The sequence below is a fragment of the Aquila chrysaetos genome, chromosome 15 (genome assembly GCF_900496995.4).
Source record: "Aquila chrysaetos chrysaetos chromosome 15, bAquChr1.4, whole genome shotgun sequence".
In the NCBI taxonomy this organism is placed as follows: domain Eukaryota; kingdom Metazoa; phylum Chordata; class Aves; order Accipitriformes; family Accipitridae; genus Aquila; species Aquila chrysaetos.
In genome coordinates this window covers 3,894,018-4,110,782 of record NC_044018.1, presented here as the reverse complement: position 1 = coordinate 4,110,782, position 216,765 = coordinate 3,894,018, and the positions used below count along the sequence as shown (strand labels likewise).

At 49.5% G+C, this 216,765-nt stretch overlaps 10 protein-coding genes, 3 long non-coding RNA genes and 7 other non-coding genes across 29 annotated transcripts; 11 read left to right on the top strand and 9 right to left on the bottom strand.

Annotated features, from left to right (window-relative positions):
* Positions 1-3,497: 3,497 nt before the first annotated feature.
* On the bottom strand, positions 3,498-13,307 carry MCM3 (minichromosome maintenance complex component 3). The gene is made up of 17 exons (XM_030037937.1): positions 13,014-13,307; positions 12,643-12,755; positions 11,937-12,145; positions 11,510-11,640; positions 10,589-10,827; positions 10,093-10,201; positions 9,238-9,391; positions 8,551-8,682; positions 7,881-8,089; positions 7,178-7,352; positions 6,882-7,008; positions 6,402-6,552; positions 6,114-6,254; positions 5,789-5,895; positions 4,701-4,783; positions 4,285-4,360; positions 3,498-4,045 (listed from the first exon to the last, which is right to left on the bottom strand). Exons 1-17 carry the CDS (start codon positions 13,092-13,094, stop codon positions 3,847-3,849), a joined length of 2,436 nt encoding a protein of 811 aa, XP_029893797.1. The 5' UTR covers positions 13,095-13,307; the 3' UTR covers positions 3,498-3,846.
* Positions 13,308-16,529: 3,222 nt separating this feature from the next.
* Positions 16,530-17,431, bottom strand: LOC115351412. The gene is made up of 2 exons (XR_003926795.1): positions 17,177-17,431; positions 16,530-16,822 (listed from the first exon to the last, which is right to left on the bottom strand). It is a non-coding gene; the product is annotated as an uncharacterized LOC115351412 (long non-coding RNA).
* A 1,163-nt stretch (positions 17,432-18,594) lies between these two features.
* Positions 18,595-37,645, top strand: LOC115351186. The gene is made up of 3 exons (XR_003926733.1): positions 18,595-18,720; positions 20,102-20,107; positions 37,635-37,645. It is a non-coding gene; the product is annotated as an uncharacterized LOC115351186 (long non-coding RNA).
* Positions 21,759-36,936, top strand: PAQR8 (progestin and adipoQ receptor family member 8). Of its 3 annotated transcripts, none has more exons than XM_030037666.2 (2): positions 21,759-21,801; positions 31,289-36,936. In XM_030037666.2, exon 2 carries the CDS (start codon positions 31,343-31,345, stop codon positions 32,399-32,401), a length of 1,059 nt encoding a protein of 352 aa, XP_029893526.1. In that variant the 5' UTR covers positions 21,759-21,801; positions 31,289-31,342; the 3' UTR covers positions 32,402-36,936. The 3 variants fall into 3 exon arrangements, with proteins under 3 accessions (XP_029893526.1, XP_029893528.1, XP_029893527.1); XM_030037668.2 differs by lacking the exon at positions 21,759-21,801 and adding an exon at positions 21,885-21,903; XM_030037667.2 differs by lacking the exon at positions 21,759-21,801 and adding an exon at positions 29,164-29,183.
* A 3,942-nt stretch (positions 37,646-41,587) lies between the features above and the next one.
* EFHC1 (EF-hand domain containing 1) lies at positions 41,588-58,649 on the top strand. Its single transcript, XM_030037665.2, has 11 exons — positions 41,588-41,865; positions 45,807-46,028; positions 47,537-47,824; positions 49,643-49,792; positions 51,150-51,342; positions 51,660-51,880; positions 52,659-52,799; positions 54,017-54,230; positions 54,866-55,013; positions 55,865-56,081; positions 58,010-58,649. The coding sequence occupies exons 1-11, from the start codon at positions 41,710-41,712 to the stop codon at positions 58,079-58,081; spliced, it is 2,022 nt and encodes a 673-aa protein (XP_029893525.2). The 5' UTR covers positions 41,588-41,709; the 3' UTR covers positions 58,082-58,649.
* TRAM2 (translocation associated membrane protein 2) lies at positions 41,860-81,615 on the bottom strand. Of its 6 annotated transcripts, none has more exons than XR_005934005.1 (12): positions 81,348-81,530; positions 72,427-72,490; positions 69,870-69,979; positions 69,528-69,644; positions 67,738-67,796; positions 67,077-67,161; positions 66,869-66,939; positions 66,114-66,218; positions 65,819-65,977; positions 64,670-64,839; positions 64,249-64,441; positions 41,860-43,922 (listed from the first exon to the last, which is right to left on the bottom strand). XR_005934005.1 is itself a non-coding variant. In XM_041128774.1 (12 exons), exons 2-12 carry the CDS (start codon positions 78,767-78,769, stop codon positions 64,368-64,370), a joined length of 1,086 nt encoding a protein of 361 aa, XP_040984708.1. In that variant the 5' UTR covers positions 78,770-78,846; positions 78,938-80,454; the 3' UTR covers positions 59,846-64,367. The 6 variants fall into 6 exon arrangements, 3 of the variants coding, with proteins under 3 accessions (XP_040984708.1, XP_029893619.1, XP_040984707.1); XR_005934004.1 differs by lacking the exon at positions 41,860-43,922 and adding an exon at positions 51,826-51,896; XR_005934003.1 differs by lacking the exon at positions 41,860-43,922 and adding an exon at positions 58,747-59,426.
* A 5,208-nt stretch (positions 81,616-86,823) lies between these two features.
* Positions 86,824-93,544, bottom strand: XKR5 (XK related 5). 2 transcript variants are annotated; one of them, XM_030037873.2, is made up of 7 exons: positions 93,415-93,544; positions 92,768-92,951; positions 92,471-92,652; positions 91,505-91,714; positions 91,211-91,380; positions 90,670-90,781; positions 87,753-89,351 (listed from the first exon to the last, which is right to left on the bottom strand). In XM_030037873.2, the coding sequence occupies exons 1-7, from the start codon at positions 93,470-93,472 to the stop codon at positions 88,264-88,266; spliced, it is 2,004 nt and encodes a 667-aa protein (XP_029893733.1). In that variant the 5' UTR covers positions 93,473-93,544; the 3' UTR covers positions 87,753-88,263. The 2 variants fall into 2 exon arrangements, with proteins under 2 accessions (XP_029893732.1, XP_029893733.1); XM_030037872.2 differs by lacking the exon at positions 93,415-93,544 and having other exon boundaries at positions 86,824-89,351; positions 92,768-93,157.
* A 1,191-nt stretch (positions 93,545-94,735) lies between these two features.
* On the top strand, positions 94,736-107,643 carry DEFB1 (defensin beta 1). 2 transcript variants are annotated; one of them, XM_030037715.2, is made up of 4 exons: positions 94,736-95,954; positions 96,404-96,515; positions 96,880-97,006; positions 98,024-98,338. In XM_030037715.2, the coding sequence occupies exons 2-3, from the start codon at positions 96,443-96,445 to the stop codon at positions 97,002-97,004; spliced, it is 198 nt and encodes a 65-aa protein (XP_029893575.1). In that variant the 5' UTR covers positions 94,736-95,954; positions 96,404-96,442; the 3' UTR covers positions 97,005-97,006; positions 98,024-98,338. The 2 variants fall into 2 exon arrangements, 1 of the variants encoding a protein (XP_029893575.1); XR_005934040.1 differs by lacking the exons at positions 94,736-95,954; positions 98,024-98,338 and adding exons at positions 107,252-107,378; positions 107,501-107,643 and having other exon boundaries at positions 96,410-96,515.
* A 6,328-nt stretch (positions 107,644-113,971) lies between these two features.
* On the top strand, positions 113,972-128,501 carry LOC115351382 (antimicrobial peptide THP1-like). Its single transcript, XM_041128935.1, has 6 exons — positions 113,972-116,186; positions 125,511-125,724; positions 126,784-126,871; positions 127,623-127,749; positions 128,054-128,124; positions 128,330-128,501. The coding sequence occupies exons 3-6, from the start codon at positions 126,814-126,816 to the stop codon at positions 128,410-128,412; spliced, it is 339 nt and encodes a 112-aa protein (XP_040984869.1). The 5' UTR covers positions 113,972-116,186; positions 125,511-125,724; positions 126,784-126,813; the 3' UTR covers positions 128,413-128,501.
* Positions 128,502-133,308: 4,807 nt separating this feature from the next.
* LOC115351305 (antimicrobial peptide THP2) lies at positions 133,309-136,449 on the bottom strand. Its single transcript, XM_030037926.2, has 4 exons — positions 136,361-136,449; positions 135,054-135,132; positions 134,260-134,380; positions 133,309-133,540 (listed from the first exon to the last, which is right to left on the bottom strand). The coding sequence occupies exons 2-4, from the start codon at positions 135,109-135,111 to the stop codon at positions 133,525-133,527; spliced, it is 195 nt and encodes a 64-aa protein (XP_029893786.1). The 5' UTR covers positions 135,112-135,132; positions 136,361-136,449; the 3' UTR covers positions 133,309-133,524.
* An 11,254-nt stretch (positions 136,450-147,703) lies between these two features.
* LOC115351140 lies at positions 147,704-153,895 on the top strand. The gene is made up of 4 exons (XR_003926708.2): positions 147,704-147,816; positions 151,796-151,886; positions 152,255-152,347; positions 153,367-153,895. It is a non-coding gene; the product is annotated as an uncharacterized LOC115351140 (long non-coding RNA).
* A 10,690-nt stretch (positions 153,896-164,585) lies between these two features.
* Positions 164,586-167,618, bottom strand: LOC115351139 (gallinacin-10-like). The gene is made up of 3 exons (XM_030037570.2): positions 167,451-167,618; positions 167,075-167,207; positions 164,586-164,971 (listed from the first exon to the last, which is right to left on the bottom strand). The coding sequence occupies exons 1-3, from the start codon at positions 167,506-167,508 to the stop codon at positions 164,956-164,958; spliced, it is 207 nt and encodes a 68-aa protein (XP_029893430.1). The 5' UTR covers positions 167,509-167,618; the 3' UTR covers positions 164,586-164,955.
* A 13,198-nt stretch (positions 167,619-180,816) lies between these two features.
* On the bottom strand, positions 180,817-180,888 carry TRNAW-CCA. The gene has a single exon. It is a non-coding gene; the product is annotated as a tRNA-Trp (tRNA).
* Positions 180,889-181,569: 681 nt separating this feature from the next.
* Positions 181,570-181,641, top strand: TRNAW-CCA. The gene has a single exon. It is a non-coding gene; the product is annotated as a tRNA-Trp (tRNA).
* Positions 181,642-182,571: 930 nt separating this feature from the next.
* TRNAR-ACG lies at positions 182,572-182,644 on the top strand. The gene has a single exon. It is a non-coding gene; the product is annotated as a tRNA-Arg (tRNA).
* A 1,224-nt stretch (positions 182,645-183,868) lies between these two features.
* TRNAR-ACG lies at positions 183,869-183,941 on the top strand. Its single transcript has one exon. It is a non-coding gene; the product is annotated as a tRNA-Arg (tRNA).
* A 1,599-nt stretch (positions 183,942-185,540) lies between these two features.
* TRNAR-ACG lies at positions 185,541-185,613 on the top strand. The gene has a single exon. It is a non-coding gene; the product is annotated as a tRNA-Arg (tRNA).
* An 856-nt stretch (positions 185,614-186,469) lies between these two features.
* Positions 186,470-186,542, bottom strand: TRNAR-ACG. The gene has a single exon. It is a non-coding gene; the product is annotated as a tRNA-Arg (tRNA).
* A 929-nt stretch (positions 186,543-187,471) lies between these two features.
* Positions 187,472-187,543, bottom strand: TRNAW-CCA. Its single transcript has one exon. It is a non-coding gene; the product is annotated as a tRNA-Trp (tRNA).
* A 6,937-nt stretch (positions 187,544-194,480) lies between these two features.
* Positions 194,481-196,915, top strand: LOC115351345 (gallinacin-11-like). Its single transcript, XM_030037979.1, has 3 exons — positions 194,481-194,580; positions 195,553-195,681; positions 196,701-196,915. Exons 1-3 carry the CDS (start codon positions 194,523-194,525, stop codon positions 196,826-196,828), a joined length of 315 nt encoding a protein of 104 aa, XP_029893839.1. The 5' UTR covers positions 194,481-194,522; the 3' UTR covers positions 196,829-196,915.
* The last annotated feature ends 19,850 nt before the right edge of the window (positions 196,916-216,765 follow it).

The window sequence follows — 216,765 nt, the reverse complement described above, 5'->3', positions numbered from 1 at the left end:
GCTTGGCAATTTAGGCTTGCTTTAGGCTCAGCAGAGAGCAACAGGCACATTTAGACCACAGTTAATTGTTATTAATCTTAATCCCAATTAATCTTAACTGCTGCAGATGCTCAGACTTAGTCCCATCTATATTGGATGAATCATGACCTAAAGGAATCCATAATTTGTTTCATACAGTTTGCATTAATATTATTTCTTCAAGATACAGAAATCCTTTTCCAGGCTGTCTTCCCCTGGGATCTTCCCTGTTGAGCCCCTAACATTACTCAAGCCAGGTTTCTTGAGAATTGCAATCTTTATTCTATGGTCTCCTTCCTTTTTTTCCTAAGTATCACAAACTCCATCATCATTTTCATCCACTCCAGAATTTTCAATCAGTTCTTTTCCATCAGCAAGAACGAAGCCTGGAAATGAAATAGAATAGCAGATAATACTATATAAATATTAGCAAATATTAGTAAATTAAGCAGTGGCAGAGGATGTTTTCTAGAACTAAAACCAATTGGCACAGTCGGGCCACGTTGCTAGTATTAGAAGCTCCCAGCCTCCAAAACAAGGTGGTTTTATCACAACTGTTTCTTGGCCCACGCACCCTCCTGAATCATGGCCAAAATTCTGGGAGAGGGCTAGTTAAGCCCATCAAAACTGTGCCAAGGACCAATCCAATAACATAGCTAGCCGAGGTGCAGCGCCCAAGTTTGGGTCCTGTCGCTGTTTATTTTATTAGAGCAGATGATACAGCTTCAGCGTCCGTGTGGTTGAGCATCCAAGAACTGGGTGACATCTCTGGTAACGTTGCAGATTCAGGCCGTTGGTCAGATTCAGCTGATCCCCACAAACCTCTCTGCCTTTGGGATTTGTAGGTCCGGATCTTTCATCCATAGGGTTAGTTGACCACTCATTGCCAAAACAATTCTCTTACTGTTGACAGCAAGCTGGTGTTGCTCCTTGGCGTCCCACTCCTTTCTACCTCTCTCCCACCAGCCCCACACGGCACCTCTTACCTGAATTCCTTTGGCAGGGACGAGGAAGCCACACGCTCGTTTTTATTCAAAGCAGAACCCTATGGGGAGCATTCAGGGTACATTTATTTGGTCTGGACACAGCCCATATGGGCCAAAGAGCAGCTAAATGAAGAAGTTGCCTTCCTAGGCGCTCCCAGCCTTTGTGGTGCTTCTGCCTATACGTCCTCGCAAATATCTATCTGCTACCTTCCGTTTCCTAAGCTACGGAGTTACGAGCTCTTTTTTTTTGCGGAGACCTGTCCCCTCGTACAGCAGGGATTTGCATTTGCACCCCAGGAGCGGGGATGCTGGAGGACCTGGTGGCTGCCAGCCAGCTGCTCTGCTCGCCACCCACAGTTCCCATACCAACCGTCCCACAAGCTATGGACTGTCCACAGAGCCACCAGCCAAGTCAGCTTCTTCTCCAAGGATCGGGGATTTGGGTTTCCCTTGTCAGCAAAGACCCTTCTCCCAAGGACCTGAGAAATTGCAAAGGATCTAGCGAGGTGGCCACCAACACACGGAGGTGGATAGCCACATCCTACCGTCCTAGGCTACAAGACAGGAAAATAAACCAGAGATTTACCTGCCCTGGAGCTCCTCCTGGTGTCTTGTCGTGGGAAATACAATATTAGCAGTTGCCCAGCTGTAAGGGCAGGGAAAACACAAAGACCTCAGCAGAAAAAGGAGATGGCTCCAAAGAGCCCTCACTGCTCCCTGCTGTGACCTGCCAAGAGGAACAGCCTCCAAAAGTCAGAGAGAAGTGAGGAGAGAGGAAGGAGATGACAGTCTCCCCACTCCTACGGCAAGGCAACGTCAGACCTGCAGAAATCAGCAAGGAACTAACTATGTGTAAGCACCCGGGGAACCTTTCCAGAAGAAAAAGGTTGCTCCCGTGCCCACGAATGAGTTGGTAAGAAAAGGCTGCGTTTGGCCCATCGTTCCTGCCCGGGGGCTTTGCAGAATGCAGCCGCTGGCTCAGCTCTCCTCCCGCTCCCCCAAAGCTCGGGACCGGAGCTGCGTAATAAAACCACCGGGACGGAACATCTCTGACCATCCGCGCGTTTAACTCGCTCTCCCCGGACCTCGCGGTTTTACGAGCCAGGCGCCGGCCGTAGGTCTGAGGTCACTCCGCAGAAGTGCAATACATCCAACCAGAGACCTTTCAGACGTGCAAAATCCCCTCCAGATCTAAGTATCTGCTGTCACAGCTGTGTTGGATGAGGGGAGCTCAGAAATCAGGCTTTTTTTAATTCAACAGGTCTGTCTGCAGAAGAAAAATGGAGGTTTTCCCCCTTCCCTGTGCCACGAAATGCTACCAAGTCCTCTCAGCCACAGGTATGCGCAGCTCCAGGTGGGCAGAGGCCACGTATCTGCAGTGAGAGAGGCAGGAGGTGCCCACATTTATCACCCACCCACCCCAAGGGCACTTCTGCGAGTGCCCGGTCCACCAAGGCAAAGGCAGCTGCCCAAAGGTTTTCCACAGCAGCACGGGTCCCCAGAAGTTGGCAGGGTTGCATCCCCAGAAGTGGGAAGAGTTTGAACCCAAGTAAGCAGCAAGTCATGGGGGAAATGCTATCTAGATATTTTTATTATTCAAATCAGTATTTATGGCATCCAGAAACAAAGACACAGGAACTGTGCAGGTGCCCGGAGACGGGCAGGGACAACAGCAAACAGCCAGTGCTGCTCAGGGTCTTCTCCAAAGTTTGAGTTTAACTTGCCAAGACTGAAAATAAAAAAACCAATTTAAAAAAAATCCCAAACCTTCAGCAGCCCTGGCATCACGAGCAGCCGAGCCTGGTCTGACTACACATTCAGCTTTTCTCGAAAACCATCGCAAACAGTGGGAGCTTGCTGGTTTCTAGGAACAGCCTTTCTCCAAGAAGTGGTCACCTATGTATTCCCAGAAAGCAAGATGGTTCAACAAATCCCCCAAGGGCAAGGAAGGGCTTCTACAATCTCAGTAGCTTGTGGTTACCTTCCCTAGGACGCAGGAAGATTTGCGGTGGCTCAGCTGGTAGGACGTAGAGGGGATGCAGGATCCCTTTGACCTTTCTTTGCCACAGAAGGTGTCCTCCCATTTTTGGTGGTCCCATTATATTCATACAAGCGCAGTCCCAGACCGAAAAAGGCAGGAGCAGCTGGAAACCAAACCCCCATGTGCCAGGGACACGTCCCCTGGGCAGCTCCGAGCATCCAAAATTCCCAGCAGGGCTTCGAAATCTAGAAATCAAGCTGAGCCATGGGCGCTGGAGCAGGTCAGACTATATTTGCCCCTGAGTCACCAGAAATCCTCCTCCACAAGGTGGGTGGGAAATCAGTGGGGGAAGAGGCTGTTCACAGCCAACAGGACAGGCATTAGGCATCTTTACTTGTGAGACAAGCAGATCTGGGCTACGTAATTGGGGAGAAAGGGGAAAAATAAAAGCTTCACTACTAAGAGCGGAGCTCTCATACTGCTTCTTACCACCACTGCTATTGAATGTTGGATCCCTAAATACAGATTTTTTTATTCAAAGGCTGGAACTATTACTACCAAAGCTAAAAACAATACATTAAGAACACTGATAATTTGCACCAAAGTTTTTCCTTTTTGGCTCCTCGCAGACACAAATCTCTTCCCAAATACTCCAGTTTGAAGACAGTAAAAGTAAGAGAGCTTCCGGAGCTCACAGGTTGCTCCAGCAATGCACAGCAAGGAAGGACTGTAAAGTGCACAGACTTGAGCTCCCCAAAGTCCAGCTCAGCCAGATGAAGTGTTCAGGAGAGAGCTGAAGGCAAACACAAAGAGTCTCCAGCCTGAGAGTCCACGAGAACTTGGACTCTTCCACCCAGAGGCTCAGATTAAGAAGATAATGTCATCGGACACCATGATCTGGTTGTCATCTTGCATGTGGGCCAGCACCACCTTCACTTCAGCCAGCGAGAAGGGATCAGGGTTGTCACGGTTGATGGACTCCATCACGTTCTTCAGACCCACAGACTGGGCATGGGAAGTTTTGAAGACCTCCAGGAGGGCAGCCTTGAACGCTTTCAACCTGGTCAGGCAAGGAGAGAAGTAATCCCCCTCAGAGACCACACGCAAGTCCTTTGCCTTCCTTCCCAGCCCAGTATTCCCCAGCCCTTCCCCATTCCAGAAGCGGCATCCAGCAGGAAAGCCGAAACCGGAGCCGAGAGCACCCACCACAGATGCATCTCCAGCATCGGACAACAGCTTGGACCCACCAGGGTGGGGTGGGACACGCAGGGACAGACTCCTTCTCCAGCCCCCACTCACCTCGGCTCAGCCAGCTCCGGCTTCTTCGCTTCGCCAGCGGCCGAGGCTTCGGGCGCCTTGGGAGTGTGTGCCTGGACTGGAGGAGAAAGAAGAGTTATCTTCAACCTGCCTGGTGTCCAAACACCCAGAGAGCAAAAGCGCTTGGCCTTAGGATGGGGCGGGCAATGCCGAACTCCCTCCCTCCCAGCGTTGTTATTTCTGCAGCAGTTTGGAAGAGGACAGAAAAAAAAAAAGAAATTAAAAAATCGCGGCCACGGAGGGTTTCCAAAAAAAATTCATCTTGATTTGTGGGGCTCGATGGTACCACACCAGGGACTCCAAGTGACCCCAAGGCATCACAGCTCCCCAGGTGCACAGACCCACCAGGGCAGAAGGCAGCAGCACCCTCAGGAGCCGGCAAAACCCCAGAGACTCACCCTCCGGCATCTCCTCCTCGGCATCACTGAAGTCGTACGGGTCGTAGGAATCCCCCTCGCCTCCTGTGCGTGCCTTCTTTCTCCTGGAGGGGGGGGAAGAAGAGGTCACCCCTGCTCCAGCTGAACGGCAGATCTCAGGACCCCCCTGCCCCGAGCTCCTGGAGATGTCTGGTGAGGACCACACAGGATCCCTGCGGCTCACGGGGAAGCCATCCTCTGGCCACAAAACCCTGCCCGTGGCACGGGACCACGCTGGTACCAGCCTCAAGGGTTGTGGCTGTCATAGGATCACAAAAGGGTTTGGGTTGGAAGGGACCTTAAAGACCATCTAGTTCCAACCCCCCTGCCACGGGCAGGGACACCTTCCACTAGACCAGGTTGCTCAAAGCCCCATCCAACCTGGCCTTGGACACTGCCAAGGATGGGGCAGCCACAATTTCTCTGGGCAACCTGTGCCAGCGCCTCACCACCCTCATCATAAAATATTTTTTCCTTATGTCCAATCTAAATCTACCCTCCAGGCGGGGTCTCACCAGAGCGGAGTAGAGCGGGAGGGAATCCCCTCCCTCGACCTGCTGGTCACACGTCTTTTGATGCAGCCCGGGATACAATTAGCTTTCTGGGCTGCAAGCACACATAGCCAGCTCACATCCAGTTTTTCACCCACCAGTACCCCCAAGCCCTTCTCCGCAGGGCTGCTCTCAATCCCTTCATCCCCCAGCCCGTGTTGATACCGGGTGCTGCCCCAGCCCAGGTGCAGGACCTCGCACTTGGCCTTGTTGAACTTCATGAGGTTCGCACAGTATTAAATAGTATCGGTCCCAGCACGGACCCCTGAGGGACACCACTCGTTACTGATCTCCATTTGGACACTGGGTCATTGACTGCAACTCTTTGGACGTGGCCATCCAGCCAGTTCCTTATCCATGAAATAACTACGTCCCTCTATTACAAATTGGGGGGGGGACAATCCACTAGGTCGAGCAAAACGTGGAGGATCTCCCCAAGGCCAGCACTGCCTGCTGCGACCTCAGAAGAGCCTGGTGCCCCTTGCGTGACATCTCCCCCTCCCTTGCTCCGGCTCCTACCTCCTCGTCCTGCGCTCCTCCCTGGGCTGCGACTCCTCATCCTCCTCCTTCTCGGTCTCCGAGTCGTCCTCCGCCTGCTTTCTGCGCTTCTTCTCCTTCTCCAGCACCTGTGCGGCAAGGACAGGATGGACTCGGCTCCCTTTTCCACTCAAGCTGCTTTTAGGCGACCATCCAAGATCCCACCACAGCAGCCTCATCCCACACTATCACCAGGGAAGGACCCACCAGCAGCCCAGGGTGCCCAGCCTGCCCCAAACCCACCCTTTCTGACGATGACAGCTTTGGGACCCCCCCCGAGCACTGAGGGACACCTCCCCCCCCCCACCTTTTTGAAGTAGGCGAACTGCACCAGCTCCAAAGCCGCCTCGGCATCCTGCAGATCGACGGTCTTGTTCATCCTGGCCTTGGCGTGGGCCGTGGAGAGGCGGATCAGGGTCTCCAGGGTACGGGCCGTGACAGGGGAGGTCTGGTGGGGGACAGAGAGGTGGTTCTGCAAGGCTGACTCCCACCGCGGCACCCCACCAAGGGTGGAAAACACCCGTAAGGGAAGAGGGGAGCCTGTGCCTCAGTTTCCCTCCTCCTGGCCTGAGAGGGAGCTGCTCCCGGGGCTCACCCTGGCAATGTCCGAGTTCGTCTGGCTCTGGCTGCGCAGGCGGGAGTACTCCTCCGCTATGTAGCTCGCCGACTCCTGGGTCAAGACGGGCTTAATCATCTTTGCTACGTGGATGTACTTCCTCATGAACTCCATGCTGACGATCTTCTCCCTGCAGGTAATGCGCGCACACCCGTGTCCTCCAAGGCGGGGACGGGCAAAGAGCGTTTGCAGAAGTGGGCTTCCCGCTTTTTACCCTTCGTGGGCGTCCAGGCACGTGGGGAATTCAGCTGCAGGAGATGTTCTCCGCCTGCCAGGCTTGAGAGATCAAGCCCAGAGCAAGGCTCCCTTGGTATCCCGCCCACGTACCTCCCTGTGGACCATCTGGGGCATCACTCACACCGGCAATCAGCCACCGCCTGGATACTCGAGCCAAACCCATCAACTCACAGTGCTGGAAACCCCCAGAGAGCTCCAGGGGACGTGGGATGAAGGACTCACTTGCGGCGGTTGGGCCCGTGCAGGAGGTCATCATGTTTCTCATACACTTGGAGCTCCTGTTCCTCCTCCTGCACAAAGTCGGGGTCCTCCGTAGCCAGGATCTCCACGGCGCTGCCCAGGGGCATGGCTGGAGAGGGGAAGGTCACAGAAAACCCACTTTTAACCTCTGGAGCAACTTCCAAAAGCCACCACAAGCAGCCCTCCACAAAGCCAGGGATGCTGAAACCAAAAACCTGCCGCCCGCCAAGGAAGGACAGGAGGGAGCAGCAAGGAGGTTGCAGCTACAAGCGACTCACCGTCCCCGTCCTGCTCGTTGGGGTTGCGGTAGCGGTGCATCCGCAGGACGTGGTCCGAGATCTCCCTGTCCTGCTCGGGGTCCATCTGGTCCAGCACAATGAAGAGCAGGTCGAAGCGGGAGAGCAGGGAGTCCTGCAGGCCGATGTTCTCCATGGGCGTCTTGTACTGGTCGTACTGCAAGAGGACGATAGAAGGGGTTACGGGAGACCCTCACGGACCAGTCTTGGCTGCCAGGGAGGCTGGGAGGACCTCCTCAGGCCAGGCCTTAAAGGCTGGATGTCCAGGCAGCTGGACACCACACTAAACCCAGCCTGCTGCAGCAGTAAGGCCTCTATTCCCCATCCTGGAAGGTGGGCGTAGCTCTCGTTTGCAAGGAAAACACGTTTTTTGTGATCCCAGATCAGACACCGAGACTGGGGCTCGTCACCAGGACGAGGGTCCACTGGGCTGCCCCGAGACACCCAGGCAGAACCGAGCCGGGGTGAGAAAGAAACCCCGCGAGCCCCTCTCCCCTCCAGGATGGCCACGAGCAGCAAGAGACCAAACCAACCAAGCCTCCGCCGCCCCACGGATCCCAGTCCCAGCAAGAACCAAGTCACTGGTTTGAGGGGGATCTTTTGGGTGTTACCAGCCGCCGCCTCCACCAAGAGGGGCTCCCAGCACCCTTCCCCACGGAGAGGAGCGGCAGATGCCAGCGCTCACCCGGCCATAGACGGGGTTGGCCGCCGCCAGGACGCTGCAGCGGGAGTTGAGGCGGGCATGGATGCCAGCCTTGGCGATGGTGACGCGGCCCTGCTCCATCACCTCGTGGATGGCCGTACGGTCGATGTCGGACATCTTGTCGAACTCGTCGATGCACACCACCCCCCGGTCGGCCAAAACCATGGCCCCCGCTTCCAGGCGCCGCTCGCCTGGGGTGGGGTGGGAGAAAAAGAGGGTCAGTCACCGTTCGGCAGCCCCACGCATCTCCTGCCCTGCCGCCTCCCTCCACCACGGTCCCACCGCTGGGACTAGGCGAAGCCTCAAAGAGCAGCAGCATCCTCAGGGCTGCCCATCTCCTACCCAACTTGACAGCAGGAGGAGGACGCTTAGGATGAGGAGCAAGCCCAGGGGGAAGACAACAAGATCCAGGCTGCTGCTAGCCCTCACGTAGGGTACACCAAGTAGAAGAGGAGCGGAGAAGACCACCACCTAACAGAGGTGGAGAAAATACCCCTGAACACCACTATCATTGCCACAAAGCTTCTGGATGGAGCAAGTCCCGCAAGCGTCACTGCGGAACAAATGGCAGCTCTGGATCTTGCAGAGTTCCTCCCAGGTGTTAACAAGCGTCCGTCTGAGAGCTCCCACTGGCAACCAGCCTGCTCCTCACCGGTTTCTTGGTCCGTGGTGACGGCGGCGGTCAGGCCGACGCCGGAGGAGCCTCTGCCGGTGGTGGGGATGGCGCGGGGCGCGGTGCAGAGCACGTACCGCAGGAGCTGAGACTTGGCAACGGAAGGGTCTCCTGAAACGGAGAAGGCTGCATTTCATAATCACACATCACCTGGATAACGTGTCCAGTTTGGGGCTCCTCGGCGGGGAAAAAAAGAAGGGGGCAGAGAAGTGGGTTTGTTCAGCCTTCGGAAAGGAAGGTGATCAGATGATCTCCTTGCCTTCCCTCAATGACCCAATGGGAAGAAGTGGAGAAGACGGAGTCAGAGTTTTGAGAGGCGCACAGTGACGGGACCAGTGGCAACGGGGACAACTTGGAACACAGGAAAGCCCAATTGCATGGTGGAAGAAAAAGAAATCTTCTTGAGGGTGGTCAAACACTGGGACAGTGGCCCACAGACATCGTGGGATCCCATCCCTGGAGATGTCCAAAACCAAGTGGACAAGTCCCAAAGCCACCTGATCTACCAGTGACACTAGCTCTGCCCTGCGCACACGCTTGGACCAGGGGCCTCCGGAGGTCCCGTCTAACCTCAATTACTCCATGAAACTAAGTCCAGAAAAATGCTCCTTCATCTCACCCCCCATCAACACCAACCGAGGGTGCCTCTGCCCAGCCTTTCCAGACCTATCAGCAAGATGTTGATGTCTCCTCGGATGCGGCTCCCGTTCTCCAAGACCTTCTCCACCCCTCCGAGCAGCATGCAGAGAATGGCCTTCTTGATGTACTCATGCCCATGGATGCTGGGAGCAAGGGATCTCGCCAGCTGGTCAAAGATATCCTAAGACAGAAAAGGCAAAGCACAGCCCGTCAGATGGACTGTAGCTAATAAGAACAAGAAGCAATGCTCCACAAGTCCATTTCAGCACAAAAAAGGAGCTTATTCGTATCAGAACCACATGGATGAAAATTATTTAGAAAGGAGAAGACCATTTGCCAGTTTTCTTTCAATGGGGCTGTGAAGTCCTAGACCATCCCGACTGCCACGGTCACCCAAGCAAGCACTGGAAGCAGCAGCCCCTGTGAGAGCAAGGCTTTCTTCTCTCCGCGCTACGAAGCAAAGGTCTGAGTATTAAGACCAGGCTGGGGCAGACCTCCATAACTCATGCTGGTTTGGGGTTTGAAGAGGAAAGAGGGAGACGTTTCTCCTGCAGAGGAAATTCTCTGGCAACAAGCTGGCAGCACACAGCACAGACAGATCTCTGTCTCGACAGCTGTGCACAGCAGAGCTGCCAGCAGGCAGGAAGGATACTCTGCTGGCAATACAGAAGCAGCAACAAAAAAAACAGGACCTGATCAAAGCCTAAGCAGAAAATGCAAAGAAAGTGAGTGGAAAAATCCAGCAACGCTGCTAAGAGGGTTGAAGAGTAACTTACAACCAAACAAGACACCTCCTTAGCTACATGCCAAGGCTTAAAGCTGCTCTAGCTGAAACCTCATGCTCTGATACAAGCCTGCCTTCTAGATGTAAGACTACAATACCTTGGAGCGACTCTTGCTGAATCGCTTGATCTTGGCCACGTCGGCAGCAGAGTAGAGAGGCCGGACATCTTTGCTCATCTGCTTCACATGGCAGGCAATGAGGATAGTCCTGGAGAAGGGACACAGCCATGATCAGGTCTGCAAAGCCCACAGAGCCACAGCAACAACACAGCAGAAACTTCCACAGGGTCATCCTTTGCTCTGCGAAGCCCTGGAGGGGGCTGGAAAGCTCCGAGAGCTGTAGCCCCCTCTATCTGACTGCACTGGGCCATCAACGGAGCATCTTTAAGAGCATCCAACCCCCTCTGCGCACAGCTGAGGCCGACAGCTACACACTGATGCTAAGGAGCAAGGTGCAAACTGCTTCCAAGTGATTTAAGCCAATGTTTGACCCAGCTCTGTGATGGCCACCTGCCTGTCCTAGATCTCATCTTCCAGAGACGTGACCCGACTAAAAAGGGCAGGAGGGCTGAAGTCAAGACTAAAGAAGGCTCACCTGAAAGTCCCTGAAGTGTAACCCCCTTTCTTTCCCGGCAGGCAGCGGTACGTCCCCACCACCTGGATGCGGTCCCCAGGCTTCACCTTATCCACCAGGTCATCATCCAGAATGACATCCACGGAACGTGGCAGCTGCCCTGCTGGTGCCTTCTCGGGCATCTCCTGGATGGTGATGCTCTGATGGTCCTTGTAGACCGAGAGGCCAAACTCTGTCTCCAGGGGGTTATTCTCTTCGTCCTAGAGGAAGAACCCCAATAAAAGGACTAGCACCGTTTTTCAGGCGCACAGGGAGAAGAGGTGGGTCAGCTGAGCAGTGGGAAGACAGGCTGCATCACCCAACATGCACAAGACTGTTGGAAAGGCTTGCTTTATCAGGACTGCCGGAGGTTGGGGTTCACCAGCTCCACAGGTCCCCCAGTCTAAAGCTGCCAAGACCATCACTGCTGGTACATTAGGTCTCTCCAAGCCCTGTCCCTTCTGCAGGCAGTGGTGACACACCACCAGGCTGCGTGCAGTGGGGACAAAGCTCAGGTCAACCTTCCCAAATAGGGGGCTAACCCTCTACCCAAGGGTGCATACACCCTCCAGGACAGCACAGGCATGCCCACGTTGACCCGGGTCCCAGGAACAACAAGACTGGCTGACAACCCCCGCAAGAAACCATGCTGCAGCAGGACCAAGATCATAACTAACATCTGAACTAGCGGGTCTGGTGGCCTTGTGTCCAACAGAGACTTTCTTCACGTGTTCCTAGTAGCTCTCTGGGACTTTCACACACATGATGTGTCTTCTGTCTACTCCATGGGCTATGTTGGCAGAGGGAGAAGGGATGCGCAGGGATTTGAGCCCTGGGCTCGGAGCTGGCACATTCTCCCCAGAGGAACCTGCTGATGCTTCCCTCAAGGCTACTTCACCTCACCTTCGTAGGGTAGACGGAGCTGGATGGGAAAGCATCCAGGGAGGTCATGTCCGTGTATCGGCGCTCAATAGTCTTCTTGGTAGCTGGGCAATAATGGACGCTCCGGACAATCTTTGGACGAACCAGAGAGCCTGAGGTTGGAAGAAAGAGGAGTTAGGGGCAGGGATGTCCCACTCCTCTGTCAGCAGACAGCCCCCGACAGGGTCTCCACCGCTAAACTGCACTTGGGACACAACCCACTGTCAACCACGGCCAGGATTTGCTGAGCTCAAAGCCCATCCCAACACTCAAGACCTTCTGCTAAGCCCCCCGTTCCCTTTGCCCAGGTTGCCAGGACGTACCGTGGCTCCCAGTGGACTCCAGCCCCTCCACAGCAAACACGTGGACCCACCACTCCCGAAGCCCCTAGGTTTTCCCCCAGTCTCACATTTTGTCACGATGCCCTCCACGCAGACAATGCAGCTGAGGAAACAGGCCGTCAGCGTCCGCGGTGACACGTGCTTGGAGCCGAAGCTGCCCTCCAGCCCGATGTAGAAGTCCTCGTACTGCTTGGCATAGGTGGCATCGACGGAGGCGACGAAATCCTTCAGGGCGCGCTGGAAGGCGATCAGCTCCTCAAAGGCGTTGCTCAAGAGCCTGCAACAGCGGGAGGTAACGATGCAGACCCACCAGCCCCTTCTGCTTTCCTGCTCAACACTTTTCCCATGCCTCCATGCGCTCCACGAGGTTACTAGGAGCGAGAGGTGAAAAAAGCCAAAGCCCACCATAGCCCTCATGTGTCAGGTCCGCTGCCACCAACAGCCAAGAGCTGAACAAACCGAATGACATCTAAAAAACCTCACATGTCCCTGAGCAGATTGGCAAGCGTGGTCCAAAACACCCCCGAGCACCCTAAAAAAAGGGGATGATTTCTATCGTGCAATTAAGCCCAGCTTGCTGCAAAAGGTTTTTTGCCTAATCATGGGCAAGCTTGGAAGGGATGGGTGTCACAGGGGGGAGAAAGCAGGTCCACCTGCTGCACAGGACAAAGTCTGGCCCGTCCTTGTCCCAAAGGACCTGCAAACCAGGGCTGGACCTCTGAAATCCCACCGAGGGCACGGTGCCAAAGGCGAACCCCGGTGCCCCACACCAACCGGTTGGCTCTCTTCTCGTTCTTCCGCCGCAGGTCGTTGATGCTGACGAGGAGGCGATACTGGTTGTCACTGATCATGTCCCGGACTTTACTGTGGTAAATCCCTTGATCTTCCTGCAAGAAAGGGTGGGGGGGGGGGGAAACACCCCAAAAAAACCAACTCACTTTGCATGACCGCTTGTCTGAGACATTCCCCCACCCCAGGAGCTGACTCCTGCAGAGCTCGACTCCCTTTAGCCCCACCGACCGAGCGGGAAGGGGCGAGGGGGGGAGCAGGGACCGGGCGCTCCCCAACCCTCCGGGTGCATGGATGGGTGGGGGGGAGGATTTAGCACCCCCCATCTCCCAGCGCAGCCCCGCTCCCGGCCTCACCTCATCGTCCAGAAAATCGAGATAGTCGCGCTGGGCCTCCCGCAGCTCCGCGTCCTCCAACCCGCCCGCCGGCTCCGCCATACCGCCGGCCGCTCGGGGAGACCGGGGCGGGGGGGGGGGGCCGAGGAGATCCCGCCGCTGCAAGGGGGAAGGCGGTCAGAGCCGAGGGGAACCGACCCGGCCCCGGCAGCGCCCGCGGTCCGACCCGCTGCGATCCGATCCGACCCGACCCGACCCCCGCCGCCGCTGCCGGGAACCGCCGCGCTGCCGCTTGGCGCCAAAACCGGGCGCCTTTCCCGCCACCCAGCGGGAGCTCCTCCTCCCTCCCCGCCCCGCGGCGCACCTCATTGGTCAGCACCGCCCCGAGCCAGCCAATGGGACAGCCGATAGAGCTGGCGAGCGAGACGCGCGCCAACGCCAGCCAATTAGAGCGCGGGGGGGGCGTGGCGTAGGGCGGGAACCCGCGCTCCGCTGAGTCCGGCGTGGGCTGCGGTGACCGGGCCGGGGGTTCCGGGGGATCAGTCCCGGGGGATCAGCCCCGGGATACCGGCCCGGCTCCCAGCCCCGGCGCTTGGAAGTCACGAACCGGCCGAAAATACCATTTTATTAAAAAAAGAAAAAAAAAAAAAACCACCTTTATTTTTCCACTGCATTTTGGGGAGCCCCGTTTCCGGGTGGTTTTGTCCCAAAGCATAGAGGCTGGGCCTCGCTTTTGCTTTTTACGTGGCCCAGCGCGAGTGCAGGAGTTGGGGGCTGAAGAGGCAAAAGCAAGAGGTCCCGGGGCGTTCGCCATGAAAAGGATGATTTTTGGGTGCGTCTTCCCAGAGGTGCTGCAGGCAGAAATCCGTCACGGGAAAGCAGAGGCAGCGGTGCCGCTCCGTACAGGGAAACTGGCTGCTCCCCCTTAAGAAATATTTTCAGTATGCCCTTAAAAATCTTTATTTAAACTCTGTTTAAAAATAGAAAAAGACTAAAAAGCTAGACAAAACTATTTTGATCAGCAAGGCACAGTGGACATCCAAACTTGGCTGTGTCCCCTGGATGATATTATAGCTAAAGCAGTTTTTCCAGGGTTAGTAGTAAATATTCACCCTTTTGGCTGTGCAAAACAAGCGTTCACGCTGCCCGATCTCACCGGAGGGAGCAGCTTCGATTCGTGTTTCGGAAGAGGAGCAGGAAACAGCTCCTGCCCCGTTTCCCATTTTCTGGTTGGGTGCCTGCACTAGATCCCTCTAAAATCATTGGAAATGTTGCTGGTAACCGCTGTGGCCAGTTTAGGAAGTATGTAGCCCAAGTCCTGGGTATTTGTCCCGCTTCTGCGAGATTTTCTCAAGTAATTCTGCATCAAAGTTCAGATTTTCCTTCTCAGGCATTTGGACTGTCCTCTGGCATAATTTGATGGAGCAGTAAATTTGGCAGGTTGGCAGAAATTAAGTATCTTGTGCTCTGTTGCTGTCTTCTTTCTTTTTTTTTCTTCTTTTTTCCTTTCTCTTTTTTTCCTTTTTTCTTTTGTCTTGTTTTCCTTCCTTTTTTTCCTTTTTTTTTTTAAGCTTCCAAGTTGTTCTGCTAGCTCCAGAGCTGCTCTCCACAACCAGAATAGCCTCCCTGCCTCTGCACACTCAGCAGCACCCATTTCCCTTCACACTCTCCTCAAATCCACCCCTTCCCATCATTTTCTGGAGATTTCTCATTTTCATTGCAGCTGACATGAGTGGGGGCAGCACGAGGAGGAGTGAACAGAGAAAGCCTTTGGTGTGCCCCTGCCACACTCACTGGGTCACAGCAAGGTATTTAAGTGGGCACGTCAGCTGTGAGGATATAAACTGGCTGGGGGAATCAGTCCCCAAAGGAAATAGAGTGTATCCTATGTAAGTTCTCAGAACCCAACGTGAGATTTCACCTCTGAGACGGTTTTTCTCTCTCTGCAGTAGACAGGCTATTAAATCCAGCAATGAACACAGTCTACGTGCTTTATTACAGATAAAATATGGATGGAAAAAATAAAATACGGATGCAAAGCAACCCATGAGTAAAGCTGGCAGTGCACACAGGGGTACCAGGGTGGGATTCAGACACATATATCTAGATCACACATAGATTTCACCTACATTTAGGTGGTCAAAATGAATCCCAGCCCATAAAGACGTAAATCGCTGTGGCATTCCTCCTGCCCAAGTCAGCGAGCTCTGTGTGAAGAGAGCTGGCAGGGACCCATCGCTCCTGACTGCAAAGTAATAAGAGTTAGGGATAAAAATAGCCGCCTGTTGTTATTCATGACAGCGCCCTATAGCAACTGCTGCCGTGCTGTGGCTCTTGCCTGAATAATTAATTGGAGCAGGTCAGGCCAGGGAGGACAAAGGGATGAAGAGAGATGGAGAAGAATGCCGGGATAACAGACGCCTTCCCTTTTAGGACTCCCTAGGATGCTGCACAAGATCTCCAGGGATTCACCTCCCTGTCACATCCCAGCGATACGGGGTGGAGAGTGCAGCACAGGCTCACAGAGACATTTAGCACCTTCCATCCACTGAAAAAAAATAGGAATTGAGCACCTAAATACACGGAGGGCCGGGGCTACAGAGCTTTCAGAGAAATAGAAGAATCATGGGTGGATGCAGGAGTAATTTCCATGGATGAATTGCACACGAGGGGTGCTGGCCAGAACACCCTGGCTGTTCACAGGGTGCATTTTCTCCTCCCTTCCTCACATCTCTGCGGGTCAGCATCCGCATGTGCACTTGGTTTCTCAGATCCCTTTATGGGTACCCTGTGATCCCTCCCAGACTCTTGGGGTTTTTTTTTCCCCTTAGTTCAACTAAAAGTCAATTTTCAAGCCACAACTCAATTTTCAAGTTGCCATCTATTAGCTCTCCTGTATGCTGAGCAACCTTGTCTCACCCATGGAGGGCAGAGGAGAGGCTTGTGGCTCCTTCACAGCTCCAAAAATGGGGGGAGAGTACCCCAAATTCAATGGAGTGTCACCTTATCACCAAGCAACACACTGGAGTTGAGATTTCAAATATATTTGTAATAAAATGGAAGGATAATAACATGGAATTAAATGTTTCAAATAAAAAAAAAATCACTTTTTATAATTGAAACAATGTGGAGAAGCAAGACCACCTACGAGATGTTTTTGTCAGTGTAAATTTTAAGTTTTCCAAGGGATAAAAGGGGTTTGTCCTTGCTGGCGGCTCCTGCAGCTACAGTTGCAGGAGCTGAACCCCAACCAGGGAATTCACTCTCGCAAGAGGAGAATTGTCCTGACTCTCACCACTTCAGGACCACATGTGGAAGACATAATTTAATGCTGAAGGAACCCTTCCTCCAATCTGACCTTTTCCCTAACATAGGCTGGAGAATTTCACCCGATTGCATCTGCACCCAGCTCAGGCATTTCTGATATAATTTTCTTGAAGTATTTGCTATTCCCACACACTCTGGTAAATCTTTAAACTGATCTAGCTCTTATTTTTTCTAACTGCAGAGAAGAAAAACACGGAAAACAACTCTCAATGCATATGAATGGCATTTCTTTACTTAAATGCACGGGGACCTGCTGTTATCTCACCAGGAAAGCATGGTAAAGTGGGTAAGAAGTTAAGACTCTGACCTTCAGCATGTTAGGCTGGATTGTAGCCACCTTCTTGCTTCCCAGAGTAGGAGCCCAGCACATACGTGTCTGCTTTTCCTCCCAGATGCTGCTAGCATGGTCTTAGGACGGCGATGGGAGCCTAAAAACTTGTTGAGGTCCTGCTTCCAATGCACAGCTACCCCAGATCCCACAGGAGATTCATTCTCTTCTCCTACTGTACAGAAGAAAAATAAAGCAATTAATAAAAACCCAAAACAAACCCACGCAGGCCGTGCCTCCAGGCACAACGAAAAACGAATTTCCCCAGCAAACAAAACCAGAGGAGTGGCTCAATCAACAATGCTCTGGAGAGCGCAGATGAGAGCGTGTCTGCGTAATGTGGCAACCCCACCACGTTTCCAGGGAAATCCGAAGGGCCCAGATATAGATCGCCTGAGGTTTGGTGTTGCTATTTTGGTCTGCTCATCTGCTCTCATGGGTTCTGGCTGTTAGTAAAGACAGTGACAGCTGGTTCCTTCTCTTTTTCACCCCCTCCCCGATTTTCTCCACCTCCATGCCTGGAACTCACCCATCTGTATGCAAAGCATCATCACCTCTGTATCGGGATCTCTGGGATCTGCTTTCAGCCACGGGGCGGGATCCACTGGTCACTTCAGCAAGTGATGTCCAGCTTCGGCAGATGGGAAGCTGCAGCAATTCTTGTAAGCCACATTAGCAATCATCATCTGACTGTCACAATGGGCTGTCTGCTCCACGCAAACCGCGAAGAGGCAGGAAAGTCCTGACCCCAAATTGCCACATACCCCTTGTGCAACATGGGAGGAGCAGCTGAAGGTGGCAAAAATAACTTTATCAAGCGCTTCTCTCTGATTGCAGGGGCTGGTCTTGGTAACCCAGAGCTTTTAGGGCTGGTTTTTTTCTGAATTATTAGAAATAATAAGCAAGCAGGATTCAAAACAATTGCACAAACCCAGCACCTTGAAACTCACCAGTGTGTCTTATTACAGAAGAAGATAAAAGAAAATCCTGCATAAAAGTTATGATCACAAAGAAACTTCCCTCCCTAGCCCTGTTAGCTGGAGATTTTGTTTTGAAGCAAGGAAGTTTATATCCTCTCCAAAACTATCTTCTTTTTTTTGCCATCCTTAGTATTACGCATCTGCACAATCTTTTCTAAAACTTGCCAAACCATGAGCATCCATTCTTGTCCAGTGGAAAGCAGTTCAATAGACAGCAATGCATGGTACAGAAAAAGCCTCTTTTACCCAGTTATGACAACAACAAGTCAATATTCTTTATTACAGGCAAATACAGGGAAAAGGTGACTTGGCCTGCTTTCTGTATCCCATTCGGATATCTCAGTTGTCTTTACTGCAAAGCTGCTACGTTCCTCCTGAACAAAACAGTCTGGACATGGTGTGTTTGGATGCATCTTAGTGAAGAGAGGCCCCGATCCCCAAAACAAGCTCCTCTTTTTGAGTGATAATTCAAAGCACCTAAAATAATGGGACAAATGGTTTGCAGTCTGCAAGAACAGGGTTTGTGTTGCATGATGGGGAGGATGTATATGGCCAGAAGGTCAAGGGAGGTGATCCTGCCCCTCTATGTCCAGCTCTGGAGCCCCCAGTGCAAGTAGGACATGGACCTGTTAGAACGAGTCCAGAGGAGGCCACAAAAATGATCCAAGGGCTGGAACACCTCTCCTATGAGGACAGGCTGAGAGAGTTGGGGTTGTTCAGCCTGGAGAAGGCTCCGGGAAGACCTTATTGTGGCCTTTCAGTACTTAAAGGGGGCCTATAAGAAAGATGGGGACAGACTTTTTAGTAGGGTCTGTTGCAATAGGACAAGGGGTAATGGCTTTAAACTGAAAGAGGGTAGAATTGGACTAGATATAAGGAAGACATTTTTTACATTGAGGGTGGTGAGACACTGGCCCAGGTTTCCCAGAGAGGTGGTCAATGGCCCATGCCCAAAAACATTCAACGTCAGGTTGGACGGGGCTGTGAGCAACCTGAGCTAGTTGAAGATATCCCTGCTCGTGGCAGGGGGTTTGGACTAGATGACCTTCAAATGTCCCTTGCAACCCAAACCATTCTATGATTCTGTGATTCTGTGATTCTATGATGTATATTTGGGTGGGGAATTACGGTATGCAGGATACGTTTGAGGGCACAAAGCCTGCCTGGATCGTATCAGATGATTGTGAAGGGTAGGGCGAGCTCAGCCTGGTACAACCTAGTCTTAACTGCCTGCTGAGAGCAATCTCCTAGGCAAACACAACCACACCTGGGTTATGCCTTGAAGGGAACAGGGTGATTCATTTCAGGGTGTAAAATGTCAAAGATAGGGAGTAACAGGGACTGCAGCGCAGCAGGATGAGTCTGAGATGAACTAGAGAGCATGGGTTGGCAGGTACTGGTCACTTGAGAGCAGGTCATGGAGTTAGCGATCAAAACGGTCTCACTGTGCAGCATCCACCAAGCTTGATGTGCAAAACAAGCTGCCAGCACCCACCCAGGAGAGCAGTTATCCCTGCACGGAGCTGCCCTTTGCCTTTCTCAAGTCTGCCCCGGGGTGTGCCATGAACATAAGTGGGAGAAAAAGCCTTCATCACAGCAGAAAAGAAGGGCAGTCAACCCAGCAGCGTTGAGATGTGCATGTTGCACCAGGGATGTCTCACCCCACCAACCCCTTCTGCTTGGGTTGTATTTTTCTCCCCACCTCGTCTCCAGCCTTGCCATGGCCATCACCAGCACTCAGCCGAGTGTCCCACTTCTCCCACGTGAGCAATGATGGAAAGACAGGTGGAAGAGGAAAAGCCATGCCATGACCTCCATCTCACAACCACAGAGCATCCCTGGAGATTTCATAGAATCATAGAATGGTTTGGGTTGGAAGGGACCTTAAAGACCATCTAGTTCAAGCCCCCCTGCCATGGGCAGGGACACCTTCCACTAGACCAGGCTGCCCAAAGCCCCGTCCAACCTGGCCTTGAACACTTCCAGGGATGGGGCATCCACAACTTCTCTGGGCAACCTGTTCCAGCACCTCACCACCCTCACAGTGAAGACCTTCTTCCTTATATCTAACCTAAATCTACCTTCTTTCAGTTTAAAGCCATTACCACTTGTCCTATCACTACATGCCCTTGTAGAAAGTCCCTGTCTGGCTTTCTTGTCGGCCCCCTTTAGGTACTGGCAGGATGCTATAAGGTCTCCCCGGAGCCTTCTCTTCTCCAGGCTGAACAACCCCAACTCTCTCAGCCTGTCCTCACAGGGGAGGTGCTCCAGCCCCCCGATCTTCTCTGTGGCCTCCTCAGGACCCTCTTGAGCGGGTCCATGTCCTTCTTAAGTTGGGGGTCCCAGAGCTGAACACAGAACTCCGGGTCAGAACTCATGAGAATGGAGTAGAGGGGGAGAATCACCTCCCAATTGAAGGACTGGAGGAGGATGACGAAGCGGTATTACGGGTCTTACAGGGGGACACATCTTAGAGAGGTGTCAAAGGAGTGCAAGATGTCACTGAGGGGGTCGGAAGCTGCTGATCATATCCCATCCAGATCCGTGAGTGAGATAACAGGGAAAATGGAGGTCCCCTGCCCACCTTCTTCACCCTGCAGGTTTCTCCTTCTCGCTTTGGGAGCGCTGGCTCTCCCGCATGCTGGCAGATGGGTGCCAGGATGTGTTGAAGCTTCACCCAGGCTGGAGTGATCTTATCTGAGCCGGAAAGTCCTGTTCCTGGGCTGCCTCTCCTGCGATCCTCTCCCTGCAGAACAAGCAGTCCATCTGTTTCCCTAGTGAACCCATCAAAAAATAACAGTTCCGACAGGCTGGAGAAGCAAAACCCGCATAAACAAGCTGACACGGAGATGGAAGAGGGGAAACAGGTACTCTGTACTCATAAATTAACCCTCTCATGGGATCGTGGTGACTTTACAGCTGAAGCGATCGCCGTGGTTTTGGCACAGTCCGGTCCAGGCTACATAAGCCTCTCCCAGACATTTCCCAGGCATAGTTGAAGGGCCCAGAGACCACTCCTGAAAGGCCATTTGGGTGCAAATGCTTCTTTTCTGGAGCCCAGAGATTTTGCTGCTGTTTTTATGGCGTAAACCTTGCTGCCCCGGCGGTTGGCTCAAGGCCATACTGTCTTTAGGCTGCAAACCCTGGGGAAAATCGTCCTCTCCTCCATGCTTCCATGTCCACAGCAGCAAAATCAGGAGTCTTGCCCCACATGCGAGCCCAGGAACTGGGCAGTCAGCAGCAGCACTTGCCCTCCCTGGCCTCTCTGCTGCGTTGTGCAGCTCCTCGGCTCAGAATCCCAGACTGGTTGGGGTGGGAAGGGACCTCTGGAGTCATCTGGTCCAGTCCCCTGCTCGAGCAGAGCCACCGGCAGCTGGTTGCCCAGGACCACGTCCAGATGGGGCTTGAAGATCTCCAAGGATGGAGACTCCACAATTTCCCTGGGCAACCTGTGCCAGTGCTCGGTTGCCCTCACAGTAAAAAAGTTTCTCCTGATGTTCAGAGGGAACCTCCTGTGTTTCGGTGGGTGTCCATGGCCTCTGGTCCTGCCTTTTCTACATCGAAGGTAGAATCTCCATCCTGGAGAGAGATCTCCATCCACGAATCTCCCATCCATGTGCTCTCCATCCTTGGAGATCCTCAACAGCGGTCCAGGCAACCGGCTCTGGGTGGCCCAGCTTGGGCACGGCGGGTGGCCCAGGTCACCTCCGGAGGTCCCTTCCCACCCCAACCGCCCTGCGGTGACTTTATATCCATCTCCCGGTGTCTTCCTCCCCTTTCCAGCTCTCCTGCTCCGCAGACACCACCGGGGGTGACCGGGCGTGGGCTCTCCCACCAGTCTGAGCCTCGCTTTTTCCAGTTCAGGTTGCCTGGGCTGGGCTCGGCTGGGCTCGGCTGGGCTCGGGGTCGTCTGGGCTCGGGTCGTCTGGACTCGGCTGAACTCGGCTGAGCTCGGCTGGGCTCGGCTGGACTCGGCTGGGCTCGGGTCGTCTGGGCTCGGGTCGTCTGGGCTCGGCTGAACTCGGCTGGGCTCGGCTGGGCTCGGCTGGGCTCGGTCCGCGGGGGCCACCCCGGGGCGGGGCGCGCATGCGCGGGGACGCCCGGTGGCGGCGGCGCTGCCGGGGGCGGCGGCGGCCGCGGGAGTCGCTGGCGGCGGCGGGGACGGAGACGGGCGGTGAGTGCGGGCGGGAGCGGCCGGCGGTCCCCTCCCCGCGGGCAGCTCCTTTCCCCCCCGACCCGGGGGGAGATCCCACCGAGGGTCCCCGTGCGGGACCCGGTACGGGTCTTTCTGTTCCCCCCGCGCCCCGCCCCGCCGAGCTCCGGTGTCCCCGCGTGGGTACCGCGGCTCCCTTGCACCGCGCCCGCCGCTCCGCATCCCCGCCGCGGCAGGAGCATCCTTCCCCGCGGGGGCCGGGTCACGCCGGCGCCGGTACACGGGGAACCCATCCCCAGGGCGGGTAAAACACGCGTGGACCCCGAGGTGCGGGGGGGGCCCCCTCACCCCCACGCACAACCGAGGAGCCGGGAGGGGTCTTGCGGCCGGGGGAAGAGCGTTGAGGAGGGGAGGAGTGCGTGGGGACAAAGTCACTCGTGCCATAAATTCCCCCCCCCCAGGCCCCGTGACCCGTATCTCAAGGGCTTCGTGAAGGAGAGAGGTGGGCATCGGTTCTCCTCCGCGTTTAACAGCCACGGGGGTGGATTCTCCTCGCGTGACTTTGACCCCCGGGGTGTTCTGGAGGCCGCGGGAAGGAGACGGGCAGAGTTTAGCCGTGAGCTGGGTGAAGAACCGGCTCCCGTCGTTTGCTTTGGAGCTGCTACCTGCCCGTAGCTCCAGCTCGGGTCTCGAAAAGGTCGATGGAGGGTTGTTCCCTGCTTCTCTGCTCCAGGACGCTTCGGGGATTGTCGGTCATATTCCCACCATTTCCCATCTGGATTTTTCCTGAAAACACCACGAGCATCTCACTTTTTTGGAGGGAAAAAAAAAAAAATTGCAGGCAGTCTTGAACCGCTCTTGTTTTCATCGACAAAAATATAGATATATATAAAAATTGGGTAAACATTTAACAGTCGTTTGCTCAGGGTCAAACCAACTCATCTCCACCATGAGCAGGGCTGGGTACGGAGCCTCCCAGTAGCTGTGCCGGGGTGGGAAGTGCCGCGGATCAACTGGGTACTCAGGACTGGTGGTCCCGCACCCGACGCTCGTTTAATAACTGTCCAGCTCCAGCGGTTCATCCCCTGGCTGCTTTGGCTGGAGCACACGGCTTTTTACTGCGCCGCGGGATGGAGATGCGCGTTTGTTGTCGGATGCTGCGGGGGTCATCGCTTCAGAGCTGGGAGATGCCCCGGCGTGCTTTAGGTGGGGTTAGTCGGGGGGATTCCCAGCCACGGGGGTCCGGGCGGGGGGTTAGGGTGAGGATGCGTGTGATGCCGCCCTGGCAGCGGCCGTTGAAAAAAAGGGAAGTCATGAAAAGGTGGTGAAAAAGGATGAAGCCCATACGCAATGCTCCGCCGGAGTGAAATCCAGCGGGTCTGAAATCTGGTTTTGCTCTCTGCCGGGGCAGGGAGGGGATGGGTGGCCGTGAATTACACCGGCAGACCGTGCTCCTCCCTTCGGGTCGGGGTGCGGGAGGGTGATACGTGCTGCAAACAATTCCTAGAAACCCACGGGCTCGTCGGGCCAAACCGCAAGCCGTTACACATTTCCTCCCGTTCAGCTGGTAAAGGTGTGGGTTAACAGCCCTGCTCGCTGCACGATTTTCTTTTTCTCTGGGCATCGTTGCTTTTCTTTATTTACACTGAGGCTGCGGCCGCAGCCTCTGGCCCCGAAGAGGGTTGTGTCCCTCGGGACGCAGGGAGGGGTGGCCGGCGTGGGCGACATGCCGGCAGCGCAGGCAGAGGCTGAGGACAGGGGAGCTGCCGTCGTCGGTCACGTGCGTGCACTTGCAGCTACTTGCACGTCTTGAGTCATGCACCAGCTTAATTTTTAGCTGCTAGTGTATGTGATAACCCCGGTTCCTGGGGTCAGGCCAGCGGCCCTTCGATTGCAGTATCCATTTATGCTAAAGAAATTCCTCCAGAGGAATAAATTCCCAGGAAGGCTCCTTGGAGCCTGCGTGTTTGGTCTGCAGCTGTACATACGTAGCCGTATCTTACGTCCTCCATCCTTCAGGCACAGGCAGTAAGCAAGCAGAAGCTTGCTGCCGGTTGCTATTTTATTCCCCAGTGGATCCTTGGGATCGAGTAGGGATGGAAGCATGCGGTTGCAGCACAGCCCGCATCCCTTGTTTGGGGGGGAATCTGCCGTCTGGTCTTTGCTGGCCCTTGCTCGGGGCTCCATAGCTGTCATTGCAAACCTAGAAGCTCGCTGGGAAAGGCCACAGGGTTAAATGGGAGGAGGTCCCAGATGGGGACAAAGACTTTTAGTGTAGGGAAGAGGAGAGCTCGCAGCTCCAGGGGGTTGGCACAGAGCTGCAGTCTCTCCCTGGCAGCCTGCTCTCTGCCCGCAGCAGCGGCGGTGTGCATGATTTATATACATTTTTTTCTAATGACCGAAGCTCTAAAATCTGCAACCTTAAAAAAAATGTTTTTGTGGAAGAGGCTTTTGTGGACAACAGCAAAGCTAAGCAGCCTCAGCCTGTAGGCTCTGGGAGATCTTTTGGCAACGGTCCGGATCCCCAAACAGTGCACGGCCAGTTTGGTTTGGTTGCTCTGCCTGCAGGCAGACGGTTCCTGGGTTGTCCCATCAGCAGATAGATCTGAGCAGGGAGGGATTTGCGGGCTCGTTGAGGTCTCCCCGTGCTAGCAGGAGTTCCCGTCTCCAGCAGATCTGCGCTGAAAGAGTTGTCCCATCAGCAGGTGCTGGGCCTGTGGCTTTGGGAAAGGCGCCTGGCAGTGACCTTTTCCGTAGGCAAACTGGCTGGAGAAATGCCGTGCTCGCAGGGTGTGCACCCAGCTAGTCGGGGATGGAAGGGAAGGATACCGTATCCCACGGGCCTTGCGGGAGGAAATTTAGGAGTCGAAAGCGGGACGCAGCGGGCTCCTTTTTCAGTCAATTGGGGTGGGGGGAAACCCAGGCACTTCTCTGGCACAATTCCAGCTTTGGCATTTGAAACAGGTCAGTTGTCCCACTCCATCGGCGGTCCCTGCACGACTGAATACAGCAGGCAGGGACCAATGTGGGTGGCCGGACCAAAATCATGCTCGGGAGTGTGCAAACACTTCAGCAACCTGACGGTAGCAGGTCATTGATTGGGTCTGTGTCCTGGTCTTGTTTCATTACTGGTGCACTCAAAGCCTGTAAGCATGAGTGCTCCACCCAGGGATCTCGCACCCACCTGAAATTGAGCCCCAAACTGTTGGGGGCTGTGTTAGTTGTGTGTGGGAAAAGAAAGTGGTGAGCAGCTCTGGAAAGAGCAAATGGCAAAGGATTAGTGAGATCAGGAAGAAAAGCTGCGGCAAATTACCTCGATCTTGTGCAATTTTTGATAGGGGAGGGATGGGTTTTCTAGAGGAGATACTTCTCAGCCAGGGTCTGTGGGTAGAAATAATGAACATTAACATTTTTGCATCTGCCTGGTGCTGCAGATGGGTTTCTTTTTTCACACATTGAGTGTATTGGTTGTGTTATCAGTAGCATCACCAAGTTTTAACCATCATTAGGCATGAAGAATCTGCAGCTGTGTTTATCACAGCAAATCAGAAATGTGCTGTGGTGACCCACACCATTCCCTGGCATGGTTTGGGAGTTAGCACGGTCCAGGAGTTGTTCCTGGCAGACAGTTTATATGTGGGTACCCATTTCAACGGTGTCGCAGCATGGGAGCATCCAAGCCATCCCAGCTGGTCTCAGAACCAAGGACCCGGTGATGTTTAGCTCAAGGTTTAGACTCTCGCGGTAAAGCCAGCAGCCTCATCAAGTCTTTGGTTTCCTAACTTTGGATTTCCACTGCCTCACTTTGCTCCCCCAAACACTGCAGGACCTCGTGGGCTGCCCCTCCTTGGTGGGATGCCGTGGACTCCCCCCCACCTTTGCTGCAGGGATACGGTTATTTGCCAGCAGCTTTGTTTTGCTCTGTCCGCTCCGAGCACGGCGTTCATCGCACCGGCTTCGCTGCTCTCATCCCCTGGACCCGTCCCAACTTGCAGGCAACGCCGAGCCCATGTCAAGAGGCACTTGCTGCTCAGCACGGCTGAGCTGGCTGCTGGCCCGGCTTGCTTCCAGGCCAGAAATCGTGGGGGAGCTGGAGCTGACACTGCCGTGGCTTCTGTGGGGGATCCTGCCATCTCCTGCCGGCTTTAATGGCTCATCTCCCAGCATCACGAGACGTTCGTTTCCTGATTAATACATGCTTGGACAAACCCTGCTTCAGCTACGCGCTCTGCGTGTGTGTATAGGTGTATACGGAAAGGCAGAATTTGAGCCTTTTTTATTTGAAATTTTCCACAAGGTTACTTTGACCCCTTTTCTTAACAGATAAGGTTATTTTAAGGCTTGCCCTTCAATGTCTCCAGTAAATCACATCACCTTTTACCTTCCAGAGCATCCTCACCCATGCAGAATCCCTGTTGCATCACTGCTTGTAATACATCCATTGGGCTGATGTGGATGTAACTGGGTACGTAAGCGTGTCAAGGGAAATAAAATATTCTGTGCAATGCACTGTTCAATAGTCCCAGCACTGCCTGGTGCATTACAGCAGTGCATTAAGAGCACAATATCTAGTTCTCATTAGGCAGATGAGGACTGGTAGCCCCATTTAATAGATGGGGAGGTGGAAGCCCAACTTACAGAAGTCCCGAGCACCTGGCCCCTCTCTGGTTGTGGGGATTTCCACTTCTTGGACGCTGGAGTGTAAATCAGTCCTTCATACCCTGCTGCTTGTTTGGGCAGGGCTCATTCCTGGCACAAACCATCAAATGCCACCTCTTCCAGTTTCTGACCTCTGTGATACCCATGTAAATACCAATAACTCCCTGTGAGGGGCTCTGAGCACTGTGTGTGTCTGTTGCAGTTAGGAGGAAGGTTAGCACCTAAACGTATGGCAGAAGGAAGCAGATAGTACCAAGGCTATGCAGGAATTGCTGCGATGAGCCGGTACACGGTCTCTTAGTTTCTCATCTCTGGTGGAGCCTTTCCAAAACACTGGGCAGAATGGGATGGAGGAGCTGGCACTGTGCTCCCAAGCTGGTCTTTCAGAGTTTGCCCCGAGCCCTCCGCAAGTGATTTAGTTATAGGAGGAGATGTTTGTGCACAGGGAGGACCAGCCTGCAGGCAGCAGGCTTTGGGTTGGGGCTTATCTGCTGTATCTGAGCTGGGTTTTGCCTCTCCCAGCGCTGGAGAGGCAAACTGAGCTGCTGTCTGCCATCCTGGTGCTGTAGGAGCTGTGACACCAAAGTTAACCCCATGTAGGAAGGGGTCAGAATAAAACCCCAGGCTTCAAAATGACCTGGAGTCCCTCCAGGGACTTTTACTCAGCTCCCAGAAGACAGGAATTCGGGAATCACCTGCAGCTCTCAAAACCAGTCTGTTGCCCACTGCTGCACGATCACTGCAGTTATTTTCACGCTGCCCACAACCTCTTTTTCTTTTTTTCTATTTTAAATGCAATGCATTTATTAAAGACTTCCCCAGAGCTGAGTTCCCTGGTCCTCTCTTCTTTGTTTACCAGGAATTACTGCCGTTCTGGAAGGCTGTGTAAACCTCTGATGCCTGAATACGAGTGTGCGAGCAAATACATCACATTGGTACAGCCTCAGTCCCAGACAGTTAATGCTGAGGCCAGACCGGTGGGAAAATCAACTGTACTCTGTAGGAAATTTTCTCATTCAAACCCCTCCATCAGACTGTGACCAAAAAGCAAAAGAGCTGGGAAAAGCTCGGGTTTCCAATTACTCTCTTCAAAAGGGAGAGAAAAATTGGAACGGGATCGTTCTCCTCCTGTGCTGCAGTTCTTATTGTGGCTGTAATGATACAGCCTGGCCATCATCCACTCTCTCCTTCTCGCCTTGCAGCTCCCTCCCCGAACAAACGATACTTGGTTGCCGTTAATTGGGAGCAGCCAAAATAACTGAATCCCCCGGAGATGGGGGGGTGAGGACAGAATCTCAACGAGACGCCCTGCTGATGAATGTGGCTTTCAGCCGCTCCTACACCCCCGTGAAGGGAAAAGAATAGGGGCTCTGTGAAAGTGAAACAGCCAGTGCTGACCTTGGGTTTCTGGGTTGGGGTTTTTTCTTTTTTTCCTTTCTCTCTCTTTTCTAACGTTAATTGCTTGTCGCTTTGTCCATCACATGATCGCTGGAAATTGCCAACTTGTTCTCACTCGTTAATGTCACAAGTTCGGTTTAAAATAAGCAGTCTACCAGGTTCCTGATTTCGTGCTGTTTATCTGAGTATCAGATGTATTTCTTGTGATTTCAGACTATTACTTTGAAAATCTCTGACCCTCCCTCCGCCCGTTAAAAACTGGCATTTTCCAGCTATGAAAGCCTGCCTGGAAGCTGCTGTCAGGGAGATCTGCAGCGTCTAACCTTTCCCCAGCTCTGCTCAAAGGCGATGCTCGCTGTATACACCGAGCTCTCGGGATGAGAGACCGTGGCAAAATCCTGGCGCTAGCACACACCGTACAAGCCGGAGCCAGCCTGTGCCTGGTACAGAAGCTGCCTGTCTCTCTCGTATCCCTGTCAGCATGCAAAGCAGGCAGGCCACGGACGGTGGAAGGGGCGATGTGCCCCTCACATTGGTGTGCATCAGTACGCCCAGGCTTGATTGCTGTCTTCCTGTGTGTCTTCTGGTTGCCTTTGCACTTTACGGGCAGGTTTCAGCGTATTGCTGCCTCTCTGCAGGAGATGAGCGCTCCGAACCTGCTCCTGTGCAGCTTACCTGACCAGTCTGTGCTGTATCTGAGCTGTTTTTCAGTTCCTGATGTCCTGGGGTCCATGCTAGCATTAGTCTGTGTTCTCCAAGAGGTGGGAAGCTTCAGTGTGCCCTTTCTCCTTGTGCCTTGCCACCATGATCCCCATCTCCAATATCAGTGCCTAAATACCTTTTTGGAGGGTTTTCCAGCATCCTGCTGGGATGAACTGGGACGAAGATTCAGCACTGAGACCCCTGTAGTGGACCCAAATCCTCGAAGCATACTTAGTTAAAGGGAAGCTGGGAGATGGTGAGCAGGGGTCCAAGCCCTCTTGCTTGGGTTATATCACAGCAAATGCTGGAAGAGGTGTAAAACACAGGGGAACGGACAGGGCAGAGGAGCTTAGGACACATGAAGTGCTTCAGAGTCTGTACTCACACCTCTGCACGGGGCAAAACCTGTGCGTAAGGGCTGGACATCATCAGCTGGAGACAGCAGATGCTGTCTTGGTGCTGCAGTGAAGGAGATGCAGTCGGCTTGGGAAGGGAGCTCTTGTCTGTGCATCTAGACTAGTAAATCAAACACTGTCTTAGTATAGACAAATCCATAAAATTTCCCTGTCTTTCCCACCCCAGTGTGCTCAGCCTGCAGCCAATTTCTGGCCAGATCATCCAAAGGAGATACAGGGCAATAGAGGGTGAGTACTACAGTGCTGCATAGCCGGGGATGGTCTCCTTGCTTGGGTTTTGCCTTATCCTGAAGCTGAGGTCTAGAGTAAGTTGGATGAATGAGCCTTCCTTTCTCCATCAGCTACAAGGAGCCAGAATAGACTGGCTTTGCATTAGAACTGGGAAGAGGGAGTGTTGCCTCTTTTTCACACCATTCCCTCATAGGAGTGCCCCAGAGTCAAAATTTGCCTTGCCTCCCTAAATTTTGGCATGTATCCCCACAGGGATACACAAGCTGCTGAATGAACTGTGTGTCCCATCACAGATCTGGACCCTGCAGACCCTTAGGATAGAAACAAAGTCTTTGTGAACGTGCACAACATCAAACCCACCAGCAAGGGTGCTATCTTCAGTCTTATGCATCTGTGAAGCTAAAATACCATTTGTAGGGACCATTTTGCCTTCTGTGGCTAAGGCAGCTCCATCGAACTCAGCAGCCAGATTCCCCTGTGGCCAACAAGGAAAAAAAAAAACCCAGCCCTGAGAGGTGCTAAGGGAGAAAGCCTTGAAAGCGTAGGGAGAGAGAGAATGGGCTGGAAAATGCAATTTCATTATGACAACTCCCATCTGCTAGAATACGGAAGCAACATGAAAATATTTTGTCTGTTATCAGAGGCTTTGGGTTGCGAGAGGAAGTGGGATTTGCAACCTGGTTCAGAGTCTGCTCTAACTTTGCTCTTTGTGCTGTCTCGCCCTCGGACTGTTCGACAGGTCCCACCTCCCTGCTTTTGCTCTCTCTTGGTGTTTAACACTGTCCTGTCCTCTGTATCATCATCCCAGCATGGGTCTCCTATCATGTGCCCACGCAAACTATTCCTCTGTCTCACTTCTGGCAGCAGCTGCTATCTGATGCAACAGAAGAAAAATACGCCGTTTCCCACGCTCAAGCAAAATACTTACTTGCATTTACTTATTTTTGGCCATCTCCATCCACTGCAGCTCTGGCTGGGTGCATATAAGCTTAGGAGTCAGGCCCCACTCCCGCAAACGTGTAAGTGTTGGCTGCACAGGAGTAACCGCAGCCCTGCAGGGTCTGGTGGGGCTCCATCAGCTGCAATTTCAGTTCAAGCATGGGCATCTGTGTGATAAGTTCTCCTCTATTTTGTGTGGCATAAACACCAGCAGGGAAGAGAAATATGTAGGGTGGAAGGGAAACAGAGGGTAGTGGGAATTAATTCAATGCTGTGAGGTAGTTTCCAGACATTAGGATCCTGCTGTGCCCTGAATCTGAATCTTTCCAGCCAGAGCTTAGCAACTCTGGAGGTTGCCATGGAGCAGAGCGGGCAGAGGAGTGTTCAGCACTGGGGTTTGGCTGCTCTGAGCATCCAGGCACATCTCGTCTGGCAGCCCCTCAGCATGGCTCCGTGGATGCTCCCAAGGCTTTGATGCTATACCCAAACCGCAGCCAGCTCTGATGCAGAGCCTCTCGTTTCTCCATCACCTCCCAGTCCTGCTGCTTCTTACACATGGAGGGATGAGGGCTGCAGGTTTGGCACTGTGGACTTTTCCCCTTCTCCCGCTGCCGTACTCACTACGGCAGCCCCAGGCGTGCAAGCCGTGTGCAAGTTGTGTGGCAGGCAAGCCGAGTTTATTTGCAACCTCCATGATTTGGTTGGGACCCTCTTCACTCAGGTGCAGAAAGGCAGGTTATCCCTTAGATGACTAATCACTCCCTAATTTTGTCCCTGAGCAGTTTGTTCTGGGGAAGGGGGTGAAAAATCCCCTCCACAATCATCAGGTGCTCTCTTCACATCTAACTGCTTCTTGCACCCCGTTATTGGCAGCTCCTCGCTACTTCTGAACATGCTTGGAGCCGGGTGCCTGAGGAAGCGAGGACAAAGGGCAGGCTTGTGACATTGCTGTGCCCATCTGACGTAGGCTGAACTGCAGGGACAAGGCTGTGGCATCCTTCTTCATGCTGAATTTAGGTCTGCTGAGTCAAGAAAAGCCCCTTTCCCCTAAGAGCAGGGCCAGCGTCTCGATAGCACCATGGCTCATCCCACCCAGGAATGGCAGCATGCTCTTCTCCCCCATAAATCACCGTTAACATTTCTTCTTTCTCCCCTCCCCGCAGGGCACGAAGGCGACGTTCCCCAGAGCCAGGCTCAAAGCTGCCGCACGCGGCGAGATGACAGCCATCCTGGAGCGGATCAGCACGCTGTCCCTCAGCGGGCAGCATCTCAGCCGTCTCCCCAGGCTGCTGGAGGATGGCTTCCCCAAGATGCCTTGCACGGTCAAAGAGTGCGAGGTGCCGCAGCTCTTCCGTGAGCCGTACATCCACACCGGGTACCGTCCCACCGGCCAGGACTGGCGGTACTACTTCCTTAGCCTCTTCCAGAAGCACAACGAGGTGGTCAACGTATGGACTCATCTCCTGGCAGCGCTGGCTGTGCTGCTGAGATTCAAGACGTTTGTGGAGGCTGAGCAGTTACCCGTGGACGCGTGGTCCTTGCCTTTGCTCATCTTTGTCCTCTCCTCTGTCACCTACCTGACCTGCAGCCTCTTGGCCCATCTACTGCAGTCCAAATCGGAGCTGTACCACTACACCTTCTACTTTGTGGACTACGTTGGAGTCAGCATCTACCAGTATGGTAGTGCCCTGGCTCACTTCTACTACAGCTCCGACCAAGCCTGGTACGACAAGTTCTGGCTTTTCTTTCTGCCGGCAGCTGCTTTCTGTGGCTGGCTGTCTTGTGCCGGCTGCTGCTATGCGAAATATCGGTACCGACGGCCTTACCCCATCATGAGGAAGATGTGCCAGGTGATCCCAGCTGGGCTGGCATTCATCTTGGATATCAGTCCTGTCGCTCACCGGGTGGTTGTGTGTCACCTGGGGGGCTGTGAGGAAGATGCTGCTTGGTACCACACGTACCAGATACTGTTTTTCCTTATCAGTGCTTATTTCTTCTCCTGCCCGGTCCCCGAGAAGTACTTCCCTGGCTCCTGCGATATCGTTGGCCATGCCCACCAGATCTTCCACACCTTCCTGGCCATCTGCACCCTATCGCAGCTGGAGGCCATTCTTTTGGATTACAAGAACAGGCAGGAGATTTTCCTGAAGAGACACGGGCCTTTCTCCGTTTATCTCTCCTGCATCTCTTTTTTTGGCCTGGTGGCTTGTAGTGCCATCACAGCTTACATCCTGCGATGCAGGATCAAGGCCAGCCTGGCTAAAAAGGACTCCTGAGAGTCACGAACGTGACGGGCATGACGTCACCGGGGTGGTGAAAATCAAGAAAAGGGGCATAACACGTTAGAGACATAACTGTCTTATTTGCCTAACACGCTGTGACTAACCGGGACCCTGGACTCAGGTGGAGGGCTGGAGACTTCATGCTGGACGCATTTTCACAGCAGGGACTGCCTTTTGCCATCCAGGGGGACATGGAGTGTTTTAAGCCAGAACAAGTCACTTAACCAAGGATGCTGGAACAGGCAGAGGTTTCCTGGTTTCTTGTTCATTCCGGTAAACCTGTGGGTGATACCTTGCTGAACGTCAGGGAGGGCAGCCTGAAGGCCGTGAGACTGTAGAAGGGTCTGCCAGGGCTCACAACGCAGTGGAGAATGCACCATGAGGACCACAGCTGGATGTGATGACCTCCCTGGGTTTTGCCATCTGTGCTATCTGTGAGAGACCTGTTACTATCAAAGGCAGTAGCAAGGTTTCAGGAGGAGTCTACATTTCTGGGATTCAGCTGCAAGGCCATGTGTGGCACAGTGGCTGGTATAATCCTTTTCCTGCTGCAGCTGGGCTAAGCCAGGTTCTCTCTACGGTCCCCTTGTCAAGTATCTCAATGCCAGGTTGCTGAGGTGGCTTTGGCGAAGCATGTTTGGAGACTTAGGCCTGACCTGGGGTCCGCTGGGATGAACTGGGTCTGAACCTGAGCCCTGTGTCTGCTGGTGAACTGGTGTGGGTCCAGCACAGGTGGAGACGTTAGGTCAGCTCCATCTTTTCTTTCTGTATGACTGCACCATCTGCAGTGGAGCTGCTCATGAAAACCAAGGAGTCAGGCTGTCCCAAGGATTACTAACAGAAGATTCGGTCTTTCCCAGCAGTCTGAATTTGACCTAAGGTAGTGACAGTGCTGATGGCTGTTTGGTAGCCTACGAGACAGGTCTTCAAAGGCTCCTGACTTCCATTTTAAGTACTTAGTTGCCTTTGAGGAGCTGGGCCTGGGTCAGGTTCGAGATGGTTTTGAGCCTTCCTCAGTAACAGTGGCAGAGGTTGAGCACCCCTGAGGCCATCAGCATTCAGGGTGCTGGCCCCAGGAGGGGAGATGCTTTTGATACTGGCTGCATCATTTTGGCTGCTTGTGTGACAGGTTCATGCATTCCTGCATAGACTGACTCTGTGTATTCTGTCTAGAGAGTCTGACTGACCTCCAACGCTGTCCATGCAGTGTAGAGTAACTTGGGTGTGACCTGTCTGATACGGGAAAGGCTCTGGGCCTCCAACAGCCCTACTACGGTCATGGCCAAAAGGGTATGAAAGTGAAGCAGTCTTTATTCCCCTCTTAATGGTGCTTTTCAGGACACCAAGCAGTGCTTGGTGGGCCTCGTGGGAAAGCTGACCTTGAAGCTGCAGGCTTGCTTCTCTCTGACCAATGGGATTGTGAATCTGGCACGTTTTTATCAGCACTAGATGAAGGTAGAACAGCAAAAGGCAGGAGCAGGGTAACAGCATTAGGGTCCTATGCAACCTTGGGACGGGTTCGTCCTTGAGACTTGGTGATTCCTGCGTGGAGTAGCCAAGATAGTGGTCAGGGACATTTGATGTCCATGGGTCACTCCTGTCCAAGGTGTAGCAAGGGTTGGTTTACTGTGTCCTCCACTAGATAAGTCTCCTCTGTGCTTGCTGGGGGGGAATATCAGATATGGAACCACACTCTTGCACTGAAGTTGGTAGCACTTGCAGGACAGGATACTCAGAGCCAATGCAGAGATATGGTCCCATGCAGCCTACACACCTACTGTTTGACCCACTGCTTGCTTTCCATAGTAAACCCTGGCACAGCTCCTCCCAGCTATACACTGCGCAAGACCTGCAGCCTCAAGTGCCTTGACACCTGGCAAATTCCTAGGAGGTATAAATCTTTGCTGAAAGCAAGGAAGGCATGGGATCTATTCCAGCCACAGATTTGTCTCACTGAATCCAAGGGCAGGCAAATGAATTGTGATTGCTGGTTCTGAGCAGGCAGAGTTTAGGGTTGGAGATATGATTTGTCATGACAAGCACTGATTTCTGCACTTGATACGTTTTTTAACTATTGAGATCTGTGTGTGTCTGTGTATGTGTGTGTACACATGATCTATTACCCAGAAAGGCTTTGCCTTTGGCTTTTATATCTGCAGAGCCTCCTAGTTGGGTCAAGATTAGCCTGAAGGAAACAGTGCTATGCTGCTGGAGGAGCAAGGTGGGCCAGACAACAGCGTCTCTGAAAACAGATCTATTAATAGGTGCTTTGCTGTGTCCTGTGTTTTGTGGACAAATTTGAAACTCCTGGCCCTATTGACAAATTAAATACAAAGGGCGAGGGAAGTAAGTTTTGAGTACAGGAGAAGAAATCATAGGAGAGCCTTCAGGAGGTCATCTAGTCCACCCTTTCTCACCACTCTAGGCCTCCTGGGTTACATCCACTCCAGCTTAGAAATTAATTACTTCATTTCCTGCGGTGTATTTTGACAGTACAGCCACGCTGACCTAACAGCAAATTTGCCTCAGGGGAGTGGCAAGTGGGGATGGTCCCACTTACACCTCTTCATACCACTTCCCGTGCACAGAAGCTCATCTCACCACAAAGTGAGCTGGTGCCGGGAGACGGACTAGCAGAAAACCAATCCTACTGAAAAAATGTCAGTAATTTTCTGCTGGTTTTAACTTTCAGCCAGCTCACTTGGACAACACTGCTGCCTGCAGGGAAGGGCCAGAGCAGAGGCCAGCAGCAGTTCCTCCAGCACAGCAGCTGGTTTCTCAGCTAGCTTAGTTGCACTGATGGACTGCTCCCTCCATGGTCTCCCTGGCTTTGCTTGTGGGTCTCCTCCCAGTTTGGGGAAAGACTTCCAACGGGAGCAGTGCTTTTTCTCAACAGCCTAATTTGCCTTGCTTTTGTGGTAGGTAAAGCAGAATGAGCCACTGAGTGTGGATCTGGCTGGATGGTATCAGTGGGCTCCTGTGCAGGAAGGGGAGTAAACCAGGCTGGTCCAGAGCTCCTTTCTGGGCTAAAACAGAGGGAGTGGGCATCGCTGCTAATAGCAAACCCTGCTCTGCTGCTACCTAGCGTTATACTGGTACCAAAGGAAGGGATCACCCAGGCGTTTCCGTCTCTAGGGGTTTGAAAATGGATGACAGGTCCTGTCCTTGTCAAAGGAGGATGAGTACAGTCATGCCATCCAGTTCAGGGACAGGGAGGGGAGGTGCCCACATGGCTCTTCTGAGGTATTTCTGGTCATACGTCATCTCCTCCCTGGTCCAGCAGAAGTGAAACTTCTCCTTCTCGAGCAATTGTGTGACAGCGGTGGTGTTTTTACATATTCTTATGTTATCCCTCAGGTGAAGCCACTCACGTCCCCGTGTGGCCCTGCACTCAAGACCTGGAGCTGACCTCCTGGTTACGATGATGGGTTGATTTAGCAGGGAATTTCAATACAGATTGCTGCTGCTGTGAGGATGCACCCTTGTGTCACAAGGGGCTCACCAACACTGGAGCTTCCTTCATCCCTGTCTCCATCCTCCTCCTCTTCCTCCAACCCGCTGATTTCTTTCCCTCATCCCGGACTTCATCCTTGTGCCTTATGCACCTGGCTGCCTACCTGGGCAGACTCCACATGCCGTGCAGTCTGCTGCACCTCAGCCGGGCTGGGACTGGAAAGCGACTGCCAATGCCCTCCCGAAAGCCCTGCCGTTGATCTAGGGGAGACCAGGGCTGGGTCCAGAGAGAGTAAAAGTGCCACTGTGATAAATGCTCAGCTTGTCTGAGAGCCTCTCAGGGCCTTCTCCTTGGGCTCACTGCTTGGAGCACGCCTCCTTCCATCCTGGCGTTCCTCTAAGGAGGCACGGCTGGGAGGGGTGTACCAGTGGCAGGGTTTGGCGAAGAGCTGACCACCAAAGGTTGAGCACATCCGAGATCCTGAAGGGACCGAGGTCCTAACCCTCTTCCCCAAAGAATCTCTGGTCCTGTGATAGTATTTTTGCAGATCGTGCAACCTGGATCTGTACAGGACAACTCCTGAGAATTCATCCCAATGTGCCTTATGCTGTTCCTTTTTTGGAATTCATCCTGAAGGAACCTGAGGCTCAAAGGCAGCCTCTTTGCTGTCTGCCGGTCCATGGTTGCTCTTAACAGCTGCTACCCACTGACAGGATTTGCTTGGTGTATGGAGCAGAAGGGGAGGATGGAGAGAGGTGCCTTAAACTTGTATTTATGCCTAATGATTTGTGTAACAAGGCAAGGACGGGTTCCTCATGTGCCTTGCAATTTACATCTTTTACTGACAAGGTTATTTTTAAGCACTGTTTGTTACTAAACAGAAGTACAAAAGAGTTTGTATTTTTTTCCCTGGGAAACAGGGAAGGGTATGAGTGTTATATATTAACCATTCCCTTCCCAGCTCCTATCTGCTGACTTTGTATTGTTGAAAACATTGACAATATTTTAAGCTTTGTACTGTACTGATCATTATTTAAAAATCTTAGTGAAAAAAAAGAAATCTGGAAAAGCAAAACGATTGGTGTGGTGTGAAATTCCCAAATGCACAACTACAGAAGGTTATGAGTCATTAGGAAGAAAAGTGGATAATAATTTTAGAGTGGATACATTAGAGTGGATAATAATTACAACAATAATGAACAATAGGGTGTGGTTTTATCTGTGCATCTGAAAGCACTTTCCAGGTTTCACAGTAACTATGTGATTTCATTCCCTTTTTACAAGGGAGGTGCAGAATGGCTGCTCTGACACTGATTAGAGGCATTTAAGTTCATCATCCACAAAAGTATTTGGGTGTCCAGTTTTCCTTAATTTCTATCAATCAGAGGTGAATATCTAGTGATTTGGTGGCCTGGCACCAAAGCAGTGCACCTTCAGTGGCCAAGCTGTGAATACAATTGCCTGTTCAAGCAAAACATTTCAGCACATGCTTAAAATTAAGCCAAAGAGACACAATCATTGATGGACAGAAGGATATCGATCAGTTAGACATGAGCCTACATGAAATAAGGCAAACTCCACCATCTCATGGTCACTGCAGCCAAGGCTGCCTTTGACCTTCATATCCCCAATGAGCCCTTGTTGGTGAGTATGATGTCCAGCAAAGCACCTCTCCATGTTGGCTCCTCTGTCACTTGGAGGAGGAAGTTATCAGCACTGCACTCCAGGAACCGCCTGGATTGCTTATGCCCTGCTATGTTGTCCCTCCAGCAGATGTCAGGGTGGCTGAAGTCCCCCATGAGGACCAGGGCCTGCAAAGTGACCACTCCTGTCTGCCTGTAGAAGACCTCATCCACTTGTTCTTCCTGCTTAGGCAGCCTATAGCAGACACCCACTACAATGTCACCCGTACTGGTCTTCTCTTTAATCCTTACCCGTGAGCTCTCAGTTGGCTCATCATCCAGGCAGAGCTCCATGCACTTCAGCTGTTCTCTCACATAAAGGGCAGCTCCCCCTCCTCATTTTCTTGACCTGTCCTTCCTAAAGAGCCTGTATCCCTCCATGGCAACACTCAAGCCGTGGGAGCCCTCCCATCACGTCTTCCTGATCCCAGCAAGATCGTAGCCCTGCAGCTGCGCACAGATCTCTGTAACTCATCACACGTAGTCCCCATGCTGCCTGCATTACTCTACATGCACTTCAGAGAGACACCCCAGCACACGGATTTCCCAGAAAGGGTTGGGGGATTTCTCCATAATGGTGCCTTCTAGGCCCTTCCTTGCTTACATGCAAACACTGGAGGTGACCCTGCTTCAGCCGTGTTTTGTTGATTTTATGATCTCTTTCTGTTACATCTGTCCAGGCCCTCTGCTCATCAACCTTGACCATCACTCCCTGAAAGGGCTGCTGGCAACTCTCTCTCTCCCTGCCATCATCACTAGTTTAAATCCTCTTTATCAGGAGGATCGTGTGCAATCATGTATACCATGTCCCCCAGGCTATACACTCGCTGTGAATTTCAGTCCTCTAAAAAATCTGCTCTTTTTCCTTCTATTACCACCACACTAATAATTTTAATTATTATTTCTGAATATACCATGCAGACCAAGGCTTCTGTCCTGTTGTGGTTTTACCCACCAGAGGGCGAGATGTCTTCATCTGTGGCCGCAGAGAGGCTTCCAGTGCCACGAAAGCAGAGCCTTCAGCGCTAGCTCTCGGGACAGGCTTAGGAAAAAATGCTCCCATTCAAGCAGGCGTGCAGCCAACTCTGCAAGAGATGCATTTCTGAGCGAGGGATGTACTTTGCTAACATCTCACCCTCTCCATAAGTGACAGGGATTTCCCCAGATGAGTTAGGCCAAAGTTCTAAGTTTCCATGAAGTAAAAACTGGAGAGGAATGGGAGAAAACTTTTTAAACTAGAAACAAAAATAGAGACTTGTGGTATGCTGAGAAGAAACTGCTTGGTGATACTGTTTTAGGGAACATATTTACTACATGCCTGTCATTATCCGATATTACACACACACACATCCTCAATGTGTGAAAATCCAGAGACGGTTATTAGCAAAAGAGGGAATTGGCCTATCCAAAGCACATGAAGCCAAATGCAAAAAGTAAAAGAGCTTCCAAGTCAGAGGAATGAGGCATTTTGTTTCGGTCATTTCATGTGTCACTAGCCACAGAGGACAGAATGTGAGAAAAGGTAACGATTTGTACTTCAAGCACCAGATACTAAGGCAGCGAGTTGCCTCAGAAGAGGTTCTTTTACCCAATAGCAATCTTTATCTGGTCTTATCCTTGCAGCATTCTGATAACATGGGCTAAGAGGCAGAGCATTAGCAAACAGCTCTAAGTGAGCTGTTTCCTTCTTTGTTCTATTAAGCAGCTGTTGAAGATGGTCTCACTGACTAGATCAGGGGAAGAATACGTCCCAATGTTGCCTGCTGCTCCTGTTGACTTCAGAGAGAGAAGTGAAGCCTCAGCAGCCCTGCTAAAAAAGGAACTGAACATGCCCAAAGTTTAAGGTATTAAGCTACCTGCTGTGTCTTAAATTCTGCAGCTGTTCCCAGTGACAGCTTATCCTTTATCCTGTAGTTCTTTGCTTTGTTCTGGCTGAAGGGAAGACCTATTCTCAATCCAAAACAGCTCTTGCTATGAAGTGACAAGCACTAAACTCATTCCTTAGCGGTATCCTTTCTAACACACCTGTATCAAATATTTGGCCCTTGGGAGCCAATGGATGGGGTGGAAGAAAGGAAGAAATCCAAGCTTGTACTGCTTCATCAGGGTGTCTGCTGGTGAGGTGGACAAATGCTGGCTACGATGACAAAGCAGTGTAGAAAGTGGTATGGGAGAGCAGTCTGATCTCTGAATCCCTGAATATTTCACTAGATGTGTGGATACTCTGGTGGCAAATTTCAGCCTACTGCCAACAAGCCTGGGCTTCTGAGTGTTTTTTAAGAGGCCGATTAGAAGCAGTCCTGGGATCCCTCAGACCGCAGATGGTGAGTATTGAAACACCATCCACTCTCCTTGCATGGGGATTCACCGGTCGGACTTTTTTATTGACGTGTATTACAATAGCGTATATACACATAATAGCAGTCTTTCCTCTAAAATACATAAGCTTTAAACAGATAAGAGATCGGAAATCTTGATAAAGACTTCCTTTTCCCTTTCACGAGTAGACAGTAGGGATATAGGAGGCTAAAGAGGCTTGTCTTAACCTTGGCAAGTCAGACTTGCCTCTACAGAAGTGGATGTCAAAGATGCAGCTGAATCCAGATCTTCTGAGTTCCACTTCAATTCTTTACTCCCCATTTCTCCTCTCTCCTGCTTTATGGTCACTATTCCTAAGAAAGTACCAGCTTCTGCTATGGGTTTCCTTAATCTTCCTTTCTTCATTCCCATCTCCCTTAAAACACCCAGGAGGAATGTACTGGGCTCACAGTCTTCCGATCCTATCCCTGCTGACGTTCAGAGCCTAACATCCTACTTTGTGACCCTGGATAAATCCCCTGGCCTTAGTTCCCCACTCATGCAAAGAGCGGGATAGCAGTACTCCTCCCCATTGGAAGCTGTGCACAGGGGCACTCTGCCACACAGCCTTGTTAAAAAGTTGCCTTTTTCCTAGAGGATGACCAGTGGCCCAGGAGGCAAGTTTCCTTCTCTGAGGAAGGCCCTGGTCCTTGCTAAGTTCAGGAAACCTGCTAAACGGTGCTTGGATATCACAGCAGGAGAAACCAGAGAGAGCACTTTGGTCCCAGCACCTGCGTCTGAGTCAGCAGTCTCATTAGCAGCTTGCTGTCTTTCAGATCCAGCTCTTTCAGCCCTGCTTGGCCTTCAATCTATTATTTTCCTTTCTAAGGTCATCAGACTCATTCTTTATCTCCTACCGGCTGGCTTTCTTCTCTCTCCCACACTGTGCTTAGACAGACAGTCTGGCTGCGTTTCTCTCTGCTTGACTTCTGCTTACAAAACTCTCAGATCCTGCTGCCTGTCCTTGAATGGCAGCCTGGCCTGTCTCGCGTACTGTTGATAACGAGACCAAGGGAAAGACATACAAAAAAACCCTTTTCTGTGTGGTGATTGACTTGGCTCTCTTTTATCTCTTATGTTTGGGAGTTTGCACAACCACGTTTTCCTAGATGCCCCCCCCCCCCCGCTACTTCTTTTTGCTGCTTCCTTCAGAAAGAGATAAAAATTGTGTTTAAAAGAGAGGAACGATGTCAGTGCTAGGTATTACAAAACCCACCATTTCACAGCTAACATACATACTATATACATAATACACCAGCACAATCACATCTGTTAAAATGTTTTGAGCACTCCAGGTATGGATTTGGCCCCCCATGGCTACTCCTCTCCCTGGGCACAGCGCAGGGCAGGGACAACTCCCCAAAGGCAGCGTAGCTGCCGTTTTGGAAGCCAGGAGATTTTAATAGCACGGACATAGCATAACCTCACAAGGGGGCGAGGGCCTGGCAGAGGCAACGCTGAGTTTACGCTGTGGGATGCTGAACGGCCCCGGCTGGGCGTGAGGGGGAGGAGGAAGATGGCGGCGGGCTGTGTTGGAGTAGGCCGAGGCGCGCTCAAATCCGTAAGAAAACAGGATTAATGCTTTCCACAGCTCCCGGGACTGCTGCTTTTCCACACTGCGGGGACGAAGCCGCCCTGGGCCCTCCGTCCCTCCCTCCGTCGCAGCGTGCCGGGGGCGGCCCGCTCCCCCCGGCCGCCGCCCGGACCGGCCCCACAGGCCGCGCTCCCGCCCTCCCGTTGCCACGGCAACCCCCCCCCCCCCAAAGCCGCTCACCGCGCAGGCGCGGAGCGCGGCCGGCTCAGTGCGCATGCGCCTCTCCCCTCCCGAGCCTGCGCACTGGGCGGGCGGTTGCCGCGGAGACGGCGTCGGCGGAGGCCGGGGCGGGAGCGCTTCCGCCGCCATGAGCTCAGGGCCGGGGCCGGGCCTGCCCTTCCTCCCGGGCTGCGCCTTCAGGGACCCCATGGTGAGCGCAGCCGCCCGGTGTACCGTGCCTCCCGGGGACACCCCCCCGCCCCCGATTCCCCCGGGACGCCCCTAAGCGCGGTCTGGCCTGGCCTAGCAGGTGACCCCCCTGGGAACCGGGCCTCTGGCAGGCCCTGAGGACACCCCCTGGGAACCTGGTACTCCCTCAGACCCTCCTCTAACTCCCCAGGAGACCTGGTACCCCTAAACTCACATAATATTCCCCCAGGGGATGTGTTACCCCCGGAACCCACCCCGAGGGAATCTCCTGTTCCCTCAGACCACCCTCTAATTCCCCCAAGAGGTCTGGTACCTCCCAAACTCACCTAATATCCCCGAGAGGACTTGGTGTCCTGGGAGCCTGGTACCTCTCAAACTCACCAGACACCCTTCAGGGGACCTGGTACCCTGTGAAGTGACTCCCAAGGGTCCTGGTGCCCTGTAAACTCATTTGATGCTCCCCAGCAGACCTAATACCCACTGAACTCCCCCCCCGCAGTGGACTTCGTGTTTCCCAAAGCCAACAAATATCTGCTTGAACTCACTTCTGGGCGACCTGAAATCTCTGAACCCACCTGGTATCCCCTGACCCCACCCACAGCAGACCTGGTACTCCCTAAGTTCTCCCAATGTAATTGAAAGTCTGTTCCCAGCGGACCGAGTATCCCTGAGCCCACCCTCCAGGGGACATGGTACTCTTAATCTTGTCTCCGAGGAACCCATTGTATCTTGCACCCATCTGATAACCCCTGAAATTGTCCTGATAGCTTTGGAGAGGTAGGTTCCCTCAGCCTCATTTGAGACCCCAAAATCTTTCTCTATAATTGCAGAACTGCTATCTGCAAACTCACCCCATGGAGATTCAGTACCCCTGAATCCATCCAGTAGTTCCCCCGCCAGTTCATGTGATACCCCAAGGGAAGGCGTATCCCCAAACTCACTTTACAGTCTTGAAATCTGATTCCCCCAGGAAAACTACTGTTTCTCTGAACCATCTCAGTTTTCCCAAAGGGATGTTGTTCTGAACCTGCTACTCATTCTGATTCTGCCCTGAAGCGGGACCCATAAACTTACCTGATAGCCCCTCAATTGTCTTGCTATACCCTGGAGAACCAACACTGTCCAAACCTCAAGCAGTCCTCCATTAGGAATTAATCCCCCAAACCATCCCAGTACAGTTATGTCCTGGACCCGACCACCACCCTTAGAGGGACAGATACACCCTGAAGTTACCAATCTTCTGGGCAATCGATACGTTCCTGATAGGCCTTCCTCCAAAGCTCTGATACTTCCACAAATGCTCTCCCGGTGTTGCCTGGAGAACTGAATCCTTGATAGTCCACAGGGAACTAATGGTCTGGAACCTGAGAGTCTTCAGAGAACTGGTATCCCTCTGCAGAACTGAAACCACCACAGCCTCCAGGATCATCCCAAGGAAGTGAGACCCTCTCAGCCGCTCCCAGGTTCCGTGGAAGAAGTAGTGTCATCCTCACCCACTGCACTTGAATTGATACCTAAATGAGGAAGCAACCTCTCCTTTTCCCCATTCCCAATGGCCCACACATTAAGGATCTGATAACCCCAAATCCTCCCAATATCCTCTTGAGGAAGCAGTACCACAGATGAGAACTGATACTCTCTGAGTTCCCTCCAGTACTGTTTTGGAGCAGCTAATAGCTCTGCCCTTCCTTCTCCCTGGGGAAATGATATCCTGAGTCTTGACACCATTGCTCAACTTCAACTCAATGCTACTAACGTCAGTTTGAGAAACCAATATCCTGACTGCTTCCCTCAGAAGCAATGCTCCCAAACTTTCATAGGGAACAGAGAGACCAGGGCATGACTTACATTTCCCTGGAGTTTAATATCCTCAAGAACAGGCTCTTCCATTTCCATAAGGTTCCGTATTCTGATTGAGGCCCCTTCTTCCCCCTGTTCCCTCCCAATACAGCCAGGTTGCCTGGTCATCAGGAGAATAGGCCCCCAGTATGCTTTTGTATTCCAGGATAAGGAACCTCATGCACTTGCATGTGAACATTTGTCATGGGACATGCTGTGCTGAAAAAAAAAAAAGGCATTAGTATGAAGCATTACAGACTTGGCAAAAAGGATGTTAATTCAGTGGAATTTCTTCAGATACAGACTGGCAGTAACTGAGATTAGGACTTTACATTCTGCGTTTTCCCTTTTAAATTGACATTAGTCACCTGATACTGTGAGATGTTATCTGGCATCCATGCTCACTTGGGAGAGCCTATTGACTCTGGGAGTCTTATGAATATATCAGGTGTTTTCTTTAGGCAACTGTGGGCCCTTAAAAGCCTGTGCACTTCTGACAAACACTGATATTGCCCAATTTAAAGACAAACTTCCTGGTTTTCCTTGAATATTTTTCCCACAGCTTTCCCTTGGTATTTATTTAACAGAAGAAAATGGCAGTTCTGTAGCAGGGCTAATGTTTATAAGACGTTCTGTTAACATGTCTTCAGTAAACTCTCTTGTTTTCACCTGAACCTGTTTTCCTAACTGCTCTGTCCACAGCATTGCAAGATCCGTAGTGCCAGTTTAAAGAGAAAACAGGCAATTATGTGAAATTCAAGTGGGGCCTTGAAGGTATAAATAAGATTAGAGGCTTAACCATGAGGAGTGAGGGAGGGGGTGGAGAAGAAGTGGTTCACATGCCTGAGGTTGGACTGATTGCAAGTCTGGATCTGGAAAAGGAGCTGAAGCTTGTTCCTTCAGTGCTAGAAATGCGTACAATTCTGTTTTACTTGGCAAAAATCAAAGTAAAGTCAGGGATTTTATTATCAGGGACTCACAATTTCTCCTGCTTTCTCTGGAGCATTAAGTGCTGAAAGCCCAGTGGCACCAGCCAGGCATAGGTTATTTCAAATACTTTCAGGATTGCAGGTGAGATGCCAGGCATGGTGGACTGTACAGAAAGTCAAAGAGCTTGGTGTCACTCAGGTCTGATCCTAACCTTCAGTAGTGAAGAACAGGACTGGACTGACAGACATCAGGTCCTATTCACAGCTCTGACATTTTCTTGTTGTGTGTCCTTAAGCAAAATGGAACTTCCTGTGCTGTCTGGATAATTATTTAGCTTGAAGAATGGCTCAATAGCTGGCGTGAGGCAGATAGTGAAGACAGGTGAAAGGATCCAAGAAGCTCAAAACTGAGATTAAACCAACAAAGCAAAAAATAACAGGTGAATCCTATAGCCAACATTACACAGTGCTCACAAAGATAGAATTCTTCTCGTCTTATCGGGCTTCTCATTAATCTGCTGTAGGGTCTTACATTGTGGTTGTGATTATTTAATGTGTGACCCTTGCATGGACTGTGGAGAGAGGTGGTGAAACAGCTAATGTGGTTTGGTACATTTCATAATTGCAGTTCTGTGAGCATGACACACCTTGATTTAGCCCAGCAAAGAAAATCCTGTGAACATCATCCCCAGGAGAGGGTTAACAAAATAAACAGCGATGGAAAACACAGAAGGTGCACAAGGTGTAATAGTCAAGGGAGCACCATAAGGCAGTAACAGAGTGAGGTCCCATGGTGCTCTGTACTGCCGTAACACAGAGTAGGGAACAAAGAGTTTGCAGAGAAATACTAGGGCAGATAAAATGCTCTCACTCCATTCTAGGCACTGAGAATAGTGGCAATAGGGAAATTAAGTGATTTAAGCTCATGGGAAGTGGGTGCCAGTGGTAGGATTTGAGTTCACTCCGATGCTTCGCTCCTCCAGCCACTTACTGTTTTTTTCAGCCTTCTTGATCCAAGTGTAAAATCTGATTGTAAATAACTGCTGCAGTAGGTTATAATAAAATGCTGGGGGGGCATTCTGGATATTACACTCTTTTACTGTTTTTCTGTGCTTTCAATAGCCGTATCCACTGAGTGCATGCAGTATTTTAACAGCTGGATTTCCTTCCACAGAAAACATCTTTTCATCGGTCCCAGACACTGGGCTACAAAAATGGATTTGCCTTTTCTCAGCTGCCAACAGTGGGGATTGGTGGGGAGCGACTATATGTGAACCAGCTTTCTCAAGCTGAGTTAGATGAATTATCCAACAAGAGACCCACGCTGACCTATGGACAAGCCAAGCAGGCCCCACCTTCAGGCTTCATTCCAGCACATGTGGCTTTTGACAAAAAGGTATAAAGAAGCTTATTCCAGGAATATCGCTGGCCAAGTTCGGAGACATAAACAGTCAGCTCCAGGGTTCATGGGACAGTGTACAGCAGTTTTCAGATGCCATAGCCCTTAGTCAGAGACAGCTGAACCCCAGACTGAAAGAGGCTTTCTTTGCTCGGGAGGAGGATTATAATACGTAAACGATGTAAGACATTCCCCACAAATTATGCTAGAGCCTTTCCAGCAGGCATTGGAAAAGAAGTTTGATTAACTCTGAAAAGCTTCAGTTTATAACCATTGCCCTGTAAACCACAGCCTGGCCTTCTGTGTTTCCAAAACTATATTGAGATTGTAACTGAGCTTAAACTGTAAAAGACAGTCTGCAATGGGGACCCTGTTAGACTGTTTTACTGTGGTCTATCTATTTATGCTTGTGTTTGTCACCACAGCATGTTACAGCCTGTACTGCTCCATTAGTACTTCCTACGTTACATCTTGGTGATCTTATCGGACTAGGAGGTGGCTATGTGTCTGCTTGGAGCAGTCCTGAGCTGACCCTTGATTTTAAATGTGCCAGTGGCACAGACTGCAAGCTGGCGAGTGCAGCCGCAGCCACGGACAGAGCAGTCGCTGCAGAGTGTGCGAGGCTCAGCAGACCTGAGTGTGTGCAGAGGTTTGCATGCTGCCAGGCAGGCCTAGAAAGGCAGTCTGCAGCCAACCCTCAGCCCATCTGTGAGACAGTCTGGGGAACAGATGTGCTGTGTTAATTACTGAGGCTATTCCTTCAGAGTAATGTAGATGTTGCTGTTTAATCTGTCAGATACTTCTCTGCCCCTTCATCCAAGCCAGAGTAGCAGCAGGGATGCCAGTGCTGCTGGGGGAAGCCACGGTCCTTTTGAAGCACTTTTGCTGGCTTGTAGGAAATTGCTGGCTTTATCATTTCTTAATTACCCAGGCCTCTGGGTTGATGTAGGCTGGGTATGCAAGGCCTGATTGGCCACCTACATCCTCTTAGGGGCATTGAATGATCTTGGAAGGAATATTCCTCATACTTCTGCCAAGCACAGGAACTGTGACTGACGGGCTGGTTTGTCTCCTTGTTTCTCCAGCACAGATTGGCTTTTGCTGTCAGTGCTGAATAGATGTGATTTAAGATGACCCATGCAGATTTTAAAATCCACAGATGTGGTCGAATCTTTACTATAATCTCCTGACAGCTTCCCTAAATCGGGGTCTGCAATGCTGACAATAGTAAAGGAAGTAATGTATGTCAGAAAATTAGATTACTGCCAGTAACCAAGCACCTGGCAGTAAATTTGTAAAAGATAAGTCTTGATAAAAGCCCTCATGATGCCTCTGCCATCAGTCACAGATTAAGCTACAGTTGGCTTTGATGATTTTATAGATTACAATCCAGTAATTTTGCACTACCAAGGCAAATTACAAATAAATTATTGGTCTTAATAGACTAATCGTGGTGTTAAAATTGTTTCTTTCTCTCTCCCTTTGTTATATTGCCCCTTTGGCAGATTTTGAAATTTGATGCCTATTTCCAGGAAGATGTTCCTCTCTCTGCAGAAGAGCATTACCGGATCCGCCAAGTGTGTATCTATTACTATTTGGAAGATGACAGCATGTCCGTCATAGAGCCTGTTGTGCAGAACTCTGGTCTTCCTCAAGGCAAACTTATCAGACGCCACCGGGTGCCCAAGAATGACCATGGGGATCATTACCACTGGAAAGATCTGAATCGGGCCATGAACATCACCATGTATGGCAGGACGTACCGCATAGTAGACTGTGACCCATTCACACAGGTGTGTTGCTTGTACAGAGAACACTGACACAAAGAATCCCAGGAGCTACAGGTGCACAGATGTGTTAAGAGTCCCGTAGTCTGCATCTGTAGCTTTCACAATACGGTTGCTCACAATCTTTCATTTTGCTTTTTGTGAAGACTTCTTTCTTCAGATCAATGGGGAGTTCAAGGTATGATAGTTGCTGAGGGCATGTTAATTGCTCAGTATTTTTGCCCCAGGGCTGCTGGGAGCCCATCCTTTGTCCTCAGGACTTCTTACAATACAAATTCTAAGTTAATTTCTGTATGTGCAACAGTTTAACTGCTTAGAGTCCAGATGAAACATTGTGCATATGTGAGAGAGAAATTACTGATCCTAACTCTTTTCTGACTTAATACTCCTCTGTTAAGAATAGGGGAAGGGAATGCAGTCAGTAACTCTGCACCCATCTACAGCCAAGCCAGAAGAGCGGTCATGATCCGTGGGTTGAGAATTGTGGTATGAACTGACCTTTCTAAGAGAGCTTACTCATTGCCTGCTTTTCTATTTCTGGCTATTTCTGTACCAGTAAATGTGATAATAACAATCCAATATCAAGTAATAACAAATACCAGTATACTGGTATCCTGTTAGATTGTCCTCAGTATAATCTCAGCCCTGGTCAACTACTATTCTTCCAAGCAATTCCCAGGAGTGGTCCAGGGGTTAGAATGCTCCAGCAACCATTCCCAATAGGTGAGTTACATGCAGCCAACCTGTCCTGGAGGCTGAGAGAGTTTAGATGCAGGTTGTTCCTTGCCAGTTGGCCTCAGTGCCCAGGAATGTTCCCAAGCATGTATAATGTATTGGTATGTATGTGGCTGTTGAGAACATGTGGGGCCAGCTCTGCTGGAACTGAATGAGTGTTAAAGTCAGTTCACATCAGATGAAGAGCTGGTTCTCATGTAGATGTTGGCTGGTTAATGGAAAATATTAAATGAGCTACATGGGTCTACATCTCAAGGCCACTAGTCTACTTATCGTTAACTGGCATCCTCCAGACCAGAAAATAGTTAGTCTGAAAGTCTGAGCCTGCTTTGTGAGTCTTCAGGGTGATCTCACATGCTTGCTGGAGGTGTTTGCATAGGTGCTTCCTGCGCTGAATGTTTTCATGGGCCACTTCCCAAGGCCAAAAAGGGAAGAAGTCCCTTGACTTCAGAAGTTGTTTTGGGTGACTGATGTGAGGACACAAGTAATACCCTAGAGTTTGTTGATGCATCTAAGGTAAGAAAAAACTCTCTTTATAAACAGATTGTCCTCTCTCTGTGGCAAAACTACTTCTCCTGAAAGATGGACTGAAGCTGCCACTCTGGAACATATCCTTGTGGCCCGAAGGGCCTTGGTGAGCCTAGTGTGGGTAACGCTAACTTCCACTATCTGACACACTGGGGAGCCCTAGGTCTCTTGCAAATTCCGACTGACTACATCTGCGGTTATACACTAATTTAATTTTTTTCGTTTACATAAAAGAGACCAACTGACAGTTATCCTCCATTTAAAGCCCTAAGGCCAAGGAAAACTGTGCTCAAGTAAAATCTGAGTTAGGATGTTGAGGACAGGACTGCCCTGAGTAATTAAAGGGCAAGGAAAGCTGAGAAACAGCTTAAACAGAAACATCTTGGTCATCTTCTGTTGTATCTACTATTGCAGTAGAACTAATACTCCTGTAGCCTGGTGGTCTGTGAGGAATGAACTTGCAGTATTCTGACAACACTCATCTCAGCCCATCTGTAATCTCTAGTTACGTCTTACCTTCAGAACTCACGGCAGCATTAATACCTCAGATGACCTTCCTAGGTGTTCCTGGAGAGCCAAGGAATTGAACTGAACCCTCCAGAGAAAATGATTTTTGATCCTTACACAGAAATGCGTCGGATGCCTATGCGCAAGTACATCACACCATCAGATTTCGACCAACTCAAACAGTTTCTGACTTACGACAAGCAGGTGAGAGAACTGGTAGTGATTACCCACATTACAGACTATATATGTTATTGAAAGCTGTCTTGTGAGTGTCTGCAACCTTACTCATTCTAAAAAATCTCAGTCTGCTGAACAGACTCCACATTTGCTCCTTTCTTGGCTTTAGTGAGAAACAAAACCTTTTATGTTTTTGCTGGGCTTTGTGCCTTGTAAACAGCTTCTTTTTGGATTGCAGAGCCTATGCTCTAGATCCTCCATTTCTCTCTTGCTTTCTGTTGGGATGAGGCAAGCCACCTGCCTTGGGAAGTTAGCAGGTAAGGCCAGGTGCAGTTCTAATATGAATGAGCATGCTGCATCCACTCCTCTCTTACCCCAAAACGTTGATGCATGTGCCAGAGTGGACAATTTCAGACAAACACAAATGCCACAATGTAAGAAACCCTATAGACTACATCTATACTAGAAAATAAAACAGCCAGGACACTACCTGAGTTCTGCATATTGTACCTGGCTAGCTATCAATCAAACAGTTCCTGGCTATCAGCTAGGTGTTAGCACAGGCCAGGATCATATCCAGTTGCCATTTTGGTTATGGGCACCCTGTTTTGAGGGGAGCAGACAGTTTTGCTGTGTGGATGCGAGCTGGGCCATGCCTGCCATTTTACTACCAGTTTAGCCTTGGTGACTCAAGTCTCTGCTGGGCCAACTTTGCCTGCAATGGCTATTGGGCTGCCTGTTTAGGAGCTGTACCTTGGGGAACTCTTGAGCATTGCAGTGTGAGGAGTTTGATTTCTGTGGCATTAAAAGATGATATTTCCACTAGGCAGAAATAAGATGGGGTCTGCAGTGAATGCAGTCTCTTCAGGACTGCCGAGTGCATTCCCCTCTGCCTTCCTCAGCATGAGAGTGGAGAAGAATTGGCCATGACACCTCTAAGAGGTTTAAGAGTCAAAACAAGATTCTGTCTTGCTGTATTAAGTTTCATTATAAAAATCACTTCCCTTAAGGCTACTTCCCTACTCATTCCTGGGCAATTATTTTCTGCTGCTTTTTAATCACTTCCCCCCCCCCCCCCATTTTTCCTCATGCTTCCTGAACTAAATTTCTTGTCTTAGCATAAACTGTTCTGTTTCACTTGCTGTTGCCAACGTAAGCCAGGCCTGTCCAGCTCTCCAGGCGCCTGCTGCCCTTCCCACTGCTGCCTCAGCAGCCCATTCATCCCAGTGCCCACAGTACAAGGGCTTAGTTCTTCCATACCTGGCAGAGAAGATTGGTGAGATGCCTCTAATCACCCCACCCATTTCAAACCACTTCATTTGGACAAAGCATGAGTAATTCTAATCCATGTTTGTCTTCTCTGCCTCTTTTTTCTCCACCCCAGGTCCTTCGCTTCTACGCCATGTGGGATGACACTGACAGCATCTTTGGTGAGAACAGGACTTACATAATCCATTACTACTTGGCAGATGACACAGTGGAGGTTCGGGAGGTCTACAAGCAAAATGATGGTAGAGACCCATTCCCAATACTGATAAAACGCCAACGCTTGCCCAAAACCTTTGTGGACAAGAAAAGTAAGTTTAGATTGGCCAGCACATCTGTCTGTGCTAAAGTGCCTTCGTGTGTAGACACATATGTGGTGGCTGTGTCAGAGGTACAGTGAGTCTGGAGAATTTTTGCTGAGAACATTCCAAATGTCATCAGTTATTGGCCAAAGAAAAGTTCTTTAAATGATCACTAAATTCTTTATCTTTTGGGAAACAGTGTCAGGACAGCAGCATCAACAGGTCCCTGGAGCTGTTTATACAGCTTGCTTTTGTGTCTCTTTTCACTAGGAAATGTTAACATCTACCTGATTGATTTCTTTTTCCTTTTGTTGCCTTGTCCTTAGAGACCTTCCCAAGCTGTGTGCTGGAGATCTCTGATCAGGAAGTACTTGAGTGGTACACAGCTAAAGATTTTGCTGTTGGCAAATCTACCACCCTCCTTGGACGCACCTTCTTCATCTATGATTGCGATGAGTTCACACGAAACTTCTATCGTGACAAATTTGGCATCACAGACTTCCAGCCAGTGGAAATAAAGAAGAAACCACTTGAGGAAGTTCCACAGGTACTGCAAACCATTTCTCAAAGGAAGAGAGGGAAGGAAGCAGCTGGTATAAGCTCTTATAGTAAAGTATATGTTCAGCTTAGTAAGAACTTACGGTAAGTAAGTTCAGCTTAAAGAAAAGAGCAAGTAACTTGAAAAAAATGAGGCAAGAGTGGTCATAATTGATATAAAAATGAAAGTCCTCTGAAACCGTTGATTTCTAATACTGGAAAGGACAAAGTACTTGCTAATAGTGATAGAAAGAACCCTGGTTATGTCTATACTAGAAAATTAAAGAATGTCAGGGTTTGTTTTTGGCTGGGAAGCCAACTCGCACAGTCTGGCTGCACTCATACTACTAAAGTCTCCTGCACCCTCTAAAACAGGGTTGCAAAGTCCAGCTGCCTACTGGGAATGGTTACAGCCCTTGTTACCTCCCAAACTGAGCCTAGGAATGGTTTGGAGTGCTAGCTGGCCTAGACCACAGACGTAACGGTTAACAGTGTAACCATACAGATGATTGAGTTCCTGTGCACAGGAAGGTTTAGTTATCAGTATAGCCATAGTCTCTTTATTCAGAGAAATCACCTGGCTTTCTGAATTTCAGATTTTCTTAATTCTCTTAAATATTGTCTATGGCCAGGCTAGTAGCATTTCTACTGGGCAGGATGTCACAGCTATTGCTACCTGGTGACAGAAGATTTTTTCCAAACAGATGTTTTTTCTGATAAGCTGTCTTGCAGACATTGTCTTGTTCTTAGTTTCAGTTGTTTATGCTTGATATCTCCTCTGGATGCAGGTAATTCCTCCCTACAATGGTTTTGGCATCCTTGAAGACTCTCTTCAGAACTGCTTTTCTCTGCTTCCAAAGCCTCCTCGGAAAGATGTAATTAAGATACTAGAGAATGACCACAAGGTGCTGCGATACCAGGTGGCCCTGGTAAGTGCCTTCCTTGACGGTATAGTGCCAGCTTATGTTGTAGAGTCAGAAGGATGGGAGGAACAGCCTGCTCAGACAAGGCTGTTAGCAAATTCTCCTCTGTGCTGGTGGGAAAAGAGAGTTCCGCAAGCCAACACGAGTGCCCCGTAGGGGATGCCGTTAGGTTATTGTGTACTTGCTGTGACAATTAGTGGCACGCAAAGGTAATAAAAAACAAGACCAGAAAGTACAAAACAGACATGCTACAAACCCACAGCCATTTATGGAAAAACTCCCACTGACATCAGCATGTGACAGATGGCCCTAACTGAAACAGCATTGCAACTGGGCACCGTGCCTCTGCCTGCCTTCAACCACTGCCACGAGCGTGAGCTTGCTGTTTCTCCGCTGCTGGCTCCCAGCATCTGTCCTTCTCCAGGCTAGTCCTGGCCGCAGCAGCCAGCAAGGGGCTGTGCTAGCAAAGCAGCCAAATGCCAGCACAGAAGCCGGGGAGTCCACGGGGATGGTGCTTTCCACCCACTACAACAGCGTTCAGGCCCTCGCCTTTGTGCCAGCTTTACAGTTGGTTTATGCAAGGAGCCTCTGGCACATCCAGTAGTAGCAATGGCATTTCCTGTGCTGCCTGGTGCCTGCCCTCTCCAAACACTCGGAGTGAATAAGGGCTGATTTCTTTTCCCTATTGTGCAGGAGTTCCTAAAGGTCACAGCTGATGAGTTCAGATCCACTTAATTTTAAACTAAGCAAGTAAGCCTAGTGGTGTGTCAGGGGAGTGTCTTCCTGTGACTAAGAGCTGGAAGCAGCACCAACCTCTCTCAGGCACTCATTGTAACGAAAAATGTAACTTTAATACTTAATTTTACAGCCAGTCTCTCTCTCTGATGAATCATTCCATACAGGATATTCCTTTCTCTTGGATTACTCAGTCTGTGGAAACACTGAATATACTTGGTCACTGCAGCCCAGATTCTGCTTCTGTTAGCCTGACTAGAGCAAGTAACCTTTGAAATTCAGATACTTAATGCTGTCTAGGGCTTTGTTATGCTATGTCATCATATCTGTAGCTTTTGGCCTATATCAAGCGCTTTGTTTAGTCAGCTATAAAAAAAAAGCTGTGAACTCTGGGTGCTTATGAGTAGGTTACTAGGTGCTCCTAAGCACCCCAGGAGAGAAAAACCTGGTTCAAATGTTCTTTTCCAAAGCCACTACCTTTCCTCTAGGAATCACCAAACCCTGAGGACAGAAAGCGTCGTTTCATCCTCTCTTATTTCCTCTCCGATGACATGATCAGCATCTATGAACCCCCAGTCCGTAACTCTGGCATCATTGGAGGCAAATACTTAGGAAAGGCCAGAGTCGCCAAACCAGGGTCTACTACAGAGAATGCCACGTACTATGAGCCCTCTGACTTCACCATCGGTTCTACAATTGAAGGTAAAATGCAGCCTGGATTGATAATACTCTCTGAGCAGTGTTGGTTTTCAGTGCCTGCTCCGATATGTCATTTATTGCATGAACAGTGCATATACCTTCCTTCACTTGAAAGATCTGTTCCTTCTGGCTCTCATCACATTTGAGTTTCCAGATTACCAGCTGGTGTACATTGATATAACTCTGTTACTGTCAGTGTTTAGACCTTTGACATAATTAGGGAAAAAGAGCTACATTCTCCATAGTATGTGTTCAGTTTCCATTTGGGGACCTGCCAGGATTCACAGGATTAAAGCTATGTTAGATGACTTCCAGTAGCAAAGGCTTATCCTGTAAGGAAAATCTATCCTGTAAGGAAAAATAAATGTAATACTGAAATATTTAGAAACACACCAGTGCTAATGTGGGAGTCATTTTAGGCCCAGGCACAGGGCCTTTGCTCTCAGCAGCTGCTTTTCTTGCAGCAAAACTCCCTTTGAGTCAGTGAAACTATTCTTACTTCAAGGACTGAAACAGCAGAGCTCACTCAAAGCGGAGCCCAGCCACAAGAGAGAAACCATGCTCTCTCCTGGATGGTGAGGTGATTTACCCATGCTGAAAGGCAAGTAACACTGCTTTCTTTAATGGTTCTTCCCCAGTGTTTGGCCACAGGTTTGTTATCACTGACGCTGATGAACATGTGCTTAATTATATGGAGAGCAATGCAGAGAGTTTCCCTGCGGCAACACTGCAGTCACTGAGGGATCATTTTCGCCCACGGCAGGTGGTAAAGGAGACTGCCAACAGGTAAGCTTCAAAGGACGGCATTGTGGAGCTAAATAAGACTCAGGGTTGAAAGCTAAGGGCATTTCCAGCAGCCTCCATGGGCTCCAGCTTGCTGTATAACGGCTGCTCGGCTGATTATTCAGTTCCAAGAGCCTGTGTCTGGACACATACAGAGGCGGTCAAGTGTGTACTATATAATGTTGTGGCTGCTGCTGACCCGAAAACCTTGCGGGACAACTCTGGCTCAGCAGCAGAGATATTTTCAGCTAAATGGACACAGTCATCTTTTCCCAAAAGACAGCAGTTAACTGTAACATGCTGCTAACAGTATCTGCATGAGCCACTAGATGGTTGCAGGCTCAGAGGATGGTTGGTGGAGTCTTTTTTTCATTTGCTCTGGCTGTTCTTATCAGCCCATCAGAGCCTAGACCACATCCTCTTTTTTAGCTGTCTGGACCCATTTTGGGTGACCCAGAAACAACCCTGTTACCTTACAACACACTTTGGAGTCAGTTGGTGTCATGGTAGTTCAGGGGCTCATGTTGAAACTAGGGTAGCATAGAGTTCCTGGAACTAAATGGAACACACAAGAAAACGCTCCTTGTCCCAGAGCACTTGCAGACAAAAGGTGCATGGGGGAAATGTCCTGCAAAGGGAAAACAGTTTACCTAAATTTCCAAGATCAGGAGTGAGCTTCATCTCCATGTCCAAGCTGAGATGAGCTTGCCACAAAAACCAAGCACCCCAGAAGCCTGCTGTGTGTTCAGAATTACAGTCTGACTAGCCGTGGCGGGCAGCCAGCACACAAGTGTCACAGTAAGGCTGCCAGAAGTAGCTTTGACATGAAGCCCCGTTCTTCCCTTCTTCTACAGTGACATCCCTATGCTTGGGACCAGCAAGCAGGAACTGGATGAATTAATTGTGCAGGTTCAGGAGGAGCTGAAGCTCCATAATTACTTGAACAACAAGAACATTCGGGAGGCATTTCTTCAGTGCGACAAGGATGGCTCTGGCATCCTGGACAAAGCAAAGTTTTTAGCCCTTTGCGACAGCTTGAGTGTGCCAACCAATGCTATTCTTGTTAACAAGGTAAGAAGGAAGGGGTGCTGTGCATATTGAATTCCCCTCCTACAGCTCTTCCAAAAGAGCTCTTCTACAAACCCTACCAACCCTAGCCAGGCAAGACCAACTGCTCTACCCTATGAAGGGGAATAGCTTCAGGAAAAGGGCAAGAGAGTCCCAATTCAGAAAGGCTTCTGAGTTGTTGGACTGAGCCTGTGTCTTAAAGGAGGAGATAATAATTGCTGTCCTCTAAGTAAAGGGAAGAAATGTTACCCAGGTTGCCCACCAAATGAGCAGCCTAGTTTGGCTGCACTGTTATGTGAAGCCTGAAAATGCCTGCTGGATCAAATCTCAGAGATGAGCAGGAGAGGTTGTGTATCATGATAGGGATCAGGCACAGGCTACTGCAGAGTTACTGAGTGTCTGTCATGACTTAAGCACACCTGGGCTTGAGGAGAGATGACACTGAGGTGCTTAGGGAATGAGCCTTAGGAAAGCTTAGACGCATTCTGGATTTAACAGCAACTGAACTGAAGATTTGAGAACTAAATATTATATAAAAAAAAAGAAATTGGAATCATAACCACTTGGTTAGCACAAGTAAAACATAGGCTTGCTGGGCACTATGAGCAACAGCACATGGAGATGACAGTCTGCATAGCAGAAAATGTGAGGGAAACTGAAGGGACAAATTCATGCAGCGGGGATGGAGGATCCTTTCAGGAATATGACTGGCAAGGATGCTTTCTTAGCATACTATGATATGCAGTAGATTAGTGGCCAATAAAGGCAGACTCAGAGTTTAAAGAAATCTAGAAACCAGAGGGAGTATTTCCCTTGCTAAAAAAAAACATTTTCTAAACCAGCCAACCGTGGGCATCACAGCTGTGGTTAGAAAGGTGCACAGGTGGGGTATTTATGTCTCCAAATGTGCAGTGAATAAAGGCCTTTGGCCAGCACCCAGGGCTTTGCTGTACTAGAGTTCACCGGAGACCACTCTGCCCTGAGGAAGTTACAATGTGGTGACAGTCCTTCCTGCTTCCACTCCGAGAACGGGAGACGAAGTGACATGCCCAAGAGCACGTGGAGAACCTGTGACAATTGAGGTTAAACCTCCATGTTTGAATCCCCATCTAGGACCTATACACAAAAGCATCCCTTTTCTCTCTTGAAATCTTAATAAGACTGTGCGCAGAGCCCTCAGATTTGTGGCGGTGCTATAAGTTAAACATACGGCAGATTGTTAACTACTGTCTGGATCGGAGACGAGCACAGCTGTCAGTCACACAAGAGCAACCCTAGCAAAACTGTCTCCAGGCGACAAGGGAAGAAGAATCCTTTCAAGGAACTGTGATATTAGACCCTTTCCATCTCCCTGGGTGTCAGAAGGAGATTAGTTATGCAATTAAAGAAACAAAAGCTCTCTTTCTTCCCCTTAAGCACACAAAGGCTATAGCTCTGTAACACAATGCAGGGTCAGGCACAGATACCAGAACTGTCTCATTAGTAGGGCTGTCGCTGAGCTCAATTATCTGTGTCTCCACTTTATGCTGTGTGCACACACCAAAGCAACACCAGTGAACAGTAACTGTTCAGATATGCTGCCCCCATCCCACTTTTGGCAGGGATTTCTATGGGGTTTCTGAAAGATTTGCTGTGGCCTATGTCAGTCTGTGGCCATGCTTTATTTTTTTGTGGATCTATTGCCACTGTGGTGATACTCAGAAGGCAATTGGGATTAAACTCAAAACACTTTAACTCTTCTAGTTGCATAGATCAGTGTCATCTATAAGCATTCAAGGTTACCTGTGATTCAGGACTACTAAGGCAGTAGGCTCTTCCACACAGGGGAATAAGATCTGCTCTGTCTCTGGGCACTTTCCCCTAAAAACCCAAATTTGCAGCTTCTTCCAACTATTTATGGTGTTTGTTGTGTTTTTTTTTTTTCCCTCCAGCTGATTGACCTATGTTCTTGTGGAGAAGACAAGATAAACTACCGTGACTTCCTTAGAGCCTTTCCCTCGTGATCTTTGCCCAGAAGCCGAAAGCGCAAGACCAGCATTAAAATTCTTAGCTGACTTGACTTTAAGACATTGTACTTCAAAAAGGATGCTCTAGTCTTCACCTTTGCTTCACTCACTCTCCACCTTCCGTTCTCACTAGAGCCAGCTAATTTCACCTTCATTTTGTTAACATTTTTTTCTTTCCTAACCTTTCCCTGCCCTTTTAGCCACCACCAACTCAGCTTCACAACTGCTGGATATTGAAATGAAACTCAGAGGAGAAAAAACGTCAGAGAACCAAAGCCAGGTTCTCCTGTTTATCTCTCAACTTTCTAATGCAGTACAGCAAGGCTTGCTAGAGCTAAAGCTCTCCACAGCCTGGAACGATAACCACTTTAGATTTCTCTTACAGAGTCAAAAGGGACCTTTCACCTTCAAGCAGCAAAGACTGCCAGTTTAAATTGTTATTTGCATTGCAAGAAGATCTAAGAGCCCTGCCATGGACCATGATAAACTCACGCTTGCTAGTCTGAATGTAAGCAAGCCATGCATGGCTGCTATAAAAGTGTTAATAAATCTGCTTTAAACAGAAGTACCTCAATGGCTGGAATAACTAAGGAAAGTGGCGGGGTGGGGGGGAACCATGAAGTGTGATTCTGGGTTTACTTGAAATGGAGTGGTGAGTTTAGATCTCACACAGCTATGGAGATAGCAGGCGTCTGTACACAAATCTGCTGACAGCAGCTTTGCATTTTTTAACAAAAGGTTGGGAGAATGGGTTTAGGACTGAGATGCCATTTAAACCCATCTTACGCAAGCTGTCATCTTACCAGACAGGTCCAATGAAAAGGGAAAACTGGCAGTTGGCATAGCAATAGAGTTATGACACTTGCGCTCCACTTAGAGTGACATTGCTCATCTCTCGATGAAGGTAAAGGTGGCAGGGACCTTCTCGCCCCAAATGACACCTGCCAGGTATTGCTGTTGAGCACATATGAAAGGCAACTATCATGCACACAGATAACTGAGAGAACAAAGCTCTTTGGAACAAAATGCTTACTTAAATCAGGTTTTGTGCTGTGGATTCCCACTTCCCCTCAGACAGCTCAGTCTGCACATGACAGCTCCCTCCTGCCTCCTCTTGTTTGGAAAGGTCACCGCTCTTCCCTTCTGGGCCCGTTTTGTGCTGCTGCTCACTCCGACCGAGAATCACTACATCTCTCAGCTCCACCTTGGATTTCAAAGCATGGCTTGGCATTGCATGAGGTGCCTTCCAAGCAGCAGCTGACAAAGGCTAACTTCTAAAGGCCGCCTTAATCAGCTTTTCCAGAGACCAAGAACTTACAAATGAAATTACTGGAGCTGGAGGCTGTAGAAAAGAAAGTCAGAAACTGTTTTCTGCACATGCTACAAAACTGTAACCTAATACTCAGCCAAATCATGTAGCATGCCCAGGGCCAGCTGCAGAAAGTATACAATTTAGCTCACCATAAAACACACACCTAAACCACATCAGATAAATCATATCCTACAAATGCCCTTATCCTCCACTCCCAACGATGAAGGCAGCCACAGATAACTAACTCAGAGGCAGCTGCCCATGCTGTAGACATGGGAAATGCAAGAATATGAACCCCAGCTGTGGGGAACATGAGGATACAAGACGCTGCACCAAAGGGAACAGACTAGTCTGGTATGGCAGGAGAGCAACAAGTACGACACATGGCAGCTTGCTTTGGAAATGCATACAGCTTAGCAGAATGATAAAGCATCAGCGGACAGCAGCAGTGGAAGAATCTATGCCTTTTATTTATTTATTTCAGAAAAATACTTTTGTTGAGTTTACCACAAAAGTCATTTAACAACAAACAACAACAAACAATCCGTACAAAAACTTAAGTTGACAGGAAGAATGAAACAAACGGGATAAAATATCAGAGACTGTTACTTTCCCCCACCCCCTCCAAAATTAGGAAATTTGCACTAAAGCATAAATATGGAAGAACAGAAATTTTCCTCAAGTTCCTTTGCTGGTTTGGTCCATCGAGTTCAGCATAATTGAAGAAAAACTACGTGCCTCTGCCTGGCTTTTACAACAGCCACCCTTCCCTGCTGCCAGCAAAAGCCCCCACACAGCCCCAAGGCAAAGTAACAAACTTCACAGTTTGAGTATAAAGCCTGCCAAACCATCTATTACACACTCACGAAGTTTACCAGAAGGCTGTAAATCAAACCCCATAAACTCCACCTACTGTTGATGCAAGTCAGGGTCCATCTACCAAGACTTCATTTAAGGCAAGAGACAGAGGCTGCTGTAAAACCGCCCGCACTGCAGCAAAGGCAGGGTAGCTACAGGCTTCGAGTCACTTGGAGGCAAGGGGCAGGCATCCTAGAGTAGGTGTTCTTCCCTCCAACCAGGAAGGCTACCAAAAATATATTTTAAAATGCTCATTTAAGGGTAAGGGGACCTACAGGGGAACTGGAACTTGTCTTCTTTACTACTAACCCAAATATGGTGAGTCAGAAAAAAGAATCCTAAACAAAAAAAACCCCAAAAAACAACAAACCAACCATGCAACTGTAATGCCCCATAACATAAGTCACTCAAAAATTATATGTGAAATGCTACATCTGTTCTTCCTCCACCCCTTTCTCTTCCCAAGCCCATTCCCCAACTATCTAAGACAAAAAGAGAGAACTACTGCTGGTATTTCACAGCCCTTCTGGGCTAGGGCAGGAAAACAGTATGCTTCACACCAAAAATCACAGACTACTCAATCCCCGACCTTCTTAGGTTGCATAATGGACACAGACTACAAAAGCAGCCTCAAGCCCACAGGAAAGGTACAAGCAATAGCGTTACACTGAAGTAAAGACTTGAAGTTTTCCATAGTCTCTTAACACCTTCTGCACTGTGGTGGACAAGAGTTCCTGTTTGGGGCTGGGTCTTTCTGGCAGAAGACACAAGGTTTGACAAGATGGGGCATGAGAAGAGCATCCACTCGAGGAAAGTGAGCTTGCGGCATCTTTGTACGCAGAGCGGTCAACAAAAGACTGACCACTAAGGGCTTGCAATGAAAATACTCCGTTTGGGAAAGAAAAAGCTCTTTGGGCTAAAGAGAAGGCTTGGTCTGCTGAGAAATGACATGGACGTAGAAGCAGTTACTGCGGGCTTGCAGCCGAGGGATGATGCTCACACTAGAAGACAAGAGACAGAAGCAGCCTGCGGCACCCCCTCCAACGGAGGGTGGATTGCAAACCTCTGGGATGACAGCGCATATTGCCTTACAACAAAGGCTCAGCTCAAAAAAAAAATCCTGCCACGTTTGGGTATAACAGGAGAAGGATGGGGATTTCTGAGGACTAAATATAGGGGAGGGCAAAAAAAGCCCCATCATCTATAGGTTTAAAGAAAAAAAAGAAAAAAAAAAAAGAACACATGGAAACGCTTCGAAAACAAACTGTCCCTTTTACTGGTAGCTCTATCAAAAAGAAAACAAAAAACACATAAATGTTGCATATGTTGTACATACGTTGTAAAGAGGGAGGGCGTTCAGCTACTGATATAGTACACAGATCAAGCGTACGAGAGACTACATGGCAACATAAGGCACTTGGGATACAAAGCATAATTAGCTACTGGATGAAGACGCAGGATTGTGCAAGTGGAAAAGCTGCCTGAAGCGAAGCAGGCAGGAGGAGGAATCATTCAGCAGCCAGTTTTTGGGGGGACTGTATGTGTCACCTGTTAACAGAGTCAGTACCTCGGCTGCTGCGAGGCAACGGCTTTGCAGAAAGGACCGGCTGAGGCTCTGGAGAGATGCCGGCCAGCAGTCGCTCTCGGAGGGCACGTGGCAGCGGATGGCTGGGGATGAGAAGAGGCAGCAGAAAGGAAAAACCTCTCACACTAGACCTTTTCCACATACTCCCTAACATAAAGCTCTTTTCCCCCTTCGATCACGTTGCACCGCGGGTACTGTCGCTGCCTCTGTTTGAGCCAAAATGTGTATTATCTACCCGGCAAGGGCTATGAGGAGCAATTGCAAGATACCACCAAAGGCTCTGCTCCAAAGTCTCCTTTCCCAGTTCCCCTGAAAAAGGGGAGATCCCTCTCCTGCCAATATCTCTCATTTGACGCTCAGAGGTCACGAGGCTGGAGGAACAAGTGGAATTTGATCAACTGTCCTCGTGTCCCTGCACATTTTCTCCCTCCGGTGCCCAGCATTAGCTGGGGCTCAACAAGGAGAGAGGGAGGAAAGGAAAAAAGACACCTACAGAAGGAGGAAAAAAACCCAACCCAACTCAAAAAGGGGCAGAAAATCAACTGCCACCCGTTTCCCCAAAACACAAACGATGCAGAAGATGACCGCGCCAGCCTCAAGCTAGAATTGCACTTGGAGAGAGCCAGCGATCAGCCGCCCGAAGGGCTGAGCAAGGGGCACGCTAAGGACCACACGTGTCCCTCACCCGCAAGGAAGGTGGACCTCAATCCTGGCTTGCATATCGAAGAGCACCCCAGCTTCCCCCAACCCTCTGCCCCCTCTTCTCGCCCAGCCAAGAGAGCACACCGCTCGCCTGCTCCTGCTGCGGCAAAGCAGAACTAAAGCTACAGCCGGCTTTGCTGCACGAGAGGCACCAACAGCAAAGCCAAGCTACAGAAACTGCCCCAGAGGAGAGCTGTGGGGTGAGAGGTGCCCATCTACTGCACGCCTACCAAATCTAGACCGGTGCACGGCACCCTAAAGAAGCTCGGAGAGCTGGCACTGACCCACGAAACCCTGGGCAGGAGATGCTGCTCCCCAGCAAAGAGGCAGCATGGGGACCGAGCCGGTGGGATCTGGAGTTCCCACGAATCTCCTGCCAGCACGTACAGGTGGCAGCGGGCAGGAGCGAGAGGAAAAGTGGTCTGCGGCAACAGATGGCCTCTGAGGTAGATTTGAGACAACTCCATCTGCCAACAGCTATGCGTCACAGGTCAGGCTTTTCCTAACATGCAAGCTGCTCCCTTGCAGCCCCGGCTTCCTTCCCCTTCCCTGTCATCTCATTCACAGCTCAGAAAGGGATGAAGGGGCTAGGTTTTTTGGAAGAAACCCTGCATTTGATAGCACCTTGGGTGGATACAAGCTCTGTATCCTTTGGAAACAAAGAGTGAAGCTGGTGGCTGCCGATGGTACGGCTGCACTGGTACGGTAGGGATGAGGAAAGCTAAGGCGACAGCATGAGGGGCACAGTCCCATTGATGTGAAACCCTTTGCAACAGCCAGTTTGCTCATCTGGACGTGGTCACGAGCCATGAGAACACCAGGTCCACGAGGCACACGCAAGCTGGCAAAGGGCCTGGGCTGACAGGAGCCCGGCCAGCACTCAGAGCGGGGCAGGACTCAAGATTTCACGTGGACCCGAGGATGCTGCTGCCCCACGACAAGGCACTGCGAGCTGCAGAGCCCCGAGCCCAGCTCTCGGGGGCTGCGAGGTCCAGAACAACTATGGGGCAGCTCACCTCCTGCAGCCAAGAGGGTAAGAGGGACCCAGCTGTACCAGAAATGCTGGGGCAAGCAAAGGCTAGAAGGTGGGTCCTATAGGAAGAGGAACATCTCTCCCTTCTCCGCTGCCCGGCTCTCCAAAACTAGCTCAAAACCAGGGCCCAGAGGAACCCCACTTAACCAGAAGTCCACCATGAGACAAGACACAGCTGAGGTTCCTCCCTCAGACCCTGGTCTCTATTTGCAGCACCACCAGCTTGTGGCACTTGCCAAGCGTTGGCCAGATGTGCCCCAGGAGAGGCAACTCTTGCCCGAGAGCATCCCCGAGCCTCAGGGTCACGGAGCCCCAGCGCATTCCCCCAGGAGCCTGTTCCCATAACAGACATGTGGTGCCTTCAAGCTGCTGTGGCCCTGACCCCAGGGCTCAGGGAAAGCACCATGGAGAGAGGGGAGGAACATGCTGTAGAATTAAAAAGGATTGTTCGGAACCACCTACGATGCATTTGTAACAATAATCCAAAATAACCAAACACTAAAGTAGAAAAGAAAAAAAATTGCACACTGATTTACGATGAAACAGAGGAAGGCAAAACCAGGAGGGTTGGAAAAGGCTCCTACGAGGGGAAGGGAGCAGGGAAAGGGTCCTTTTTGGTTTTATTGCAAACGGTTCAAGAGAGCAAGAAAGGAAGGGAGGAGAGCGAGAGACACCTTGGGAAGATGACCGGTTTCCAAGTTGTTCCAAGACGACGCTCGTGAGGACCGGGAGGAGGGGCTGCTTCTGAGTCCCGGTATCTCGCCCTCCTCCCCAGGAGCCAAAGCCTTTGCTTCTACGGTGATTTCAGCTTCTTGGTTCGCGGTGAGGTGCCGTTCTCTGCTTTCACCACTCCGTTTTCATGGTAACCTGGGGATGGAGAGAGACAACTTTGTCCCTTGCAAAGGCCAAAACCTCTAACGCTCTTGGGGCTGGCCCGTAGACATGGGGAAAAACCCCCACCGTGGCATCACCCTGCTGGGGACCCCCTGCACTCAGCACAGAGCAGGAGGCACCACCGCAGCATTGGGGATGCTGAACCACAGGACCGATGCCTCCCACGGTGCCACCCCACGGTACACCAGTCCCGGCGCTCACCCGAGTCCCTCTTGAGCGGCTTGGCTTGCTGCTTGGTGCCGGCGGCGGCAGCGGCTCGCTTCCGACTGCTCTGCTCGTTCCAGTACTCCCGCCAGCGCCGCAGCTGGAAGTGGATGAAGCGCCACATCACCGAAGCCTGGAAGAGGCACACCAACAGCAGCACACTCATTCTGGTAGGGGCGGAGAAGAGGCAGGCTGAGAACAGGGGAGCGAGGCCACCACCAGCCCAGCCTTCCACCCACACCGGTGCTGGTGGCCGAGGTCCCCCCGGGTGGCTGCACCGAGCACTGGAGGCAGGCGCTGTCCCTCCAGCCACCATCTCTACTTTCTGCCATCCCCTGAGCTCGGGGCAGCCACTTCCCTTTCCCCCCTCACTACGGAGCTCTCGGGTGCTCAGGGCATTGCTGACTCTTCAGACTTTAGGGCAGGACTGGATGAACAGGTTCATCTCAACCAGCACTGCCCAAACCACAGCCTGCACGCTCAAGGTAAGATGTCCCCAGCTGCTCTGTACAAGTAAAAGGTGGATGTGCTTGGAAGGGAGCTAAGAAAGTCCCCCAATCCTTAGGCATGTCAGTAGTCCATGGCTTCAAAAAGCTTGGGAATGACCAGGCACTTGTCCTAGCAATTTCTGAACTGAATGTACAGCTGCTGCATAGGTGACAAAGGCTCCCAGTCTTGATGGATGGACTGCAAGGCATAGGGAACGCATCCCATCCCCTGCTTCCCATGCCAACAGGCAGCAAAACACGTCCAAGCTGCAGGGAAAACTCATTTTCATTGACTGCATGCTTGTAATAGCGGTTATGAGTGCAGAAGGGAGAGCCTGCAAGCCTTTCCCTGAGGTACCTGCTTCCACTCATCCGTTATACTTCACTCAAGGAACAACTTATTTGCTGGCTTTTCCCCTCTGCTGTGGCTCCGTGGCCTTTAACCCCTCCTCGCTCCTTCCACACCATCCTGTCTCGCTAGGACCTTCCCTAAAGGGAACCTAGATCAGATCCCCACTGGCGTTTCCAAACTCAGCAAAAACCGCCCTGGGATAACACAACCAAGGAACATATGAGAGAAGTTTCCACAATTCAGTCTTCATGTGAAGGGATGCATTAAAAAAAAAAAGGCAGCAGACATGGTAGGGGACATTCCTACCTGAAGAGGATATTGTTGAAGAGAAAGCTGAAGAAGTTCCCTCTCTCGGGGTCGAGGGCCTGGTTCTCCACCCGTGGCAGCCCGAAGCCGATGACCAGGATGTACAAGGTGAGGGTGAAGAGCCTGGTGACCACGAACACGACAGCCCAGACATTAAACCTGCAGGAGGGCAAGCAGAGGTGTCGGCAGGAGTAGCCTCCAGTGTTGAGCTGGAAGGTAAAAGCAAGCCCCCCGTCATGCTGACGGCTCTCCTGGGCATCGGAGGATGGAAGCTGCGGCCAGCTCGCCTGCTTACAGCTTCTCGTTGTTCTCATCCGTGAAGTAGACCAGCCGGGCCATGTGGAAGAAGAATTCGGCTAAGTACTGCAACAGCAAGAGGATCAGCCCCAAGCGGGTTAAGCTAGGAGGGGAGAGAAAGAAAAACGCATCACTGGGCTGGTCAACCTCAGTCCTTCATATCCAGCGTCGGCATCTCCCGTGCCATCCCTGAGCTGCAGCAAGCACCAGCCCAAAGCCGAACCTCTCTGCAGCAGTTGGGGTAGGACTGGAATGGGCGAAATCCCTGTCCCCAAAACATGAAAGCAGCCCAAACCAGTAGCAGAGCTGGGATGGGTCCAACACAAAGCCCTAACCGCTGGCATCGCGGGTCTGTGCACACACTCAGAGGAAGGACAAGAGCTTGCCTGCCTGTGCCATGCTGGGAGAGCACCCCAGGGTGCTTCCCACACCCAGGGGAGATGCACCCGCCAGCCTGCCTTTTGGGTCCCCGGTTAACATTTGCTTTACAACGCCCTGTGAACAGAGACCGCCTGTGCACTCACGTAACACCGCTGAACTTCTTCAAAATCAGCTCTGCGGGTCTGTGAAAACTGTTTGACTAACAGCCCACGGTCGGGAGGTCAACTTCAATACCATCTGCTTTTTCAACACTTGCCTTTATTCCCTTTAAGCCCCCCGCCCCGCTGAGGCTTCCCAGGTTACTCGCACTGCAAAGGGACCTGCTCAGCCCCATCCGTGGCGCGGGACGGGACGCCGAGACAGCCGACTCACTTGAGGAGGTACGCGCCGGCGATGTGCACCAGGTAGAGCGCGATGCACCGCAGCTGGCGGGGAATCTCCTCCTGGCAGGGACAGAAAGCCGCGTTAACCTCTCGCCCCTCTTCACCCGCCCTCTCCCAAAGCCCACTCTCCCCAAAGCCGGTGGGCAAACCACCTCGAGCATCCCCAGGGTGCGCGGGAGCACCCGCCTGGCTCTCACCTTGCGGACTTTTTGGAAGTAGAGCTCCGGCAGGGCATGCAGCCAGTACGCCAGCTGGCACAGGTAGAAAAACTTCACCTGGAACCTGAAACGCAGGGATGAGCCATGTGAGCCAGCCTGGAGCATGGCAGGACCCCAAGGACCCGGGGACCAGGGAAGGTGCCTGGCCACACAGCATTGGGCAATCCCTCCACCGCTTGGAAGCCATAGGATTTAGGAGGCATCATTTCTGGGCTGAAATTATACGTTGAGCCCACCTAGCCATGCCTGGAGTTTATCCAGATGCTTGTGCTGCGGTCTCCATGCTCTCAGCAAACCTCACTCTCGCAAAAACCCCAGAAGGGAGGATTATCCCCCACTTTGTTTCTACTACGAAAAATGAAAAGCAAAGAGACTTGCCCAAGGTGATGCAGGCAGGAAGCAGCCAGGATGAGTAACCAAGCCCGCAGGACTTTCGTCACAGAGGAAACCCTCTGCGAGCAACCCTCCAGAGCCAAAAATGAGATATCCCCCATCCCCTGCGATCTCACTGCAGTGTCCTTGCAGCAGGGTGTGTGCAAAGGGTGCTGCGCTGTCAGCACCCCACTCCCAGCCGCAGGAAAAACCATATAGAGGAAGGAAGTGGTCAGCCCAAGAACAAAATGCCCTTGCGAGTGCTTACGGAAGATAAACATGAGGGTAGTTTTCCCACAAACTTCGGGGGTTTGATATGTATCCTTCCTGAAAAAGAGAAAAGATGCAAGCCTTCAGCAGAAGAAACATGCAGGGCATGGTTATGACGGGGTGGGCTAATGCTACAGCGAAACAGGGAACTGGGGATGACACCCGAGTCCTTTCAGCCCGCAGTAAAAACCGTGTCCCCCGCATAAGCCAGGGCTCAGCTCTCCAAAGCTCAGCCGCACTCATGGCTCTCTAGCACCCCGCTCAAGTTTCGTGAGGCCCCCGTGTTCGGGGGTTGAAGGCTGCTCGCTCGGTTGCACAGAGAGCCCCAGGTTCAGGATAGGATGCTTTGGGGTTTGGGCACTGCAAGAGGGATGCTCCGGAGGCGTGGGGGTGAGATGCTGGTAGCACGGCTACTGGTGTGTGTGGCCTGGGGGGGCTTCGTCCCCACCGGCATTTCCAACCCGAGTATCACTTAAGCAAAAAAGAAGTAATTCTGAATATAAAGGGGAACAGAAAACGCCTACAGAAACAATTTAATATGCATTGCATAGTTTAATTTTCCACCTGCCTGCATTCGCCTGCAGCCTCTTGCCTTATGCTTGCAGGGCGGAATACAGGATGGGGCTCCCTTCTCGTTCCACGCTTGCACAGCTCCTGCCACAGGGGTGCTGCATTGGGCTTTGCAAAGAGATGTTGGCATGGGAAATTCATCCTGCCCAGCACCTCCCTGTCACCGTCATCCATACCCTGTCTGCCCTAAGCCCTTTTTTCAGTTGGGGGGGGCGGGCAGGGGAAGCGCAAGTGCTGCAAAGGGTGACCTGCTCTGCACACGTGGGGCATTTGGGGAGCACATCACGGCAATGCGAGTTTGCACAAGAGGCTACAGCCCCACAGCTGGCGAGGGATGGGTCTGGCATTGGGTAAGGGCAGTCCAAAACCAGCGGCATCGACTGTCTTGCCAAAGCTTCCCTCCTTACAGCCCTACGAGGCAGGAGCGGTGCCAGCAGATCCCAGAAATGCAGGCCTAGAAGGGGGTAGCGGTTCTCTAAGGGGGCTGGCAGGACCCCCCCCAAGCAGTGGAGAGAGGACCTGCCCCCAAGCATCCATCCCCAGCACCGCCAGGGACCACAGCTGGACCCCAATGGCCACCAGTAGCCAAGCATTGTCATCACTTCACGCTGCCAAAATAGTCAGATCTCTCCAATGATGCCTGTTCTTCCCTCCCCCTTCCTCCCCCAAATGAAACGTTTTCACTCCAAATTTTTTCCCCCAGCAGTTTTGGGTTGAAACATCCCCAATGAAACCCAAGGCGTGGTGCGGTTTCCCTGCTCTCAGCAATCCCCTTCACTGCCAGCTTGCCAAGAGAGGGACCAAAAAGAGAGGGATCACAAACATCTGCCCATTAGCCCCATGACCCTGTAAAGGGCATCCAAAAACCCCAAGGCACTGAACGCAAATAAGGAGGAAAATAAGAGGCTGAGAAAGACAGCAGGTCCCAGAGCAGCAGATGGAGGTGATGGGGCCAGGCAGGATTTCTGGGATCCAGCTCCAAAAATATTTCACAGCCCATTTGCTTCTGCCTTGCACGAAGCAGGAGAAGGATCTCCCCAAAGTGCCCTCACTCAGTGGTTGGAAAGACCCACCACACTTGAAAACTAAACTTGCTGAAATGTGCCCGTGTTGGCCCAGGGGCTGGCTGGGGACTCTCTGTTGCCATCAGGGTTTTGCGCTCCAGAAACCGCAAATCCCACCCAGGGAACCCAAAGCCCAGCTAGCCCCGTGCCTTACCGTCACCACGACGTATAAGCACCAAATCACGGAGGTGAGGTGGAAGGCAACCAGCTGTCCTGATTCATTGAACTTGCTGTGTTTGACCTTGGAGAGATGGAGACGCCTGTTGATTTTCTGGGAAGGAGCAGAGGGAGAGAAGAGGAAGAAGAAAACATGAGCCACCAGGTGAACAACGCTCCCTCCTCCTCCCCATCTCAAGCAGCCCCAGAGATGAAGGCTTCCTCATCACCACCTCAACCCCCAGACCACCCCCAGAACAGCATTTAACTGCAGCAGGACCACGTCCCCCCCATAGTACTTGAGATATTTTGGCGACTTGAGACACCAAATGGCACTCACGTCCAGGGCGTACTCCTGCACCACCGCATGCAGGATGATGGCAATGAAGATGTAGAAGAGGATGGTGACCAGATCCGTCAGCCCATAGTGATACTGGACCAGCTCCCCATCTGCAGAGACCAAATGGTGGGTCAAATCCCCACGACCCAATTTCCAGGTAAGGGATTAAGGGTTAGTGGCGGGGGGGTTATTTCCAACACGCAGCTCGGATGGGGCCATCAGGGAGGTGGAGGCAGAGAGAGAGTTCACGACTGTGCCAGTGGCTGCAGGGCTGGAAAAAAGGGCTCTAGCCTGAGTCAGTTCACTGGCAGAGGGTGGATGGTTTCTCCTCTAGTCGTTACACACCTCAAGGGAGGTGACAGGACACTTCAAACTTCTCCTGCCAGAGGTGAGGGGCTGGGGACAGCCCAGCTGTGGAGACAGGAATTTATCAGCCTGGAGGGACGAAGACACAGAGGCAGCGCTGAAGCAGGTGATGGACAGGCAGAGCTTGCTCTCGCCCTCCAGGACACCCCACCGAGACCGTTAGGGCTCGGGATGGGATTTCCACCCCCTCGGTTATCATCCAACACCCAGTCTCTCCCACTCACCCCTGAAAGCTGCTGGATCAGGATTCAGCTGCCTAAATGCAGATGCCTTGTGCTATTACAAGATCTGAGACAGCAGGACGGGGCTGGCGTATGAGAAATAGGACCCACGGGAGGCCCTGCCCTTCTGGAGCAACAGGAGACCCAACAGCACCCAAAATACCCCAGACGTCTGCATTTAGGCAACTATTTGCAGCCCTGCAGCTTATGGGCAAGAAGCAGAGTCGGCGGAAAGCTGCTATCCTCGTGGCACGCTGCAGAAAGCATCGCGATGTGAAGCTCAGCCCAACCCCAGCTGCTGCTCTCCCTTACCCTAATCCTGTCCATCCTCTCCTAATATCAATGCTGGGAAGTGACTTGTCTGTCACCAGCCCTGTTTACCCTCAAATAAAGCTTCAGTCCAGATTTCTAAGATTTATGAAATAATGAATAAGATTTATGAAAACACCTGGCATAAAGATGTGAAAAAAACCCTGGTCCTTAGGAGCCCCCCAGCTGGGTGCTGTGCAAACTCAAAGGTAAAAGCGTTGCCTGTATCACAGAGCCCATAACCCCAGATAAAGAATTGCAAGACTAAAGAAAATAACATTATGCACATGTGCGACTGCTCTGCCTCCTCTCCTCTCTCTAGGGCATTTCAGAAGCTGCTCTAGCAGGAGCCGTACGTGTGCTGAGCATGGGAGATGAGAGCGAGATCTGCCGACCAACGGGCAACAGCATCCTTGTTGGGAGGGATGCGGAACAGCCTTGGAATAATTCAGGTGAGCAATAACCCTTCCTCTGAGCAAGCTTGCTGCACCAAGGTCTCTCTCTCCACAGCATCAGCTAGCTCATGCCCTATATTGATACCCCAATACCTGGTCCTGGTGAGATGGTTACGTGCCCCCCCCCCCCCCCCCCGCGAGATTTTTGGTATCAGGAGAGAATAAATCACTTCATGCAACAGCAGCGAAAGTTGTCTGGGCTGTGCCATAGGGAAGCGTGGGCCACAGTTTAATCTGGAAGCTGGATGATTTCTTCAACCATAACGTTCAAAGATTTTAAGGGCAGACCTTTTATCTTCCACATCTCTGCCTCATCCTAGTTTCAATAATCCCAGCAACCCCGCTCTTCCCTTGGGTGATTACTTAAACACTTCTAATTAACTGCAGTTTTTCTGCCACCAAGCCAGGCTCTGTGCCCTGGGCGTTTGGCTCATCCTGAGCCCAGGGCTTTACCCAAACCACCTCCTGCTGCCCCCACGCCGGTGCCCAGATTGCTGCCAGCCCCAGAGGGGCTCTCGCCTAGGAAGGGAGCTACTGGCAGCCAAAATATAAGCAGGGACCGAGCCTCCAGCTGCCTCCTGGCTGGGAGCTGGGGCACATCCCCTGGTCCGTCAGGCTCAGACATGCCCCAGCTCAGAGACTCCTCGAATTACTCTCCATGTGCATCAGGACCATAAGCTGCCTGAAGCAGGGATGCTGTGCACCACGTGCATCTCCACACCCTCACCTCGTGCTGCCTTCAATAAATAAAGCAAGACGGGAATTATCTGCGCAGCCCCTGCTGCTTAGCAAAGAGCTAAATCCCTCCTGCTCCTCGGCAGGGCACAGAGTTACTCTGGGCATGCAATCAGGCAATTCGATCTTGCCTGACCAGACTTGGAGGAGCATCCTCACCCTGCAGAGCACACGGAGCAGTCTGACCATGGCAGAAACAGGGTAGAGAGGAAGCCCTGAAACCCCCTGGAAAGCATTTCTTCCCAACCATGGCAGCACGAGGGCTGGCAGACACGATCAGCATGCTCTGAGCCACTCAAACTTTGCTTTTCCCCCACGTATCTTATTTTTAAAATCTCCTTTACTACCAGACAAGGGCCCAAGCAGCGTGCATCAGTACAGGGTAAGCCCAGGCCAGCTGGCAGTGAGGGTTTGGGGCAGACCACGACTCGACCTTCCCCTTGGGGTATCCGCAGCAGAAGCAACTCTTACCTGCTGTAGGCACACTAACATTATACTGAGGTAAGATAAACAGGAAGGCAGTCTTGGCTGTAACCTGTCAAAGACACACAGAGGAGAAAAAAAAGCAGATCAGCTGTTGCATGCATTCTTCTGCCACCATTTACTCCCCTTTCCTACCGTGCTGGGAAAGGAAAATCGTCCAGGCAGATGTGCAGGCATCAGCCTCGCTCACAGGAATGCCCTTCAGCAAGGAGATTGCTAGGGAAGAGGTTTGCCAACAGGGACTTGCGATTTGGGAAGGAGAAAGGGATGTATAAGAGAGGAAGAAACCTGGAAAAGCAATGCCGCTGTAAAAGCCACCAGCCAGCCTGACCGGGGAAGCTCCCCTCTTCCCCTTGAGGATAAGCATCTCTCCAGTAGCGTGGACCATCATCACGTGCGACCTGCTGCTCAGGGGACACCGAGAGCCCAACCCAGCAGGCTATTTGCATTAATTAAAAACCATCCGTCATTCCCATCCACTCTGGACAGCCACACCAGGAGCCCAGCCCAGGTAGGGATGGCAGCACCCGAGCAAGCTCAAGCCCCACGGGCTACGCATTGATTTAGCCCCCGCATGTTTGTGGAGACTCCTCTAATAACAGCAGCCATGGGAATGGTGAGGCCGGACCCCTTTAGAGACCGTGCAGGCGCCCACGAGGATCCCACAGGGCAGGGGAAAAGCAGCTTTGGCAAAAGAGCTGAACCTTGTGCTGGCCACGCACAAGATCCCAGCCACACGTCCGGCATCACAGCCTGGCCCAAAAAGGGGAAAAAAAACCCCAACAAAACAACCTGGGATGAGACAGCAGGCCCCAGGGCTGTGCTGCTCGCTCTTAATTTATTGCTTTTAATTCAAGGGAACGATCCTCTGAGCAGTGAAGCAGGAGGCTTTGTGGGGAGAGAGCAGAGCATCCCATCCCAGCGCATCTGCAGGATACCCCAAAGCAGCATCTCCGAGACCAACGCACCCTTGAGCCGCAGCCCCGACGAAATGCAGTGCATAGATGTCCGACGCCACACATGCCTTCAACCCATCCAACCCCACACCGGCAGCAGGTCACCAGAAATTTTTACCTTTCTGATGGCTCCTCAGCCACCCCTCCAACGCTTCGCAAGCGCCCAACCTCATATGCAACCAGCCAAAAAAACTCCCGTGCCCGTCAAACACCGATGGAGATGAGCTGCGTTTTGCACAGACGTAGCTGCAACTGTTTCGGAGCTGCAGGCTATTAAAAACCCGGCTGGAAATATTGCTTCACGTCTTGCGGGACATAGCTGCGGGGGGGACACAGGGACTTTGCCAAGTGTTCCCATCCTGCCCCCCTGAGCATTGAGCAACCGGCCAGCGGCTCTGCTCTGCCGGCACAAGCAGTGCTACCCATCTTGCAGCCCCGGCTGGAGGACAGCAAACTCCATGGCACGTTTTCCTGATGTTTGGGGATTTGGGTTTTTGGTTGTTTTTTTTTTTTTCCCCACTTAAAAAAAGAAATCCTGTATGTTGGGCTCTGCTTGTGGAGGAGTAGATGCTAGAAGCACTCTGCCAAGGGAGATGGAGACCATGGGCAGAGTTTGGGGTGGTAATGGAAAAAGTGCATCGCCTGGCCTCAAGCGGGCTTAAGCAGACAATTCTGGCTCTTGCAAACCTTGCTGGCTAGGAAAGCTAAGTTGCTTCATCCCAGAGCGGTACAGCACAACGGGGACCTGGACTTTACATCCAAACCTCATCACAAGCTGGCAGAGGGCATGAAATAAATACACAAACCCAGCGGCGGCTGTGATGCTGCAGGGATGGGCGGCCGTGTCATGGATGTGCTGATGGCAGCAGGCACTGTAGGTTTTACGTCTTACCCAAGTACCTGGCTGACATCCAGAGGTGTAAACAGCTGGAAACAAGACATCATCTCCACATGAAGTCTCCTAACCTGCTGGAGGGGCCACAAGCCAGACTTGTACTTGTGGGTCTGAGAAAATGACCCCGGAGCATCTCCGGGGTGGGGAGCGATGCCTGCATGGTGCTCAGCCCTGACACTGTTTGCGAGGACTCTCCTGATCTTTTCTGGAAGGCCTGGTAGGAAGGTTTCCTCTATAGATACTTGAAGATCAATCAATGCTTTGTCCCATCTCTACACCTGCCTTTGCTTCCCGTGGGCTGGAGGACTACCAGCAGCTTCAGGGGCAACCTCTGCACCTCTTCACCCCTCCACCTTTCATTACAGAGATGTAGCGGGTTGTTTTCTAAAGCCTGTGTAAAATGTTTCACAGCCTAAGATAAATCCAACCTCCTGGACGTAGGCAAACTCCTGACAGACCAACTTCCAGAGAAGAACTGCCTCCCTCCTCCACCCGATGGATGGGAAGCCCAGGCACACACCTGCAGTCACTCACCAAGGGCCACAGCAGCAGCTTCGGGGGCCAAATCTGAACTTTTGGGTGTCCGACCTCCCTATCCACCTCTGGGCATCTCACAGACTTGACATGGAGGGAAAGTCTCCTCTTGGGCACCAAAGGTGTTCCTTTCTCCTGCAACTGGTCGGCAAGTATTCACGCTGACCATGGAAACATCTGAACATCTGCAGGATTTCACCCTTTGCCCTGGCGCAGTCCCCACACGTGCTCCCCTGCGGGCACCAGCAGGACTTTAATGGCCGAGGCAGCATTTTCAGAGGTTGGTCCTTGGGCTTTCCAAGGGCTCAAAAGACTGCTTGCAGCTCATTTTGTGAGCACTTGCACCTCCACGCTTTCCTCATTGCAAGCACACAAGAAACCCAGAACAACGCGCTTATCGTCCGGCTTAGCTCCGCTCTCCAAGACCCACCACCCACCAGGCCACCGGGGTCCTGATCACGGCCCACACCCTTGGCTGGGTCACCTCCACCTCCCTGCCACCACCACAAGGACATCTCGTTTCAGATAGGAAAAGAGTCGTTTACAGCAGCCGAGGCCGATGGAGCACGAAACACACGGGACAAACCACCTTGAGCAGGACACTGGTGACACCACTCCATCCTTGAAGGTGAAGGACACCCTGCACGTCCACAGAAGGACACGCGTCTTTTTGCCATTGCTGACAACGCGCGCCTTGCCAGAGGGCACGGAGGGATAGGCGACTCGACCGAGGTCGTAGCTGAGCTCCATCAAGCGAACATCAGGCTCCAAAATCCCACGCTATAGCCGTAACCTCCACAGCATCCCCTCTGCCACGTCAACTGGGAGCACTCACGGTGCGCCCACTGCTATACAGCCTTGCATAGCATATAGAGACAGAAACACCGAGGAGCAGCTTAAGCCTCCTGGAAAACAGGGAACATTTGAACGATGACCTCCAGCAAGGCCACCTCCAGCCCCCCCGCAAGGCAGAAACCAGGCTTCCTTGGCTCGGGAAGGAGCGACGAGCACCGGGGATGGCGAAACTTTAGAGCTCGCATCGAGCATTTTGCAGGCGGCCAGAGAAAGGAGAAGTTTGTAACGGGAAGAGCAACGTGAGGATTATTCAGAGGCACAAGACGCTCGCTGTCTGTTTGCTCTGAAACAAGATGCTGGTATGGGAGAGGAAGCGCCAGGCACGCTCCTGCCTTGCAGGGCAGCGAACAGAGCTGGAGCTGCCGCAACGCTGCTGCAGGCAGGGGCAGAGTCGGGCCTCTCCAGGTATTATTGTATTTTTTTGGTTATGCTGTGGTGCCACCTCCTCAACCTGCTTCTTTGGTTTTCCCCTCTTATCTCCAGCCTTTTCTCAAGGCAGCCAGAAGTCCAAATCCTACAGAGCATCACCGTGACTCGGGAAGGGATTTTTATACGGTGGGAGAGGGATTTGTCTGCATGGGACAAGCTGAGTGGGGACTGTATAGGAAAGGCTGTATATTCCTCATTCATTCCTTGCCCTGCATTAACGGCACCTCTGTGCAACTCACCACCGCCCAAGGGGGTGAAGGAGATGTTCCTCAGCCCAGCCTCATCCCGCCTTGCGTGAGGGATGTGCCTGAACCAGCTAAATTTGGGAAGCAGTTGTCCCGGGGGCTCTCTACACCAAGCAGAGGGAACAGCATCTTCAGCAGCAAGTGGGTTTCTGGTGGTTAATGACACGGATTGACCCGAGGACCAAAGGGCAGCTGGATGGTGAAGAGGCAAAACTCAACGTGTTCATCAAGACCACGGTTTCCTGCCATGCTCAGAGCAGCCAGGACAGGGCTCGGGCTGAAACCTGGACAGGCTGTTTCTCATGGAGAAATGCAGCTAGAAATCAAATCAGCGCATCCACCTCGCAGTCCTCGATGGCAGGGCAATGGATAAAGCCAAACAATCCCAGCACTACTATGCATTTACTATGCATCTACTATCCACCACTATGCATCTACTCCTTGATAATGCAGTGACCAGGAAAATTCACACCCCCGCTGGCCTGGAGTTTGCTTCCTAATACAAAGCAGCAAAGCTCCCCCCACCCTTTTTAGAAGATGCTGTTTTTTTCCCTGCCACAAAACGCTGTAAGAGTCCAAACCAAAATTCCAATTCTGCTTTTGCAGGCACGCAAGTGGCTTTTCATAAAGGCATCTAAGCACGCGCACCCAGGCAGCTTAGCACCTCTCCCAAAATCTACCTGCTGCGACTCTCCAACCCTAATATTTTCAGAAGCGAGGGATAATTTTTAAGCATCCTTCGCAGAGAGGTACCGGGTCACTCTGTGAAACCCAGTCCCCTTCCCGAAAGCCTCAGCCCAGCAGGATTTGCAGAGTCCGTGCTGTCTTCAGCCCAGCCGGGAGCCCCCAGGCACACAGCCATCCCCTCAGTTCTGCTTGGGTTCAAACAGCTTCGGAGGAAGGAAACGGCTCCAAACCTCTGGCAGGGGAGGCTGGGGGAGTTTCTGCAGTCTGAGCCGGGAAAATATTTCCAGGGCTTGAAAAACAACTCAAACTAATTAAAGATAAAATGCTGTCTGAAGGCTTTTCTCACAACTTAGGTTGTTTTCCCCCCTCCCCACCAGCTGGAGTGTTTATTGAAAGAAAAACTTGTTGATCCACGGTACGGATTGACACAGGCTCTATATGTAAACTAAAGACCAAACTTTGGACCAAAGCCTTTAAAAGTAAACAGCCAGCTTCGACAAAAAACCCTCCCCGAGGGCGGCGCAGCCCCTCTGCTCCCACAGACACGCTCGTCCCTCAGCACGACACGATTATCATCGCCTCACGCTCCCTCCTGTTTATTCCTTTTTTAAAAGCAGACTTAAATTCTGTTTCCCCCCACCCCCTTCCTCCAACTATTCAGCCCCCAAGCCGCCCATGTGCCTCAGTTCCCACATCTGGCAAAGACCAGGGGAGGCAGAAACACGGTTTGTTTTCCCTTGCTAACGATGGGAAGGCCTTAATTTTTGCAGAGTACTACGGAGGGGACCGGGGAGGGGAAAGTATATTTAGCAGGAAGCCTAGAAATAGCAGCTCATTCGTCAGCCGCCTTCGTTTGACAGTGTCACAACCCAGTGTTTGGGAGACCGTGACTCACTGCCACGGCTCTGCGCACAGAGGAAAGCCCAACAAGGGCACAGCATCTCTTACAATATAATGTTTTATAACTTTATTACCGTCACAGCATGCATAAGCATCAGGAGCTGTCCCCTGCTTTGCCTGTGAGCTTGTGGCAGCCAGTTCTGGGCATAAAGGAGAAATAAGACTGAGCCTCAGTTTCCCCATCTTACAGAGATTATGACAGCAGCCCCCATCTAATATAGAAGCCCCCCCAAAACCAGCGAGGTCTCCCCCAAATTCAACCCACGTGGAGGCTGATCGATCCGACACCGTGCACAGGAGCCGTCCCAGACGGGACACAAGTCGCTGGGCAGCTCCAGGTTAAACCCAGTGTAGCCTCAGCTTCATTTTTCTGCAAAGCAGGGTGGAAAAAGATATGCAAAGCGATTTCTGCACGAGGATGGAGAGCACCTGTTTCGCGTTTCTATATGCAGTCACTTAAAATGGTTTTTGACCAAAAAAAAAGGGGAGATTTTTCTTTCCAGGCTCCAGCCCGCTTGTGGATGGAGCAGCCACGCACACGCAGCAAAATCCCTCCCTGGCACCACGCAGATGTGCACCAGGTGTGTTTTCACACCCAGAAGGCTTAGGACTGGCCAGGAAGACAGAAATCCCCACAGTGCCCAGCTCAGGATGCCTCCTTTTGGGGGGGCCCCCTCCAAGCCGTGGGCTTCCCTCCCTAAGCAATACCACGATTATCTAAAACGTGCACAACACTCAAATAATCAAGTCCGACACACCCGTAACACGGACCAGCAGCCTCGTGCCACGCTCTGTGCCCTCAAATCCCCTCCCTGGAGCCAGGATGGCATTAGCGACGCAGGCGGCAGCGAAGCCGGGCATCAAGTGAGATGCAAACGGTATTTCCATCGCGACCGGTACCTTCTCCCTGCCGCGGAGAAATTACCGGGCTGGTGGAGCCCATTGATCCGTTCGGATAGGGAAGAAGTTGCGCGCCCAGAAGGATGCTCAAGGCTTACGTCGCGCCGCGCTTGGGGACGGGGAGACCCGTGGCAGCCCTCGAGCATCACCGCGAGCAGGGTGCAGGAGCGAGCAAGCACTCAACTCCCAGGGACCGCCTGGGAAAAGGTTAAAAATCCCGTTTTTGCCTCCGCAAAGAAACCTCCCCTGCAGGAAACGGCCTATTGTGAGCAGGATTCGGATGTTTCCGCTGGGGCTCAGCCGTGGCCACCGGCATCAGGGAAGATGGGAGCCCGGCGGCGGGGTGGGAAGCTGGGAAGCAGGGCAGGGAGGAGGAGGAGGAGAAGGGATGGGGACATGTCCTCCCCACCATCGCAGAGGAGATGCTGAAAAGGTGTCGAAAGGTAGAAATACCCGAGCTGCCACCAAAACTCACTGTAGAGGTGGTGCAAATGGGAATGGATGGTTTGGAGGGCTGGGGAAGAGCAGAGCCCGATTTCTCCTCCAGGTGAAAAGCAAGCAGAAGGAATAAATAAAATAAAATAAAATAAATAAAATAAAATAACCACAAGGACCAAAAAAGTTGTCCTAAACCCCATGCCGAGGGGAAGACGAGGGCACATGCTACCAAGCAGGGACGCAGCCCGGCGGCGCAGAGGGAAGAGCACCGAAAGCCAGCCCGGCACGGTGAGCACCGTCCCCCCCCCCGAGGTCTGCCGGGAGAGCGGTGGCACCAGCAGGAAACGGCTGCCTCTCAGCAACCAGGGGAGATTTAATTAAAAAAATATAAAAAAAAAAAAAAAAAATCAGAAACACCACAAAACCCACCCTGCCGCCACCTCCACGGGGCGGGGGGGTTCATCGCATCGCATTCCAAAACCGCCCTCGGAGCATCGTGTCAACCAAAAGCCCTCGCAGCAGCGAGCCCGGGTACCACCTCTCTGGGACGGGGTTCCCAGCATGCAACCGCAGGCACCAGCACCCCGAAAACAACCAGCTGCGGGGAGAAACCCTGACAGAGATGCAACCTCAGTGACTTTTTTTTTTTTAAAGTACAACTACGAAACTTTGCAGCATTTGCATGTGGTTTTGGAATACAGCTGGCCCTCTTGGGTTAGTTTTGAAACCCCTCTGACCCTTAAATAAATATATGTATGCGCAAGCACATCAAAAGGGTTTTGTGTACTGGAAGCGACTCGCTCATTCAATGCATTTGCAGGAAAAAAAAAGGGGGGGGGGATAGACAAAAAAGAAGGGGGCTGCCACCGGGAGGGTATTAAGGAAATGGATTTCCTCTTCTTGCGATTTGCTACAGAAGGAGCCTTTCCTCCTCCACCAGGCCCCCCGGCCACCCCTTTCCCGTCCGGATTTGCTTTGAAACGTGGCACTGCGCTGAAGGGGAGGGTTTGTGCGGGGGAAGCGGGCGGGAGTTTGGGGGGGGGGGGGGTTCCGATCCGGCTGAGCTGCTGACCACGGCTCGCAGCCGCCCGAGGTGCCTCCGCGTTGGGTGCCCAGAGCTGAGCGAAGCTGCACGGCGGTGGCCTCCAGCCCTCCCTTGTCTCCTCCCCGAAAGAGGAGAGGAAAAAGCAAGCTGGGAGGGAAGGAGAGGGAGCAGGGGGAACGCGGCATTCCCGGCATGGCTCCGTACGGCGCTGGGGCGGCGGCGGGGCAGCGGCCTTCCCGGGGGGCTCCGGTCACCCCGGCCGGGCGAAGGTTTTCCGCGGAGAAGCCGGGGATGCCTTCTCACGGCCCATGGCAGAGCGGGATGGCCGGGATGGGGAAAAGCCGGGGAGCTGCTGGCGTCTGCACGAGGCCCAGGAGCTCCCGGTGCTCGTCCCACGGTGCGGGGTCAGCGGGCTGCGGAGAAAACAACTGGAAAAGGGCTAACGTTATTAAAAAAAGGCAAAAAAATACCCCCCACCCAACTTTTCCAATAACTGGAAATATCAGCGAGGGCTTGAGTTTTCCCTGCTTGTGGCCGATGAACCCCTCTGTGCTTGGGAAGCGGCGCGGGGCAGGAGCAGCGGTGGGTTTGCGGGAGAAGGGGGTTCCCCCTTCTGCAGCTGGGGACCCCGGGGCAGGGCTGGGGGTGACAGAAGGATGTGCCACCCCCCAAAACCCAGCGCCGGGTTGGGTGCCTACTGGGATTTTTGGGGGAAAGACACCTCTCTGCCGGTAGGAGATGGGGAATGAATGGGGTGGCACTCCGCACCCCCAGATGGAGGGGGGGGGGTGTCCCGCATCCCAGAGCCCCCTCCCCAAGAGGGACGGGGTCACCTCGCTGGGGTGCAGCACCCTGAGCAGAGACAGTGCCGGGGGTGGGGGGAACCCCTTTGAAGCAAAGTGGGGGGCACCCGAGACGCCCCGTCCACAGCGGGGGTGTACACGGGAGGGACACACACACACACACACACACAGAGAGGCGGTCGCGGGTGGGGGGGACGCGCACACGGACACGCACACTCTCACCTCGAACATGAGGGCGATGAGGACGCTGAGCACCAGGCAGAAGCCGATGTCGGCGTGGTTGTGGATGAGGAACTCCTGGCTGAAGAGCGGGTGGCTCTTGGCCCGCCGGCGGAAGGCCATGGCCGCGCCGGGAGCGGGGTGCGGAGCGGGGTGCGGAGCCGGGTGCGGAGCGGGAGCCGCCGCCGCCGCCGCCGCCGCCCCGCCGCGCCGCAAACTTCCCCGGGCCCCCCGCGCAACTTCGCGGAGAAAAAACCGCGACCGCCCCGCGCAGGCGCCTCGGACCGCCCCGCCGCCTCGGACCGCCCCCGGCCCCGCTCCCGGCCCCGCTCCCCGCTCCCGCTCCCCGCTCCCGCTCCCGGCCCCGCTCCCCGCTCCCGCTCCCGGTCCCGCTCCCGGTCTCGGTCCCGGTCCCGGTCCCGGTCCCGGCCCCTCCCCGGGCCGCCGCCGCCGCCGGCCCACGCACGCCCCGGCTCTCCGCGGCTGGGGGGGGTGGGGGGCGCCCACCGGGTTCGGCAGCCACCTCCCGTCCGCACGCAGCCGCGGCTGCACCCACCTTCTCTGCGTGGCTGGGCGCCCGCCCGCATCGGCACCCACCCGCCGTGCGTGTCCGGGCACCCACCCGCATCGGCACCCACCCGCCGTGCGTGTCTGGGCACCCACCCGCATCGGCACCCACCTACCGTGTGTGTCCAGGCACCCACCCGCATCGGCACCCACCCGCCGTGCGTGTCTGGGCACCCACCCACGTCTGTGCCGACCCACCGTGTGTGTCCAGGCTCCCACCCGCATCGGCACCCACCTACCGTGTGTGTCCAGGCACCCACCTGCATCTGTGCCCACCTACCGTGCGTGTCTGGGCACCCACCCACATCTGCACCCACCCACCGTGCGTGTCCAGACTCCCACCCACATCTGCGCCCACCCACCATGCGTGTTCGGGCACCCACCCACATGGGCACCCACCTACCATGCGTGTCTGGGCACCCACTCACATCCATGCCCGCCTACTGTGTATGTCCAGACTCCCACCCACACCTGCACCCACCTACCATAAATGTCCGGACTCCCACCCACACCTGCACCCACCTACCATAAATGTCCGGACTCCCACCCACATCTGCACCCACCCACCTTCACATCTGGACACCCACCCCCACGTGCACCCACCCCTCCACGCAGACCCAGCCGTGACTGCACCCGTCGCCCACCCGTGGCCCAGCGCCCGCCGCCCTGCGCGCACCCTGACACCAACCTGCCTCTGCACCCACCCGCTAGCTCCCCCCCCCCCCGCCGAAGCCCACAGTCCCAGCGCTGAACCCCAAATCTCCCTCCCCATCAACGGGGAGAGGCCAGAGGCGGGGGGTGCCCTCCCCATCCCATCTCCTTCCCAAACCCACATCCCGGCTGGAGTTGGGGTGTAGCGGCCGCCAAACGCCGTGGACGGAGAGATGGTTCGGCCGAGTCTCTGAGGCAGAGCGGTGGCACGTTCGCTGTTATTTATTGAAGCCAGTCCCTAAAAAAGCCCCAAAAAGCTCCCCGGGAGCCTGAAGGACGTTACGTGGAAGCGGGCAGGGCCCTTTGGCGGCTTCGCTTTGAAAAAGCGTGGCACGAACAGGGCTTGTGTTGTAAAGATCTCCCTTCAAGCAAAACAAGCGCTGGAGCCTTTAACTTGCAGGATCTGGCCCGGCTCCTCCAGCATCCCTGGATCCCTCACGGCCACAGATCCCGGTCCCGTGGCCGTGGGGGAGGATTCACGGGAGGGAGGAAAAGCCGCTCCAGCGCGTTCGAGGGAACTGAGCCGTCTCAAACCTGGTGTTGAGAGCACAAAGCGTTTTCCTCCGGCCAAATCCAGCACAGGAAGCACAGTCCCTGGGTTCTCATTAAGCAGTCGTTCGTGTTAGGCAAGTCCTGATTAGCCGTGTTTACCCTCCGCAAACCCCCCCTCCGTGTTATTGTTTAGCCTCAGAGCGATGGGCACGGAGATGCAGCCTGGGCCAAGGCATTTACAGGAAGAGTAAAGACACCAAAAAGGGATTTGAGACAAATCAAAACTGTTTAATTATGGGGAGAAAACATCCAAAGCTTCCGCTTGGAAAAAACCAAGAAAATAACAACCACCCCAGGGCAAATACTTATATTTTCTGTAATGTCCAAGTATTGCGTTTCAATATTTTTTGGAAGTGAAAAGATGTTTTTCCAGATAAATCTTTCCGGGGTTAGTTCAGGGGGGGTTACATCATCTCAGAGCTGGAGAGAATGTTTTTCACCGTGTGTCGAGCAAAACCGACCCTAAAACCTGGCACCCGCGGGCAGCGCTCAGAAATCGGGCTGCAGAGGGAGGCGGAAAACGGTGCTGCTGGAAGGCAAGATCCCAGCAGGGCTGGGGCAGGGCTGCTGCCAACCCTCGTGCCCTGCCGGTACCTTTCTAACCCACTTTATTTTATTTCACCTTGCCAGAAGGACGAGAGTGACCCATTAAAAACAAGCCAAGGGGACGGTGCCAGCAGGCTGGACAGCCACGTCCCCAAGCCCAGGCGCTCGCCCAGGTATTGTTTAATTTATTAGGGACATAGCCTCTGTTCTCGCCTGTTCGCTCCTTTTTCTAGATCGCCGGTGAGCGGCACAGCCTGTTCTCCTCGGGAGCCTGCGGGTCACTCCCTGCATTGTCAAAATTCACCGTCGATTCCCACTCTCTGCTCCCTCGCTGCCCTTTCGCAGCCCGCGAGAGCTCTTCTCCACGTCAGCGGCACTGAGCTCTCCTGGGCTGGGGCACGAGCCTCCGCCTCTCTAAAGTGTTGGAGAGGGTTTCCTTAAAAAACCAAAATGAACAAAAATGTTCAGAGGAGGCGAATGAGCAGAAATCTTCCATTCCAGGGTAGGCGAGAGGGCAGGATGATCTGGGCAGGTGTGGTGGGATGGAGACATTCCCCACTCCAGACCTTCTGTGGGTGGCTGAAGCCCAAATCTTGGTGATGAGCATCCCCCAAGGCTGGGCAGATCCTAAGGTCTAGCTCAGGATAACAGATCTCATCCAAAAAGAACTTGATGGGAAATGCTGAAGAAGGAGCAGAGGGTCTGGCTGGGTCTCCTCAAGCATTTGGAACACTCGAAGGAAACATCAGCTGGTTCCCCCGCGCGGTTGGTTCGTCGCCCCTCTGCCACGCTTTTCCTCAGCTGCAGTTTCTCGTGCAGCTTCACGCCCTGAGTTGGGACTGGCCCAGGACCACGTCGCTCCGTGGAGAGCAAGGACCTGGGCTTTGTGGGACCTCTGCGCTCCGCGGGTTGATAAGAAGACAAACCAGAGCGGGGAGTAAGCCCGTCACCTGCCCAGGCGCACGTGGTACGCTGCCCAATATCGGGACTCAGCACCGTGGTGGCGACGGCTGGAGCCAGTTCTACCAAACCAGCAGGTTCCCATACCGCATCCAACGCAGCCGGTGGCAGCTCCCCTCCCGCACGCGCCTTTGGACCTTAAGTTGCCATGGGATATTTGCAGATGGATATCACCCTTCCCGTCCCTGAATGCTACCTTGGCGAGAACCTGGCAGGGCCTTCCAAACTTTCCCCGTGGCCAGGTGATGCCTGGGGACCTGGAAGGAGCCTCCCGCAACCACGATCACGTTCCTCCAGGCACTTGCTGTGCACCTTATCGGCCACCTCCAGCACCCCAGAGCCCCCCATTTCGCTCCCAGTGGCTCCCATCTTGCGATGCCACAGCAGCATCGATCCTGCACATCCCTCTCCTCCCATAACCCGGGCAGCGCCTGGAACAAGGCGGCCGCTTTTGTGGCCTTGAGCAGCATCTCCCTCTGGTGGCTGAGGAACAGGGAGCCACGGGGAGAAACACGTCCCCAGCACGACTTCTTCGGTCTGGCGGTGTTGGGGAAAAATCTGGATGTGCACCAGGTCATTGGGGCATCCTGAGTTCCCCTGCCCCGCAGAGATGGGAAGGGTAAGGAGGGGTATTTGGAGCTGTAATTTGCATTTGGACTGTTCTCCTACTCCAAAGAGGGCTTTAAGATTTAACTAAATGTAAATTGTAGGTGGAGACCTGTGGTTCAGCACTGGGATTGTACACAGCATGTAGGACTTGGACCCTGGGTGCAGCAGGGCTCTCATGCAGGCTGGAAGTCTTTAAGGACAGATAATCCACATTATTTCACCTGATTTCACATTGCTCCCAAGGAGAAGGTGGGGGGGGGGAAACACGGCGGGATCTCACCAGTGACCATCTCCCATCATCAGGGAGCAAAGCCATGAGAACGCCACCCCCAAACCTACACCCCCCCATCCGTACCCCAGCCATCATGCCCCCTCCGGTGCTGTCCCCAGCGTCCCCCCACTCTTCGTCACTCCTCGATCCATCTGGGATTTCCACAACCACCTCCTCCGGGGTCAGAGGTGTCAGCTCATGGTGCACGGCCAGGCCCTCTGTGCATCGTGGATGTGCTCTGAGAAATCAAAGTCCTGGGGTACGCCTGACTCCTGTGCCCAAAAGTATTCTCTGCTTTCTTAAAATCATCTGTTTGGTCATATTTTCTTTTCTGACTTGTCTATGGGATAGTTTCACGAGGGCTGCTCAGTGCTGTCAGAGCTTTACCGTCTATGGTTAGCCCACGCCACCACAGAGCTAGCATTAAGCTGTAGGATATAGCCCTCCCAACCATTTCGTGACGCTCACCAATTTTTTCAGTTACAGCTAAACCAGACCCATGGCTGTTCAAGACAGTCCTTGGGAAGCCCAAGTGTAGTTAGCACAAAGCCTATAGTCTGCTGTTAACAGCAGCAATCCTGTATTTATGGGGTGAAAAACACTTAAATCCCTCACAAGTGCAGCAAAGATGGTGTAAATCCTTCTGTGTCTCAAGGCCCTGGACCAGCACAGAACAGCAAACTCTCAATGCGTTTGCTTTTCCTGCCCAATCTTGCCTTGTGATAATCAGCCCAGGTTTGAGGGCAGCCCATAATTTGCGTAGCCATCACTTGACCTACGAAGCATTTGATTTTTGGAGTCAATGCAAATGATTACGGCACGTACTATCTGCATGCCACATCCGAGTGCCCACCCAGGTCCCTTTTTCATCCTCCCACTGAAAATCCCGACAGGCAACTTGTCCTGGGGCTGCAGGAGCAAAGTGTGGGGAAGAGAGAAAGGAGGGGACGTGGAGTCCCGTGCCCGTTCATATCTGTGTCCTTTCTTTGCACATCCTCAGCAGGAGAAAGGAAAAAACCCTGCTCAATTAAACAAACAGCTTGATTGGGGGCGGGTAGAACCGGAATGGGTAGAAAATCTAAGAAAACAGGAAAATGGAGTTGCAAAGGAGAGGGGATGTCACATCCAGCCGGGAAGCTGTGCAGCAGTTTGCTTGCAAAGCAGCAGGAGAGCAAGGTCCAACATCCCCTACAGCAAGGTCCAGAGGACCTCTCCACGCCTACGTGCGCCCTGAACACGAGACACAGACACGGCAAAGGCTGGTTTGTTTTTTAAAGCGTCATTATATATTATCAAAGGTAGCAAACCAAACTAGATAAAAATTTCCGTAATGCCACAGCAGCTCTGCTGCCTTCTGCGTGATGCACAGAGTGAGGAGGACTCTGGAAAAGCCGCTGCGTCTGCGTCCCCCCCTGCAGCGCGCAGCCACAGCACGGCGGTGCTGGCTCCGAACGGACACACGGAGCTTTCACCGCGTTGGAAAAGCGGCTTCACTCCGAAACCAGCACCAATTGGGTTTTCACTGCCCAGATCAGCTTGAAGAATCGTCTGGCTGGGTCAATCCTGAGCAGCCAATGCTACGTGGAAGCTTTTTTTAATAATTCATCGTGTGCCTGTCCTTCCTGCTGCCTTTCCTGCCCCATGGCAACACCAGAGCCCTGCCCGCAGCAGGACAACAGCTGGAGGACACGGCCAGATGTGCACCAGCTGGCACCCATGAGTTCACTGGTGAAGCCAGGTGAGCAGACCTCAATCAACACATCAAGCCACGTCCTGGGCACAAACCCATGTCGGCTGGAAGCATTAGCTATTTCTGAGGCCACTGTATCGAGGCTTTTAGTTCCCGATATAAATAAATCCTGCCTGCAGTGGGGATTTTATGGTGGCGGGAGTATGCAGATCTGTGTTGAGATTTGGCTTGAGGCTTAATTTAGGACGGAGCATCCAGCCAGATCTGGATTATCTGCAGCTGGGTGGAAGGGGGCAAGGGAGAGGCTGGGCAGAAAAGGCCACCTGAGGAAGGGGGATGGTGGGCAAGCAAGCAGGACATCATGGCTTTTGTCTACAACTCAGGGTCCTGAGGTTGTGATCTGCAGTATGAAGAGGGTCTGGGCTCCTATGTGGCCCCAGCAAATGGAGTTGGTAAAGCTCTCAAGATGAACCTGGTGGGGGAAAAATAAATGAAGCGCTGCTGAGCCTTACTTTAGGGCTTATTCTGCCCAGAAGGAAAGGCATCTGAGAGTAAAACTCATTATTTTTCTGGTTGAGGCACTTATTTGTCCTGAGAAGGCTCCTGCTTTGGCCAGCCCCTGGAGACAGCAGCCAGATCTCCACGCTGGGACAGGCCAGCAGCTTGTATAGGCACTTGTTAAAGGACACGCTTCGAGACATTGTCACAAATATGTCAAAGGCAGTATGCTCCAGCTGCCTAGCAGGACTGTTACATAAATAAGTTTAAATACCTAAACCTGGACTTTTAAGGCTTTTTAAGACCTTTGAAGCTCTCCGAAACTGCAAGTAGAAGATGCAGTGGGAGGGACGGTGATGTCCTAGCGATGGAGGACCACATCTGCCTGGCGGCGGGGGCACCATGGGGACAGTCTACACGGCCAGCATTAACACCCCACCACCTCCTGCCGTACCCTATCAACGAGACAGTCACCCCGATGCTGACCCGAGGTGACAGCGCAGCAATTTACAGGGTCACTCCAGCAACCCAGGCAGGTCTGTCCCCTCTCCCAGCTCCCCCAGTCCTTGCTGTGGGCATCTAGGGTCAGCCTTGGGTGTGGAGGTGAAGCACGGTGGCCTCAGCTTGCTCCTCACGACAGTCCCCTGTGTGCCACAAGGTTGGGTGTCCCAAAGGCGATGCCACCCCATGAAGCCACCCTCTGGCCCCAGGGGCTCCGGTCCCTTTTTGGGGGGACCTGCCACCCCGCAGCCGCTCACGCCGCCGAGGGAAGAGCTGCTTTGCAGATGCTTGTGGGCACAAGCGCCCAGGATTGGGCTGATGCTCGCCATCTCGAGGGATAAATCCCCTCCTCCTCCTCCTCCCTGGCAGCCTGGGGAAGGCTGGGCTTCGCCATCCCTTTGCACCAGGGCCATGCACGTAGAGGTGGCGGTCCCCAAGCCAGGAGAGGTGATTCCTCCCGTGCTCGCGCTGAAATACACAGAGGAGCCCTCGGCCGGATCCTGGGAGAAGCTGCTGGGAAAGGATACGGCCGGGCGAAAACCAGGCTCCTGCCCTGCTCCGTCCTCCCGTGCCATTCCCGCAGCGCCGGCGCTGGGTTTGCTGTCCCCTCCGTTCCCCGCCGCCTGCAATTTCTCATCAGTCAGACCAGATTCAACACCCGGAGGACCGATTTCCCTCGCGGGGAGGGAAAGATTTGGCCCAGGCACAACGCTGCCAGGTTTCCCCATCACCCATCCTCCGGGGTAAACCTCTCCCGCGCCACCGTCTCCAAAAGCTGCATTGATCTTGGACATATCTCCTGTCTTCAAGGCCAGCTTTACCAGCAGCCAGTGGTGATGGTTTGTCCAGCTGTCCTCCAAACACCCTCTGAACTGCAGGAGCGATGAGCTGTTCTCATTTTTGGGATCTGCCGTGGTCCTTTCCCCTGACGAGGACTCTCCGTCTCCCAAAATTCCCAAACTCTGCCCTGCTTGGGAGCAGTCTCCAGCATCCTCGTCATCACCGGCAGCCGCAGCACTGCAGGTTGTCTCCACGAAGCCCTGCCAGATCTCTGTGGACTTGGGATGGAGCAGGCTGTAATAAACCACCAGAGCTGCGGCACCTGAAAAGAGCAGAAAGGTGTCAAGGGACGAGGTCCAGCAGCATTTTTGTGAGGTGTGGAGCAGAGACCAGACCTCGCTGCCACCTCCAGATCAACGGGTCCTTTGCAGAGATGCTGCTGGGTATCACGTGTCTGAGCAGCTGGTCTTTCAAGCATTTTTAGGGATGCAAGAATCCCACTCGAGCAGCTTTCGGGAAAGGGAGCGCTGAGCACACTTTCAAGATCGAATTTAATCTGGATTGATTTGCAGGCTGATAGGTGCACAGCAAGGCAGCCGCTGAGCACCAGCAGACAGGGCACAGGGCAGGGAGGAGGTGTGTGATGCAGGAATCCTTCCCATCTCGCAGCATCCCTGTCCTCTAACCTTCCTACTTCTATCCTAAACTCGTTCAAGGCCAGCGAAATTGTTGCTTTTCCAGCCCAAACGTGTCCTTTCTTGAACACGGTTGATCTGCGTGCAGCCGGTCCGGGCAGACACACAAAGCCCAGCATGCCGGTGGTACAGCTTCCCTCTGCCCCCATCCCACTGGGAAAACCTGAGCGTGGTGGGGACCTCACCCAGCAAACAGCAACTCCCATCCTTGCCCGGTGCCGGTTTTGCAAACAGAGGTGCCGAAGGGCTGTTTGCAAGCATCGTACCACCTTTCCCCTCCTTCAGCTGAGTTGTGCGTTAAAGCTTTAGGGAATTAAATGCACCGGCTGGCCAGAGCTGCTGCCTGCTTTACGGGCAGGGTATGGGCAAGGTATGGAGTACCTTCTCCCATCACGTACCAAAAAGTCCTCCCCATGGACACAAAAAGCATTTCGATTTACAAAAGCAGCCCCGGTCTTTGAAAGAAAAGAGGGTGGGAGAAAGCTGCTGTAGTTCTGCATGGTCCCACACCAGCGTGTTTCCAAAACGTACCCAGTGATGGCTCATCAGTCACGAGCCACCTTCATAAATCATCAGTATATGCCCAAATGAAAATGTTTCCCTGCAGTGATCCCCTGTGTCATACCACTGCCTGCACTGATCACCAAGCACCAAGAAAACACAGATGTGCTTCAAAATAGCATATATTGTATTTGGCAGAGGTACCTGAGTCATTTGGTGACATGTCGATCATTTCTGCAAGCCTCCCTTTTCAGGGATGGGCTTTAAGAAACGATGAAGAAATGAAACTCAAGGTGGATTCACGTATTATCAAATACATTCAGACGTTTAAGCTGGAAGAAATAAAGCAAACAGTCCGATGCAACTAAAATAACCCATAATGTCCATTTACTCAAGCTACTCTTGAAACATGCAATCCAGGCTCTAAAAAAGAGCAGATCTTACCTATTACAGACCCTGACATGATGGCCGCGGTCATGCACAGGCTGTTCCTCAGCTCTGCCTGCGGGAACCGGGTGGCCAGCAGCAGCAGGAGGGTGTTTTCCATCAGCATTATCTGCAGAGCAGAAGGAAGAGAGTTGTCACTTTTATCCTTCTGATGGCTTTAGACGCGCTTCCGATGACAGAAAATACCCAGTTTCTAGATTTTGGTGATTTATTTTGCACCTAACTTATCACTTAAAACATAAGGGTTGCTGAACAGGACTTTCTGCAAGGTCTTGACCTTTTTTTACCATGGAAAATAACCCTGGCAGAGCAGCACAGCCGCTCTGGTGTTATTGAGACATTGTACAGCTGCTGCTGAGAAACCAAAGCCAGCGCAGAAGCTGCATCCACCTTGGTGACCACGTAGCTTTGTCAGGACACGGGAAATGCTGGATTTTTATCAAGTGGTGATATGAGAGATGAGAAAGGAGAGTCTGAAGCTATTGCTTCTCCCCAGCAGCCGCACCCATGTGGAATACCGAATATCCCGGGTACTTACGGCATAAAACGCGGCCATCCTGTTCTTGGAGGGACCGGGCCGGACATTAACGTAGCAGAAGATGTACACGGCTCCCACCAGGCAATTGAACAGCCTCCAGCGGCAGGGCTGGGCCACGATATCCGTCTGCTGGGCCACCAGCCAGAAGGCCATGAGCAACCAGTGGATACCTGCAAGGGGAAGGGACTGAAAGGGCAAAGCCGTTCCTGGGGGAGGCTGCAAAGCGCTCCGGTACCAGCAGATCCCCGTGACTGACAGCGGGACGGGACATGGGGAAGGATCTCAAGGTCTTACCTGCCACAGCAAAAACCCAGAAGGAATACAGCCTGGCAAAGAGCACCAGGGCCAAGACCCTGGTCCCCAGCATCCCCGTCCTCCAGAGCAGCAGGCAGAGGATGGCCGCGGCCGGCGGGAAGAGGTGACCAGGTTTCATCAGGCAGGAGAAGCAGCTGTAGGAAACCAAAGCCCAGGCAAAGGAGAGCAGGGACAGCCCCGCGCTGACACCTGCACGGGGCCAGGGCCAGTCAGGCACTCTGAAGGATGCCCAACGGCATTGTAGGACTGTATCTCAATGTTAAGGAGCTGTCGGTAGCACGGCACCCCGATACAAGCACGGCACCCCGTTACAAGCCAGACACCCCGCTGTCCTGCCGATTGGAGTATTTTAACCAGTTCCTGCTGAATCTGGTCTCCTTTGCACGCTCGGCATTTCCCTGCTGAACTCCTCTGACCGCTCTCTCCCACGGGCAGAGCTCTGCAGCGGCCGGGCAGGTCCACCTCTGGTCACTGCGATCGGACCAGACGCTGACACTGACTTGAGCGAGACCTTGCGCACGCCATGACTCCACACCCCAACTTCTCCCTTCGCGCACCTGAAAGTTCACCTTTTCTGCAAAGCAGCCCCCAAACCCTAAATGCTCAGCGCTGCACTGTGATTAGGGCTGGACCATCACTAGGAAGACGTGTTGGGTTCAAACCCAACCAAGGCACTGTCTGCCGCGGAGGTCCCCTATAATCTGCAGGGAATGACCGTACCGGCCAGGAAAAGCCGTGGATAGCTCAGAGACTCCTCCGTGTTCGACCACAGCAGATCTGCAAGCCAAATTTCTCCCTCCTGCTTTGCACTGGGGCTTTCCAGCCCCTTTGCAGCGCGTCCCTCCATCCAGAGCCTGCCCTGCACCCCCCCAGGTGGGCACACGCGTCCCGAACCCATCACCCCTCTGCAACTCGCAGCATCCTCCTGGGAAACTCCCCGCTCACCGGGGACGAAGCCCGCTGGGTCGACGGCCACAACGACGTAGGCCTGCAGCAGGAGGTGAGGCAGGGTCTGCAGCACGGCTTCCAGAAGCCGCAGCGCACACACGTCCCCGTGCTGGGTCAGCACCTCCCCGGCACGGGCGCTGGGTCCCTTCTCTGCCGCCATCCGCAAAACATCCCAGTACCTGCAAAAGTCACCGCGATGGGATGTCCACCTCGGTTTTGGCAGGTTTGGGACTGCACTTGGGTCGGGGAGGCGGGGGGGGGGGGGCTGGATGGACCGTGGGGAACATCTCTTACCGCTTCCAGAGGCCCAGCTGCAGGAGGTGGAGTGCCAGGAGCCAGCGGTCGGGCGGCCGGCCGTCCGCCCTGAACCAGAGGATGCTGAGCAGCTGAGCCGCGTAGCCGGGCACCACGCAGGCGACGCTCAGCCCGAACCAGCCCAGCTGCCCGTGGACAAGGTAGTGGACGATGGCGCAGAGCCCTGGAGAACGGCAGAGAAGCGGTGCTGAGGGATGCCACGGCCACGCACCCAGCAACTGAAAGGGGCTACCCACAACCAGCCCCAAATTCAAGTCCCAGTCGCCGAGGGGGTTCGCAGCCCTTGTCCCCGTCTTATCTCCAGTTGCCGGCTTTCGGTGGCTTGTCAGCTGTGGCACAGCCATCGCCACCGAGGGGCCCGGCCCAAGGAAGGGCTCTGATAAAAAGCGCTCGGACAAGGGCTCATGCTCCAAGTAAATTAAAAAAAAAAAAAAAAAAAAAAAAAAAAAAAAAAAAAAAATTAAAAAAAATTTAGAATTTCAACTTCAAAAAAAGAAAATGGCTGGGGTTTGCACCAGGGTGGCTGCAGAATGGGGTGGGAGGGGGAGGCTGCCCCCCCTCCGCGTATGCGCAGGCCCGCGCAGTCGTCCCCCCCCCCTTCCCGCGCATCCTGCGCGCTCACTTACGCGCTCCGCGCTCCGCCGCCAGCAGCGCCAAGCAGAGCCCCGGGAAAGCCCCGCGCATCCTGCGCGCCCCTTCCGCGGCGGGGGAGGAGGAGGAGGAGGAGGAGGAGGAGGAGGGGAGGAGGAGAAGGGGAGGGGAGGGGGAGGAGGAGGAGGAGGAGAAGGGGAGGGGAGGAAGAGGAGGAGGAGGGGAGAGGAGGAGGAGGAGGAGGGGGAAGAAGAAGAAGAAGAAGAAAGAAGAAGAAGAAGAAGAAGAAGAAGAAAGAAGAAGAAAGAAGGAGGAGGAGGAGGAGGGGGAAGAAGAAGAAGAAGAAGAAGAAGAAGAAGAAGAAGAAGGACGAGGAGGAGGAGGAGGAGGAGGAGGAGGAGGAGGAGGAACCGGGGCCGGTCCCTCCCCGCCCGCCCCGGCTCAGCCTCTTTTCTCTTCCCGCCAGGCAACGTTACGTCACGTTGCTTGCGTCACGCCGGCTCCTCGGGGGTCTTGCGGCCCCACAGAGCGGCGGCGGTTGCAGCAGCCCGAGAGCCCTGGGGTTGCGGTGCATTTACACAAGCCCGTCCCAACGTCCCCCAAGCCGACGTCTCCTTGCACAAGTCCGTCCCGGGGGGTCCCCGGGTACTTGGGCATTTGCACGAGGGATGTGCGTCTGCCGCAGGGGTGAGCACTAGGTGGCAGCCGGGACCTGAGATGCACAGAGCCAGAAATTAATTCACTTATTTTTTTCCACCCCCACCCAAGAGATAAAACCTTTGTGAAATGTGATCCCGACCGTTGGTGGTTGCAGGTGGCCTTGTCTGTGCGGAGATGTGACCTATCTGCTTTTTTTTTTCCCCCCAACCTCCAGCCCTGCAGACTCCATCCCCTGGGAAGCACGTGCTTTTTAGAAATTAAATCCTCAGCAAGTCGCTACAGGAAAAGCCACTGAAGGGGTTTTTAATTAGGTCCAAATACCATCTAAAGTTTCGTCATTGTTTTCGCAAAATCGTGCAGGAAGCTCCCAAAGCTTTGCACATCAGCCGGGCTGTCGGGATGTCCGTGTGTTTGGGGGCTTTCACGCATTTGCTGTTGTTTGTTGAAATTTTAGCGAGTTTCTTTGCAACCCTGGGAACAAAGCCTGGAATCTACTGCTTAACAGAAGCAACATTTCTCACCCATTCAACTGGGTCCCAGAGCATGGACTTTTTGAAATATGAAAGCTCAGTTTCCAGGGTTCTCCATAGGTGCCCAGTACATTATGCCTGTCCCTGCCACGCTCTGTAACACCCCTCTTCGACATTTGCATGTGAGCGATGAACTCCATCTCCTGTGTGTGCTCAGGGCCGTGGATGTGCTGCTGGCCGGGAAGCCAAACTGCTCAGAGATGTCATTGCCTGATCGTCCCTCCTCGAGGGAGCATCACCAGGGTCTCTGCTCACTCTCCAGCACTGGCTTTTACCAAGCACATAAGATCTTTGCTTCTTTGCAACCTCAACTCCAGTGTTTGGGTTTGGTGGACGGTGGGTTAAAAAAGTCGCGGGTGGAAGGGATAGCCTGCTTTGCCTCTCGTCCCGCTGCCATGTCCGTATTCAGCAAAGTGTTTCATTAACTAACAACGTTGAGCCTTTGGGCCCAGCTCCAGCCAAGCATTTTAATAAAGTTAGGGGTGTAAATAAGGCTCTGGACCCGAGTGAAGTTCAGTCTTGGTTGTCTCCGAGCCTTGTCCTCCACAGTTTATAGTGTAACAAATACCAAACGGCCCATTCCTAGAAAACCCAACTTTTTGCATGCAAAGCACAGCGAAGGCTCTAACGGGCACCAAAGCTTCTTCCAAAGCTGAGGGCGGGCTGTTGAAGAACCGTCTTTGCTTGCAAATCCAGCAGTGAGGAAGTCGCAAGGGTTCGTGCAGGTGCAATGCGGTGTCACCCTTCGTGTCACCCACAGAAGACGTGTGAACCTCATCGTCTCATCCCCCCTGCCCTCCGTCGGCATCATTCCCGGGAAGAAGCCACCCTGAGGTGCCTCAACTCTCTTTTCTCAGTCTCAAAGTGACTGATGATAAAATCTGTCCCTCCTCCTGCCCCAAGGCTTTGTTCCAAGCCAGGAATAAATTCCCATGCCACATGAGACGTGCCATTACCACCCCAAAACAATGCCAGGCAGAGAAGGAGAAAGCCAGAAAGCCTTCCAGAAGATATTCCCAGAGCTAGCCACACTCCCCAGTTTCACTGCCAGCTCCCAGTTGCTCTGGCTGCCATCCAGCCACTGGTTTGGCTGCACTTTTCTCTGCTGGATTTCAGCGCTCAGGAGCCTCTCTTGCTAAAAACCCCCTCAAGTCTCCAACGAAGCTACATCCAGAGGAGGGTGAAGTCACCTCTCCACATTTTATTTAGCGATCTTAGCAAATGAAGGTCCTCCAGCTCCTCCATGCAAAGCTGTTTCTCCAACCTTCAGGTGATTTTTTGGGAGTCTTTGCTGCACTTTCTCATATTTTAAACCCCTTTTGAGGTGGGAACGCGAGTGGTTGCAGAGACCTGTTAGCTGTGCTGCTGGAGCTGCACACAGAGAGGTATAACTTCATGGTGGGGCTGATTCTGGATTCAGTCTCTATGTGGCTTTGGGCAATCTTTTTGGGGGTCTAAAATGGGAACAAATACTCCTTTCTGTGCAGAGTCTGGATTTTTGGAGGCAAAGATGCATCTTTCCGAGATCTGAGTGTGCAAATACCTTGAAGTGAACTGGGCCTTGTGCGTGTGGTCGTTGCTCTGGCTAAATGGTTGCTGAAATATCTGCCTGCCTGTGCTATTTGTGGAGGAGTTGGTGCTTTGGATCAGGACATGGGAACAAGCAGGTGTTGGTGTTGAGAGGATAATTCCTTTCAGGGTGGAGACATTGTAATTAGATGTTACAATGTGCATCCTTTAAATATGTTATTTGGATCCAAATACCATTGCTAAATCCCTGCAGGTGGCATTCATCAAAGCCTTATAAGTACAGGTTAATTCCTTCCTCTTGCAGTGTCTCTTGGTGCCAGCAGCTTTGTGGTGGAGCTCCACAATGTCAACCAAAGCCATGAAGATACTCTTCCTGCTGCTGCTCCTTCTCCCCACGGTGTCCCAGGCTGCTGCAGGTAAGTGTAAATACAACCGATGGGCATTTCTGTGTTTGGGAAACAGGGAGAGATTCTGTAAATGAGGAATGAACTTGTGATATGCGCACAGCGGGTGTGATAATTGGCATGGAACCTGCCTGCCTAGCACTGAATAGTCCAACTCCAGTTAGCCATTTCAGTGCGAAGGGGAGAGAGCATCACGGTTTGCAGAACTCGCGAATGCTTTCAGACGTGGCAGCAAAACTCAACAGCAGGTTGACGACCTCCCTGAGATGCCACTTGTGCTATCTGCAGATCGAGCTGTTGCAAACAGGGGGACAGGCTTTCTTCGTGTGTACAAATCCAAGGAAAGATGCTTACCAGCTCTTTTTCTCAATTACAGTGTCAGACACTGTGACGTGTCGGAAGATCAAGGGCGAGTGTGCGTTCCTGCTGTGTCCCTTGTTTAAGAGAGCCACCGGTACCTGCTACAATGGACTGGCAAAGTGCTGCAGGCCCTTATGGTAGCAGTAGGGTAGTTTTGTCCTTCTTTACATGGGTATGTGTTGGGTTTGGTGCTGTCTTTCCTCAGGGCTGGTGGAAGTTACTTTTGCATGTGGCCACGTGTCTGCTCTTCACCCGCGTATCCACACCTGAGAAATCACTGCGTGGCACATCCTCATCCTCCGGACCCTGTCCCTCCAGTGTCACCAAGGCAGGGTTGAAGTGGTAGCCTGAAACTGGGCAGCTCCTCTGCTCTCCCTGCCAAGGGTGGTTTGCGTTGGGAATCAGGAAGATTTCCTCCTCGCGTTGGGATGCGTCCCGTGTGATGCTGAGGTACCACAGCGAGCCTCATCCATCCCCTATGCTCTCCTGAGGTAGAGCACCTATGGAGCCCCGATGGCCTCGGCTGCCACCCCGGTGTCCCAGGGGAAGAGCACAACGCTGATTTCCAGCCACGGAAGAAGCTTAGTTGGGAAGGGGCTCCCTGTTATGGCCCTGCTCCTTCACCTTGGTCGAGCCCATGGAGGGGCGAGGTGTGGAGGGCTGGTGCTAGGCAAGGCTCAGGTCTGACAGTGCAGCCCACGGGACCTTCCTCCAGCTCTTGGGCTTCTGCGTTGCCCTTTTCACCCACCACATGCCAAAGGGGTGCGGGGCAGGGACACCACTGCTTTCTCTCCCCGCGTCTCTCCCACCTTGTCCCTGGCTCAGGAGTCTCTGCCTTCATCCTCACCAGCCAGGTCCTGCATGGTGAGGTCCCAGCCCCGCTGGCCAGACCTTCTCTCTCCCCTGGGACACCAAGTTGCTCCTGCCAATGTAATATTTAGAAATATCTTGGTTAATGTCTGTTCACTTGCCCACCTTCTCTATGCAGGATGGCTGTCCTTCCTCAACAGATGGGTAAAGGTGACATACAACCCTCATTTTCCCATCTTCCCTGTAGGACTCCTTTTCTCTTCCGTAAGACTATTTATTTCCCATATCCCCTTATACTCATCTCAAGAGAAGGTCTTTTACCTTCCACCTTTCCCATCCTGTATCCTCAGAAGATGTTGTCCTGGCTCAGTCATCCGTCCAGCTTCTCAGAGGACACCTGGCTGGTTCAGACCCTGTTCTGGAGGGGAGGTCTGGTCACCTCTCATTTGACTCATTTGACATCATCTATCGTGGTACAGCAAGGGCTGGAGCCTGAAGTCTTCAGGGATGCTCTCTTGCAGGCTCCGCAAAATATCTCAGCCTTCCAGTATTGAAGCGATCTGTGCTCTTTTTCTCTCCTCTAACACATATTTGCTGTGTCCGAAGAGACTGTGGTTCGCAAACTATTTGAGTTTTGTAAAGATCTAATAAAGCATGAGTAATAACACCAAGCGCTTTAAGCAATTAATTGGTGGGGAGTGTTTTAATCCCTCCAGTTTCTGAGGTCTAGGGCCTAGGTCCTGCAGATCTTATATCCAGCCACATCTCATCGGCAGGCGTCTCCAGAACCTGGGAAAGGTTTTCTAGGTCATCTCCTACCTGAGCCCAAGTCAAGAGGAGATTTGACTAACTCCACAGTCAGGGAGCTCAGGTTTGTTCAGCCTGGGAAGATGGCTTAAAAAAATCTCATCAGACATCTGTGCTGCTTTTGGTGTAGCAACTTCTCTAGTCCTGCACGTGCACGGCAGCTGACATAATTGCATAGCACGTTGCTACCGCCAGAGAAAAAAAATCATTAATAATAATAATAATAATCAAGCTCTCCAAGCCCAAAGGTGCTATTCAAACCTTAATCACTCCTTCCATCTAGGGATTTGAAGGTCCTTTGTACTCGTGAACTGAGGCTTGCACCACCCGTAGGAGGTAGCCGAGCAAACAGAAAGTACCTGCTGTTGTGATTAAGCCACGCTCTTCCACCGGGGATTAATTTTAACCCTTGTAGTTTGGGAATAAGAAATAATAATAGCAGAAAGCAGGTGTTTGGTGGTATGCCAAAAAGTTGCAGTGACTCTCATGGGGCTGGCTTTCAGGAATAATAAGTGAGACTCCTCAGTGGTTGTATAATCATTGCAATTAGGAAATTGAGGGCTTTACAGTCTATGTAAGAGTTGCTACTCACGTTGCACTGATGAAGAAACTGGGGCGCAGAACGGGGAAGCGCCAGCAAGGTCGTTGCCTCCTGGTCACCCACGGCCAGGAGGAGGAGAAAGATCTTAGGACTTGTGCTTTGGTATCCTAAATCGTTTATCCCCTTTGAAAATAAATGCAGGCATCATTAACAAAATAGCATGCAAAATCATTCTTAATTGACAATTGAACCTTTGGTGTAGAGCATGACTGCTGGCCACCACATCCTGGAAATCTGAATAGCCATGTCATGGCTATCATGTGGCAGGCATGGAAAAAATCTCTTCTTCACAGAATTCAGGAAGATTCACTCCATGGGAAAGATGGATAATGTAAGGGTCAGGTCTATACAGAGCTGGAAATTCCTTCATTGTTTGAAGGAGGTTCACAGCCTGAGGCTCAGTGAAACCTAACAAGAGTGGGGATTCGGACAGCCCATGCTTTACTCATCCAGTGGACAGGAAAAATGAGAGGCATCAAAACCACCTGTACAGCTACATGCCCTGATTAGCACTGCCCCTGCGGAGAGGAGATAGTAAAGGCAAAGGGAGTCTTGGCTTGCCTACACATCATTTCACATGGACCCAGCTGGCCCTCACGTGTTGAACCACCTGTGTGCACTTGTTTCAAGCAGTGTTTTGCTACACACCCTAGCTGCAAATATTTTGCAACGCCTTAGAGAAGGGTTTAAGCAACAGTCCCTCCCTGATGGACCCAGATAGCGGGTCACATCTTTTGCAGATCATTCCCCTGCTCGAGGTGATGCAGCAGAGCAGTTGTGAGGGGTGATTGAGGATGATGTTAGGAGATGCAGAGATCAAATTTTTGTTACAGTAAAAGGGTAATTCTTAGAACAGCTAGTCCTTGCACCCGCAAGAAGAGTTGCCTTCCTGGATTTGGTCATGAGTGGTGCGAAGGACCTAGTTCAAAAGTTGTTTGTGAGAGCTGCTCTGTAAAAGTGACCACAGTACGATTAGACTTAACCATGTCGCAGGACCAAATACATTCAATAGGTGAATATTTAATCTCAAAAAAGCAAAAATGAGGAAAGAAAAGTACCAAAAGGAGCAGTCCAGAGGAGCAAGAAGCCTGCAGGTGGCCTGAAAGCTGTTAAAAAGGATGTGCTAGAAAGCTCAGTAAAATATTTGCTTTGACCGGGAAAGAAAACAAAGAGATCTAAGAAAAACCCCTGTAGGGCATGAAGGGCAAGTCAAGGGAGGCTCTCGCAGGGAAGAGCTCAGTGGTGAACAAGCACCTGACGGAGGAGAACAGCAACTCCCATAAAACATGGCAGGTCAGATTCAAGTAAGAAAGAAGGCTAAAAAGGAAAGTGAAGATCCCTTTACAACAGACGCCTGAACTGATCGCAGAAATGTCTGTAAATGCATGGAAAGCAGGAAGCCATTGGGGGAGTTCTTGATGAGAAAGGACTAGGAGGACTCTTAGGGGTGGTATGCTGTAGCTCGATATACTCTTCTGTCCATGGCAAGATAGTAAAGGCTATAATAAAAATAAAATTGCTGAGCATGGGCTGTGAATTTCTGGACGTTGCTGGCACAGGAGGCTCTGCAGGTAGGCAACACCAGCAAGCCCAAAAAGGGTTAGACAAATTCATGGACAGCAGCTCCTTAAACGGGTAGTGAAAGGATGGGCGAGGATGTCCCCTGCAACATCCCTGATTTTGCAATTATGGATGCTGGGGCAAAATGGGAGGACAGGCCCACAGATAGCGCCCAAGCTCACATGCTGTCCCTGAATAGCAGGGAAGACATGGAAAGAAAAGGCACAGAGAAGCAAAGAGAAGACAGGGAAAGGGGTTGCAAAGAAGAAGGAAAACCAGCATCCAGAGACAGGCAAGGGAGGGTACTCAGTGTCTGGAGCCAGGCCAGTGGCAATTTGCTGCCAATTGCGGTGTTTAATTGCAAGCAATGAATCTGTAAACCATTTTTGTGCTCAGTTATGAGCTGTGAATGAAAATGTGCAGCCCTTGGAAGAGCCTGTGGTCTGACCTGCTTGATGGCAGTGCCCATGCAAAGGTCACAGCGGGGACTTCAGCTGCTGAGAGCTTTCTCATGGAGAAACCTCTGAGAAACACCCTGGTGGGATTGCTCACACATCCCTCGATTTTGAGTTGGGCGCCCATTGACACGAGCCTCCACAGGTTTTGGCTTTTGCTGGCAGGCTGAAATCCTTTCCACACTCAATTCATTAACTATTTAATTAATTCAGTTGCTCTCTGGATCATCTGTCATTGGATGGCTTTGCTTTGCAGAACTGTTACCCCCGGAGGTCCCTGTTTTGCCAGCTGTGACAGCTGAGTGTTGACAGACTTATCACTCACAAGACCTAAGCTACTGCTTCATGCTCTTGGACGTGCAGAAACTGCAGCGAGCCCAGGGCAGGCAGCGAAAAAAGCATTAACCATAAGTAGGTTAGCGTCGAGGTCTATAAAACCTTCCGCATTTGGAGAGAAACCAGGAGCAAATATATTCACGCTAAAATGGCAAAAGTAACCAGAGCAATGTCTTCTACAGTTTAAGACCGTATTCTGCTCCTCACTCTGCTGAGAGGCTTAAATCAGAAGAAACTCTGCTGAAATCACTGCACCAGCTTCTGACATTGTGAAGATCAGAATCCATCCATGGCTGAGCATGGAAAGACTCACCAAAAGGAAACGGTGCTGATCTTCTAGCTGCCTTCTTCTTGATAGCCCATTGCCAAAAGGTCCCAGGGTCTAATCCTGCTGGGCACCAGACACTTGAGGCAGAAGGAGGCTTTCCCCTCTTTTCTAAGCAAGATGCACGCTGGAAAGTTTGCCACAGATTTGTTGAGGCAGAGATTGCTTTCTCCTCCTCTCTGGCAATATCGCAGCAGTCCAGGAGGCTGTGCTGTAAGACAGCAGGGATGGACTTATCGTCTCCTCTGACGAAGGACTGCACAGCCTATATATCTGCTTCTGAACGGGTGGCCAAGATCTGCCTACAGGCATTGCAGAACAGGGAAGGCGCATTTGTACCACTCTGTTACACATGCACTTTGGGGTCCCATGAGGCACCTAAAAACCTGCCTTTTCTATCTTTTGTCCCTCAGCCTGGTGACACCACGTTGCTCAAGTACAGATTATAAGCTGCATTGCCTGACCCCTCAAATTAAGTGAGGAAAGCTGGCATAGCCTTGCAGGTCCTTTCCAGGCATATAGTATTGGGAGCATCCAAACACATGGCAGTCCTTATGCCTAGTCCTTGAAATATAGAAGATGGCAACTCTTGCTCCAGTATCTCCTTGAGAAGGTAGACCAACAGCAGCAGAAGCTACAGAAGAATAAATGCAAACTCCTGCCCATGTCTGACAACTTCACCCGGCATTGGTTTCTTGTTCAAACTGACCAGGGTTCATACCAAAGAGGAAGGTCCCTGGAAAACCAGTATGAGGGAAAATTAAAAGGAATATTTAAAACATCACATCATTGGAGTGGTTTGAGTAATAATTTCTATAAATAGATGTGGCTTAAAATGTCTTACGTATGGTGGAGGTAATTAGTGCTGAAAATGTTTTGGTGCAAAAGTTAAAAAAAACCCCAAACACCTTTTCCTTTTTTCTTTTTTATTCATAACTATATATTTCTATTTTACTTTCTCACTTTTTTCCCTACCATTCCCTACTGCAGATCTTTTCCATGTTCTTAATCAAAATAGAGACAACTGTCCAAATTTTCCCTTCCAACACCAGAAATTATGTAATATTAATGACAGCTCATTAATCCTCTTTCTGAATTTCCAAAGAACCCCCAACTTCCCATTTCATGCAGTTGTTTTTAACCTAATTCCAGCTGATTATTTTTCTTTTTATGGTGACGTATTTTTCACATTTGTAAGGAATTAATATGAAACCTCTGAAAATAGATGGAGACAGTGCTTCCTCACTAGAGCATTGTGGGCATTTAAGGAGAAATTCCTGCTGGGATTTATTTGGTAAATGAAATAACTGGCTAGTTCATTAATAACACTCAGATACACGTGACTATCTTCATCAAAACCTGAAGAGCATTGCTGCAGAAGGCAAAATAGAGCTAGAAATCACTGCGTATCCCTCAAAAAACTGCTTGACATATTAAAATCTACTTTTTTTTTTCCCTTTTCTTTTCAAGTTACAAGACCAAAGGCAAACTTAAGCCCAGCACCTTTCCATAATTTAGCCATAGGCTCTAAAATAACCCCGGTACAGCTATGCCAGGGAATCAAACAGGGCAGGACCCGGGCACTGAAGCACAAACTTTTCTACTGTGCAATTCTCAGAGCTGCCCCCGGCACAAGCTTGGCTCTTGCGCTCTCCCTGCAATTTCCAGATGCAGTCTAAAAGCTGGCAGAGACCAGGGACTGTTCCCAGCAGGCAATTTAGGTGAAGCCAATCCATGTTGGAGGCTGAGTTTAGTAGTATGGACATGGCCAGACTCTGCTTTTTGGCCTGGAGATAAACCTGGTGCAGGTTAGCTCCCTAGCAGAGATATGACCGTCAAGTAGCAACCCCTTGTGTGCTCAAAGAGCAGTTAAATTGAATAACAACAACTGGCACTGCTCATGCCGAAGCCTACCTGAACTGTGCAGCTTCAATATAGCTTCAAGTTTATGATTTTCTTCCATCCTACAGGGACCAAAAGTTGTGAATGAGAGGCACGTCTTTGAAAGATACCTGCTCTGTGGACATCTGAGTAGACATCTGCTGGGTAAATCCCACCAAACCCCACTATGTACCATTCCCCTGAGGGACCCCATCACACAGCATCAGCTTCCAGACGAGGTGTACAGAATGACCATCCAGGAGCACAGCAGCCTGTAGAGCTGATTTTATTGTGCTGGAGAGCAACTGCCACCAAGCCTCAGCCGGCAAGCAGACGATATATGGCGCAGAAACCTTGAGCGAGCTGCTGCGGCCAAACGCGTTGAAGAAACGGAGGTGGCCCAAGGCAGTTTGCATGCAGCTCAGCGCATTTCCCGAGGCGATGCTGCAATATTTTGAAAGCGATACCTCGGTTCCTCATAGGAGGACGGTAAGAGGGAGGATTCATTGGACCTCCCTGATGCTCCCCGAAACCGTGGGGATTGTCTGATTGGCCACCAGAAGGCTGTGAAGATCAAGCGTCCTTCATCGCCCTCCAGAAACAGCATAAAGCCAAGCTCTGCTCCTTCATCTTAATGCATCTGGGTGGCTGACACTGATCCAAGGACTGTTCCAACCTAGAGCCTCCTCTTACCTGGTAACAACTGAAATCTTCTCATTATTCAGCCTCTCTTAAAGAGTTCTGTCCTTCTTAAATGCGCTGGAGACTTTATATCTTTCACATATAGCTGCATTTCACTGTTACAGCCTTAACCGTGCAGTGACTCCAGTCTATCAAGAGCCAGTTCTAGAGATTTCAAATATTGATAAGGGAGAAGAGTTTTTGTCGGCTGCGGGAAGAGAGCTGAGAGGAAATGCAAACACTCATAAATTTATCCTGGAAATCATGTAATTCTTGAGGTGAAGGAAAAGCAACAGCCTCTAAGCAAGAATAGGGAGAAGCTGGATTTTAACTTAACTGTGAAGGAGTTTTTTCTGCTTTTTTTTATTAGAAAAGCTTGAGAACACACATTAGGTTGTTTTCTATAAATACAGTAAAAATTGTCTTATTTTTCTTTTTGAATTAACAGCTTTAACTTCCGTAAGGCAAACCAAATTTATTGCAATGTATTGCAAAATATCAAGCAATCTAGGATAAATACCTGGTTAATTAATACATTAATTAAAAGGGGCTTTAAAATTGTATTTTTCTGTGTGGAAGCTTCTTCCTGTGCCACGATCCTATGTATGCTTCAGGGAACCCTTAGGTCAATAGACATTACTATAAAGAAAATGTGTAATACCTCTTCTAGATAACACTTGGTCTTGAAGAACATTTCTGTATGTCACTTCTCAGCCCACTATGATTGTGTAGGGACAACCCTCTTACTAATGTCTTGGTCTCCTTTCTCCGTAGTGACGGGAGTTCCCAGTCCATCCTCTGCCATGAAAATCCTTTCCTTTCTCTTTGTTCTCCTCTTGGTGATGTTTCACGGAGCTACAGGTAAGGTGTAAATGAAGATGAGGGGCTATATAGAAGAAGATACTGGTGTCTTATAAAGGTTTCCTGTCCCCTTTGGGAAGTGGCCAAGCTGCCTCCTGCAAAGAATCTTCACACACATCATCAAAACCTGTTGGCAGATTACAGATGATACGTAAGATTAGCAGGCAAACTCTCCAACCATCAATTTAGTGCCTTTGCTACTCCTCTGAAAATCCAGTCTGAGTTGAAAGCACTAGGGGCAACGCCAAAATTACCATTCAGCACCAGCATTTTCCCCATGAAAGCTTGCAGACTCACACTTAAATCACTTTGTCTCTGGGTCACCTTAAAACAAACCACTCAATCAAATATTCTGAAGCCACACAGGAAAAAAAGGAATCTGGTCCCATGCTTTCCAAATATCCTTTGCTTCAGGACCTTGTACTTGGGGTGGGGAGGCTGAAGAGCGTGAGTTAAGACTGAAATGCTACCGGTAGCTTCTGCTCAGTGCAGAAACCTGTGCAACCGTAAGTGGTGGTGTAAGGCTGTTGCGGGGATGCAAAGGAGTCTGGAACCCCAAACCCACCTTATTGTCCAGAAAAAGGGACTGTGTTTCAACACCATCCCTGAAAACGGCACAATCTCTGTGGGAACAGGAGGGAAAGTGCTCTCCAGGGAAGTAAGGATGGGACAAGACTGTGATGAATTGCAGAAGACCGGGAACATGGGAGAAGTGTCATATATGCTTGTCTGATCTTATTCTTACCTGGGCCTCTGCTTATGGCAGTTCTCATAGGTAGGACACTGGGCAAAGTGTTCCTTTGGTCTGTTTTATGTCCTTATTTGACATACAGATACACACAGTGGATGTTTGGGCTGTTTTCAGTAAGACCTATCTTCTGGGTATACTAACACAAGAAACTTATCTTGAAGAAAGTGTTTCTGAGAGCTGGGACTGCTCATAATCACCTCTGCAATGTCCCACAGACAGATAGTTTGGGGCCAGAAGTGTTTTATTGAGCCTTCCCAGCACTGTTTTATTTCTGCCTGGGATTTTCTGGGTACTGCCGTGTGTGCATGCACCACACCACTAACATGCTGTGAATCTAACACACTAGGGATGCACTGGATTTACTGTACATGTGTAATATTCATGGTCTGTTTGCTGGAACAAGCGCTCCACTTTCTGGATATGCTGGACTTAGTGTGGTTGCATGGATGAGCTGTGAAACTGGAATTAATTGGTTCATGTTTAGTCAATCGGGTGCATCCAGAATGCATCAGCCTGCCAGGCTACATCTCTATTAATCAACCAAACAGGACCAGGCAACATGCTACCTAGTTGGTAGTCTGCTTTCTAGGGTAATTTTGACCCCTGACAACTAGCACTTTCACAGATAAAACCTGTTCTGGGAATAGCACAGGCTGGTGGCCATTCCCAAAAGGCAATTTGAATGTGGATATCCTATTTTAATGGGAAAGAAAGTTTAGCCATATAGATAAGAGCAATGCCATGCTTTCAGCCTCAGACCCAGAGGGCAATGCCTGGCATGCTCTGTTTACTAGCATGGAAGTGGTCACTCTGCATGCATTGTTGAGTTTATCCATGTACGGGGGCCATCTATATGGACTACAAGACACCAGGACCTATTTTGAGACATGGGTGAAATTTATAGGGAGGCAAATAGGCCAAATCTATGGAAATCCAGACGCACAGAAATCCTCATCTTTCTGCCCCTAGAAGTGGCAGCCTCCCAGCTGAGCTGGTGCATCTCTCCTTAATTCTGACCTACAAGACTTTAAGAGCTGGTAAGTGTCCACTTACTGTTCTCTATCAGGTCTCTGGTGTTTGTCCCCGAAATCTGAGTTCCTAAGAGAGTCCTGGGCTTGGACACACAGATCTTACATCTGAAGAAGGGATTAGAGCATTTGCTCGATTGTTCTGCCCACAGACCTCCTCCTCTGAAGGTTGCATTAGGACTGTCATGACTTTGGGCATCGGTGTGGCATGGTGTCAGCTCACAGGAATTTAGCAAAATACAAAACCCTGCCAGAAACAATTGTCTCCTGCCTTTTTTTTTTTATGGTACAGGCTTTGTAAAAACTTCAAGACCTTTTATACGATGTGGATATCGTGGGACTTTCTGCTTCCCTGGGGTATGCCCTCGTGGCAACACTTATCTGGGGATATGTCGTTCGGGGCAGTCTTGCTGTAAATGGTAAGTTTAGGATTTAACTGGGGCAAAGATGAGTTTCCAAATTTTCAGTTAAGTCTTGTGTAGCAGGATTTTCTCCATCAACATAAGCCTGAAAACCCTGAAATATTCTTTCCTTTCTGTAGGTTGTAGTGTGGTTAATTGCAGAGGATCTGCAGGGATCTGGGGATGATCACTTTTTACATCATTGGATTCAGGGTACCGTTGTACCGGTCATCAAGGATTTGTCATTCTTCTTTCAATAAAAGCAAGATCCGGGGACGTTGTATGGCTGCCGTGTGTGGTGTTGTCGTTCATTTCTCTAGAAGTGTTATTTCCTTTAGAAATTTGAACAAGAATTCTGAAATCAGGTTAGACCTACTGGGAATGCGTAGTTTACCAAAATATTTTCACCTCTTGGGTTGCTGATCGCATGAATGCTGGCATGTTCTCCACCCATGCCTGCTAGGAATCCTCTGCCGTGACCAAAGCTGGGGTCAGTCACAGTTTCTGTAGGGAGCACAAAAGTTTTCTCCAGTGTGATGCATCTGAAAACTTTGGGTTCCTACCTCCTGGTCCAGAGCTTTCAGACCTGGGAACAGCATCTTGTTTCATTATAGGAACTAGGAAGGACACACTGAGCAAAACAAAAGGAGGCAGGCGACCCCACTTTAAAATTTGAAGCCTGGTTTTACCTTTAACTATTTTGGTTGATATAAATTTGGAGTAAACCTGCAAAATTCGTACCAGCTGCAGTAGCGAATCAGGAGATCGGAATTAGACCTACGACATCGCTTGAGACAATCAGACAACGTGTATGAAAGGCCAATACCCCTGCTACTTCAATCACTCCTCTTGCAAGAGGTTTCTCCTGTCCTGCCCTGAACCCTAATAGAAAACTCAGAAGGTGCAGGCTGCTCAGTGAGCTCCTGTCTCTGCCGCTGCTCTTGCATGGTCAGGAGCATCCTTGTGCAGACAAATCAGCCTTTGGACTACCACTCGGTGGCTGTGGCCAGTAAATAGTTTTCTGCCCTGAGACTAGTTGGCACGTACAGCCAAACTCAGCCTCCAAAGCAGGACAACCTCAGCCTGTTCCCAAGTGTCCTGTGCTCACGCTGTCTCCTGAGTCCTGCCCGGCTATTGCCAGGGACTGAACCCAGGCCAACGAGCGCTGTGCCGGAGCAACCCTGGGGCTTAGCACAGGCCAAGGACCTTTCTGAAACATCAGACTGGATGTAGCTACCTCTTCCCACAAGCAGAGGGAATTTAATAGCAGACATGGTCAGGCCGAGCTAGCTGCTCTTAGGGCACATCTTTGGGGGTAAGGGGAGTACGTGTATCTCCGAAATAGAGTGGGAACTGACCTCAGCTCTCCCATGGCCTGTGTGAAGGGCAGCACTCAGGGATGCTCAGCAAAGGTGGGAGCAGTAATGGTTGGCTTTTTAAGGGAAACAACCAGCCCAAGTGCCTACATGCAAAGGACTGACTCGAAGCCCCGAGCTTGCCATTTGTTGCAGAGCATCTGGGCTCCCTTCAAAGCAGATGTTTCTGCAAATGACTCTGCCACCATTGAAACCACAGCCTTGTGAAGGGCAGGAAACTGGGCCAACGGCCACCTTGCAGGGATTCCCCTGGATGGAGACCTGAGGAAGTTGCCAAGTGGAACCAAACCAGCAATTTACGGTTTATGTCCTAAGAAGTTTTGCACAATCCACGGTAGGTGAGTGTTTCTTTCACAAACTGGAATGGCACAAGATGTTTTGCTCAAGGGCTGAGGACTTTGCAGAGAGGGTTCAGCCCTTGTTATTTTAGATTCAGCTCTGGAGACAATCCAGTGTCTGTAGCCAGCATCAAGCAGAACACTGTATCATCACGCTTTTAGCTCACCGCCACAAATAGCTGCTCTTGCATTTATCGCTGGGGAACGGTTTCAAGAGCCAGCTTAGAGTGAAACGCAGGCTGAAACCTCCCCCCCCCTAGGATCCATGCTGCACATCTCCTCCCTGCCTCTTACCCCAATTCCATCTCCCCACCACTCTGTGCATGTTTGAATTCATCTTGACAGCTCTTCCGAGGAGGTAGAGATGCTGCCGAGGATGGAATAAAAAATACCAGACAGAAAGCATCAGAACTGGTGGAGTGGGACTGTCTGTGCCATGACCAGATGCAAGGGTATGCAGCTAAACAAGCTAAAGCTTATTTCAGATACACATCAAGCCCTTGCTGGAATGGCTGGTCATGCAAAATCACAGTTTGTGCCACTAGGACTCTACTACATCCCCCAACGGTACTGCTGTCGCTCTTTTAGCACGGCCCCTCTCTCTCTGCGCAGGTCTGAGAGAGGGCAGTGTTTCATGGCACAAAGGCGTGAAGAATAGGAGATCTGCTCACCCCAGTGCCCCAGCAGCCCTCTTTGCACATGAAGCTTCACTGGAGAAGACAGAAGCTCCCATCACCTCCCTGGAGGCACAGCAGTGCTAGCAGCACTGTCTGGGGCTCTCTTTTCCATGGTATTTTTGCTCAGTCACGGCTGCTCGGTGTGGCCTGGCATCCGTCATAGAGCGGATGAACGTGGACCAGGACGTGGAGTTGTGAGCTCAGCCCGACCTCAGGGTGAGCACACACAAGTGTTCGGGGAGGGCCAGTCCCCGCAAACAGCTTCGATGCAACTGCCCGGGGTGAGACCGGGATGGCTGGCCTCAGGAACAGGCTGGTTTAGTGTTGGTTTGCATGAGTCTGAAATGTCAGGGGAGGTGACCAACTATCAGTGTCCTTCTTGTCATCACAGTACACAGAAATAACATTTCCTTAGAAGCGGTCTGTGGAATTAACAGGTTTTTTGTTTCAGGAGGGACTGGCGAAGAGATGGGAAGTCTATACAGAGAAGCCACCGTCATCTGGGGCGGGTTCATCTGCAATTAATATTAGATGGCAATGTTCCCTTTATAGACCATGACAGAGAAACAGGATTTTTTAAAGTGGGATTCGCCAAGCCTATTTTGGACATCAGCATGAGGATGAAGTGATTTGTGCTCCGTCTGCTGTGGAAGGAGCAGGAGGTGAAGAGCCCAGCCCAACTGCTTCATCACTGCAAAAATCTGCATGTGGCCAGCTGAGTCCTGCCCTTGGTACGTATTGACGGGCACTCTTGTTTCAGCTGTGTCACCTCAGTCCCCTGACGCACAGCAGCAGGCACTGGCAAGCTGCTTTGCTAAGCAGGATGGTACCTTGGAAGTGCAATGGCTGGTGGCCTCCTCCTGAACCCTCCACAGCTCCCAACCTTGTGTCACAGGTGAGTCCCTGCAAGAGGACATCTGTCTCCCAGCAAAGTCCGGGACCAACCTGCTGGGTCCATGGCTACTTCCAAACATGCAGCGGCTGTCTTCCACCATTTCTGCACTGGTTGGATCACACAGGCACTTGGCACCTTGACAAGGTGGGAGAAGGAAAGGCCCAGCTGCCAACCTCCACTGCCTGGTAGGTGGGAAGATCACGAGTACTCTTCTGAACATCAGAAGAGGAAACCCAAAACTCAGTGTCGTGGTTTAACCCCAGCTGGTAACTAAGCACCACGCAGCTGCTCACTCACTGCCCCCCTGCAGTGGGATGGGGGAGAGAACCAGAACAAAAAAAGGTAAAACTCATGGGTTGAGATAAGAACAATTTAATAGAACAGACAGGAAGAAAATAATAATTATAATAATATTAATACAATGACAATAATAATAATAATAATAAAAGAATTGGAATATACTAAACAAGTGATGCACAATGCAGTTGCTCACCACTTGCTGACTGACGCCCACTTAGTCCCTGAGCAGCAATCTGCCCCTCCAGGCCAAGGTCCCCCAGTTTATATACTGGACATGACGTCACATGGTATGGAATACCCCTTTGGCCAGTTTGGGTCAGCTGCCCCAGCTGTGTCGCCTCCCAGCTTCTTGTGCCCCTCCACCCCTCTTGCTGGCTGGGCATGAGAAGCTGAAAAATCCTTGACTTTAGACTAAACATTACTTAGCAACAACTGAAAACATCAGTGTGTTATCAGCATTCTTCTCATACTGAACCCAAAACATAACACTATACCAGCTACTAAAAAGAAAATGAACTCTATCCCAGCCGAAACCAGGACACTCAAGCATGCAGCACAGCCCCCTCCAGACGGGCAAGGACTGTCACTTGTCCTAGTGGCATGCTGATCCTACAGCTACAGACAGAAAAAGGGAAAAGGCCTTGGCCCAATTTTTTTATGTCTGATGAGCTCTCATGGCATCAGAACCACAGGAGGCGATGGACTGGGAGCAACTGCATCTGGTGGTCAGGCTCCTTACAGAGCTTCGTTAAGGTGGCAATTAACTACATCTCTGTGCTGTTGCTCTTCAACACATGCACTAGCTCAGTTTTGGGGTGGTGGACGAAATAAGAAGCTGTACTGAGTGCCCTGCTCCTGACCACCATGGCAGAGAAGTGTTGGCTGCCAAGTTATCCCCCCGGTCTGTATAAAGCAGACCTGCAAATGCTTTATACAATTTCCCTCACTGGGGAGAGAAATTGAGGCAGGAAAGAGCAATGAAGTATGATGAGGCATTGGGATAAAAGGCAAATTCTTGTAACCACTCATCAAATATACATTATGCATGAGTATGTTTTTAATATATATATATATATACAAATGCTTGATGAATCCTCAACAAGGCTGAAAAAGTATATGAAGATGGCACCATCGATACATTGAGAACCAACAAAGGGTTACATACAGCAAACTCTTAACACAACAAAGTCACAATTAAAGCTTGTCATTCACGGGATTGCCAGCTGAACGGAGATGTCATCCCATGTGGCGTCTTCCCAGTTATTTTCAAGTGAAGCATAAAGAGCACGCTTCACTTGGGGGGAAGAATACAGAGCTCCTTTGTGTTGTGAAAGCAGATTGCTTGCCAAGGTCTAACGAACAGGGGTGCAGTGTGTCCCAAGAGGTGTCCAGCAAACCACAGCACCGAATGGCCCTTACGCAAGGCGGGATGACACAAGACCTCGGGCTGGAGGCCTGGGAATCCTTCTCAGAGGTGTCAGAAGAGGAAAACGATGCTTCTTTTTCTCTGGCTGGGGGAGAAACAGGAAAAGGAGCTTTTGGGCTGGACTTTCTGAGGTGTCAGCCATCCCAAGGGACACTTTGCCACGTGGAGAGACCAGCTGGCTGGGACCAAACTGCTGCTGCTGCCATCAGGAGCCGAGAGGCTGCGGGAGGCTCCTACCCTCGGGCTGTCGAGCGTGTCCTCCCACTGGTGACTGGTCACATCTTCTCCTGGGCGGGCTGTCCCCTCTCCTCAGTCCCATCCCGGTGCAGGTCCTACACGACCCGCAGGCAGGGACCCTCCCGTTCATCTCTGCCTCCTCTCTCTTCTCCCCAGAGCTGTGACCCCGGCGGTGATTCCCAGCCATGCGGATCTTGCCTCTCCTCTGTGCTCTCCTCCTCCTGATGCTCCAGGGAGCAGCAGGTAAGAAATACTTGGGGAATGTGGAGGATCTGTCCTTTGTCAATATTTTGTAGGGAGGATTTGCCAGCTGAGATGATGAGTCACATGTGACTTCTGGTTGCTGTGGCATCTCCCCTGGGGTCCCTCACACCCCATACCTTTAAGAAAAGGGTCCTGCTGCAGGTCCTGCAGCTGGGACCGGAGCTGGGACCTTGTAACAAAGCTCTTGCCCTCCAGGGATGAGGATTTGCCACCTTCTCTGTACCCCCTGGCCCATGCCTTTCTGAGTCAGCAGCACTGGGCAAAGCAGCCCTGCTGGAGAGGAGGAGGAGAGAGGAAGGCAAATCCTGCTCCTACCCACTGTGTCCTCCCTTGTGCCAGGAGGGAGACAGCAAACATGTTGGAAAGCCTCTCCCAGAGGCTGATGAGAGATGGTAGTGTGTGCCTCCCATCTAAGCGCCATAAACATCACCTTGATTTCTGCTTCAGACGCCTGCCCGGCCGTTCGTGGCAGGGGACTGTCAGGGGTGGGCTAATGCTGGCCACGCAAGGACCAGGGGCTGCGCTCAGCATCTTGGCAGGACCACGCCAAAGGTCTCCTCTTTCCGCACTCTGCAGGGCTGTCCCTTGCTCGAGGATCACCCCAGGACTGTGAGCGCCGTGGGGGCTTCTGCTCTCACGGGTCGTGCCCGCCGGGGATCGGTCGCGTTGGCATTTGCTCTGAGCAAGACTTCTGCTGTCGGAGGTAGGTTCAGGGCTGCCCGAAGGGCTGAGGATGCTTTCTGTTGGGGTTAGAGGTGAGGCTGTTGGAGAAAGAGAGAGGAATATGCAGCCCAAGGGCACGGGGACAACCCTGAGCCCTCACTGCTGCCCTGGTTGGGACGGGCACTGCCAGACTTCTCCTCCTGCAGACGATGGTATCCCTGATGGGCTCCTGGCTCCCCGTCACCAACCTCCGAGCAGCCCTCTGAGACCAGCCCGTGCCTTCACAGCGTGGTCGGGGCGATGCTGCGCGGAGGCACCACGCACCGCCGGGAGTGGTGGCAACCCTGGACAGCCAGACCGTGGTCCTGCGGGAATCCCTTACCCCAATGTCCCCAATACAGGGTGGTTTGCATTCCCACTGCCAAGGGGGGTGTGTGTGTGTGCGTGTGTCCTTACGGAGCGACATGCAGGCGTGCATCTCTTTTCTCTGTGTTCAGGGAAGGGCACAGAAGACGGGATGAATTCCCGATAGGCATGGACCCACAAAACCACACTCAACCCACCCTCACCTATCCCCTCTCCAGGTTGGCCCTGAGCTACAGCAGCATCCCCCTCAGTGTGGGGGGGGACCCACAGGGACCCCAACACCAGCCTGCCCTCTCAGCAAGGGCATCCCTGCAGCCCACATCCAGGGTCAGGGTTGGGGGGGTTGCTATGATCCTCTTAACTTCAGTGGGTGCCTGCTGGTTGGCCATTGGGTCCCAAGGCAGGTCAGAAGTCCCCATGGGGCTATTTCACAGGACATGGCACGCTGGTGGCCTTGGGTCCATCCCCAGCTGTGGGACTTGGGTGCATCAGATCAGGAGGATGTTGTGAGGTCCAGCAGTAGCCTCGGTGGGGAGGCTGGAAGTCATCCTGTCCCTGAGGAAACGGGAACTGGTGGCCGGACCAGGGGACCACTCAGGAGCTTGGGATTGAGTTGGGGGTCAGCGCTGTGGGGAGCGCTCAAGACCTGGGGCTGGGCTGGGGGGTTCAGTTAGGAGCCCATGACCAGGCTGCGGGTCAGCATCATGCATGAGCCTTGGGGGAGACCAACGATGCTCGGCTCAGGCGGGCCATGGGGGTAGCCCCTGCACTGCCATGGGGGCTGGCAGGGCAGGGGTCATTCCATTGCCCCCAGGCAGGGAGCAGGGCAGTCCGTGTGGGGCTGGGAGCAGCCTCAGCCTGGGGCATTGGGTACCTTTGTGGGCACGGGCCAAAGCCAGGCTGGGATGTCAGCCGTGGGTCAAGGATCAGGTCTGGATCAGCAGGGCTAAGCTGCAGCTCTGGTGAGGGTCCAGCACAAGTTCTCTAGCTCAAAGCAGGTCCACTGGGCAGGGATTGACCCCAGCCATGGCTTCCCTGCAGTGCGGGCTAGAAGCCCTCTCCACACCATAACCAGTGGCCCTTGGCTGGCCCTGGACTGGTCCTGAGCCTGGTACCAAACCTCCAGGAGTGAGGATGCTCCCAGCACCTTTACACCTGCAAAGATACCACCACAGACACCCAATCCTCCTTCTATGGATTGCTGCTGGGGGAAATCCCCATCATGCATCTCTCTGATAGATGGCACCAGACCCTTGGTCTCTGATGTATCCAACCTCAAGAGCCTTCGTCTCTCCAGGTTCCAATTCCCAGAGCTTTGGTCTCTCTGGGCACTGGACCAGCGCGCTTGGTGCTCTCTCCCATACCCAGTACTCTGGCTTGAAGTATGCTAGAGGAGTGCACAACCATGCAGACACACCATAGACAGATTGTTCAAATAAAAATCAGTTACAAGTAAAGTTTACTAGGAATATACGACAGATTATGGTGATCAGACGTAGGGCATGGCCAGAGAAGCATATTGACCAGGAGCCTGCTTACATGATCCTGGCCCCTTTCATCCCTTGCTACTCTTTGTTTTTCATGGCCTGTTCCTCCATGACCCACCTTGATCTTTACCTTTCTGAAGCGTGAGATAATTCCTGTATATCCACAAAGTCTCTTGATCAGGTTCACACCTCCAACACCTAATAAGTCCTATTCAGCTTCATTCAGCAGTATCCCTTAGTCTGCATAGCTCTACACAGAGACTTTCTTCTATTGAACCACATTTGTGGGTTTTGTACTAGGAACAACAATATCAGGAGTTGTATTACAACAATATCAGGAGTTGTAATTCAACTAAGTGAGTAAATTCAGACAGAATTGGGTGAGCTGTCGTCTCACACAAACACTTTTCCTCTGTTCATTGTCTGTTTATCTAAGTAGCCATCAGAAAGGTAGCCTTATGTTTGTCACTTCTTGGCATGTCTAATGCAAATCACCTTGGCAAGGATGAAACTGTTCTTGTAATGTTAAAAGGAGAGAAAAGTAAAATATTTCCCATGATCAAGCATGTCACACACTACCTGCTTACTAAGTAAACTGAGGGGAAAGGAAGAGACAAATATTTTATCCTTTTATGGAACTGGTTGCTACTGGTGTCTATAGCAACCAGTCTGCTTTGTCCATCCCAGGCAGTTCATGCTGAGCCACCGCAGCCCGTGTACCTGCTGTGATGCATGAGGATAACGGTGAAGACTGCAACAGCCCCCAGGAGGCAACAGCCCCCACAGAGAGGGACAAGGTGCAACCCCACCGCCCCCATGCAGATGGGTCACTTGCTGATTGGCCAAGGGGAGATGTGTCGGCAGGACTAAGCACATGTCCCACCCACCAGCAATGGTATAAACCCAGGGTGTTTTGGCTGAAACAGTACTCCTTGGACCCAAGGGCACCTGGGCGCAAGTGGTTCCTGTTGGGTTTGTTACTGCCTGAACACCAAGACCTTCCTCAGGTAGGTAACTGCGGGGTCTCTTTCTGCACAGCCGCCCATTCAGCTTCTCTGTCCAAGTGCCATCGCCCTAGAGTCATCTAAACGACAAACTGTTGGAAGTATGCATGTGTATAATGAGGCCACCAGAGATGCCTAGGAAAGAGAATAAACCTGCCTATGAGTCTAAGAGCCCAGAACATGTGGAAGATGGAAGTAATGTTTCCTAACTACAGGAGAGACTGGAAAGGTGCCTCGATGCTTGAGGAGGCACCCCGAGATCTTCTGTTCTGGGGGAATGGGGATCTTCCTCAGCGAAGTAAGGAGATACTTTTCCCACAGCAGTATGGAGGTTTCCCACCCTTTCAGGCTTCCAGTTAACTCAAAAGCTTGATCTGTGTTTCCATTTCTGGCCAGGAAGATACTTCCCTGCCCTCTTGCTCCTCCCTGGGTGGGCGCTGCATGGGGCAGGGGCAGTAAGTGTGGGGCTGGGGAGTGTCTTTGCTGCGAAGCTTGGCAGTAGTCCTGAGTCGAGGATGGATACTCCCAAGCTGAGCTGGGAGGACTCTCCTGAGCCCAGGGAAGCAGAGGTGATTGCGCAGGCTGTTCTGAGCAGCCAGCTTTGGACTGGCTGAGATGATGGAGAGCACCGGCTAACCCTTCCTATAGCATGGCACCTGCAGGTACAAGCATTTCCCTCAACTCCAGAGCCTGGATCCTTTCTCACCCATAGTGTGACTACGGGCACAGCACTGAGTGTTGGCATGAGCGTCTCCTGACGTGCAGACCTTCTCTGCTCTGGCCCTTGGTTAAGGAGAGGCAGAAATCAGAAAGGAAAGGCACAAGCAGTAGTTCTGACCTGCTTGAAAGCATATCATGTTTCATTCCTTAACTGGGGACAACCCTGAAGACAGCTGGTTTCAGGCCATAGGAATTTAACACCTCTGAAGAACCCTGGACATTTGGGTCTTTCAGCAGTCAGGGAATATATACACATGTTGTTCATGAGAAAAGTGTTTGAGGCAGGAGGCAGGAGGGAGTCAAATTTCATTAGTTCTGTAACTTCCCATGGTAATTTTATATCTGCATCTTCCAATATTTCACTGGATGTTCCTTTGATTGAATTGGCAACAGTTGGCCCCGAAGTCTGCAGCCAGGCTTTGGTGAAAGTCTACGGAAAACCCTTGAGACAGTCAATGGAAAAACATCAGCTTAGGTGATCAGTTTCCAAGAGATTGATACATCCCAAAATGCTTCCAAGTTATGCAGGGCAGTGCAGACCTAAGAACTGTTCTTCAGAGAAAGGTAGAGGAAACGTCATCTACTCTGGTTGGAGATAGCCCCTCTGTAGTTTGATATACCACAGTGTTCAGGCTTCTGCACCGCCTGGGATCCTCTGTGTCCTTGGTGTCCCCCTCCGCAGCCCCGTGAAGACCCGGGATAGGCGTCAGCCATGAAGATCCTGTACCTGCTCTTCCCCTTCTTCCTCCTCTTGATCCAGAGTGCTGCAGGTAAGAGGGGAGATGGGGTGAGGTGGGAACCCCCACCAGTGGGGCTTCCCACGTCTCCTGAAGTGACCACATTAGTTGGAGTGAGGCAAAGGCTGGGGGGGACTGATGAAAAGACGTTTTCCGAGTGCCCTTCCAAGAGGACATGGACTGGGGGTGGAGAGAGCCCCTGGCTATAGAAGCCTGGCGTCTCCTGTGGGTCAGGAAAGGGTTTGGTTTCAGGCTCCAACCCTGCACCCAGGTGTTCCCCTTTGGGTGTCTCTGTGTGATGTTTTGCCCTGAGTAGGGTTGAGAGAGAGCCCTGGGGGCTCGTTGGCTCCGTGGGTTGCGTGGGACACACAGCGGTCCCTTCTTGTCTAGTAGTGTCTCAGCTGAGTGTCCCAAAACCTCACTGTCCCAAGCCACGATCCCTGCAAGGGCTGGGCAAGGGTTTTCCATCAGAGGTCACTCCAAGGCAGGGCACGGCCGGGACAGGGACATGGGATGGGAGGAGTGCCCCTCTTGCCAGCTCTGCTGGTCCAGACAGTGGTGGACATGCAGCTGCGGGGGGCCAGCACGGCTCTTCCTCAACCTCACGCTCGTCCTTCCCAGTGTCTGCTCTTGCGTGCACCCGCTTTAGTCTGAAAGAGTCCTTCTAGGTGAGATGCGTTGCTACTGAAGACGCAGCTATGTTGAGGTTGAAGATGAGCCCATATACTGCCCTGAAATGCATGGGGAATGTCAGCCTTTCTGCAACAACACACTGCTCTCCCAGAATATCACTTTGACTGTTTTGCATGTATCACTCCACATGGAAACAGGATACTCATCCCAATGCAGACGACGAGGGGGATACTGCAGTTTTTCGGTCTGCCGCTACCCTTCAAGACCTATTGGAAGATGTTCGGGATATCGTCAATGCTGCCGACGGTAAGATCTAGATTCCTGGCTGAGGAAAGTCTTTCCTCCTTTGTCCACAGAAATATCTGCTAAAAATTTCTTTTTAGCCAATGCCTGGTAAATACTTTCCTGCATTTATGGCTTGTGGGAGAGGCCCAGGAAGGAAGGCAAAGGCCTTTGTGTGTTTGGACCTGCCTGCTGTGGGGCTGAAGGAGCCCAAAGTCAGCCAGCACCTCCCCACTCTCCTTCAGTCCCATGGGACTTATTCAGGCTTTGCAGAGGGCTCTCCCGTGCTAGCAAAGAGCAAAGCATTCACTGTCCTTGGACAGCATCAAGGACTTGATCCTGGTTTTGCTACATCTGCATAGACTTGGAGTCAGGGCTGCCAACGCTAATAGAACACGGGTCCAAACTGTCTGCAATAAGGACTAAACTTCAGCTCCGCTGAGCCTGATTCTCTTGCACGGTAGACTTGCTTGTCATCGCAGGGGAGACGGGAGAGAGTGGGAGGAAGGGAAAAGTAAGTCACAACAGCCGATGGGCTTGTCTGCTTTCTTCGTACAGTATCTGGGGTTGAGACCCTGAACTCTGTAAGCAGGACGTGCCCCTCGCTTCTGGCTCCTGGAACCATCTCCTGTTGTCCTCTCCCCTCCCCGCCTCTGCTGTCCCCAGGTGGTGCGACAGCAGGAGTGGAAGCGCTGCTCCTGCTGGGCGCCCGGGTGCTCGTGGGCTGGAGACATCCCACCATGGACCTGGCGTCGTCTGGGCAGAGGCTGCTTTCCCTGGCTTGAATAAAGACGAGCAGTTTGGCATTGCAGCGGGCGGGCCGTGTGGCTGTTTCCTTGCGACGCAGGGTGTGCTGCGCCTGCTCTCCCTGCGGGGGTGGTGGGTTGGTGGCAGCAGAAGCGCCCGTGGGTGCCGGGGGTCACCACCGCGGCTGTCCCTGGGGATGCTCTTGTGTGGCAGCGGCGTGGGGATGCCGAGCCCGGCCGTCCCTGCTGGGCCGGGGTGTTTGCCGTGGGTGTGAGGAAGCTGCTCTGCGGATGCTCCGTGCTGGGAAGCGGGAGCCCTGTCCTGGTGCTGCCGGCCACGGGTGTCCCTCGTCCCCGGCAGCTACGGCTTCCCATGCAGGGCTGTGCCGGGTGGTGTGTCGGTCCCTTGGGTGGGCATGGCCAGGGCTGCCCACCCGCCGTGTCTTGAAGGCCCTGCTGCTCCTCCTTGTCCTGCCCCAGCGTACTGCAGCCCTCGCTGTGAGCTGTGTGGGAACTGTGCTGCTCCACACCCCGTCCCAGCAGGCAGGAGGAGGAGGAGGAGGCCACGCAGCTCCTGCTCCAAGTGACCTGTGAAACGGGTCCCATTGACTATGGCCTGGACATGTCCACATCTGTAGTCCCGCAGGGAGTGAGCAGAGTGTCTTCTCCTCTCTGCGCGCCTGAAGGCAATCTGGGATGACAATGCTCTTCTCCATCGAAGGCAGTGACCACTACCTGCCTGCAAAAGCAAACCTCATGCTTTAGGTTCCCTGAGTGGTTCAGTACGTGTGTGTGTCCATGCACGTCTGCATAGGGGAGCAACTAGCGATCCTGGCTGTTTTGGTGAAGGCCTTCCCTTCCAAGAAGGCAAAGCCTTCACTGCCATGGCTTTCCTGAGCTGAAGAGTTTGGTGGGGGGCGTTCAGATCATCCCTGCCTGCTGTGGCCTTTCCTCCGTGTGTGCTCACCTCACACTATATTGAGCCTGCAGCAGTCACCACGAGCACCCTTCACCTCTGCAGCGCGAAGCCGTTCCACCGCCCCAGGGGCTCCTTGGCCCAGAACGTCTTTAACCAGCCTGATGGTGTTGTGGACGCTCACCTCATGACTTTCAGAGTGTGGACAGAGAGGAGAGAAAGGGGAAGGGGAAGAAAAAGAGAAAGACTGTCTCTTATCTAGAATAGATTCCCTTCTCTGTTCTCCGCCATGTGTAGGATGACTGACACGGAGGGAGTGAGCTGAGAGATGGGCATATTTCTGTGCGTTCATCAGCTCATACAGGTGTATTCCTGCAGCAGTTAATACGTTACTTCCAAAGTACCCAGAAAAACCTCTTGAAGTAAAATGAGAGGTAAACCTTGATCTCGCAAATCTCACGCTAGCTGATTATTTATATCATCAATGAAATGAGAGGACACAAAGAAGGAAACCTTTTCCTCATTGCTACCATTCCCTGCGCCAACCGGTCTGCTTTGTCCGTCCCAGGCAGTTCACGCCAAGCTCACGTGCCCGCTGTGCAGCGGGGTGTCACAAGATGTGTTGCATGAGGATAACGGTGAAGACTGCAACAGCCCCCAGGAGGTGCCTCAGCCTCTCCCGTTGCCTCAGAGAGGGACAAGGTGCCACCCCACCGCCCCCATGCAGATGGGTCACTTGCTGATTGGCCAAGGGGAGACGTGTCGGCAGGACTAAGCGCAAGTCCCACCCACCAGCAATGGTATAAACCCAGGGTGTTTTGACTGAAACAGTACTCCTTGGACCCAAGGGCACCTGGGCGCAAGTGGTTCCTGTTGGGTTTGTTACTGCCTGAACACCAAGACCTTCCTCAGGTAGGTAACTGCGGGGTCTCTTTCTGCACAGCCGCCCATTCAGCTTCTGTTCAGCTCCTGAAACTTTCTAAACGACAAACTGTTGGAAGTATGCGTGTATATAATGAGGCCATCTGAGCTTTCTGAGAAAAAGCACTAATTGTCTGTGTAAGTCAGTGATTATCAGAGTCCAGAGTATGCTGAAAGTGAAACTGCATTTCCTGACTACAGCTGGGACTGGAAATACGTCTTGAGGTTTGAGGAAGGTCCCTGTGACCTCATGCTCTGGGGCACATGGGGACTGTCCTGGACAAAGTAGGGAGATGCTATTCAAGCAGCAGTATAGAGATTTGCCATCCTTTCAGGCTTACCTTAACTTGGAAAGTTGCTTTGTACCGACCATACCGGTCACCAGGGGCCTCCCTTACCAAGTGCTGGCCATCTCCAGGTACAGGCATTTCCCTCAACTCTAGAACCTGGCTCAATTCGTGACCCCGGTTTGACTACTGGCATTGCATTGAGTGTTGGCAGGAGCACCTCCTGATGTGCAAACCTTCTCTGCTTTGGCCCTTGGGTAGGGAGAAGTGGAAGTGTGAGCCCAAATGCACTAGGAGTGTGTCTGGTCTGGTAACTCCATTTGGAAGTCTGTCTTGTCTCACCCTTGGCTGTGTCTCTCCAGAAACATATTTAGTTCTCCTTGAGAGTTAAGTGCTGGATGCATAAGGCTTGAGGGAGAACAGCTTCCAAGGGAAAACATTCGTTTGCTTTTTCCACATGTCTTTGAATGTTGTTTTGCTTAAAAGTGCAATAGTCAGGCATTATTTTTCCCATGTGTCCTTTAAGAAAATACAAAGAGAAAAGTGAGAAATAAGAGGATGGAAAAACATCAGCTGAATTGCCCAACAGACCAATAATCCCCAGCTGCTCCCAGGATATCCAAAAGGAGCATATGTGACAGACAGCCTCGGGAACAGGCCACAGAAGACATCATCTTCTGTTACTTGAGATAGCCCCTCTGCAATCTGGCATATTACTGTGTGCTGTCATCTCCAGGAGTTTTGGTGTTTCCCCTCCGCAGCCCCGTGAAGCCTCAGGACAGGGATCAGCCATGCGGATCCAGTACCTGCTCTTCGCCTTCTTCCTCCTGTTGGTCCAGAGTGCTGCAGGTGAGAGGGGAAGAGGGGTGATGGGGTGAGGTGTGAACCCCCATCAGTAGGGTCCTCCATGTCCTGGGAAGTGACCACCTTTATCAGAGACTAGAAGGGGAATGGTTTTGAGGTTGTCGTAGAGCTCCTATGTGAAAAGCCATGCAATGGCATCCATCTGGGTGCGTTTACAGCTGTTACCATTTGCACTGGCTGTGGAAGAATCCAGCCCAAAGAAAAGGCTTGGCTGCTTCCGTGGGTTAGGCTGGGATTCAGCTCTGGGCCCCAAGCCCTGTTATCTGCTGCCACTCTGGTGGTGGGGGTGTCTCTGGATGAGCTACTACTGAAGTCACTGTAGGCGCAGCCTACGCAGACCATCCTAGTTGTCCAAAATGTGGACACTTTGGGGCAGAGTTGTCTGACCATGGTATGTAGCACAGTTTGGGGACTCTTCGACATGTCTGGCTCTTAGACCTCCAAGCCATCCCAGTACTGTCTGACCTAGCTGAGGTGTTCTGGTGGAGGTGAACAATTTAGAGGGTGGCTGGAGGCCATGGCACAGCCTTCTGCACACCAATGGCCAGAGACAGCCAGACACCAGGTCTTTAGCTTAGACCTTTCCAGGCTACACCGGCCATGTTGTCCAGTACCATTGAACCTGATTGTCCCAAAGCACAATTGTGCTGACCCATGACCCTGGCAAGGGCTGGGCAAGGGCTTTCCATCAGAGGTTACTCAAAGCGGGGGGGTGCAGCCAGGACAGGGATGTGGGATGTGAGGAACGCCCTGCTTGCCAGCTCTCCTGGTCCAGGCGGTGGTAGACATGCAGCTGGGCTGGACATGCAGCTGGGAAGGCAGCATGGCTCTTCCTCAACCTCACGCTGGTCTTTCTCAGTGTCTGGTCTTGTGTGCACCCATATTGATGTGAAAGAGTCCTAGGTGAGACACATTGCTTTTGAAGACATGGCTGTGGTGAGGTTGAAGGTGAGCCCATATATTGGCCTGAAATGCATTGGAAGCGTCATCCTTTCTGCAACCACACACTGCTCTCCCAGATTATAATTTTAACTGTTTCTCTGTGATCTTCCACAGCAGCAGGAAATGAAAAAAAATGCAATCGACAAAAGGGATTCTGTGCTTTTGGGAGCTGCCCTTTCGGCTATAAGTTTGTGGGACTTTGTTCAACATTCAGGCACTGCTGCAAAAGGTAAGTTCTGGAAACGGTTTACTCCTATTGATATAGTTATTATTGTCTTTCAAGCCAGCTCCTCGTTCACAGCTTCATGCATTCATGCTCAGAGGCACAAGCCGGGGAAAGACAGGAAAAGCCTTTGTGGGTTTGGACCTGCCTGCTGTGGGTCTGAAGGAGCCCACAGTCAACCAGTGCCTCCCCGCTCTCCTTCAGCCCTACAAGGCTTGCCCATTGTCAATAAGGAAAGCTCAGACGTGTTGTCCAAATGAAAAGGATGTCCCTTGTACAGTGTTAGGCACAGGATCCTCCTCCTGATGTCTCTGAAGAGCCTTGGAGCCAAGGCTGCCACCACTAAGGAGAGCACAGCTCCAAGCCAACTGAAATGACTGGAGATTACCTCTGTGAGGTTGAGTCTTATCTCCCTGCACTTGCTTGTCATCGCAGGGGAGACGGGAGAGAGTGGGAGGAAGGGAAAAGTAAGTCACAACAGCCGATGGGCTTGTCTGCTTTCTTCGTACAGTATCTGGGGTTGAGACCCTGAACTCTGTAAGCAGGACGTGCCCCTTGCTTCTGGCTCCTGGAACCATCTCCTGTTGTCCTCTCCCCTCCCCGCCTCTGCTGTCCCCAGGCGGTGCGACAGCAGGAGTGGAAGCGCTGCTCCTGCTGGGCGCCCGGGTGCTCGTGGGCTGGAGACATCCCACCAAGGACCCGGCATCGTCTGGGCAGAGGCTGCTTTCCCTGGCTTGAATAAAGACGAGCAGTTTGGCATTGCAGCGGGCGGGCCGTGTGGCTGTTTCCTTGCGACGCAGGGTGTGCTGCGCCTGCTCTCCCTGCGGGGGTGGTGGGTTGGTGGCAGCAGAAGCGCCCGTGGGTGCCGGGGGTCACCACCGCGGCTGTCCCTGGGGATGCTCTTGTGTGGCAGCGGCGTGGGGATGCCGAGCCCGGCCGTCCCTGCTGGGCCGGGGTGTTTGCCGTGGGTGTGAGGAAGCTGCTCTGCGGATGCTCCGTGCTGGGAAGCGGGAGCCCTGTCCTGGTGCTGCCGGCCACGGGTGTCCCTCGTCCCCGGCAGCCCCATCTCCCTCATCTGCAGTGGGGCTGAGCATTGCAGAGCAGTCCCCTCTCAGCTCCTTCCTTGCTGCCAGCTTCACAGCACCAACCCCTCTACCAGCCCCACAGCCTCTGTCCCTGCCACATCCCTCCTGGAGGGGCCTGATCCCGCAGTCAGCCCCCAAGGAGACCTTTACAGGCCTTGGAGGGAAGTAGGTCTCCCATGCTGGGTCTCCAGCTCCTCCTCAAGGTGGCATCTCCTATGGGTGCCATGGACCACAACCTGGAAATGTCCAGAAGTGTAGTCCAGCAGGGAGAAAGCAGGGTGTCTTCTCCTCTCTGCCTGCCTCAAATAAACTGGGATTACAAAACTGTTCTCCATCAACAGCCAGTGCCCTCAACCTTTCTGCAAGTGCAGATCTCTGCCTTGTATAGTTAAATACACGTGTGTCCGTGCACACGTGAGTATGTCAGCAACTAGTGACCCTGGCTGTTTTACTGAATCCTTTTGATTCTTCTTATAATTCTGAAAGGTAAGAAGTTTTACAATACTCCTCATCTGCTTGCACCTCCCATGCTAGCTGATCATGTTGTCAGATTGGAGGAGACAGGGTGGAAAGCCTTATTTGCTTTTTTGAGACTGGTTGCTACTGTCTGTACCAGGCGAAGTCCAGGCAGTTCACGCCAAGCTCACGTGCCCGCTGTGCAGCGGGGTGTCACAAGATGTGTTGCATGAGGATAACGGTGAAGACTGCAACAGCCCCCAGGAGGTGCCTCAGCCTCTCCCGTTGCCTCAGAGAGGGACAAGGTGCCACCCCACCGCCCCCATGCAGACGGGTCACTTGCTGATTGGCCAAGGGGAGATGTGTCGGCAGGACTAAGCGCAAGTCCCACCCACCAGCAATGGTATAAACCCAGGGTGTTTTGGCTAAAACAGTACTCCTCGGACCCAAGGGCACCTGGGCGCAAGTGGTTCCTGTTGGGTTTGTTGCTGCCTGAAGACCAAGACCTTCCCTTGTCAGGCAAGTAACTATGGGGTCTCTTTCAGGTTGGCCACCCATTCAGTCTCTCTCTTCAAGTCCCATCATAGAGGAACTGTCTAAATGACAAACTGTTGGATGTATCTGTTCACATAATGATGTCATCTGAGCATTCTAGGGAAAAAAGTAATTGACAATACGAATTCCTCCCCTTTAGAGCTTGGAACCTGCTGAAGCTGGATGTAGGGTTTCCCCAGCGCAGGAGAGATTGGAAAGTTTCTGTGGTGTTTGAAAAGGGACACCAGGATCTTGTAGTCTGGGGAAATGGGAACTCTATAACTTAAAGGGATGAACTACTTCATATGCAGCAGTACAGAGAATTTCCATTCTTTCATCCTTCAGTTAACTTGAAAAGTTGTGTTTTCCTGATATTTTTGGTCAGTGAGACACTTCTCTCCCCTCTGTCTCCTAACTGGTGAGCTGCTGCACAGAATCATTTCATGACCGTAGCTTTACTATTGCTTTTGCATTCAGCATTGGCACAAGCATCTCCGAAGCATGCAAACCTTCTCTACTTTGGCCTTTGGTAAAGACATGCAGAAGCAAGAGAGCACAGGCACTAGGCATAACTCATATGATGAGCATACTTGAAAGCATACCTAGTCTATATCTTTGATTATGTCTCCCTAGAAATATTTAAGTCTGTTTTAGAGACAAGTGTGCCCTGTGTAAGGCCCAAGGTACTTCCAAAGGTAAGTTTACTGACTGCATTCTCTAAATAGCACCAGCTGCTTTTTTACTTCAAACAGCATAAATCACCAGACATAAGATCTACAGTCTGTGCTTGGGAGAAAGCATAAGGAGGATAACTGAAAAATATGTGTTTAGGTACTGCCTTGCCTGCAACTTCCTGAACTATTCGTTAGGCTACTCACGAAATAATTGCATAGGTAGCTGTTGTTTTTGTGAATAGGTTACAGACAACACCATCTTCTTTTGTTCAGGATAACACATCTGCAGTTTGGTATACCACTGTGCCCAGGCTTCTGCACTGCCTGGGGTGTCCCATGCCCTTGTTGCCTTGGTGTGTGCCCTCTGCAGCCCCGTGAAGACCTGGGCCAGGCATCAGCCATGAAGATCCTGTACCTGCTCTTCCCCTTCTTCCTCCTGTTGGTCCAGGGTGCTGCAGGTGAGAGGGGAAGAGGGAAGATGAGTGAGGTGTGAACCCCCATCAGTGGGGTCTTCCATGTCCCAGGAAGCAACTGTATTTTTTTAGGGCTACTCAAAGGAAGGAATGGTTTTGTGGCTTTGCTCCAGCATGAAAAGTCATGCAATGGGATATACCAAAGGATGCTCTCACAATGCCCCTTCCTCTGAGGGTAGAGGGGCTGGTGAGGAGAAAGCCATCCAAGAATAAGAGTTTGGCTCCTTCTGTGGGTTAGGGAGGGATTGAGCTCTGGGGTCCAGCCTGGGCATTTAGATGTTCCTCTGCAGGGTGTCTCCAGATGAGTTCCCATTGCAATCAGCCTATGCAGTCTACACTGCTCACCTAAAAAATGAATGGGGAAGTCTCTTGTCTAATCACAGATATTTAGCACCTTCTGAGGACCCCTAGATGTGTGTGATTCTGAGATATCAAAGCCCTCTACCCCAGGCTGGATGAGCTAGCCAAGGCTTTATGGAAGAGCTGCTCCTTCTGCAGGGACAGCGGGAGGATGGAAAATATTCCTTTGTACCACAAACAGGCAGGTATACCTGTGCCTCAGGGCTTTAGCTGATAGTACTTCGAGGTAGTTCACTTGCTATTGAAGGTGCAATTCTGGTCTTTTTAATACTGGGCCCACAAAATGAGTTGAAATCCTAGTGGAGTGCCAGCCCTTCTTGCAATTACACAATATTCTCCCAAATTATCTTTTCCTTTCAATTGTTTCTCTGTACAGGTGTATCTCTGACTCCAAGAAATGAAAGTCAGTGTAAGCAAGAAGGGGGATTCTGTAGTTTTTTGACATGCTATCACCCTCATCACATCTTTGGAAGGTGTTCAGCCTTTATGGTTTGCTGCAAAAGGTAAGTTCTAAAGTGAAACATTCAGGAACTGGCCCTCTGCTTTCTTGGCTGAAATAGATCTTTTGTTCTCTTTACAACCACACTGCTGGATCACACCCTCCTGCACTCCTGTTGAAAGGCAGAGGCCAGGGAAGGAGGGTTAAAGTCCCTTGGTAACGCTGCTTGAACCTGCCCTGTGCAGGGCTGAAGAAGCCCAAATTCAGCCAGCATCTTCCCAGTCCCCCTCAGCCCCATGAGACCAGGTTGGGGGCTTTCATGAAGACTTTCCCATGCTGTTGGAAAGTGAAGTTTGATCTTTGTGTAGTGTGGGGCACAGGACCATCTCCTTGAGGTTTCTGAAGACCCTTGGGTTCAAGGCTGCAAGCACTAAGGAAAGTACAGGTCCAAGTCATCTGCAATAAGGACTGGAGTTTATCTGAGGTGGGGTTGTCCAGTAATTCCTTACAGATCCTTCTAATAGGAGAAGTGGCAGAGAGAAGGAGGAAGACAGAAAAAGAACATAAGAAATAAATATTGGTCACCATATATTGTGCTTTGTTTATGCAGGAAACAGAGATGAATGCCTGGACTTCCCAAGCAGGACATGCCCCTCGCTTCTGGCTCCTGGAACCATCCCCTGTTGTCCTCTCCCCTCCCTGCCTCTGCCGTCCCCAGGTAGTGTGACAGCAGGATTGGAAGCGCTGCTCCTGCTGGGTGCTCATGGGCTGGAGACATCCCATCATGGGCCTGGTGTTGTTTGGGCAGAGGCTGCTTTTCCCGGCTTCAATAAAGACATATAGTTTCACAGAATCACGGAATCACAGACTGGTTGAGGCTGGAAGGGACCTCTGGAGGTCATCTGGTCCAGTCCCCTGCTCGAGCAAAGCCACTGGCAGCTGGTTGCCCAGGACCACGTCCAGACGGCTGTTGAGTATCTCCAAGGATGGAGACTCCACAATTTCCTTGGGCAACCTGTGCCAGTGCTCGGTCGCCTTCGGAGTAAAAAAGTTTTTCCTGATGTTCAGAGGGAACCTCCTGCATTTCAGTGCATGCCCATGGCCTCTGGTCCTGGCACTGGGCACCACTGAAAAGAGCCTGGCTCCGTCCTCTTTGCACCCTCCCGTCACTTATTTATACATATTAATAAGATCCCCTCTCTGAGCCTTTTCTTCTCCAGGCAAAACAGTCCCAGCTCTTTCAGCCTTTCCTCATAGGAGAGATGCTCCAGTCCCTTCATCATCTTGGGGGCCCTTCGTTGGACTGTCTCCAGTATGTCCATGTCTCTTTTGGACTGGGGAGCCCAGAACTGGACACATTACTCCAGGTTTGGCCTCATCAGTGCTGAGTAGAGGGGAAGGATCACCTTCCTCATCCTGCTGGCAATACTCGGTCTAATGCAGCCCAGGATACCTTCAGGATAGCTGCCTTTGCCTCAAGGGCCCATTGCTGGCTTATGTTCAAACCTGGTGACCACCAGGGTACCTAGGTCCTTTCCTGCAAAGCTGCTTTTCAGCATATATATATATATGTCCCCAGTATATATTGGTGTGTGGGGTTGTTCCTCCCCAGGTGCAGGACATCGCACTTCTCCATGTTGAACTTCATGAAATTCCTGTCAACCCATTTCCCCAGCCTGTCGAGGTCTCTCTGGGTGGCAACACAGCCCCCAGGTGTATCAGCCACTCCTCCCAGTTTGGTGTCATCTGCAAGCTTGCTGAGGGTAACCTGTATCTTAAAATTTCCCAATTTCTAGGGAAGAAACAGGATGCCTCGTCCTCTTTTCCTGTCTGGAGACCATATGAGACGGGCCCTGCTGCTCTCTGCTATCAGGCACTAAACCTCAGTCCTTCTACAAACCAACACACAAAGCTGTGCTGCAGCCGCAGGTGAACACGTATGTTTGTGCGCAGGTCTGCGTGTGACCAAAATACTTGTCAGGTAGTGGTGAGGCCAGGCTGTTCCACCAGGGAAGTCTGGCTTCACAGCAATGAGGCAGCTCCAGATTTAAACCAGGTAGGCAGGTCAGCAAGGTCTACAGCCAGGATCAAATCTGGCAAATAGCTCAAGCCAGAGCCAGGGAAAAGAAATTAAGCTGAAAAACAGCTCTCAAGTGATGTTTGGGAGAGTCCTGCTTATCACAACTCTTTCTTGTGCAGCACTGTTACTCAAGGCCATGCAGCATCTCCATGTGAATCCTGGCTTTGAAAACAGACAGCTGAACCTCTGACAGGCGTGGGGTGAGCACAGGACATTCCTTGTATGTCTCCTGAGAGATGGCCCCTGGACTCGGGAGTCCCATGGCCTGAGGCTTTCCCTAGGAGGGATGTTCAGCTTTGTCAATATGGGAAGTAACCATATCTCTGTGCTGTACTTCTTGATGATATGTATGAGTCTGCTTTTTGAGTAAGGCAGAAAATGAAAACCTCTTCTGAGCCTTCTGCTCCATAACTCCATCACTGGTAGAGTTTTGCTGCCAAGCGATCTCCCTGAAGACAAAGTTGCAAACACTTTTTTTAATTATGGTGAGTTCTGGAAAAATAGAGAGTCAGCATAGAGCCAGCAAGTGAGAGCTGGATTAAGTTATCCAATGAAACATGATGGAAGCAAATGTCAACAAACAGAAGCCTAGCATCTCTGCCAAGTGCTGCATACCCAGCTGGCAAGTTGGTGATGGCTGAGGGTGGCCTCCTTGGAAAGAGAAGTCCAGAACAACCAGAGTAACTTCTTATGAACATGCATGTTCATGAATATACACACATATTTACCCACAGGTGGATCACAAGCATGGAGGCATTTTGTAGAAAGGGTGAGGTCAGCCCTTTGGCAGAGAGCAGCCAGTCTAGCCTCAGGTTGCCTCCAGATGGGTGGAGAGGAGAAGACATCCTGCTCGCTCCCTGCAGGACTACCCATCTGATCCATAGGACCCCTTTGAGATGTCACCTTGAGGCGGAGCTGGACAGCCATCCTGGGAGATCTATTTCCCTCTAAAATCTACAAAAGTCTCCTTGGGGGTTGCCCATGGGATCAGCCCAAGTGTCCCTTGCCAATGAAGGCAAGGGACGTCCCTCCCTGCTGCATGGTGGGATGGAGCATGGAGCAGCACAGCTCCCAGCAGGGCCTCCAACAAAGAGGGTTACAGAGTGCTGGAGCAAGATGAGGAGGAACCTGGGGCCACCAGGATGGGTAGTGCCCATCCAAGGGACACACTGCCCAGCACAGACCTCCATAAGCATCTGCTGCTGCTGGTGCACATGGCTGCCAGGGACAAGGACCAGGACAGGGGTGACATTTGGCCATTCATAGCAAGCAATAGCCCGTATATTGAGGCTAGAATTTTTGTCAAGGTAAAGGTCAAGGCTTGAAAAGCACCAACAAGAAATTTCAGCTTTTGAATTTTAGAGAAACCTCAACAGTTGGTGGCCAACTACCCACTAACTCCTGCCCTGTTGAGAAACAACGATATTTCCTGTCCTTCACTTCCATGGTATGCACTTCATTCCCAGACATAACCGTAAAAGGTTACATTGCCAAGCCGTGCCACTCGAGGGTGTATTAAGCATTTGGAGAAGTTCAAGCAGAACTGCAGGAGGTAAGAGAGGGGCTGAGACAAGAAGAAATATTTTAGTACCAAATATTATGTGACCTGCGAAGTACGTAGGTCGTATCTTCCACAATAGATACCTCATGCAACACATTTGGGGGGATTCAGTTCCTCTGACTTCATTTGGATGACTGCAGACGCGGTGGTGGCTAAACTCCTGTCGCAGTCAATAGAGTCGGGAGAACCAACAGACCAGTGAGGACAGCTTCAGTTGCTTGAATGTTGACAGTAGTGCCATTTCTAGTGCTGTGTGATATTCTGCCTGGTGTCCACGTGCTGTTGTGGAAAAGTCAAGAACTCTTGCAAGTCCTGTCTCTTACAGGATTGTAAAAATTAAAATCTGTAATTTTAAATGTCATAAATCAGATCTTCTAAGGACCTTCTCTGTATAGTTCATTAACACCACTGAACACTGTTTAGTGTAGGAAATCCTACAAGGAACAGCAGGCTAGATGTTACATTTTCATAATGTATTTGGGCTAAAAGTGATTATAATCATATAATTATCCTGCTTATCTGCTGGTTAAGGAATAGTCAACAACTGTGTTTTTTGTAAGCTAATTCCTTTGTACGCAGCAAAATTTCTGTCTTCTGTCACGATGACAAGTAAACCCACCCTGATGTTTTCTACACACAGATTTTCTTTGTCTCTGTTCTGGTGTGTTTTTTTTCCCCTCTTAATACAGAGTGCTGGACTTACTTTCAACCATAAGGCTCCTATGCATTCTCTTTGCTTTTCTCTTAGCAGTGTCAGATAAAAAGCAAGTTTACAGCCTACACCAAAGAGAAAAAAAATTAAATAAACACTCAGAAGCATTTTTCTAAAATCTGCTCAGTCAGTTTTGAACTGCTTTTTGAGGGTGGGCATAATCTAGCTGCTGTAAATGCACTGAGAAGAGGCCTGAAGCATGAGATTTTGCCTCAATGCTTGGCCACGTTGCATGTTGGATGCCTCTACCAGATACGTTCCCTCTGGTGGACAACAGTACCCTCTCAGTCCCCTTTGACTTGTGAGCAAGCCCTGCCAACTGTCTCACTGCACAACAGGGCCAGACTGTCAGCTAGCACCATGCAGAGGGTCTACAACTTGTCCAGGCATGCATTCCTCCAAACACCCATTTTCCAAAGACTTTGAGTTATGTTAACTATTGCCATGACTTGAGTATAGGAAATCATGCCACAGAAGATTAGAAGTTGGATGGGACACCTAAGGATAAGTTTGTTCCCTGCTAAGAAGTGCAGAGAAATAGTCATAGGACATATAAATGCTGCAATTTTGGCATGCAAACAAAATCCCCCCCCCGAAGAACATTTCAGAAATGTGTGTATCCCAAGAGAGAAATGAAGGGAGTGTGCCATATGGTGAAGGGAGTGGGAGAGGAGCTAACGAAGAGAGACCAGTATAAGATGTTCTCCATCTATTATCTTTTATGCATCCTCTCAGAGGGACAGGTGGGAAAAAAAAGCAAAACTTATATCCATTGCTGTGAAATTACAGGGCAAATAACTTCTGGAGAGAAAAGACTAGCATAAACTACTGCATTATTTTAAAAAAAGAAAATAGGCCTACATCTTTCCTGGGACGCTCACGGGCATCTTCCAGAAGCCAGAACATTGAGTCTCACATAACAACATATGACACATAATTTTAATGGATGGTGGGTGTCTGGGTGTTAAGCTATTTCTATTTCTCTTTCCCCAAGAAAAGATTTCTACATAGTAAGAAAAAAAGGATTTGGGCATTTGAACACATTCCTGCAAAGGGAAGCTGAGTTCTTCCAGCCAGCCTATCTCTTGGTACTGGAGGGTAAGGTCTTCAGTCCATGTCTGTCCAGCCCTGGACTGCTCTAAGTCTCAGAAAAACTCAAATTAAGGAGCGGTTGGCACTGTAAATTGTTGCCCTCTGGGATTTGCGTGTCAAAACCCAGGTAGGTTCATGGCCCTCAGTCCATGCAACAGACACCCATGTTTCAGTGATGTGAATGCTAAACAACAACAATTTATTCAAAAGGGGGGAAAGCAATGCAGAATACATTTGGATTTACTCTACATCATAAAGCTTTTTGGATTAAAAATGAAAGGTGCATGAGACTTTGTAGCAGGATCTGGTGGTTTTAGCAATAAGGGGATTCAAAGCAAATTCCTAGGTTTAGAAGAAATTTTCATCACTCTTGAATGCACAATCCATGAAGTTTTTATACATCCCATGGCCTGCACAAAGAAAAAAGAAAAAAGATTCAGATTCTCTTTCCACTTGTATTCCCCCCCTACTTACTCTTAGTCCATGCATATTTTCCTCCTGGTTATAAATACTTTCCAAAATACCTAATGTCATGTGTATTCATGCTGGGACAGCCCTGTGCACTCACACTTGTGAGTAAGAAGAGTGTTTTCCTATTGCTTCAGGAAAAGCAGGGAATTAAATGGATATCCCTTGATATTGGGGTGAATGCATTCATTCCTGAGTGAAAATAGAAGGCTACCTTTCATATGATAATTTCTTTTTATAACAGCGTTGCACTTTTTGCACGCAGTTGCTGGCACTCAGAGATCTGTGTTCACCCTGCAGCGTAACTGAATTCCCCTCTGTTCCTTATACAGCATGGCAGCCCAGTTCTGTAAATACCAAACCCTGATATTTTACTCTGGCGTAGGAGCTGTAAAGGGGTCAAACAGGGGTGGGACAGCACAAGGCTGGCATCTCCAACTGTACTTTATCCTTCTTGCTGGGGCAGATCATGGTGCACATCTCAGGAGAAAGAGCACCGTGGAGCTCAGCCTACTTCAAAACTTGTCTGTCCCCATGGCGTAATAGATTTTTTTCCTTATATCCAATCTGATCGTTCAATAGCACCTTAGGTTTAAGGACACAGGCAAAATAGATTTGTCTGCTTATACTGCAGATAAGCCTTGGTGAATGTCAAACTCACCATTTGCAGCAGGAGCGGAACCCAAAGCAACTTCCAACTTTAATTAGATGGATGGGACATCTTCCAAAGTGACAGGTTCCTCCTTTACAAAAGAACATGTCCCGCCGGGGTGAAGACAAACCTGCAACAATAACAAAATATTTCCTTCCTTCTCGTTCTGCAGGGCAGGGCAATGCAAGTCGTAATGCCAGCAGGGTTTCCCATTCATTGAGCTTCCTTCACCGCCAACTTGCCTTAAGGACTGTTGCCCAGATTTGGCCATGTTGAAAGGCCACGTAAGAGGTGAGATCACAAAGCAGGTCTACACCTTGCAGAGGTGGGATCCTTAGCTCACAGTGCATCTAAATGGATGGCCTTAAATCCAGGTGGAGAATGATACAGACCTTGTGACTCATTATCTATTATCTTATGGAAAAGGGTCACAGGTCCAGAGGCTTTAATACTGGCTCCTATCCGAAAACAGTTCACCAGGTTTTATCTTCATCTGCATATGCACTGCTGAGTGTGCTGTTATCCAAAGATCATGGCCACCACAGACACCGTCTCAGGTGTCTAGCACCAGAGCGTTTAGCACAATCTTTTTAGGAAGACACCAGAAGTGAGAAATCACTTTTCTTCAGTAGTCATCATTTCTCCACCTTTGAAAGAGTTTTCATAGGGGAGCACAGGCACTTGGCTATTTGACTAACTGCCACTCGGTTTCTAGCAATTTTAACCAGTAATGGTTAAGATGTGCTGGGAAGTTTACTTCAGGTGCACAAAAATCCCCTTCTAGCATCTCTTTTCCATCCTACCTGGAGAAACCTGGAGTGCCAAGAAGACGAGAGAAAAGAGCAGGTAAAGGATCTTCATGACTATGGATTTGCTGTGTCACTGTAGGGAAAAGGACCAAGAAAGATACATGACAGACAGTCCCTGGGATCTACAGTCTTCTGAACTGTACAAATACTGGGTTAATCAAAATGGCATTTATATTGCCTTTTTCTTCAAACTTTCAAAAATAACCAGTAAGACCTATATGACATCATGCCTGCTGTGTGAGCGTTTCTGGGAAAAAGTAAATATATATGGGGCAACATGCTTTCAGGGTATGCGATCATTAAGTTATTTCAATAGCTTGATTGCTCAGATTTCTTTCACATTTTGCAAATAGTCCTTAGCCAAAATGCAGTCATGACTTTATTTTTAGTTAAATGTTTTATCTAATAAATAAACAATACTAAGCAAAATGAGGTGATTGTACAGTCAAACTTAGAAACTTCAGAAAAAAAATGTTCATTTTGCAATGTTAAGATTTATCAAGAAATAACAGCTAAAATCAACTTGCTCAAAATCTTCAGTCTTAGCCTACAGGCAGCAGTTCTAGAATGGAAGTGTACAACCAAATCAGTTCCCATTTGACAAAAGGGATTTGAAAAACAAACATGTAAGGCCTTTATTGAAAGAGTTAATAATTGAACTAATATCAGCAAAATAGGATAAGATAGCCTAGAAGGGGGCTTATGGGTAAAGAAGAGGTAGTTAATGTCATATATCTTGGCATTAGAAAATCTTCTGATCTGTCACAAATTATGTTCTCTTAAGCAAGGAAGGGAAATGAGATTGTGCCAAAATGTCCTATTTCTGCAAACAGAATGGTAGACAGTGGCCCAAACCACCTTTGAAATTAGTATTAGAAGTTTACACAAATTTCTATATGTTTGAAAATATCAGGAAAAACAAGTAAGCAAAGTTAACAATTCTGAAAATGAAATAAAGTTCTTAAAATAGAGACATAGATAAAAAACATATACTGGTTTCCACTGTAGAGACCACCAAGTTCTCTGGACCACAGACCTCTCTAAAGTAATCTGACCCAGACAGATTTTTTTCCTAGGAGTTAGTAAGCAGTATTTTTATCAAAATATTCTAGCTATTAGCACACATTTGACTACTTATTCAACCTGTGCAATTTCTGGAAAACTTAGACTAACCTTTTTTAGTAACCTGCAAATTTAGGTTAATAATGCAGAGGTTTGGGTTTTTGGTTTTTGGGTGGGGTTTTTGAGGAAAAGACAACAGCAGACATTGAAAGAAAGACTGAAAAGAACTGAGAAGTTACCAGGTATCAGGTGAGCCCAGCAGCCAAACAAGACCTGCTCTTGGTCCCTTCCCTCCAGAGGGCTTTGGCTGTGGGGCTGATAACTTCTTTTATAACGTGTTTCCTAAGGGGAGTGACAACTGCTTTCTCTTCTCAGCCAATCAAACTTTCTCTTCTGAGCCAATAAAAAAATTACCCCCTTTTTTTTGGTGACTTCTAATCCAACCAGAATCAGGATGCTTTTCATTTCCCGGTGAAAAAGCAGGGTTTCTCTCTGAACCTATTGAAACTTTTCTTTTGGAAAATCCTAGGTTATTCATGCAATATCTCTTGTGACACTCCAGTTTGTGTAAGATACGTTAAGCCACCGTGGTATGTGTCAAACATCTTGGGACATACGTTGAACTGTTCCTGCTTAGGAGCAACATAATCCATTGCAATACAAGACATCAGTGTGCTTCTCCGCACTCCCAGTTAGTTCATCTTCTGTTCCATAAATACAGAATATAAGAACACGGAATGGACATATGAAACTAAACCAAATGTCCATTGGCTTAGTGGTCAGTAGCCACTAAGTATGCCTAAGTAAACAGCATAAAATGCACTGAAAAAGGGAGAGTGCATCGTAGTTATGTCTCTGTACACCCTTCCAGCTGATGGAAAATACATTAGTTTAGGGAAATCCAGTGCCAGAGTCTGTCTCTGGACCCTCAGGCTACAGAGCTCCTGATTGAGCATTTTTCCATGACTCTGGCTGATCTTCTTGTACTTCTGGCCTCCAAAGGACCTTCAGCTGATAATTCCACAAACATATTATGCCTTAGGTGAGCATTCATTTTTTGCTTCTCTGCTCTCAGTCTGCCAGCTGATCATCTCTGCTTTTTCTGTCATGACAAGTAGTAAATAAATATTCCATTTTCACCTCTCTACATCACTACTGATGCTGTGATCTTTTCTTACACTGTCCCTTGTCTGTCTATTTTCCCACAATGAAAAGAGGGATTCTATCAACCACATCTATCAGATAGGTCTTCAGAGGGATCCAGCTATTTCAGTGGATCATTCCTGTTGTACATTTATCTTATTTATTATCTATGACACCCTTTTGGGAATGAGCTGGCTAGAATTGCATGTAATGTCCAAAAAACATCTTGGATAGTGCCTGATCGTATTTATTCTTTTCTTTTCAGCTCCTTTTTTACCCTCAATTCCTAACATTTGCCTTGCCTTTTTGTCCACAGGTGAATACTGACATTTCTAGAGCAGTACCCACAGTGAAGTTTACATTTTTATTAGTGCAGTTTTGAAGTAACCCCCTGATGGTCCTCTGTGACTTCATGCTGGTTCGGTTTGCAGAGGGGTTTTCATGTGTGCAAGCTAGATTCCTTAGGAGGACAGTGAATCAGAAGTACCAGAGGTACTCTGAAGGTACTCCAATGCCTAGTGGGGCATGAACCAATGTGTGGGCTACACCACATCAAGGTCCTGTAGAGTGTACATAACGTTTTTTTCTTTTGGAAACCCAGAGAGTTTGGACTGGGGGATGAGCAATTTGAGGAGAGGCTGAAGGACCCGTCTTTGTTCAGCTTGGAGAAAACATGGCTAAGGGTCATCTATCATCTAATTGCTGTTCCCAACTACCTAATGGTAGCTATAGAGAAGATGGAGCCACACTCTTCTCAGAGGTGCACAGTGGAAGGGTGAGAGGTAACAGACACAAATTACCATGACAGAAATTCCAATTAGACATAAGGAAAATACCCCTCTCACAATGAGGGTCATCAAACACTGGAATGGGGGCCCAGGAAATTTATAGAATCTTGATCCCCATATAGATATTCAAGCTCAACTGGAAAAAGCTCTAAGCACCCTGGTCTATCTTTGAAACTGGCTCTGTCTGGAGAGATGGAAGGACCAGACGGTCTCCAAACACTCACTACAACTTACTTTGTTTTGTGGTTTATTCAATAGAAAATTCCAAGTCAAACTGAATTCATAAATCAATATAATGAAGATCTGAGGACCCTCAGCAAAATCTCTAAGGTCTAGTGATCCTTTCCTATCTACTGATCTTCCATTGCACCAAGTCATTTGCTGACATACCTAATGACTATCCAAAGACACCGTTACTAAATACTTTTTCAGATCATATTTTACTTTGCACCTCACTTCAGTCAAGAAACATTGTTCATGCAATATTTTAGTATGACACCTGAAGTACATCATAATCAGTTATGATACATTTGCTATTTTGAACAATTAGTGTTCCTAATTGACCAAGATCTCTGCAAATAACACCATGTATTACAGATCATTTAGTATCAAAACTAAACTGAAATATTTTAATGGCTTATTGATTCCTCAGTTTAATTACTAGTGATGTGATTTTTTTCAATACTTCGACATCAATTTCTTAAGTATACAGAAATGTACACATGTGCATACATGCACAGATACACATAGACATATATGCATGTGAAAACATGCCTACAAATGATTTCCCTTAAATGCATACCTTGATAATTGAGATAGCTTTTTATTTTCTACATATTTTTATAAGTAAACTGCAAAATGATAGTTGACTTTCTGGTGTGGCTATGAACTTCAGGCCATAAAGCAGAAAATGCATGGAATAAAATTGCAAAAGTTACAGTTACTTCACAACTTGCCAAGAGTTTGTGGTTAGCTTGCCTACTGACTGTTACTGTTACTCAACCTGATTCCTCAAGGAAACAAAGATGCATCGTTAATTTTTAACATGTCCAAGGTCCCATGTGCAAGTACTGTCAAGGACTTGGCTTTAACACTGAGTGTTCTTGACACTGTTAATTATAAATTCTACATGGTCACTCCCATCATTATCATCAAAATACTTCTGCCTTGACATGGGGCAGGGAGAAGCAGAGGAGGGATGAAGCACCTTTGGTTGTCCAAAGCTGACAGTGGTGAGGCAGGCCTTATCAAGATTTTGGTTTGTGGCTCTCAAGGTGGATAACCTTTCCATCTGCAACTGCAGCTCCTGTTCTTATGAGCAGGAGACAGTCAGCCAGTTCCGTCCATCAGGGGGGACTTGTCAGTGTTTTGCCCTTCACAATCTCAGCAATTTTCTCCAGTGCCTTTTGCTGGTAGACCTGACTTACACCAGGATCACAGTAGCACCAGCTACACCTTCCTTCACCCAGGGTACGTGGGTAGGAAAGCGCATGGGATTCAGCCCAGCTAAGCTGGGCAGCACCTCACAATCATTTGGCTCTTGACATTAGGTAAGTAATCCTCTCTACCCAAAACACCATCCACTTTCTCACTATTTTCAGTGAAGATGGAAAGGGATTCTTCACGGAGAGTTTCCTTCTGCTTAAATAACGTGTTTCTTTTGTTTTCCTATTTCATCAAAGTTCAGAAGATGATCCAGTTTTGTTTCTCTCCATCTGCACAGCAAGTCTCCACTCCAACTTCTTCAAGTTGGAGTTCACCAATGATGCCACACTCCCCCACCCATTTGAGGTTCAGATCACCCAGTCCTCTTTGTAGGAGGAGAAATATTATGATGGGGTCAGCATTTTATGTAATAATGTATTGCTTAGAGCCCTGGCACAAGAACTGATAGATGGACCCTGAAGCACTGCTCTGCCTGATGCAGGTGGGATACACTATTAAGGGAAGTGTCTTCACAGTGAGGCTGCAGAGTGTCTTGAGGAGAAATGGCTTTCACTCTTTTCAAATCAAGATGTTTGGGTAATTGTGCCAAGACCACTTCCCAGAGGGGAAGGAGGATCTTACCTCCATCTTAGGAGTCTGTATCTAGCACAGCAGGTGAGACAATTAGGAGGAAAAGGGACAATCTCAAACTCTGCTCCTAACAGTTTTCTGGTGAAAAAAAGCAGCAAATGTTAGGGAGGTCTTTCAGTAGTGTCACCCCTATTTGAAATGCCGCTACACAAAATACCTGTGTGCTGTTCCATCCCTCGCCTCCAGAGGACGGTTTGTTCATGGCAATGAAGGTTCCAGGCATCTGGAAGTCATTGTATGCAGGCACAGCTAGACCATCGGGACCAACAAAAGGCTGAGCCCTAGCAGCTTGCCCAAAAAGCAGGTGGTTTAGTGTGCTCCAAAGAGGAGCTAGGTTGAACAACAGTGATGGCTGGTGGCCTAGCTAACCACAGACTGCTCCTTAGTCGTACGGCAACATTGTCCCTTAGCCTCCTTCACGTGCGCTGAACCGAATTCTAGCCATACGGCATAACCGATGCACATGAGATCAAGGTATTTTGATGCCACTGTGGAGTGTATAGTATCGCAATTCAGACTCCTCTAGATTAGCTGCAAAAGCTGTTAGCAGCAGTTGCGGTGCCAAAGTAAATCCACCAAAAGGAGGACAAACAGTATTTAGCTATTGTTCTATAGTCCTAAGTGAATTTGCAAGAGATGTACTACATTATAGTTAACAGATAAAGTTTTGACCCAAATATAGATCATCTGAATCAATAATGAAGGGATACACAGTCATAAACTTCAAACAGTACACAAAAAATATTTAATCCAGCTCAAGACTTCAATGATTATGTAGTTATCTTGAGTAACCAGGGAGAAATGATGAGATTAACATCTGTATGAACAAATCTGCCTTCCAACTTATTTTTGATTTGACAGCTAATTGAAGTTATCAGGCTACCAGTGCAGAGTCCAGCCTCTTGGTGTAAGGAGCACACTGTGACTGGCAGGCATGCAGTGTGTGTTCAAAGCTCCTTGGCACAGGCCATGTAGCCTAAAGTTTCTAAAAACCAAAGAATCTCTGTGAATTGAATCATATTTTCTAGAGACAAATGGCAGGAGTGATCTTACCAAACTTTAGATGTCCTAAAGGCAAACACCAAAGTCCGAGCTATTTTCACTGCTCTTCCTTTATAGTTAATGGACAGAAATTGTTCTAAAGATTTTTAACAGAAGTACAAACATTTACAATAAGAGTGCTAGAATAAAGGCAAAAGTAACAGGAAGGATACAAGAAACCCAGAAATGTTGCATCAGGAGATACTGTGCTACAGCGTCTCCTGCAAGCTGAAGAGCCGTAGGCACTCATTCTGCGGAACAGTATAAATGGGAGCTGTGTCTCTAACAAAGACAGCATTTCCCCATCAGAGGGTTTTTTACACACATGGGCACCTCTCCAAAGCCACTCAGCAAGCCATTAGGAGTCAAACCCACCTCAGTTTGGTAATGTATTTGACTGGGCACTGTTCTGTGCACATTCAGCAACTGCTTCTGAGAAGATAACAGCCATATCGCTATGTTGCACATCCATAACTTTTGAAAATGTGTTTGCTAGTCTCTTTCTCTTTCCTTCTTTGTACATTTTTTGGGGTTGTGTCACTATCAAGGGTCTGATGTTATCTAAAATGTTCCTGGTTTTCCTTTGCATGACATCCCCTCAGAAGTGAAATTTCTCAGATGCCTGCAAGCCCTCTCAGGGAAGCACCTGGAGATATCCTGGCATTTTCTACACTGCTAGGCCATGTTGGCAGGGAAAAAGAGACAGAAAGCATGGATTCTGTCTCTGACATCTCAGTCAAAAATACTGTAATACCTTCAAAAAGCAGCCTGGAAACTACCAGAATGCGTACCTGCTGGACAGAAGCACCCATGAAATCATCACAGAGAGAAGCTAGGTTTCATCCCTGACAAAGATGCCGTGGTCACTGCAGGAGTGTTCCAGGAATATGGCCATTGGGAAGTGGGGGATGAAATGAGCTCCCTTTTCCCTGGGGGTGCAGTGGGGTGCAAGTGGAGAAATGTCTAGCTGTGAAAGCCACCAGCCCACCTGTGCGTTACTGCCTGTGGTGTGAGCAGTTGTACGAAATATCCCTCCTTCCCTACAAAAAACACTCAAGGTTCAACTATATGAATGCCATTGTAACTGATTTTATTAAGGGGGGGGGGGGGGGGGGAAGAAATAATTTCCACAGTGTTGCCTAGTTGATATTTATGGGTTTTTTGCAGACACTGGTATTTGCTTCACTGCAAAGGAAGATTTTGAGAGCTTTTTGTTGCAGCAGGGACTGTTGCCACCAGGAGCGATGGGATCAAGGTGATTCAGAGGCCAAGGCCATTCGGTAGAAGCAGAAAGGATTTCCAAGAAGAATCCAGGGAGTCTTCAGCTACTCCACCCCCTGCATGGTGAAGAAGAGAGAGTCTCAGGTTACCCACCAGTAGGTTTTCTGCAGTGATGTTCCCTTTATTTTATGGCACCAAAGCAGAGGCCACCATGGGATGCGAATGGTCCCTGAGGACCGAGAGGGACCAGCAGGTTTGGCACTGGAGAAGTGAGACAGGATGGTGTCAGGAGCTGTGCCCCTTAGATGTTGCTCTGGAGGAAAGATAAGGAAGATATCGGTCATTGCCACAGTGATCCCTGCACTTCTACGTACTTTCCGCAGCAAGAATATCCATTACGACATGTTCCAATCCAGTAATAGGGTCGACGACATATCCCTGGGAAGCAGCGTCCATTTTGCATTACACAAGGATCGAATGGGCTATGAGTGAAGGGCTGACCTGCACAGTGGGAAGAGAACAGTCATTTACCATGAAAGTGAGCAAAAGTGGCTGCACTCTCTTTATCTCCTCTAACTCCTCTCTCTACTCCCCTCAGTCCTTACCTGCAGCCCCTTGGAGCACCATGAAGAGGACAACCAGGAGCTGGTAAAGGATCCTCATGGCCACAGCTGGGATGTCAATTCCTTACCTGTAATGACCAGAGACCACAAGACCAAAAGACATTGAATGGAGGGTCCCCTCCTGACTGGGAGATGAGGAACCGCTTAAAACATGCCCTGACCAACCAAACCCAAAATCTTAGAAAATACAATGGACTTGAACAGAGAGCAGAGCGAAAACTGCATCCTTGGAGATACTAAAAATTTCAACAAATATACCTCTAAGCAACATGACTTAACTACCCCTGCTTTGAGCATGGGTTCAGACTAGAAGCTCCTGGACTCCCTTCCAATCCAACTTATTCTCGGATTCTATGGTGTTTTGGTGGTTGGTTTGGTTTTTTTTAATATTGGTCCTACTGCATTGAAAAATGATTTTCCAGACCTGTACAACACCACGCAGCTTACTGTGGTAGCAGCAGAGACCCATGAATTATTCACCTTCAACCTACTGCGGTTCACAAAGTGTTCAGAGACCAAGCCAACCATCATCCTTAAGAAGTCTAAAAAAGACATCTGTATCTCTTGAACATCAATTAAGGTGACAGCTCACTCAAAATGTTACTGGAATTCAGGCAAGACATGTAGCTCAAAATTCAACTCTGAACTGCTGTGCTGGCTAGATGCCTGTTCTGTAGGAAGCTAGACATTTCTTAACTGACAAGCCCTCTGTCTCTGATGCCTCGAGTGAAGGTTTCTGAGTCTCTGTTCACTCCTCCTGGAGGTCAGCAAACACAATTCCCTCCTGCAAGCAACCAACCCGTAGTAGTTCTGCAGAACACGCGCAGAGCGGGTGCACTCCCTGGAGTGATATGAAAGAAGGGGTTAATGAAAGCAGAATACTCGTTAGACTTGAGATTAATGAAAGGAAAAGACATGTATAAAGGTGAAGAGGTGAGGGTGCCTATCCAGAACCAGGCAGAGAGTTACCAGCGGAGGAGGTGGAGGATCACCACTGCAGTCCGTCTCTCTTCTCCCGTGGGTGCCCCAGACCCAAACACGCCTCTTTATATCAAGGTTTGGGAATGCTGGCAGTGCAGTCAAGGACCAATGAAAAAAGCCTTTTCCAGCCAAATTTGTTCTGTACTTCAGTGTCTTCCAATGAGAAAGGAGGGTCTGCTTTGAGACTGCTTTCACTGCAAAGTCCCCGATCTTTGTGCAACCCATCTTAGACCAACTAAGTTTGTGCAAGATACGTTAGGCCACAGGGTTACATCAAATACCTGTGACCATGCAATGACTGCTCCCTGTGGTCCTCCAGGCTCCTTATTCTGCCTTTGGTACGCAGCTTCGTTGTCTAATTTTCAGCTGTAGCATGGCCATTGTTTCCTTTCATAACTTTTTGTCCTTTACATCTAACCTTCTGGTTGTCTTTTCTCCACCTCAGTAAAAGAATAAGCATTGCTTACTTTTCAGACTATTAATTGCAAAGTTAACAGTTTAGGGCATAATGAAATTATGAGGTATGAAATTATAACATGAATACAATCTTTCATATAAGATTTTATAATAGATCACATTTTTATTTCTGCTACTTCCTCTCTGAATTACTCTTGGTTTTTTTTCCTGTTGTTTCAGTGTCCTTCCTGACACCAACTTTTACTCAATCTTTCTCAGGCTGCCAAGCCTCTGGCAGGATAACCAGCACACCTGCCAGCCTCATATGTATTTCTCAAATTATCTGTAAAAGATAAGCAGTCTACTAAGAAGAAATTTCATTTCTAATCCTTCCATTTTTGAACAGCAGTCAGAAGTCACACATTCTCTCTATATACATGTGCATGTATATTTGCATATACATATTATACATGGATCAGTATACATACAGGTATTCAAACACTAAATATTGACTTCAAAGGTCGTCAAGATTTTACAGTTTCTGAGCCATGAGCACGTTTGCTGTTACTCAGCCTAAGTCCTTTCTGGCACACAGAAGCAGCAATTCCTATTTCTGAAGCACTTCTGCTCTAAGTCTAAACAGTATGGATAACTCCATCCTCTGTCAGGACATCTTTATTGACAGTTTATTCCATATAATCCAGGAAATGGCACTGGCCAGGGTAGGGAGGATGGGTAGCACATGTGAGAAGCCTGCTTAGGAAGCGCTGCTGATGGTCTGTCTCTTCTTCCATGGCAGTGACCGATGTGGCCATGTGTTTTTAAACCCCTGAGAGTCCACCAAGTCAGCCATGGCATGGAGGAGGAAATTTCTGCTTTTTTTTTTTTGCTTTTTTTTTTTTTCTTTTTCCCCACAGAGAACACATTAGAAAAAATTATCTGGATCTCCAACACTGATTTTATTGGAGCACAGAGCCAAATCTGAGATTTTTGGCATGGAGAAAATGCAGACCCCCCTGTCACCTGCATCTGCCGGTGAGCAAACCTTTCATCCAGGTTTACCTTTGGTCTGGCAATTTTATGTGGTTTTCTTCCCTTTCTGTGATGGCAAGAAATGTTCGTTCTTTCCACTTTTCCTTATGCCCATCCTGACAGGATGCCTGGTCCCTGTTCCTTTGGGACCTTCCTACTCTTCTGTGCTACACCATCTCCTTTGGATGTGTCTCTGCTTATTTCACTCTCTGCTCCAGAAGTTTTACCCCCCCAAAATATCAACAAATAATTGTCCCTGAGCCAACAATTTAAAGTCAAGCCGTGCCTTGCAGTGGTTAACCCACGACACGAGGAGTTCATTTCCATGGTTGGAGGATGGTGGGAAGACCCAGAGGCACACAGCTGCTGTCAGCTTGGCCATCAGACACGTCGCTGTGCTTTGTCGGGTTCCGTGCTGCCCTTGCAGCTGGGCTGTGCAATTCTTGTGCACCTGGTGTTATAAAGGGGAGAGGTGGGAGGAAGCTGTGGATGTAACCAGAGGTTTGGCAGCACATGAGATGGGGCGTTAGTGGCATCCTGGATGTGTGGTGTCGCGTGTTTGCATAAATCCCCATTTGTCGTCTTTTTTTTTTTTTCCCCCAGGCATCTTTAGGTGTGCAAAGAGAGGATTAACAGAGAGGTTAATTTATTACAGCTCTTAAAGCCAGCTTGCTCAGTTCCTCAACATCCCAGGCCCCATTGTCCAGCTGGGCTGGAGCAGAGCTGGGTACCGGGTCACAGAGAGCTGAAACCTGGGCTGCAGTAGGTTAGAGAGGGGTTTATGGAGAGACAGAAATAAAAGCTGTAGGAAAATAACACTGAATGATTTCCTTCTTTCTTTCTTGTCCCACGATGCTTAGTTTTACACCACATATACAGCTGTTCTTTTTCAAATAACATCGAAGGGTGCTCCCCGTCGAGTTTTGCAGCATGACCAGAAGGAGCAGCACTCCCCATCTCTCTCCTGGAGACTTTAATTGGTTTCATTCCAGTTGTTTTCCCTGTTGACAGTTGCACAGCTGTGTCTATGCTATTCCCTTTGGAAAAACGTGTGGCTTGAAAAAAACAACATGGATTTTGCAAGGAAGTTACACAAGGTAGAAGGTAATTTTCTGGGTAGGGCTGGTGCTGGAGATGGGAGCTGAGTGGGACCAGATTTCACAGATATCAATTGCACTGGTGGTGTTGGGCTGGAGCAGGAGTGCCCAGGGACTGCCTGGTTATGGCTTCTTTATGTGAAAGAAAAAACTAGGTTTGCCTTAAAAGATGCTGGGACTATTCCTGATTCAGGCAACCCAGTACCGCAGCAGCCCAAAACTTGCATGAGACATTGCTGCTCTTAAATTGGGTCATATGTGTAGAAATGCTTTAAATCACCTTGGACAAAAGGAAGAGGAGGAACCTAAAACTTCTATGATGTCTTGGAGTCCTGAATTTTCCCTTTACAACAACTGTGTCTGTGAGACGATGTCCCACTGTAATAAAAATAAATGTGTAATAGAATGGGTGTCACTGCCGGTCTTGCTGGCTTCCCCTGGTGATTGCTGCCGTGCTTCATAGACCTTCTGGACGATGTAACCAGGAGGAGAATAAACCTTGCTGCCCAGGAGGGATGCCACACTTCGGTGAGGAAGGGGACTGGAACAGGCTGTTTCTTTCTGCGGGACTCCATGTGGATGATTTTAAAAACCCTCAATGCTGGGAATATCTTTCTCAAGACCAGCTATCAGCTTTGTAGTTGCTTGAGTGCCCCGAATGGAAAGGCAGATCAGATGTCCACCTTCAGGTTATCTAAATCTATATTTTGGTCCCAGCTGGGTAAACTGTCCGTGTGGCATAAAGCCTGACTTTGCAATACAGTCTGTGAAGCACAGACAAATATTACTGCTGCCCTGTAGACATTAAGCTGAATTTCTGCTCTCCGGTTCCCCGAGCAGCACATTTGCCCTCATATTTCAAGGGCGTTGGAAGCAGCTGGCAAGCCCTCGGTTTGCTTGTGTCTTCTCTGAGCTCGCGGGTCTCTGCGGGTGGGAGAGGCTGCAAGCCCACTGCCGTGCCCGGAGGGAGCAGCTCCCTCGGCACCGCTGCGCCCAACACCGGGCAGCAGCAGCTGTGAGGATTTCCAGGCAGGTTTTGGCCAAGTCGGGTCTGGGCAGGTTTCCACGGGGCTGGCCAAGGCCACCGAATGGACAGCAGGATTGTTCCATGGCTGGATGTCGTGCCTTTTTTTTGCAAATTGTGGACGTGCCGTGAGGACAAAGGTTGGGCAATCGTACCAAAGGTCTGTCAGCCCTTCCCGTCATTTGCACGGAGGACGCTGGAGGAAGAGGATGGCGAAGAGAAGGTGAAGGATCCTATGACTTCAAGGAGGCTGAGGACATCCCACCACCAGAGGTAAGCTGCGGCATGACGGAGGCAAAGTATAGACACACAGGGTTTAACCCAGTTGCCTTGACACCAGCATTTAGAGCAATTTGTGGTGCTCTGGACTGTCCAAGACCTCCACCTGGGGCTGGTGGAGAAGGTCAGGAGAGAGGAGACCAAGCCTTGCTGGAGCAGCTGGGGAGCCAGGTGGGATCTAGGGCCATCTCAGGTGGCACTTGACTAACTGGGAGCGAAAGAATTGAGACCTGGATAGTCACAGAGGACAGGAGTCTGTGGCATGCTGAGTGATAAAAAGCCAGCTGGGATTTAGAAGAGTCCTTCCACATATTCATATTAACAACATTATATATATATAGTTAATTAGCATGGATTTGCTAGGAGGACTGTAGAGAAATGTGAGAGTGAGAAGTGCCATCATTATAGAGTACGTGTAACTTTAAAACAATTACTTAATTAATATCCTGACTATTCCTGAGTAAATCACGTATTAGAATATCTGGTTTATTCTTTTCTATTTGCATGTTCTTCAGCTAAGATAAAATATAAAGCGGTTTAGAAAATTCAGCTTTTATTTCTCTTACAACATTTATATATTAGGAATGTATACATGCACATGTGCGCATGTGCCTGCACATGCTCTCTGTATAAAAGAATATGATTTTTAGGGCTCCACACAGAAGGTTTTGCAGTATGGCAGAGAAAGGAAACTGAATAAGACATACAGCTGTCAAAATGCTTTCAGCACACAATATTAATTGACATACAATATTAATTCTTTTATTACACGTGTTTAATTGCCAACGAACATGTATTTTTGTGAGCTTGAGTAGCCAAAACAATATCTAGAGTCAATAATGGTATACTGTAATTAAAATTACAGATAATTTAATTACTATATCTAAGAAATTTAAAGTAAGTTTACCATCAAGTATGACAACAGGTATAATTCATTAGTTGAAGATCTTATCCCGGTCTTGATTCATATTTGAGCTTTGATCTGTTTTGTACCACTTTGGGCAGCTGACACAGGCACAAAGTGGGAAACAGGAGGAAAGAGTCGTTTTACCCTATTTTAAGGTCCTTTTCAGGACTTGACTGGTTGTCCGTCTTCTGCTTGTCTGCATTTACTGCGGTGAAACAGACCCCAAAGGCTCAGTTCAGAGCTCTGCGCCTCTCTGAACACATTTATGGATTTAATGTTCATAGTGTTTATTTCTGCCTCTTTACATTTCATCATTTGATTGCTTAAGAAAATTTTTTAAAAAGAAAAAATCCCCACTCATGGAAACAAATGGTCCTGCGCACTGTAAAGCACATATACATGTTCCATCAATTAAATTATACAAGAATGGGGTTTAGTAAAATAGCTGTCTCTAGGCAGTTCAAGCACCTATTTGGATTTTTTTTCCTTTCACTTGGACCCCAGAAAACAGGATTTTGAGGTCCTGCAACACAGAGACTGATGATTTCTAAAGGAAGCAAATGTGTCCCACCTCCACAGGCGTTCATCGTTGGCTGTCTCCAGCTGCCGAGGCAAAGGGAATCCCACACTCCTTCTCCCTGGACCTGCTGCCTCTGATACCTGTTAGGTTCAATATGATTTTCAGAGCAAGGACTGCCGCCTTGTCCATTGCAGGAGTCCACAGCACATTGCCAAACACTGAGGGTGTTGAGGTTGGGCTGTCAGAAAACATAATTCACTAACATATCAATGCTGGGAATCAGAAGAGATCAGTATAATTAAGAAGAAAATCCATAAAACCCTGCTGTCAGAATAATTTACGTACTCAGCTGAAGAAGGCTGCTGGAGAGATATTTCAGTATTAGCTCTTCATTGCCCTCTTCTGGGAGGCGGGTGACCTGGGTAGGTGGATGTTTTTTGGATGGCTGTTTGGAGTACAAGGACGTTGGAGTCTTTTTCTAGGCTTTTAGTAGTATGACAATCAAAACACAACGCCTTTTTCTGGGCTCACCTGGGTGCCTTCAGGGTCCAGAAGATGCCAGTGCTGCCATCAGTCTCTCTGGTCCAAATCCTCTGGTGGCACATGTTTGACCAAAACATGTTTTGTGGAGGTTGTTTCCTCTGGCCGCCTAGCAAGTGGGTGCATGGAAGTGGATGCCTCCCTGAAACTTGAATTATTCCAACACTGGTTACTTGTTCTGCAATGGGTAGAATACAGATGTGGTAAATGCATGAAAACGAAAATATTCTTGGTGCACAGATAAGTGTGCTCTTCTGTGTGATTGTGCTGCTGCAAAAAAATTGCTTGAACTAGGCTGGGTGCTCAACTCCTCTCTGCTCTCAAGACATTTTCCACAGCCCACAAGACCTATCAGGAGCTTTTTTTTTTTTTTTTTTTAAAGTCTTGTGCAAAAACTGAGCTTCCTTAATGTAGCTGTTTAGGTGCTGTGGGAGGTATCTCCAGGCTTCAGAGAGGACCTTTCTGCAGTCAGTACCGGGCACTGTGGCCATGGGACAGCCCTGTAGAATTAGGTTCCCGCTGGATCCAAACCAGCAGCTTTCATTATATGTCCCAGGATACTTTTTTCACGATGGATCAATGTGTTATACACAAACCGAGGTGATGTCAGGTGCTTTTAGGAAGAGCTAACTCATGTGCCAGAGAAAGGGGAGAGAGTTCACGAGCAGTCACCATTTCTTATCGGCTGCTGGGAAGCGACATTTCAGCTGCTGGGAATTGCCGCGAGAAGCCCGTGTCCTTGGCCAGCTGGTCTGTGGCAGCTCTGGCATCAACAGGGAGGTATAAAGATGGTTTTTTGGGGGGCAAGACGTCACTCTGTGAAGCCATCCCTTGAGAGGAACCAGGTAGGACAGACTGGCCACTGTGCCCCCTCTCTTGAAGTCCTCTAAGGTGAGCTGAAGGTATAGTTTCCACTCAGTTTCAACTATAAGGAGAAAAATACATATAATTTTGGTAATATTTTTTGCTTCTCTAAAAAGAAATTAATCATTTCAAGACGTATAATTTTGCGGCTTAATTAAATCCTCATAAAGAACCGCAATGTACAATGCTTGATATTTCAGTGATGCATTTGGCTGATTATTATAATAAATAATGGTGATTCTGAATGATTATGGTAGTTTGTGTCATTTTCAAAAGTTAATTGGAATCTGCAGCAAGAAATGATGGTGGAGAGATCCTTTGAGGCTTTCAGCTGGCACACATTATAGAGGTGTTATGGGGAGAAGGGATAGATGGCTTCTTAGCTTTTTCTGTAAAGACATTTTCAAGGACTTACTACTGGCTTGTAAGCAACAAAAATGGCTATTATTTGAATAATTAAAGTTTCTGAGTGTTTATTATCCAGAGAAATTGGAATGGCTTAAGTCATTATCTACACATATCTGAAACAAAATATATGATAATTAAATAAAATAGACATTTTAGTCATTAAGCGACTTGCTACAAACATGAAGCACCACACCATATGGGCTGCCATGAAGAAAGTCAACTCCATCCCAGCTAGACCCAGTACGATTGCTCAAATAAAAATAGAAAAAAATCTAAATGGAAGTACTGATGATTTTGTGCATGTAGCAACATTACTTATAAGTTATAAAAGGGATCTAAGAACAGCTTGCTTATATTATAGGATGTGGATAAAGTTGAGAGGGAATTAATTACATTTCTTTTTTTAAAGTTATAACATCCAGGTGTATGGGATTCAAACATAGGAGCAGGTGTAGGCTATCTTTGCAGTTGATGGAAAGAAAATCACAATATTCATCTAGCTCTTTAAAAATTTATAGGCATAAATACATTTTCTTGATCTTATGCAATGTGCTTTCAAATATATCTTTCCTCAAAAAATGGTATTTCAGTAGATTTATTCTAGAACATTTACTCTATTGCATAAATGGCACTTTTTATTTACAAATTGCAGCTTATATGTCATAAATAGTGTTTGTACTGGGTAATGACAAATGCAGGTTAAATGCATGACCTCTTTCTGTGTTTTTTTTTAGTAACTGTTGTGTTTGGTGGCACTGAATTCGGACATGAAGATCTTTTCCCTTTTTGTTGCTGTTCTCCTTTTAGTGCTCCAAGGCACTCTAGGTAAGAGCCTTTAGGTAAAATCAAAGGAAATGCAGAGGGAAGATTGTGAGTATGGAGAACCTAAAATAGAAATGGAAATAAAATGGGCTTTAGTCCCTTTTGTCCCAGGCCAGCTAGCGCTGCCAGTGTGTTGGGCACACTTTAGCAGTGAACAGATCCTAGCTGGATCCATTGGGAACCCTCCTGGTTGGAAAACTGGGGAATTTAATGGTACGGATTGAGGCAGCCTGCAGGCAGGCTAGACTATTGCTGTCACACTATAACCCTAACTTGTTCTTAGTCTTCTTTGGGAAGGAAAATCAAGACTCTGGGGATTTTTTTGTGCAGGTTTCATGCGTGCACCTAGTAACGATGTGCAATGCAAACAGGCTGGGGGTACCTGTTCCACCGACCACTGTCCTCTACCCAAAATGAGGTCCTTCGGACATTGCACGCAAGGAGTCCCTTGCTGTCGGACTGTGGTGAGTTATGGATTTGATGAAGATTAAGTGTTTCTTGGGGGAATGGATTTATTATTCACTTTCACACATCCAGTCTGCCCTTTAGATGCGAAACTCCTCTAGTGCAAGCCGGCAAAGGAGCGGAGACTCTGCACACTCAGATACAGGATTTCCTGAGGATTTCCTCACTAGTTCTCTCTGTACCATTAACGATGTAGCTTGAGTGCCTCATGGGAAAGATCACAGTCACATCTCTTTGGCAGAGATAAGTAATTAGCTAGAAATGAACTCTTTTTTTTTCCTCTGTTCCCATTAGCTAACTCAAACTGCTTGTGATGAGTAATGCTGGCTTCAAAGGACATGTCTCAATGTGCACACTGGAGACCTGAGACATTTGGGTCAGGTTCATAGGAAACTTGCATCCTGCACATTGCAAAGTCTCACAGTCAGAAGAACAACCTGAAAGTTACGTTGTTCTGCTAGATGTTTTCTCTAGTTCCATAATTCTCCCCTTTTAGACAAAACCAAAAAATTAAATCGTATTTTTTCTTGAATTCCTTACTGGAATCCTAAAGTTCAGCCTGTATCTTTACTCCAATGTGAAACTGCAGAAACAAACTTCCATGAAAATTTACACTCTGCCCCCAATGATTCTAATACTTCATTTTCTGTTTCTTTTTGCTGTAAGATGCTGCAGCTAGTCTTATTTTTGGAAGGTCTTATTTAATCTTTGTTCAATATTAATAGCAAAGATGTTAAAAACAAAACATCAGCAGCAGAAATTCCTCTCCATACCAGAGATTTCAAGATGAGTAGGAAGCTCCAGGTACAGAGACCGGGCAATTCATTATTAGGTAAAATAGAAAGGCAATTTATGATTAAAATTCAGCAGCAGGAGGACTGTGAATATCCTACTAAGCACTGACGAGTTATCCAGGAATATCAGCTCTTGGTGCTCATTCAATTTTTTCTGTGGTTTTTATTCAAGTCCTTTCCTGGTTATAAGTACAAAATCTGAAAGTTTCTTTCCTTTTTTGCAGTATGAATAGTGACTGTGGGCATCTCAGATGGGCTAAGCAGAGCTTCTGGCAATGTGAGAGCTGTATCATCCCAAAGGAAAATCTGGAATTTTGAGCTGAAAATATGCATTTAACACACGTGCACACACCAAAACATGAACAACAACAGAAAGAAAACAAACTCCTCCACAAACAAACTTAACGACCTGAAGAAACTCTAAAGCAATTCTTGAACCACCCAGAAAAGACCAATATTTCTCATTTTTCTAAAATGTTTTTTTTCTGTTGAAACTATATTGCAGCCACCAACATCTATCTCAGAGAGCAGATCACCAACATGCAGAAGTCTGTCCCAATGAGAGGATGCAAAGCAGGTTCTTCCTTTGGCCCTCAAAACAGATATTAATTATTTTCTTTTCCCTTTAGAGTTAGCAATAATGTGAATAACGCTAGAAGACAAATGTCTCCAGGAGACACTGAACGCTCAATTGGGGGGTTCATATTTCATAGTCTACGTGTCTCAAGAAATTTTAATAAACTTGCTCCAGAAGACTTGTGTTTGATCCTTATACCTGTGAGGAATTGCCTTGGTGTGTGTTTTTGCTAGAGGACCTGGCTCTCATCTCACCTGGGGTCCCTGTGAGATGTTCCTTATGGTAAACTTACCCAAGAAGAGGAGAAGAAACCAAACCCACATATGGACAGGAATATGGCCTTGTCCTATTCATTATTAGGTTGACCAGTAACAGCCAAGAGTAACTTCTCCAAACCCACTGTGATTAGGCTAGTAGAAATCTGGGACAAACTGGCCGTGTTCAGGGCCCGTGGCAGTCCTAAACCCATCCATAGCAGCTCATGGCATGGAGAGCATGGATACTTTTAGCCATCCCTCATCTCAAAACCTTTTGGCCTTTGCGTTAGCACCCTGGGATCTTAGAGATGGGGCAAGGAAGCAGGGGATGCATCTATACCTTGTAACAGCAGGTGCCGAGACTCCAGGCTGATGGATGTGCAAACCACTGCCTCCAGCCAGCATAGAGCAGTGATAAATAGTTTGACTAGTTTAGGATCCAGAGAAGTAAAATCCTGATGCTGGTCTAGACTAAATAGAGGCGTCAGGAGCAGAACGATGTGAATGTGGCGAGGCAGTTTCAAGACCTAAAGTTGGCCTTCTGCCACCCTGGGCTTTCCCTGCATTGCCATTCCCAGCACTTCAGGTTGGGCTAGCAGATGCAATCCTGTAGAGGAGTGGAGGAGTGAGCCTGTCTCCTGAACCCCAGCCTGGTGCCCTGGACTGGGATGGGAGAGGGAATGGGCTCTCGTGCTTCGTGATTTATTAATATGTTGCCACACAAATCGCTGCAACCCAGACACTCTGCAGGACGATTTAACAGGACTCAATGACACATGCACTTAAATTAACTTAATTTAGTTAAATAAACTTCATTTACAGGCTGATTTTTATAGACAGTAAGAACAGCAAAAACCACCCTGACTTACATAAGCAAATGTCAGCAATGTGGTTTCACAGTGACTTGCTTTTATTAGAATTGAAACTGCAAATCTCTTTATCGGGGTACAAGAACTCCTTCTCAGGTCTTCTTGTGCTCCTAAGGGTCTTCAGCCCCATGGGAAGGCTCCCCAGGTTTGCACCGAGGCTGGGATCCATTGATGTCAAAAATGGGAGATGTCTCAGATGCCCAGAGCTCTTGTCTGTGTGGTCAGCGAGGTGTCAGTTTTAGGAACTGGGTGTCCTGCAAAGAAAAATCAGGTGCTTAGCTAGTCCACCTATCTCCATGCAAACAAATAAATTATACCTTGCTGTCTCAGACTGCCACAGGCATAAGGTAACATACAGGGTGAAAGACTACCAGAGATCCTTGTGATCTGGACCTCTGAACTGTGTTTCTGGCAGTAAAACAGCCCAGATAGATAGATAAAATGGAGTATGTGGATGTTACCACCCAGCACACACCACAGCTAACCAGCTGCAGCTGCTGCTGACCCAGAATACCTGCCAGGGTATAGTTTAAGAGCAAAACTAGCTTAGGAACAAAGAGCTGCGCTGGAGAAAGTGGCTGACCCTCTCACTTTCCTCCATGCCCTTTTTCTATGAAAAAGGGTGACAAGTCTTCTCACTTTTTTTGCATCTTTCAGCATGAAGTTTCACAGAAACCCAATTAGTCTAAATATAAATGCAAATAATAATAATAATAAAAATAATAAAAAAGAGATGTATGGGGTCCAAAAAGGGGTAGATCTGTTACAGCTCCTTTGGTATGAACTGCCACCAACTGCAGAGCTGGACCATGGCATACTACAGCATCACTCTGCATGGGATATCTCCTATAAATGCAGATGCTTTCTCACTGCTGCTGATGAAAACATGCTTTTTATTCCTAGAGGGTGGAAAATGTCCTGTGGCACTTTGGTTTAATATCTGGCACTTTCCGCTGGAGGAAGTAACCTAGATGGAGAACTGCATCCCTGGTATGACTCCTGACTTGCTTAATGGTTATTCTGTGCCGATAAGATTTTTTTTTTGGTAGTGCAAAGCTCCATGCTTCTGCTTGTGCGGTTTGAGGGGGAGTCCTCAGAGCTGACTCTCTCAAGTCAGTTGTGCTCACCCTGCTTAATAGAGGCAGAGTTTGAGTGTGAGCTGGTTCTGCCCTGGTACCAGACTCATGCTGGAAGAAGTTATTAGTCATATGCGATATGTTATTAGCAATATTAGATGTGCAAACTGCAGGTTCCTCCGGGCTCATCATCAATTTCTCCCTGTGGTTTTTCAGAGAAAGCAGACTGGCATTTTTGACACCACAAGGCTCTGCCTTTTTGTTACCAGCCATAAACCCCAGCAATCAGAGGGTTTTTTGGAGGGTGTAGGGAGCTGGAGAAGGTGGCTTGGTGCATGCCAAGAGGGGGAAAAGCCCAGTAAGTCTATTTGCTCTTGGTGCAGCGGCATTTCTCTGGAGGAATTCATCTTACCATTTGCAGCATTTCAGCTTCCCACCACGGCAGGTCCCAATGTCAACCAGAGGAGCAGAGCATGCAACAAACGAGCAGGAGCCCCGGTTTTGCCGGCATGCTAAGGTGTCAGCAGCTTCTTGGCTGTAAGCTGCAAAAAAACCCAAGGGAAAATTCATGTTCATTTGTCAAAGCAGAGGACCGGAGAGTTGCAGCATCGGCTTTACCTGGTGTGGTATGTGGTTTCCTGCCACAGGGCCTGGTTTGTGATTGGGGTAGCCTGATCACACCTTCTTAAGGTCTTTACATCCTTACGAAATGCTAACTAACCGGCATCTCTCCATTACAGCCTGGAGAAAGTCTGCCTGATTAATAGTGACCTGAAGATAACTGTCTGCTTCCTTAGCATGTCTCCTGGAGACATGTGCTTGTCGTTCCAGTTACACACGGAAATACTATGTTATATGAAAAAGGAAACACAGAATAATGTATTTTTAAAATTAATCCCACATTACTCTCAGAATAAAAAGTGATGATATTCAAATAAAAATGTCCTAACTGAATTTCTTCAGGCTTCCGGTTCAAGTTTCAGCAAATGTAAAGCAAATGACTCATAATCGTTATCTTCTACTTTGAGTAGCTTCCTCCCAGGAAGCATTGAGCATTGCGAGCATGAGTGGCACGCTCGCAGGAAACCTGTGCACTGTGTTACTGTGTAAAATATGGTATGGCTAACACAGATGGCATAAAACTTCAGAAAAGATAAATCTTAATCATAGCCAAACCAATGGGACTAACATTTTCATAACTAAAGTGTGCTATACACTGAAATATACACCAAAAAGCAAAGTCAGGGACTGCTGTCACTAGTACTGTATGTGGTTTAGCTAGATGCTATGCTGGTTTTACCATGCTGGTATGTTCAGAATTGAAGGGCCAAACGTTCAGGTGGTGGCAAAGACTGCAGCTCCATCACCTTCAGGGGATCTACCCAGGCTTATCGCAGCTGAAAAGCTGGCCCAAAGTTCAGGTTCAGAGTATTTCCAGGCTAGATATTACTTGTTCCCACTGGGATGTTCAGCTTCAGATTCAAACTGTGTTATTTTTATATGATTTAAATGGATCTCTTATATCACCTGGAGCCTTGTGTATCCCTGCACTTAAAAGGCAGAAGAGGCCCTTATCAGCTGACCCAACTTCTTGCTAAGCGCAAACCCGATCATCTGACCCAGCACTTTCTGTGTCTAGCTCAAGCCACACCTCTCATCAAATTGGACTCTATCCTTAATTTGAAAGGCATGTAAGCTTTATTCTAAATTAGAACTACCACATTTCAACCAATTTGTCCTAGTGGTTCTCAAGTCTTTTCTCTTAATCACATATTATCCAAGAATTGTGTGTTGTTAATTTCACTCAGCTGGTTTTAAAGACATCATTAGACCTTGGTTTCCCTTGTCTCCTAAATTAAAAAGCCCTATAGAGTTATGGGTCTTTTCTGTGTGTAAGTCTTTATGAAGAGATATAAATTAACTTGTTGCCCTTTCCCAGAGACTCTACTGGAATTGCACCAGCCATCTCAGAGGTCACAGTTTGTTTTGAAATAGAGAATACTTTTTGTGATGCCTAAAATAGGAAAAGTCCAAGAAAGCAATCCAGAAGCATGGAGTACAAGCTTTGTCTAAAGCTCCTACCAGTGTCTGCTTTTGGCTTAAGTGGTTCTACATTTCTTCTTTGAATAGACAGGTGTTCGCTGCTCTAGGAAAGTAGGTACAATTTTGAGTCCACCGCAAACCCAGGCAAGGATGATGATAGGTTAAACTTCTCTGAAGTCGCCCAAACAGCCCGGAACCATGCATGTGCTCTAAACCCACTTAATGCACACGGGCAGTATAGAGTTCAGGCAAAGACCCATAGTCACAACTACTTTTTTTCCAAAAATATAGGAGCTCTACTAATCTCAAATACACAGTCAGGAGGTGTGGGTGCGAAAGTGAGAAGAGAAAGCTCTCACATTGCAGGGTTGCATGTTAAGTATCAGCGTAAGAATGGCCTCAATACACAGGAGCACCTTTTTTTCCACCACGTCATCGTGTGACTGGAACTCAAGATGCTAGAAGGAGACCATGAGGAAGACTATCAAGGACCTCGACTCAATAGCTTAAAGATCAGGACTGTGACTAGGGAAGGGGACTTCTAATATGAAACTCACGGAGTCCAAGAGCACAGAGGTAATCTGAACCTCAGCACTGGGGTCTAATGGACTTCTCTGCACATGCACCCTTTTAGCCTCCATCTCGTCTATTTTCAATCTTACCTGGAGCAGCCTGGAAGAGGAAGAAGAGAACAGCAACGAGGAAGAAAAGGATTCTCATGACTGCCAGCTGGTAGTAGGAGAGTCTTTGCAGGTGTGAAGATACTCGAAGATGGACAGAAGCTGAAGTTCCAGGCAGAAGACGGTTCGTCCCTCTACTTATAAAGGCTCTGGGATGGAGCAGTGCAGAGAACTAGGGGGGCGGAGGAGCGATTGAAGAACAGCGAGTTCATTGCCCTGTTACTGTAGAGACTGGTGATGTATGAAGATGTTGCAACCTAACAGATTTGAAGATGCCTGACCTGAGCAATGACCAAATCATGCTAGCTGACCTGAGCAGCCAAATCACTCTGTGCTGGCGGGCCCTGTGCCAGCTGGGGGGCTGCACCCGCTGAGGACACAGGATTGGAGGAGGAGGGAGGTGGGTTCCTGTGATCCGCAATACTGTAAACCACACAGACCTGCTGATGCCCCATGGCTCTTGGCCATGGTCTTGTGACAGCCTGTCCTCCCCCCAGCCACCAGGCACGGTGAGCATAGCAGGGCAGCCGGCCTGCAAGGCTGTGTGAAACAAGGAGGCAACAAACCCTCCTCCTTGACTGCAGGAAAGGAACAGAGTGTCAGTCCTTGCTTGGGTCGGAGTGGTAGGGCTGAAACTGAAGAAGGCAGGGTAGGAGTGAAAGGGTTGTGGGTATTTCCCCTCCTGGCTATGAAATCGGCAGACACGGTAGTAGCTTCGGTCTTCCAGATGTTCTTCTAGCATGGTTCAGAGCTCAGTTACTCTCTGCATCTTATATTTGTGACTTTAGCCATGGATTTGTAGCAAACCTTGAAGAAGTCATTGGACAGAAAGGACTGGAAGGGACACCACTGTGTCATAGGAGACTGCATCCCAATTCCCTTTTTAGCAATCAGCTAAGCTTTGTCCTGAAAATGGTGGGGTCGTGTTGCTCACTGCTGCTACAGGCACTGAATTCCCATATCCTACTCTGATGGTTTGAACCTTCTTCTGAAGTCTAGCCTTTGTGGGGAGTTTAAACCTACTCATTCTTTGCCCAAAATGACTTTGGTTTAATAAAGTTTTCCCTTGCTGCTAGTCACCTTCCTGATGTGGTTATGAAAAGACTCTCTCTTTCTGATTTCGTAGATTCAACATACCAAGTCTACTTGCTTGTGATGTCTCCATATCTTTTATCACCTTGTAACTTTTTTCTGTATCTCAGAAAAAATCTGAAATTTTTTTCATGCACATGAAGGACCAGTGATGTATAAAATGGACCAGAGGAAGTGTCACCAGAGCTTTAATACTTAATACTTGTGCTTGTCTCCAAGCAATGCCACTCCTGACACATATGAGAACAGCAAGTGAGGGTTTTTTTTCAGACAAACAGTATAAGCCAAGAATCATTAATGAAATCAAGTCATGAGGGTGCTTAATTTTTTACTGCTTCAGTGAGAGCAGCAAACTGAAGCGATGGAGAATAACAGCAGGAGGTGAACTATGTCTGCATGCAGAGGGCAGAGAGGTCTGTGTCTGGTAAACGGGCTGCTACAAATTGGGTGTAGGGCATAAAGCAGGTGCTTCAGTTTGTGAAAAAAAACACATTAGCTTGCTATGTCAGGACTAGGATTTTAGAAACAAGTAAAAATCTTCTTTACAGTGCAGAGCAGATGAGGAAGTTGAGGAGGGGCAAGAGGATGCAGATGGCAAAGCGGGACAAATTCCCCTCCATGCTTCGTGAACGTTTTTCCCTGCTCAGCAGGTTGGGCAATTATGTAATGCTGGCAGGACAGACAGGGCTGGCAGCATCGCCATGGCCCCCTGAAGTCCAAGGGGAGGAGAGGAAGGCTTATTGCTGTCTGTCTCGTGTGATGGGCACAACATCCAGAAGATGCTTGGGGTATCAAGCCCACATGTCCCTCTCTTTGCACCTCCTGGACTTCCAGTTTTGGGTTGCTGTGATGAAGTTCTTGGGGAACATGATGAGAAAATGGAGCTTCAGACCTCTGCCAGGGAGCTGTGAGAACTGGGGTGGGCAGTGGTGGTCTAGGGAAAGGCCATGTATTTTCACACACATTGTTGAGGCAGAGGCACAGGCTCTTAAATGGGCTGTTGGGTTTACATTTGGTGTCTTCACCAACCCCACCAGTGGAGAGGAGGGGTACAGGAGGTGACATCATTTGCACCTCGTTGTGTTCTGTACCGTGTTGCCTCCTTCTTTTACTTCAGGCAGGGGATGTCGAAGGAATCCTCTGTCATCTCTCCTCTGTCTTCCTCCTGAACATGGGAAAAGAAGTTTTGAGGAGTCAGTCTTTTATGTTAAAACACTCTGTGTCTGTGTGTGTGCTAGAAATTTATTTTAAGCAAGCCATAGGGAACATTGGCCAGCTGTCTGATTTCTGATCTGTGAGCTAGGACATAGATGCAACCCCACAACCCAAACAGCTCTGCACCTGCTCAAGATTTCAGACAGGCACCCCATCCATACGCACCTTCAGCTTTATTTCTGAAAATATGGCCAAAAAGAGGCAAAGAAAGGGGCAGTCCATGATGGTAAAACATGGCCATCCATAAGGCAACCGTCAAGGGCGAAGTTTGCTTGCGAAAATAACGGGATTTAATGGAGAAGGAAAATGTGCTTGTCTGCTCCTTGTATAATTCTCCTCCTCCCTGTCCCAGGCAGCACGAGGGGCAGGGGTGTTTGTTTTGGGGAGTGAGGCTGCTGAGCAAACCCTGCCACGGTCAGCCCATGCCATCACATGTTGTTCAATGCTCTTTGGAACCAAACAACGTCGGGTAGAGGGAAAGAAAAAGGGAACAGCTCCATCCTCCTCACCTCCCTCCTCCAGCTCCAGCTGGAGAGTGACAGTAATGCTTGTCCCGGGTCCAGGCTCCCTCCATGGAAAGATAAATACACCTGGGGTGATAACAGCCCCCTTGAAGCCTGCTTGGCACTGGGGAAAGGGATCCTGGGCAAGGTGCTCCACTTCCCCCTTCTCCTTGAGCACCAGGAGAAGATGCTGGCAAACAGTTGCCCATGTGCAGAGAAAACTTACAGAGTAAGGCTGTTACTGGTGGGAAGCAGTTGATCTTGAGGTGACTGTCAGAATTAATATTTGACCTGGAAGCAAAGGAGTGGGTGGGGGATTTTGTATGGGACCTGTCCTTGTGAAGAAATGACAATTCGTCACCCAGAAAGAGTAAACTCATCTTTTTGGCTCACTGTTCCTTCAGGGGCTTGTTGGTTTGTTGTTTGCCTTTTCAGCTTGGGAAATTGGCACTTGTGGTCTGTTTTCTGGGCTGCGCAGCAAGGAGTGCAAATGTCTTTGGACTTGAAGCAGAGAGCCTGCTTTTGATTACAACTGATGGGCAAGTAATCTGCCAGAACAGAAGGGGAGGATTAATTTAGTGGAAATCTCCTATGGTCTAGGAGTAAAAAAAAAATGTGGCAGCAAGCAGTGGTGTTGAGTTCCCCTGTCCCAAAGTTAAGTGCAAGGAAAAAATGACGGTGAGAGGCACAGACATTTGCAGACACAATGAAGATGTCTGTGGGCGGAAGGTACACAATGTTCGTTACCCTTCGGGGAGCTCTTGATAGAGGCTGTTCATGCATGAAACTAGGTTTCAGCAGGGGATCTCCAGTCCTAGTGACTGAGGTGTCTGTCCAAGATCAGCCGTAGGACCATCTCCAGTCTGGGTCCCTGCCATGGAAGAGAGCTGTGAGGGGAAGAAGTCACTGATCAGCAAATTTTTGGAAAGTCCCTATCACAATCATTTTGAAAACTGTTTTATTCCTCAAGTGATCAAGGAGATTTTCTGAGGTCCTGCATTAGCTTTGGAAGGTGTGCATCAGTCAAGAGATCTCTTTTCTACCATCTGGCTTGTACCATAGCTTGAGTTGCACTGTCAAAGAATTTGGGTCCAGCTGCCTTCCTGCCAGGTATGCAAGAGAAAAAAAAGAAGGTTTCCTACGAGGGAAGTTCTCAATAGACATGGGATGAGGAACTTCTTAGGAAGAACTCTCAGTGGTCAGTGCATGAGAGAGAAAAGCCAGCAAACTGGTGCAGGAGAAGCAGGTCCCTGTCGAGCGAGCGACACAGGAGAGCTGTGTGAGCCGTCCGACATGAGGCCAACCCCAGGCTCCACTCAGGAGACATGGGGAGTGCAGAGGTGAGATGGGGACACAAGGGGCTCCATAGAAATTGGGGAAAAATGGGACAATGAGCCTGAAAGTTACCCACATGTGGTAGTGAGGGTGGCTTCTTGGGTGAAACAAAAGACCTTGATGGATGTGAGGTCCAGCATCTAGAGACAGAAGTGGAGACCACTCTGCTTGGAGTAGCATCTCTATGAATTAAACACTAGAGATGTGTTTTGTTGGGACAAGGAGGTAATCTGAGGCACAGTGTGTCCTGACTTTATCTGGACCTAATACCAGAGATTTTCTTGCAGGAACTTGAGGGATAGAGAATAGATCATCCATATCTGTAAGTAGTAAGTTGAATGGGACCAGTTTATGGGCAGTGAGACATGTTTGCTCAATGATTAGCCTGATGTCTAAATGGTATCCGGATCTTTGTTGTAGCTTAGGAGTGGGTCAGCCTGCCATCTCCTGAACAAATCTTGGGCACGGTTCAGGGGTTAGCACAGACCAGGGACAGTTCTTGGTACACATCTTGAATGCAACAGTCTTATTTTGGAGGCAAAGAGATCTGGTGAGTAGTCTTCCACTTCACCAGAAAACTGTCCCTGAACTTTTCAGTTGCTAATATAAATATAAGATTACTCCAGTCAAGCAGATTGCTCAAGGCAGCTTCAAACACAAGTTGCTGCTGTATCCTCAGGCCTTTTCTGTCTAAGAAGCCACAGAAGTAGATGGAACATGTAGCTCTTCAGTGTCATTTAACACTTATAGAATATGGTCCTGTTATAGATTCAGAAGAAAGGGATCTAGCCTCATTTGACAGATCCAAAGCTGTAGAAGTCAAGAGATCTTTTATTCTTGCACAATTACAGCTTATAAAAACTTTGTGCAGGATATTTGCAAAATAACAGGGAAAATTTGGACATGTTGTCCTCTTCAGCCTAAGAAGACACGAGCATCATCAGGCTTTTAATGAGGAAGTTGAGACAAGAAGAGGGAAATAAAATGCTGTACAACCTCTGTTTTAATTTGACCTTTTCTGATTTCTGTATTTGCTTTGTGTTTCTGCTTGGAGTTCTTTTTAAACTCTTCAGATACAAAAAAAAGGCTACAGCTGTGGGGAAGAAGCATCTCTTTCTTTGGCTTGATACAGCTCCAGATTCAGAGACATGAGGATCAATTAATTTGCTTAAAAACAGGCTTCAGTGCCATGGTGAAACCCCTAGTCTCTTTCTGACACACCTGGATGAAATCAGCCCTGTGTTGCCCTAACATCCTTTCAAGACAGATGTAGGAAATTTACTCAAAAAAATGGACTTCTTGCCTCCATGACTAGTTGTGATGGGAGAAAAGAAATTGATTGTGCATCTGCAACTTTTGGAGGAAACAATGAAAACCACCTTGCTTTTGCCTTTTTAGCACTATAGAGCTCATGACTGTATGTGTACTACTGAATAAAACAGGCCATTTAATTTACTTTTGTGACCGCTACTGAACACAGGTCTGATGTTTTCAAAAACAGTCTATATATCACCCCAAATCTTGTTTCTGGGTAGAGATAGTTCAGACCCCATCACTGTGTTTATGAAGTCAGGAATATGTGTGTGTATATATATGTAAAGTTTGCAATACTGGAGGTGTTTCTTGATTGCCATTTTGTCATCCACTCACTTACTACCAAGAGTAGTGATTTTTCAAATCACTTGGGAATATGTGAGATTGCATGGACTTATTTCTTTGAAAAGATTGCATGACTCAGCAAGCCTTGATTCAAAGCCACAGAGACTATCACTGTTAGTAGCAATAAGAGTTCACAGTTACTGGTTTAAGAAGACATTTATTTTTGTGTGTGAATAAAATAATAATATATATATTGCTTCACATCTTCCAAGAGCTGCATGAACCTGAACTGATTGAACATCCAAACATCCCTGTGAGGTAGGCTGGAATAGGTGGCCAAGGTGCCAAAGTGGCTTGTGTATTAAAAGCAAAAAAGGGAGTGGCTTCAGTGAGGAAAAACCTGGATCTCCAGAAGCGGTGTGCTAACAGGACGTGCCCTCTGGAAGCTTCTTTTAATGCTCATTTGTAGGAGGGTTTAGACAGAGGAGGAATCCATCAAAATCACCTCCTCAAGGCAGTGGAAATGTTGCTGGTACAAGGGCACTGACCCAGGAAAGCCTTGTCTTCTTACTCTGCCAAAATCCTGTAAGGATACAAAGGGTCTTGTTATTTGGCTGAAGTGTGATCTAAACTCAGTCTCTAAAAGCCTTGATACCTGCTAATTACCTTTCAGAACAAATGGACAGGGTGGGTTCAGCCTGCAGGTTTACAAACCTACATTTAGATGCCTCCATGGAAGGGTCCCTATATGTGATGGGTGTCTAGGTCTGCAGACATACAGTCCACAAGAACTATGGTCACTGGCAAACTAGTTGTATTACCACTGAAAATAAAATTTTGATTCAGCTCACCCCAAAATAAAGATGGGGATTTGATTTAGTTACTGAATCACACAGGTCTACTGCCATTTGAAGAGAGCTCTGGGGTATCTGCTTGGACTCCGGCCATCTTTTCTGGAAAACAATATTTTCCCATAGGTCATGAGCTATCTCAGCCAGACTGTATATATGGTTTAAATACTCCAAGGTACCTCAAATGCCACTAAACATTTCAGTGTAGCTTACTGATTCAAGCTCTTTGTGTCCAATTTCAAAGATTTATTTTCAAGCAACTCAGTAGGTTGAATCCTCAGCTGGAAAAAATCTTTATTGTGCCTCAGAATACCTTGTTGGTTTCAACTTCTACTGCGGTATTGATCAACGCAGCTGAAAATCTAACACCACAATAGGAAGAGTTTTAATCTTGAACATTAGCATCCATCAGTATCACGTACGGGTACATTCTTCCAAGAAAGAGTATTTCTGTAGAAAAAATACACCTGGAACCAAACTCGAGAGGTCTTGTTCTTTTCCCAGGCCCAATGCTCTTTGGTTCAGGCCTAACAGACGTTCTTACAGAAATTTGATGTTGGAGATCTGCCATCTGCTCCTACCAGTCTATTTGCTAGCAGTAGAAATTGCTTCCTAAAAAGAATGATTGTTCACAGAGATTGAGGGATTGAGTCATTCCTTTGTGAAATCACTTAATAGTAGGCTGCCCCTGTAACTTATATTTTCCTGAATTCCTAAGTGGATGCTTCTTTAGTATCATTAATCTCATGACAGTGAACATGTCCTAATATTGGTATCACTTGGGTTTCCTCAAACCACTACCTGACTGAGGATCTCCATAAGCTGAACAAATGCTATGAAGCTTCTTCCCTAGAGCCATCTCATCACACTTTCTTCAGTTTCTGGGAACCTTTAAACTCTGGCAAGTCTGTAAGTAACAGAATAAGGAGCCCTGGAAAACTCAGAAAATACAGATCTGAATCCCTCCTTTATTTTGAACCGGGCTCTGTCCGGTCTCATCAATGGCTGAGGATCTACCTGAACATCTCCTGCCAGCATGAGTTATGTCATCACAACTGTCCTTTTTGTCAAAAGGCATGGGAACCTCCCCTAATTTGCCACTGAATTGAGTGTATGTGATAGACATTCACTGCAGCTGGCAATTATCATCACATGGCCATCAGCTGAACTATTGTAAGGATTAAATGCCCAAGGAATATGTTTTATCCTAAGCTAAAGTGCATTCCCCAAAAGCATGTTCAAAACTTTAAGGTTTTGCTATCAGAGAAACTCCAAACTGGTCTCCAAACTCAAAAGTGAAATGCACACCCAGTTGTCTACAGTCACTAACAAATTCATTTTTCTTTACCTTTTTACAAGGTGCACAGTGGTGGAAGAAAGGAGAGATAGGAAAAGAATGGGAAGCAGAGTTCTGTGAATGCTTTTCCTCCTTTAAAATTCAGTTTTCTAGGTTATGTTGGAAATGAAAAGCACAGAGGAAGGGATGACACATTGTTTCCCCCGATGGGTGAAAATACTGTGATATATTTTCCTAATAATTTCTTGAAAAAACTTCTTTTTTTTTCCCCATCAAAATTTAAAATAAAGTGAAAAATACTGAATTCTGGGAAATTTTGAGCCTCCTGAACTTTTACTGTCATATATAACTTCCATCAAAATGAATTGCCTCCTTAAACACACACCCACAATGTATACATGCTCATCCTCCATCTGCACTTTCTCACAAACGGCTGCCCTGCAAGCCCCATGGAGTTGTGCATATTATTCAAAGAAACAGTAGATAAAACGGCAGGACAAAAATGCCCTCTGATGCCCTTCAGTCCTGCGGCACTTACTTTGAACAGCATTTCAGCAGCCCCCCGTGGCACGACCCCGAGGCAGCGAAGGTGGGTGGGCATGCCCCAACACGGCAGAAATTTCCCTGGCTCCTGCACTCCGCGGTGTCAGCAAAAATAGGATCTGCGGAACCTGTGGGAAGTGGAAGACGTTAAAATCTCAGTTTTCAGTTTAAAATGATGAAGAATAAATATGCAATAAATCATGTATTGCTTTTTTAAGGAAGAGTGCACAGATGTTCTTGGTCCCATCCACTACATAGCACCATCCCGACAGCATCAGATTTTGCCTGCCAGTTGATGTTTGCTTTTTTCCTCCTATGCACACACTGCCACAAGCCCTTTCATTCTTAGTAGGATTTACTGTGCTTCTCACCTGGAGCAGCCTGGAAGAGGAGGAAGAGAACAGCAAAGAGCAGGTAGAGGATCCTCATGGCTGCCAGTCGTTTGTGGACTGTGTGCTCCTGCAAAACGCCTGAAAGACCAACGGAGGATGAAGTCTGTTTGAGGAAGAGGCTGGGAAAGGCACCTGATATTTATAGGGCCCGTGGGATTGTGCAAGTTTGACGGCTGAGTGCTTGGTCAATAAGTAACTGCAACCAACCTTCTGGAAAGCAGACTGGTTATCCCCCTTATCACAGGTTGCAACGCAATGTGCAGTGAACGTGTTGCAATCCCCAAGGGTGAACTTCCACTGACCGTGTCAGTTACATAATGTGACCATCAGCCAAGCTCCACCGAGCTGCATCAATTTGCTCGGCTTTTTGCAGACCTCTTTCCAACACGGGCACGAGGATGGGTCAGGCAGAGGGCTGGGGAGTCAGCCACCATTGGAGTCTGGTCCCAGCGTTGACCCTGGATCCGTCACTCACCGACAAGTCACGCAACATTTTGTCTCTGTGTCCCCATCCCTGTCACCAGGTGGATGATGTCAAAGGCAGATGAAAGCATTGGGAAAGGTTTGAGATGATGCAACTTTGCTTTGTCACTTTTTAAGCAGGTTTCAGGACATCCACCGCAGAGGGCTGATACAAAGCCCTCTCCCTCCTTTAATTCTCACTTATATGCCACCTGGAGTGCTTTGCATTTTCACCAACTTTTGACGTCCTCTTTTGTTTCCCCTCATATTGCCCCAAAAGGTTGGGAGAACGGGCTGATTCCATAAGAATCTCAGCAGACATAATGCCTCGAAGTGCAACATCTTCTGGGGCTTCACTTCAGAGCATGATGTCCATGGCTGTAAATTTTCTGAGAAGCATTGGTTAGGGGATCAAAGCACTGAACGTTCTTCTTCATGAAATCCTGGGCTTGTAGGTGTTAAACAACTGCAACAGCTTTGCACCCATGGGAATCCTCCCTTGGCCAAATACCGTCACACATTATAAACAGGTTAATCTCTGTCAAAGCCCAGGCATTTCCACAGTTCCTAGCTCTGGCATTCTGGTTCAGCGGTTTGCTTCCTTATTACCTCGTTTCTTATACTTAACTCGGAGTTAATGGTATTTTTGTTCTAAGACTTATTCATAGGATGAAAACATTACTGATGTTTGTGTTTAATCTACATACTAACAGGCAAGCTTAAGCAGCTGAGAAAGTAGCAACAAGGTGAGTTACTTAAGTGTTTATGCAGTAAGATAAACACTAATTTCCCTCTTCCACCCATAAAATCTAATTAACCGGGAAATGCCAAGCACTACAGAATGTCCTTTTTTGTACCCTTGCCTTGGAAATTATCTCTTTTTTTGCAAGCAGCTCTCCAGCTTTCCCCATTTCTAATGGAGAGTAGAGCTGATTTGTCACTCCTCTCTTTTCTCTTTCAAGGAACTGTCAGTGGGACACCCTGACAGAGAGACAGACACCTGATCTGCAACATGAATTCAAAGAAATCAGGAAACAAACCCCTTTTGTTTTTATGAAGACCCATTGAAATGTGAATTTCCCCCACTTGTCTTTCACATAGACAGGACAATGACATTGTGACATTTTGCAAATGGAAGTGTGCTTTTTGAGCACTCATTGCTCCCTAAAGAAGTTCATGTTAGGGAAGAGTCATGTTTTCCCAAAATAAAATCAGAATGTGGCACTGGAGAAGAGGGTGAATACTCTTTGCTATCACATGAAGGATTTGAAGAAGATCTGCTTGTTTTCAGGGCTTTTTCCCACCTGTGGAACAGAATAAATCTATTATCAGAGTCAAATTGTTTAAATTACAGTGATAAAAATTGCCATAGCATTCACAGATTTTTGCTGAACAACCTTATTTCTTGCAGAAGGAAAGCAGTCCTTTAGGAAAGTGAGCAACTTTTTAAGCCCTGCTAGCACAGACAGCCTGAAAATGTCATTCAGAGCAACAGGAAAATTCCGTGACTTTGGCTCCTAGTAAAAACAAAGACAGGTGCAAGCTGGTTGCTTAAAACCAGGCCAAACTTGTATAAAACACCCGAGGAGCAGAGCAATTTGTGCAGCACAGCAGTGACCTGGGGCTGGAACATGACGGTGTGTGTGGAGCTGTGTCCCACGGCAGTCAGGGCCAGGAAGGAGTCCTGGAGATTTCTGTTGAACGTTAACTTCCAGACATGACCTGGGAACTGGTACCTACCCCAGAGAAATCGAGCTCTCTAAGCAATTAGGTGTTGGAGGGACTTTACTTAACACCTTATGCAAGAATACTGCAGTGCAAATAAGACATAAAAGGTTCCATGAGAATATTGGTAGCAAATAAGAGAAATAGAAGACACACACGGCACTCAAAAGACATTTAATGTTGCCTTTGAGATCAGGAAGAGATGGGCAGCTTATAATAGTAGAAGCTCCCTTACCTGTGCTCCAACAGCTAAGTGCAAAAGAAGGACTTGGTACATCAGCAGATCTCTGGATGATCATGAAGGACGCAGTGTCTCAGAATGGTGCTCTCTTTATTTCTCCCTGTTTCCTAATAGGCAATTTTGTGAATCTGTAAGGTATGAATAGATATTTATGTTTTGATGTCTGCAATCCAATTTTGCTGAATTTTGCCCTAGCAGCACCGCTTTCCAAAGGTGATATTGCAAGCAAAATCTGAAATGTTGAGCGGGGCCAACCCTTGCAAATATCACCTCATCCTGATAAATGAGCACGCAATGCCTGAGTAGATTTCTCGATGTTCTGCAAAGCGGGTGTTTTTCTTCTCTTCTTCCCTTCTTGGTTGACAAGCTACCTCCCATAATATTTCATAACAAGCACCATATATGGCGTTGATTGCTTTTTGCCTAAAACGTTTTCTCAAAGATGTTCTCTTAAGCACAGCTTAACAGCTAATGGCTAATAAAATGTTTTTTTTAGAGTCTAAGAACTATTATACTTTTCAGAATGGTTATTTATAATGGGGTACATGTATTTGGACACTGTTAGGACTTGATTTTGCCATTTTAACTATAAGTATGCCCTTAAAACTGCATAGGTACACGGTTATTTAAGAAAGCATATGCTTACGTCCCATTAAAACCAAGTTCATGTTAGCACTTATTTCAGTATTCTCCTGGCTTTCCTAATTATGGCACAAATCCTTACAATATACACAGAGTGATTTATGTTTGCAGTGCTTCAACTTCCGTTAGTCACCAGTAAGTTAATTAATTATGATAATAATATGTTCCTCAATTGTGCCCTTTGTCTGACACTTCCAAGACTTAGCAAACAAGATTAAAAAAACGTAGACTGAAATCTTACATTCATTTTATCATCATCACTATGTACACGCGGGGCAATTTTAACAAACACATTTGGGTTTTCCTACTTTTGTAGCTGGCTAGTCTTCTTTTACAGTTTTCTATGTGGGAAATCAATGTCAAACAAATTTATAGCTCTTTCCTTTGCAGTGTAAGTAATGGGGTGGTTCTCTCCCACAGCTGACTGCAGATACCTGGTGATAAGGGATGCGCACTCTTCGCACCTCTGCCTGGATAGCTACAGGTGAAGCTGGCATCCCACCTGCTTCTCCATTGCATCTTACATCTCTTAACACATAGACATGTCACTTATAGTTCAGGGAAGGAGCAGCTCAGACCATCAGTCTGTAAATCTGTGTGTAGTCTCAACCACTGCCATGTCCATTTATTAACTCACCATCTCATGGGGAACCCTTTGGCATCGTCTCGCGAAGGGCACAATGAGAATGGGAACATGAGGGCTGATGTTGCTTCATCCATGCAGCTATATTAGTAGAAATCCTCTAATAGATACACTTTCTCTAGTGCAAAATATTCCCACGTGACCTGTCAGTAGAGTGTTCTATGCCATTTCACATGGGCTACATGGGTGCACAGGGCAAAAAGCAAAGAGCATCAGGCATGTTTTACCTCGGTTCTTCCATCAGTCCTCACTGTGCTTGTGATAGCTAGAATGGTCCTCTATCACAGAAAATCCATCAACCTTTTAGAGGAAGAAAAGTACAGCATAGAGCAGTTAAAGAATCCTGATGTGCAAGAGACTTGCTAGCATCACTGAAAAGGCACAAACCTGAGGTGGGCAGAAGAGGAGGCTGCGGAGCCTCTCTGCACCTAAGGTTCAGGGATGCTGCAATGCTGAGGTCTGGGAACCTAGTCAATTATTACCTACTTTTGGTTGCTTTGATCTCAATTACATCTGGCCTCATGTTGCAATCCATACAGTTAGTCAACATTAAATAGATCTGTACACAGCAACGCTGAAAATCAGCATAGAGAATGTTATGTCCTCTGTGCCCCTAAAGCAGTAGTAAAAGAAAATGCATGACTAATCTAACAAACAAAATATGTCCATAAAGTTATAAAAGATGAGTTCAAATATAATCCTTTAAAGAACAAAGAAAACAAGCCACCTGGAGGACTCCTCGATAATAAATACCCAGCTACTTCAATTTACTTAGTTACTTCTTTTCTAGCCCTCCAGAAAGCAGCTCACGTCTTCTGAGGTCAATATCACAGGCAAAACCTGGTTACGTAAACCATGATGTAATCAAGTACCTAATCAATTTCCAATGAACTAATCAGTACATCGTGTAATGCATGCAGGGGCTGGAGGTATATGTGGTATTTGCTTTCTACCACCCAGTGGGCTACGTCTGCTGGGGATGGGAAGAGAAGGGGCAGTGCCTGGCTGGGGACTAAGAGCTCTCTCCTTGTGCCTTCATCACCAAAATGTTTGCTTCCGAATTTCTAGTTTCAGACAAGTTTCAGTTAATTGTCTTCCTGGAACTGCACCCTTTGTGGGTTGAAAACATCTCAGTATATGACTATACCATTTCTTAGGGTCAGAAACAGGACTCTCAGTGTCTCCTTGATATCTGCTGTCTCTGTCCTTTAAATATCTCCTCGAGATAAGCATCTATCAGGTGAGCCTCTGGAAGCAGCATGTAAATCTGCTCTCTGCCTCTCTCCTTATTTCATCTCCCCATCCGTGGATGATGTTTCCCCACCACTCTGGTCCCCATGCTGGGGGATGAGTCTTGGTCCAGTCTTAGCTGGGAGCAGGACCGATACTGCAGTACCTGCAGAGGCTAGCCTGAAAGAGTCCCTCAAGAGGAAAGGGAAGCCACGAAGTTGTTAATTTTTGAACTCCCTTGTTCACAGACACACGGACAGGGCATGGGCCAATCTGATTTTCATCTGCTGAAGTTCACAAAACAAAACAAGGCCATTTGCAGGGACCCAACCCCACAGCAGCTAGGAGGGTCACTTCCAGCCTTCTGCATAAAGGTCTCCACAGAGCCACCCACGGCTAATAGCTCCCACTCCTCCATGCATGACTTTGCTGGGAAACCATGCTTTTAACGGTAGCACCTCAACCGCCCCTCGGAGGATGGGATTCCTCCTGGGTAATGAGCCAGACGCTGCCAGGCAAATGACCTTTGGAAATGCCAAGACTTGCTAGAAGCATTGAGGGCTGCATTTCCCAAGAGTCCTCTGTACGCTTTTCATGCCCACGTCTTTGCCGGGGGTATAAACGCAGTTTCACCCACCCTTCACCCTCATCTCCAGCCCTTCAGAGGGGCGATGTGTATGGTTTTGTGGATGTTGGTGCAAAAAGCATATGTAAAGGTTTGACCTTGGTAAGGAATTATAAAAATAGAGCAAAAAGCCTAACTCCTTATCAATGCAAAAATGTGTCACCCCTTCATAGGCAAGCCCCATGGATCACTGCACTTTAGGTAGGACCTGCAAGGCAGAGACCTCTGGGCTGCCTAGTCATATCATCTGAAGCAGATTGTGAATAGGTACATATTTAGCCTTAAAACCTGGGTTTTCTTTTCTGTCTAACTCCTTCCATTGGGTTGGGACAGAAGGATAGATGATGAACAGGGCAATTTTGGTATGCCAGAAGTTATTTTGGCATACCTTCCTGTGTGCTGATGGAGTCTGGTGATGGGTGACAGTGGAGACAGTCCAACAGTGGGTGGAAGGAGGTTGCCACAGGAAGGATGGGAAGGAGACTTGTGTCAACCACGCAACTAAACATGACGGGGACCATTCCTAAGGCAACTAGGATGGCTGGCCACATCCATACTGCTAAACTCTTTCACCCTCCAGAACAAGGTGGCTGAATTAAAACTATCTATTGGGAATGATCCCTGGCCCATGCCAACACCCAGCTGTGCCCAGGGATAGTCTGGGTCAGTGCTAGTTGGTCTGGGCCCAAACTGTGCCCAGGTTATCTGATATAATAGAGCCATGGTCCTGTGCCTCTGCCCCTACACTGGTTTACTTGCCAACATGGACATGATGCCTCCCCAGGGAATTTTGCTATGGATGTTCTCACCGAAGAGGGTAGATAAAGCCTTTCCCTTTCTCCTTCCCCTCTACTCACTCTTCCTGCCCCAAAACACTCATCAGTCTGGCTGGTACACTGTTTAGACCAAAGCTGTTGCAATCACACCACAAATAAGTGAAATCTCTGGCTTTCCCCCTACAAACTAATTAGCCCTTTTTACTACAACAGTTCTTTATTTGATCGGCCATTTCACCAGTATAAAGGACATAGGTGTTGTGTAGTGATTTAGTTGCAAGAACAGTTTTGAGTACAGGAATATGATTTAAAATTTCAAAAGCATGAAGGAAGGAAGGAAGGAAGGAGGGAAGCAAGCTAGCAAGCAAGCAAGCTGTGGGACCAAATCCCGTTCAGCAAACAGCTCCTATTCTTACATAAGTGACAATATCCCAGGGAAAAGTACATACAAAGGAAAGAAAATTCTGTTGATTTTCCATGCACAAAAGACTAAGAAGCAGTTGTTCATCTTCCACTGGCACAAACCTGGTGAAAAGGGTCTGCTGAGAGAACAGCACGGCCACAAGATCAGGCACCCATGAAAAGCGTAGCGGTAATAGCAAGGTGAGAAGGTCTTCCAGGTCTCCCAGCTGTTTCAGACGGGGGAATTAATATTACCCAGATATGCTGCATTTGCATGGTTTTGCCCCACCTTTCTTCAGCTGTATAATGTAGGAACCTCACCCTGCTGGGGAAATGGATAAACAGTGGATTTTGCCTTTTTTCCTTATGTAAACATGTAAATAAATGTACTGTAGGCTGGAACAGTGAGATTTTTACAGACAGCTCTCCATGCCTCGTTAATCATGACTTCCTTTGCACTGGAATTTGGTAGTCTCTGTTGTACCCCATCTGGCACCTGGACAAGCCCTTCCCTAGTGGGAAGTCACCAACTGGAAAGGGAAATAGAGGCACAGAGAGAAGCAAGCAGAGGAGGGGAGAACGGCCAGGAATCCACTGAGACTTGTTAGGGTGTTGCACGTGATCCAGTGGCAGCTGAACTTGCCTTGCTGGGTAATTGTGCAACTAATTGATGCTTACAGCAGATTTAAATTATTGGGGACAGTGATAGAAGTGGTATCTGAGCTACTCTGGCACCACCATCTGTGTCTCCTTTTCTCTGCTGATCAATGAGAAAAATTGCTCACAATCCTCTTTCTGGCAGTTCAAATATTTGAAAATGATCAGGCAAATTCCCAGGAAAACACCCTGGAAGGGTGATAAACACACAAACCCATCCCATTTCTGGAAGTAAGTGTCAGTGGGAAGCTCAGAGAGTGTATCAAGGAAAATATGAGGCTCTGCCTGTCTTTTTCTTAATCTTTTCTGTGGACATCTGGCCCTCTGTAAGAGACAGCACCCTAGAGTAGATGTGGAATGACTCTGCACAACCTTTCCTAACTTTCATATGAGATGACTTGCCTAAGATCTCACAGAAGGTTGGTCAGGGCAGAGCCTTTCAGGGGTGGCATGGTGAGCCACATGTGGAGCCTCTGAAGACACAAATTTGATTCCTTGCTTCAACAACCTGTTCCCAAGAAAGTCTTTCCCATCCCCGTGTCGGTAAAAGCAAAAGGAGGTTTTCTCTCCCCTCCTTCCTAGGGGTATTGTAAGAATTAATGTACGGATGGTGACGATGCTCTGTTGTCCCAGGGGATGCCAATGTATCTGAGAAGCTGTAAGGAAAAGGACTTTTTGGTATTATTCCTCTATAAACCTTGGGAGAAGGGGAATGGTGTGTGGAGCAGGGCCATATGCTCCAGCTCCACCTTGCCACTTTCTTTCCCGGGAGAAATTCACATCATGGCTTCTTCACTGCAAACATAAGGCATAAGAAGTGTCTAGCACATTTCTGGGGCTTTGAAACCCCAATGAACTGTGACAGAGCAGGGAATACTATTAGAAGAACAGTTACCTGCAAACTGATGAGCTCTGACTTGTATACCTCTCATTTAGACATTTCTCCATTTAAAACATTTACTCTCAATTGCATCTCACTAACAGCATTGGTGTCTGCTCACAAGGGTGGTCCTTGTGCTTTGTCTAGGTCTGCCTGGACTTTGTCCTGACGTTCATCCAGTTCCTAAGGAGACAACCCGACATTCATGCAGGAGCATATCCTGCGTCTGCACCTGGAAAAACAAGTGAAAAATAGCAAAAAGAGTTTAAAAAAAATCGTTATGAATGCAGGTCTTGAACCTGGTGTCACAAAGAGATTTGAAGATTTTCAGGTTTGGGGATTGCAACAGAGGTAGATAGAAGAAATTGCTTTAAGCCCTTTTTATTGTTGTTTTGCCCTGAAATAATTCCAAAGAAATATTTCTCCCTTGTGGATTCTTGGCTGATAATCCATCTCATACCACATCTGGTTTATGGTCTGATTAGCAGTGTACTATCTGAAAGCCGTTCTGTGTCCTGATTGCAGAGAAAGAGAAATATCAGCCACATGCTATCACCAAAATATACATTGGGAAATAAATAATCCCCAAGAACTCTCTGCTGGGGCAATCTTGACCTCACATTATAATAGAAGAACAGAACAGTGCCCTGTTGGACATTGTATGTCTAGACCTTTTTGACCTTGCTGGTACCGTCTGCCTTCACAGCCTCCCATGGTAGCAAGGTCAACAAGTTTGCTGTCTGCAAATGTCCAGATATCTTTCCTAGGTTGTAACTGCCAGTCCAGTGTGACAGTCTGCATTATGTTCCCCTAGATGCAGCGTACTGAAGCACGTCTATCATCTGTTTTCCCACTCACTCCATTTTGTGGTGTTCCTTGCAACTCTCACAGCTTTTAAATATCTGAAATAAAAATTGCAGACCTGGAGATTTCACTCTTTGCTTCTTTTCCCATGTCCTTGCTGAAGATATTTACAAAAATTCATCCACACACTGAAGATTGGGGCACCCCATGGATGACCGGCTGTCGTGGTTTAACCCCAGCCGGTAACTAAGCACCATGCACCCACTCACTCACTCCCCCCAACCCAGTGGGATGGGGGAGAGAATTGAAAGGAAGAAGATAAAACTCGTGGGTTGAGATAAGAACAGTTTAATAGAACAGAAAGGAAGAAAATAATAATAATAATAACAACAATAATAAAATGACAATAATACTAATAAAAGAATTGGAATATACAGGACAAGTGATGCACAATACAGTTGCTCACCACTCGCAGACCAATGCCCAGTTTGTTCCTGAGCAGCGATCCCCCCAGGCCAATGCCCCCAGTTTATATACTGGGCATGACGTCACATGGTATGGAATACCCCTCTGGTCAGTTTGGGTCAGCTGCCCCAGCTGTGTCCCCTCCCAACTCCTTGTGCCCCTCCAGCCTTCTTGCTGGCTGGGCAGGAGAAGCTGAAAAATCCTGGACTTAGTCTAAACACTACTGAGCAACAGCTGAAAACATCAGTGTGTTATCAGCATTCTTCTCATACCGAATCCAAACTGTAACACTATACCAGCTACTAGAAAGAAAATTAACTCTATCCCAGCCGAAACCAGGACCGGCAGTCACAGCCCTGGCACCTCCACCCTGCTCCACACTAAGGCAGGGGTGAGCCTTAGATGTAAATAGGGATAGGGATGAGAGCCTCCAGGGATAGGCCTGGCCAGAGAAAACAAGAGACCCAAAGCTTGGAATGTAGATCTTATCAGACTCCATCACTTCTCCAGCAGCCGTTTCATCGGTGATTCAGATACTGAGGGAAAAAGACACTAAAGACCTTGTTATTGGCACCAGTGCCTAGGACTTAGCCTCCCTCCACAAACAGGAGGATCTTTATCTTTTAAAATGGTCCAGTAGAACAAAAATGACCTTACCTTGATCGCTAATAGGGAGATGTGACCTTGTCCTCAACTTAGACACTGAGCCTTGAGTCAACAGGGTGGAGGGAAATGAAAATGAAACTTCAGCTTCGAGTGCAGCCATGGGATCACGCTAGAAGTGAGCATAGCCTGGTGACACAGGAGTGGCACAGATGCTTATACAGCCAGAAAAAATTCTCGCTGACTGACAGTATATTTAAAGTATCTGTAATTATTTTCACCAGACACAGAAAATCGAGAGCCAGACTCAATCTAGCTGTGTGAGCAGGGGTCCCAACTCAGGAAAGTTGGGCTTGTGCTCATAGACTTCATGTCCTCCTCTGGTCAAGCTCATTGTATGTCAATATTTAGAGCAAACTGTTTTGTGTAATGGACTCCAACAGGACTGATCACAATTTTCTGAGAACTGTATCTTCATTGGAAAATAAAGATATATCTGAAACAGCATTTGTTACAAGGATTTACAATTTTATGGAATATTTTTAAGCCTTTCTCCCTCACACTTCCCTATCTGACACAGCCTCAAAACTTTCCTCGTTTCTGCAAGGTAGAGTGTTTTAACTAGAAAAATTCAAAGAATCTCAAGATTATTAAATAATTTGGTTATTAAGTAACCTATGACAACTTTCCTTGCATGGGACACATCAAGTTCTACTGCCAGGTAAACTGTCCCCTTGACTAAACCTCATCACCAGCCAGCTCTTGCCTATATTGTGAATCAACTCACTTCTGCTTTTTAAAAAAAAAAAGACTTTAAAAAGTCTTTAAAGTTCAGCCCATTGAAGAGTGAGAATAATTGTAAATCTCAGCATTTTTTATGAAATGTAAAAGCTGTTCCTATCGGCTGCAGTGAAAATAATACTTATAACCAGAAGTATACCAGAATAATACTTCTTACCAGATACCATTCTTTCAAGAGTGTTCTAGCACTCCCACCAAAAGCATCTAGCAACCTGTACTATATTCTGTTTTTTTCAGCTGTGGAAGATCTGCAAAAGGAAATACCTGAGCTTCTTTCCATTCAGAGCAGTCAAAGGGACAGAAAATCACATTACAGAGACAGAGTAGGGGTACAAATCTTGCCCCTGGTTCAGCAGCGATCGCAGCTGAGTGAATGCACCCAGCACACCGAGGATTTGGCATGTACAGATTCCAGCTGCAATGTTTTCCCCCATGTCACAGCTGTGTGCATTGTCAGCACAGGCAGGAGACATCTCCCCTGCCTTTGGGTGCTCCCCTTGCTTATTCGTTTTCGGAAGAGCCAGGGACATTACACAGCAGTGAGGTAGCGACATCTGGAGGACAGCCACCAGTGAAATCCTCAGCTCGCTCAACCCACCGGTGATGCACCAGGAATTTTGGGACATGGGAGAGGGGCCCTTAGGTCTACGTTCATCAGATAAACGAGAATGAGAGTCACGGAAGGACCTACACTTAGTTTTTTTGGCACAGGGCTAGGAACAGTGGAAGCACCCTGAGGACCTTGCCCTCCTTGGTTCATCAGATTCTTCTGCCTTCTGTCTGTGGCTGTGATTCCCAGGCAATGCCAGGGTTAGGGCATCCCCAGGGCTCTCTAGAGCTGTGATGCCCAGCTGTGGGATGGTCTGAGCCCGGGGGTTGTCTATTTTCCCCTCTGTCCCCATCCCCCAAAACACTTGTAGATGGTGCCAGGCAAGCTATAGGCAGAAAGGGGGTCTCCCAGGGCTGGGTGGTCAGAGAGGACAGCCTGCGTCCGGTAGATTAAGCTCCTTGCACTTTCAGGACAGCAGCATTGCCAAAGCCCATGTGCAACCCCATCACCCATGAATCCATGGAAGTTACCTTTTTGAGACATTCCATCTACCAGATACCCTGAACTGATCTTCCTCACTGGCTAAATAGCTACATGAGCTTCTGGAGATGTTAGTCTAGTACTATGTTCAGATATCACCATTCAGCTGTTGTCCAAAACATCAGGAATGCCTGAGTTCCTTGGAGGTGCGAGCTCAAGGCTGCCTTGTTAGGTGAGTCCAACACTTGCGTTGTTCTCACAGACTGTTGGTCAATGCCCTCCTCTGTGTGCAGGATGCAGAACTGTAGGACTTTGCTTCCTGCTAAATGCCCGATCCTGGCACAGGAGTAGCAGCCTGGACCTGCTGTGGGAGGGTGCACCCCTGGTGTGGGTACAGCAGGAGAAATTTTTTTTTTTTCTCCACCTACTCTTTTCTTGCCTTTCTCATTGCCCTATTGTCTCTTTTCATTAGGTACCCTGTTTATGTCTTTTAAAATTCACCTTCAAAGAGCCCTTAAAAAGTTCAACTACATCTAATGAACTATAACTCATAGAAGGTCATTCCCATAGCTCTGAGTCTCCTTGTTTTCCAGCCCTCCATCCATTCTGTCCATCTCACCAAGAAATGCGTGGGAAGCCAGGAAGAGGGTAAGTAGAGAGATAAAGACACTGATGACTAGTCCTGACAGCTTGGTTTCAGTTGACCGCAGCCAGGTGTTTCAACAGAATCAACAAAAAGACACTGACATAGTAAAGCAAGTCCAGTGAAAGCCACCAAGGTGATGGGGCACTTGAGATATGGAAAGAATCGTGTTTATTCAACCTGTGGAAGAATATGCAAAGGGATCTTATCCCAGCTTTCAACCACCTAACAGCAGGTTATAGATGGACCTAGACTTTTCTCAGAGTGCACAGTGATTAGATGGGAGGCAAAAACCACAAACAGCAACAAGAGAACATGTTGCCATGGGGTCCCAGCCTCTCAAGGGCCAGTGCTGCAATGGAAAATGTGCCCTGCTAAAGAACAGGAGACTGCAGGCTGGGGTTTTTGTAGAAGTCCTCATCTGGAGTCAGATGCCCTTGCCCTTCTGGAGGGGGATTTGGATGAGAAGTGGTACCCAGATGAGGAGCCACAGATGGGATGGCAACTAATCCTATCTCCTTTGTAGACATAGGACGAGGGAAGGCTGAAGCTATCTAGATACTTCCCAACACTGGTCCAGCAAGGAAAGACCACTCTGCCGTGGCTCATTTATTGCCCTTCACCAGGGCTGCGGGGTACAGAGTGGGAAGGCAAAAACAATGGCCCACGAGCTGCCCATCTCACAGTGCTACCCCGTGGAGGTGGGACATCTTTCCTGACCCCGGTGTGATTTGAACACACAGCCTTCTGATCTGGAGTCAGACGCGCTACCATTGCGCCACGAGGTCAGGGCTGAAAGATGCTCTGCCCAAATGTCATCCTGGACTTTATGGCCATGGGCTGTTCTTTGAGGGAAGGTGACTTTCAATTCATCTGACAGAGGAGTGGGAGCATCTTTGCCAGTCGCCTTGCTAAGCCTGCAAGGAGGGCTCTAAATGAGGTACTTCGGAGGAAGAAGGCCAAAGCATGACCATCACCCAGAGCAGCCCTGCAGGGCCTCTCCCAGCAGAAACAGACTCCTGAGCGTGGTGTCTCCAGAGGGGCAGGAGGGATGGTGACCCACCAACACCCTGAGGAGAGACACCCCATCCACCTGGCAGATGCACAGCACTCACCTCAAGCCCTGTGGCAGGAGGGACATTCATGCCTTTTGCATAGCCTGGCTGGGGTCACCATCCCCCCAACAGGAGAGTGGAGTGTGCTTTGAGTTCAGCTGGCCCCACATACCCCGGACCCATGCTGTTCATTCTGTGCCTCTGCCCCACTCTTCCCTGGGCTTTCACCCTCCAGCTGGGTCACTGCGCTGTGGGCACGACTTGGACGACCTCTGTTCAAGGGCTGGCCCTGTCTTCTCTACCTCCATAGCCCTTCCCTTGGGGTTCCTGGGCACCTGCGGGATGCTCCCCATGGAGAAGACATCCCACCGCCCACGCCCGCCTCCAGCCCAGGGAGCAGCAGCCCTCCACCCCGACCTCGTGGCGCAAGGGCAGCGCGTCTGACTCCAGATCAGAAGGTTGTGTGTTCGAATCACACCGGGGTCAGCCACCCTCTGTATTGCCTCTGCTTTTCTGGGGGGCTGCTCGGATGGAGGGGCAGGGCTCCGCAAGGCAGCCGCCAACAACTATAGGGGGGGGCACCTCGCGAACAGCTCGGCGGGGAACATGATGCCCAGAGCTTTCCTTTCAGACACCCTGTGCTGGTTGCAACTTATGGATCAGGATCAAACGACATGCCAATGCAGGAACGCGTTGGGCTCTGCTACATAACCGCATGCTCAGTCACTCCGGGGGGACCTGGACTTATCCTCAGGCAATAGTTGCCCAAAAGGGTAACATGAGGTGGTACAGTCAGTCAGTCAGTCCAGGGGACTTCTGGAGGGGATCCAGGACAATTACGCAATGACAGATCATGGCAATAGGGACAGGTTTCCAAAGAACAACAGGACAAGTTTTTTCAAGAAGAGTGAGGAGCATCTGGGGAGCTCTAATCTGCTCAGCCTCACTCACCTAAGAGCCCACAAGCAGACGATGGAATAAATACTCCCGAAAGCCATGCCCAGATGAAGGAAGGCTGTGATGATGACTGCAGACAGCGACCATGGATTTACCAAGGGCAGACCGCTCTTGGCCAATGCGACAGGTTTCTTTGAGGAGATGGCTTCCTCGGTGTTCAAGAGGACACCAGGGAACATCGTTTGTCTTGGCTTTGGTTTGACCTCTGGCAGGGTCTCCCAGACTGTAGCGGGACACGGAGACAGAGCGCCTGAGCCGAATCACAAGGCAAAGCAAAGTGGCTGGACCAGGGGGCCGAGGGGGTGGCTTGCGGTCAGCGCTTGGCAGTCCGGCTGACGTTCCTCACCGCTTGACGCCGCGTTGGGTGCCGTTGGGTGTCTTTGCGCTGAGCACAGAGGACGTTCTACAGAACGAAGGGCGCGAGCAGCCTGCCGGGGGCACGGGGAGGGCGAGGGGCCGGGGCCAGTGGCGCAATGGACAACGCGCCTGACTACGGATCAGGAGACTGCAGGTTCGACTCCTGCCTGGCTCGGCACTTTTAGCCTGGAGGCGGCTCCTCCTGCTCCCTTTGCCAGGGCCTTCCTCCTCCTGACCATCATCCGTCCTCCCAGCCCTTCTGCAGGGCAAAAGTGCTGGAGTGTGCTCTTGCCCTGCAGGATGGAAAGAGTTCCTCCAGACCTTGTGTCTCATCACTCTCCTCTATTCAGTACTGACATCCCGCTATTCCCACTGCTTACTCATGTTCCAAACCGGGAATAATGCACACAGTTTTGGGGCACCCAGTATAAGGGCATTGATAAGCTGGAACAAGTCTAGTGGAGGGCCACCAAAATGGCCTGCTGTTGGTCCCATGGAGAAGCCATGGGAACTGGATGTATTTGGCCTGGGGAAGTGGAGGTTTCGATATCAGGGCAGTACGTCTGACTCCAGATCAGGAGGTGGTGTGGTTGAATCACAGGGTGAAGGTTCCTCATTTCTGCAGGGTGTTGCGGGGGTGCTTCCTCCCCATGTGTCAGGACTTTAATTTTGCCCTCTTTAAGGTTCGTGAAGTTCCTACAAACCCATTTCTCCTGCCTCACAAAGTGCCTCTGAAGAGCAATCCTGCCCTCCAGGATATCAGCCTCTGCTCCCAATTTGATGTCATCCAGAAACTTGCTGAATGTGCACCTTATCCTACCATGCAGTTTGTTAATGAAGACATTTAAGAGTGTCAGTATCAGCATCAACACCTGCAAACTCCCTTAACAGGACACTTGCTGCATTTCCAGCTGGTGATCCCAACACTGGGTCTGGTGGTCCAAACAGTAGACCAGGAGAACTAGGTTTCTATAATACGGAGAAGAAGAGGTCAAGGAAGGATTATAATCTTGTTTTACGCTGTGTGTGCCTACAGAGAAAGTGGAGCCAGGCTTTTCTTGTGGGCATAGAGGATGGAGCTCAACAAAACCAAATTACATCACAAAAAATCTCTATTAGATGACAGGAAAAAAATTTCACACGTCAGATGTCACATATTAGAACAGGGTCCCAGAGAGGTTTTGGAGTTCCCATCCTTGGAGACGTTCAAAACTCGACTAACTAAATGACCTAACGTCAAAGACTTTTGTGCTCTGAGCAGGGGATTAGAACATCTGCTTTCCAGGGATCTCATAAAATCCTACTTTTTCCATACTTAACTAAATCCTCTTACACCCTCCCCTGCTCCCCTCACAAAGCCCATCCAGCAATGGGAAGCCCCCGGAGCTCCAGGAGGCTGGGGCCAGTGGCGCAATGGACAACGCGCCTGACTACGGATCAGGAGATTGCAGGTTCGACTCCTGCCTGGCTCGCCATTTTCCTGCCCACAGCCTGGCCGTAGTACTGATGGTGACAGGGGACCTCTATTCTCCATGGTGGCCTGCCTTTGTCTGGAGTTTCACCCTTCTTGCTGGGCTTCCTGCACAGCAAAACTTCCCTTGCATCAGGGAAGGCTCTGACTGGATATACTGGCAAACAAATTTCACCGCAAGGGTGGTACATCACTGAAAGAGGGGGCCCAGAGAGGCTGTGGACTCTCCATCTTTGGAGTTATTCAGAGTTCAAGCAGGCAAGACACTGATCTGAATGTCATAAGTTGAGCAGAAATTTGGACTAGAGACCTCCACATGTAATTTCCAACCTGAATCACTCTATTATTCAACGGGAAGTTCCTGCTTCCATGTTCTTTTGCTGGTCCATCCCATGTTGGCAGACTCATGGGCTTGTCACCACCTTTGTGGTACCTTCACGCTGCATGTGGCTTGGACAAGGAAGGTCAACATTGCCCATGTACTGGCTAGCCCAGACCAATTGGCCATCAAGCAAGATCTTTCCGCCCACGGCTCACCTGCTCTGCCCTCTGCCATCAGGCAGGACTAAGTGGAAGACAAAACTGGTGGCCTTGGGCTGAGCTCAACCCTCAGCTGTGCACCACAGCTCCAGAGAGCCCTGGGCTGCTCCAAGCCCTGCGTTGGCTGGGAATTGTAGCCATACCTCCCATGGGGCAGGCAAGATGTCACCTCCAACCCACCAGAACAGCTGAGGGGCTGCAGACCACCACCTGCCCTTGCTGCCTGGCCTCCTTGCGGGGGGGCTCAGCACAGGGACCACTTCTCCTGGGTGGTGGGACCAATACTGACCTCTCTCCCATAGATGAGTAGGGCAAGTCCTACCTTAGTCCTAACCTTACTGTTAACTCGTGCCAAATATATACATGCAAGTATCTGCGTCCCAGTGTAAATGCCCTTGATTCCTTACTAAGACGACAGGAGCAGGTATCAGGCACACCCGCTCAACCGTAGCCCAAGACGCCTAGCTCAGCCACACCCCCACGGGTACTCAGCAGTAATTAACATTAAGCAATAAGTGTAAACTTGACTTAGTTATGGCACACTCTTAGGGTTGGTAAATCTTGTGCCAGCCACCGCGGTCATACAAGAGACCCAAGTTAACAGTTGTCCGGCGTAAAGAGCGGGCACCTGCTATCTAAGCAGCTGGGATTAAACCACGGCTAAGCTGTCATAAGCCCAAGGCGTGTTTAAAGCCATCCCCAAGGCGATCCCAACGCCCACGACCAACCAAACCCCGCGAAAGCCAGGGCACAAACTGGGATTAGATACCCCACTATGCCTGGCCCTAAATCTTAATACTTCCCCCACTAAAGTATTCGCCCGAGTACTACGAGCACAAACGCTTAAAACTCTAAGGACTTGGCGGTGCCCCATACCCACCTAGAGGAGCCTGTTCTGTAATCGATAACCCACGCTACACCCCACCACTCCTAGCCCGGACAGCCTACATACCGCCGGGGCAGGAGGGAGCTAGGTGAGGTCTTGCCACTTCCCTTTGACCACCAACACATCCAGGTGGTACAGAAAGCATGGGGGGGCACCAGGAGTGACCAGCGGCCGGGGCCAGTGGCGCAATGGACAACGCGCCTGACTACGGATCAGGAGACTGCAGGTTCGACTCCTGCCTGGCTCGCCCTGAAACTGTCTGGTTGTTGTGGAGGTGACAACGGATAAGACAGCTGTCTTCATGAGATCCTTCCCCTTCCAGGCTTTTGGTCCATCCATCTGGCATCAGCATCGCAGGAACGTCATTTTGCGACACACTACATCAAAGCTGCCGCCTGCTTCAAGAGCCAGCGCTCCTCAAGTCCTCTTTGGCCTGGCCTGCTGACTTCTTAGAACACAGGGCAGCAAGATTGCTCCTGAGGTCTCTGAGTGTGTGTTTTCCTCATAAGCCCTGTGCAGATCTCCTCTCTGTCCTCCTGAGCACCACTGAGTGAAAGCTGCCTGAAGCCTCACTGGTAACCGTGGGTAAGGGGTGGGTGGAGAACGGTCTGGGATATTGGCTTGAAGGGTTGTGGTCAGGGGCTGGAAGTGCAAATGGTGGTTAATTGCTCCTAGCGCTCCTCAGGGGTCAATGCTGACACTGATGCTATTGAACACCTTCATTGCCATACTCAGTAACAGGATAGGATGAAACCTATCATGTTCATGGAGTGTTCACGGATGACACCGGTGGGGAGGGAAGCAGCTGACACTGGCAGGGACGGCTCATTCAGAGTGACCTGGACAGGGTGAAAGAAGTTCAGCAAAGGCAAACAGCACCCTGTATCTGGGATGGGATAACCTCATGCAGCACTACAGACTGGGGGCGACTGTCAAGAAAACAGCTGTGCAGAAAAGGGCACAGAAGGTCCCAGAGAACAACTTGAACAAGAGTCAGCAAGGACGTAGCCACCAGCTCAAGAGGAGGGATTATTGCCATGGATGGATGATGGTCAGGAGGAGGAAAGCCCTCGCAGAAGCAGCCGCCTCCAGGCTAAAAGTGCCGAGCCAGGCAGGAGTCGAACCTGCAGTCTCCTGATCCGTAGTCAGGCGCGTTGTCCATTGCGCCACTGGCCCCGGCCCCTCGCCCTCCCCGTGCCCCCGGCAGGCTGCTCGCGCCCTTCGTTCTGTAGAACGTCCTCTGTGCTCAGCGCAAAGACACCCAACGGCACCCAACGCGGCGTCAAGCGGTGAGGAACGTCAGCCGGACTGCCAAGCGCTGACCGCAAGCCACCCCCTCGGCCCCCTGGTCCAGCCACTTTGCTTTGCCTTGTGATTCGGCTCAGGCGCTCTGTCTCCGTGTCCCGCTACAGTCTGGGAGACCCTGCCAGAGGTCAAACCAAAGCCAAGACAAACGATGTTCCCTGGTGTCCTCTTGAACACCGAGGAAGCCATCTCCTCAAAGAAACCTGTCGCATTGGCCAAGAGCGGTCTGCCCTTGGTAAATCCATGGTCGCTGTCTGCAGTCATCATCACAGCCTTCCTTCATCTGGGCATGGCTTTCGGGAGTATTTATTCCGTCGTCTTCTTGTGGGCTCTTAGGTGAGTGAGGCTGAGCAGATTAGAGCTCCCCAGATGCTCCTCACTCTTCTTGAAAAAACTTGTCCTGTTGTTCTTTGGAAACCTGTCCCTATTGCCATGATCTGTCATTGCGTAATTGTCCTGGATCCCCTCCAGAAGTCCCCTGGACTGGCTGACTGACTGTACCACCTCATGTTACCCTTTTGGGCAACTATTGCCTGAGGATAAGTCCAGGTCCCCCCGGAGTGACTGAGCATGCGGTTAGACCCCAATGCGTTCCTGCGTTCCTGCATTGGCATGTCGTTTGATCCTGATCCATAAGCTGCAACCAGCGCAGGGTGTCTGAAAGGAAAGCTCTGGGCATCACGTTCCCCGCCGAGCTGTTCGCGAGGTGCCCCCCTATAGTTGTTGGCGGCTGCCTTGCGGAGCCCTGCCCCTCCATCCGAGCAGCCCCCCAGAAAAGCAGAGGCAATACAGAGGGTGGCTGACCCCGGTGTGATTCGAACACACAACCTTCTGATCTGGAGTCAGACGCGCTGCCCTTGCGCCACGAGGTCGGGGTGGAGGGCTGCTGCTCCCTGGGCTGGACGCGGGCGTGGGCGGTGGGATGTCTTCTCCATGGGGAGCATCCCGCAGGTGCCCAGGAACCCCTCAGCTGCAGCTACGGAGCGGAAGGGTGGCCAAGGACTGGCTGGAGAAAGGAGTCCACGCTGGAAGATGAACGTGCAGAACGGGATGGGGTGTTCTGCGGGGCCAGCAGTCACCCAGGTGTACGCACCCAGAAATAGCGGTGGACGGTGTGAAGAGCAGAGAGCCCATGGGCTCAGCCCAGTCGCTGATGGACACTACAGCTCCCGATGTAGGTAACCAAACCCTGTTTTAGCTAGGAATGGCAGCTGGACCTTCTGCAAGGAAGGCAAGAGATCTCACCAGTGCAGGCAAAGTCCACCAACAGTGCAGGCAAAGTTCACTGCCAGTTCTGGCTGCCCAGGCCTTTCCCCATGGCGGTTAGTACAAGGTTGTCATGGACAAAGGCGTCAGAGAGGAGATGAAACTCTCCTTCTTCCTCTCCAACTCCATGCCCACCCCAGCATGCTGGAGGAAGTCTGCTGGGTACCGGGCTGGTTGGGGCAGGGACGTAGTGGGGGCATCATATGGGCAGGGGGCTGGGGCCAGTGGTGCGATGGACAATGCACCAGAAGACTGCAGGGTTGAATCCTGCCTGACTTGACCTAATCCTGCCCACAGCCTGGCCATGGTGGAGATGATGGGAATCAGGTTGCCCTGGTGTCCTTCTGGAAGTGGTGGGTAACCAACCTTGGGTATTGCCCTGGCTCTGGCTTATTCCCTTGCTTTGTCATGTATTCTGCCAGCAATAAGACATTTTTCTAAAAGAAATCCATCAGGCATTTTTCTCAAAACCAGCTGTTGTTACACCTTGTTCATCAATGTACCATTTCATCTGGACCTCCTGCAGGACTGGATAGAAGCAGGGTGGCTGCGCCTCCATCTGTCCCATTCCCTTTCTCTTTCGGAGCATGTTTTTTTCTGCTCACCCCATCTTTGCTTTGCTTCACCTCCATTTCATCCCACATTGTTCCTCACTGCTCTACCTTCTGCCTAGTGTCACAAATTCTGACATCTTTGTACTCGGTTCCTGCTTGCCCCAGAGGTCATGTTAAAAATCTTAGAGGTCTGACACTGTTACTAATACATCTCTTTCTTTTTAAAGAAAATAAACTATTTAATATAAGTGTACAAGTTTGTGATGCAAAGCAGAATTTAGTGTTGTTATTAAGAATGATCCGTTTCAGAAAAATCCTTGAGAAATGAGGACAAAAACTGAGAAAATGGTTTATTAATGCAAATAAAAATTACAGCACCCAAATGAGGAATGACATAATTGATAGTTTAATAGATGCATTTATTTTCTGCAATGGATATAGTTATCTAGCAGTTTGCTTGAACTGCATAGCCAATGAGCTACTTGTCCACTATCTGTATATACTGTGTACAAACATGAGATATACAATATTCATTTGGAGGGAAAGACCACTGCTGAACTTTATTAGATTTCTATTTGTGGATAATTGTTTGGGAGCAAGTCACAGCACTCTCACCTGGGCTAGTGGTAGGATACTTTTCTGCATGGAAACGTTATTCTTTTGTGAAAAAAGGAATCTTGGCAGAAGACTCTCTGAAATCCTGCATTTTCAAGCTTTTAAAAATGAGTTTTATTTAAAAAAAAAACCAAACTGGTATCATGTGGTTACTGCTGTCTGACTGTACCAGGCAGCATTGATTAGCAAGGCATGAAGCACTAGGGGAAGGTCTCCTGGGGTGGGATGCTGCTTTAGAAACTTGGATGTGTCTACAAAGAAGATGCCTGCCTGTGCACTAGGCAGCAGCGCTCCCATTCTTACTACAGTTACAAAGTTTTTTAAAGTTATGTAAGTGATATAAAATCACATGAAGTTAGAAAAAAGTTAACTTTATAGTTACACACTTATCCTGGATGTGCGTAACTCACTCCAGTCCCTAAAATTCGATGCCTGAAACCAAAACCCATCCCTGCTCCTCAAACGTATTAATAATCGTCACGCGTTTCCTCCGTGAATTATCCCTGCTGAAGATGGAGCACAGAGGCAGTCACCTACCTGTCCCCCCACAAGAAGGACCTTGCTGTCCCTTCCTCCTCCAGCCTGTCTTCCCGCAAGAGGGAGCCATGAGCCAGCCCATGGGCTCCACAACCTGCAAAGCCAGGCTGGAGATGCATTTTGCTCAGTGAAGGACACTCCATCCCTAGGCCAGGCTGAAAATTCAGCTTGTTTCCTTCCTGGAAATACAGATCTTTCTCCACCCCCCCCCCTTTTTTTGGGGGGGCTATTCAGTCCCACTGGTCTCTTTTAGACTTTCCTCCCACCAGCCCACGGTTTTGTAGAAGCGCAGCCTCAGATGTGACCACGGGGAGCTTCACCTTCTGCCTGTTCCCCTCTGACCACCTCTCCTCATCTATCCCACTCTGGTACTGGCTTAATTTCCAACCGCATGACATAATGGGAGAGATTCAGCTGCCTAAATTCGGGTATCTAGTGTTGTCTTGTGGGATATGCTGCCTGGTCTCTATTTGCCCCTTCAGAAACATTGAGTATCCCACAGATCTCTGTCCCTTGCAAATATCTTGGATGTTCCAGGACATCTATAGTGATAGTATGTTCAGGCAACTGAATCCTGCCTGAGGGTGGGAGTCAGCTCAAAAATTTGGCCATTTAAAGTAGGTGTCTCCGCACAGGTGTGTATTTGTGTGTTAGATAGCTGATACAGTACTAGGGACATAAAATGCCTTGAAGAGATGCAGGAGATATTTCTGGATGCTTAGCTTTGCTGTGTTCATTTTTATTTTTAAGCAGAATATATCGATGTCTGTATGAGATCAGTTTGATAGAATACTGAAATTTTCAAACTTCTCAGCAGAACACCCCATTTTCCCCCCAATACACCTTTCCAATGCCTTACAATGTTATAAATAAGGTCAGGGTTTTCAGCTAGTTCAAGGAGCACTGCACCCCAACTGCAATCAAATTCTGCTGATTTACATTGCCATAATGCAAATCTGTATAAGTTCTTGGGGGAAGCAGATGTTTCCCATAATTTTAGTGTCCGAAGTCACTTCAGAGCTGTGCCAGGCCCATTGACTGAAAATTGCAAAATGAAAGGGGAGTCCTCCTTTCTCATGCATACTCCCTTCCTCACGCTCTCAAAGGGATGGGAGTCCCAGGGAAAGATTCATGGTTTTCGGAATCGACAGATTCAGAAACAGGTCGACTTTTTGCAATTTTAAAAATAACTTTGCAGAATTAGAAAGCTGAGTTCCTGCTCCAGTCTGGCAAAGTACAATGTTAGGTCCTGTCTGAGAGCTGAGATACTCCCCTTGGCTTCAGTGGGAACCTGAGCCAACTGAAGTTTTCTTGTCAAGGTCTTTGTTTTATCCATTTCCCTGGAGTGCCTGAAAATGGACACAAATAGCTCTCCGGCCACATGGCTGCCCGGGAGACTCAATGGCACCTGTAAATTTGAAATGAAAAGCTAACAAAGAAACCAGAAAGGCAGAGAACAATGCACACTGACTAAAGGCGAGGTTTATATTGTTGATATCAAGGCCACTGGGTCAGAACAACATTAATAAATATCATGTATAGAAACAGGCTCAAGTGACAGTGGTTTCTTCTGCTCTGAAGGAGAACCTGTGCTGTCAGCTACCGTTTCACTATGCCTGTTGGTAGCACAATTCAAACACTGTACAGACAGATCCTTATGAAAACTGTGTCATCAATCTCCCTTGTCGTCTGCTCTTTGTACACCTGCAAAACTGAGGGTGCTGCTCATGATATCTGCAAACTCTGACACTCTGCGCCTCATGTATGACCCTGCTGTATGTCCTGTGATGCAAGACTGATACCCAAGAGAAAGCAACAAGGGGTAATGGGCAACACATCCATAAAAATAGCGAATAATTTTATTTTGTTCTGTGAAAGGTGTTGTAAAGAAAAAAAAAATCCTCTTTGTTTGTCAAACAATCCTTGAAAAAACAGAAAAGTGACAAAGCATTTCCTCAGGACTCCTTGGAGCGGAGAGTGGACAACTACTCATTTCTAGTTTATGGGCATCCCTAAAGCATTTGAGGTATGGTATTGGTCAAGCCTCATACCCACGGGTGCCTGAAACATCACTAGATGACTACCTTGTGGCCACAGAAATCCTCTACCCACTGCTGAAAACGGGAGCTCAGACACCTAGATTATATTGAGACACCTATGACCACGTGGCTGAAGTCCACCCCGTTTTCTGAGCCATGCCCTGCACTTTTCTTCTTTAATGCAGAAGGAACAGCAGGAGACATCACGAGACACTTGCCCAGAAGAGCCTGATGGCTAAGGCAACATCAAAAACTAGCAGGAGAGAGTTATGGACCGAAGTCTGCCTGAGGACTATCCCAGGCCATTAGCCACCCCAGAGTAGACCCAGGATCCTTTCTTAGTTGGGAAATAATAGTTTGATGCTTGCATTAAGTTTGCAAGGATTTGGTCCCAAAGTTGTGAGGGGATCTGCAGACTGTTTGCAGATATTGTTTACATTTATTAAATAATTCTGGAGAGAAAATAGCATGGGTGATATTTCAGTTGGAGATGCTGACTGTTCCTCAGCTGTTTTCTAGATACAAAAGACAGGCTGGAGTTTGGTTCTTTCTGCTGCTTAACAGCCTGGATAAATCTAAGGCAGCACCACTTCATGAAGGGGTTTCCAAAGACCCAACTCTTATTTCCTTTGTGTCTTACACCTGTGCAGCACAGAAAGTTTCATTTCAGTATGAACACAAATTTTCGCTTTAAGTGAAAGAATTTTTTTTTCCAATGGCAATTTCATAGCAGTAACTTGGAGAAGTCCCAGTTCACTTAAGTCCAAATGAAAGCCCTTTCTGTTTTCCAGCTTGGTGCATCACTCAGAAGTTCAGCTATGCATGCAACACAGGCTGTAGGTTACTTGCAGGCAACCTAACCACAAACCCATGGATCTGATCACATTTTGTGCCTATCCTTTCTCATCAGGGTACAAAATGTTTTCTACGTGCAGGCAACAGGACTTGGGACATCTTGGACACTTTCTGGTGTGGTCTAAGAGGAAGCTGTAGACATTACTGCCATGTAAATGAGCATCTAATTGGAAGCTGCTTCTATAACAAATACAGATGCTGTAAGAAATACCCAGGAATATTCTATGTTCTCAAAGAATAAAGAAAAGAAAAAGGAGACGTGTTCTGCGCTTTAATGATATTTCTGTTCTTTAACTTAGGCTCATTCATGATTCTTCAATAAAAGGATTTTTCTTCTATTTTTTATGTTGAGTATATGCTTTCCCTGTTTTCCTTCTGGAGTTAACTTCTCACACTGCTAGATGCAATAACTTGGTTTAAGGGGAAAAATTCCAATTTTATCCACTATAGGTATAACAAATGAAGACATGTTGTTCTGACAATGTATGGGAATTCTGTATCTCACACAAAGGAGGAGGATTCATATTTTATTAAGATTATATTTTATTTTGTTAACTATTATTTTATTAAGCTTCTGCTGTAACTCATATTTGTCATAATGACTGAGAAAAAAATACATACATATCATTCATGAAATATTTCCAGTTTGTCTGAAGACAATTATGTGGATAATTTAACAATTTTGATTAATGTATAAGATGAAGAGTTCAGAAAAAATTCATTTCACCTTACCAGAAGTTTCAAACAAATTCTATAACCTTCTCTTTATCTCTTTCTTTTTTTTTTTCTGCAAAATGACAACAACCAAAAGTTCACAACCGAGAAGAACGTTTAGGAATTGGCCCGGTTGCACAGACATAGAGACTAGAGCCATTTGAGAGGCCCTGTGACAATAAAAATGTCGATGTCTGCCTGGGGCTGGCAGATATCATGCAGGAGCTATGGGGGATCTGCACCCTCATGGAGCAGCAGCTGGAGGCCAGATGGGGTCCCTGAGGTATCTTTAATGACAATAGATGCCCTTAGCTCTGGACTCGGCCAGCTAAGTAAAACTATCTACAGTGCAGGTTTCTGCACATGTGTTGGCTCCTGAGGTCCCACTATAGCTAAACAGGTGATTGGAGTCCTAGAACCACTAATTAAACATCTCATTCCCACACAGCCACATCCATTGTAGTTGCCTACATCTCAATAACTGAGTGTGGCACGGACCACCACCATTGAGCTTCAGTCAGTTGACCACACGTGTGTGTCCAGTGCCATTTTAAATAAGTTAGACCATACACATGGCCATCCATTTGCCCCTCTAGTCTTATGCAGATTGTCTCAGAGGTCCTGTGTCTTACCAGGTAGTCCCATGAGATTCTTTGGATACCCTAGGGCAGCCCACAGGAGTTAGGCCTATATATTTGGGCAACTGAATTGAGTCCATAATATCAACCAACTAATATTTTCAGAAAGGAAGTTGGTTGTTTAGTTGGTTCAAAGTTTATTTTTCAGTTAGGGAAATGATGAAAAAAATCATTTCTTTGCATGGAGACTGCAAACATTGCCGTAGCACCTTGGACCCTCTGCTATACTCAAAATCAGTGACAGTCTTCTGATATTCCCAGGTGCCTTCTCTCCCACCAAACCGATGGCTAATTTTCTCTGGGCGGTCCATTACCAACCACCCTGATCTTTGAAGTTACAAGTAACGATGCTCTCTGGGTGGGTCAGTATTGAGAAACAGCCTTCCCAGTGGCCGCGTAAGGAGATATAGTTACTTCTCCGCTTGCTTTTGTGACCCTCTGCCATTGTTCAGGTTTAGCCGTGTGCAGCGGTCAAGCTGTACTCATTGCCTACCGCACTCCCCACTGCCAAGGTCCCCTGGACAGCCAGGTCTGTTCCCACAGCCCTATAAATGCAAGAGTGCTCCCTCCTCCCCTGCTCAAAGGTTCTGGCGTTGTGGCCGTGTCTCCACACTGCAGCTGAGACCTTCCACCATGAAGCTCTTCTCCTGCCTCATGGCTCTTCTCCTTTTCCTCCTCCAGGCTGTTCCAGGTAAGGGGCAAGACCCACGCTGGGGTCTGCCTGTGTAGGAGGTACGGCTAGCTTGTGCGGTGGTGCAGAATGTACTCCTCCGTGCTCTTCAGCTCCTTGCATTAGAGCTGTTCTCTATTTCTCAGTCTAGAAGCAGAAGTGAAAAATTAACCTATGGTGAGCAGATGTCAAACCAGAACTTCCCCACAGAAGCCACTACTGGCTGTTGGCTCCATATGACTATTTGAAGTCTCTTTATGCCACTTTGTGGCACTACTGGAAGATGGTACCATGGAAATTATCTGCCTTTTCTTACCCCAGGGTCATAAATTGACTCCTTTGTGTACGGTAGAAGAGTGGCAGAGGTGTTCCCTTGTATTACTCAAGTTGAACTACACCAGTGAAGTTTACTTAAGCTCTCTGAATATGCTGGTTCCTCTTCCTCAGCCCTCCTGCTGCACTGACTCATATACTGATTGTGGTTTTAGTCTAGGTTTTCTTCATGCTTAATGGAACTCCCCATCTTGGACTAAGGCTTTCAGAGAAGGAAGGAACTGGGCAAACCGTTTGTCCCTGTTAACTGGGCCACATCCCAGCTTTTGATTTTTTTTTTTTTAAGTAAGTAAGCCATAGGTACATCTCAGGGCATACAGGCATCGTGGTGTCCCTTGCATGACCAGCCTGCAGCATTGCAGTCCCAGAACTTAGAAGCATCCAAAGGCTGGGCTGTCCCTACCCACTACAACATGCATGCCCAGAGTATGTTCAGAAACTTGCCACCAACAGCTACATTTTTCTCTAGTTTTACAAAGGCTTTCCTTGGAGTCCTGTGAGTTCCCATGAGGCTTCTCAAATCTTTTGGAAAAGCTGCCTTGGGCTTTGGGGGTATTTGTATCAGACCCCTGATTGGGGTCCGTGGGGTTTCAGCAGGAGGAAGACCATGAGAAATGGACTGATCCTGCAGCACAGCTGGGAATCCCATTCTTCCTGTAGGTCTCGGCTTACCCAAAGACACCTTACGTTGTGTTGGATACCACGGTTTCTGCTTCCATTCAAAATCCTGCCCAGAGCCATTTGCCGCTTTTGGAACTTGCTCTCGGCGTCAGAAAACCTGCTGCATAGGTATGTGTGGCAACCCTGCCCAGGCACGCAATGTTGGAGAGGACATTACTAAAGTCAGCAAAACACACTCTTACTCTCTTTGTCTCCAAATGGCCTAAGCCATCTCCTCCCACCTACAAAGATGGACCTGTCTGTTCCTCCACTAACGTCAGCACGGAGCACAGGAACAGAATTGCCATTTTGGGCTGGCCAAATACCACGTAGCCCAACATCCTATCTCCAACAGAACAGATGCCAGGGGAAATAAAACAAAAATTGTGACCCACGTAGAATCTTCCTTCCTTGATATATCTTCCCATAATCATCTGCTGGGGGACTGCTGACTGCATCCACACTGCTATGTTTAATAGGTGCCAGCTGACCTCTTCCCTGTAAACTTATCTAACCCTTTCTGGACTTGCTTGTTTTTGGAGCTCCTCAACAGTCAAAGTATATCATTAATCAATATATGCTTTATAGCCAACTGTGCTAATCAGACCTAAGGTTCATCTGATGCAGCATCCTGTATCTGTCCGTGGCCAGAAGTGGATGTTTCTATACAGTTACTCTGTGTGTGTAAATGGACTATTAATGAACATCACAACCATATAATTACACTTCCTTACATATTCTCCTGGCTTTCATGAATTTGCAGCTCAGGATTTTTAGATATAGGCATCTTTGTGTTTAAAAGTCTGTACTGGATTTTCCCCTCTATTAGGAATTCCTTGTTTGTTTTAAAACCTCTTCCTTCATAATTTTATTCAGTAGCACCTACTTCTGTACTGCAAATGAAATATAGTCATTCTGCATCCACCTTCTTCATACCTTTACAATATCCCTCTCTCAGTTGTTTCTCTTCCATGTTGGTGGGTCATAAATTCCTCTTTTAACAGAAGTGCTCTGATGACCCCCATAGTCCGTCTTTTTGTGTCTTTTGGAGACACAGTTACCAGAACTTCATGACGCTTTCCAGGTATGAGTTGGTTCAGATGGTGGTGTAATGTTTTCTGTTCTGACTTAAATCCTTTTCATTGCAGACACAACATCAAACTTCCATACTTGTCAAGATGAGGGGGGTCATTGTGTACCTCCAGAAATCAAATGTCTGCAAGAACAGGTGGGACTTTGCCCTCACAGAGAATGGAAGTGCTGCACAGAAGTGTAATAAAGACCACACGGAACTGCAGAAAACCACAGAAATGCATGGACAAGTATACAAACAAGTTTTCTTCCTTGTGTTGTAGAGAAGATGTCTGGTTTTCTCAACATGCAAAGTGTATAATTAACTAGAGGTGACATGTTTCTTTATGTAACAAAGGCAATAAATGTTAGATAAACAGATCTAATAGTCGTATATATAAGGAAAGAGGCAGAATGTCTCTCTGTATTACACCCACACACAGAAATCCACAGAAACTTTGCTGTAATGTCCTTGGAAACAACATCCCCTCGTAACACAAACTTCACCTCCCTCCCTTTTCTGTCTTCCTTTCTTCCTTCCTTCTTTTCCTTCCTAATAGAAGGAAAGACAATGTCTTTTTCTTCTATTAAAGTGATGGAAACAAGGACTGTCCAACTGGCATGGTCAGACCATGTCTACACTATTCAGCTCCCATTCTCCAAAGCAGGATGCCAGTCAACAGCTCTTCCCCATCTCTGTTTCTCCCAATAAACTGCACCCACTTGAGCACAGGTACTACCTATGGGAAGTCTTCATGTGTGACTGGGCAAATCTATCTAAAACCATTTTATGCAGTCTGTGCTTCCCTCTGTGGTAAGTCTGAATTTATTAACTGCAGAAGTTTAATTCAAAATGTAGATGAAAAAGTGTTTGCTTCTGAGCGTCATCTCCATGTGCTCAGCAGCTCCCAGTCATGACTGCTGGCTTTCTAATTTCTCCAGCTGAAGGCTGAGTAGCTGGACATCTTTACAGAGGAACTTGAGGAGGGGTAGCATTCACCTCCCAGCCATCTAAAAATGACCTTCGGAGCACAAGCCATGGCACCTTCCTTGGATGGGAGGATTTCAAACCCTTCCCACACAGGACAGAAAGCCCCTTGCAGCAGCAAACTTCCATCATCCTGTATCTCAACAGCCGAGACATCCTTTCCTCTGGCCTGAACTAATGCAAACGGCTTGTTCACGTCCCCACCACACACACTTCAGAAAGGTCATTCTCTAAGCCAGTGTTTTAACCAATCTCAGCCAGTCATCCTATGCTGCTCTTCTGGATGACAGAAAGGAACAGATTCGCTGGCAAGGTCATTGCACTTATCCCTCACCGTGTATCTTGCCTTTGCTGCCCCTGTTTTCATAAAGAAACATTTCTCCCCAGCCCAGCTACAAAATTTAGCATTAGCAGGCCCTGAAGTTAACACAACGGTGTATCTACACTAACACGTTGGTCCATCCCTTGCTTTGCAGGGAGATGTTGGGCACTGGATTGTCTGTACTGCATTCATAATCATTTAAACCCCATTTTCACTCTGGAATGAACCAACAGTGTGCTTGTGTGTGGAAAGGCACACGCAGAATCACATGCTATGGGGAGGAGCCTGTCCACACCACTGGGCCCAGGGAACACAGAGAAGATGCTATTAACAGCGATACTACTTACACATCCACAGCTGTACAGTGTCTGTGCGGTGCACCGTAAATCCACAGCGTACATGTCCGTGGGAGAATGCAGTTTTGAAGATGGCCACACTTTAGGCAGGGGGATGGACTGTAGAAGTCCCCTCAAATCTGATTTTTAACTGATTCTAACAAACTGCGGGTATGTGTGTGCTATCAGTGGGACAAGTCCCTTCTGGGAAAAGACAATAATTATTTCAGAAAGGCAAAAAGCAAAGAGGTGAGGGGTTCATTTTTTGCAAGACTGCAATATGTCCTGGCCCTTCCATCCAAGCTCTTGTCCCATCATTCAACCACAAAAGATGCCCAGATGTACACCATCTTTAGATCAAAAAGCACCTTCCAAACTCCCTTTGCAAGGATGACCTGATCCACACTGTCACGGGCCACAGGCAAGAAAGTTCTTTCAGTTCCAGGGTTGTTTCACTTCCCTGCATCCTTAGTGAACGGACCAGTATGTGGGGCAGAATGCAACGGGTCCTGACCTACCACACACCTCCCAGTCTCAGAGACAGCAAGGAGCAGCAAGGAGCAGCAAGCAGTCCTACAACCCTTTCAAGAGAGGGTTCATCTCACCCTCACACAAGGGAGGTGAGGATACAGGACAGAGTGATGTGTGGGATCAGCCAAGCTTTGTCATCAGTTGTAAGGCATGAAGAGGATGAGGAGAGGGGAGCAGTGTTGCCTGGGAGGGGGCTACAGGGGAAAATCAAGCCCACACCCCTCTGTTGGAGTACAAATGCACTGAAAATGCAACGCATCAAAAAAATGGCCTGGGGAGAGGGGGTAGAAAAATACTCTCTTTTGCAAAATCTGAGCAGGCTCACCTGGAAATTATCAGACTGCAGCAGGCATATGACTCTGCTGTTCCCCCGAGATCGGTGTCTCTTCTCCCAAGTAACAAGTGATAGGACAAGAGGAAACAGCCTCAAGTTGCACCAGGGGAGGTTTAGATTGGATACTAGGAAAAATTTTTTCACCGAAAGGGTTGTCAAGCACTGGAACAGGCTGCCCAGGGAAGTGGTGGAGTCACCATCCCTGGGGGTATTTAAAAGACGTGTAGACGTGGTGCTCAGGGACATGGTTTAGTGGTGGACTTGGCAGTGCTAGGTTAACGATTGGACTCGGTGATCTTAAAGGTCTTTTCCAACCTAAATGATTCTACAATTCTATGCTGGGCTTCCAGAGTGACCTCCCTGTCACCATCACTCACACAGAAATCCCCAATACCTATGCATCTCAAGGGACATAAATCAAGATTTTCATGCCTGCTGATCCAGGACAGCAAAATTTTACTCTATCAACTGCATATGAACTACATTTTTTGAGGGGGAAGGGAATTTTTAACCTCAATCTTTCAACTATCCGGTTTAGGATGTATTCATACAAACAGTTATATTAACACAGCTGAAGGGACAGCAAACAGCAGGACCAGGCAGGGGCAGCAGCCAGGCAAGGGTAGCTGGAATATCACAGGCTGATTTTACAGCAAGAGCCGCGTTATCTATCTATCGCATAATTACCACCAAGTGGTGCATTGCTGAGCTAATCGGCTACCTCCTCCACCAGTGCTGTGTGCACTCAGGAATGCTCAGGAATGAAGCCTCCCAAATTCCTCGGAAGCCAAAGCTGGAATGGCCTTTTTGGCAGGAAAAAGTCACACCCAGGTTTCAGCTGGAGAAAATATTCACACGAGCTCAGATAAAAAATGAACCACTCCTAGCCCGCACCCTTCTCCTCCCTGCAGCTCCTCAGGAGTCTTTCCTTGCAGGTTGCCACCCTCCCACCCATCAGCTCCTCGGGGACTTTGGCGGCTGCAGGTGAAGGGCAGAGGATCCCCCTGAGCCTCTTTTTCCACCCAGCTGCCTGCAGCTGGCAATCTACCAGTCCAAAATGCCAACCGCCAGGGAAAGGAATTGGGGAAGCCGATAACCAGCGAACGTGAAGCAAGTCAACGCTGTTGGAGCCGCAGCACTGGGTCAGAACGACACGGAGGGTTTCTCAGCAGCAAAAGTTACTCCCGACACTGGAATATAATTAACTCCTGCCTACTCCCTCCCTCTTCCCGGATGCCATCCAGCATGCCAGCAGCACACAGAGGCTTCTGCAAAATCTCACGCTCGGCCCTGCTATATTCCAGCAGAACTAAAGCAATGGGGATCCTTTGGTTCATTTTAATCTTCGTCTCCCTGACCAGTCACGGTAAGACCAGGAAGGCCAAGGGTGGTAAATAGAGCTGTCTGGGAGCAGGAATAATATTTCCTCACTGTGTAATCAAATCAAAATATTTTGGGTACTGAGGGGGAAAGGTGCCCTCAGGTTTCTGGATGAGATAGCGGGTCAGACAGTTTGGCAAAATGCATGATTTAATCCCTTGGGATAATGCAAAAATGAGCAGGGAAGAAGCTGTGAAAATGAGGCACCTCACTGCCTTTCTAGGAGCAGACTGGTTGGAGAAGCCCCAGAGGAGATGTCCTGTGCTCTGGGAAAATGTTTCTGCCTTTTCTCAGGCTGCAGTTACCTCCTTGGTAGGGCGAGGACAACCGCTCTGACCTCCCATGCACGGCCTTTGGCAACGTCCTGAAAAAACAACCGCGTGATAAAATGTTCCTTGAGTGAGGTTGGCTCTGCAGCTCGGGTTTTTTAACACAGATGTCTGAAGCTGTCCTTTGGGACAGGGATCCCGGGTGTGCTCTTTGCAGCTGTGCATGCCCAGGATCCATACACGGCTGCAGTGCTGGCTTGGCTGACCGGGCACATGGTGCCAGAGGAGTCCCGATGCTTTCTATGCACCAACTTGCTGCTTCTTTGTACAGGAGATGCTCATGGACCAGACAGGTGTAACCACGAAGGGGGCTTGTGCCGAGTTGGAAACTGCGTTTCTGGTGAATATCTGGCTAGGTACTGCTTTGAACCCATCATTCTCTGTTGTAAAAGTTTATCACCCACTACTGCAAAGAGCTGAAGATTTCCAAAGGAGCAAACTGCAGCACGTGGAGAGCTGCAGGCTCCACTAACAAGGAACGAGCTGCTGTTGGGAAGGAGATGTTGTGCCTTTCTATGACTGTTGCTCCCCTGGGAGAACATGGCTGTGGATTCACTCCTGAACTTCTGAACACATTGCTTTTTGCTTTTGCTGTGACTTTCTAGGTAACACTGTGACAAGAAGAAATTGGAGCCACCCAGACTGTATATTGCCCCTTTTGGCATCTGGTTGTTACCTGTCACGCACAGGTGAGAAATTGCCTTTCTCCTTACCTGAAAGCAATAAACCTGAAGTTTAACAGAACAGCAAGTGCCCTTCTGTGACTCCTGCTGACTCTCAGCAAAGCTGCTGGTGGTGGGATGCACGGTCTCCACACAGCAGCCCACACATTCCCAGCAGAGCAGGGTGGCTCTGCCTCTTTATTTCCCTTCCCAGAGAAAACAGTTACAATGGGGCAGCCTTTTTTCCATCACTTTTGCTGCGATAGCTAACCGGTTTGAGATAAAGGTGAGTGTGGTCTATGTTTCTCAGGCAAGCCCCCCCCCCATATCTATTCTTCCTTTCCAGGCTATGCCAGGTTCTTACAGGCACTGGGAAGGACTGGCCAGACAAGTAAGGCACTGAAAAGGAGCAGGGATTCCCTATATGCATACAGACCCCTTTGCCAATGGGGTTCCCAGCAGGAATGTGCTGTCCATTGCCATGCTTCCCCCATGGAAAGCCCAGCAGGGTTGTCCCAGGTTCATCTCTCTTCTCCAATGCAGCAAGACCAAGGAATAGCCCAGGCTTGCTTGTTTCAAACATGGTGGGGAATGGGTCTGAAAGTTGTGTACCATCACCCTTGACAGGCTGCTCTCCTCATCCATAGACCGCATTTCTGGTGCTCCTCTTTTCCTCTGTAATCACCCAGCGTAATCCCAAAGCAATTAACATGTTTGCACCTAACAGCTTTCTGCCTATGAGCTGCATCAGGCTGAATCCACTAGCTGTCCAGATCCACTCTCAGCCCTTCTGTGCTTTTTCAGCATGAAATTTTGACACCCCCCTTCCTTTGTCAGTTAGCTCTTGGTCTCCCTTTCCAGGTAAAATATTTATCTCTGAGTCAATCGTGTCTGTGAAAGCAAGAAAACAATGATGTAATGAGAGAGCTATGCCAATTAGCTGAGGCGTTGGGCAGAGCCAGGGAAAAGTCCTCCCTAGGAGATGAAATTCTTGCTGTGATGAATGAAATGGGAAAATTCCCATTGACCTCACCAGGGTCAGGACCCATCGCCAGAGGTCCAACAATTAATTCATCCGAGCAACTCCATTCTCCCGCAAGCAGCCCAGCTATTCTCCTCGGGTCCTCATAACACAGTCCAGGACACGAAGGCACGCAGGGAGACGCCAGTGCTCCCCTGGAGATCCCCTGCAGTTGGATGAACCATCAGGAGAGCCAGATTACCCAGAGCCTGCTGTCGGCTTGGGAACCGACGCTCAAAACAGAGACGGGGCTGAGCCCAGAGCCAAATTCCTCCCCGGATCCAGCCCGTCTCTCCGACGCATGCTGATGTACGAGCACAACCCAGGCAGGCTTTTAAATCAAGGCACCTTTCCAAATCAAACAGTTTATTTCTCACATTCGTCCACAAAGTTTGTGATTCGCGCCTCTTATCTGGGAGATGCTTAGCCACCATATTTATAGCCCAGTTTCCCAAGAAAGTGAAACGTATGGGCTCATGCAGCTCACCTTGTGAATCTCCCTGCCAGTTGCTGGGCCTTCTGCCCCCTCTGCATTTTGGACTTGTTGACCAGATTTCAGTCAGGGAAGGTGGGAATGCTCAGCCAGTTTATAAGCAGTGTTGTCCCCCTGGCAGTAATGTGACGGTAAATGTAAGCTGCTGCTAAAACACATGGTCCTACTCTCCCCTGTCTGTGTGTTCCATTGCTCACTGATTTGGATGGAAATAACCCTCAAAAAAAAAAAAGAAAACCCAAACCAAACTAAACCCCACCCAGAAACCCAAGCCAGTAATAAAAATCCATCATAATTTCTGCCTGATGAATAAGATAAGCTGACTTCTCTTCCAGCTACCTGGTCTAACACTCAGGGAGGAGGAGAGAGAGCACAGAGGACCTGATGGAGGGTGGAGAACAACACCCTCCATCCAGTCCATCGACCCTACACAACAGTTCTTCATGGTTTCTTGACCCATTAACTCACCTGGGGCACAGCACTCGACACCAGCACAGCTCATGAGGAGCTGCTTAAACAGCAGTATGAAATGCTTTGGTGTAAGTGTATGATAGGGAATGCTGCTCAAATTAATTATCCCCAGGTTGGTGTATCCCGTAACACCAGAGAGGAGGAAGCACTAAACTCCTCTGGTTGAGTGACCATGTTCATCCACTCCCCACAGAGCTGTTCACCTGCATGTTTTCATTCACCATGAGACCACGCTCCTGCAGGCCCTCAAACACCGTTTGCCAACACTTTATATCCAAAAGCCAAAAAATATTCATTGTTTGAGGCACTCAGTAAAAGTCATCCCCGTGTGACCCTTTGCTACACCCAGAGGACTTCCACCCGTGACTGGTAGTCCTGCCCAACCAGCACCGTTTCCCAGAGTGTAGACACAAGTGAAGTCAGTGTTGTTCATCTGAATCCATCCTGTTACCTGCAGGGTTGCATGTAGGAACAGAGGGGACAGTCAGGTCAGGGGGAAGCCAGAATAGCAGAAGAAATGAGAAGATGAATTCTACCATCCCTTAAGAGATACAGGCTAGTGAGAATTTAAATCAGAATAGTTTTCTACTCTGAAAAGACATTAGGTTTTTGCCCTGTGGGAGAAAGCCAAATGAGGAAGAGGATTTTTGTGGGAAAGGCTTGGCTGAGCCTTTAACTCCAGCTACCTGTACCTGTCAGAGCTCAGGTGGCTACAAAAACAGGGATTCTTCAGTAATACCCTAGCAGATCTATACCAGCTCCTAAAGGAGACCCAGAAACCATTCAGGCATTTTGGGACATATATCTGGGGTCTTTGCAGCTGTACAGACAGGCAGGGTAGAGCCCTACCCTCACGCCCAGTCTGTCAACCAGCACGAGCCTCATGAATAACTGGAGACGTTAATTCGTCAAAGCACAGCGTGAACATCCCCCTCACTGGAATTGGTTTGCTGTTCCCAGGCAACGGGCCAGTGTTTACTTGGCAGAGAGCACCAGACGGAGATGAAATCCTCTGCTTCTGCCCTAAAAACGCCGTTGTAAATGTAGCTGTGTAATCAGAAGCAGAACAGCAGTCGGATGGGCTCCTGTTCGGGGAAGCTGAGCTCTCATAGACTTGGCCCTTATGTCTACAACTCATGAGCCTGAAGACCTACGTGGTTTAAGGGATACGTATGGCCCACCAGATGCCCGTAGGCCTGAGAACGCATAGGGTTTTGGGATTATCCACAAAAATTTCCCCTGGGTTCACGGGGGACCTGGGGACTGGGCGGGAGGCAGAGCCTGCTGGGCAGAGGTTGAGTCCAGAAGCATCTTGTGCAAAGCAGGACTGGCATCAGGTGGTTTAGGGGGGGATATGGCAGAAGTCTAGAGGTCTAAATCTGCTGAAACGTGCTGAGTTAGACTGTTCACAGTCTTGTCATGCACTAGAACTACTGGGAAACTGGTGGGAGACACATTTAAAACAAACAAACAAAATTGTTCTTTCGTGCAACCGGTTGCAGACCTATGAAACTCCCTGTCGAAGGATATTACCATGTAAGACTTCACTCCTCAGACCAGAAAATAGCCTGAGGGCAGGAGAAAAGTTGAGATAAATACCACAGACATGCTGTGCTTACTCAGACCTCCCTGTATGGCCACTGTTATAGGCAGGAGGTGGATGGTCCCTCGGGCTGGGTAAAGACAGTTGTACTGCAGTCTAACAAAAGCCTGCCCATGGCCATGGGGGGTTTCTGGACCAGAGCTGAGCCCAGAGCTGAGCCTACGGTCAATTCTTCACAGCCTGAACTGCAGGGCTGTATCAGTGCTTGCTTGGCTCAGGAATCAGTAAAAACCCACCGGTGGGATAAGGACATAGAGGTGGCATCACAAGCTGGCAAGGGTTCAATTGCCAAAGGATTTGCTCCTGCTGGCATAAATTTATCCCAGGCTGCATTTAAAAATCAGGCTGCTCAAGTCCTGACCCGAAGGCAGATGAAGTCAGTGGAGACATCCCTCCCATGTGGGGCCATGGGGCGGATGCAGATTGACTTGACTCCTCCCCAGCCTCAAAACCTCTAAGGCACCCGAGAGCTAATTTCTGTGCCGTGTGTCGCTGAGCACAGATCAGCCTTTGTGCATGGTGGGCTCCGAAAAAAACCATCTGGTGGCAGGTTGGGGAGCGAAGAAGGGCGGGAGGCTGCTGGACCAGCCCCAGTAGGCTCACCAGAGCTTGAGGCCAACACGGCACAGGGACCACGTTGGAGGGAGCAAGCCCAGCTGCTGTTCGAGCAATTGCCCAGGGGACAGAGACTTCCTTCCCCCAACTTCTGGGGGAAATCTGGTTTATGTTGGCACTGTCTGGTTTTGGCTTTCTTTCCCAAGGCACGTTCTGCAACTCGACCCATGCACCACAGCTGCAGAGCAGGGGCTTGTGGTGGTGTGGAGGACGCATCCTGGCCACCTTTGTGCCTGCCCCTGTGGAGCCTGCAGCCTTCAGACAGCTCCAGACACAGCTCATCCTCTGAGATGTGTTGCTCTCACCAAGGGAGAGCAGCTGAGCTAGAGATAAAAGAGATAAAACATGGCGTTTTGCCATCCGTCGTTGGGAACACCACGGCCACGTGGTACTCCGGCTCTGCGCTAAACCTCCTCTCTAGAGCACATCAAGCCGCCTGCACACACATGTTCAGACACGTCAGGTCACATACTCAGAGCAGGACACTCACATGAGCACCCACGCGTTCCTCCCTGCTCGGGCTGTAGCTCAAGAACTGCAATCTCGTTTCTGCTACATAAACTCTGCCCCAGCCCCATTGCACCATCGCTCCCGTTGAAGGTGCCGATCCTCAGAGGTACACGGTGGGTTATGGTCTTCCACCCACTGCACCACGGAGTACCACCAGATACGCAAAGCACCAACACTTGTAGAGAGGGTCTACGCACATCCTCGCAACCAACCCTCCCGCAGATGGGGTCACAGACCCCTTTTCTTTCCGCAGGCTGTGTGTGGACAGTTTGCACGACACCCTGTTTAAATGCTCCGTGTCCCGTGATCCAAAGTCCAGCTGGTGAAGGGCCCCCTTATCTGCACTGTTTGATGAAGGTGATCCTTGTTCTGTTCGAGCAGCCTGAAGGCCATCAATTTTACATTTTCCAGCAGCACCTGGCAGCCAGCCTGCAAATAAAAAGCCATCAAGGTAACTTACTAAGGGAAAATGGAAGACTTGGTGATGCCCTCTGCTGTGTCATTGCTGTAAAAAGAAACCTTTATACAGTTTTTATTTCCTCTTCCTGTATTTGTTGCTGGTTGGAGGAGATTTCTGCTTGTTATTTGCTTTGTGTTGTTTTCCAAAGTTGAAACTCAGGTCCCACCTCTACTGATTTCCTGGAACTGACCTGGAGAACTAGTACAAACCAGAGAGCCTGCCAGCTTTCCTGGGAGAGGTGTAATACACAAATTTTCCTAATACTCCTGCTCCTGATAATTACAGAGACATATCCCAGCTTTCCCATTTAATAAATACATAAATGAATAAGATGCTATACTACCATTTTTCTTGACAATTGTAAACAAAACCTTGGCAAACAGTCTCTTTGCAGCCTAGAAGTTGGGAAATACAAACAGATCTTTGATTTCTAAGGATCCCATGATTTTCAAGCCACCTTTGTGTGTTGGGGAGTGCTGAGGAGGAGACTGGATTTTTTCACGTTTGACTGTGTCAGTGTTAAACACAGAGACTGGGAGCTGGAAATAAAAAAAAGAACTTTGATACTGCAAACACTTGGATGGAATTTTAACATCACATGCTCGAGCCTACAAACACAAAAGCCAGACTGGGTCAGCCCCAACATCCTGTCTCCAGCAGCAAGCAGTAGCAGACTCCCCAGTGCTCAGTGCAATTTGTTGACAAAATCCTGCCTTTTTTTTTCTTTTTTTTTCTTTTTCCTTTTTTTCTTTTTTTTTTTTTTTTTTTTTTTTTCCCCCTCTAACATGGTGTGTCCAAGGGTGGGAACATCCCAGTGCAACTGTTTGCTGTCATGTTGAAATACATCTGAGATTGACAAAGTTCCCTCTACTCCAGGAGCGTTACACAACCCTCCGGGCACTATAAATCCAGGAATTCCCTCTTCTCCATCTTTTTACAGCCCTTCACTCCTCCTCGTGGTGGAACTTCCACCCGCATTCAGCTATGCGGATTCTCCAGCTGCTCTTTGCAGTCATCATTCTTCTCCTCCAGGACTTTCCCGGTAAGGACAAAATACTCCCAGGGGTTTCTGCAGGACTGTGGAGAGAGAAAAGACAGGCTCCTACTCCGAGGTAGAAAAGGACAAGACAGGGCTCTCAAGTCAAACCAAGTTGAGGCTGGCCTGACTCTTGCTTCCAAGGAACAAATTTCTTCTGAAATGTTCTCCATGAAGTTCCTGGATGTAGGTGTCCCAGGTTCATAGACTGTACGTCCCCTCCTCTCCATCCCCTCAAAACCCACCCAGAAATGCTGAGTCTAAGCCAGGAGCCTGAGCTCTGCTCCTGACCAGGATACGAGCCTCATCCTCCACGAAACAAGGAAAACCCCATGAAATCAAAAGCATCTTTCAGGGGAAAAAAGTGGGGGGAAAAACTGCTAGTTTATTTTTTTGTCTGTCTGTTTTTCTTCTGGGACTCTGTTTTAATAGAAAAATCTTCCTTGGCTTGGCTTTTTCACTGGTTGGTTGAATATATGTTAGGAAATCAGGTTTCATTCAACTGTTAGGTCACTATGATGTTACTAGGACTATGGTGATATAACTTTCACAGAAAACAAACCTGATAATCAAGAAGAGGAGATTTACTTGCTCAGCCTGTTTAGGCTCTCCTTTATTTAACTTAAGTCCTAGGGATAAAGAGGGGAGAGAGAAGGGTTTACCCACTCCAGCGATGGTGGATACCCACCAGTGTATCCCTCCAGAAACCCCAAACTTGGTGTTCCTGCTGTGTGTAAGAGAAGCAGCACATACCCTTTTTGTCAAAACAGGAAGCTTTAAAACAAACAAACAAACAAAAAAAACCCCTGAAACACCAAGAAACCAACAATCACAACCCCCCCCCAAACAAACCAATAGATAAAACACCTGTTCCAAAAAGACACTTCTCTGACTTTTGATGTTGCCCAAGGGATCCACTTCACCTAACTCATCTAACCTAACTTAGCCAACACAAAACTGGCCATCTCACCTAGCCTACTTGTTAAGGGACTCCCAGTGCTTGCTGGAGGGAGGTGCTGCTCCCAAGCACATCTAACCTTCACCATGAAGCCCAGCTGAATTTCCCCGTTGCCGGCAGCAAGCATCTCATTGCTCAGCCACCGACACCAGCTGAGCTCCCAGTTGGGCTTGCAGGTCCCCTAAGCAGGTCTCCCGTCCCCTTTCCCCCTGCAGCAAGAGGCCTTTCAGACAGCCAGCAGTGCAGAAGCAACCACGGCCACTGCCGGAGGCTTTGCTTCCACATGGAGCGTTGGGAAGGGAGCTGCAGCAACGGCCGCCTGCGCTGCTGCCGATGAAAGCGGCCACGCCGGGACGGACCCCGGCACCCCAAGGGGACCAGCCCAGCGACCCCGCAACCACAGCTGTACGTAGGATCTGCTCTCGGACACCTCCGCGCCTACACCCGCACCTCGGTTTGTCCGTCACCAATAAACCTGTTGGTTTTACGTGTCCTTCTGGGTCCAGAGTGCAGCCGTTGTTTCCCTCTGAGATGGGCCATCCCGCCTAACGCTTGGGGTTTGATGCTGCTTGAGATGCACTGGGGTATCCAAAACACCTGCGCAACGCTGGCAGATGCGGCACAGGACCAAGGGGACACCAGGGTGGCATCAAGAGAAGGATCTGCTGGGCTTGTCCAAGCAGTTATGAAGCCTCTTTCCTAGCCCATACCTCTCTCTCTGTCATAGCCTTTATCAACCTCCATCTCTTGCTCTGTCTACAGAACAGACCACAGCAGGATCCATCCTCTTCAAGGAGATGGATCCAAGACAGAGGTATGATTTGCCTGCCAGAAGTGCCTCCTTCTCCCCCATAATAACAACAAGGTGAACCTGGGTGGATGGCACAGGTTATCCACTCTCTGAGACGAGGTAAAAGTGGGTGAGATGGAGAATTCCCACTCCCATGGGCAAAACAATTCACCTGGTGGTCACAGCAAGTGTGGCGGGTTCTGCATCTGTCCTGCTTTTGCATGGAGCCATTCTCATGTGAAATCTTACTTGCATAGTGCAAGGTTTAAATAAAAAGAGAAGCTGCTCATAAGGCTGATGATAAAAGCAAAAGGAGCTTTTCTGGCCTCATTGCTCTTTGCTGGTGAGGGATACCAGCAAAGTGGTTGAGTGTGGTTGTGGGTCTGGGGGCAGAAGAAGGGGACTGAAGCAACCAGCCTGACTTTGGATGGGTTCTGAATGCTGACACATACGAAGCACTTGCTTTTGGGGCGGGGTGTAAAATAGCTGAAAAAATGCTGTTTGCTTAGTGGGGAAAAAAGTGAGAAAATTCTTGCCAGAGAGGAAATAATAAACATGCATGTGAAGGAGAAGAAGGAGATATCAGAGCCAGAAAACCACTGCCCTGGCTGGGGAGCATCCCTCCAAACCCCGCTAAGCCAGGCACTCCCCTCAAAAGGGAGGCTTGGGACACATGTCAGGGAAAGGAAAGGAACGGAAAGGAAAGGAAAGGAAAGGAAAGGAAAGGAAAGGAAAGGAAAGGAAAGGAAAGGAAAGGAAAGGAAAGGAAAAAGGAATTGCCCACCATGAAGTGCTCTGGAGCAGGACCCCGGGAGCACATCCTCACCTATGAAAGGAGGTGGTGCAGGGTAAGCAAGAATAGAGATGTCTTGGTAGTGTGATGAGAAAGGGCATGAAGGGATATGAAAGTCTTCTCAAGAGAAAAGCTGGAAGGTTCATCTCTGGAAACCACCCAGCATGGTATCTGGGACATGCAAGCAACGAGGTGGCCAAAATTCCCACCCAAAAGCTTCCTTGAACTGCAAAACACCCAGCTACATACCTGGCTTTAACCTAAACCCACGCTGCTATCTACCCCAGAGGGACCAGTCTTGTCCTGGAGGAAACAGAGGGAAACCAGTAAAACCAGTGACTCAACTGTGCCGGTTGACACCCAGTGGAGATCTGTCCCATCTCTGCCTGGACTTAGAGCGGGGAGAGATTCCCCCACTCCTCCTGCTACCATGAATTAAACCAGTGAGGGGCTGGGGATACCTCTGTCCTTGCTCCTTTCGCTCTGCAGGCTGCAAACACGGCGGCAACGCCTTCTCGCAGTCCCATCTCCTGGACGCTTCTCCTCTCCGTTGAGTGACAGTCTGGCTCCTCGGGGGCCTCGGAAAGCTCAGCCAGAGGTTAGCAGCCACTCCGGCTCGCATGAGCCATCAGTCCCATCGAGCAGATAAGGCTCCCCTTGATAACAAGACCTGCCAGAAACGAGCCTCCAGTTTTTCCACCTTTTTGAAGTCTGGCCGGTGAAGTTTTGCAGAACTTTGTCTTTTTGCCAAAGTAACCAACTTCCAGCTCCAGCCTTCGTCTTCCCTCCTTTTCCCCGACCTCCACCCCCCCGCCTTCCCTCTTCCTCCTCGAATCCTCCACGCACACGCCTCTCCGTGGGGCTGATAGGGATGCTGGAGGGGGGGGGACGACGAGGGGGTGATGTCATCTGTTTTTGGCCCTGCAGAGGAGCAGGCGCTGCCGGAGGAGGCAAGGGTTAGACACGTCTGCCTCTACCCAGCCTGGCGCCGGGAGCAACTGGGAGCCTTCCTTTCGCAGCCGCCTCTGCGCCTTATCAGGGGCAGGATGACATCTTGGGGACGGGCTGCCGGGATTGCAAGGGAAAGGAGGTGGAGAGCCCCTGAATGTGTGCCTTGTGAGAAGCATGCACGCCTGGGAGTGCGCGTGGATATATGTGTGTGTGTGTGTGCTCACTGGCAGGAGCTGCAGAGGGAAACTGCTCCCAGCAGGACGGAGCCGGCTATCAGCCGCCGCAGAGGAGAAGGAGCCTCTGTGATGAAGCCCAGCCAAGTCAAGGGCGATGCTGTTGCCCAGCTCCGCTCCTGCTAAGGCCTGGGAGAGTTTAACCTCTCCCATCCCGGGCAGGCAACCTGGAAAATCCTGCGTGACTGTCTGCAAAGGATTAAAATATCCCCCCCCCGCTCCCCTTGCCGTCAAAGGAGGAGGTGAGGGCAGAGGGAGGGAGGTGAATCCATCTGCCCCTTACCCAAAGCTTGGGGTCAGGAGTGATCTGAAGCAGGACTGACTACAAATTTACCATGGAAATGGTTCTGAGATGGAGCATTGGTCCTCCTCTAAATGTTTTTGGCAATTTTTCCCCAACTTCAAATGGAAAACCTTCATTTTCCATAAACCAGCAATGACTCCTAATGCCACCCATTCTTTTCTTCTCTCCCCTAGAAAAGTGGTTTGATCAGAAAAGAACAAAACATTTTTGGCTAAACCTAGAAACAAACTGTGCTTCCTATCTCCTACAACACAGCCCTTGGGAGAGAAAAGCCTTGTGGGACATGGGACCTGCAGCCCAAGGAGAGAAACAGTTCCCTACAACAGTGGTTTTTTAATATTTTTATTTTATTTTATATTATTTATTAATGGTATAAAAAATATTTTCTTCCCCCACCTCAATGGATTGTCTTGTTCACACACTACTTTGGAGACCAGTCTTCTAGGGGAAAATGGGACTTTGGAGACAGGAACAACAGCCACCGAGGTGTGGGGCAGAAATGTAAACACTGAGTCGTTCTCTTTCTAGATGGAAAATCCATAAAAATGATTTTTTTTTTCTTGGAAAAAATAAGCTTTTCTGTAAAAATCATTCACATTTGTTTGTAATTACAGTGAGAAAACAGATACTGAAAAACTAGGAGTGCTATAAAATTAGGGTCACCTTCAGGGACTTTTTCACACCTAAGCCCCGTTTCAGACGAGCCCCTCTCATCTCAGGCAGAGCCAAGCCCAATCACATTGGGTAAGTGATTTGAACATCTGTGAATCAAAGGTCTCCATCTCCTTGGCCCCCACGGCTCCCTTGAGAACCAGAGGAACAGGCTCTGTGCAGCAAAAAATAATGTCTTACAAGGGTTTTCTTATCTCTGCAGATGGTGAAGGGACCCAGGGTGACCCGCCACCATGGAGACACTTCTGTTGGTCAAATGAACCTCTGCCAGCAAAATCTTGGCAATTTTTTTACATGAATAAATCAATGTCCTGTGTGTACACCCCTACAAGGGGACTAAGAAAAGACACAACCACCTGGACTGCCCCGTGCTGACCTCGACTGTCCACGTCAGAGAGAAAGCCTGGCAGTTGCTCAGCCCTAACATCTCAGAGGCTGTGTAGTAAAGTACATTTTTTTCTAGGTGTAAATAAATGACTTCACCCTTCTGGCTAGGTGCTCTGGGCTCTTTTGGCAGCCCCATGCAGAAGAACAGCAGTGCTGGAGCAACGCAGCCCCCTTCTCCCCAGGGAGGGAGCACTGGCTGGTGGGGATGCTCCAAAACAAACACCGTGGTGAGCAGCTGCCGGGCTGCTCCCCAGCGTGACGGCAAAACCACCTGCAGCCAAAAGCTTCTGGCTCTTGGTTTGGAGACACCCCAGGGATGCGAGGCAATGCTGAATTTGGGGAAAGTGCCGGGGAAAGGCTTTGCATCCCAGATAAGGGAGGGTAAAGGATCCCTTTCCCCTCTCCATCCTCCTCCCTAAGGCCACCGCTTGCCGGACCGTTCCCCAAGCCCTGCGAGCGCTCAGCCCTTCCTCCAGGACCAGGTCCCCGTGCCTGGGACAGACACGAAAGCTGTCAGGAGGCTTTATTGTCCAGATCTTTGTGCCGCTATCAGCAACTCCCACACACTGGAAGTGAGATATGTGTGACAACATTTTTTCCATCGGCGAGCTTATCTTTGCTGAGAAGAGGGGAAGGGGCTGGGGAGGGTGATGGGGAGGATGGGGAAAGGAGGAGAGGTGTATGGGCATGAACACCCACCTACCCCAGCCTTCACACACCCCAGCCTTCACCCACTCCATGCTCCCCCAAATCTATGAAAGAAGGAGAGAAAAAACATGTTTTTTGGAGGAATGTGTTGGCAAAGCAGTTGTGTCAGACCTACAGCCTCCTGGCCCAGTAGAGACAGTCTTAAATTCCTTGGGTAAGATCCGAAAACACTCTTCCTGAAAACATATCTCTTAATTCATATGGGTGTACGTAAAAATGGAGAGATCTTCTGCAAGGATGTTGGTTGGGCTAGCAAGACCCCAAGGGGTACGACCCCTTCTTGGTGTCAGACTGATCCTTCCCAGGACTGGGAGAAGCTCCAGCCAGCAGGAATGATATTGATACAGTAAAAAGCTCAGCTATATCAGACATGGACAGAGCAATGGGGAACCCATCACTGTGGCTGCAGTTGTCAACTGTGCATTGCATCTTGGTGGGTTTTTGCAGTGGTCACTTTCATCAAGCCCTGGGAAGGCAAGGTCTTGGCCCACAACCCTGTTTTGCAGAGCAGAACCTGAAACCTGGCTTTCTAGGTCTTTGTCCAGGGAAGACAGAGGGAGCAGAAGTAAGGCATGGCTCTTCAAGCCTGGCAGTCCATCCCCAGCCTGGAGGACCTGATGCCGTGGTCCTGGGGCACCAGGAAACAGCGAGGTTTGTGCAGCTGCAGGAGCTGCGGGGATAAAACCAAACCTGCAGCTTTGGGGAACTACAAGACTTGGTGAGTCTTCCGATAGAGGTCTGGAGTTGGCAGCACTTGCAATGGCAACATGTCTCAGTCAGGTCTGCAGGACAAGGAGCTGAGGATACAGGTGTGATTTCAGGGGGTCTCTACGTTTGCTCTGGAAACCACTGGATTTATTCCAGGGTAGGCAAGTTCAAGTGTACCCCAAGTTTGCCATTAGCCTCTTGCCAAGCACTGGCTTTCTGCTTGGCCCATAGCAGCCCCTTGAAGCAGCCACCTCAAATAAAACGTGGTTCCTGGCATGAAAAAAAAATAGATTAAATAACCTCTCCTGCCAAGCTGCTGCTTGCAAGTAAAGCCCAAGACAATGCTGCCCTGGCTTTACTTCAAGGTGAGAAGTTTGGCAATGCTCTCTTGGGACCATGGGGAGGTAATTGCCCAAAGGAGCCATCTCTAAAGGCAGAGGTGAAGCTGAGGTCCCCCTTGCTGGTATGTGAATATGTCTATCTCCCCAAAGAGGACAGTTATGGATTTACCCCTTAAGCTCATTACGGCCTCTCCAGGCTGGTGTTTCCAAGGATGGGGCTGGCTGACAGTACAATCTTTTAATGTATGGTCCACAGTCAAGGTGCAGCCCTATCTGAGCACCAGACATCTCCTGACACTGAGCACGTGGGAGAGAAAATGCATGGAAGCTCATGGCAGGGGAAAAATATGCATGTTTTGTCTGCTCAGTGGTGTTATTACTTCTAGTAACTGGTGTGGGGAGGTGGTGACTGTGCTTCTGTGATCGATGGGAGGTTTCACCATCGGCACCATCGCTGCCAGGCTGACTTTTCCTTGGGGAGCTGCTGTCTGCTGGGAGATGATGGTCTTCAAGCACGGTTCTTTAGAAGAGTCCCTGGGGGTGACTAACTGCGGTGCGTTAAGCACAGGCTGGAAAAGGGTCCCTTGCATTTTGTGAGCTGACACAGAGGGGGATGAAGCAAGGTCCTGCTGAATGTAGGCAGAAGCAATTTTGGCTCAAGCTAATCTGGTTATCAGCCCCCACAACAGCCCTGTCACTCACTGAAGTCACGTGGTGAAAGCCTTCAAAATGCCTTCAGAGACAGGCAGAATCATCCCACCAGCTACTGACAGCCCCCAAGCCACCAGCTGGACCATCCTGAGATAAAACTGAATCTCAAAATACGTGTGGAGACCTTCTGTGACTTGAACGTGGGACAGAGACAAGTGGGTGTCTCATGGATGAGAGCAGCAGTAATGCTCTCATGCAGGCAGTGGTCATTCTTAGACCAATAAATGAGGTTTGTGAAGGAAGGTGGAGTTATAAGGCCTACAAATATCCTCCAGTAGGGTGGGAGGGGGGAAGGTGCCTTTTTTTTTTTAATTTTTAAAATTCTCCTGTATCTGTACATAAGCACAATGCATCCACGTCCATGTTGTGCTGCTCTCAAGAACAGAAGAATTTTCCCGGATTGTCCTTTCACCATCCAGGCAACTGAAGGGCTGAAGAGTTTCTTTTAGGCACCCAGAAGGTCTTCCAAACCTAACCATCCAGCAGATAAGTAGTGCACCTTAACTGCAGGAGCGGCAGCCTGGCAAAGGTCAGAGACATCTCCAGTTGTTTGCCCAGGTGCTCCTTGCACATCTCTTTGATGTTCTTTGTCTTCACAGCTTGTGGGTCACCAAAGTGGGGACAACCTGCTCTGGAGGGGTGGTATCTGCACCACGGAAGGAAGGTGAGCTAATGGTACTGGAGGTAAGGGCCCCACTGCTGGGGTCGTGGGTGAGATAACACAGGTGAAGCATGGACCAACTTGTACGGACCAAGGCACAACTCACAAGGAATTAGGAACAGAACGGGAATATATTGGCCATGTGTCGGAGGACAAACCACCACACGCCATCAGGAACAGAAAGAAGCCAGCTCTCGTATATAGCAAAAGAGCGATCCCGTTTCCTTGAAGAGATGGTGTTTTTCAACCTGCTGTGCTCACATGTCTGAGAGCTGTCCCCAAGGGTCACATCACCGGAGCTGGCAGCTCTGCTCCCTGTGCCTGGAACTGGCCTTTGAGCTCAGGAGGTATCAGTGGACATCTGGAGGGCATTAAAAGTGATGGAGGGGAGACAGCAGACCTTTCCTTTCTCCTTTCCTCTCCTCTCCTTTTCCCCACAGAAACAGGGCAGTGAGTACACAGATAGGCTTGTTTTGAGGGATGGGGGAAAGGTCCTCCATTAGCCAGGAAAGCCCAATGTAACAGATGGTAAAGCCAAGGCATCCATGCACCACAAAGCCTTTTGGGAACACGTCTTTGTGGGCCTGCCCTGGGCTGGGTCAGGCAACCATTTAGCAAGAGGTTATGAGGCTGCAGACCCAATCCTGCATCGTGCAAAACAACCACGAGCAAAACGAGGGTTCCCTCTTCCCTCTATAAGCAGTGGTGATACAGAGAGTCAGGAGTGCCTGTGTCACTGCTTTGCCAAAACCACACAGGGCATCGCTGGCTGACCCTGACGATATGGTTCTGGAGGCAGACAGCTCCCAAATTAACATTCAACCATGCATTGCTT

Bases quoted from the DNA above. Each gene is read 5' to 3' on its own strand.
- LOC115351305 (XM_030037926.2), bottom strand. From the start codon at position 135,111: ATGAAGATCCTTTACCTGCTCTTTTCTCTCGTCTTCTTGGCACTCCAG. The intron at 134,381-135,053 runs GTAGGATGGAAA...TTATTGTTGCAG, and splicing joins GGCACTCCAGGTTTCTCCAG to GTTTGTCTTCACCCCGGCGG.
- MCM3 (XM_030037937.1), bottom strand. From the start codon at position 13,094: ATGGCGGAGCCGGCGGGCGGGTTGGAGGACGCGGAGCTGCGGGAGGCC. The intron at 7,353-7,880 runs GTGAGCGCTGGC...GTCCTCTTGCAG, and splicing joins CCAACCCCGTCTATGGCCGG to TACGACCAGTACAAGACGCC. The intron at 6,553-6,881 runs GTGAGTCCTTCA...CATTACCTGCAG, and splicing joins CACGGGCCCAACCGCCGCAA to GGAGAAGATCGTCAGCATGG.
- DEFB1 (XM_030037715.2), top strand. From the start codon at position 96,443: ATGTCAACCAAAGCCATGAAGATACTCTTCCTGCTGCTGCTCCTTCTC. The intron at 96,516-96,879 runs GTAAGTGTAAAT...TCTCAATTACAG, and splicing joins GGTGTCCCAGGCTGCTGCAG to TGTCAGACACTGTGACGTGT.
- LOC115351382 (XM_041128935.1), top strand. From the start codon at position 126,814: ATGAAGATCCTGTACCTGCTCTTCCCCTTCTTCCTCCTGTTGGTCCAG. The intron at 127,750-128,053 runs GTAAGTTCTAAA...ATCTTTGTGTAG, and splicing joins TTTATGGTTTGCTGCAAAAG to TGTGGGGCACAGGACCATCT. The intron at 128,125-128,329 runs GTACAGGTCCAA...CTTCCCAAGCAG, and splicing joins GGCTGCAAGCACTAAGGAAA to GACATGCCCCTCGCTTCTGG.
- TRAM2 (XM_030037759.1), bottom strand. From the start codon at position 81,467: ATGGCCTTCCGCCGGCGGGCCAAGAGCCACCCGCTCTTCAGCCAGGAG. The intron at 67,162-67,737 runs GTAAGCACTCGC...CCTGCGTTTCAG, and splicing joins TACCCTCATGTTTATCTTCC to GTTCCAGGTGAAGTTTTTCT. The intron at 64,840-65,818 runs GTAGGAATGTCC...CGCCCCTACCAG, and splicing joins TTCAACAATATCCTCTTCAG to AATGAGTGTGCTGCTGTTGG.
- LOC115351139 (XM_030037570.2), bottom strand. From the start codon at position 167,508: ATGAGGATCCTCTACCTGCTCTTTGCTGTTCTCTTCCTCCTCTTCCAG. The intron at 167,208-167,450 runs GTGAGAAGCACA...CACTTCCCACAG, and splicing joins CCTCTTCCAGGCTGCTCCAG to GTTCCGCAGATCCTATTTTT.
- EFHC1 (XM_030037665.2), top strand. From the start codon at position 41,710: ATGCGCCTCTCCCCTCCCGAGCCTGCGCACTGGGCGGGCGGTTGCCGC. The intron at 47,825-49,642 runs GTGTGTTGCTTG...TGACCTTCCTAG, and splicing joins ACTGTGACCCATTCACACAG to GTGTTCCTGGAGAGCCAAGG. The intron at 56,082-58,009 runs GTAAGAAGGAAG...TTTTCCCTCCAG, and splicing joins ATGCTATTCTTGTTAACAAG to CTGATTGACCTATGTTCTTG.
- PAQR8 (XM_030037666.2), top strand. From the start codon at position 31,343: ATGACAGCCATCCTGGAGCGGATCAGCACGCTGTCCCTCAGCGGGCAG.
- LOC115351345 (XM_030037979.1), top strand. From the start codon at position 194,523: ATGAAGCTCTTCTCCTGCCTCATGGCTCTTCTCCTTTTCCTCCTCCAG. The intron at 194,581-195,552 runs GTAAGGGGCAAG...TTCTTCCTGTAG, and splicing joins CCTCCTCCAGGCTGTTCCAG to GTCTCGGCTTACCCAAAGAC. The intron at 195,682-196,700 runs GTATGTGTGGCA...TTTTCATTGCAG, and splicing joins TCAGAAAACCTGCTGCATAG to ACACAACATCAAACTTCCAT.
- XKR5 (XM_030037872.2), bottom strand. From the start codon at position 93,132: ATGGCTGTGCCACAGCTGACAAGCCACCGAAAGCCGGCAACTGGAGAT. The intron at 91,715-92,470 runs GTGAGCGGGGAG...GGCCCCGTGCAG, and splicing joins CCCAGCGGGCTTCGTCCCCG to GTGTCAGCGCGGGGCTGTCC. The intron at 91,381-91,504 runs GTAAGACCTTGA...TTCCCCTTGCAG, and splicing joins CTGGGTTTTTGCTGTGGCAG to GTATCCACTGGTTGCTCATG.